Consider the following 288,358-nt stretch of genomic DNA (forward strand, 5'->3'; position numbering starts at 1 on the left):
GCCGAGAACAGGTTAAAAAAAAAAAAAAAAAACGTCGAGAGGGAGGAAGGCGAGGGGGGGCGGGGGGGGGGGGGGTGGAGCATACATTTGCTGATTTTGGCTATTTTTGGGCTACTTCAAATTTTCCCGTTGGGCTATGTTTGGGCTACCTCGGAGTCCAGTTTGGCGGTTTGAGGCTCGCACCATCTGGTAACCCTGGCGGGAACGGCGCCCTTCGCGAATGCGAACATTGTGAGACTTTTATCGGCTCACTTGGGAAAGGTTTTGTTTTGTCGCCTAAGGGAAACTGGCTCATACCCACGAGGAAGATTGACCACACTGTCGATTATAAAGGTAAACGCTGCGGAACATACTCGGTTTCGAAGAAGCAAGGCTCGCGCGTGAACGGCAGTCGGTTCTCGATGTGGACCTCTGCTAGGCTCCCTCCGTCTTGAGTCCAGCCGCTCACGGTAGGCAATTAGGTCTTGATCGCTGCCGCGGAGAAGTGTTAGCTTTGTTATCGCTCTGGATGTACCATGCTGCTAGGCTTGTGCAACCACCGCACCGCTGGGCTGCGTCAAGTGACCGTCGAGCTGCGCAGCTGCAAGGTCTGTCTATGCGACGGCCTCTGTGTCGTTTGTCTTCTGTCACACGGGTCGCGATCAGATCCTGATCTTTTTGTATATCTCTCAACAATGATCGCCGCTGCACGGTCCAAACCAAGCTAATCCGTATCAAGTACATCGTCCAAACGCGGTCTGGGTTGTGCAGCGCCATGTGCAGCGCTATCATATCGATCGGGCATTGAAAGAGCAGATCGGGATCGAGCCTATCCACATAGATCGTGATAAAAGGTACCCGTGTGGTATATATGTTTTGCACATCAAATTTTCGCTGGTTACAAAACTGAGAAAGACCACGCCCTGTGACGCGCGCTACAGTAACTTTACCCAGAAACTGGATGCTTTATGATTTAGCGTAACACGTAGTGCAGTGTCTACACCAGCTGCCCGTTGCGAAGCCTGCCGTCACGGCCGTAGGCGTGCGGAAGTCTCCACCGTACTTTTACCTAGTCGGACGTGTGCCACCATTGTTTAAAGCACATGGTTATGGCCACGCAGGTTGTTCGCGATAATGGCGGCCGAAGGACCCTGATGCATTCCAAGAACAATTTACTTCCCATATCTTCACTCCCGGAAAGCCAGGGATCAAAGGCAGGCCATTGTGAGAAGCACGTCACTGCTTCATTTTAATTTTTTCATCCGTTGTGAAGCATGTTGTCTATTGCCAATCGGAGGAGGGTGCTGCGATGAAACTTTGCCACCCCTTAACCCTGTGCACGCCTGTGGTCACAATGTTAGGGTGGACGAGTGTGCATGTTGGTATTGCATGATCCGAGGTAAAAGGTGGGAAGACGACGACTGGCAAGAGAGAGAGACACACACACCGGGTGTCACTTCCAAGAATATTTAAACATTGTTGGAAGGTGGCACCCGGTGTGTGTTGTCTTCGCGCCTTTTACCTTGGACTATTGTCACAGCAACAGCCACCCTTGGGTGACCAATGCATCATCTACAGCAGCACCGCTGAAACAGTTCACGCTTGCCCTCATGTGATTGGCCATATAGTCATTCCTTTGCTGACACATGTGCAATTCTTTCGCATCACAGGAGGGCCAGTGAACTTTTCCAGCTGTCACAAAAGAGAGCACTCCAGTGCAGAAGTTTGGTGCACTTGACTGACACAAGCACCATGCTTCAGTCAGTCTCTTATATCTGTAGTTTCAATTTTGGGCTGTTTAATGGGGGTCCTCTCTTAAAGAGAGGGGTTGCGGGGCAGTGTAAAAAGGCAGGAATGGCTGCTTGCTGGGCTCGTTGGTTCATTGCAACTCATGTAACAGCCCGTAAAAATGGAAAGAATGACGACAGAGACACTGACTTCCAAACTGTTTATTCCGCTGACGACATCAGGTATATGCATATCTTGGCGCTCTTTGGCCATCAAATGGACTGCGCCATTAAACGCCACATATCATCATCATCACGTATATGCGTACAAAGCGCCAGCAAAAAGCAAAACGAAACAAAGGCAAAAGATAGAATAATCAGCATGAAATGCACAAGGTGATATCGATGTGGTCCGAATCACCAACTCTCTAAAAACCTGAGCTCATTTCTGGTCAGTGCAAGCAACGGCATGCGGACACATCCCTCTCCTGCACGAGCAATCTTTACCGCCCCAATTATCTCCCTTATGCACTGGTCTTTGTGGCAATAAACAATGCCACTTTTCTTGAACTCAGAGTTGCAAGGTTCAACACGCCAACGTGTACACTTATCACCACAGTGTAAGCTCAGGTGGCCCTGGTTACCGTCCGTTCAAGAGTGCCTGCAGGACTTCGACAACAGGCCCTTCTTTTTGTGGTTCTCTTCTTCTGGATGCTTCTCTTGTGACCCTCATCACTACAACTTCATGCAGAGCAAGAACCATTTCTTATTGCCTGAACAATGGCTTTCTTCTGGGGGAATTTGTGAACCTGTTTGGATGCCTGAAGGCATCCGCCTTTGGGACATGCGAAGTGCGTGTTGAAGATTTTGCGTTCGAAGCTTTGGTGGCAAGTCGGTTGCTGTTTGACTGGTTGAAAGTGCGCTGGTTTTCCCCAAGATCCTTCCTGGGTGGTGCACGTGAAGCTTCGTCTCAAGAAATTGCTCAAACAACTGAATTCCAGTGGCAGTGCTGTCTCCAGGTGTTACCCATGCGTGGGAAGAAGACTGTTCGTACGACGGGACTCCAAGTGGTGGGAGACGTACCGGATGAGGTAGCACTGGTACTCAGTAATGGTCTGGAATTTAGTTATCAGCCCACCATCCCTGCCCAGGAGCTACTTTCCCTGAATAGACACCTGGCCAGCAGGGCTGACGAGGTGCTTTCTGGATGGAACTGACAGCTTGTTGAGGATGAAAGACAGTCGGCGTGATCCTATTGACAGTGGGCTGTGCTATCTGAGAAAGAATGATCTGCGCTTGGTAGTGTCGGACAAAGAGGGGTGGATTTGTGCTCATGAAAAAAAGGGCTCTTCGACGTCAAGGCTATACAGACGAACTTCAGAAATGTGCGGTTGTCTGCCGCCAAGGTGAAATCTCAGGCTGTTGCTTTGTGCAATGATCAAGGGTTGTCTAGGCTAGTGTAAAAAAAACAAGCTTTCGGTGTTTTTTAACGTTAAAGCACGCAAACTGGAGATGCCATTTGCGACCAATGTATTGGTCAGTCGATACCTGTTGAAACAATTTAACACTCTTGCATTGGATGACCCGTTCGTTGTGAAGAATTCCTGTGACATAATTGTGTTTCTCGAGGGCAATCGCCCTTTAGGGTATTTTTTCTCTATTGATGTTGAACAAATTTTTTATTCTGTACCACACAGGAAGCTACTTATGATTGTGCAGTCTTGCATAGAAAAAAATGGGGCTATGTCCTTCATTAACAATGCTGGTGGAAAGTCTTTTGGAATTCTATCTTGAAGCAATGTTCATTTCCTTTGAAGATGAGCTCTTTGTACAAAAGGAAGGTATTTGTGTAGGTTCTTGTGCGGCACCTGTGTTGTGCAATATCTTCCTGGCACACATTGACCAACACCTGGAAACTGCCTCGTCTAAAGACACGGTCCTACACATGTTTAAATATGTCGACAATATTTTGGTTCTTCTGAAAAAGGAGCAAGATAAAGCCCAATCTGCAGGTGCTGTGGATGTTTTAGGTACTTTTAAAGTACTTGGAGAAGGGCTCATGTTTACCCACGAGCTCCCGCTAACGGCAAGCTGCTGTTTTTAGATGTTCATCTCGTGCTTGATGAAAACCACATGTGTTGGATGCAGGATGTCGGAACGAAATGTTTTTCGTGTAGGTTTTAGTTTCGTTTAACTGCAAAAAGCTCTGTTCCATTTCTGATCTGGAACGAAAAAAAAAAAAGTTCTGTTATGGTTCGTAACGGTTTTTATTTGTATATAAAAATTTGAAGTTAAAGTAACAATAAAAACGTAAGATTTGTGCTCCTCTTAAAAGGACACTAAAGAAAAAAACAATTTTTCTTGTGTTAGTAAATTACTCCTTCACAATACCGAAATCCTTACACACTTGCCGCAAGAAGACACTTGGTAAGCAAGAAAACTAGCAAAAAGAAAATGTGGGTGGTGACGCCACCTTGAAGTTTTCGCAGCAGGATAGACGGTTGGGCTAGTTGGTACTATTCCACCCTTTCTAGTTTTTGCACTAGTCGCCGTGATGTCATGGATTCTGACGGCGTCTACTAGGCCCTACGTAGGTCTAAATAGGTAAAAATGAAGTACATTGTCTTCTGAGGGAGCCAGAGACAGAACATACCAAGTTTCTGAAAATTTCGTTCGGTGAATGTGGCCAAAATACGAAAAAACACTTCAAAATCTGCGACGTCGCCATCGGAAGTTCCGGCGGGGAATTTAATTATGAAGCTTTTGACATCGATTTTCTCATCCATTAATAAACCTACAACAGTGAAATTAATGAGACTACGGCTTTCAGAGTATAATTTATATCGGCCTAAACTAATTTACTGTTTCACTTTAGTGTCCCTTTAAGAACATGGGCAGGGGTAAAACACGTTGTTCCCATGTTCTGAAGAAGTAACTGCACCACAAATTCCTACCAACTAGTGCAAACCAACACCCTTCTAAGTTATGGTATTTAATTTTCTCAAAAGTGAATTACGAATTTTCTGAGCAGGCTCAGTGCTTTGTGTCAAGGAGTGAGCATGATCTAAGAAGCACCCCGCCTTTGAGTGTACTAACATGCGAGACCGCTGTCCTGATAAAAGAAACTTCAGTGCCGAGAATGCCCTGTGCACATCTTTACTTTGGAATTCCTGCCTGAGACATGCTAATACTGTATGTACCCTGAGATATGCATTATTGCTCACGTTGATGACTTCCGTTGTTCTGGATCGCCAAGTTTTCCAGTAAATCTAAAAACGATAAAGAACATTTCGGTTTCACTCCGGAATGAAATCATAGATAACGTTTCGGTTACGTTTTCGTTCCGGTCAAAAATATAGTTTTTTTTTTGTTTTCGTTCTGTTCCGACACACTGGTTGGATGTATCACCATCATGCATAGAAGGAATTTTTAATGTTTCATTCTGCCCGTTCAAAAGTAGTGAAAAGAGCGTCTGCAAGTACCAACCTACAGTTGGCTAGGTACTTCGGGAAAGCTTTAAGTTGCAGGTTTCCAGGCTTGTTTTGGCTGGCTTTCCTTCTTTTGTGCTGGCTTCGGTGTGCAAGACTTGAAAAAATTTCATCGTGAGCCCACCAGTGTTTCAGAAACAAGCGAAAAGGCACGGAGAAAGCGTCCTGTTGCCATTCCATATGCGCTCATTCTTTGAAGAACGTGACTTCTCACTTTGAAGTCCCCGTAGTGTTTTCGGCTCCACACATTTGTGCTTGTTCATCTTGTGCACCAAGTGCTGAGAGTGTGTCAAGGAGTACACAAAAAGCTTTTTGAAGTAGGCATTGGGTATAGGATTCCCCTTAGTTGAGGCAAGGTGTGCATCGGGCAGCTGTACGAATGATCGCCTGAGAGAACATGTGCTATCACTGAGGAATGGCTTAGGGCTTGTTGCTGAGCTAGTTGGTTCATAACTTGAGGAAAAACAGTAATGACGCAAAGAAGACGGGGACGAAGCGCCCGTGTCTGTCTGTTCGTGTCTTCGCTTCGTCCCCGTCTTCTTTGCGTCATTACAGTTTTTCCTCAAACGAATGGCACAGGTTCGCATTTGCCACATCATTGCAAGGAGTGCTCATGTGAACCTTTGATGAATAGCGTGCATATTTTACGAAGAAGCAAAGACAGGGTGGCACGTGAACTAGTAGAGGCGATGTATGTTAAGCAATGTGTAGCACCCTGTCTCTGTTTGAAAATGAGTACGCTTTCCTTGCTGATGGGTTGTGATGCATTTCATGTTTTGTTTTTTTAATGTACACATGCGTGAGGGCTTAAAAAGCTCGGCATCGGTTAAATGATGGTCAGTTGCGAGTGTGTGCTTGTCTGTGTCCTCTCCATCGTCCCTGTTCTTGGTTTGCGCCTATGCAGACGTTGTGGAAGGCACCGATTTGTGCTGCATATGCAGGTTAATTTGCAGCATGGATGACAAGCCTGAAAGGGCATGGCAGCAGCATTTCATTGTGATGATTTTGTTAATATGAGACGCGTTAAAAAAGTTATAGTTTGAAAACTTAAATGACAAAAAGTTATTTAATTGTAGACACAATTAATGCCTTTAGCTCAACGTTTATTGCATATCCTTTTTTTAAGAAATAGCTTCTGCCACTGATGTCACGTGACACTTCTAGTACCACTAATGTGGCATCTTTAATAAATTGTACTGGCGATGCACCATTTTGTCCAATTATCGCAGTGCCTGGGCACCTTAGTGCACACCCCTGCAATTTGTTGTAGATGCAATTACATTATGTTAGACTTTGCTCTTTCAGCTGAAGGCGTTAAAAGTACAGTGAATTAATTTCTCAAATTCAATTTGACAGCGAAGGTGCTTAGGTGTTGCCTTTTGGAATGTCACCTCTGTAAGCATTTTATAATGTATGTATAAAGTTCATACGTGTTGAATGCATGTATAGCTAAACATGTTATGTATAAACTGTGCATGCCAGTGGCCAGCACTCTGAGAGTTTGCCTTTTAGGCATCTCTAAAGCACAACCTTATGCACATTAAGGACTGCAGGGATGTGTAAAATAATGCACTGTTAATGTAGCCCATTTGTATATGTGATCAGTGCCCTCATCTGTCATTTCTTCACCGTCCCGTGCCCAGCGCTGTTTATTCGCGTCTTAATCATGTGCCAACCAGCCCAGTTGCTCCTGCAGTTCATGAAAACTAAATGAATGACTCTACATTAGTCTGGTATGCACGAAAGTGGCTGTACAGGTGCATTCATCATTTCATGACCACATGAATTTGAGGACAAAAAACTGAGAAATCGCTTGCGTAAAACTACCAAATGAAATGGTCTCTGTTAAGCAGCTTTGTTGATCTTCTATGATTGATCTATTCATTACATGCTGTAACGAAATGGAAAGTTGTGCTAGTTGGTGCTTGTTCATTTTTGAAGAAAAACTGTGCACAAAAAGATGTGGGCAAAAAAGAGAGGGAACACACGCTGTATGTGTTCCCTCTCTTTTTTTGTCTATACATCTTTTTGTGCGCTGTTTTTCTTCAAAAATAAAGAAAGATCATTATGTGCTACAAGTAATATTGAAACTGTGACACATTGAAGTTGGAATATTGAAATTGTGCACATTGCATAGGATGTAGGTAAATGCAACTTTGAACTAAGCCTTTTTTTTTTATTAAATTAATATTTTAATGACATTTTCCACTTTCCTACGGTCAAACATGCATCGCCCGGAGCGGAAGGTGCATCACTGTGAGGCTGAGTGAATACAGGTGTCAACTGGTGGTCTTCACATGTGGCAGCCACTTTGCTGACACTGCTATATCATCTTAGCATATACAGTGAAACCTCGTTAATGCGTACCTGCCTGGAACGCCGCATAACTACGCACTAAACGGTAGTACGCATTAACCACCAAGTAAAAATTTGCATCTCCTCACGTACGCCATCACTGCTAGCAAAGAAATAAATACTGTGCCACAGCAAATATTGCCCAACGTACCCACTGCAAAGCCTTTTCTTTCTTCTTTGTCAAAGTAGAGAAAAGATTCTGGTACTCTCGCACCACCGTCCGACAGTGCCGATAGAGCGCGGTGGCGCCGCCAAGGAGCATTTCGGAACTATTACAGGGTCCGGTATAAGCAGTGACCGACATGGTGACAGAACTGACAGTGTCGGCTTTCCGCGATATATGTCTGTGGTTCTGTACCGCGATCTGCTACTAAACGAAAACTGACACAGTTCTAGTGAAACGCGGTATGGCTGCGTGGAGCCGATCGTCTCCTGGCTAGTTGCGTGCAGCGCGTCGCCTTCTCGGCTCACGCCGTCACTGCCGGGCCGCTTGCTGTGCCACATGCGCGCATTTGTCGTGGGAGTGTTCTTCGTACCCACTTCGCTCAAGACAGCGCACAGATGCGGCGAGTAGCTTGTTCGGTTAACGCGGCGATGACGAATTTACTGCAAGCGATGCGCACTCCGCGACGCTCTAGCGGTCCTGGCAGCGGACGGAAGCGCGTTTGGGTGGACGCCCAATAAAAGCGTGCAGCATGGTTACAACAGCGCTGCCCTTGCTGTACCGTGCACGTGCGTTTGAAGAGGTTTCTCGTCGCCCGCGACCAGCAAGGCTCAACTCCGCAACAGCGAGCTGCTTTCATTTCTACAAAGCGGTGCGCGCTTGAACACGGCCCCGCATACGAGGCGGCAGGGATCGGCGGCCCAGCGCGTTCAGGTTCTCGCCTATCAAAAGCGTGCAGTAGGCTTAAAGGGCCCCTCACCAGGTTTGACAATTTTGAGCCGACGAGCGCAATGCATGCACTAGGCGTTCACGATTACGTCTGCCAAAATTTGCAACGCTACGCGCCGCGTAAATGGGTCAAATTTCAAGCTGAACGCTGCTTGCCCTTCCTCTCGCGGGCGCGCGCTTTAGAGAATGAGGGGATGACGTACATGAGAAAATGGCCCTGCGTAGGTAGTAGTGCTGTGACGTCGCTCCTCTACGTAGACGACTGTGCTCTGACGTCGCCAACAGTAGCACGTGACACTGCGATAATTATTTGACACGACGCGTAGTTTTTCTAATTTGTTGCTTGAATGGATGAATAAAACTTGAGAGCAATAATAAAACACACAAACGGAATGTGTGCGTTTTATTTTTGAATTTTTACTGCGAATCGCAGCGAGATTCGAAACTAATCTACCTCCGTTTCGCACGCGTTCGTGTTCTCGCGCTTTGCGCATCGTGCAGACGCCACCCTTTACAACGAAACTAATATTCTACCGCGTTCCAGCGCTCATTAGGCTCATTTATCCTCCCGCGTCTAACTAGATGTTCATGCGGCACACCGCTAGTCTCGCGTCCGTACAAATGTTGCAGCTTTCGCGCTCAGTAATAGGTTGAAAGCCAAGTGATCGGCGAGGGCGCATTCGGCATAACTTGCAGAGATGAAGCGCAAAGAACGCCGCCACAACACCGCTCGCGTCTCGGGGGCTCGGGCTGGTTCGGGTGCGTCATGCGCTCGTGACATTTTGTGCGCATGACGTGATCATGCGTATGCGTTATGTGATCCTTCCGCTCGCGTGGCGAAGAGGGCAGGGAAGGGATTTGGCTTGCGAAGGCTACGCGGGGCGAGCGGCAAGGGTTTGCAGCTCGCCTCCTCGCATTATGGTTTCGCGCCGCTACAAATTATTGTTTTTCTCAGCTTCTAACGGACCGATTAGAAAAATTCTTGTGGCATAATGCTCTTTATTGGGCTCGCAACAACTTGCAATGTCTAACTAAAATTCGCTAGGTCACCTGGTGAGGGGCCCTTTAAAGTAGTGCTGCGCCACACGTGTGCCCGAGCAGGTATCTGAAGATACTTATTGTGATAAGGTTGTCGGCGATAAGTCATGCTGGCGCGTTTGTCGGTGGCCGCCGCCTAGCCTTCGTTCTTTCCCGATGCTTACCCGCAAAGGCGTCGCCGCAATCGCGCGGAAGTCTGAATCGGTGATGACCGATCTACGCACTTCTCGAAAAGACGGAAAACCTTTGGCGGCACATTGTGGCGTCGGGAAGTTCAGCGGCGCAGTAAAATTTTATGGCACAAAAAGTTATCGCGGTACGCAGGGTACGCACTAACCGGTAGGCGTAGGACGAAGCACTACGGCTTAAGCGGTCAGCGAATGCATTAGACTCTACAAGACTCGGTCGGGGATTCGTCGCAACTACGTTTTAACCGTTAGTACGCTTAAAGCGGGTACGTATTAACGAGGTTCGACTTAGTGCATTGAACGCTCGAAGGAAACGGGATGGCCGATTATGGGACATTACTTGCTCAGCACGCACAGATGAGGCTATTTGATGAGGGCATCAAGCTTTCTTTTTTATCAATGCTGTTGTTTCTTTAGTTGTGGCACACACGTGTGGCTTGGCTTTCATTTCTTGAAATATACTGAGTATGTGCAGCGCAATGGTACGAAGACAAGACGCACAAACGACATTGAATGTCGTTTGTGTGTCTTGTCTTCGTACCATTGCGCTGCACATACTCAGTATACTTAAAGACATGTACCAACTCGCCCATCAGCGGACCTTTCCTTTCTTCTTGCTTTTCGAGATAAACTTCAGTTGAGTCCATCCTTTGTCCTACTCGTGAGCACTGCACAAATTTCATCACGGACTGTTTTCTCTTGCCACTTGTGTGGTATTTAACCTTTGAAGACTTGTGCACTAATTTTTAAAATGAGTTTTGCATTAATTTCAATATTTGCTATGTCACCACTGCTACAGCAGGCACAAACGTTGCATGCCACCTTTAAAGTGCAAGATAAAATTTATTTGTGAAGGCATTTATCAAGAAAGTCTTGTTGGTGTTATACTTGCACTTGTCCCATTTTTTCGGTGAAACTTTCATTGAAAGTTCAGCACTCGCCTTTTGCACTTTGATTATTCATTATCTGTCAACTTGCTTGAAAGGTTGGTATAAGCAAAAAGTTGCATTGAAGTTGCATATACATTAGTGTTGTCTGAATATGTAGTGCTGTGGATGTGCAGCAGTGAGGTTTTTCACTTATCAGTCCTTCTGAATGCATGCTGTCACACTTGTAGATAAGCTTGGCATAAATGGACTCGATGCAGAACAAGCGAGGCACTAAAACTGTGCTGTTAGGCAAGAGTTCTTCAGCGGTGCCACTTGTTTTGGTCTACCAGACTCCTTGTACTGTTGCATTCGTGGAATGCTTGTAAGACTACCATGGGTACGCACTTTAGTGTTAAATTGAGACAGTCCTTACAAAAAAATTCACAGCATATCCACGGAGTAAATGATGATGAGTGGGCGAAGCTGCGGAGGTTCATCGGCAAACCGTGAATCTTCCGTGAATTCTGCCCAGTACATCATCACCGACGTGAGATCGGGCGCGTTTATACTAAAGGTTCGATGAGTTATGACGACTTGCAGCTCACTTTAATTTTACATGTACGCTGTGAATTTTCATTGTTTAGAAAACCATTGCTTTAGAAAACATCTGGCGTCTTTCGTTAAGCAGCTGGCGTCTTTTCGTTTTACTTTAGAAACATCTGGCGTTCTTTAGTTTTGCTTTTACAAAACATCTGGCGTCTTTCGTTGGTTTATTTCATCAATCAACGGCGTTTTGAACAAAATTTTTATTGTTTAATCACGCAGAGGAGAAATCTCACCAGGCACTACCTTGGAGGTAAAGAATGGCTTCTAATGGGAATGAGAGACAGAAGAAGTCGGCTTTTAGCTAACGCTGCGAATTTTTTATTGTTCAACAACACACAGGAAAAATCTCCCACCGGCACCACCTTGGAGGTCAAAGCGTAAGACTGGTTACTCACTACGACTACGACTACGAGGGACGAACGGGTGCCGCCTTAAGGAGCTTCGCCCCTAAAACAAGGCTTGCCCAAAAGTAAACAGTGCCTGGATGAGTGCCGGCTTACTGGGATGTTTGCAACTGTGGCAGTCTCTTGCTGCAAACTCCTAGGTTTGAGTCCCATCCACATTGTGGTAGTGATGTGCCTGTTTAGCGAGCCCCAAGTGGTTGGTATGAATATAGGCCATTATTAGCCATATATAGACCCTCGTCAGTCCATAATACAGCCTTATTAGCACACCCTCATTAGCTCTTCCCTGAGAGAAACCCTTTGATGTTCTCATAAAAATATGCTTCGGGATCCTCTGCAAATTTTTTATGGATTGATTGATCAGTTAATTTGTAAAGCAATCAGTACCATGCACTTGGCAATTTTCTAAGGTTGGGCAAATATTTGAAAATTCAGAATATCGGATGAAATAGTGTTTGCTGTGATTCCATGTTTAAATTGAATAATGTGTAGATACAAATATGCAATAGTTGAAGAAGGATACCAGAATGTCAACTGCACCCAAATAAGCATAATCTTAATGCAAAGGTACAACTATATATTATGCCTTTTTATGCCTGTATGTGCTATGCCTGCAGGCCCAGTACATATAGGCATAAACAAATGACAGCCTATGCAGCAAGGCTACATCACTGTGGCCTTGTCTGGCAATGCGTTCTGATATGCAAAGGATCTGCTGCATTGTGGTTTGACCGTTTTTTTTTTAATGAGAAAATTATTAATAATTTTATATTGTTGTAAATGTGACAGCTAGTTGAAAATTCTGTTCAGTTTGCTTCTGGCACTATTTGATTTTGTCTACTACAATTTTCATTGGTAACCGTGTGCTGCTCAACAGTGATGTCTTGCTTGGTGCAGGTGAGGCGGGCAGCAGCCATGTCATCCAAACAGCAGCCGGCTGGAAGCCAACCACTGGGTGCCATGCCACCTGGAGGCATGAGTGCCTTGCGTCGCCATGCTCGCAGCTTTCTTGAACATGGTATCGAGCAGGTATCATCAGATAGTTGCATGCAGGGGCATTTTGTTTTGAGCTGCATTGAAAGCTTCAGCTTCTCGATGCAATACCTGTTTGAATTATACGCACTGTAGCGGTACTTTGTACCTATTTTGTTGTCAGTTTGTGTATTCCTTGTTCTCATATTTAATTGTATTTCTTATCAGGTACCATGTTAAAAGCACAAGGGTCATGGCTTAACAGAAAGAAAAGAGTGAAGCACCACCAACAGCACCCGTTGTGATTTAATTTCCATTGCAGCTTTGTTAAATGAACATTGAATAGTTATACTAACAAAAGTATAAACTGGTAGCCTACACTACAGCATTATTATTCTTAGTAGTAGTATCACTGTGCAGAGGACAGAGGAGGCGAATGAAGTGGTACAAAGACCCACATGTCACTGATGACGTCATTTTGGATTTTGCTTATGACATCGTCACATGGCTTGGTAGCCAATGCCGGAGGTCATGCAACAGCTAGTGAGGTGCAGAACGGTGAGATAATCGACCGAGAACATCGAGTTAATTTAATGTGTCACACTTGCAAGAAGTCGTTAACTGATTGCATTACCAAGTGTGCAGCAGGATTTCACCTTCACGTGTTGCGAACATGCTCCCGAACGTTTGGTAGGAGGAGTGTCGAATGCAAATATTTGACAACTCACCCAGTTTCTTGCTTTCTTCGCGGTGCCCAAAGCCTAGGCCAGGATGACATAGCAGTTGCATTCTATGATCACTAGGTTTGGTTGGGCATGGGCAGTAAGGATCAGAAAGGGATGTTGTTGTGTGGCTTTGCCAATGCATGGGCGCATGTTGTTGCAGGTTCTCCCAAATGCACTGGTAACAAAGGCAGTGCAGCGTGAGGGTGATGCGCTGCGTGTGAACAACCAGCTGGTGCCTCTGGCGCACAACGCCTACCTTGTCGGCTTTGGCAAGGCCGTCGGGGGCATGGCCAACGTCATGCAGACTCTGTTGGCCGATCACCTAATTGAGGGCGTCATCAGTGTGCCGCAGGGCACTCGACAGATAGCAGCCAACATGAATCGTCCGTGCGTATCAGTGCAGCTGTGGCGTTGTTGTTCCCACCAGCCTAGTGTTGTGTTAGCAAAGCAGCTCTCTGCTGGTATTGCTTGAGTGGTGACTTTAACAAATGTCAGTGTGCACGGTTTCCCATGCATGTGCTTGCGAGTCTGTGAACATCTGAGAAATGTGCCAATTTACTTTTGTAACAGTGATCACCATTTGTTGATACTCAATTTATTTCACTTGCATTGTGCATGGCTTTACTGTCTGAAATGCATGTATTATTGCCTTGAAATGACCAGGTACAGTGAGGATGACAGGTGCACTTGGTTGTGCATGCAACAGTACACCAAAGGAGCACAAAGCCCTTTGCACGTGTTATAGCTTCCAGGCTGCAGTTAGTATTTTCCTCGCAATGATGAGCAGCTTTACTCTTGTGTGCACTTCTTTCTTCTGCACCAAACAAATAAATAGGCTATGCAAAAACCTAGAAGGTGTCAGTACATTTATGAATGGGGCTATCGATGTACAGTTAAACACTGCAGTAGCAAAATCGGTGGGGAAATCAAAAGCTTTCGCTATCGTGAGAATTTTGTTATTGCGAAATAGTGCAGTACAAATAAGGAAGCAATATAAGCAAAACAAAACTTTAATGACAAAATTTGTCGACCCTTGCCATGATCTTCCTTTGCAACGCAGCAAGTTTTCAATTTCGACATTGTCATTGTGCTTCCCGAAGAACTCCCAAGTGCTTCGGAAACACATCTCATTGGTCGACTTCTGCCGGTGCCATGTTCCGTGGTATCAACAGGCCATCCTTGTGTACTACACGTGCAGCTGGTTTCTTGGGACGCAGCTGCTTACATTGTTTACAGGGTTCTTGATTTTACTGGTAGGTGCCGGCACTCGGGTTGTCTGGCAACACTGCACTTGGAATTGGTCTTGACGGCGCTGCATGCGTGTCATTATGTTACACGGTGTCAGAAGTCTAACTCCCAAGTCTAACTCGTCCGCTAAACATGTATTGCCTGCCCCCTGCTGAACGCTTGGTGTTGTCTCATAAGGCCGCAGAGAACTGGAAATACTTCAGTCAGGGCATTGAACTTTTCTTCAAGGCAACGGCTTCGGACAAAGAGCGTTCGTCAGCACAAAAAACCAATATCTTCTCGCATGTTGTGGGACCTGAAGCCATTGAGGTATTTAACCCTTTGAGGGTCGAATTTTTTCGCGAAATCCAGTCCAAAAATGTGTAATTTTTTTATTGCTGAAATAAATTCTCCAGACGATTTTATTTCAGAAAAAAATTGTCTAAATTTTTTTTTCGTGACCGTAAAGTGACAAAAAAATCATTTTTGTTGTTACATACACATGGTTTATTCGTAGTAAAATCAAGCAAAACCCTGAAAAGAAAAGCTTAGCTGTTTTTTTTTGCAAATAAAAATTATGCATTGTATTAAACGTAGCTCACAGACATACAAAAATAAGCGCACCAGAGTACTTTTCCGGTTAAAAATGTTCGTGCTCTAACACAAAACTTTTCAGCGTGTGATAGTCATTGAAGCATGGCTCGCCGCGCACGCTTTTCAGATGTCGCTCCGTGATCATCATCGGAGTCTAAACTCGTCAAAAAATCCTCGTCTGACAAACTGAAATCCAATTAATCAGATTCTGATTCGGCACTTGGGGAATAGTCCGCATCGGAAGAATCGCTGCTCGACTCACTGGCAGCAGAGCAACCGGCGCGCGCTTCCATAGCGTAAGCGAACTGCTTCAGTGAGCGCACGGAAGAAAACTCTATGGTTGTGTGCCCGTCCGGAAAGCAAAACGACTGAAAAATCACCAGTAATCCTTCGCCTAATCGTCAACAAGACGTAGTTAGCTTTTGCGAGACCCCAAAACAGGAAACGCAATCACGGCGGCGTCGTTTGTGTAATTTAGCGCCGCACGCAAACAGATGTAATCGCGCCTCGGGGTGCAATAAACGAGAGAGTAACAAGCCGTCACCCTTTGAGAGATTAGAAACCAAACAGCCATCAGCTTTGCGGGCGCAAGAAGCGGAAACCACACGAAGGACGAAATCGAAACCAGCCGCACCGCGTGCGCGCGTTCCGATGCGCAACTGAACGCCGCCGCGCCGCTTAGGAAAGCAAAAAAAATAATAAGAAAGACGGAGAGACATCGGCGCATTAAAAAAAAAATTGCACGTACCCCCGAAGTGTGGCAGCACATTCCAAGCAAGAGAAATGATCGAAGAAAGCGCGCGCTTGAAACCAACCACTCCGCGGGCGCGCTCGGTTGCGCAAGCGATAGCCGGCGCGCCGTTTTGCGAAGCATAAAAAAAGCAACAACGGAGAGACTTCGGCGCATGAAAAAAAATCCACGTATTCCCGAAGCGTGGCAGCACATGCAAAGCAAGAGAAATGTTCGAAAAAGGCGCGCACTTTAAACCAGCAGCACCGCGAACGCGCGCGGGTGGGCAAGCGATAGCCGGCGCGCCGTTTTGGGAAGCAAAATAAAAATACAACGCAGAGACATTGGCGCATGAAAAAAATTCCACGTATTCCCGAAGTGTGGAAGCACATGCCAAGCGAGAGAAATGATCGAAAAAGGCGCGCGTTTTAAAAATAAACGCTATGCCGTACATGTACGACGAAAACCCTTTGGTACCAGGAAGCTTCTGCCGTACATGTACGGCGAAAACCCTCAAGGGGTTAACACCTTTCCACTATCGTAACCGCAACGTGAGGATTATAACGCCATTGTTCCAGCTTTCGAGGGATATTGCACTCCAAAGATGAACGAAACTTATGAACTCTACGTGTTTCGTTCCCGCCAACAACAAGAAAGAGAGCCCTTCGAGCAGTTCCTGTGGGATGTGCAGCTTAAGTCAAAGACATGCAGCTTTGGTGACTTAAGATATTGTTTAGTACGGGATAAACTTGTGTGCGATATTTACGATGAGAAGCTCCGTTGACGTCTTTTGCACGAGACGAATCTAACGCTAGAAGCCACAATAGAGTTTTGCAAAGCAGCGGAGATGGTAAACCGCTTCGACTTCAAGGCCAGCAAGAAGGTGTGCCCTTCTTTGTTGTCAAGAGATGCAGCCAACCATTGCTTGGCATGAAGTCGTGTGAGAAATTCAGATTAGTCTCGTCTGTGTATGATATCAACAGGGCCAAGCCAGACTGGCAGGAGGAGTTCTCTTCACTATTTCAAAGCAGAGGACGCACTGGGTGTCCGTACCACCTACAGCTGAACAACGATGCCTCCTCAGTGAGTACCCCATGCTCTTAAGGAACCGCTACGAAAGGAACTTATTCGCATGGAAGATGCAGGTATTATCGCTAAAGTCACTGAGCCAACAGACTGGGTTAGCCCTGTTGTCATAGTTCATAAAAAGAAGGGCCGGCTGACACTTTGCATGGACCGCCATCAGATAAACCGAAACCTAAAGCATGAACACTGCCAATTCCTGTGTTGGTAAGATATTGAATCGGAATTAGCCGGTGCCACTTTCTTCAGCAAGCTAGGTGCTAATTGCGGTTTCCTTCTCGATGAAAGCTCCTCTTGGGTGTGTACGTTCGGCATCCCATTCGGACGGTACCGGTTCTTACGCTTGCCCTTTGGTATCGCGTCTGCCCCCGAAATGTTCCAAAAAACGATGAGCGATATATTCAAGGGTCTGCCAGGAACTTGAGCGTACATTGACGATATTGTTACCAACAAATACAGCGCCTCTTAGTAAAAAGACCTATTTTTTCAAAGCGAACTTGTGCCGTGAACTTAAGGACAACACTCTTAAGCCAAAATGTTCCACGCTCGCTAGCCCGACTTCGTCGACCTCTTCTTTTTCGCCTCTAGTCGCGAGCCGCTCATACCATGAGCCGCCAGTCGTCTTCTTTTTCCCACGTGGTGCGTTGACACGCGCAGCCCGCCGTTGCACTGGGCGCTTCGCTTGCCATTTGTTTGGCGGCATTTACAAACGCAGGAAGCGGCGTGCCTCTTCGGAAGATGTTGAACAGCTTGTGGTATTAATCCCCCTCCTAAAACGCATCGTCTCGATGCGTCCAGAAGGGTAACAGTTTGGAATGGTAGGGCTTGTCTTGATGTTTGAGCACGTGTGTCAATGATGTTGTTCAGTGCCTTTCGTAGTAGGGTTTCATTCGTACTACATGTACGACTTTGGGGTGATTTCTTCGTCGTGTCGAGCACACTTGGCCTTCAGGGATGACCTCGTAGTTTAAGGTATTTATCCGGCGAAGTACCTTGTAAGGGCCGAAATAGCACCGCATCAGCTTTTCAGAAAGGCCACGTGCACGTACAGGCGTCTACACCCACACTTTGTCTCCGGGATTGTACAGGACATCCCTTCGCCTTAGATTACACCGATTTGCGTCGACGCCCTGCTGTTGAATTATGCGGTGCCTTGCCAACTGTCGGGCCTCTTCTGCCCTTTCTATGTATTCGCTGATGTCAGCGTCATCCTCGTTCGTATTGCTTACAGGTAACATCGCGTCTAGGGTCATTGTCACCGTCCTACCATAAACAAGTTGGAATGGTGTGAAGTGCGTCGTCTCTTGTACTGCAGTATTGCACGCAAATGTAGCATACGGTAAAATGCTGTCCCACGTTCGATGTTCGACGTCCACATACATGGCGATCATGTCAGCGAGCGTTCTATTGAGCTTTTCAGTTAAGCCGTTTGTTTGCGGACGGTAAGCTGTAGTTCTTCTGTGGTCGGTATGCGTGAGTTTCATTATAGACTGCATCAAACGGGCAGTAAACGCCGTTCCTTTGTCGGTTATGACAGCCTTAGGTGTGCCATGTCGTAATACAGTAGAACCCCGCTGATACGTTTTTGAAGGGACCGTAGGAAATAAACGTAAGAGACGGGAAACGTAAGAGCCGAAAAACAGGAAAAACGGCAAAATATTTAGTGGTACAGAATTTTATTTCAATTCTTACGAGCAGCACGAAAATTGGCGCGCTCAACCGCGATCTAGTCGATGGATAGAAACGCGGAGCTTAGGACGGCCTCATCCACAGAAATGTAATCAACGTATGTGATTTTTTTAACACCAACAGCTGTAGGCATGAAAGAACTAAGCACACGCAATCACGAACGGCGCGGCGAGTCCGACCGCGAACCGCACGCACGACCGTGCGAGCTCCAACCAGCTCGAACTCCTCCCGCACTCCAATAAATAACGATGATGATGAGTCTACGCCAACGCGATGGCAGAAGTGAATGCCAATCTCGAAGGCCTTGCTTTCGCAAGCAATTACGTCACACACGCCATGTTTGTGCAATACAAATCTCAAAGGCTATGCTTTTGTCAATAGTAAATGCCAATCTCGAAGGCCTTGCTTTCGCGAGCAGTTACGTCATAGACGCCATCTTTGCAATTTGAATCTCGAAGGCCATGCTTTTGTTTGCATCAATTGAAAGATTCTGTTGCTTGCGCCTCTCATGCGGCTAATATTACGGTCAAACGAGGCCAAGCTGCGTGAAAATGCACCATGGCGGCTCTCTTTGGTAGTCACTCGGTCGGCTCCGAGCGCACTTCGCGACGTATCATACGGGAACGGTCCGACAGTTACGACGTAACAGCGGGGTTCCCAATACATTGTATCCTATGGGAGCTATGCCGGGACCGGCGGAAAACGACGTAACAGCCGGAAACGCAGCAGTGAGGAACGTAACAGCGGGGTTCTACTGTACTATCTGGCTGACGAAAAACTGAGCCACTTCATTTGCGGTTCCTTTTGCGAGAGACGACGTCTCAGCATATCGGGTCATGTAGTCTGTCGCTACAATGATCCACCGCTTTCCCGACGATGAGACAGGAAAGGGTCCAAGTAAATCCATTCCCACCTGCTCAAATGGTACTTTCGGGGGCTCTATCGGTTTCAACAGGCCTGCTGGCTTTAATGGCGGTATTTTGCGCCTTTGGCATTCTCGGCATGACTTCACATAGTGCTGTACAGAATCCATTAACTTTGGCCAATAATATATCTGGCGGATTCTTGCTAAAGTCCGAGTAATACCCAAATGTCCAGCCGATGGGTCATCATGACACGCTTCTAATATTTCCGCTCGCAGTGATGAAGGTACAAGAAGCAGAAACGTCTCACCACTGTGTTCGAAGTTTCTCTTGTAGAGGACGTCATTCCGGAGTACATAGGAACACAATCCGCGGACGAAAACTCGCGGTACCTTTACTTGCTGACCCTCCAAGTACTGAATAAGCAGGAGCAGGTCCGGGTCCATTCGCTGATGACGGGCCATCTCGGACACGTTGAGAGCTCCGAGAAATGGGAAATTTTCTCCATGATCAGAAGATGAAGACTCGACTGGTCCACGTGACAGGCAATCCGCGTCATTGTGCTTGTGGCCGGACTTGTAGACGACGGTGATGTCATATTCCTGCAGACGCAGGCTCCACCTAGCAAGTCTTCCTGAAGGGTCCTTGAGATTTGCCAGCCAGCACAATGAATGATGGTCGCTGATCGCACGGAATGGCCTGCCGTATAGATATATACGGAATTTGCTGATGGCCCATATAACTGCGAGGCACTCTTTCTCTGTAGCTGAGTAATTGGACTCAGCATTCGATAGAGTGCGGCTTGCGTATGCAATAACCTTTTCTTCTCCATTCTGCCACTGAATAAGGATGGCGCCGAGACCCACGTTACTGGCGTCGGTATGGATGTCCGTTTCCGCGTTGTGGAGATAGGTTTGCGAGACACTTACCCTACGAAGCGACCGGCAAGATACGCGACGTTCTCCACTGCCGCAGCGAACAAAGACGCTACGCCGGGTTCGTCTATTCTCCGGCACGGCGCAGAAAAGGCACTCGAGGCAGGAGGTCAACAAACAACACGGGTTTATTAACCCAAGATGCAGCACAGTACGACAGTCACGGGCTTGCAGGCCGTAAAGGGAACTCCGCAAGACCGATCGAGTACGCTTGCCAGCGGCGCTACGACTATCACACAAAGGGCAGCAGCCGAGCACCCGAACGAGAAGCCGCCTGCTAGAGCAGCGCGTCAACCTCTCGTGCTAGCCAGAGAGCATCTCCCGCCACGAGCGAATCGTCGGGCGCATCTTAGCTCGTAGGAGAGGAGGATGTCACCAGCGGCCCAATGGGGAATGGCGCTGTGTTGTGACGTAGGCCCGCGCAGCGCGCCAGCGTAGCGTGTCCGGACATGCCAGCGCGGGACGGAGCCGACGCTTGGCTCGCCCAGACAAAGAGGCGCCCTGGCCGCGATCTTGGCGATTGCCGGTGCCTAAGTGCGCCCGGGCTACGCGGCCGGCACGCGCGCGGCAGCTGGGGAACGAGGCGCCAGGTAGGAGGACGCTCTCGATCCCCACATTCCCCCCTCCTAAGACCGAGGCCAGCCTGTGAAAGAGGCTGTCCGAGTCCAAGTGGCAAGGTCAGCTCAGCCGCAAGGGGGCTGGCCAACGGGGCAAAGTCCAACAGGGGGGTGTCGTCTTCCTGATGGTACAAGTCCAAAAGCTGGCCAAGGTCACACAAAAGTTCCACCGAAAGTTCCACCACAAGGGAGAGCCCACTGCCGAGAGAAAGTCCGCAGCCCAGGAGGAACGGGGGCAAGACTGCACAAGGGCGGGCAGCCAGCCCGCTTGAAGTTCGCCGGACTGGAGAGGTTGGCAGCCGGGAACGTACGAGGCGTGGCTGCAAGTTGCGAGCGGCAGCCAACCGCCGAAAGTCGCTGGGACGGGAGGCCTCACAGGAACGGCAGGCCGGAACAACAGGCAACCAGGAACGGAAGCCGGAGCGACCACGCTCGGGCCTGGGCCAGAGCTTCAGTGGGCGAACCAGTCGCCGAGGGCGGCTGCCGAAGCTGCCAGGTGGGCAAGGCAGGATGGAGGTGGCTGAAGGCCAGAAGGCAGCAACCAGGCCCTCGCAGGAAGGACCAGGGAACAGCAGGCCAGCTGGTCAGGAAGAGGCTGGTGGCACGGTAGAGCCAGGCGCAGGGAGACGACAGGGCGATGCAGGAGTGGACAGGAGTGCCCCCGGCATAGCCGGCTTGCCAAAAGGGGTGCCTGCCTGACAGTGCTGCCCAACAAAGGGGGCGCTTGCCAGGTTATGGCTTGGACAACACGTCAGAGGGTTTGTTCGGCCAAGAGGGCCTTCTACCACTTCCAGACGTGTGCCGCCGCACCTTAGCGGTTATTCTCCATTTCACTACCATGGTATGGAATAAAGTCCGGCTACCTGCCAGTGGGAGAAAGGTCGCTTAGGTGCGTTTCCGCAGGTTTTACCGGTGGCGTGACTTGGGGCCAGCCTTCTCACGGTTTTCCTGCGGTTGTGTGACCGCTTCCCCCTCTCCCAAGTCGCTGCTGCGGGCAACGAAAGGGTTTGAGGGGCGGCTGCATGAGCCCGGGGGGCTTGCCCGCACGAGACTTCACACATTGCCACACGTGCAGTGAAGAGCGTCATGTTTAGTGCCTGGTCAGGTAGCAGAGCGGCACAACTTTTGGAAAGTCTTACGGCCACTCGCATGTCCGGCCAACCGCGAGTCGTGGAAATAGCCGAGGGTGGCTTTCCTGAGACTGCGGGGTACCCCCACCTTGAAATACTCCTTGGGAGCTTCTTCCGGTGGGATGTGTAGCGCAGGAGAACTCCGCCGGCGACAGACAGATGCGAATCCAACGTGCCCGCAGCAATACGTCAGACTGCGTAAACGGCACACGGCGCCGACAGCAATACCAGACTGTCAATACGCGCCCGATCCTTGGGAGCACGGCTCTTGGAGCCCACAACGGATCGCACTGCTGTGCCTTTGGTATCTCTTCTCTGCTTAACAGGATACCGGCTGAAGTGACGTGCTCACCCGAGGCGACCGGCTCGAAAGTCAATTCGTCGTCGGGGTTCGCTCCTTTCGACCCATTGGAGCCAGAGGCCCCGGAGTCTACTCGATGCGATTGCTCTCGGGAGTGGCGAACACAAGTGTCACACCGAAACGGGGGCACGCGGCAAGGCGTGAGCCACGACGTTTGAACTCCCTTTCCGGTAGCGCACAACGAAGTTGTACCGCTGCAAAGTCAACGCCCAGCGCGCGAGGCGGCCCGAGGGCTCGCGCAAGCGCTTAAGCCAGACTAGCGCCATGGGGTTCGTTTCCTCCACCAATGGCACTATGTTGACATAGTAGTCAAGCTACCGGCGAGCGAAATCTCGAGTGGCGTCCCGAACTTAAAAGGCAGCGGTAGCCACTACGAGGGTTGCAAATGGTAGTAGGGCGCCGAAAGGGACGACCCTGTAACCACCGCTTGGGAAGTCATTCACGATACCCGTGCGCGCGAGAAACACGCGACCGAGAATCACGGGCAGCGAAAGACCAGGGAGATGCACAAAGCGCTGTCAGCGCGCGCGATTCTCCCAGCGCACAACCAACCGCGAAGCGCCGCACGAAACAGCGATGCTGCTCGCGAGATGGAAGGCCGTGTTTTGCCTGGAGTTGTGCCGCAGTTGTGTGCAGCGGCTCCGAGGCAGGCGCCGCCATTCGAGGGTCGTGCGCCTGTATCTCCGCCATGCACGCCGGACCCAAAGGGGCCAATAAACGGCACAGCGAAGAGTAGGGTTTCCGCACCGACGGACAGATGATGCCTCATGCGACAGGCAAAAGAATCGACAACGGAGCACGGTGGCTCACATTTGCCGAAAGTGTCACCCAAGCGCGCATGAGGAAAATGATCGTCGGAAAAATGCGGACGACATCGTCAACCCTTTACGCTCGTGACAACGATGGGCCAGCGAGCGTATGAATGCCAGCACCATGTGTCCTAGGTAGGGACGCTCTGGTGCGGCGGTTTGGACACTCAGCTGTGCTGCTAACAAAGAAAGGCCAGCGAGCGGAGACGACGCATTGGAGAGGCCCGAAAGCACGTGCTCCGCGTGTGTCTCGAACAGCTGAGAAAACCCGAGACTGGCTAGGCTAGGACTGTAGTCCACATTCGAGCGGTCATCACCAAAGGAGGCCCCAAGACGGGATCTCTCCCGGTGGCCGAAAGCCGAGGGCCGCTAAGGCGAGCTTACCTCGTGCTGCCGGCGTCGTCCGCATCGAACGAGATCAAGTCCGTCACCACGGGATCGAGCAGGAACGAGCGCCTCGAGGGGGACTGCTCTGATGCCATGCCGAAACCAAGTTGGGCGCCAGTTATGTGGAGATAGGTTTGCGAGACACTTACCCTACGAAGCGACCGGCAAGGGACGCGACGTTCTCCACTGCCGCAGCGAACAAAGACGCTACGGCCGGGTTCGTCTATTCTCCGGCACGGCGCAGAAAAGGCACTCGAGGCAGGAGGTCAACAAACAACACGGGTTTATTAACCCAAGATGCAGCACAGTACGACAGTCACGGGCTTGCAGGCCGTAAAGGGAACTCCGCAAGACCGATCGAGTACGCTTGCCAGCGGCGCTACGACTATCACACAAAGGGCAGCAGCCGAGCACCCGAACGAGAAGCCGCCTGCTAGAGCAGCGCGTCAACCTCTCGTGCTAGCCAGAGAGCATCTCCCGCCACGAGCGAATCGTCGGGCGCATCTTAGCTCGTAGGAGAGGAGGATGTCACCAGCGGCCCAATGGGGAATGGCACTGTGTTGTGACGTAGGCCCGCGCAGCGCGCCAGCGTAGCGTGTCCGGACATGCCAGCACGGGACGGAGCCGATGCTTGGCTCGCCCAGACAAAGAGGCGCCCTGGCCGCCATCTTGGCGATTGCCGGTGCCTAAGTGCGCCCGGGCTACGCGGCCGGCACGCGCGCGGCAGCTGGGGAACGAGGCGCCAGGTAGGAGGACGCTCTCGATCCCCACAGCGTCTTCATCAAAGCGAGCCAAAATAGGAGGAGACTGCAAACGGCGTCGCAGCTCAGAAAAAGTGTCTTCTTGTTCTGCGTGCCAAATGAATGGTACACCTTCTTTTGTAAGCCGTGTCAATGGTTCAGCGATCTTGGAAAAGTCTTCAACGAAGCGTGTATAGTAGGCACAGAGGCCCAAGAATCGTCTCATGGCCTTTTTGTCTCTTGGCTTCGGGAAGTTTTCTACTGCTGTGATCTTTTCAGGATCTGGGCGGACACCTTCAGCACTAACAATGTGCCCGAGGAAGCGAAGTTCGCAAAATCCAAAGTGACATTTTTCCGGTTTTATAGTCGGAGCTGCCGCGCGAATAGCATCCAGTACTGTTCTCAATCGCTGCACGTGCTGCTCGAAGGTAGAGGAAAAAACCACTACATCATCAAGATAGACGAGGCACGATTGCCATTTACGTCCGGAGAGGACAGTGTCCATCATCCTCTGGAAGGTAGCGGGAGCAGAGCATAAATCAAAAGGGAGCACTTTGAACTCATATAGTCCGTCGGGTGTCACAAATGCCGTCTTCTCGTGATCTCGTTCGTCCACTTTCAATTTGCCAGTATCTGCTCTTTAAATCCAATGATGAAAAGAATTGAGCGTTGCGTAACTTATCCAAGGTATCGTCAATTCGTGGAAGGGGATAAAGATCACGCTTCGTGACGAGGTTCAGTTTCCTGTAGTCAACACAGAACCGCAGGGTGTTGTCCTTGTTTTTGACCAGCACTACCGGCGACGACCACGGACTATTGGATGGTTGTATCACGTCATCCTTAAGCATTTCTTGTACTTGCTTCTTGATGGCTTCCCTTTCTTTTGGCACTACTCGGTACGGACGTTGGTGTACAGGTCTAACATGTTCTTCGACCACGATGCGGTGCTTTGCGACGGGAGTACGTCCGACTTTCGACGAAGTGGAAAAGCACTCTGCGAATTCTTTAATCAGGTTCACAATCTGCTCTTTCTGCGGTGATGACAGCTCTCTGTCAATGTCTATTGATTGGAGGACACTGTCTACTGTCGCAGAGGCTGGCGGTGCTTCATCAAGTGTACAAACATCCGCAACTTGCACATATTCATGCAGGGATGCTATGGCGGTTCCCTTCGCCACATGCTGCACCTCATTTCCAAAGTTGGTTAATAGGACATCCGCACATCCGTCACGAAGGTTCACGAGACCTCTTGCCACGCATAGTCCCTTTTCTAGTAGCAGTCCGATGTTTCCATCTGCTAGTCCATCACAATCACGTAAAACTTCACTTTTGACAAGAACTGTCACACTGCAACGGGGCGGCACGGTGACACCTTCGTCCACAATACGGAGGGGTGAAACGATGGGTGGCTCCGTATGACACATGGCGACGGCATTCTCTGTAGAAAACGAAACTTGAGATTCTTGCAAGTCGATGATTGCGTTGTTTGCTTGCAAGAAGTCTATGCCTAGGATCAGCTCATGCGAACATTCGGGAAGAACAATAAAGCTGCCGACGTACATGAATCCTCTTATCCCTATCCTTGCGGTGCACAGTCCCACGGGGCTAAGTGCCCTCCGGCAGTACGTATCTGAGGTCCAGTCCATTCAGTCAGCACCTTTTTCAGCTTCTTTGCGAGCACGCTACTGACCACTGAGTAGTCTGCACCAGTGTCTAGCAGCGCAATCGCCTCGAGGTCATCTATGGTGACTAGCAGTTCGGAGGTAATGTCGCCAATACTGCACTTGTCTGTCATTGCGCCACTGCCGTTGTCCGGTCGGGTTAGCGGTGGAAGGTCTTCAGTTCTCCGAGTATCAGCGGCCTTGCCTCCACAGGTCGCTGGCTCTAGTTTTCCCTTCGTGGGCTAGGGGAACGACGCCTCGGGAAAGTTGATGACGGACAAGCACTGGGCGACCGATAGCGCATCGATGCTGCCGACCTGGGTTCACGTTGGTGGGTTTCCTGAATCGTATGGCGTGAAGATAAAAATTCTTCGATTTCGTAAGGCCGCTCACCGTTCCGAGGACATGGTGCATTAACTGGGAAGCCACGCAGTCCCACTCGACGATACTGACAAGCCCGATAGAGGTGACCTGCCTCCCCACAGTGGTAGCATAGGGGCCACCGGTCTGCAGTACGCCATATATCGCTCTTACGGGGTCTTGCTTCCGGCATGGGCGGTGGCGTATTGCGGGGAAACGTCGAGGGCGTAACGGCAGCTTGGGCAAAGTTCGTGCGTCCGAGGTCCTGTCGTACAACTTGTGCGTACCACTGAGGTTGAGGTTCCAGTTGTGTGCAGTGCAGTACCTAAGGCTGGGGTTGAATTGCTTGCCTTACTTCTTGACGCACAACATCCGCAAGTGAGGGCATCGCTGGAGCACCTTGGGTCAGTTGCATTTTCTGCAGCTCCTCCCTTACGACAGCCCTCACCACTTCCCGCAGAACGTCGATGTTGCTGGTGAGGGTTGCCGACACCGCGCTAACCGAAGAGACGCTTACGTCCCTGTTGTACTGTCGTGCACGCTGTTGTAGTGCCTTCTCCATCGTCACTGCCTCAGATCTAAACTCTGCCACGGTGCGTGGCGGATTACATACCAAGCCTGCAAAAATCTCCTCCTTTACACCGCGCATCAGGTGCCGCAACTTCTCCTCAGCCATGTTTGGATCGGTTCGGCGGAAGAGCCGCGACATGTCTTCAATGTACATGGTCACGCTCTCATTGTTCCATTGGTTCCTCCCCTGAAGAGCAGCCTCTGCCTTCTCTCTGCGGACCGTGTTCGGGTAGGTAACCAGCAGCTCCCTTCGGAAGTCATCCCATGTCAAAAAGGACGCTTCGTGGTTTTCAAACCACGTACGTGCCGAATCCTGCAGTGCCACATAGACGTAATGAAGTTTCCTGGCTTCGTCCCAACCGTTCAAACTGGCGACGCGCTCGAAGCCCTCGAGCGAGTCCTCGGCATCTTCGAAAGTATCGCCGTGGAAGACTTCCGGTGTTCGGGGAGAATCCACGATGATATGGGATGGAGATGGTGTCGCTTGAGCAGCCATCGTAGTGTCGTCTGAGCTCACAGTCTCCGCTGGTCTCAATGAATCGAAGAGAGGGCCAAACTCGGGCTGCTCACCACGTAGGCGGCGACTCGTGCGTTGATGGACAGGCGTTAATTCTCGTGGCTCCAGTCCTCGGGGATCTGGACTACGCTCCCTAGCCTGTTGTGGGCTTGGAATCATACCCCGCACCTCCACCAGAATGTTACCAACAAATACAGCGCCTGTTAGTAAAAAGACCTATTTATTCAAGGCGAACTTTTGCCGTGAACTTAAGGACAACACTCTTAAGCCAAAATGTTCCACGCTCGCTAGCCCGACTTCGTCGACCTCTTCTTTTTTGCCTCTAGTCGCGAGCCGCTCATACCATGAGCCGCCAGTCTTCTTCTTTTTCCCACGTGGTGCGTTGACATGCGCAGTCCGCCATTGCACTGGGCGCTTTGCTTGCCATTTGTTTGGCGGCATTTACAAACGCAGGAAGCGGCTTGCCTCTTCGGAAGATGTTGAACAGCTTGTGGCAATATCCTTGTTTGGGGAGCGACGAAAGAGGAGCCTGACAAGTGTCTTCGGGGGTGCTAGAAGTGGCAAGAAGGGCAGCACTCCATAAACCAGGACAGATGTGTATTTGCTATGCAGAAAGTGAAATTTATGGGTGACTGCATAAGCAAAGCTGGGATTACGCCAGACCTTGACCTTACCAGCTGTAAGGTCAGTACATGCTCCGTTCTTCCGGCATGCTAGAAGTGCAAAGGTTTTGGGAGCGGTAACTATTTTGGGAAGTTTCTTCTGAATCTCTCGAAGAAAACAGAGGCTTTGAGGTCCCTGATAAAGCAGGAAAAGGCGTTTGTATGGGAAGCTCAACACGATGACGAATAGAAGAATTTATTGAATATGCTCACATCATCGCAAATTCAAGCGGTTCTTGACCCTGTGAAACTGTCGGAGGTCTTGGCCGATGTGTCGATATAGGCGCTGCACTGTTCCAACAGCATGACCAAGACTGGCACCCGGTGGCTTGTGCATCACGAGTCTTATCTAGCGCTGAGGCCAAGCATGCCCAGATTTAGAAAGAAATGCTAGCTGCAACTTTTGCTTGTGAACACTTTAGGGACTTCCTAATGGGTCACAAGGTCTTAGTCGAGACGGACCATAGGCCACTCCTTGCAATGGTGAAGCAAAATTTGTGTGAAATCCCCTCACATCTGCAGCGATATTTGTGCCAGGGAAGCAGCTGGTGTTGGCCGACATCCTTTCCGGGATCCAAGGTGCAGCAGCTCACATTCCTGACCCTGATCAAGATAATGTTACCGTCCATGCTGCCCACATTCTCTCCGTCCTCTTCACGCATTTGCTTAGGTTCGTCCTGAGCCTGTTGTGCTCGCAGGGCAGCCAGTGATGTGGGCATCGTGATCGCCATGAGCCAGTCAGCAAGCTCGGCGACTGCAGGTAGGTCTTTCTGCTGTGACGCAGCGACAACCAGTGGATGCTTGATGGTAGCAGCTGGCTTTTGCAAAAGGGAGTTTTCGGAATAATGCTCCGTCTCCAGTGTTTGTTTCGCCGCGCAGTAGCTGTGTGTGTTGCTACAGCTGACTGGGAGTACGGTCGCTGAGGTCCGTGTTGCGAAGCAATTGCTGTAGTCGCTGCGATTTGAGGGGGGGGGGGTGGCGTGACACGGCGGATGAGGGTTTCTCTTAGCATTGCATATGCTTGTTCAGCAGGCGGGTCGAGGAAAAGATTCCTTATGGCTATGGGCGGCGGAACACTGCTTACGACGTAGCGGTATTTGGGAAGGTTTGCTGTGATGCGTCGTGCTGTGAACTGCGACTCTACTTTAATAAACCAGAGTGCAGGGTCTGCGGTACAAAAGGGGGGCAGCTTACCGTCGACTGAAGAGAGCATTGGTGTAGCGTCCGTCGTGGATGTCAGAGGCATAGTCGTGGACTCTGTCGTTGACGTCGAAGTCATAGCGACGTTGATGCTCGACCCCGGGGGTGGCACCACAATGCCGGGTCACCAATGTTGGAACGCGCGGCTAGGCCAAGCTAAACATGCGTCCCAAAGGGCAACTGAACTTATATTCACTCCCAAGTTCACGAAGAACTTATATTCACTCCCAAGTTCTTCGTGCATGCGCTCTTGGCATTGCGCACGGAAGCTCCGTTTCACGGTGCTACATGGTCAAACTTCATTGAATATACTATGTCTTTGAATCAAGTGGTAACATTTCCTATGTTTTCTTGGGTCCATGATTAATTGGATTGATAGTTATAAAAGTCAGGCCTGTTGGTTTCACTTTAAATTCTATGTTATTTATAATATACACACATGCACATATACATATGAGGGAGTCGGGCCTTCCCGACTCGCTTCCCCCAGCTGCACCCAAGGTTTTTGTATTGAAAGAACACAAGAGTTGCTAAGTTGTCACTTTTACTTTTCATATTTTCTCTGTTTTGGCAAATGCAAAGCCATAATTAATACATGCAAGTTATACATGATTTGCAGTTAAACCTGCGTATAACAAACCTCCATACAACGAATTCCTCGATATTACGAAGTTTTTCTATTCCCCGCCATTACTCGAAGCTAGAGGTGTGCGCCGCCGTCGCCGTCGCCTGTTTTTGGTCACGCCGCTCGCGCCGCTGCCGAAGTCCCAAGAGAGATCACGCCGCTGCCGCCGCCGCGCAATAACTTCGGCGCGCCGCCGTTAGTCTTTTATTTCAATTCGAGTGGGGAATCTGGAAATAAAATAAAAAACTTCGCCGGAGGAGCTCTTCTCGATGTGTCCATGTAATCAACTGTCCATTTCAGCGGCCGCTGAATAGCGGCAGCTTGGCGAGAAGTGCGCCCCCTGTTCCCGGTTCTTGTTTTGCAGCGCCATCATGACATCACGAAGCTTTCAAACACTCTCGACACAAATGATAGGGACGGAATGCGCTTCAATGCAACGAACGCAGCCCTCAGAGATCCGATTTTCGGTGCACATGTCTTTTGATCGTGTTAGCCATCGACTTAGGTTAAATGCGACCGCTCGTCTAACGCAGCTGTAAGGTCGGTACGCATTCCCTGTATCGTTCTCAAACGTCTGGGACACATTCATATGCAAATTCAGACATGAAAAGTTCCTGTTTCTGTGCATTTCGTCCACTCTCTTCTTACGCTAGGAATGTGCTGGCGGGTTCGGTGCGGCGACGTGGTCAAGAGCGAGGTGACATCACGGCTCACCGCTTTTTCGAATCCCTAAATGCGCTCTGCCGAAATGGACTGTGGACATCTCCTTTGGATGAACGTATCGAGAATAGCTCCCCAGAGGTTGCAATATCTTTTTCTTCTCCAGAAATATCACGAGTATTGCCAGACCTTAACGCTGCCGCTTCCTCCAGCCTTAAAGGGCGACGACCCAACTCGCTGGATAGCATATTCTTGGAGTCTTGGACCTAGTACACTGTGCATAAATAAATAAAACAGATAGGTAGCATATATCTCTGGGTGCGTTAGTACACTTTTTCCTTTCATTGTTACTCGAGTAAATCGATAAATAAATACAGAAGTAAAGAGAATGGCAAACTTAGCTGAGCTATTTATATAGCTGCGCTAGTTAGTAGGCACTCTTGTTAAGAAGACATGACGTGGAAACACGGACACAAGAGAAAAGTCGAGAGAGGGAACAGCTATCGCTTACGTGGACCAGTACTCGCACTTGGTTGATAGGTATGGCCTCTTACGTGGGAATGCGCAGGTAAATATTTGTGTCTACCTTTGGTTTCGCCGCTGTGTGATTTTTCAGTTGTTAGCGGCGTTTCTGGCGTCTTGACTACTTTCCTGTGTCCGTGTTTGCACGCCCTGACTTTATAAAGGGCCCCTAACAGCCTCTGAAAATACAACAAAAAAACAAAAACAACAAGCGCGTTATTCTCCCTTGGCGTTTCTTGTCTTCTGGTGCACTTCGTGATGCCATAACTGTGATTAACTTGACATCATCAGGGTACATACTCTCGACTGGTGCATATACGAGAAATAACAGTTGTGAATTGTCTCCCATACTGCTTTGTTATGCAGCCGCCCACCCGCTCTTGCTTCTCTCGAACTTAGCAACGTTGCTTGTTGGGCGAGTTGGAACGAGTCAGCCATAACGTAGTTCAGCGCAAAAAACAGGCAACAGACGAGCAAGAGGACAAGGACACAGCGCATTCTTCCAACTAAAGTTTATTGGATTGCGACGCATGTATATATACACACAGGGAAAGCAAGAAAAGATAAAAGAAAAAAAAAAGAAAGAAAAAAACAGGAAGTAAAAACCGAAAGGTGAAAAGAAGAAAAGTGCCGATAAGTCACACACGTGTGCCAACACCGCCCCCCTTCCCATGACTCGCCAAAAACAAAAGCTCTTTGTCAGAAAGATGCAAGGAAGGCATGCTTACGCATGCGTCCCCAGACCGTTTAATTTCCTCAGCCTCGATGATTTCCCTCACCCTTTGGTCCCGACTGCGTGCAAGGACGGCAGTGTTTTCAAAGAGGGGCCTACACTCACAATCCCGCGCGTGGATGCCGAGGTGCCCCGATACTGTCGTTTGGACGCTGTAGTAGTGCTCACGGAGCCTATCGTTCAGGCAACGTCCCGTCTGACCCACGTACTTTCTACCACACGTCAGAGGGATGGCGTACACAACGCCTTGAACGCATGGAACGAACTTTCGCTTATGGTCTGTGGTGCAGCCTCTTTTTTCATTCACCCGAGAGGTCGAACTGCACAAGCCCGAAAGCTTTTCAGGGGCCGAAAAAACCACGCGAACGCCAGCGCTTTCCCCGATTTTCTTAAGCCTGTGCGAGACATCATGTATATAGGGCACCACAGCTGTCTTCTTCTTATCTTGCGCCCTCCATCTCACTCTGCGCTCCTCCTTCCTCCTGCTCCTTTCTGGAGCAGGTGTCCCGCCTCAGGGTCGCAGGTTACACGCCGGACGTGGTGTCGTCTGTGACTGAAGGCCTGCTTAGGGATGTCAGAGACCCCAGGAGGAAGGAGGAGCGCAGAGTGAGATGGAGGGCGCAAGATAAGAAGAAGACAGCTGTGGTGCCCTATGTGCATGATGTCTCGCACAGGCTTAAGAAAATCGGGGAAAGCGCTGGCGTTCGCGTGGTTTTTTCGGCCCCTGAAAAGCTTTCGGGCTTGTGCAGTTCGACCTCTCGGGTGAATGAAAAAAGAGGCTGCACCACAGACCATAAGCGAAAGTTCGTTCCATGCGTTCAAGGCGTTGTGTACGCCATCCCTCTGACGTGTGGTAGAAAGTACGTGGGTCAGACGGGACGTTGCCTGAACGATAGGCTCCGTGAGCACTACTACAGCGTCCAAACGACAGTATCGGGGCACCTCGGCATCCACGTGCGGGATTGTGAGTGTAGGCCCCTCTTTGAAAACACTGCCGTCCTTGCACGCAGTCGGGACCAAAGGGTGAGGGAAATCATCGAGGCTGAGGAAATTAAACGGTCTGGGGACGCATGCGTAAGCATGCCTTCCTTGCATCTTTCTGACAAAGAGCTTTTGTTTTTGGCGAGTCATGGGAAGGGGGGCGGTGTTGGCACACGTGTGTGACTTATCGGCACTTTTCTTCTTTTCACCTTTCGGTTTTTACTTCCTGTTTTTTTCTTTCTTTTTTTTTTTCTTTTATCTTTTCTTGCTTTCCCTGTGTGTATATATACATGCGTCGCAATCCAATAAACTTTAGTTGGAAGAATGCGCTGTGTCCTTGTCCTCTTGCTCGTCTGTTGCCTGTTTTTTGCGCTGAACTACGTTATGGCTTCTCTCGAACGACTATCGAGCACGATTAACTGATTTTGCTCCATTTCGTGCGTTTGCGACCGCGCATGCAGAGATAACAGACTGTAGCTGACAAGCGCGAAATCATGATAGGTTCAACGCTTAGGTTCTGACATTGTACGCGTGCCTTATGGAGAAATAAGTGGCGAGGAGATGTCCCCTGTAAGAAGGGTATTGAAGGCGAGAACGAAACGAATGGAAAAGGCGCCGGATTATATTATTATATGAGCTTTCCAGGAAAAAGGCGAGCCCACTTCGACGGTTTTTTGTATTTTTTTATTGCGTTAGCAATTGTATGGACACTCAGGACAGGTTTTCACCGTCACCGTCATGTTCCGTGTAAACTCTAAATCGATAACATCGCTCCGCGCATTGTATGTTCTACCCGCAAGTAAAAAGCTCGCGAGTGTTGGCAAGGAACATGGCTAAAGCAGAGATGAAACAAGCTGGCCACCTCTGTCACGCGGAATAACATCAGCACGCGTGTGAGGCCTGCTGCTGATTGCTCCTCAAGCAGAAGGAAACGCCCTGCCCATCATTTGCTGGGCGAACGAGCAGGAAGGGATGTCTGGGGAGAGGGACTGCGTAACTCGACCAGCAACTGTGAACTTTGACTATAAGGGCGCGTTCGAGAGCGCTGGCACGCGCACATATTTCAGAAGACATCCCCTAGCGAACGGCTCGTATACCTTCTACGCGCTGTGAGCGCTGTGATCTCACTGCTTCGCGCTCGGACCACTGATACGACAAACTGACCGAAAACTGCTTCTCTCCCGGGAACGGCCGTATTGCCATACACCAGCGTGTTGTAGAGTTAAGTGAGATCGGAGCAAAAAGAGTTAGCTGCTAGCCCTCGTTCATGTAACATTATGGCGTGTACTTATCGCAGTCACTGCTTCGCCCTCACCCTCTCCCCCCCAGCGCCGCTCCGCCGCCGGTCCGATGGACCCCTCGCCGTTCACGCGCCGCCGCCGGAGGTGGAAACACCGGCGCGCCGCCGCCGGTGATTTTGGGTCCGGCGCACATGTCTACTCGAAGCACATGTATTTGCGATCTCTATGTAACAGTGTGGCAGCGGGAGGCACCCTTGATATAACGATTTGTCGCCGCCGACAACCTAGGGATTTTGTCCTGAATTTTGTCATTTTGGCATGAGCAGGAGCCGCATGCATCTTCTGCGTTTACCCCGCCGACGAGAGCAGGAAGCGATGGCGTCGCGCATGGCGCACTCGAAGCCTCGACCATGGCCTCGGCGACTGCGAGGCGAGAGCGAGTGCTCGTTGCTGCGTGTGGGTGTGCGCGAAGCGAGCAGGCAGCCCTGCGCTCCTCGAGCCGGCCTTCTTGCTGCCGCGGGCACGTGCCCAGACGTGTCCCCCCTTCCCCCCCTCCAAACGTCCAGTCGCTCGCAGGTGCCACGACGCTAACTGCGCTAACTGTGCCGGCTTTGTTTAAAAAAAAAAAAAAAATCAGTTCTTGCGTTGGCAGCGCCACTCTTTGGTTGCAGTAGTCTGAACTGCACTTCGTTACATGACACCAGGTGACACCACTAAAAAACATCCTTGCTCCGTATCGTTACGCCTTGAGCAACGTTTTTAGATTACTTCAGTTGGCAAAGAGTGCGGTCTTCCAGCTGCACGGAGCGGCTAGCCGTGATCGCCAACCAGGTGGGGGCGCTGCGGTCGCGTTAGGATTGTTCTCAGTGCGTCGTCTGCTACTGCGCTACTGATTGAAAGGGGCCGACAAGCGGCTACCACAAGGGTTAACTCGATGTGGTAGTCGCTCTCATTTCACTTGGCTTGAGTGAAGCGCGTGGTTTTTTAAAATATTATTTATTGGTACTGCAACCCTTTCCGGGGTTTTAGCAGGGTGGGATACAATACAGGAAGAAAATATATCATAATGGCACTAAAAAAATATATATATACAGGAAGATGATTACAATAATTTACAACACACACACACTAAAGACAACAAATTCAGGCTCAATTCTATAGCAAAGCACTTTTCATATGTGTAAATGAAACAAAACAACAGGCAACGGAGGTGTAATACACACAGTATATGCGAGAAATAACTCATTATGTTTAGCCATCAAGAAAGGATGAAAATGCTGAAAAATAATGGGCTCGAACGATGGTGCTGCTAAGGTTATTCCAATCTGTGACTGTTCGTGGGAAAAAAGAATAGTTGAAACAGTTGTTGCGAGAACGGAAAGGAGTGATTGTTAGTTCATGCCTTTGGCGCGTTGAATAGCCGGATGAGAACGAAATCCATTCACTAACGTTGACGTTATAGTGCCCCTTAATTAACTGATATAGAAATTTTAATCGTGACGAGCGGTTTCTTTGTGCTAACGGCTTTAGGTTAGCGCGAGCTTGCAGCCCACGTACTGAACTGCGTCAGAAATCGTTATAGATGAACTGTATGGCTCTTTTTTGGACATTTTCTAGTTTCAGAATATTACCTTTCGTATAGGGGTCCCATATTACAGCAGCATAGTCTAATACTGGTAGGACAATGGAATTGTATGCTAATTTTCTTACAGCAGGGGTAGCCAAGTTAGTGTTCTCCTTAAAAAGAATAATTTCCTGTAAGAATTAGCTGTAACGTAACGAATATGTTTATTCCACCTAAGATCGTTCGATATCCATAGCCCAAGCTATTTGTATTCGGACACCTCAGACAAAATCACGCCGTTGAAATTATATTGTTACGTAAAATGACACGAGGCGTGACTATTTACAAGTGTATTTACACTGATGTGCACAACATCGATCGAGATGGAGGACAGCACCCACAGCAGACAGACAGGCCAGTACTCTTTGTCATCTTCTGTACGCAGAATGTCTGGCTCTTGATGGGTTAGCTACGTGGCATTACCCCCGGCGGTAAAAGCGCCGTCTCGGTGCACTTTAAACTTGTTCTTCAGAAGGAGGGCGGTATAGTTTTAGCCGACTGACGTGCACTACGTCACTGGGCGTGTTTGCAGGCGGGTTAGTCTCCGAGACGGGAACGATCTCGTAGGTGACGTCCGTTACCTGGCGGACGATACGGTATGGACCCATGTAGCGGGATAACAACTTCTCGGACAGGCCAACATGACGAACTGGGCACCACAGGAGAACGAGGGAACCAGGCGAGAAACGAACGTCGACATGCCTGCTGTCGTAGAGGGTCTTCTGGGTTGCTTGTGAAGCCGACAGCCTAGAGCGGGCGATCTGACGCGCGTAGTCGGCACGAGCGATAGCATCCCATGCGTATTCGCTCGGCGGAGATGTAGTAGCCGGAAGTAGGGTGTCCAGTGGTAACGTTGGATCACGGCCATAGAGCATATAAAAAGGTGAGTAACCGGCGGTATCATGACGCGATGAATTGTAAGCGAAGGTCACGTGAGGTAGCGCCAGGTCCCAGTCATGGTGGTCAGATGAGACATGGAGAGCATGTCCGTGAGAGTGCGATATAGGCGCTCGGTGAGGCCATTTGTTTGGGGATGGTAGGAAGTAGTCAACTTGTGCTGCGTTGAGGATGAGCGTAAAAGATCGTCAATTACTCGTGACAAAAATGTGCGGCCACGATCGGTGAGCAGTTGACGAGGAGCGCCATGGTGTAGAATGACGTCGTGGAGCAAAAAGTCGGCAACGTCAGTAGCAGTGCTGGTGGGGAGCGCTCGAGTGATGGCGTACCTGGTTGCATGGTCGATAGCAACGGCGACCCACTTGTTGCCAGAGTTGGACTCAGGAAAAGGGCTGAGAAGGTCTACACCAACACGGAAGAAAGGTTCGGTAGGGATGGAGTTCGGGTGGAGGAGTCCAGCAGGGGGTGCGGCAGGTCGCTTCCGACGTTGGCATTTATCGCAGGAGGCCACGTAACGTCGAACGGAACGGGCGAGACCGCGCCAAAAGAAACGGCGCCGGACACGGTCGTACGTGTGAGATATGCCCAGGTGGCCGGCAGTGGGCTCGTCGCGAAGCTCATGCAGGACCGTTGAACGCAAATGTTTAGGCACGACGAGAAGTAACTCAGGGCCATCGGGCAGAACGCTACGACGGTACAGCGTGCCATTCAAGGGGACGAACATGCGGAGTGATGCGTCGTTAGGGGCAGATTCGAGATGGCCAATGGATGATCGCAAGGAAGCATCGCGACGTTGTTCGTCACCAATCTGAAGAAACTGAGACATGAACATGACGCTGGGGCTAGGCTCGATGATCGATCCGTCTGGCTTTTCAACAGGGTAACGGGACAAGCAATCGGCGTCCAGATGGAGGCGTCCAGACTCGTAGGCAACTGAGTAGGAGTACTCCTGAAGACGCAGTGCCCACCGACCAAGTCGTCCAGTCCTTCAATGAAAAAAGCCAACAGAGCGCGTGATGATCTGTTACGACACGGAATGGGCGGCCATGCAAGTAAGGGCGGAATTTTGAAACCGCCCAGACAAGGGCAAGGCATTCCCGTTCTGTTATAAAGTAGTTGCGTTCAGACTTCGAGAGGAGCCGAATTGCGTACGCAATAACACGATCAGTGCCCCGCTGTGTTTGTGCCAATACTGCGCCGATGCCGTGACCACTAGCGTCTGTGCGCACTTCTGTAGGAGCGTCTGGGTCAAAATGTGCAAGAATAGGTGGTGTCGTTAGAGCGGTGATTAGCTGAGAAAAGGCGTCAGCTTGGAGAGGACCCCAACAAAACGGGATGTCTTGTTTGAGAAGGTCAGTGAGTGGGTGCGCGAGTGCCGCGAAGTTTTTCACGAAACGGCGAAAGTACAGGCACAGGCCCACGAAACTGCGAACATTATGGACAGAGCGAGGAACGGGGAAGTTCGTTACAGCGCGGACTTTGGCCGGGTCTGGTTGTACACCGGAAGCGTCAACGAGCTGGCCCAACACAGTAATTTGACGTAGACCAAAGTGCCACTTCGAGGAATAGAGCTGGAGGCCAGCTTGTCGGAATATTGATAGAATGGTCGAAAGGCGTTCAAGGTGTGTTGCGAAGGTGGGTGAGAAGATGATCACGTCGTCCAAGTAACACAAGCACGTCGACCATTTAAATCCTTGAAGCAGCGTGTCCATCATTCTCTCAAAGGTTGCTGGAGCGTTGCAAAGACCGAAGGGCATGACCTTGAATTGGTAAAGGCCTTCAGGGGTAACGAAGGCGGTTTTCTCACGATCCATGTCGTCTACAGCAGTTTGCCAGTAGCCAGATCGGAGGTCGAGAGATGAGAATAAGCTGGTGCCATGGAGACAGTCGAGTGCGTCGTCAATACGTGGAAGAGGATACACGTCTTTCTTGGTAATTTTGTTGAGGTGCCGATAATCAATGCAGAAACGCCAGGAGCCGTCTTTCTTCTTTACTAATACCACGGGGGAGGCCCAAGGGCTAGACGATGGCTCGATTATGTCTTTCGCTAGCATTTTCGCCACTTCTTTTTGAATCACAGCTCGCTCTGATGCAGGCACGCGGTAAGGCCGACGGTGGATGGGCGCAGAGTCACCTGTATTAATTCAGTGAGTGACAATTTTATTGTGGCCCAAGGGACGATCATGGATATCGAAAATCTCACTATAGGAGGCCAAAACCTGGGAGAGAGCGTCGGCCTGATCAGGAGAAAGGTCTGATCCAATCATGTTTCGAAAAAAGACGGCGTCAGAACCGGGTAACCGTGAGACTTCAGCTTGGTCCGGAGCAGTTACGGCAACAACGTTGATGTCATCGTTGGTTATAGCTGTGAGTTGGGCGAGCGACATCTGGTAGGGCAACACTTGGGGGATGAGGCCAAAATTGAGGAGCGGAAGGAAGACGGAGTTATCCACTATGGTGGCGATGGTATGCGGCACAGTAATATTGCGCGTAAGTCGTGCGTCAGTTATAGGTGTCACGATGTAGTCGCCGTCGGGAACTGGAGGGGTTGATGACAGACGTACGTCACTGCTCGAGGTGGAAGGCGAACAAAAGTGGTTGGGCTCAAGTGGCTGACGGGCTTTTCACAGTTATCGGCGAGAAGAGGAAGATTGAGGCTGAGTGTACCAGAAGAACAGTCAATTAAGGCCGCGTGTGCCGAAAGGAAATCAAGGCCAAGTATGAGGTCATGAGGGCAACGAGCTAGAACGGCGAAAAGGACGGTGTGACGACCGGCAATGCTGACACGAGCAGTGCACGTTCCGATTACTTCTACAGTACCGCCATCGGCAACACGTATTGCCTGTGTCGGGGACGGCGTCATAATCTTCTGCAAACGGTGGCTTAGAGGAGCACTCATAATAGACAGGTGCGCGCCTGTGTCAACGAGGGCGGTCACAGGAACATTGTCGACTTCAAGCAGGCTATGGTGTGTGGGCAGCGTCAGTAGAGGATTTGCAGGCGTTGATGGTATTGCAGCTATATGTAAACATTAAGGGCCTTTTCTTTCGAGTTATCCGCATGAAAACTGTTTTCTCGAAGTTTATGCACATCTGCCACCGCTTACACCATGAAGCAACACGCTGAAAATCATTGTTCAGTAGTTTCTGATCTGATTGGTCATTAACCTCTGTATAGAGAACACAGTCATCCGCGTATAATTTTATTTTGACAGAGATGTCTTTTACTATGTCATTTATAAATATAAGAAAAAGGAGTGGCCCCAGGACCGAGCCCTGTGGGACACCCGATTGCACTGGTAGATAGATTTAAGGGGGGACGTGGCTTTCGGTACCAACTTTCTTATTTCTCCATGGATTTTGATGAAAATTGGCACACTTATTTGAAATGTTTTTTTAATGCTACTGTAGAAATTTCATGAATATATCTTTACAACTTCTTGATGTACAATATATTTCACCTTCTGCTCTTGTTCCGAGTCTGACTCGCTTAAAAAATGCGATAGGAAACTCGTTCAAAGTGCTATGCATTCTAAGATGTCTGATTGCGGGCATGACATTCTTAGATTTTTTTATTTGCAACAAAAATTTTTTTAGTTTTCCTTTTTCATGAGGTGACTGTGCAACAGGCATCGAGGCTTTGTGCAACTCATCAAATAGCTAATTATCAAAAGGCCATACTGAAAAAGTAAGAATGTCACGCCCTGAACTGTGCTTCAAGGAATATAGAACAAAAAACGGAACTGAAATAGACCCAGCGGTCAGTGAGAAATCAGCGGAACAAGCGAAGCAGGAAGCAAGAAAAGTCGTTTTGAGAAAACGGCTTTTAAAGTTGTACCAACGATATTACTTCATCAAAAGGCACTGGGGTCGTAATCTTTTGAGTCCTTCGTAATGTGCAGTTTCTTGAGTGCCCTGTCTTTAGTTTGAGGTGCCTCGCTTCTCTAAAACACAAGAAGATTGTGATCTTTAATGTGTTTTATAAGGTTGGACCTCCTGCACATGTGGCCTTTCATCTGTTGTGCCTTTGTTTTCTTTCTTTTTTCTTAAAATCCTTTTCTGATATGCAAAGAACATGTAGCATCACTTTTAAACGAAGTTATGAAATGGTGTAATAGACATGACAAAAAAAAAAGATATTGTAATGCAAGTAGGTCATGTACTATGATGATTTGCCAGCTTTCTTGTATTCATGCTTTCATTAACATAATTAACAGTCTTGATTGTAATTGATCATTGAATTATTTTTATAGGATACTAAGAGCGGCTCTCATCATGACAACCTATCCCTTCCTCCTAAATAACGGGCAGTTATGGCCAAGACATTGGTGGAATAGGAATTCCTTAGCAGTTTATTCAAGACGCGAACTGGGCAGATATGAATTCATCTCCCTGTTTCACTCGTCAAGCTAATTTGTAAACCTCGCCTGCGATGCGCTTCATCATTCACCCGGTCGCGGACACGGTTTTCTGCGAGGCTTTTATTTTTTCAGATGATTCACGAGCTCTTACGGCGATACCAAGCACGGCCCCAAGCGCGCCTAAATTGCATCACCAGTGCTTTATTTCACCTCTAAGTGCTCGGCCGCATAGTCCGGGAAGTCGGCACGCGATGTGCTGGGTGGCGGCATTCGATGACGATGCGCAATATGCCTAGGTGCGGCGACGAAAAATATGCGCGCAACGTGTTTGGCCTCGCATTTCGGGACGCCGACGCGCGCCCGCTGCGCGACGAGCTTGGCCGTGGGGTCCGCTGCCGATGCGTAAAATGACCATCCGCTGTACCGAGGAGCCGGCGGGGGAAGCGCTTCGTTCCTTGCGAAGAAGCACACTGCCGCGAGTCCGCTAACGCGTTGTTCTTGCCCGCAAAGTTCGAGGTTCGTCTCGCGTGCCGACGCCGTGAGCGAAGTTAGGCCTAGTGTCGACTCCGAGCAGTAGACGCGCCGGCCGCGGTGCCCGATGTTTCAAAGTACGTAATGCGTGGTCGCGAGTACAAAGAGTCGTCCTACGATCATCTTCGTCACGACGTCCGAAGTGCGCATAAGCAGAACCTCCAACCACGGATCCGACGAGTCAACGCTAGAGAGTCGGTCCGAGACGCGCGTTTGCGCCATCGTAATCCCACCGAGCTTCCGCTAGTAGCCTAGTAGCTCCAAACTAAAACGTAGTTCTTGTTCAAAGTTATCGTCGAGCCGTGAACACAGAGCGCTTGCGAATACGCCACGAAGTAGCGCGACTTTCAACAGCCGTGAGCTCGAGACGCACGAGCTGCAGACGACGATCTCCCGGAGCGAGCATCGGACCAATGGCGAGGCGCGCTGGGGCAACATGGCGGACGCGGCCAATCGGAGGGCTCGAAACGACCTTCGAACATTTGCTTTTTGTGCGCTTGTTTTCGAAGGGAGGAGCCAGCTGTGGGGGGGAATTTGAAGACGGAGAAATGCGCTTTCCGATGAGCCCAAGATATCGGCGCCCGGTGGCGTCGTTACGGAGCTGTGATTTTTTGAAAATCAGTGTTTTTTTGCGATTTCCCCAATAATTTTCGCCACCTCGGCAGGCGCAACAATTTTTTTATAGCACTTCTACGCGGTTTTCGGTGAAGATATTTTGGAATCGGATATAAAAAGGGCTACAGAAACTGAAAATGTGATTTTAAAAAAATCGATTTTTTTTGCCATTTTTCGCGATACGAAAGCCGCGTCCCCCTTAAATACAACAAACTGGTGGCGATTGTTCAGGTACACTGAAATCCAATTAACAAGACGAGAATTTCTAAGCAAACGATGTAATTCGAATACCAATTTACTGTGTGATACTTTGTCGAAAGCTTTCGTGAAGTCCATAAAAATTGCATCAATTTGTTTAACATTATCTACTGATTCGGCGAAATCATGAATGGTAGCAACTAGCTGTGTACAAGTCGAGTACCCTTTCCGAAATCCATGCTGGCATTCTGTCAAGATGTTATTAGTATCCAAAAATTCTATGATATGTTTATGTATAATGTGCTCTAATATTTTGCAGCTGGTAGACGTTAAAGATATCGGTCGATAATTCTTTATACACTCTTTGGCACCGCTTTTATGAAGTGGTATCACTCGGGCTGTCCTCCAGTCATTCGGGAGTTGGCTTTCTTCTAAGGAACGCGAAAACACAATGTGCAAGTATTTCGAAACCCATTCAGCATACCTTTTTAGGAAAGCGTTGGGTATATTGTCAGGGCCTGAACTTTTCTTTTCATCGAGTTTTAAAAGCATGTGGAAAATTCCCTGTTCACTTATTAAGACATCAGAAATAGGGGGTAAAGAGTTCCCTAAAACAGGTAACACACCATCATCACAAGTAAAAACGGAGTGGAAATGCTCCTTAAATGAGTTTTAAATTTTCTCTTCATCATCCAAGTGAATATCATCAACTTCAAATACATCGCATTGGTAATGTTTCGGTGACACTTCCCGCCAAAATTTCTCTGGGGACGCTGTGATGAATTTAGGCAACGATTCTCCATAGTAACGTTGTTTATCAGTAGACAGTTGGATGCGAAGCTTAGATGAAAGAGAGAGAAATTTCTGTCGTTCATTTGGTGAAACACTGCTCGTTTTTTTCATTTTATTTTTCAATCTCTTTAGCTGCCTTTTCAATCTCAGCGTCTCCCGAGTAATCCACGCGTTCTTTTTTCTTTTCTTAACAATAGTTGGTACATATTTTTCAATGCAGTCATTAACAACATACTTAAAGCGATCCCACAATTGTTGCACATCTACAACGTTTTCCAAAAAAGAATCTAAGTAAAACGAAAGCGTGTCTATAATGGATACATCATCAGCTCTGCAGAAGTTGCGGAAACGGACGGAGCTACAATTGTCTTTCCACTTCATATTATTTATTGTTAATAACACAGCCTCGTGATCCGATATACTGGGAAATACATCACACGCTGATTGACTACTTAAGGTCCCACTTACAAAGAAAAGATCCAGAATCGATTCGTAATTGCCCTGTTTTCTGGTATATGTATCAACTAATTGTGATAAATTAAAAGAAAAGGCAATGTCAAGCATGGCTTCTCCTAAACTATCGTTATCATTTCTGAGCGACATCGTTGCCCAATCCACGTTTGGCAAGTTAAAATCTCCTGAAAGAATAATATGGTCACTTGGTTTCATATGCTCGTTCATGTATAGCTTTAAAGAATCCAAAAGGTCAACACGAGAACTAGGGGGCCTGTACAGAGCGGCTATAATATATCTAACATTTTCATAGTAGACCTTACAAAAAATGCATTCAACATCTACTAAATCAGGCATTTCTACCAACTTAATGCTCTCCTTGAAGAGGATTGCTACACCCCTGCTACCCCTTCTGAATGCGCCATACCCAAGCGGAATGAACTCGCTGTCATATATGTCGTCACTTAACCATGTTTCTGTCAGGACAACGATATCTGGGTTGTACGACAAAAGAATTCCCTCTAACTCTGTACGCTTGTTTATCATGCTCCTACAATTTACATTAAGTATTCCTAAAGGACTGCGCTTGGGTTCAGACCGTCAGTTTCGAGGACCTGATCTCTGTAGCTTATAACGGGACTTTTTTTCAGCATCCCAACCAAACAAAGTCCCGTCAATGCTCAACTTATCGTAAACCAGCTTTACTTTCATGTTTTTTGTCTTTCTTTCTGAGCACTCTCCCATAAAAGCCTCCTAGTGTCCCGTACTCGCCTAGAAAAGTCTTCAGATAGTGACAATTCACTGCCTTTTAGTTTATGCAAAGCTTTAAGTAGGGCGCTCTTTTCTCGGTAGTCGAAGAAATTTAAGGATCACTGGACGGGTTTTATTTTCGCTTTTTCTTCCAAGCCTGTGGCACCTTTCAATGCCGGTTACGTTGATGCCCTGTTTATCATTAAATACTTCGTCTTTTACTTTGCGTTCCAAGTCTTGTGTTGTCTCGACTCTAGCTTCATGTAAGCCATAAATTATTAGGTTATTTCTTCTGCTTCTGTTTTCTAAGTCATCAACACGCTCAGTAACTTTAGGGAATTGCTCCTCGAAGTTTGTTATCGATGATTCAATGCTATCTACCTTAGAACTCGGCATACTTAAACTACCCAATCGTCGCTCGATGTCATCAGTTCTTTCTGTTAACTTTGATAGGTTCTTTTGCATTTCATTTTGCATTATCTGTATGTCCTGTATAGTTGCAAAGATTTTACTTTGGCCATTTAGAAGTTCTTGTAAGAGGTCTTTCTCTGATGGCCCTGGATTTTCTTCTACATCTCCGCAAACCAAAATATCTCTGATTAATGGACTAACTATGCTAGACAAAAAATAACTGACACACAGTGGGCAGGGCAGCAGCAGCAAAAACCGGTTATCTGATCGATAACCGCGAGTTGGCATGTATCTACTAACCTGTAGCATGAAGCAAAAAGGACTGCTCAGCATGGTGCCGGGTTTGCTGCCGCCTCGCCCACTGGTGAAGAACAGATCATCGGGTGCTTTTATAGTTGTCCGATGAGGCATGTGACTTTGACGTCACTGCTGATGAGGTGATATCCCGAACTGTGGCGCGTGGAACACTCTGTGGGTCCGTGATGCCGCATTCACCAAGTGTCGATGAATGCCTGCCAGTGTCGTGGTCTAGGCTCACCAACGTTGTCGAAACAGCGCAGGCGCTAGTCGAAGCTTGGTTTCCGAGTATGACCACCACAACCAGCGTTGTCGAAGCAGCGCAGGTGCTAGTCGATGCTTGGTTTCCGAGAATGACCACCGCAACCTGTAGCATGAAGCAAAAAGGACTGCTCAGCATGGTGCTGGGTTTGCTGCCGCCTCACCCACTGTTGTATCTCAGCATTATAACAAGAAACAGCAAGTAAGACGGCATTTAAAAAAAGTAAGTTAAAGATAAGGCAAACACTGCACAGTGCGCTTACCTTCATTCTGTTTCCCGTTGTAACCGGCATTAATTTTTCGCCTGTATATGCGCAAATCATCTTAGGCTCCCGTAATGCTCAATTATTTTCCAACCTCATCTGAACACGTATTACGCCAGCTGCTGAAAACCCTACCAAATCAAAAAGCAGCAAGAAAGCCAGAAAAACATGTCATTTTCATTCGATTTCGTGAAGCAGAATGCAACAGGCAGTGACGTAATTACGGGGTGTATGCGAGTATTCGAAAAGTTCGATATTCAAATGAAGCAGTGCCTTCTTCGATTCTATCATCGAATCAAATAACCGTCATCTTAATGATGGTTATTCACATCACAGCACTGTGCCGTGTCCACTTCTCGTCCTCGTCTGTGTTTTTCACGCTGTTAGCCGCGATGAATCTGCACCAACTCGCCCAGTATTCCATCCTACTTAATGTCATTTGTAAGCCCGAATATTTTACGAATCTTAACACACAAAGAAACGATGTGGACGTCGTTTCTTTCTGTTCCTGTCCCTTCGGTGTGCTGTAGGTGTTTAGATGGATTACCAACATGCCCAAGCTATCGTTCTTTCATTTTACGAATATTTCAAAATGTCAACTGCAACCAAGTAAGGCCACAAGTGGCGCAAAAGCATGATAACTGTCATTCCTGTAGGGCATATCAGAGGCATAAAAGGCGAGAGCTCATGTACTATAAGGCACGCTGCCTCGCTTGGGGAGCTCGTCTTTATTAAGAAGGAGCATTCACGCTTTCTGAACAATTATGTGGATACGTCTACTTATTCCCTCCAGTTGCTTCCCTTGCTCAACTCCTGCCGTGAAAGGGCTCCAATTTTTAATTATTTTTAGTTGCCTTTATTCACTGATCAAAGAAAAAAGTCACAGTTTCGCTGCAAGGGCGAAGCAATGAATGTGATAGCAAGAAATCGTAATGTCACACGAAGAACCAGAAGCAGCTCGATACTTGCAGCCTGCCGCTGAAGCACAAAGAAGGATGCCCTAAATGAACACACAGGCATGCACAGGGCAAGCGCGAGCTAGCAACTGCCACAGTTGTTACGCCTATGTGCTTGAGCAACACGCTGCTAGTGTCGACAATGGAGAATCAGACGCTTGCTTGCTTGACCCTTAATTCTTGGCTTTACCCACTACGGGGGATTGGCCATAAAACCGGCGGTTAATATAAGTGGGGAAATTTAGATGCTCTTAGATATTTCTTCTTCTTTTAAACTGCGGCGCGTGGAGTGACCCTCTGCGCCTCCTACCACAGGGGGCGTCTGATGCAAGGTGTGCCTAGAGTCACTGGAAAATCAGAGTACCGCAAAGGTAGGCTGCACGCGGGCAACATTGGGCGGCGGCGGCCATTTCCCTTCCAGACCGCCCGGCGCATTGCTAGTGTGTGTTGAGAAATGACCGATCTTTTAGCCTCGGTGCCGTGTTTCGCTCGAAGGAACGGAATTATGTGTGTGTATTTCTTGAAGAGGACATTAGAAGTGATTTCGAGTCATCACAGGTATGGATCGACTGCGCGGTTAGCGGTGTAACTAATGAAACGTACGGCGAATGTTGCCATGTGCTCGCGATGGCTTCATCGGTCTCTTTTCGTGTCACGCCCAGGTGTGTTCGCTAGGTCCGGAGCTGTAAACATAGTTGCGTTAGCGCAGTGACATCGTGCGAGATGCCATTTACTTCAACATTTGGTTAGTCTTGACTGTTTGCGCTAGCTTTGCAGTCGGTTTTCAGGTTCACTGCACTCGAGAACGTTATCGTACAACATCGAGAACATTCAACATGGCCTCCTTCGACTGATCGCTGACGCATAGCTTGCGCACCATGCTTGCTGTTCAACTGGTTGATATGTGTAATAGGAGTTGTGTGTGTATGGCAATTGGAAGTTGTGCGCGACGTATTTATGTCTTGATTCGGAACGCCAGCAGCCGAACGCACGGGCGAATCGGCGTACGGTAGGTAAGGTGCATCTTATCTTGCGATACGTAGAAATTAGGCCATCAAAAATGATTGGCATCATTACTTAATTGTTTCATTTCCTATTTCTTGTCTCCTTAATATTCCCAACGTTGCAATGAATTTGCAAATACTTTGCTGTGTTCCGACACACAGTTTTTTTTTCGTTGCCAGCGTGTGAACAGCTGGGGTTTGGTTTCTGCACTGCTGCACTTTTTTTTCATAATGCACTCTGATTGAAACTTCCTCGGCACGGTGCTTTATGTCCTTTTGATTAGAAATAGCACCTCCCGGAATTTTTAAAGCGCATGCTACTGCAACGCAGTATGTATATAGACCTAGGGCTCGCATAAAATCGACTCCCTCAATGCGTGGGATCTGCTTTTTTTTTGATGTGACCATTTCTCACCCACTAAACAGTATTTTAAAGGTACGCTCGGCGCACTGCAGCATTAGCAGCACTTTTTTGCTACAAATTTAAAAATACGTTTGATACATTGCCTTATACCAAGTTTATGAACAGAGCTCCACGCTTCTGTTTTGCGCAATGGCAAATGATCATGCCACAATTGCCTTCAAGGTATACCAGTAAACAGTTATTATTTTAATAAATCTTCAATTTTGCTCTCGTGGGTGACACGCTCATAACTCGGATAGCCTGCGTAATCTGTTCAGCAGATCGATATAAACAGCCGAGCAAATAGAAAGGTATGTAGTTTTTAATATCGCTGACCATAGTGAACCGAAAAAGTGAAGTATCCTGTGGCATAAGATCTTTTCCAGCAAAGTTAGTGTACTGCAGGAAGGAGTGTTATTCGATGGGGCGAATTCATTCCGACCAACTACGCAGCCACGTAGAACGGCGCTCTTTCATATTAATTTCCCACACCGGCATGCAAAAAATAAACGAGATTCCCAGAGTAGCTCACCAGTAACGTTCGAGTGCTGGTGAGCTGCTCTCTTCTGGCATCTGCATGCAGTGGTGTAGCCAGGGATTGACACACTGGGCCCGTGCCTCCCCCCCCCGAAATTTTTTCCCGTGGCATACATAGCACGAAATGACACTCGACCACATCTGCCTGCCAAGCCGCCACTTCAGACCAAGGAGGTGCCCCCCCTCCCCCGAAAAAAATGTCTGCTGACGCCCCTGTCTGCATGACGCGTTTAAAAAAGCGACGAAGTACTTCTGGGGACCGTGGTACTGCTAAATGTCCGGCCACGCTCTGCATTGAACGCGCCTGCACCCAAAGCGCTTGGAAGGGATATGGCGGCGAGAGGTCACGTGATGCGAGTAAGCCAATCGCATCGGCGGCGGTGCGCGGAAAACAGATGCGATACTCTGAAACTTTTCTAGTGACTCTAGGTGTGCCCAGTGTTCTTTGTCTTTTTTTTTTCCTTCCACATCCCGAGTGGGTACAGAAAATGGCCACATTGTCGTGCGCGTCTCAAGGGCAGTATTCGAAATGAAAGAAAATTAGGAGCGCTGCATCTGCAAGTGTCGACAATGGAGAATCAGACGCTCTTAGATATTTCTTTTTCTTTTAAACTGTGGCGCGTGGAGTTACTTTCTGCGTCTCCAGCCACACGGGGGCGTCTGATGCAAGGTGTTCCCAGTGTTCTTTCTTTTTTTTTCCTTCCACATCACGAGTGGGTACAGTAAAGGGCCACTTTGTCGTGCGCGACTCAAGGGCAGTTTTCAAACTGAAAGAAAATTAGGAGCGTTGCGTGATAGAAAACACGCTCACGCTCCTCCGAGATTTGCTACATGGTGTATATAAATAGCTCACTGTTATTTCGCCGGCGCATACATGGCGTGTGGCTGAGTTGTCTAACGCAGCGTGCAGAGGAGTGAGGGGGTGCTAGTTCGAATCCACGGTCGGGTACTTCAGAATCTTTTTCTTCTGCTTTATTTTTCTTTGTGCCTTTTTATATATATGTACATTTACATATCTGGGACATGACGGTGTCGACAGACTGTGACGGCAAAAATCAGCCGAGAGTGTCCATATAATTGCTATCGCAATAAAACAAATCACCATTCCAGTGCGTTCCTCGTGCTATACGCCTACAGGTGCTTTGGACCTATAGCATGCACCCATTCTAATACGTATCGACCTTCTTTTACAGCGAAGCTGTGTATGAGTACGGGTGAAACATAAATTTTCAACATGAATTTTCGGCAATGTATATATTTTCACGTATTCATGTACCCACTCGCAAGGGCCGTGAAGGGCCTGCAGTATATCTGAAAAAAAAAGAGAAAAACATATGCAATGCACTTCTATCTGACATCGTCCTAACCGGCCTTTCTTTCTGGGATTACTTCTCATCTAATGTCCCGTTTTGAAACCTATGAGTATAATAACTAAATAAAATAAAATAAATAAATAAATAAATAAATAAATAAATAAATAAATATATGAATATGAGGACGTGAGCATCAATTTGTATACATTCGTTCTAAGAACGGCTCTTTCAGATTCGTGACTTATTCAAAAGTATACCATATTCAATTCTTAGGCTTTTGCAAGCGTCTTTGGCAGCAAAATGCATCCTTAACACTGTGTATGAGTGAAGAACCTCTGCAGTAGTGGTGGTCCGCCTTGGTGGTGCAGTGGTTATGGTGTTCGACTGCTGACCCGAAGGTCGCGGGCTCTATCCTTGCCGCGGCGGTCGCATTTCGATGGATGTGCTAGAGGACCGTGTACTGTGCGATGTCAGTGCACGTTAAACACCCGATGGTCTAAATTTCCGGAGGCAATACAATGCCGTGCTTTATAATCATATCGATCGTGGTTTTGGCACGTAAATACCCCAGATATTATTGCAGCAGTGGTGTCCTTGTGAATGGGACAACCGACACCTGTCATATCACAGTCCCGAAGTGCGGCAAGAAGGGTACAAAAAGTGTCGAAACAGACCTGGTTCCTTTGCAGCTCAACTGAAAACTTGGTTTCAATGCCTCTAAACATACAGAAAAGCTCCCATGAAGAAACGTGGCGGCACGGGACTTGCCACAGCCGAAGCATACTCCGAACAACAGATTGCGGTGCGCTGCGCACCTCGGCATGTCGAGAATCCACGCTGACATTTCGCGGTATCTACTCAAATACGTATGCACGATCACTACAAAGAGTTGATGCCATCGTGGAACGCGTAAAACCTCAGAATACATGCGGGATTAATGCGCGAGCACCAACAACGCAGCAAAAGCATGCGGCTGAAGCAAGCGTCGCCCTTCGTAATGCATCTCAACCGATCTCAACGCTATGCCAGCGCGACCACTCGCAATCGTGACAAAACCTGGCCACCTCTCGAAACTAGTCTGCAAACTGAAAATAATCTAAAAAACGTTGCCCTCGAGCTCACGCCGCATGGGGAGTTCTTAAGGGTTGAATCGTGCAAACGAGACGGGGACTAAAAGGAGAGACGACAACACACAGAGTGCAAACTACCAACAAAAGTTTAACCGGAAGGTGTATTAATGACAGACTTAGAGAACATAACAACAATGTAAAAAATAGACATGACGGATGGCTTGCGATTCACTGCAAGATATGTGGGTGTCAACCAAGGAGGATGGTGTCAATCTCTGTTCAACGCATGTACAGTTGTCACATCTCAGAACGATAAATTGACGAGAAAAATAATCGAAGCTGAGAACATTGTTAGATTAGGTCCCGAATGTGTCAGCATGCCGTCTGTTAACTTCCCTCCAAAGAGCTCGCTTTTCTAAGAAGTTGATTTTTGTACTCACCTGGTGGCATCTAGTGATGCATAAAAACTGTGTGCTCAGGAAATAAAATTTTGTTTGTAGTTTGTGCTCTGTGTGTTGTCGTCTCTTCTTTTAGCCCCTATCTCGTTTGCGCGATTCAACCCTTAAGATCACGGACCAACAAGCCCAACTGACAGCCATTCTGATGTGGAGTTCGTTGTTGTTGGCACGGCTTTATTCACATTTGTGTATTGGAGGGCTGCGGTGAATGTAGGGGGAGAGGCGGGATCAAAAAAAAAATATAGTGGGGGTACAGGAAAAAGCAGTCTTAATGAGCGTATTGCGAGTTGACGTTCTGGCTGTCACGCCCGAGACGGAGCCAATGGCCGGAGCCTTTGGGTTGCCCAGCTACTCGAGCAGCGACCGCCATAGCTCATTGGCAGCAGCGACGGTGCTGCACCCAAGTTGTGCCCAGGCCTGGAATGACGATGACAGAGCAGTGTTGTATTGATGTACTACGAACGTTCAGTATTGCCATCCCTCACAAACAAGCAGTAGAGCAAAATACCACAGTTTTTTGCCGCTAAATAAATGGTTTGGGGGAGCTCTGCCTTCAGTTCACCTTGTGTTTAATTTGTGCTTTTCTTTTCCGAACTTTCGTGCTGAAACTGGATATAACGAAAACTTGTTTATAACAAACTTTTTCGGGAATTTGTAAATTTCGTTATATGCAGGTTTAACTGTAGCTTATACTGCAAGAGACCGATTGCGCTCTCGAAGTGTGCAAATTCTGTTTGGTGCAGTGCAAACGCGTGCAGAAACTTGTCTATGGCTTCATTCTCACATAAACTTGTTTGTATCGACAACACTATATTGCACTATTCTTGATTTGCATGCTGAACCACTGCAGAGACAATTACGATTCCATGGTAAGCACAATGTTTTTTTGTATTGCATACCAGAGAGATGCTGCCCAATCCTAATGGCTCAGTCAAGGTGCTGGAAGGTGCCAAGGACAACGTGCCGGACGACAGGGCAGTGGCTGCTGCTGCAGCCATTGTGGCCCTCATGCACAGGCTCAAGGACACGGACATCCTCATTGTGCTCATCTCAGGTCAGCACTCACCCACTTGTTTGTTGAAACACTTGGTAACTGAATAGCTGGTATCCACATTTCAGCTGCAATGCGTCATTGGCTTTTACATAAACTCTTAACTGAAAATGAGTATAATACAGCAATTACCAAGTCTTGCCATTTACTAATTCTTGCTACCGTGGAGAGGTATTGAACGTCGGAACACAGACTCCTACCTGAGAAGCCAGAAACCACGGTGACAAAGACAACATCCACGAAGACGGCCACTGTGTCACCTGTGACACTGGTGATGCAGCAGCCCAGGAAGCTGCCGACTTTCCGTGGATTATCATTTGAAGACCCAGAAAGCTGGCTGGAGACGTACGACCGAGTCGCCACTTTCAACAACTGGGACTCTGAAGAGAAACTGTCATGTTTACTTGTACCTAGAAGATGCTGCGAGGACACAGTTTTAGGACCAAGAATCCACACTTCAAACTTGCAATCTTTTTTAGATGACGGTCCTCAACACCTTCACGAGTGTCGTCCGCAAGGAAAGGGCCGCAGCTATGCAGGAGACACGGGTTCAGCTTCGCAATGAAAACATCGCCATCTACACAGAGGAGATGACCCGATTGTTTCACCACGCCGACCCCGGCATGACCGAAGAGAAGAAAGTGAGTTTCCTTATGAGGGGTGTAAAGCAAACACTCTTCACTGGATGGATCAGGAACCCATCAAAGATGGTCGCAGAATTCGCTTCCGAAGTCTCGACAATCGAGAAAACGCTTGAGATGCGGATGCGGCATTACAAGTGCAGTTTACTTACGCCAAACTACGCCGAAGCCCAAGCTTCAGGTGCCAACAACCTGTGCGAGATGATCATAGCGGTTGTGCGTGAACAGCTGCGCAGGATGTTCCCTGGATCGTAACCCCCAGGTGCATTCAGTAGATGACATTATTCGCAAGGAACTCCAGCAGACACTGGGAGTTGCTGGACCGCTGCAACCTAAGCTCGAAGTCGTGAGCTATGCAGCTGCTGCACGCTGTGTGTCGACACGGTCCAATTCCCCATGCCGTCTCCGTTCCGTCACCAGGCACTACCGTCACCTCCGACGCCATCCCACCCGCCTGTAGGCCAACGCTACGCCGCATGAAAGAGTGATGTTTGGCGCGCCCCTGACCACTATCCACTCTGCTACCACGGCGGAGAAGAAGCTCACCACACCTGCCACCGCTGGTGCTACCGCGAGATGGGCCTGCGCGGCTTTGCCATTAACGCGCCACGTCCTGAGTGAGGTGTAAAGCCACAGGATATTAATAACTATCTCTCCACATCTGAATGGAGACCTCGATGGCCATCGCGTCGAGGTCACCATTCATGACGATGACCTGTCACCACAACGGCCGCACTACAGCGGCCCTACCTGGGAACGTTTCGCAAGCCCATATCCGGGAAACTAAGGGCAGTAACCGATAGAGGTGCGGTTTTTGTATGACGAAATGCTGAAGATCGTTGTCCACACCGCTGCCGCAACAAAATCTTAAGAACACGCCGCAAGCTGAACAAAGCCTTGACATCGAAACTTTGCGGCCAGAAAAAGACCTAACGACACTATGTAGAAGCAGCGGAACAACCCGACGTAGCTGTGATCCGACACCATGGCATAATCACAACCCAAGACAACGAACTAGTGACCTCGACGTTCTCATCAACAACCACATCATCACAGCTCTCGTCGACACAGAAGCCGACTATTCCGTCAGTGGGCTGTTCACCCCAATGTTGAAGAAAGTTAACGCCTGGGAAGGCCCCGAAATCAAGACTGCTCGAGGCGATTTAATAATATCGTCTGGAGTCCACACAGCAAGAGACACCATCAATAATCGACTTATTCTGTGATCTTCGTCATCCTACAACACTGCTCCAGATGTCATACTTATGGACTTCTTAAGCCATCATGGCACCGTCATCGACTTCAAAACCGAGTCGATAACTCTATCGTCGGACAAAGCGACACCGCTGGATACGAGCCCATGTCACTGTGTCTTGAACATGCTCGAGGATCAAGTCACCATTCCGCCTTGCTCCAGTGTCATAATTCTGAAGACATCGAAGGTGTCATCGAGAGTGATCAGTGTTTGCTGCTGGATCGTGACATTTGCGTCGCAAGATGCATTTCTCGGTTGCATGGAGGAAAAGGCAGCATGATGACGAATTTCAGCCAAGAATTCCAACGCCTCAGTGGGGCACAACGACAGCATACGTAGAGAAAATTGTTGGTATCAGTGGTGTGTTCGCCTTTTCAGATTTTGACGAATCTACAACAACGACTACAATGCCTCAACCATTCTTCGACGTCAACCCAAGCTATCTTGCTTGCCAACAGCAACAGCTATGATGCATTCTGCAGTACTACAAAGACAAACGCCACTTGCTAACACCTCATGGTAACGGTATAAAATGCTCGACCACTTCGTCAGAGTCCCTGCCGAGTTTTGATGCGAGACTGAGAAGCTGTAAAGCAACAAGTCGATGAAATACTGCGGGATGACATCATGCAGCCTTCGAAAAGTCCGTGGGCATCACCTGTAATCTTGGTGAAGAAAAAGGATGGAACTCGGCATTTCTGTGTCGATTACCGTCGCCTGAATAAGATTGCGAAGAAGGACGTATATCTGCTCCCACGCATAGACGACACCTTGGATTAACTCTAACGCAAAGTGCTTTTCTTCAATGGACGTCAAGATGGACTATTGTTCAATTGAAGTTGACGAGAGAAACCACGAGAAGACTGCCTTCATAATACCGAACAGCCTGTTTGAGTTCAAGGTCATGTTATTTGGTCTTCGCTCAGTGTCTGCGACATTCTAGCGCATTATGGACACAGTGCTGGCTGTATTGAAGTGGCAGTCTTGTCTTGTCTACCTGGATGACGTTGTCATCTTCGCTTCCAGCTTTGACAAACACCTCCCACACCTTGGAACAGTGCTTCAGGCAATAAGGTCACCTGGCCTAACACTCAAACCGGTGACGTGCCAATTCGCGTACGAAGAGCTCCTCTTCCTAGGACACGTCATCAGCAACTCTGGAGTCCTCCCTGACCCGTAGAACACAGCCGCGATCGCTATAGGCTTCCCAAGCAACGCTTAGCGGTGCTGCTGCTCTTGACAGGCAGCGCCATCTCTGGCAGAAAAAGAGAAACTGGGGTGTTAGCAGCGCGCGTTTTCCCTTCTCTCTACCGCGTTGCTGCTCGCTTCTGTGCACGTGCAGAGCTCTCGCGGTGCACTTGCGGCGCCTCGCAATGTACCGCTTGCAGTGCGGCTTCAAAAGGATTTTCAAGCTTGACTGGCACTTCCGAAAAGCGAACTTGATAAAATGAGAAAGGCTCGTCAATCACGTTAACGGTGAAGAGCAGACGATCGACAACAACGACGCCCAACTCAAAGCGAAATGCATTTCCCAAGTCGCGATTACACCGTGTAGGACGTATACCTCGAGGTAAGTCTCATTCTGTCATGTTAAAGATGAATAATGGTCCACATGCACTCCGAAATGAAGCCGTACACGCTATCGATGTTCCGCGGCGTGGACTACAAATCATATGATTGTTGTTTTGATACGGCATGCTTACAGTAGCAGCCGTGTACTTTCGTGAAGAAACGTTTGCGGCGTGCGAAAAAAAGATTATACGGCCATGGCACTGCTTCCTGAGAAGGTTAGAGTCAAGTCCTCCGTGCCGCTGGAGAATCACCCGCCGATTAAGACACGAGGCAGCTAGCTGAGCTTCAACCACTGTGAAGCAAGATGAACTGCTTGCCTCGTTTTTTCGGCTCTCGCGTCATGCTTGCAGTCTCTTTTTACGATATCGACTTGACCGGTGTATAAAACCTGTTGCGTGAACGCGGCTAGAAAATCGCACAAAGTCAGAAGGTGGTTACTTCAAGGTTGCAATTGCAAAGCATGTATTAAGTGCCAGTTATATTTAGCGGCTTAAATATATATCACCCCGATAAAGTGACAAAAACAAAGCAAACCTGCAGAACGATGTCAAAGCTTGCTGAAAATGCACAGACGTCCGTTCCAGCGTGATAAAGCAGCCTTCCCGACGCGTGAAATGCAGGCGCCGAACTTCTGACAATGTGCGGAGTTCAGTTGAATTCAACCAACCGCGCAACACTAATGGTATAACGCGAATTTGAACGTTCAACAACGACGGGTAGGTCTCACGAGCACGGGGAATCAAAACACAAAGTTGCTTCACCTACAACCGTAACTGGACTTTAACAATGCGAAAAGACAGCGAGTAATCATTACTGTAGTCGCTGCGTGCATGCGCCCCGTTACTTACCGATTCAGGTAGTCGGAACGAACGAAAGCGATGAACTCAGACAGCCAAAATAGAAGGCGAGACAGCGCTGTCAGCTATCCACGTTTGCCGCCTTTATTTCTCGTGCGACATGCCCGGGAACCGATACAGTTTAACACGTGAATCGTGTGCCTTGTCTGCACTGTTGTGGCTGGCCACTAAACCGCAATGTACTTCGGACCACGCTTGCGCTTCCGCGGGGTCACTTCTGCCATCGTGGAAATGCGCAGCTTCGCACAGCAAGCCTCTCGGTTCAACGTACCCAGCTGACGGCCTCCCAGTTACCCGCACCGAGAGATGAACGCGTGCGCACGTGCGCTACCGCTACCGTGAAAGGGGCCGAGTCGGCCGCGCAGAAGGTTCAGAGCTTTCCGACAGAGCCGCAGCGCGGCTGGCGCGGCGCTGTCGTCGCGCCGCTAACTTGAGCTTGGGTTCCCTATATTCCCGCCACCCGTCAACAAGAAGGCCGTGTGTCAATTTCTCGGCCTGTGTGCCTATTACAGGCAGTTTGTCAAAAACTCCCGCATCACCAAGCCATGTACTAACCTGACCAAAACCAAGATCCAGTTGAAGTCGGAAACGCCTTAGGAAGAAGCATTCCGAAAACTGAAATGACGTTTGCAGTCATCACCGATTCTGACACTTCGACAAAGACACCGATAGAGAAATACGCACAGACGTAAGCTGCATAGGACTTTGCGATGTACTTGTACAACTGACGGAAGGTTGAGGAAGGGTCATCACTTATGCTAGCCAGTCATTGTCAAAGGCGGAATTAAAGTATTTGACGACAGAAAAAGAGTGCCTTGCCATCATTTGGGCTACATCAAAGTTTTGATGTAGCCCAAGTTTTCCCCTACCTATACGGCAGGCCTTTCGAGGTCGTGAGCGATCGCCATGCCTTGTGTTGGCTAGCAAACTTGAAGGACCCTTCAAGGCGCCTCCCACGGGGAATGTTGGAGGGGAATTGCGCTACAGTTAACTGAGACTTAACAAAGCTAGAGGACGGACGAACGTAATGAACACGACAAGCGCAAACTATCAACTGAATTTATTCAAAAGAACGTTGAAGGGCGAAAATTCTATGAAAGGGGACATCAGTCAATCTATGAAGGGAGAGGGCGTTACATTCTTCTGAACAGGTATCTTGCGCCACACGTGCCTGGTGTGGGTGACGTCAATGATGCTTGTTTCTTCTGATGAAGTCGATTTCTTGTGGGGTTAGTAGAATGGAGCATGAACTTTGCTGGTTATATGGTAGGCCTCCCATATTTCTCTGGTCTTCTTGTTCTTTGATTTGGCTAATACTGCAGTTTCTGCAGGCCTACCATATAACTAACCAGTAAAGCACATGCGTCAGTTCATGCTCCATTCTACTACCCCCCAAGAAATCGACTTCATCAAAAGAAACAAGCATCATTGACATCACCCACACCAGGCACGTGTGGCGCAAGATACCTGTTCAGAAGAATGTAAGGCCCTCTCCCTTCGTAGATTGACTGGTGTCCCCTTTCATAGGATTTTCGCCCTTCAACGTTCTTTTCAATAAATTCAGTCGATAGTTTGCGCTTGTCGTGTTCATTACATTCGTCCGTCCTCTAGCTTTGTTAAGTCTCAGTTAACTGTAGCGCAATTCTCCTCCAACATGTACAACCAACTAGCCCAATTTCTAATTTTGTCCCATGGGGAAGCCTCAGACTTCAGGAATTTGACATCACCGTCATTTACAAAAGCAGCCGAAAGCACTCTGATGCCGACTGCTTGTCTTGCGCACCTTTTGACTAGCTGCCCCATCACGACCTCGATGAAGACAGCTTCTTGGGGCCCATAAGTGCCAATGACTTTGCCGAACAACAGCAAAGTGATCCGGAACTCAGAAGCCTGGCAGAATACTTGGAAGGCCAGACTACTATTGTCCCCAAGGTACTCAAGCGAGGATTGGCATCATTTTTCTTGGAAAACGACATCCTCCTAAAGAAGAACTTCTTGCTGGCCTGAGCCAACTGCCTTGTCATACTTTCGGCACTGCAACCAAATGTTCTGCAGGCCCTGCATGACGACCCAACGGCTCGCCTCCTAAGTTTTATCCGCACGCTTGCGAGAATACAAGAAAAGTACTACTGGCCATCGCTCATTATGTGAGGACATGCAGAACTGCAGCAATGCAAGACACTGCCAACAGAGCCAGCAGGACTTCTTCAGCCAATTGATCCACCTCATCGACCCTTTCAGCAGATCTGAATGGACTTGCAGGGGCCATTTCCGACGTCAACGTCCAGCTACAAGTGGATCATCGCAGCTATGGACTATTTCACCCGCTGTGTTGAAACCAGGGCGCTGTCCAAAGGTACTGCCGCCGAGGTAGCGAAGTTCTTCGTCAAGAACATCCTACTCTGTCACAGAGCCGCAGAAGTCCTTATCACCGACAGAGGTACAGTCTTTACGGCAGACCTAACGCAAGTGATGTTGAAATACAGCCAGGTAGCTCACCAAAGGACAACTGCCTACCACCAGCAGACGAATGGCCTTACTGAGCATCTGAATAAAACCCTCACTGATATGCTGGCAATGGACATCGAACACAAGAACTGAGATGCCATCCTTCTGTACTTAACCTTTGTTTACAACACGACAGTGCAATAAACAACGTACATGATGCCGTTCAAGATTCGCGTTCTTTTGCAGCATTGGCATGATGCTCTTTCAGAGGAGGACATTGCCACAAACACTAGAGTTACTGTACAGTAGACTCTCGTAAAACGAAACCTGGTGGGACCAGGACAATGTGTTCCATTTAACAGCTGTTCTGTTTACTGAGAGGTGAACATGAGTGCAGAATTCATGTATGAAACTAATCATATTAGAGGCAGTTGTTGCATTGCAGCAGCAGTTCCGGTTAAGAGATTTCTGTTTACTGAGAGTCTACTGTATATGCTACCTTCAGGTAGCAGTGTTGTGCGTTGGTCCGGCTAGCAGCCACGGCTATGTGGCGAAGCCGCATTCTGTTTTTGCAGGGTACATGCTTTAGCGTGTCACCGATCGACGTGCCTGGCGTGTTACCAACCGGAGGAAATAGGAAACACCTTCTTTCTTGACTGCACCATGGGAGTACAAAGGCTGATGTCACAGCCTCGGCAGTGCATTTTTGGGGGTCATGCTTATTAAGGGGATTGATTAGGTATGTGGCACCCAGGGAGTCTTCTGTGAAAAGGTCCATAACTGGTGTTAATCCAGTTCGCTGCAGCGGCGGCGGGTAGTACAATAATTGGCCTGCACATAAGCTTCTCCACAATGCACGGTTGCTTGTGGACGCGTAACTCTGCTACTTAAAGGTAGCATATACAGTAACTTAACGTGCACTTATTGTAAAATCCTGAGCAAACGCCCCCTTGCCCTTTTCGGAGATTTGAAATATGCGCCAATGATTGGCGCATATTTCCTCCCCTTCCTCCATTTTTTTTTCAACCTGTTCTCTGTTACAGAAATCCTTCAGCAGAGACTCCTAGGAACCCCAGCTCTGAGAGCCTTTAGATACGTGTATGATTTCTTAGTACTTTTACAGTGTGGTGCCTCGGGTTTGCATTCTGAGTTGTCAGAACATTTGAAGAACGTTTTGCCCCTTTGTCACTGCACAAATTTCACACGATGATTCTCTCCAGTGCAGTAATATTTGAGAAAGCATTTCATTAGAGGCACAGTTGCGTATTCTTATTAGAGGCTGTTCCGCCACCATATTGAATTTTGGTGCATGACCGTGCAAGGGGCTCCCCTCCAAGTCTTGTCCGATTATTTTTCAATGTTGGGGGGGACTTGATTGAGATTTTATGGTATTCCTTTACTTTTGATGTGATCAGGTTTCAGTCGCATAAGCTGTTACCAGCACTCGTGGGCCGTGCCGCAATGTTTAGAAACTTTGTGATTGTTTCAGACTGTTCTGTCACGATTACACGCAGGCCATGAGTAACTCAGTTTATTCTAGATCTAGCGTGAGTGCCATCGATAACGCTAGAAGGTTCGATAAGGCATGTATAAAAGCCGACGCATTTCACAGATGAGCAGATTAGTTGACGCCCGACATCTGTGCTCGCCGTTATATTTGTACAGTGAGTGTCGCTACTCTGAGTCTTTACTAGGCATTTCATTGTTACCGACTGTGTCCTGCTTATCTTCACCGTCACAACAATGTGACAAAATCCATGCGCGCTTCTTTACTTATTTTCATGTAACTAGTCCGTTGCACGCATAGCCACTGCCTTGCGCAAGCCGCGCCCTACTGTCTGGGAACCTTCCAGATTATTTTGGAATCTTCTGATATGCTTGAGCGCGCAAACACGAACTGTTGAACTTATTCTGGAACTCACGCAGCCACCAGGCTCGAATGTTCGATGCCACATATATAAATGCCGACGCACCTTTCCGCAGACCAGATTATCGACGGCTGACGCTCTGTTTGCCGCTATCATTGTAAGCGTGTATTGCTTGTAGTTTGACTTCTCATTTATGGGGCACGGGTTTGCCCCAAAAAAAGGTTTAGTCTTCAACAAGCTGACTGCTGCCTTCATCTACGTCATGACCCCGTGACATCTCGAGCTTGCCGGAGAAGTCTGGCCATCAATCACGATTGATGGCTCCGTCTACTTTTCCCTTCAAGACTGTGCCAGGACGTGGTTTGAGAGTCAGATGTCACAGGGTTGTGACGTCCTGGCACAGTGTTGAAGGGAAAAATAGACGGGGCCATCAATCACTCTGTGTGGCAGAAGGTCCATTAAAGGAGGACACCTTACTTTTTAGTTTTCTTAGCAATTGCTCAGAGGAACAAACAAGAAATGAAGTAGGAAAACCGGCAATCCTTAGCTGATTGATCTGCTTGAAAAAGCTCTCTTCGACTGCACGGGGGCAGGATTTAGAAATTGCTGAGTATATACATGAAGTTGCTATGCCATTTTTTACCAGCTTAGAATGCTCAGATCTGAAATTTAACTGGAGCTTAACTAAACGAGGTGCATACGTCCAGCACACATGTGCTGGTTCAAATCTCAAAGCAGATCAAGAAACTGTAGTTCATTTTGACTGGGTACCTCACACATGAACCATAGTTCCTTTCCTAAATGGTTTAAGAATGTTCACCATGTTATGCCTATGATTATTGATATGGAAAAAAGAGGGCTGATCCCTCCGTCATAGGAATCGGTATAACACAAAAGTGAAACGTGCTGTCACAGAAGTAGTTTATTAGGCAGTTTTAGAATAGCGTACGCTAAGTTAGTGTTAGCATTTGCGGCCCGCTATTTCCGTCACCTAATGGGAGCCTACGAGCGGTTAGCGTATGATGCATGCGCAGTTGCGCGAAAAGCTAACACAAAGCTTTGCGTATGCTATTCTAAAACTGCCTATTGCTTATAGTGCATTGGTATATGAGAGCTTGTGTCTACTGTTGTTCGGCAGATACAGCATCGCTTAATGTGGACGCATCGCACTCACATTGACGCCTAGTGGCACATCTCCATACCGACGACTAATGCCCATGATCATGATTTAACCCTTGCGGTAGCTGAAGTTCTTAACCTATACGTGGACACTGCATATGGGTGAATCCTGCGCAAAGATGGCATCAACAAACAATAAACACTGATACTCGATATGCACTACTTCAAAGCGTCGTTAAATGCGAAGAGAAACGCTATGGGCGTCGTGTCTTCCCTCTAGCCTGGCCATTATACTTCTCACAGGGCGAGCGGGGAACGCAGTGCGACAGCCAGGCGAGCGTCGGAAAGCTATTTTTTCAATATGGATGGATGCTATGTGCGAGGCTTGGGCTAAAGCCGCCACCTCACGGTGTGTTAAAGCATTGACGAAATTAAACTTGTATTGGAAACGCGCCGAATGGGACGATCGTAGCAACGACGTGTTTTTGTTTTTTTGTTTTTTCTAGCCTGGTGGCACAGATGTCACCACCCCATTATAAAGGGGACGCTCATAGCATCCATCCATCCATCCATCCATCCATCCATCCATCCATCCAAGAGCACTGCGAGAGGAAAGTGTTGAAGATTAAAGGCGCATTCATGTAGCCTCCGTAATGTGTTTGGTGGTAACTCAGTGGGCTAAACTCCCACCAGCCATCATCGCGGACCGAGAGGTCGTGGGTTCGACTCCCGTCAAGGGAACTTTTTCTTTTGTTTTTTTTTTCCTTTGCCATTTGATGGCGTTCATTTTGCTGATGTACTTCCGTGATAGAAATACATCATGAAAGTCTTGGTGGACCCCGGCATAAAACACTTTCGTGTTAAAAATGTATGCATTTCATTATAAAATACAGTAAAACCTCGTTATAACGAAGTTGAAGGGGGAGTCGTAATTACTTCGTTATAACCATTAGTTCGTTGTAGCCAATATCCATTTCTACCGACAATTAGAGGATGTACTCACCACCGACTCTCACAGCAGCCCGCCACGCAAACGAAAAACGGCCGTCGCACGGAGAAAAACTAGCAAAAGGAAAAAAAAAAAAGAACAGCATGGAACTGCTACTTTATTCCCGCCAAACTCGGCACACCATCTGGCGGCTCACTTAGCAGAAAAAAAGTCCTTAATAGACTTCTGCCGTGTCTTCCTCAGACGGATGATGGCTTTTTCGGCCGCTGCCGCTATGTCGAGTCTGTCCTCGCCGTCATCGTGAGCGCTGAAGAAGCGGCGCAGCAGGTCTGCCGCATCCAGCGCTTGCGCAGACATCGGAACATCGGGTTCGCCAACTCCGGGCTGTCGTCGACACATTCGTCACTGTCGTCATTCACCACCCCTTCACCGCGCGCACAATTTCAGCCTCTGTCAGCTCTTCGGTTGTCACCACATCAGCATCGGCACTGACGTACATGTACGTGCAGAAGGTGTCGCAGTCGGGCACAACTCCGGCGTCAAGGAGAGCGTCCCATGACGCCAGGTCTTGGTCACCCGCGGCACCCTCATTGGCGGCAGCACTGATATCTTCGCTGTCACCTCCGCTGTTGACGCCAAATGTGGCATGCCGGAAGCTGTTGGCGATCGTGCTTGCTGTTACAGACATCCAAGCAGCCTGTAGCATCTCGATCGCCATGTAGAGGTCGATTGTAGTCTCGCACTTCATGCTCATATTGAGTAGAATTCGGTCGATTACACGCTTGCGGTATCGTGCTCAACGCTACGCCGAAATCTTGGGCAACTTTTTTCTTCTTGACGCCGGACTCAACGGCTTTCAACATAGCCGCCTTCTGCGTGATTGTAATCATTTTGCGCTTTCGCTTGCCGTTGCCGTCGTCCATCTCCTGTCTAGCGGCGGGAACCGAGAGAGACGCTGTTCTGATGCACACGCAGCGAACGACAAGCAACAACAAGGCCCGCAGTCGCCGCGTCAGCCGCGTCGCTGGCGTTGCTGGCGTCGCCGTCCACGCGGTCCACGCGCCATGCCACGCGCGCAACAGGAGAGCGGGCGGGTCCACGAGTTCCGCGGGAGAGGGGAGGCCGGTTGACGTGCGCGGGTGGGTCCACGAGTTTCAGTGGAAAGGGGAGGCAGGCAGACGCGCACCCTCGCGCGTGTTGACAGGCGGCTCCTCGGGAGCGCAAGGCGCGAGTTTTGAATTACCGCATCCGTGATGGGACGTAAACCGTCGCGCGCTATAAGACATTGACTTGCGGGCTACCAAAATGGTCAGTAAATGCTCGGTGGGGAAAAAAAAGGTTCGTTTATATCCATTGCGAGGAACTTTTAGCTTCATTAAAACGAGGTTTTAAATACATGGGCGTCTATGGGAATTTCAAGGGGAATTACGATTGCTTCGTTATATCCATTAGTTTGTGATATCCCGCTTCGTTATAACGAGCTTCTACTGTACTGCTCTATGGCATGTTCTTTTTTTTAAATGCTAATATCTGGGGTTTTACACGCCAAAACAACAATATGATTGAGGCACGCTGTAGTGGAGGGCTCCAGAAATTTTGACCATCTGGTGTTGTTTAATGTGCACCGACACTGCCCAGTACATGGGCCTCTAGCATTTTGCCTCCATCGAAATGCGACCGCCACGGCCGGGATCAAACCCGCGACCTTTGGCTCCGTAGCCGAGCACTGCAACCACTGTACCACCGACACTTTCCATTTTGGTTCAGTACATGCTAGGCACATGAATGCGTTTTGTATAATTATCATTGTTATGGTTTGTCCTTGTCTGTGCAGGAGGTGGTTCAGCGCTGCTGACATACCCAGTGCCACCCCTGACCCTGAAAGATATTAATCGAACCACGCAGCTGCTTCAGTCAAGTGGGGCTCGCATCACAGAGATTAATGCGATTCGCAAGCGCATCTCGGCCGTCAAGGGCGGTGGCCTGCTGCGACAGACCACTGCTCAAATGCTGTCACTCATTCTCTCTGATGTGGTGAGTCGATCCAGGCGGCTTTTCTTTACTCCTTTCCGTATTCCAGTACTAATGCTTAGATTAGAAACTTTTTAGGACAGATCTGCTGTGTGTAGTTGTTATGCTTAAGAACCAAGCAGGCAAACCAGTAAAGATTGAACTCTTTATTGGTTGAACCTGTGCCGAGCAAAGCAGGTAACACCTCACAGTGTAACGACAGCAGTGAGCTTAGTCATCGGTAGTTGATGAACTTACCTGCAGATTAAACGTGTTACCTACCTGTGTGCGAGTTAGAGTACATTCCAGCACAATGGCTTGTGGCCACGTGCATTCCAAATACAGTCGAACCCACATATAACGATCCCACATATAACGATCTATCGGTTATAACGACCATATTTGGGTGCACTTACGATTTTCCTATGCTAACAACCATTGAAGCTGCGTCCACATATAGCGAACATTTTTCAAAGCCTCCTACTTTTACAACAAACACTTCAGACACGGTCGTGGTAAAAATATGGCGCATACGAAACGAAAAAAAAGTTAAAAAGAGGCCTTCTAAAGCGTGACAGGAGCGAGCGCGCGCCCCGCTCCAGTTTACTCGCGACTAAGATACCCAGATCGGCGAGCACCACACGCAGATTTCGGACACTGCGAGCGAGGTCGCTCACTTTCCAGGCGTTTCTTCAGTGGTAGAATGGCAGTGAGGGAAAGAAAAATAGTAGGCAGCATGAAGCCTTGCGGTCAGCTTTCGCACGGTAACCTTTCCTGACGCCGTTCTCTGCAGCTACGACCGCCTGGGATGAACCAAACAATGCCTTGGAACGCAAGAAGGCATAAATGCAAGAAGTGATAACCGCGATAACTTTCCATCGCAAAAAGGTTCACTGCGTCCCTAAACTCGTCGACGCCACAATGTGCCGCAAAAAGTCGTCCGTCTTTTCGGTAACGGCAGAGACCGGTCGATCAGTGATAACGACTTCGGCGCAATTGCGGCGATGCCTTCGCGGATAAGCATCAGAAAAGAGCGAAGGCGAGGTGGCGGCCGTCGATGAACGTGCCATTATGCCTTACAGCCGACAACCTTATCACAGTCATCTGTAGATATCTGCTCGGCTGCGCGTGTATGCCGTACACTGTGTGGATTGACGGCGGTACGAGCGCGCCATATGCTGCCATTCGCAAGTTTGCCGCCGCCGCCGCGTCGTGCGAGACCGCTTTAAAGTGTGCGTCGCTTTGTAGAAACGAAAGTAGCTCGCTGTTGTTGCGCGGCGCGGGCACCGAGAAACGTCGATGCACTGACAGCGAGCGTATACTGCGTGTTTGACTAGGTGACAACTGAAGTGCGCCGTGCATCGTCGTGCAGGGCCGGGAGAGCATCACGGAGACGTCGAGTGGGCGTTGCTTGGAAAATGCTTGTTTTCGCCGCATTGAACGAAGAGGCTAGTCGCCGCACCCGTGCATGGTCCGGAGTGAAGCAAGCACGAAGAACGTACAAACGCGCGCATACGGCATACAGCAAGCAGCTTGGCAGTGACTCCGCGACCCGAGTAGGCGACGCGCTGCACGCAACTAGCGAGGGATGATCGGCTCCACGTTGCGGTACCGCGCTTCGGTGAAACGCTGTCAGCTCATTGCAAAGGTGGTTAATTCACTCGTGAGCACGCAGCGGGCGTCGCTTCACGACGCGAAAAGGCTTAGCTTGTCACCGAAGGGTTTGTTAACACTTTAATAAAAGTGCACAAAGAAAAAAAAAAAACGGCTTGGCCGCTAAGCGCCCGTTTTTAAGGGCGAGTCCATATACAACGAACTACTGATATAACGACCACTTTTCGCGACACTTTCGAGTTCGTTTAAACGGGTTTGACTGTAATTACTCCATTGCTTGTATTGTGCATGTAATTACAATAATCGAAAACATTTCAGACTGTTCTAATACATTCAGGTGGGCCAAGCATTAGATTAAGATGTTACAGCTTTAGTTTGTGAATAGATGTCTCATCCAAAAGGAAAAAAAAAAGTCCGCATGTCAGTGCCCTCTCTGACAAGGCATTGTCCTGATGCTGCAAAGAGTGCATGAAAACAAGGAATACATGCAATAGAAAATTATCAGTGAAGTTCTGCGGCACATTAGTGCACGTAGAAAGGTTTAAGGTGCACTGCATGAGTGATCTCAGGGTGTGCGTAGTGCCACTGCATAAGGATATCGGGCAGCACCTCATTCTTACGTGCGCCACAGTATGTTGTGTGGGGGTGCTGGTGGTGGCCAGGGAAGCGGAGAACGAGGAGAACAAAGCCTGGGGCTTACTTGCGCTCAGCGGAACAGTCGGGGCTTGGCCACTAACGAACACAGGCTAGCCTGCCTTCATTTAGTCCCGTGTTCGTTCGTGCACTATGCTTTCTGAAGCACAATGGCAGAACGGCTGAATAAAGCCACCACCGAGATGTTGGCCATGTACGTCCCTATTGAACACAAGAATTGGGATGCTATCCTTTTGCCTTCAATACGGTGGTACAGGAAACAACACAGATGGCACTGTTCGGTCTAGTTTACGGGAGGAATCCAGCAATGACGCTTGATGCCATGCTAACTGTCCCCAATGAAGACAACCTCAACATCACCGCTTATCTTTAATACACCAACAGCTCGCCCACCTGTGTACCAAGAACCAGCAGAGGATCGATAGCCACCCTTAGAACGTTTGATGACTCTTCACGAAATACTGGCTCGGCGACCATGTTTGGATCTGAACGCCAACACGCCGACATGGACTCAGCGAAAGACTTCTTCGACACTACAGACCGTACAGGGTACTTCGATGTCTCGGCACACTGGTAGACTGCGAGGTTGTCCTCGATGGCATCACAATCTCTCAGTGGTGCTGGGCACGCCCCAATGTCATGCACCTGGTGCACCTTATAACGTTGTATGCATGCTAGTGAAATTTTAAAACATATTTTCTACTTGTTTTTGGGCTTTCCCGATGTGCATGTATACGTTTCTTTCTTCGATTCCGTGTTCTTTTGCAGCATTGGGACGATGCTTTTTCAGAGGGAGGCATTGCACATGCTCTTACTTTTTTATTGTTATGTGATGGAGCTTGACCAACAAAATAATTGTTACCACTGCCCGATGTAGGCCGCGCCACAGTGTTTGCGAAACTGAGACTGTTTTAGATGGTTCCGATAAGATTGCGCGCATGGAACGATTAGTTGAGTTTATTCTCTAGCCCAGTGGTTCTCAGCCGTCGATGTGTCGGGGAACCTTTGCGGATTGGTCGAAGTGATGGTGGACCCCTTGGTATGACGAACCGGGGGGGTGGGGGAACGGGCTCGCTACCGTATTAAAAGGGAGACGGAACAGGCGAAGGAAATGCAGCGCTATTGCAGCTGATGTAGCAGGCGGCTTAGTTTTTAGTTGAGGCGTTGGGGCAGCCGAGGTGATTTTGTTGGGCAGTATGCAGCGTGCAACCGTGTGTGTGAGTCATGTCACTCCTTCATTACAATGGTGACGAGGTTTTATAACCAGCCACGCCTACCTGATGGCTTTCAGCGGCATCGCTCCTCGAGATCCCTTCCTTCCAACGCTGGGTCGTCCCGTGCAGCCATGGGCCCCGATGGTACGACATATTCAAGCTCTACCTGCTGACATTTGGCACTTCGAGTTCTCCCCAGAGCGACGCAAGGCTCTTGTACTGCGCTCTTTGGGACCCGAAGGTCAACGTATTTTCAACACCCTGTCTGTTTCGCAATTGTCAGAGAAGAGAGAGGAGGAGAAAGGAACGCCAGACTCCACGGTAGCAACATTGGCCAAGCACTTCGATACCACCTGCAACCTGGTCGCTGAGCGCCACCGATTTCACCGCCGCATTCAGTCCCCAGGCGAGTCATTACGTGACCAGTTTGTTGCCAGTGTGTCCTCGCATCGTTTTCAGGAACGTCTTCTGTTAGAAGGGTCTTCGCTTTCGTTCGACAAGCAGTTGCTCTCGCAAGTCAAATTTAGCATGCAGCCGTGGAAATTCATTTGTGTGCTACCAGTATCTGTGCATTCTTGCACAAAAGGCAGTTCGTCGTTGCCGTCACCGCATTCATCACACTTTCGGTCGACGTGATAAGGAACACACAGGACGAGCGCCGACTAACAACTCCTGACTAACAACAGAGCTGTTAGTCAGTGCTCGTCCTGTGTGTTCCTTCGTTGTGTTATGTCAACTTCGCGCTGTTTTTTCCTGTTACTAATGCTCATGGACTACTACTCAAAATGGCCAGAAGAGCAGTTTTGCAGGGTTGTTTGTACAAGAGTTGTGAACGAGTTTCTGCTTAATATATTTGCAAGGGAAGGATATCCTGAAGAGATAGTCTGCTATAATGCCCCAGTTCACCTCAAAAGAATTTGTTGACTTTGTACAAGAACGAGCAATATATCTGTAGCATTCATCTGTTTATTACCCTCAAGCAAATGGACAGATAAAGCGATTCAACCGCTTGTCAAGGCTTAAAGGTGAACATTTTTGTAGTGTACAGCAGTACCGCCAGATGGCAGCACGGCATGTACTGCTTCCTGTAATAAGGGCTGCCAATAAACCTGACGTCACTTGTCCGCCCGGAGCCTCGGCTGTCGTGTCACTTACTCGCCCGATGCGTTTGACATGGTGTCAGAAGTGGACGGGATTCATCTTCGCTGATCCCGTGCTTGCATCCTCGTGACACGGCCCCGTCGACGCCGCTCGCCTTCGCAAGGGAAAGGAAGCGCCAGCTGATAAGACAACGCAACAGCTGTGCCCATTCTGCGGACGAGCGTCACACCCTCGCGCCGACTGTCCCGCTCGCAGTGCGTCGTGCAACTTTTGTCGCAAGAGTGGCCATTTCGAAAGCGTGTGCCGCAAAAAGAAGCGCGTAAACGGGAAGCACACACGGAAGCCTTTGGCCAGCTCCGTCGAGTTGCATACAGTTGCGGGAGAGCGCCCGAACGCGAAGTTCGTCGAGGTACTCGTCGATGGGCGCCCACTTTCCTTCAAGGTAGATTCCGGCTCCGAAGTTTCAGTTGTACCCAGTACGTTTTCCAGCGTCTCGTCGAAGCTTCAAGACCCCAAGAGCGAGCTGAAAGGCCCAGGCAACAACATTCTGCCGGTCATAGGCACTTACGTCGCTACCCTGTCGTGGCATGGAAAGTCAACCAAGCAGCTTCTCTACGTCCTAGCAACCAAGACGGTCCCGCTGCTAGGCTTCCCGGCAATCCAAGCCTTGGGCGTCTGCACGTTTGTCGACGAAGTCGCGAGGACTTCACAGCCCACGGGTGACTTTTGTTTCGATCCCAGTCTCTTCCGAGGACTTGGGACGCTCCCCGAAGCCTACACTATCAGGCTGCAACCCAATGCTATGCCTTTCTTGTTGAGCGTACCCCGGCGCATTCCACTCCCTCTTCGCCATGTCGTCAAGACTGAGCTAGACAAGCTAGAAGCGGAGGGCGTGATTCGTCGAGTGGACACACCCACTGACTGGTGTGCTGGGCTGGTTGTCATCCCCAAGGTCTCGGGCGGCTATCGGCTGTGCGTGGACTTGACTCGCCTCAATAAGGTGATTCTTTGAGGGCGTCACATGCTTCCTACAGTGGAGCAATGCCTCAGATTGCTTGGAGAGGCTACAGTTTTCTCCAAGTTAGACGCCACGTCAAGCTTCCACCAGGTCAAGCTGTCCCCAGAGTCCCAAGAATTGACCACATTTATAACCCCGTTTGGACGCTATTGTTTTCTCCGGCTGCCGTTTGGGATCACGTCTGTACCGGAATACTTCCAGCGGCAGATGTCCCGGATCCTCGAAGGCCAAGCGGGTGTGGTGAACATGATTGACGACATCCTCGTCTTTGGGAAGACACGCTCCAAGCATGACCGCCATCTCCGACAAGTCATGGACCGGCTAGCAAAGGCAGGAGTCACTCTCAACCGCAAGAAATGCTCGTTTGCGACTTCGAGTGTCAAGTTCCTTGGCGTCGTGGTCAGCGCGGAAGGAATTTCTCCAGACCCAGACAAGGTTGCAGCGATCCGAGCCATGCATCCACCTGAAGATGTCGCAGGGGTTCGTCGCCTGCTAGGCCTCGTGAACCACATTGGATGCTTCTTACCGCATGTTTCAGAGGTGACTGCGCCGATCCGAGCACTGCTGCTCAAGAACTCTGCCTGGACTTGGGGCCCGGCGCAGCAGTCTGCCTTTTCCGAACTGAAGAAGCTACTGTGCTCAGACTTCTGCGTGGCTCGCTACAACACCACGTACAAGACCACGATCTTGGCTGACGCCAGCTTCTATGGTGTCGGGGCAGTACTTCTCCAAGAACAGCCGTCCGGTGAGCGTCGAGCCGTCGCCTTCGCATCGCGCTCCCTCACATGCCCAGAGTGCTGGTACAGCCAAACAGAAAAAGAAGCTTTGGCGGCCAGCTGGGCGGTGCAAAGGTTCGAGGAATACGTACGTGGACTCCAGTTCTTCCTCGAGACGGACCATCAACCGCTAGTGGCGCTCTTGGGTGCCATGGATGTTGACCTACTGCCACCACGGATCCAGCGGTTTCACTTGAGGCTCATGCGGTTCCAGTACGAAGTACTCTACGTACCAGGGAAGCTGCTGGCAACAGCCGATACACTTTCGCGCTCACCCCTGGACTCCCCTTCATCCGACAGGGTGAACCAAGTAGAGCTCTTTGCCCAAGAGGTCGTCCACTCCTTCCCAGACATCGTCTCGTCGCAGCTCGAGCACCTGCGCCAGGCCCAAGCCAACGACGGCGAGTGCAACCTGCTGCTTCAGTACTGCGCCAACGGCTGGCCTCGGCAGTCCCACTTGCCTCTCCATGTGAAGAAGTACTGGCAGTACCAAGGAGACCTCAGCGTCTGCGAGGGACTGCTTCTGAAAGGGTCCCGCATCCTCGTGCCGTGTGCCCTTCAGCCTCACATGCTCGAGCTTCTCCATGACGGGTATCAAGGCATCAACATATGCAAAGCTTTAGCTCAGGAGTCGGTCTGGTGGCCGGGCATCAACAACCAGATAGAAACATTGGTGTCTAACTGCCGCACGTGTGCCGAAACCAGGGTGCAGCGCTCGGAGCCAATGCTGCCCTCAGCCACTCCAAGTCGGCCCTGGGAAGAGGTCGGCATCGATCTTTTTCATCTCAACGGCCAAGACTTTGTTCTTCTGGTGGATTACCGGTCACGTTTCCCGGAAGTCATCAGTCTACGTTCAACCACAGCACTTGCGGTCATCAACGCCATCAAGAGCGTTTTCGCACGCCATGGCATTCCGAGACTGGTGCGCAGCAACAACGGCCCTCAGTTTGCTGCGAAAGAGTTCTCTGCCTTCGCCAAGTCCTACGGCTTCTGCCACGTCACCAGCAGCCCCCATTTTCCACAGTCGAATGGGGAGGTGGAACGGATGGTGAGGACAGTCAAAGACCTGCTGCGGAAGGCGGATGATCCCTACCTGGCACTTTTGGCATACCGGGACACACCTGGGGTAAATGGAGTGAGTCCTGCTCAACTGCTGATGGGTAGGCGCCTACAAACCCGGCTGCCGAAGACGTCGAACCTGCTGGAGCCAGCCTGGCCTCCTTCGGTCACAATCACTCAATGTGACCAAGACAACCGAAGGCGCCAAGTGTCAGACTTCAACTGAAGGCATGCAGCTCACACCTTGCGGCCTCTTCAGGCCGGAGAACAGGTCTGGGTGCGAGATGTCAACTCCCCAGCAACCGTCTTAGGGCCAGCTCAACGCCCGCGCTCCTATGTGGTGGAGACTCCGAGAGGTGTACTTCAGCGTAACAGGATGCACCTGGTGCCAATGACGGGAACCCCCACTGCCAACCCACCTGGAACCCCAGTGGCGGATCAACCCGAGACGACTACCACACCTGGAGCTGACCAAGCAGCACAAGACCAGCAAACCGCGTCGCCTCGGGAAAGCACCTCCACTGCAGAGGAACCTCAGGGTTCTGCTTCCATGCCACGCGTCTCACGGTCGCGGTATGGCAGGAGGATCCGCAGGCCGAAAAGACTCGACCTGTGGACATTGTTTTGTTTCGGACCATGAGTTCTAGTGCAGGTGCATGTGTTTTGTTAAAGTTTACCATGGGGGGGAGGTAGTGTACAGCAGTACCGCCAGATGGCAGCACGGCATGTACTGCTTCCTGTAATAAGGGCTGCCACAATAAACCTGACGTCACTTGTCCGCCCGGAGCCTCGGCTGTCGTGTCACTTACTCGCCCGATGCGCTCGACAATTTTGACAGATTTGCCTGTTTGGTTGGGTTAATTAAGGTTTTCAAAGGGCTCCAACCAAAAAATGGGTTTATTTCCCGGCGTTTCGGAATCAACTCGATTCCTTCTTCAGGGGGAGTGACAGCGGAGGTGTCGAGGTGCAACTTTTAACTTCTCTCACGAACCAGCTGGGGAGGAGGAGGGAAGGCGCATCTTCTATGGTGGTGAGAGCGTTGAGGGGGTTGTGGTTGTTGTGGTTGTGGGGGATTGATGGGCTGGGGGCGGCCGGGGACGGTTTTGCTCACTTGCGACTTTGTTTGAATTGGTTTTTCTTGCTGCAGCTAGTCCGTGAATGTATACTTAGGCAGGTTTCCCTTGCATCGGTTCAAGTTGCCTTCGGTGTTTTGGATGAACCACGACTCCAGTAACAGCCGTTTTTGTTGGTTAGTTTCTGTTGTTAGGATTTCGGTCTTTTTCAAAGTCAATCTTATGGTCAGCATCTTTCAAGTGTTCTGCAAGGGGGTTCCATTGTCTTGAGAACGTCCTGATGTCGTTTTTGTGCTGTTTAATTGTTTCGGTCAAGTTTTTTGTTTCGCCAATGTATGCAGCCTGGCAGTCGGAACATTTGATTTTGCAGACGACGCCTTGCGCTCTTTCTCTTAGTGTAAGGTCCTTGAGTTTCGGTAGAAGAAGATTTATTGTGTTGGTTGGCTTGTGTGCGACCGTTATGCCTTCCTTCTTTATGAGTCTGCTTATGGCTTCACTGGTGCCTTTCACATAGGGGAGAGAGATTCGCTTCTGGGAAGGCGGCGACGCTGGGGGATCCGTTGGAAGTACTTTTCTTTTTTGCTGCCGGATTGCTTTCCTAATGAAATGGGGCGGGTAGCTGTTTTTTTGGAGTTCGCTGAACACGGTGTTTCTTTCCTTCTGTCTGATTCTAATGTGCAATGCGTTTCCGTTGTTCTTATCTAAGTGTTGACTACTGATGTTTTGTGGCTTGCAGGCTGATTTGAATTAGAGTGCAGGTAGCAGCCTGTATGCGTAGGTTTGCGGTAGACTGAGAAACTTAAAGAATCTCCCGTTCGCTTGATTAGTAAATAAAAGAATGGAAGGGATCCGTCTTTTTCGCACTCACAAGTGAACTGAATATCCGGTTCTATGGAGTTTAGATGGCTGAGTAGGTTGGTGACTTGCGATGTCTTTATAATGCAGAAACAATCGTCCACGTACCTGAGGAACACCTTGGGTTTCTGTGCAAAGGTGCTCAGGGCTCTGTCTTCGACGTTTTCCATGGTGATGTTGGCCTCGGTCACGGAGATTGAGGCTCCCATTGGTCAGTGATTCCACTCCTGCGCCAACTGCGGCAAAGTGCGCCAAATTGTATTTACTGCGCCATCCTGATAATATCGACGAAATTTGCGCCAAACTGCGCCAAACTGCGCCAATGTCTCGGGTTTGGGGGGTCTGTCACCGGCAGTCGCACCGCCGGCGCGTCAGAACATGTGCAGCTCGATCTTGGGGCTGCCAATAAAGTCGCATCATGGACCAAGAATTATTCCGCTGAATAAATAGCGCTCGCGCGTGCGTTCCGAGTAAGCCATGATGCCATAAACGGTGCCGACGCAGCTTCTGTTCTGCAAGTCGGCTCGACAGCAAAACGCGCTCTCCGCAGAGGCTCGCGACGTATAGGCCTATCGGTAACGAGAAAGTGCGACGGCGATTCATCGGCGGACGTCGTCTGTTCCAGAAACGCTGCTGATAGCTTGTTTCAAGCGTCGCACGGCACGTAAGGAAAGCAATGTTCAGTAATAACTACATGAGTGCCGCTAAAATGTCTGTCACTTCTGTTTTGGACATCGCGGAATGAAATCTGGGATCGCTCGCAGTAGATATATGGGACAATATCGAATTTTCCTTGCTTCGCGTTTATGGAAGAGCACGCGAACGGTGGAAACGCGTTGACACTTTTCCTCAGACACACTTTATCCATGGATCTTCATCCAGAACAGCTTTTTCCGCCAGCACGTCTGAGTTTGTAATCACTCTGCGGTAAATACCCCCTAAAAGGCCCTGCCCTTTCGAGCTCACGTGCTAGGGTTCCAATTCGAATTTTTTGCTTGCTTTTTTAAAAATGTCATCTCATTAGTAAAATCATATCTCCTGGTCGGAGCAGCCGCAAACGCGCAGCTGTCAGTAGCGGACCCGTCGCTGACGGCCCACAGTGAAGGGGCTACGCCATGTTACACGTCCGCCCCTTGCTTTCGGGGGTCAATAGCTAACGGTTAAAAAAATTCAGTTTCGCTTAAGAGCGAAGCAATGAATGCGATACCAAAAAATTGTATTGTGAAACGAAGTAAGACTAGCAGCTAACTCTTTTGGATCCGATCTCGCGTAACTCAACAAAACGCTGGTTTAAGGGAATATGCTCTCCAGGAACCGAAGCGTTTTCTTGCTCTGAGTTCTCTAAACGCGAAGTAAGCGTTGAGAGCACAGCAAGTTTACGAGCCGTCTCCTGATGCCTCGAGATAGCGCACGCGCAAGCGACTGCGCCCTTCGAACGATGCGGTCCCCCCCCCTTCCGCTCCCTTGGCGTCCCTTCATGCTCCTTACGAAAGACGGGCGGGGCGTTTCCTCTCTGTTTGATGAGCAATCGACGGCAGGCCCGCATGCGGGAAGATGTTATCTCATGCGCTGTCCATGCGGCGGAGACAGATGGCCGGCTAGTTTAATCTCCGCTTCAGCCGCGTTCGTCGCCAGCGCTCGCAAGCTTTTACCCGCGGCTAGAATGCGCGTGGTGATGTTATTAATTTGTACTTTATACGGAAAATTACGGCAACGGTGACGGCAAAAATCCGCCGAGAGTGCCCATATAATTGCTATCGCAAGGGTCAATGTACGAGGCAGATTTTGCCCCCCCCCCTCTTAGGTGATTAGGGGGGCGCCCCCCCCCCTTGCCCCCCCTGTGCGCGTGCCTATGCTCCTCAGATGATTTTTTCCATGAGATTTGCAATGAATCTAAATATTTCTAGCCTTCATAAGAGCCCCCATAATAATACTCAGGTGCTTGAATGTTAATGCAATATGCTTCTGTATTGCACTCCAGGATGTAAAATTCGCTGCTCCAAAGTGCTCCCAGATGCAAAATTATCTGCTCCAAAGTGCTCCAAGATGAAAATTTTGCTGCTCCAAAGTGCTCCAAAACGGAAATTTTGCTGCTCCAAAAATTGCTCCAAATCAGAAGTTCTCGGTAGCATCACTGCATTGGTGCTCCTCTTGTCTGCCTGTAGTATTCGCCTTTAAAAGAAAAATATGTATTTGATAGGCAGAGTTCCAGGAGTTGACAGATTTCGTCCACACTCAAAGGAGTTCTCTCGTTCAGAGTACTGTCGCGTTCTAGGGCATCCCGGGTCACGGCGACTGCCAGTTGTATCGGGATGCTGGTGAACAGAGACACAACATCAAACGATACCAGGCACTCGTCGTTCTTTAGTTGCAGCTTTGATGTCAGTCCGATGAAGTCATCCGCATTGCGCACATGAGACGCGGTCTTTCCGGTCAGGGGTGAAATTATCTGGTGTAGACACGTGGACAGTTATCGCATTGGTGTGCGCGAGAAGTCTACTATTAGGTGCAGGGGGACTCCAGATTTGTGAATTTTCGGGAGGCCATAGAATGCTGGGGCTGACCCGTTTCTGCATATTAGTTGGAGGTAAAGGTAGCAAAAGTGTGGTTTGTCCCGGAATATGCCTGCTAGTGTCTTGTTCAGTATTTGTTGTGTTCCTGTGGTGGGATCCTTTTTTTTAGCTTCTCGTAGTATGCAGAGCTTAACAATGTTCACAAGTATGGCTTGGTGGGCTAGTTGGTATTGCATCTTAAAGGCTACAGCACACAAAGACAGGGACAACAGAAGAAAACACAGGACGAAGCGCTTCGTCCTGTGTTTTCTTCTGTTGTCCCTGTCTTTGTGCGCTGTAGCCTTTAAGTTAACAATGTTGATGCTTTCTCCTCGTAGTCGCGTGTTTTCAGGAGAACAGTGGAGTTGCCCTTGTCTGCTGGTAGGATTACTATGGTTGTGTCTTTTTGTAGGTTTCTTAGTGCACTCATTTCACCTCGAGACAGGTTTCTTTCTTTCATGCGGTTCTTCATCGAGCTGATAATGCCAATTGCTTTGAGTCTCACTTGATCTCTAACACTGGGTTCTTGGTTTCGGATGCCGTTCTCCAGTGCGGCGACCATCTTCGGAATGGGGGGTTTGCCCGTGGTAACACTGAATTTTTGGCCTTTAGAGAGTACTGAAGTTTCTTCGGCTGTGAGAACCCTTGTCGATAGGTTGGTTAGAAGATGCTGGTCAATCATTTCTTGTGTTTTTTTGCTTTGTTGGCAAGAACGGTGAGTTTCTTTTCCTGTGATGTGCGGTGTTTTGTGGCTTCTGAGGAGGCGGTAGCTTTTGCAAATGATTCTATTGAAGAGAGAAGATTCGGTACCTGGTGTTCCAGTTGTCGTCGGGCAAAAAACGCGTCCACTTCTTTCCTCCGGAGCACAGCGTGGCACTCATGTATCCGAGCCGTCACCAGTCTTTGCTCGGCCTTGTAGATGATTCCCGACCTTCCGGGGTATTCAAAGGGCAGTGTAGCCGGAGGCTTTGTGACACGGTGTTGTTTTCCTTGCAATTCCTGGTGAATTCCAGATTGGTCTCGAAGGTAGATATTCCTTTCATAGTTTTTGGCAAGTTGCACTACCTCTAGTACGAAGTCAGTACGTATTGTCACGTGGTCGTGACGTTGACGAAGACAGCAGTCAGCACGTCCGAGATGAAACTGTTTATTTGGCCGAACTTGTGGCCGGGAAACTGAAGGTCAAACTACAGCAATACACTGATAGTGGCGAACAGAGCGTCGACTGTCGATCAACTGACAAGCGGTGAGGCGCGTCGGCATTTATGCATGTGCCGTAGAATATTCCAGCGTTATCGCTGGTTGTTGAGCAATCTCTAGAACAAGCTCGAGTGTTCGCATCTTGCGCGCAATCTTAACAAAATGATCTACAATCATCGCGAAGCTTCTCGAACAATGAGGCGCGGTTTGCGCTCAGGAGTAATAATAAGAAACGCATGTGGCAGTATAGACTTAAAGCTGAACATTTTGACAGATTTGCCTGTTTAGTTGAGTTAATTAATTAAGACTTTCAAAGGGCTCCAACCAAAAAATGGGTTTATTTCCGTCAAGGCGAACCTCCTACTGGCCCGCAGGCAAATGGACATATCGAGTGATTCAACCGCTTGTCAAGACTTACCTCCAACTGGCGCGTCTGGAACAGCATTTGCTGCGAACTGCTGTACGGGATTATTGTGCTGTATACCAATGTGCACCACACGCCACAGCAGGAGTGGCACCTGCCGTACTGCTTCATGGGAGGCTGCCAAGGAGAAAGCTTGACATCATCGACTTGTCGCCCGAGTCGTCCTTAAACACTGCAACAAGAACTGGCCAGGCTACGGCAGTGGGTCAAGCGCATGCCTAAAGCAATGCAGCAATGCCTAAACCGACAGCAGGTGAGCAGCAAAGCCGACAGCGGTGGCGGTAGGAGACATGATGTGGGTTAAGAAACCATCATTTTCATTCAAGAGGACATTTCTTTCTCATGGCCAAGGAAAGTCATCAGGCAGTGTGGTCCAGCATCCTTCCTCCTCGATGACGGCATACCTTGAAATGCGGCAAAGCTATGCAAGGTACCTGGTCGTTGCACGAGCCACAATGGCGTTCTGCAACATTCCTCATGGCGTGACTCATCAGTTCGTCACAATCTCTTCGATGTGACACTTCTCGCTGCAATATGGCAGCCAGCGTCAGCCGCAGAACCGTTTCCTGCCTGAGAAACGGTGCCACGCCCTCTTGTGGACACTACAGGAGAATCAGTTGTGTTGTGCCCACCCGGCCATCGTATTCAGCCACACCAAGAGAGACAGCCATCAACCACATACGGATACGAACTGTGAATGTGTACAGATATTTTCTTAGTTTAGTGTGCCTATTTCTTGAAGTATTCTCAGACGTATTTTTTATGTGTATATGTATTTTGGTGTGTATATATTAATATGTATTTCTTGCGGTGTATTTCTCTCACCATGCATAAACGAAGCGCGGAGGGGTGGTAAATTTGAGAGTTGGTGGGGAAAGAAATTTTTCCTGGAAAGCTGCATCGTCTCCGCTGTAAAGAGTACGTCCGTTGGCAGGATGAAATAATCCGGCACCTTTTCCATTGGTTTCGTTCTCCCCTTCACTACCCTTCTTTACAGGGGATCTGTCCTTGCCATTTATTTCTTTATAAAGCTTGCGTACAATGCCAGCACTAAGCATTGAACCTATCAGTATTTTGCGCTGGTCGGCTACACTCTGTTATAATTGACTTTTAAGGCGCAAAGGAGGCCTTACACGAGATAGGACACAGGACGGAGCGCCACTAACTACTGAATTTTATTCGCAGAAATTCACATATATGTCGTCCTCAGCGCGTGCGCAGAAAAATGTATTGCCATCAATGAGGGCGGGATAAAGCATGTTCAATGAACTTTTTCTCTGATTTGTACAAAACTATAGAAGTGTCGCTAACGCATATGTCACCTTTTTTATCAATAAAAAATGCTTTCATTAATTCTCTGGCAGTTTGGTCTGAGCTTCTAGTGATAACCCGCACGTCAGTAAATCGTGGTCCACAAGAGCTTAATGGGCACTGCCTAATGTGCTTAGGCAAATTGGGGCCCTCTTTATTTTGCTCTACATTCCATTCGTGCTCCCTGATTCGCTCATGTAGGCATCTGCCGGTTTGTCCAATATAGGAACAGCCGCACACAAGAGATATCTCGTACACTACCCCTTCAGCACATTTCTTGTAGGATAGCCCATGTCGAGTTCCACAGCCTCTTACATGCTCAACGTCTTTTAGATGCGAAGCATCTTATGGTGGAGTTCAAACCGGTGGTGGTGGTGGTGTGCGGCGTGACCACCCTTACTGCGCATGTGCGAACCCTCTCCACACACCTCCTCTCCCATCCCCCTCTCCACTTCCCCTTCTCTCCCCTCCCCCTCTGAAACGCGGGCTCGACATGCCGAAACGCTGCTTCGCATCGCCTCATGGTCCCCTTTAGCGGAGATGGTGTTTTTCTTTTCCTATTTGAGAACAATGCCCTCCGAGCTTCCTGGGCGCAGAAAAAACGAGCTGAACACCATGTCTGCTCGCAACCTTTTTCAGGTTGTGGGCCAACTTGTGCACATACGGCACGGCCACCAGTCTGACCTCATCACGAGGGACCTCAGCAGCGGCCCTAGGAGCCCTTTTCTTCATTTTTTGCAAGATGCTTTCAGCGGCTCCGGAGACGAGTGAACCAGGCACTCTGCACTCTGTTATCTCTACATGCGCAGTCGCAAACACTCAAAATGGCGTGAAATCAGTTAGTCGCGCACGAGTCATGGGAGAGGAGCAAGAACGGGTGGGCGACTGCATGGTAAAGAAGTGTGGGAGGCAATTCACAACTGTTATTTCTCGTATATGGACCAGTCGAGAGTATGTACCCTGATGATGTCATGTCTATCACCGTTCTGGCGTTACGAAGTGCACCAAAAAGGCGAGAAGTGTCAAGGGATAATAATGCACTTATTTATTCGTATTTTCAGAGGCTGTTTTGGGGCCCTTAAAAAAACTGGGCGTGCAAACACGGACACAAGAGAGTAGTCAAGACACCAGAAACGCCTCTAACAACTGAAAAATCATACAGCAGCGGAAAAGAAGGTAGGCAAACACCTGCTCATTCCCACGCAAGAGGCAATGCCTATCAGTCAGATGCGTGTGGTCGTCTACGTGAGAGATATCTGTTCACTCTTTTGACTTTTCTCTTGTGTTCGTGTTTGCACGGCCTACCTTTTTATCACGAATACCTACCAACTAGCCCAGCTATATTCTAAGTTTATCATTGTCTTTACTTCTGTATTTACTTATTGATTTACGCAAGAACGAGAGGAAAAAACTGTACTAGCGCATCGATATATATTACTTATCTTTGTTTTTAATCTATGTCCAGTGTACTAGGTCCAAGACTCCAAGAATATGCTATCCAGCGAGTTGGGTCGTCACCCTTTAAGGCTGGAAGTATGTGGTATAGCGTTGAGGTCAGGCAATACTTGTGAGACTTCTGGAGGAGAGAAAGATACGACAACTTTTGGGGAGCTATTCTCGATGTGTCCATCCTAAGGAGATGTCCACAGTCCATTTTGGCACAGCGCATCCAGTTACTCGAAAAGCAGTGAGCCGTGATGTCACCTCGCTCTTGACCACGTCGACGCACCGAACCCGCCAGCACATTGCCAGCGTAAGAAGAAAGTGGATGAAATGTACAGAAACAGGAACTTGTCAAGCCTGAACTTGCATATGAATGTGTCCCAGATGTTTGAGAACGATGCAGGGAATGCATACCGACCTTCACATGTGCATTAAATGGGTGGCTGCATTAAACCAAATCAGTGGCTAACGCAATCAGAGTTCGTGCACGGCCTCTGGAACGTGTGCCCAAAAGCAGATCTCTGGGGGCTGCATTCGTTGCGTTGAAGCACATTCGATCCCTCTCATTTGTGTCGAAGGTTGTGAAAGCTTCGTGACATCAAGATATTTTTTGTGCTATTCAGTCATGTCTGCAGTTAATACGCACCAGCTAGCCCAACTCACATCTCTAATCAAGATGACACTGCCGAACAAGAACCGGAAACTGAGCACGCTGCTCGCCGAGCTCCCGCCAATCAGCAACAGCTGAAATGGACGGTCCATTACATGGACACATCTAGAAGAGCTCCCCTAGCGAAGTGAATATATTTTATGTCCAGATTCCGCGTTCCGGTTAAAAGAAAGGACTAAAGGCGGCGCGCTGCAATTATGGTGCGGCGGCGGCGGCATGATCCCCCTTGGGACTTCGGAGATGGCGCGATCGGCGCGAGCAAAAATAGGCGGCGGCGCACAGGTCTACTAATGAGCGTCGTCACATTTCTTGGAGGTTCTGTGGTCAGGCAGTTGTAGAGCTAGACGGTCACGAAGTTTTGGCAGATTGCGTAGAGAACGAGCCGTCAAAAGTTGAGCAGGACTGAAGCCTGTTGAGCCGGGCGTGTCTCTGTACACCAAAAGAGCCATGCAACGATCAATATTCTTGCGCTATAGTTCCTTCACAGTTCGCACTGCACGTTCCACTTCCCTGTTCGACTGTCGAAAAGCAGGGCTACTCGTACAATCGGCAAAGCCGTATGTCCGCGAACTCTCTCGACGAAAACTGTGGCCCGTTGTCACTCTGAAGAATCTCGGGTACTCTGAATCATGCTCTTCAATGCGGTAATCACAGATATGCTTGGTGTCAAAAGCAGGGTCTGTACTTCCCGAAACCGCGAGTTGTAGTCGACTACTACTAGGAAGTCCTGGCCTTCAAAATGGAAGATGTCAGCCCCGACTTGTTGCCATAGGAACTCAGGTGTTGCCGTTACTATCATGGGCTCTGCCCTCTGCTGTCTCGTCGTTGCACAATGTTCGCAGTTTTTGACCACTTCTTTGATCCTGTGACTTAGACCAGGCTACCTCGCAAACTCGCGGGCCCTCGCATTAAACTGAGCCACTCCAAGATGACCTTGGTGGATCAAACTCAAGACTTCCACTTGCAAAACTGTAGGAACAACCAGCCGACCATTTGATCGTTCAACATGATCGAATCGGCAAACGAAAGTTTACCGTGGTGCTTCCAATACACTGCCAAAGATACTGGTACTCTTGTCTTAGACGGTGTGAGGGATAAGGTTCGGGTAATCATGGCAACTTAAATAATTGTTTCCGAGACTGACGAAGACATTTGCAGCTTGAGTTATAAGGCTTGAATACCACAAAAAAATGATGATGAAGCTTGGCGCGTTACAAGGCAACAGCGAAGGACTGCCCTAGCTAGGATTCGGGACCAGGACCCGACGAGCGCTTCACCCTGCGACTGCTTCGTTCGGTTTTCGTTCCCGAAGCTCTCGTCGTCTTCTTCCTCTTCTATCTTGTCCCCATGGCTTGGCTTGACTTAGACGACACGATTCAGCCTTTTTCTTATCTCATCGTCGTCTTCGTCGGCGCACGGCACAGCACAAACTCACAAACACCGCGCACCAAATGGGCCTACTGCACACATCATGACAAAAGCCCCCCCTTTCGAAAGTTTTTTTTTAAAATAAAACTGTCCAAAGTGCGCGGGAGACAAGACCTATGACAAACAGATGTAGGCAAACGGTTGATGACACTAGATTTATCCACTGAAATCTGCAAAGAATACGAGGTCTGTATTGTTTGCTATATGGCTAGCGCCTGCATCTGCAACCTACACATATCCACAACATTATCATTCCCTGAACCTATGATATCTTCCACACGGAAGGTGTCTTGAATGTCGTGCACGTTGGACTTGTTGTTTGATACCGAGTGTCTTACTGCCTTTGCCCTCATTGACATTACATGTACGCAGGGGTGATTCGGATTTTCCTTCTTGGACCACAACGACTGAAGACGCCTAAGTAGCGACTTGTGGTTGACGTTCTTTGTAACGCTTGAGCATGTTTATGGGAAACAGTTTTGTGGCATGTCCAAGGTCCAACCAATAGTGGTGGTTGCTTCTCTTTCCTGTAACAAGAAATGGCCCTTTCCAATGCACGAGAAGCTTGTTTTCACTGGTTGGAAGTAATAATAAGAGCCCGGTCACCAACTTCAAGTTGTCGTGTTTTGGAGGTTCAGTCATAATATTTCTTCTGCATCTTTTGAGCTCAGGAGAGATGATTCTCTTGAGCCAGCTTCAAGGTGTGTTCAAGACGTTCTCTCAGATCAAGCACATATCTGTAGGTAGTCTTGATATCTTCCTCTAGGTCTTCTCCTGTCCAGAGTTCCTTAAGAATATCCTGGGGTCCTTGGACGTGCCAGCCGTATATCAGTTCAAAAGATGAGAAGCCCATACTGGCCTGAGGTACTTCTCGATAGGCGAATAACAGAGGCGCAAGAAGTTGGTCCCATGACTTCGGCTTCTCTTGGCACAACTTGCGCAACATCTGTTTCAAGGTGCTGTTGGACCTTTCGACCAAGCCATTGCATATCAGGTGGTAAGGCGTCGAGCTCAAATGTCGAATAGCAAGCAAAGCATTCACCTCCTCCATCAGGCCTGGCGTAAAGCAGGATGCTTGGTCACAGAGGATCTCCCGTGGAAATCCTATTCGGGAAAACATTTCCTGTAGCCCATCTGCTACTGTTGCCGAATCAATTGCCGGCAAGGCCACCGCGTCCGGGTACCGAGTGGCGAACTCCACAAGTGTAAGAATGTATCGATTGCCCTTCTTTGAAATCGGCGTCAGAGGTCCAATGATATCAACCACACGTTCGAATGGCGTGTCAATCAAAGGCATTCGTCCAAGAGGCGCTTTGCCTACTTTGCCTTTGGGATATGTCCTTTGGCATGTGTCACATGATTTGACACATCTTCGGACCTCCTCCTGTACACCGGGCCAATAAAACGACTCTAAAACTCGGTCCTTTGTCTTCTTGATACCCTTGTGACCAGATATCGGAGATTCATGTGCCAAGTTCAACACTTGGACATGTAACGCCTTTGGAACCACCGCTTGTTGAAACGATTTACCTGGAGCCAAATGGTAAACGCGGTACAAGATTCCTTTGTCAAACATAAATGAGCGGTATATGGCTCCTTTGCCGCGGATGATGGTGTTGACTTTCGCCCTACAAACATCCAGCGACCGGTCTTTCTTTTGTTTTTGGCGGAATGACTCCTGTGTCACCTGTAAGCTTCCAAATTTAGCAGTCGTGAGCTTCTGGCGATGTCCTTTGCTTGAAACACCAACCATGATTGTGCTATTCGTCCCGCATGCATCCTTGGGTTTCTCTTCAGAATTCAATGCCTGATTAGTCGCCGACTTCTGGCTCGCTGACTCCTTCCACGTTGAGTCAGGGTCATTAGCGTCATGGGTGCCGGGAACATTTCCTACGATGACATCGTAATGTGGTGACGTCATGCATTTGACTATCGCATTTCCGGTGAAATAGGGCGATAGAATCCGTACTTCTGCTTCCGGTACCTCGATGCAACTATCATCAGCCAATAAAATAGTGGCGGTAGTACCCGTCAGCGCATCATCGGGAACAAAGGAACGGTGCACCACCAGGGTGTTGCTTCCAGTATCCCTCAAGACTGATACATTGTGTCCAAACACCTCTCCCTCTAACACCGGCAAGTTTCGTGTAGCTGTTGCGGTGCGTGTTGTAAGCGCACCGGCAACGTATTCATCATGTGACAAATCATCGGCGCAGCCCGGTGGCTCGGACTTCTGGTCAGTAGACACGATGCAAGATGTCGTCTCCTTTGACCCACCGTTGTTTGAGCATGCTCTTGCATCATGGCCTGGCTTTCAACAGTGCCCACAGAAGACTCGTTGGGGTTTCGTGCGGCAATCAGATGCTCTGTGCCCGGGCCAATCACAGACGAAACATCTAAGAGGAGGCTGGGTATATGTGCATTCATCTTGCTCATCTTGCATGTTTCCGGACTTGTTACGCAAGATCAACAAGTTTGTTTGCCGCTGGGCTTCCAAGAAGGTATCAGCCACTTCTGCCATTTCTTCTACTGTCCTGCATTTCTTCTCGCTTAGGAAAAGTGCAAGGCGATCGTGACAGTTATTCAGAAACTGCTCAGCTACAATAAGGTTGCACACGGATGCAAAGTCCTTGTTTGTTTTCGACATCTCCAGCCATCTATCGAAGAAGCTCTGTAATCTCGTGGCGTACTGTTTACCAGTTTCGCCATCTTCCGGCTTGCTTTGCTGAAACTTTTTGCGATAGCCTTCAGCTGTGAAACGAAACCTCTGGAGCAAGGCCATTTTCGTACTCTGGTAATCCATTGAGTCTTCTGGCGACAGACGACCGAAGACTTTCGACACTTCCCCACTGAGGCAAAAACTAAGCGCTGTGGCCCACTTCTCCTCAGGCCAGTCTTGACCAACAGCTGCGCGTTTGAACCTCTTGAGGTACGCATTGAGATCGTCACGCCTCTCGTCAAACACCAGAATCAGGTTGTGAGGATTGATCAAGCATGGGCGGCTTTGACTTCTCTCAGGTTCTCGGTCCTGCGCTGCTGGCTCTCGGCTATCTTTGACCTCAGCTAGTCGAATTCGCAGTTGAAGAGTTATCTTTTCTATCTCCAAACGTTCCTTCGCCGCCTGCCTTTCCGCGGAACGCTCTTCACGCGCTTGCACAGATTCCTCATGAGCCCGCCCTAACCGCGCATCTACCCACGTCTTTAGCTCGGCTCCTTGATGCCCCATGCGTTCCGCTAGTGTTATAAGCTTTTGCTCACTCATCTTCACTACAAAGATTTCAACCCAATGCAAACGGCTTCGTCCTGTCGCGCGGACGCCAATTGTGAGGGATAAGGTTTGGGTAATCACGGCAATTTAAATAATTGTTTCCGAGACTGACGAAGACATTTGCAGCTTGAGTTATAAATCTTTAATGCCACAAAAAAAATGATGATGAAGCTTGGCGCGTTACAAGGCAACAGCGAAGAACTGCCATAGCTACAAGCATGACACATGTTCTTGAAGGACTTAAGGTCTGACCCTCAGCGTAGTCCCTCACTGCACTACACAAGATTTGTGTGAACACTTCACCGTGTGACGGTCCAAGGCAGATCAGTCGATGAGTTGCGTTGCGTCTTACGCCGACAGCAACGATGACTCAGGCATGGTCGGAGCGGAGCGTGCGGCAGAGCCGATGTGTGGCAAACACGTCCCGGACAGCCAGTAGTAGGCCCAGGTGTGGAATGCGCCCAGGTCCGAGCACAACGGACCGGTGCCGGCTGCTGGAGCGCCCGGTAGACGGGAGCCAGGCTCGTGCGATCAACAGGCACAGGGGTAGGATTCGGGACCAGGACCCGACGAGCGCTTCACCCTGCGACTGCTTCGTTCGGTTTTTGTTCCCGAAGCTCTCGTCGTCTTCTTCCTCTTCTATCTTGTCCCCATGGCTTGGCTTGACTTAGACGACACGATTCCGCCTTTTTCTTATCTCATCGTCGTCTTCGTCGGCGCACGGCACAGCACAAACCCACAAACACCGCTCACCAAATGAGCCTACCGCGCACATCATGACAGATGGCCAACCGTAATTGCAGAATTTGATCAAGACAGAGCAGACACCATCCAATGTTTGTTGCCTTTTTATCATCTCCAAGTCCACTGGCACGCTGTTTGCGACTGCTTCCACGACAACTCGCATGTAGTTTTCAACTGAAGCAATTGCAGCGTCTGATGACGCGAGTGGAGCTCTTGACAATGTGTCGGCAGTCGCTAGCAGCTTGCCTGGAACATACAGTACCTTGAATTGGTAACACATCAGCTAAAATCGCAGGCGCTGTATCCGGGATGGTAGCAGATCCACTCCATGTTGCCCAGAAGAGTTTTCAGTGGTTGATGGTCTGTTTCAACGACGAATCGGAGGCTACTGAGGAATTCGTTGAACCGCTGCACTGTACATGACAGCTAAGGCCTCTTTTTCCATCTGGCTGTAGCTCTGCTCAGTCTTGTGAGTGAGCGTAAAGTAAAGGCTACAGCCCGTCTTTCACCCTTGGCTGGTCTTGCATCAGGACCACTCCGAGCCCGAAAGAACTTGCATCTGCGGAGACCACTGTTGGGCGAGATGGGTGATGGCAAACCGTGCAACTTTCCGAAGAAAGTATCGCCTTTACTTTTTCGAAAGCCACTTGCTAGGGAGGCCTGCACAACCAGGCTTTCTGCTTGCGCAGAAGTCCTCAAATCAGAGCTAGTGTATCTGACAGATGTGGCAGGAATCTGGCGACATGATTCACCATGCCCATGAATCTTCGGACACCTCTGATGTCCACGGGCGGTTCTATCATCTGAACGGCTTCAACCTTAGCTGGGTCTGGCAAGATACCGTCTGATGAAACCATGATGCCCAGGAACTTGACACTTGATACGCCGAACTTGCATTTTTTCTTATACAGAGGCAGCGCTGCCCGGCGTAACTGGTCCAACACCTCGGAAAGCATTTTATCGTGCTCCTCTCGGTTGCGGCTGAGCACCAGGATGTCATCGATCGTGTTGAACCACGCCTTGCTGCCCCTCCAGAATGTGGGACATCCAGCGCTGAAAATACTCTGGTGGAGACATAATGCCGAAAGGTAGGCGGCAAAAACGGTACCTGCCGAAAGGGGTCATGAGCGTTGCCAGCTCTTAGCTGTGCCAACTTAACCTGGTGAAGAATAGACGTTGCGTCTAACATGGAAAAGACCCTCGCCTCTCTGAGGAGTCCCAGTACGTGTTCCACAATCGGTAAGACGTGTCGCTCCTGGTGGACATACTTGTTCAGCTTCGTCAAGTTCACGCACAAGCAGTAGCTGCCAGAGTTCTCTTGCATCACCACCAGATTGGCACACCGTCGGGTTGGCTTTGTGATCCACCTAATTATGCCCTGCACTTCAATCTTGTCAAGCTCAGATTTTACGACAGGACACAACGGGATGTGTAGCCTTCTTGGTGTGCTTAAGGAAAATGGGACGGCACCTTGTTTGATGCAGATCTCGTACAGTTCGTCCAGCATGCCAAGTCCTTTGAACAGGTCGGGAAAGATGCCTGCAGTCTTGGATGACTCACTCCCAGTCATGCCGTCGACAAATTTGACAACTTGCAGCGCTTCAATGGCTAGAAAGCCTAGCAGAGGCACTGTTTGTGAATGCACCACATGCATTATCTGCTCTGCTGTCCAGCCTCTCCATCTCAAGGTAGCCCAAAAGGTACCCAAAACGACTAGCGGCTGCCCTCCGGGGCCCTCAGCTTCTTGATGGTCAAGATGCACCGGTATTCCAGAGAATGTGCTCGATGTGACAGAAACTTCAACATCAGTATCAACCTTGAACTTGAGCAGCGACCCATTGACTTCAACGTCAATGTACTTGGCTCGAGGCAGGTTGACTGAGCCAACCTTGTTCAGTCCTATAGTCTACACAGAGGAACGGCACATCCCCGCAATGTGGCCCTTCCTTCAGCACTTGGTACAGAGAGCTCATCGGGCCGGGCATTCTGTTCTCGGGTGGCACTCTGCCATAGAAATAACCCTCATTCCCTGAGATTGAGGCTGACCTTTCGGCTTTTGTGGGGGGGGCCTTTGTCATGGACGATTCGTCTTTGCTTTTGTTGCATCCACGAAGACGACTGAGGATGCTGCACTGTGTCAAGGGAGTCATGCGCAATGCGCTCCTTCTTGGCATCTGGTCAAGCAGTAGCCATTCCTCTACTTCTTTGGAAGGGCAGTTGCACCGTTGGTCCATGACCCAAAGTGCGGTGTAGAAGGCGTCCGCCGACTCGCCAGGTTGCTGTGCCTGGTAGGGAAACCTAGCGCTTTCGTTGAGCTTGTTTCCTGGATGGCTGAAGTAAGAGTTGAACTTGCCGATTATTTGCTTGAAATCTGCCATATCAGCCTCTGAAACCTGCAGTGAGCCGAGAATTTCCCATGGTGTACAGCAGTGTGCAGACACGCCCTTCTTCATCGGCAGCGTACAGGCCCGAAGCGTAGAGTTAGTCTTTGAACTGGATGATCCAGTGTTTTCACTGAACTAGGTTGCTGAAATTGAAGGGTGGCGGAGGTCTGAGGTTCGCCGATGCAAACACTGGAGCCGGCGTACTTGCTGATGCGCTTGGTGAAGTACCATCCATCTCCTTGTCACCGTTATTCATTCTGTGTCCCGGATGACTGCTTTGACCGCGCCAGCGACTGTCATCCCCAGCACATATCAGCTGGCACACCCCCTTCCACCATTGCAGTAGAAGCACGCCCACTACTGACACCATGTAATGAGCGTACGGCCGAGTTTCCAGGCAGGCGAATGCCTATGTCACTTTATTTGCGCAGCTTTTATACGCAGCCAACATATGAACATCATAGACAGATAACAGATAAGTTGTTAGTGATATCACTATGGTTAGAAACACCCTCTACATAAATGCCCTTCACACCACAGTATTTGCAGTCTTGGTTCCAGTTTTTAGGTTGGCAACACTGTGTTTAGGTTTTAGGTTGGCAACACTGTGTCCTTGGTCTTGTAGATATATGTGGAACATCTATTAAAGAGGAGGGCAGTATGCGACACACAACCAGTGTGTGCGAGTCACGTCACTCCTTCATTACAATCTCCTGAAGGGAGAGTGAGAACAACACACCCAAAGGAAAATCTAATGGAATGGTAAAAGTAATGAAAGCTGGGCTAGTTGGTAGGAATTCATAATGGGAGGGATGATTTCAGCATGCACAGAACAGACAAAGATGGAAAAAAGTAGACAAAGAAGTGCCGTGTTTGTCTACTTCCTTCCGTCTTTGTCTGTCTGTGCGTGCCGAAATCATCCATCCCATTATGAATTACCAATGGAATCGATCTACATGAATTTCGCGTGGTGCAACCACATATGGCAGCCACTAACGCTCTCACACTGTGACCAATGTCAGTGATGGCCACTGTGGGCACGACTGTCTTCCAGAATGTCTTTGGAATGCCACTGGCCATTTCACCATGCAGCTGTTCAACCATTGTATGTCTGTGATCAATTTCATGCGGCCTCCACTGTCCCCATGCTGATGCAGTCGTTAGCCCACGTCCCGTCACCGGCTGCTTGTTGGCAGTGGGCCCACACACAAGTCCACTGCCGAAGCTGTGAAGGGAGTGGCCATGTTGCCCACCAATGCGCCACGGGTAGGCAAAATGTGCAGCCCATGTGTTTCCAGTGTGGTCAACCTGGGCACATGCGGGCTGAATGCCCAGAAAATTGGTACTTGGGAAACAGACATTGGTAGAGGCTACATCAGTGGGCATCTACGTCGGCACACTCTGGGTTGCAAACACCGCTGGCAGAAAGGAACACCTTCTTTATATCCGCATTGGAGCAACAAAGTTCCAGCAACAAAGTGCTCTTAGACGCTGGGTCCAGTGTCAGCCTTTTGGGACGAGCGATAATGGCCGCTGAAGCCACAGGATCCAGCCGTAAAAGAGAGGTACGCACGCTCCACCTTGTCACAGGTCAGTCTCTTGCTGTGTGGCAGGCTCTCACTGAAAGCGTTTTCTACACATGCCCGATCTTTGTAGAGACGCTGTGACCGGGATATCTCTTCATATTGCATTTGGAGGTTGGACGATCGGAACCACAGTGCTGATTCGTCAAGGGAGAGCGGCAGGTTAAAGGAGGGCTAGATAGCGAAGAATTCTACGACCTGCAAGCAATATTTGCCGAGCAACCTGAGCCTACTGCCAATTCTGAAACCCCAACTTCCAATCAATCCGCACACCTTGCAGCTCAGTCGAATGTCTGGCGCAGGTGCTTGAGATCTTCAGCCTAGTCGTTACTACTACTCCTGGGCACAGAACACTTGCTGCACATTGCATTAACACTGGGGATAGCCAACCTGCACGTTGCAAGCTCTGTCCTGTCTATGCTAAAGAAAGGGCTTTTATGGAGCACCAGCCAGTGGACAAGCACTCATGTTACAGCTGGAAAAATGTCCGCTGGCTTCCGCCTTGCTATTGATTATCGTACAAGGGTGCCCGCTTATCCCATGCCCAGGACCGCCCGGCTCTTGGCACAGTTGGGTCAAGCACAATGGCTTTTGAGTTGCAACCTTTTGCGAGGCTTTTTTCAGATCCCAGTGTGTGAACACAATATCCTCAAGACCACATTTATCTGCCACCAGGGCACCTACGTGGTCACTAACATGCCCTTCGGAGTCGCAGGTGGGCCAACAGCCTTCGATACACTGATGGACACCGTTTTCGGTGGCATCACAAGTTTGCAATGGCATTCCTCGACAATGTCCTTATTTATTCAGGCACCGTGGACAACCATGTGGAACACATTTGATGTGTACTAGAGCACACCAGAGAAGCAGGCCTCACCGTCAAGGCAGACAAGATCTGACTGTCAAAATTCACCCAAGTTCCTTGGACCTATAATTTCACCTGGGCAGTGTAGACCTGACAAAGGTAAGATGCTTGCTTTGTTGTACTACCCTCGACCAGCAACAGTCAAAGAACTGCAAGTCTTCCTTGATCTTTCAGGTCATCATTGAAGCTTTATAGTACCTCGATTTTCTCTCGCAGCCCTTGACCGGTCTTTTGACAAAGGATTCACCCTGGCAGTGGACCATCCAGCAAGAGGGCGCATTCCAGAGACTGGAGGAATCCCTGGCTCATGGTGCCGTGGTGAACCTCCCTAATCTTAACCGGCCCTTTGTGGTGGAGATGTATGCTAGTGGTATCAGAATAGCGGTTGTGCTTCACCAGGCAAGCCCTGAGGAATCGAGACCCAAGACTGAGTCTCAATTCAGGGTACTCCTCACTGAGGCAGAAGAGCAGTACACAGTTCAGGAATGGGAGTGGTCTGGGCAGTAGATGAATTCAGGCCTTATCTGAAATTCACAGAATTCGAAATCCATTGTGACCATTCTTTGCTGTCGTGGATGTTTTGCATAGATCAGGCCTCGCCGTGAGTGAAGCGGGGGGTCCTTAGGCTGTAAAGTTTGAACTGCAAGGTCAAGCACAGGCTGCGCCCCTGCCAGCATTCCAGCAGATGCACTTAGCAGATACATTCTACCCGAAACATTGTTTCCCATTACCATTCGAGAACCAAAACAGCACGTCACGTTCGAGACAGTTGCCACTTTCTCTGTGGCAGACAGCATCACTGTCCTGAACGATATTGAATGTCTCATTGAAGAGCAAGGTCATGAGTCACTTTTGCTGAAAAGTGTCATGCAAGGTACACTTCCAGAGAACGACCCACAATCATGCCTAATGAAGGACTTGGCTGCTTCAGTAGAACGGGGCTAGTGGTTTGCCTGTTCAGCAAAGAGGAAATCAAGGGGCTACCAGTGTGCTTGCAGACTCTGGTCTTGAAAATCCCACATGCAGGCTTTTTCAAGACACTGTAGTGCATTTCTTCTCCCTTTGTTCGGCTGGGCATGCGAGCTGGCATATCTAAATATTGTAACAAGACTGAAACTTGGGCTAGTTGGTTGTACTTCATGATGGACCGGTAGCGCAACCAAGAACGAACACGAAAACACAGCGCTGACTCACAGCTAAATTTTTTTTTTCAGAAACAGTTATAAGTGACAAAACCTATATGTTTCCCGCATGCACAAGCTGAAGGAAAGCAACAATCTGGCGTACCAACAACAAAAACCGAATCGACACAAAAACAAGAATCTAGATCGAAGTCACACGTACTTGTCTAAAAATTCGTACTCGCAATCATGCTTACATCACCAGTGGTTCACTGATACATGAACCAGATTGTTTCCTGATGTACAGTCAACCCCGTTTATAACGAACTCGAAAGTGTCGCGAAAAGTGGTCGTTATATCAGTAGTTCGTTGTATATGGACTCGCCCTTAAAAACGTGCGCTTAGCGGCCAAGCCGTTTTTTTTTTTCTTTGTGCACTTTTATTAAAGTGCTAACAACCCCTTCGGTGACAAGCTAAGCCTTTTCGCATCGTGAAGCGACGCCCGCTGCGTGCTCACGCGTGAATTAACCAGCTTTGCAATGAGCTGACACCGTTTCACCGAAGCGCGGTACCGCGACGTGGAGCCGATCATCCCTCGCTAGTTGCGTGCAGCGCGTCGCCTACTTGGGTCGCGGAGTCACTGCCGGGCCGCTTGCTGTATGCCGTATGCGCGCGTTTGTACGTTCTTTGAGCTTGCTTCACTCCGGAGCGTGCCCGGACGGGTGCGGCGACTAGCCTCTTCGTTCAACGCGGCGAAAACAAGCATTTTCCAAGCAACGCGCACTCTATGTCTCTGCGATGCTCTCGCGGCCCTGCACGACGACGCGTGGCGCACTTGAGTTGTCACGTAGTCAAACACGCAGTATACGCACGCTGTCAATGCATCGACGTTTCTCGGTGCCCGCGCCGATTGACAACGAGCTACTTTCGTTTCTCCAAAGCGGCGCGCACTTTAAAGCGGTCTCGCACGACGCGGCGGTGGCGAACTTGCGAACGGCAGCACGGCTAAGCATGGCGCGCTTGTACCGCCGTCAATCCGCAGTGTACGGCGTACGCCACACGAGCAGCCGAGCAGATATCTACAGATGACTGTGATAAGGTTGACGGCTATAAGGCATAATGGCACGTTCTTCGACGGCCGCCACCTCGCCTTCGCTCATTACTGATGCTTATCCGCGAAGGCATCGCCGCAGTCACGCGGGAGTCGTAATCACCGATCGACCGGTCTCTGCCGTTACCGAAAAGACGGACGACTTTTTGCGGCACATTGTGGCGTCGACGAGTTTAGGGACGCAGTGAACCTTTTTGCGATGGAAAGTTGTCACGGTTATCACTTCTTGCATTTATGCCTTCTTGCGTTCCAAGGCATTGTTTTGTTCATCGCAGGCGGTCGTAGCTGCAGAGAACGACGTCAGGAAAGGTTACCGTGCGAAAGCTGACCGCAAGGCTTCATGCTGCCTACTACTTTTTTTTCCCTCACTGCCATTCTACCACTGAAGAAAAGGCTGGAAAGTGAGCGACCTCGCTCGCAGCGTCCGAAATCTGCGTGCGGTGCTCGCGAATCTGGGTATCTTAGGCGCGAGTAAACTGCAGCGGGGCACGCGCGAGCGTGCGCTCCTGTCACGCTTTAGAAGGCATGTTCTAATTTTTTTTTTTTTTCGCTTCGTATGCGCCATATTTTTACCGCGACTGTGTCCGAAGTGTTCGTTGTAAAAGTAGGAGGCTTTGAAAAAGGTTCGCTATATCTGGATGCAGCTTCAATGGTTAGCATAGGAAGATCGTAAGTGCACACAAATATGGTCGTTATAACCGATAGATCGTTATATGTGGGATCGTTATAAGTGGGTTCGACTGTAGTACGTTTCGTTCAACTCTCTAAGAAGCTGGTTCTTATGTCTCCTCAAAATAATTACGTCATTGAATTTCGGTGCACACCCACATCTGTTAACATACGAAGCCAAATGAGCATACCCTCTGGCTGAGAGCTGTGTTTTCATGTTCCTTCTTTTCTCTGTCTGTGTGTGGTTGCGCTGCCAATCCATCACGATGGATATTTAAATATGTCAGATGCTGCAAAGCTTGCCAGCACACCAATGCCTATCGCCAAAAGCCAGCATGAGCAACCAGTGGCCACATTACCGACAAAGGAACTCAGTTTATATGTCATAAGGCCATTACAACTGACAGCACGGCGCCAATTGGACGAGTTCATAAAGTTCATTGTATTGCTTCCTCTGAGAGCTGCTACAAGCCAAAACATCATTGACTGCATGCAAATCTTCAGCCGCCATTGAGATACAGTGGAACTTTGATTATACGACTTTCAGGGGACCGCGCAAAATCGTCGTATAATCCGGGCGTCGTATAATCGAAAAACCGAGAATATAGGCAGTGACGGTCATTGTTGCCCCACAACAGCGGGCACATAATGCCTAAGAAAGTCCGCGGCACAAACTTACGCTGCTCCGAGGAACGTAGGTTAAATTAATTGAAAAAATGACAACCACGCATTTTATCGGAGGTGTGAACGAACCTTTATTTCTCACCTTTTAAAAAAATCTGTGATTTTCTTCTGAGAGTTTGCCCAGCCACGACGCATCAGCTTTCTTTCGATAGCTGCAACATCTGGCAGCAAGTCGCCGATCTCGTCGCGTGCGCAAGCAAACCGCCGAATGTGGTCGACGTAGCACAACACGTCTGCGTAAGTCGGAACGGACGCGCTAGCCTCTGCAGCGTCGTCCATCTCTTCCTCGTCGGAAGTTCCCGCAGTGTCGGGATGCACAGTTTCGATAATGTCATCCAGCGACACTTCACTGCACACTGCAACGTCGTCGTCAGCACCAACATAGTCCGCAAAAGATCCAGGCAGCTCCAGGCTGCCGAACTCTGGTTCGTCATCAACAGGCACTGCAGCTTCACTGGTAGAACAAGCACCACTTCTATTAAAGCCGCAGTGCCTGAAGGAGTTGGCGATGGTTTCTGGCGTGACTGCGTCCCATGCACTATCAATGTAGTGCATTGTATCAAGCACAGAAAGCTTCTTATCCAACTGCTCGCGTTCCATGCCCGCCAGCCGACGCTGCACCAGAAACTTCCGATATTTCTGTTTCATGCACTTGATGACGCCAGCGTCAAGTGGCTGCAGCTGGCTAGTGCAATTGGGGGGCAGAAATACAACTTTGACATTTCTCAAATGCGACATATCTGATGGATGGCATGGCACATTGTCAAGCAGAAGAAGAATTTTCCTGTTCTTAGCCCCCATTTTTTAGTCCAGCTGCTGCAGATATGTAGAAAACATAGCAGCCGTCATCCAGGTTGAACGTGTACTGGCACGGCAGCCTTTTCAAATTCTTGAAGCATCGCGGCTTCTCAAACTTGTTGATCACGAGGGCAGGAAGCTTTTCAGAGCCGTCTTCATTAGCGCAAAGCAATACGGTAAGACGTGACAGCTCTCTCCTTTGAATGCCAATGTCTGTTCTGGCTGCATATTATAAAATAATCCAGTTTCGTCCGCGTTGAACACGTCGGATGGCTTGTATTCCCGTATCAGTTCCGGCAGCAATGCAGTCCACTTTTCTACAGTGTCGGAGCTGACTGACGCGCTCTCTCCACAGCAGCGGCTGTACACAACTCCACTGCGTTTTTTAAAGTGATCCAACCAGCCATTGGAGGCTTTAAAGTCGTCAATGCCGCGGCGCAATGCAACTGTCTCAGCCTTCTCCTTCAAAATTGCGCCATCCACGGCAATTCCTGAGCTGCGGGCCTGACGCAACCACTCAACGAGGGCCTTCTCCATGGCAGCATATTTGCCATCTTTCGCGGCCTTCCTGTTCAGGCCGAACTTTGCCGCATTTAGTAGGATGCTGTCCTTCTTCGCGAGGATCGTTTTCAACGACGACTCGGGAATGTTCAGGTCACGGGCAATGCTGGCCTTTGTTGCTCCGTTCCGCTTCTCCGCCTCCTCGATTATGCGAAGCTTTTCTCCGAGCGTCAGCGGTTTTCGGTTCCGCGACATTGCGAGACGCAGCACTCGCAACCAAGAATTCGAAAGCTTCCTCGCACACCAATGTCTGAACACAGGAAATTTTGCACGTGGACACAGCAGCTGCGGCGCAGCACAACCAACTGATGAGGCAAACACGTGAAGGAATGGCTGAATGGCAGCACGGCAGTAGGCCTATTCGATTTGCAAGCTTCGACCAATCGTGAGCGGCTAAAATGCTCCAGCCCTCTGGTATGTAGACAGCGGCGAGTTCCGGTTCCCGCGGCTGTCGCAAACGTTGCTCAACAATCGCTGTTCAACACGTCCGGTATAACGACACGAAATCTAGTGAAAGTTATCGCATACTAGAAAGCGAGCTCGAAATTATCTGCCATGTTATCTGCTCACAACGGTCACTACAAAACCACCCAAAAGAAGAGAGAGAAAAAAAAAAGGCGACAACGGAAGTGCGCAGTGCAATGCGACAAAACGAATGCGCTCCGGCTGGCTCTGGCCAACGTTGGCTCTGGCTAGCTATGGCCGACCGCGTGTCGAAAAATTGAAGAGGCCCTGTGGTGGCAGTGCGGATACGAACTCGGTTGCTCGGTTTCCCGACTTTTTTCGCCCGGCCGCAGTGTGTTTGCGTGCCAGCCCGCATCATCGTAGGTCTTTTTTTTCTTGGACAGTCCAGCGAAGCGTCGTACGAGGCGGGGCCGGCGTAAAATTGCATCGTACAATTGAGGTTTTTAATACATTATTTCTATGTGGGTTTTGCCGGGACCAAGCCAATTCGTCGTAAAACGTGGGTCGTCGCAGGACCGGGGGACGTATAATCGAAGTTCCACTGTATCAATTTCTAATGACAATGGCCGTCCATTTGTCACTGCATTTTGGAAAGGGCTTCTAAAGCAATGGGCTATAAAACACTGTCGTGCCATGCCTTACCACCCTGCTGGACATATGGTTGAGTGCCATAATGGTACAGTTAAGGTATGTCTTCGGGCCTGCTGCATAGACTATCCGCCTCGTGCGCGCTGGCATGGTGGCGCCACCGCTCGGCTCCCCTGGTGACTAGTGAAAAGAAAGGCGGTAGCACCCTCTCTCCCAACCTCTCATAGGATCTCATAAAATGCATTTTGGATGAAATTTGCGTTTCCGTCGCGCAAAAACAAACTCGCGCCATCTCTCAACAACACACCACACCGACAACACAACACCTCCTCTTGCGTCCACCATTTTGCCATGCCCTCAGTTAGCCCCCTCTCTCCAGTTTCTTTTTTTCTTTCTTTGCCGTGGGAGTGTGCTCTGTGCAGACGGCAGTGCACCCGACAAGACCGGCTGGGCTCATCGCCTTCATCGTGCTTTCTTCCTTGGACGTCGCAACGTTAAAATCGTAAGGCGATGGTCACCCGTTGGACGATGAGCCCTGATTTCGCTCAACTGCCATCCCATCAATGGCAATGCTTCAGTCGCCTCAGTTGTGCACTTTTGTCCATTGGTCGCTAGACAAGATGGCCTCCCACAAGGCGTCGTTTTTCCTTGGCCATCAGCGATGTGTGTAGTTCTTGGCATCGCAGCAGTTTGATGACATGAGGATGGGAACTGGTGCTACATCATGGGAACCACTGAAATTACCGTAACCTTTACGATAGTATGCTAGAGTATTCTAGCATACTGTGTGTGCACAACTGTGCTACAGTTATTACACTCAGCCTCGTGAGTCAGCTTTCGACTACTGTGCGGTAACAAGTTGTTGTTATCGTTGCGTTAGCTAATATTGAATTGCAATTGAAATACACAAAGGTGAGTGATGCTGCCCCTTTTTATGCTTGCTAGTGCACAAGTATTACTTCTAAAAGCGTTTTTGAGCTTACATTCACTTTATACATTGTGCTATTCCGTGTACCATTGTGTCCTTTCAGGTAATTGCTTCACATTGCCCTAAACATATCTGGGGGAGAGTGCCAGAGATAACTGAACAGCAGAAGCAAATGCCGACACTGTTGAGCCCATTGAGTAAGCAAGCCCCACACTGGAAGTTTCCTGGGGCACACTGTTCAAGCGTACGCTATTTTGCTTACAAGCAGCAAAACCATCTATACTTAGATTATTCGTTATCCAACCTTATATATTGCTATCTATCTAAGCTCCTGTTTACCTCTCTGTCTTTATTACAGGCCATATTTATCTTGTTCTGTCTATTTTCTGTTGATATCTGCCTTTACCTGTATCTTTCTATCTCTGTCTACTTCTCTTTATGTTGTACTTATCAATCTGTTGACTAATGGTTCTGTTGACATACGTTGTGTCGCGCACACAGTGTCATTCCCTGAGGTGACTCGAAGATGCTCGAAGATAGTCATTAGAGCTAGGGAGGTCACATTAGTTTTCATGCTTTTCAAGGCCAGTGTCATTGATGGTGCTGCTGCTGCTGATGATGATTTCTTGCCTCACATGTGTTGTTGATGCTGCTTGAGGGTCACATTCCGCATCTAATGTGGTACTTAAGGCTTTCATCTTCAAAATGAGTATGAAAAGTTGTGACAGAACCCACCAACAATAGCCTTAGTTATCCAAGAGCATTTGCACAGCTTGTATGCCGCGCCCACTTCTTGTTTATTTTGATGTATTCCGGTTTGCCCAGCAAGGACGGTTATCCAAGCTTGACGCTGTCCGCGAAGCAGTGTTCGAGAAGCTTCGCGATTGTAGTAGATCATTTTGTTAAGATTGCGCGCCGCACGCGAATGTTCCAGCTTTGTCGAGAGGTAACGCCGCCACCAGCGATATCGCTGGAAAGTTCGATAGCGCCTGTATAAAAGCCGACGCGCTCGACCACTTGTCAGTTTTTCGACGGTCGACGCTCTGTCCGCGACTATCAGTGCATACCGTGTGTATTGCTGTAAATTAACTTTCAGTTTCCCGGCCACAAGTTGGGCCATATAAATAGTTTCATCTCTGACGTGCTGACTGCTGCCTTCGTCGAGGTCACGATCATGTGACATCTGGTGGAGGTGCTGCTCGTTCATGTTCTGGACGCCCCCGTCAAGCCGTGAACCCAGCCCATGCCGTGAAGAAGACACCGACACCATCAGCGACAGTCGAGCCAGCCGCAGGCTGAAAGGACTACCTCCCTAATACGAACCCCTACCGGACAGCACCAGGATCACAACGAAGAAGACAACAGCCACAATGACAACCGCTGTGGCGCCTACAACGGTCGTCATGCACCAACCGAGGGAGCAGCTGACATTCCGTGGATCACCATGCGAGGATCCAGAAAGCTGGCTGGAGGCATACGACCGGGTCTCCACGTTCAACAACTGGGACTGCGACGAGAAGCTACGCCATGTCTACTTCGCCCTTGAAGATGGCGCAAGGACCTGGTTCGAGAATCGAGAGTCCACGCTAACATCATGGGACCTCTTTCGCACCGGATTTCTGAACACCTTCACGAGCGTCATCCGGAAAGAAAGGGCTGAAACCCTTCTCGAGACCCGTGTACAGCTCCCCAATGAGAACATCGGACTGTACACCGAAGAAATGACTCGCCTATTTCGCCATGCCGACACCGCCATGTCCGAAGAAAAGAAAGTTCGCTTCTTGATGCGGGGAGTGAAGGAAGAACTTTTCGCCGGACTTGTGCGTAACCCGCCGAAGACAGTCTCAGAATTTGTTTCGGAGGCCACCACAATCGAAAAGGCCCTAGAAATCCGCACTAGGCAGTACACCCGCTGCATGCCGACTACGAACTACGGGGAAGCACATGCACTGGGCTGCGACGACCTACGTGAGACGATCAGGGCGGTCGTGTGCGAAGAGCTGCGAAGGATGTTTCCTGCATCGCAACCCCAGGTCTATTCCATAGCCGACGTCGTTCGTGAGGAACTTCAGCATTCGCTAGGAGTTGCCGCACCGTCGCAACCTGAGCCGGAAGCGATGAGCTATGCTGCCGTTGCACGCCATGTTGCAGCCAATCGAACTACCTCACTGGCCGTTCCAGCTCTGCCGCCATTTTCTTCCTAACTTGGAAGTTTTACAAAGCCATGTGCGTCTAAGTACATTAGCCACGCATCTTTCAGTGGACAATATGCTAACGTGACGTGCCTTTCTTCTCCTGTCAACCCCCTGTCATTAGTGAAAGGGGGACGAGTTTCACCGGGTGCTGGATAAGCGTTAGGAAGAACATGGCTACCGAAAACGAGCGGTAGCCAATGAGATTCGTCGGCAACGCTTCAATGGTTGTCGGTACTTAAGAAAGAAAAGGGAAAAATCTAGGGACTTTAGTTCCAGCAAATCAGGATGGACCTACTGGGGCCGTTTCTGACGTCGACTTCCGGCAACAAGTGGATCATCGTAGCAACTGACTACCTCACCCGCTACGCCTTGCCCAAAGGCAGTGCCTCTGAGGTAGCCAAGTTCTTCGTGGAGAACATCGTTTTGCGTCATGGTGCCTCAGAGGTCCTCATCACAGACAGAGGTACTGCCTTTACTGCGGACCTAACTCAGGCGATCTTCAAATACAGCGAGACGAGCCACCGCCGCACCACCGCCTACCACCCGCAGACCAGTGACCTCACCGAACGTCTAAATAAGACTATCGCCGACATGCTGGCCATGTACGTCGATGTTGAGCACAAGACGTGGGACGCCGTCCTTCCGTACGTGACCTTCGCTTACAACACTGCTATCCAAGAAACAACATGGATGACGCCGTACAAGTTGGTGTACGGAAGGAGCCCGGTGACGACGCTCGACGCCATGCTACCCAACGTCACCGACGAAGAAAACCTCGACGCCGCCGCTTACTTACAACGTGCCGAAGAAGCTCGACAGCTCGCCCGCTTGCGCATCAAGACCCAGCAGTACACCGACAGCCGTCGCTACAATCTTCGACGACGCTTCGTGGAATACCAGCCCGGCGACCGTGTTTGGGTCTGGACGCCGATACGTCGACGTGGGCTTAGCGAAAAACTCCTTCGGCGGTACTTCGGGCCATACAAGGTTCTTCGACGTCTCGGCACTCTTGACTACGAGGTCATCCCGGACGGCATTACGAACTCCCAGCGACGCCGCGCACGACCTGAAGTCGTCCATGTCGTGCGCCTTAAGCCGTTTTTTGCGCGTTAGCGAACCTGCGGGACTGTACTTTTTCCTTTGTTATTGTAATTTATTTGTGTATGCACTTGTTTTTCTTTCTCTTCTATGTTCTTTCACAAGCATCGAGACGATGCTTTTTCAGAGGGGGGCAATGCCACTCCCACTTCTTGTTTATTTTGATGTATTCCGGTTAGCTGAGCAAGGACGGTTATCCAAGCTTGACGCAGTCCGCAAAGCAGTGTTCGAGAAGCTTCGCGATTGTAGTAGATCGTTTTGTTAAGATTGCGTGCCGCACGCGAATGTTCCAGCTTTGTCGAGAGATAATGCCGCCACCAGCAATATCGCTGGAAAGTTCGATAGTGCCTGTATAAATGCCGACGCGCTCGACCGCTTGTTAGTTTTTCGACGGTCGACGCTCTGTCCGCCGCTATCTGTGCATACCGTTTGTATTGCTGTAAATTAACTTTCAGTTTCCCAGCCACAAGTTCGGCCAAATAAATAGTTTCATCTCTGACGTGCTGACTGCTGCCTTCGTCGATGTCACGACCACGTGGCAATATTATTAAACTGCCATTACAAACAATTAAAGGAATTGTGAAGGGTATGGTCAGTTATCCTTAATTCTTTATTAGCCAACCACACAGTGGGCCTCTGAAGACCTCCTAACCCTGCGTGCATGAATTGTGCATGCGTGTTGATATTTTTACACAACTGCAGGAGCAATTTTCTTTTCACGACTGTCAACCCTTGACTGCTATGGATGGGTACTCACTTATCATGCTGTGACTCCAGATTCGATTTTCCGAGGGACTAGATTTTCTTAATTAATTTTATATGGTCATGGTAACAGGCCCGAGGCATGATGGCAGTTTGGCGTCCGAGCCATGGGGCGTCGCTACCGTCGAAACGATTGCAGCGAACCTGGTACGGGCGGGGAGTGAAGGCCTTAGTAAGCCTAATTAAAATAAAATAACGCGGCCACGGTAGTACACAGTAGTAAATAAAAACGTGCTTCTGCATTAAACTATAACCAGCCACGAGTATTACAAGGCAAAGTTTTAAAGAAGTTTTGTAAACATGACTGTGCGTGGCTCCGCTAGGTACCGCCGCCATCACGCCTGCGCAGCGCACAAGCAGACGACGCGCAAGCACGAGAGCGCATAGAAACGCAAACTTTACCACCGCAGCGAGGAGCAGCGATGTCGCACCTTTATTGCGGCGTGAAGTGGTGCGATTCCTCGGGGAATGAAGGCGAACACTTCTTCAGAATCCCTGCTGACCACAGGTATTTATAAGTTCACTATTATATATTTCCCAAGATGTTCGCAAAGTTTTGATTTCACTGTCGTTGACCGTTATCATTTGAAACTGCTGAATGAACAGCGAATTTTCTTGCTGCCATTCGTTGCTGCAGCTATCTGTTTGAGAAATGGTTACGATAATAAGTTAAAATTAGTGGGCGGGCTGCAGTTTGTGGCTCGACGCGCGTCACCTCTCAAAAGCGGAGCTGTTCGCTAGTTATGGTTGCTCACGTTAGTATATATGTGCGTGCCTCACTGCCTGACGTTACCTCTACTATCTCATGAAATCTAACCAATTCGGATTACCGTGTCATGCAACCGTGTCTTCAGGGTGTTTTGTTACGTGTTACTTTAACTTATGCGTGCTAGTAACATTAACGGAGTGGGATAGTTGTGCTCGCTGCAGCTGTTTTTTTAAGCGCTTTAATGCGTGCGTATACATCATGTCCGTGTAGTTTATGGGTGGTGCTCGCAGCCGACGAAAGTATCGCTCGCAAAGTTATTGCGGAGGCCCCAGTAGCGAACTCGGGACACTGCCCTCAGATTCGAATGTGTGCTGCGGTGTTGCACAAGTGAAAACCACCGCGTTCCTCATCTGTGTGTCTGTTTACACACCGACCGCCTGCTCGGATTTTTGTCGCCGTAAATTGTCCGCATTCCTTCCCTTCGGCGTACCTTGCCGCGCTGCTCGACGGGGGACCTTGAACCAAGCGTGATACCCACCTGCCCCTTTTCGCTCTCGGGAAGCTCCCGGAAACAGTTTCGCTTATCTCTTCATTACTCCCTCGTGATGCTTCCAACGGGCGAAGGCATGGCCAAGCTCGGTTTTGGATGTTCATGAAACAGGCCGCGCTTATCGCGCGGAGCCACTTTTTTTTTTCCTCTCTAACCTGGACCCATCCCCACCGCCACCCTTTCACTTTTCTGTATTTTTTTTTCAATGCGCTGTTTGCGCTTAGCGTTTACACACCATAATTCCTTATAAGCTTTCAATATCGTTTCGACTCGCAAAAGCAGTGGAAAAACAAGAACTCGATCGAGTTGTGTTTCATATATCAAGTTTTAATTCAGAGAATATTGTCGGGATATATGTAATTATCTGTAATTATAATTTAGTGGAGATTAAAAGCAAGCACATTTATTAAGCTTAGTGCCATGCCTTTAAAAGCTTGCAAGTGTATTTACTCTACCAGCTGTTTTTTCACCGTAGGGTGACTAAGTTCGAGTACTTTAACTGCAGACAACCAGTTTACTGCAAGCGAGTTGCCGTCCCTGCTGCTGAGACTGCCCCCCTAGTGTGGAAGGTAGGTGTACCGAACAAGGATCTGTTTCACCTTTCTGCTTGGAATGAAAGGGTACAGAATATTTGGTTGGTGGTGCCACTGTAATACTGCACGAATAGCTTGCAAAAAATAAAAACAAAGAGCGGTACTATTTTGTATTCTACACCTGCACACTCGAGCAGATTGTTCTCTGAAATTAGAACAGTAGGTAGAAATGCCACAGCTGTTTTTCAATTACCAGTACTATGAGAACAATTGCTGTACGTAAACCTTAAATGCAGGAAATGTACTCTAGGGGAAAAAATGTTGTTAGCTTGCACTCATAGAGAAGCATTTTGCATGCTTTCCAGTAAAAATGTCTGAGTGCACTGTTTACATGGTATGGATGAACTGATAGCATGCTGCACAAACGCAAAATGAAGAAACAGGGAGATAGAGCAGCGAAAATGGCTTTTGGCATCTCACAGTATAAATAGTTTGTACTCTGTCCTGTTTCCGTCCTTACTCCTCTAGTGTTTGTGGAACTCGGTATGAGTTCACAACAAACCAACCTCCCTGCAAGAAAACTTTGTTGCGTGGTATATATATCTTTTCTTTTTCTACATCAATGCATAGACTCAGTGCTTTCTTTGTTGAGCTCATTCCATAGAGATGAAAACACTGAGTAGTTTTCCTCAGGCACATGTGAAAATTGCTCCATAAGTCTGTTGCTCAGTATTCACACGTGCAATGCAAAGTGAGGGTATTAAAATACCTGCTTGCCAGCCTTTTATAGCATATTTATTTCTTTTTCAACAGCCGCTTCGCCAAGCACAACCACAAGAAGGCCCACACCACCGTCACAGGTTTCACCAAGTGATGGTAAGTGCAAAAAGTGAGAGAGAGAATTATTGCAAAGTACACATCCTGCTTCTGCATAAGGAAGTATGGACCAGTAGTCTTGATGTTTTCCTAGTAGATATGGACACCTAAGCCTGTGTAATATTGTCACAACCTATAATGTTGACAAAACCATACATATAGTTCAGGGCCTGCAACCCGTGATTTAGTTCACGCAATTATTTATATTTCAAATATAAGGTGGGTGCAGTTGGACCTACATAGTTCACACTGAAAATTGTGCTGTCCGATTTGTTGTGATGAGTGTAGCTCTGCGAGATAGGCCAGCGGAATATGATGCACAATCAAGGTGTGCATTCATGTAAATGTGGCTTATGCAGCCCAGATAGCTATTTATGAGATGAATAATTCAAAATCCTCCACTTTGTAAATGTCATTGCCTCTGTTCAGCATTTCATGAAATGTTCATTTTTGCAATGCTTTGTGATATTTCCTTAATAATGGATGATTCTTTGAAGATAAAATGCTTGGAATGTATAAATCAATTATGATTCCTGTCTCAGTCGCAGAATACACATTGCTTCCAATGAAAAATGGCATGGCAGCACATAGTGGTCCGTATATTAGTAGCCCTGTGATTGCGCCCTGATAGCTTAATCGTGATTTTTTTTTCTCTACAAGACTGATGAAAGCCTATACCTTCGCATTCTTCCATGTCTTTTTTTTTTTCAGCTGAGCCTATTCCGAGCGGCCTCCAATTTTCCAAGGAGGGCAGCAGCGCGGAGCAGATGCAAGAAACGCCAAAAAAGTGGGCGAAGAAAACGCAGCTCTGTGCACACCCTTCGCACCAAAAAGAAGCTGCTAACACTTCACTCACGAAGTGAAAGGTACCGCAAGGCAGTCGGTCAGATGAAAAAAAGGGACGAGGCGAGGCGAGTAACGCAGCAGGAGGTTTTAAACAAGTTTGAACCGGATTTGTCAAAGGACCTTTTTTGAACTGCTTAAAGCACGAATCAGGCTTGGTACATTCCCCCCCCCCCCCCCAAAAAAAAAAAACATTGGTCCAAATGGATGAAACAATTCACTCTCAATTCACGCTTCCTCAGAGAAATGCTTCACTTGCCACATGTGCGGACACTCAGGTGCTGGCTGGCAGACATCCCAATGACACCTGGTATCATTCCAGGTGCCATGGATGCAATAGAATCAATCATTAAAGCTTGGCCTCTGCAAGACAAAGCATGCTGTCTTTTATTCGATTAAATAGCCTTGAAAAGACATTTGATGTACGATCAATCAAAAGATATAGTGATTGGCTACACATATGATGGAAACACAAGGACTTCTCGTGTGGCAAATGCAGCCATTCTAATGCCTGTGTCTGGCATATCGAGAATTTGGATGCAGCCAGTAGCCTTTGCAGTGTCCCACAATGCAACGTCAGCTCTTGCAATGCACAAGCTGCTATTAGATGTAATTATGCAGCTTGAAAAAAAAAGGTCTTTTGGTAAAAGTGGTCATCTATGATCAAGGGTCAAACAATGTCAGCCTGTCAAGAATGCTGATCCATTCTCTTCATGAACCATGTTTTACTGTCAACAACTGCAAACTATACTTCATGTTTGACATCCCACACCTGATAAAATGCACGCGGAATAATTTGAGAAAACACAAGCTCACGATTGGCTCCGAGGTTGTTGACTGGGCGTACATTGAAACCTTTTACAAAAATACTCGCAAATCACGCCTCTAACACACCAACTGAACATCTAAAAAAGAAAGATTGCTAAGGAAGCTCAAAGAGCAACATATCTACAAGATGCCCTTTGCTGACACACGGCCGCTGGATAAAAAGTGCGCTTTTTCATCCAACGGCCGTGGCTGACGTAAGAGTGAAGTATGCCACACAAGTATTCAGTGAATCTGTCTCTGTGGCACTCCCCACTCTCATTGCCATTCAAGAGCTTCCTCTTGATGCTAAATTTACAGCTCTGTTCACAGAAAGAATGGATAAGATTTTTGACAGCCAGAACAGTTCGACCCCAAAAAATCAGGATGATAAGTTGCGGTATGCAATGATTGATGGGTCGGAACACCGTGCTTCCCTTGAGTCATGCATCAGTTGGATTGCCCAATGGCACTTTGGTGGTCCTCGGGACAAGCAGCCGCGCACTGTTAAAGGTTGGCAGATTAGAATCAAAGCCTTGTTGTTGCTGTGGACTGGTTTAAAAGAGGACTTTGATTTCACTCATCTTTTCACACGTTGATTGCAGCAAGATCCCCTAGAAAACTTTTTTGGAATCATTTGTCAAAAACATGGCTGCAATGAGACACCAAATGTGTACCAATTCGTGGCGGCTCTAAAACATATTTGGATTGGCAAGCTCTTCAAGCTTTCTCAAGGAAACTGTGAGGTGACAACAATTGCTTTCCTCAACAACTTGGAGAGTGCATCTGCATTGTTGTCAACTATAGCAGCACACCAACCACAAGCCACAGCACGCAGCAGGCCTCTGATTCATCTGATCTGCAGGCATCTTCACAAGATGCGACCGACATGGTGTATGAAAATGTTGTGTACCATGTCGCTGGTACTCTTGTGAACAGCTTTCTTGAACTGAGGACTACTGAGTGCATATGTGAGAGAACACTCCTTGAAGTGGATGGAGGCTCTCTCCATGGACGACACCAATTCTTTGCACTACTCAAGGAAAGTGGTGTACCCGAGAAACTCCTCGGTTCCATTGCAGTAACCTCTGAATCATGTCTGAATTACATAAAGGAATTAGATTCGGCCTTCAGACATGAAATCAACTATTGTGCACATTTTTCCAATGTGTGCAAAAATCTAGTGGAAAGGATGCCAATCCAGCAAGCTATTTTCTGTTCAGTTGGCTGCACTGAGAAATTTCTTAATATTCTGCCGCACAAGGCTACATTGGCACATTACATTTGTAAACAAAAACACACGAGAAACAAAGTCAAGGCACAGTGCTTCTGCCAGCAATAACGTAAAGTAGCAGGCTAAATTTATCCTGTGCCTTTCTAGAACATCATTATGTAAATTGGATTTCTAGTGCAGCCTTCTGCACCCATTTACTATCCATTTTTTAGATGTGTTGCACTATTTCTTTTTTTATGTGTATATGTACGTATTTTTATGTATATATGTATATTTTATGTAGGTATATATTTATATATGTGTATTTATAATTCTGCTGTGGTTGTATGTAATGCATTGACTACTTTTGCTCCTGCTGCGTTACTTTTGTATTATACAAGTTTAACCGACTAACTTTTTTTTTGAAGCCTTGTGTGCCCCTATCAGCATGAGTTTTACAACCAGAGGTTCTGGATTGCTTTAGTATTGGGAAATGCCAACACTTCCCAAAATCCACTGGAAAACCCTGCTCGTTCTGCTTTCTTTCTGTTTGCTTGACATGGTTTGGAAGGCAATCAAACATCCAGCCTCCCAAAAAATGCCAAAATTTATATAATACTGACGACTCGTTTTACACTGAAGCAGTCTTTACAAACAGTAACAGTGTGATTAATTCACAATGAACGTTGCAAAAATAGGTTGATTAATAAAAAATGTGGAGGTTTTATATCCAAAAACCATGATACGAATATGAGGCATGCAGTAGTGGAGCACTTCAGATATTTTGAGCACCTGGCGTTTTTTTAACGTGCACCTAAATCTAGGCAGATGGGCCTCAAGCATATTGCATCCATTGATATGCAGCCGGGATTCAATCCCACTACGTTCGGGCCAGCAGTTGAGCACCGTAACCACTAGACCACTGCGACGGGCCACGAAGGTTGAAGCATGCATGAATTCAGGTGCTCACCAAGTCCAAAAGATTTTCAGCACCCAGGGGCTCTGTCACTTTTCAATTACAAACCTCTGGTCATGACTGTTGTGCCACTGCAAAGAACTGATGGTGTCAGCTATTCACAGGCATAAAAGATACATTGATGAAGTGCTCAGCTCTGTGAGGATTCCAGAGGGGTTTGTGCAGAAGCTGCGACTCGGTTGACATGCATGTTAGTTTGAAATAGAAGCATGCATCCATACTCACTGAAACTATTCACAACGTACTGTTTGTGTAGAGCAACTGTGTTTCTTGTTTAACTAAACTCTGCAAACTCCGACATTCCACTTCCTGAACCAATGAATGACAAGTGATGCAGTTCTAGTTAGTGACACATTATGATGAAACTGTGCAGCGTTCCCCATCTGCAATTTAAGTACTGCTCAGAAAATCTTCTGACATTGTGATGGATCCAACATGATACCTGGTAGAAAAATAATAGGGAACCATAATTTAAACTTTTTTAGCGCGCACAAAAGACAAGGACAAGCAAGAGACACACGAGCGCTAACTCTCAACTGTTTATTTTTTCAAAGGAACGAGTTATCTGTCTTACTGTAATAGGGAAGCTGCGTTCAACTTTGCACTTTACTCTACTTATTTCTTTGATAAGATGCTTATCTTCGTGTATATTTCATGTTACCTTGAGTATTTCGCACAACTTCGAACTTGACTAATGACCTGTGATCATTCCTGTTATGCACCAGTCACAACCACAATGTTTCCACAAATTTCAAAGGTCACCTCTGCAACTGAGTCTAGACCACTGTTTGTTGCGTTCTTCTCCCTTTATTACTTGAAAATTAAAGCATGCTGTGTCCTGTTCACATCACGTGAGCTTGCCTACAACACATTTACCTGGAGGAAAACATGATCAGGGATAGCTGAGCCAAATGGTAGATTTGTCTCACTGCTTTTACAAAATAATATGCTGTAGCACTGCAGCATATTATGACATTGATCTACTTATGCTCCATGGGTTCGTCTACATGAGCCAAAGGCTATGACTGTTAGGTGCACTTTCTGTGTACATATATGCAAAAGTATGTGTGTGTGTGTATGTGCAAAAGGGAGTGACACAACGCAGGGCAATAAAAAAAAAGTATAGGAAAGGGTGTTTTTCCTATACCCCTTGTTTTCTTCGGCTTGCGTTGCGTCATTATCTTTTGCACAGTATGCACCAACCATTTGAACAACTTGTTTTGTTATGATATATTTCAATGCGCGGGATTGTTTCGCTTCATGCTGCTAGTCATAATCTGTACAACTCGTATGTGTACACTTATTTACGCTGATGCAGCACTTTATATGCTTACCCTGCTTATGTGATTGTATTATGCTGTATTATGCGTTTTCGTATCCTATTTATATTGTACGCGTGCTCGATGTACGCATTCCTGTATTCAAGTTTTACCACAGCAGTATTTCGAATCTTTTTCGTTTTCTTTTGTTATTGTTACCGATATTATAGCCCAAATATTGCCTAAACGTGCAGCAATTTACGTTTCCTTCAATAAAATGTCATGTGAAGAAAGTTATATGCGCTTTTTGCTTCTCGAGCGAGCGCCGAAAGCGGCTGCTATGCAGCTGCGACGGCGCCGCTCGCCACCATTCGCCATGCTACCACAGAGGCTACAACGAAGCAGAAAAACAACTACACACATTACGCACGTACATCGGCAATAAAGAGAGAAGACAGTGCAGTAGCAATTAGTGCGCAAACGCTCGAACCGACGTCGCGGCCGCGGGGCCGGCGGCACCACGAGCGAGGAAGCGACCGCAAACGGGCGCGGCCATATTGGATTTTTTCCTTTCGGATTGGCTCGCCTCCAGCAGAAATCCAAAATCCAGTCAATTACCGCCCATCCCAGGAACCGCCACCGTCGCCGGAAGCGGAAAAGCGGGACATTGGCCCTATGGGTATGTCACTCCACTGATGGTAATGCAGTGAGACAGACAGATCAAAGTGGTTTGAGCACTGTCGTGCCATTGAGGCCATACAGGCCAAAGTGGGTAGCCAAGGAAATGCTCTCATATTTAAAATACACACAGGCACATTCTTTTCGCAGATATTTTTAAGGCCAGCCACAGATAAACTGAAGACTCACTAGCATCCACGAAGGCACAGAAAAAGAACTATTGCAAGCAGCGATGCATATTGCATCTAACAAGAGTATGCGATCACAATTATATACCTTCTTTTTTTCACTTTATGTACTCAAAGCCCTCCAAATTTGAGGCTGTTGCGTTTACATTTTGTCAAACTTGCATGAGCCGAGAATGTACTGCAGGTGACACCTCTGATGGCCGTGCTGCATCTTCCAGGTGGATGACCCGCTGGCAAGCATTGCCAGCGGCCCAACGGTGCCCAACAAGGACGATCCAGGCCTACCACTGCGACTGCTCGACAAGTATCACATACGGGACAAAGTGCCACCAGTCGTGGTGGAAGTGCTGGAGCACGTTGTGTCTCACCTAGGTCCACCTACCACACAGTCCCTGAATGTGCTCATAGGCAACAACAAGGTTAGCAGTTAGGCTTGAGAAAAACAACTTCGAGGATGCTGGAGTTCTGGCTTCAAGAGTGAAATGTGATAGCCTAATGGAGCCCTGCTTACGTTGCTGTCTTATTCATCTGGCATGCTTCACTTCTTGGTGGGCACCTCAACATTGCCAGGCTGGCCACTTTATAACCTCTCCTACAACGCCTACTGCAAGTGCAGTTGCAAAGTGCCCCCTACGCCATAATTCATCATTTGCGCATTAGTAAAGTATGCACTGCACGTCTATATAGCAGTAGTGGGCAACGGCTCAAGTTTCTCTGCCGATGCCAGTGCTTGCCATTCCCCTACTGGAGAAAGCCAAGTTAATCCAAGGGGTCCGCACCCCTCGCTTTCCGATCTGCTGTAGCGTGCACGTGTTGCCTGCAGTGGCTTCTTTTTCTTGTGTGTGCTTGCATTCACGTGAACTTCCCTCAAGGCTGTGTTTGCGAAGCTCACGCTGCACATGAAATGTATTTGTAAATTGGAAAAACGGTGCAAAACAAGCAAAGGAACACACAGGACGAGCGCCTCTGGTTCGTGATGGTGCGTCTGCAGAAGACTGGTAATTACAGTTGTGTTGTTAAAGGGACACTAAAGGCAAATATTAAGTCGACGTTGATTGTTGAAATAGCGGTCCAGAAACCTCGTAGTACTACTTTTATGCCAAGGGAGTGCTTATTTTGAAACAAAATCACGTTTTAGTTGTCCGCAACGCGTTAGCGCACTTCAAATCACCCGCCTGAAATCAATCTTTCACACGTCACTGCTGCTGTGCCCAACGGTGCCCGCCTTTACTGCGCGGCGGCGTGCACTGGCGGCGTGCACCATTCGGACATCCGGCAACATCACATGCATGCGGCATTTTGTCGAACTTTCTGTCAGAGCGACTTTCACGAGTGCGCAAAACACACGTGGCAGTACGCGATACCGAATCTACCACTGAGACGCGACCGCATGAGCGAAGCAGGGCGCTGGGCGAAGCGCAGTTCGGCGAAAACGGAACTTTTGAACCACACGCGCCATTCCCCATGGCAACGCCAAAGAGGTTCTTTTTTTCCATGAATCAAACAGAAACGAACAAACAGCATTTTATTACGTCTCTTGATGCACGGAAGGTTCTTTATTTTATTGCTGCTAGATTGAGTACCAGTGATTAATTGTAGGGAGACGTTATCGGGATAATTTTGAAAATGTGCCGCTCATGGCGCTCATCGTGTGATACATTTAGCTTAATTTCTCGGTAAGTAGGGCACTGCTGTTGATAATTTTGCCGTTTTAGACACTGTCATACAATGAGCTTTCACTCTGACATAAATTATTATTTGCCTTTAATGTCCCTTTAACTGTCATAGGAGCACTGTTAACATGAAGGGGTTGATTCCATCTGTAAAATTCTCCCGATTCCCAAATAGATGGCAAAAAAAAAAGCAGGTGGCAGGCATAGATTAATGAAGTGCGCTGAACAATGTCAACAACTTATCTTCCATGTGCTTAAAGTGCATGGTCGAAGTTCATGCTTGTGGGGAAAATGAGTGTGTGCACGAAGCATACAACATAACCAGAGTTCATTCCTTCACTCATTCCTGTTGGAACGCACTGCGAGGCCGAGCTGGGCGAGCAGGCCGCGCAAGCGAAGTAAGCCGCTCGCGTTCCAAACAACTGAACTTTTATTTCCTTTGAAGTGCACGAAGAAAAGTCACGTGGTTCCTCACGCTTGCGCTGTTGGCCTTCGCGCACACACAGAAGCACACATTCGCGCACACATTCACACACACTCAGAAGCGCCGTTTCACGGCGCTACAATACTCCCCCCTAGAATTGGGTCAACACCACGTTGTGGTTCATAAGTTCATTCGCACCGGAGGTCTTGTGCGTCGTCCACTCCGCGTGAACCTTTCGACGAATGGTTGGACTGGTTCAGTCTGGTCTGCTGGTAGCCTTTCTGGCTGTGGAACTCGAGGTGGTGCACGCACTTCACTGTTGTTATCCACGTGCGCTGGTTTTACGCAGTCAAGCGAGACCACGTCATGACGGCCACCTCTGTCGATCGTGATGTGCTTTTCTCCTCGTTTCACCACCTTGAAGGGCCCATCATAAGGGGGCTGGAGTGGACGCTGCAGAGCGTCGTGCTTCACGAATACGTGAGAACAGGAGGAGAGATCACTGGGGACGTGGACAGGCCTTGGTGCTGGCAGACGCGGAGGGACATGGCGCAGCTTGCTCATAATGTCCTGCAGTCGCAGGGCGTACTCGCTGTTGGCCTGGGCATTTGCGTTTTTACTGTCGGCGACAAACTCCCCCGGCAGGCGAAGTGTTGTGCCGTATACGAGTTCAGCCGAGCAGCAGCCAATGTCCGCTTTCAGAGCCGACCTAATTCCCAATAAAACCAGAGGTAGAGCCTCGACCCAACTGTGACTTGAAGTTGACGTCAGGCTAGCCTTCAGTTGGCGATGGAACCTTTCCACCATACCGTTGCTGATGGGATGGTAGGCCGTTCTTCTGATGCGCCGGATTTCTAGGACCCGCATGATGTTCCCGAATAGGGCAGACTCGAATTGCGTTTCGCGATCCGTTGTCACAGTCGATGGGACTCCGAATCTCGCTACCCAGTGGCAGATAAAAGCGTGTGCAACCGTATCGGCAGTGATATCTGGGATGGGGATGGCCTCCGGCCATCGCGTGAAGCGGTCGACGCAAGTTAGCAAGTAGTTTTGCCCTTGACAATAAGGCAGTGGTCCGACAATGTTCAAATGCACATGGGAAAATCGAGTGTCCGGCTCGGGGAAAGATCCTAAAGGGGTCACAGTATGGCGCTGCACTTTGGAGCGCTGACAGGATAGGCACTCCCGAGTCCAACGTCGGACATCCCGGTTTATTCCGGGCCACACGAACCTAGCTGTGCAGAGTCGCTGAGTGGCTCGGGTTCCCGGATGCGAGAGGCCGTGTAGCGTTTCATAAATGTTGTGGCGAAAATCCGGGGGCACGAACGGTCAGGCCCTACCGGTAGACATGTCACAACATACAGCTCCTGTCGGCCCATCTACCCATTGCAGCTTCAAGGCACTGGTTGTAGACTTCAGTAGGTGCTGCAACTCTGGTTCGCTGCGTTGGGCCGTCGTTAGTGTGGTGAAGTCAACGCCGCTTGGTAGAGTGACTGCGTTCACTGGGCTGCGCGAAAGAGCATCTGCCGCTGCGTTGTCTTTCCCGCTGACATGGCGTATATCTGTCGTGAATTCTGCGATGTAAGACATTGGGCGGAGCTCTCGTGCCACGTGTGCACCCGTATCTGAGTTGATCGTGCGCAATGCGTAAGTCAGCGGCTTGTGATCCGTGATGAGCACGAAAAATTCTCGACCTTCTACATAGTGGCGGAAATGTCGTATAGCCGCGTATATGGCCAGGAGCTCTCTACCAAAGGTGCTGTATCGGCGTTCGGCTGGGCTCAATTTTCTGGAGAAGAAGGAAATTGGTTGCCACCTTCTGTTTGACTTCTGCTGTAGTACCGCTCCGATAGCTGCGTCTGAGGCGTCCACCATTATGCATTGCGGTACCCCGGGTTGCGGGTATGCGAGCAGGGCGGTATTCGCGAGAGACTCCTTAATATGCCGAAACGCATGTACCGCTTGGTCGTTCCACTGAATGTCGCTTGCCTTAGTTGCTGGAGTTGCTAGCAGGCTGTGCAGCGGGTGAAGGATGTGGGCGCACTTCGGAACGAACCTACGATAGAAGTTTACGAGTCCTAGGAACTCTCGGAGCTGGCGGATGGTTTTTGGCTGTGGGAACTGCCGTACTGCTTCGACCTTGTCCGGATGTGGTTGCACTCCCGCGCTTGAAATGCTGTGGCCCAAAAATGGTAGCGCTGCTACCCCGAACACGCATTTGGCCGTATAGGGAACCCAAGCTCAAGTTTGCGGCGCGACGACAGCGCCGCGCCAGCCGCGCTGCGGCTCTGTCGGAAAGCTCTGAACCTTCGCGCGGCCGACTCAGCGCCTTTCACGGTAGCGATAGCGCACGTGCGCACGCGTTCTTCTCTCGGTGCGGGTAAATGGGAGGCCGTCATCTGGGTACGTTGAACCGAAAGGCTTGCTGTGCGAAGCTGCGCATTTCCGCGATGGCAGAAGTGACCCCGCGGAAGCGCAAGCGTGGTCCGAAGTATTGCGGTTTAGTGGCCAGCCACAACAGTGCAGACAAGGCACACAATTCACGTGTTAAACTGTATCGGTTCCCGGGCGTGTCGCACGAGAAATAAAGGCGGCAAGCGTGGATAGCTGACAGCGCTGTCTCGCCTTCTATTTTGGCTGTCTGAGTTCATCGCTTTCGTTCGTTCCGACTACCTGAATCGGTAAGTAACGGGGCGCATGCACGCAGCGACTACATCAGGGTGTCTACCGACCGGGAAAACCGGGAAAACCGGGAATTCTCAGGGATTTTGGGTAGTCTGGAAATTCTCAGGGAAAACTCAGGGAAATTGTGCTCCCATCAGGGAAAATCCACAGTAACTTTATGGAAAGGCAACGAAAGTCGCGGTAGCGCTGGCTCGATATTTTGTGAACGCATTTTTCAAATCAAAAGGCCGCTGCGGCTGCGGGGAAGTGGCGCACCTCGATGCTCTCATCGCCTTCCGAGTGGTGAAGTGGGAGAGAATCCGGCTAATGAGCGGCATGCGGGAACCATGAACCACGACACATCGTATCGCGCAATGTTGTCAGGGTGTTCTGTGACTACGCGGTGTAGTTCTGTATTATTCTCGCGCGTGCTGTGCGTCAGCGCCCGATAAGGTGTTCTTGTTGTCGCCGCGTGTCAAGTAACAAGCATGATTAGTTGTAGAAGCGGTAGCAGTAGATGTAACGAGCTTGAGTTATCTTGCAAGCGATCGCGATCGTTCAGGAAGCGGATGTCTTCGACAAGGCTGGCATCTGGCAAGCCATCCCGATCGGCGAGAAAAAAGACGACGCTTGTTGGGTGTTATCGGAGAGCTCACTCGCTCTAATCCCGAGCTTCAAAGATGCTATTTAGGACTCCGTGAAGAATAGAATAAATTTCCAGGCGAGAGCTAGCGTAACTAACGGGTTCATTCACGCAAGTGAAAGCTTTTTTCTTTCTTTTTTTGCCGATGAGGGCACTGCTGAAACAAGTTTTAGGCAGTCGACCGATATTTTTGGGGGCTGCAGCTCGCAATTACCAGCCACACCACGTGGATGTTTGCTACAGAGCCGAATTACAAAACTTTTCAGAGCCAACGCATAGCGGCGACCGAAATTCGCGACACCAGCACGGGTCCCGTTTGCTCGATTCGGCGCGCGATGTCTCTAGAAAACAGTAATGTTTCCACCATAATCGGATGTGCCGTAATTCAGGCTGTTGCCGTGCTTTCATGCGATCTTAGCCCGCAGCTATATTGCTTTTTTTTTTTTGCGATAGCAATTATATAGACACTGCGACGCGAATTTTTTGCCGCCGCCATGATCTTCCTTATCAAGTCCAAATCGCGATTACATCACCCCGCGCGTCGTATGCTCCATGCGCGAGTGAAAGCGCGCGAGCGCTGCCGACGAACGGGGCTTAAGCAGACATGAAACGAGCCGACCGTCTCCTTCGCGCGATGGGCACACGGAGATAAGAGCCGGCGGGTTGTGGAAATGTGTGTGTGGGGGGGGGGGGGGCTGCGTGAGTCTGACAGAAAGTGCGTACTTTAACAATACCTTGGTTTGGGCGAGTTGGTCCATCATTAGTGAAAACTTGAAAGCGCGAACGACGAAGACGAAACACAAACAACAGGACTTGCGCTTAACTTGCAACTGGCGTTTATTGGAAACGAACATCGTGATATACCCCGCATCAAGCTCATGCATATGCACTCGTCATCCCACAAAAGATAGCGTGGGTTTATTTTGAAAACATGATATTTGAAAACAAATCTACGGTGTATCAATGACTTCGAAAGAAAAGCCACTTCATTTTCTTTTAACAGCAAAGAGGGGCTGCTGACACACTTGTCACCTGCTTTCTTTATCAAGTAAGCCTCGACGATTTCGCGTTCTGTTTTTGAACTGCTTTTTTTCAGAAAAGTGGTGTTGCAAAATAAAGGGGTACAAGCACATTGTTTGCAATGTTCTGCCATGTGGCTACCGAATCCCTTTCTGACATCGTTATTGTGCTGTCTCGCCCTGTCATTTAAGCATTGGCTAGTCTGTCCAATATAGACACGTCCACAACTCAAAGGAATATGGTACCCTACGTTTGCAGTACACACAGTGTAGACAGTCTTATGATTGGTGTGACATTGCACGTGTTTCTTGGTCCTTTGAAGGTTGCAGACAGCAGATATAGTCTGCAAGGCGCTGAAAAAACTAGATTGATATTATGTCGGTTAGCTATCTTCTTCATGTTATGAGACACTTTGTGAAGGTATGGGATTGCATGCACAGGCCTTTTGTCAAGATTTCTTGTGGCGCGTTCCTTTGGCTGTTTTGATTTCTTGAGCAATGTCTCGCATACAGATGATACAACATGCACTGGAAAACCTGCCTTCCTTAATCTGCTAACTTCCTTGGACACGCTTGCTTCTATCTGGTGAACGCATGACTTGCGCAAGGCATTAGTAATACAAGTAGAGGCTATGCCTCTTTTTATTAGCTTGGAGTGGGCACTGTCGAAGGGTAAAACACTTTTCTTTGACCTAGGGTTATAACTCCAACAGGCATGATTATATGATGAAAAAATAATCTGAAGGTCTAGAAACTGGATGGAATTTCCACAGGGCAATTCTACCGTAAACCTCAGCCCTTCAGAAAGGTTGATGAACAATGAGAGACATTCTGCTACTGCATCGTCAAGGCAAAGGGCAAGTGATCGTTTTAGGACTAATAAATAGTCATCGACGTACCTAAAAATACGAATGATTGGCATTTCGGTTAGTTTCGCATTTATACGTTTGTCAAGGGATGCCAAAAAAATGTCACATAATATGGGCGCTATTGATGAGCCAATACAGATACCTGTGCTTTGAATAAAGTAAGAACCACTATGAATGATGGCTGTCGAATGTAGGTAGAATTCCAGCAAAGTTAAAAAATTGTCACAGTTCATGCACACGGAATTCTGGAAAGCAAGTTCACCAATTTCATTGATTTTTTCACGCACTGCCCGCAAGATACCTTCACGCGTCACAGAATAGTACAAGTCCTCAACGTCTAGGGAGAAACCGATTGCGGCTGTTCCTAGACCACCTTGTAGCTCCAGGACGTACTTGTACCAGCGCGCGTGGTCACGTGCGTCGCGGTATCTTTAGTGGGGATCAGCAGACGGCTCATACCTTTGTACGTGTTGTGCTCTAATTGCAAAACTTCCGTTGAAACCATAGCAGTGGCGGATCCAAGGGGGGGGGGGGTAGCGGCGATCGCCCCCCCCCCCCCCCTTAAGCCAGCCCCGCCCCCTCCCTTCAGTGCCTGTCGTCCACCTCCTTTGTCAGGCTGCCTGTTGAGTTTGCCCCCTTTTTCAGTTTGCTTTGGCAGCCACTGCCCAAAAGGGGTAAAGAGAATCTTGTCCCTGCTCTCTACCTCTCTCATCGCTCTACCTTTTCCTGCTTCCCTATGCACATTTACAATGAAGGCTTCTTAGGCACCGCCATTATCCCTTCTGGGCTGTTGTAAATATGCGTGACCCACCAAAATGCACTGCTGAGCGGGGGCTTCAGCCTTTGTACCTCCCCCCCCCCCCCCCATTAGGTACTTGAATCCGCCCCTGAGCCATAGATAGGGCACTTCTCTTAGTGCAGCGGCTGCGTTTCCTGAAGGAGCGAGCTGCTAACCTATATTCATATAAAATTCCCCTTTGTTGCTATCGGATCTACTATTTTGCTCTCGCGGTGAAACTGTGACTCTTTTTTTCTAACGTGGGATGGTTTTCGATGTCTTAATTGCATTCCTGGAGAGCAAATGGTTCGGCTGGGCAACATGGTAGTAAAGGCGTTGCATTGCTCTGGACAATGCGCGAGGATTTGACAACAGCCCGCAGCAGTAGAACAAGCGCAATTCCACAGTGCATTAAACCCGCATTTGTTTCGTATTTACATGTGACACTCTGGCAAGGCATTTAACTGTGATTGCTGCACCTCAGGCTCAACAAAATCAACTTTTTTTCACGCAAAAAATAAAAAAAAGTTTTTTTTCATGTTGCATATTAGTCGAGCATTCTTGTGGCATTTCGTGGCAGATTAATCCTTCAGTAACTATGCCTTGCATGAAAGGTCGAATTTCAGTTTAACGAAGTTTCAATATAACGAAGACAGTTGCCGCTTTTACCAACTTCGCTATATTGAGGTTTAGCTGCTCTATGTACTATTCAAATGGGATTAAGTCGTTTTTGTTTTATAACGTGCGTATTAGAGAGTGACATCACCGAGCGATATGGTCTGTACCCATCTTGACATAAAACAAAGTTCTGTTTCACTCAGGGAATTTTAGCAAAAACACTCAGGGAAAACCTGGAAAACTCAGGGAATTTAGAAAAGTCAGCTCGGTAGACACCCTGGTAATGATTACTCGCTGTCTTCTCGCATTGTTAAAGTCCAGTTACGGTTGTAGGTGAAGCAACTTTGTGTTTTGATTCCCCGTGCTCGTGAGACTTACCCGTCGTTATTGAACGTTCACATTCGCGTTATACCGTTAGCGTTGCGCGGTTGGTTGAATTCAACTGAACTCCGCACATTGTCAGAAGTTCGGCGCCTGCATTTCACGCGTCGGGAAGGCTGCTTTATCACGCCGGAACGGACGTCTGTGCATTTTCAGCAAGCTTTGACATCGTTCTGCAGGTTTGCTTTGTTTTTGTCACTTTATTGGGGTGATATATATTTAAGCCGCTAAATATAACTGGCACTTAATACATGCTTTGCAATTGCAACCTTGAAGTAACCACCTTCTGACTTTGTGCGATTTTCTAGCCGCGTTCACGCAACAGGTTTTATACGCCTGTCAAGTCGATATCATAAAAAGAGACTGCAAGCATGACGTGAGAGCCGAAAAAACGAGGCGAGCAGTTCATCTTGCTTCACAGTGGTTGAAGCTCAGCTAGCTGCCTCGCGTCTTAATCGGCGGGTGATTCTCCAGCGGCACGGAGGACTTGACTCTAACCATCTCAGGAAGCAGTGCCCTGGCTGTATAATCTTTTTTTCGCACGCCGCAAACGTTTGTTCACTAAAGTACACGGCTGCTACTGTAAGCATGCCATGTCAAAACAACAATCATATGATTCGTAGTCCACGCCGCAGAACATCGATAGCGTGTACGGCTTCATTTCGGACTGCATGTGGACCATTATTCCTCTTTAACATGACAGAATGAGACTTACCTCGAGGTATACGTCCTACACAGTGTAATCGCGACTTGGGAAATGCATTTCGCTTTGAGTCGGGCGTGGTTGTCGTCGATCGTCTGCTCTTCACCGTTAACGTGATTGACGAGCCTTTCTCATTTTATCAAGTTCGCTTTTCGGAAGTGCCAGTCAAGCTTGAAAATCCTTTTGAAGCCGCACTGCACGCGGTACATTGTGAGACGCCGCAAGTGCACCGCGAGAGCTCTGCACGTGCACAGAAGTGAGCGGCAACGCGGTGGAGAGAAGGGAAAACGCTCGCTGATCACGCCCCAGTTTCTCTTTTTCTGCCAGAGATGGCGCTGCCTGTCAAGAGCAGCAGCGCCGCTAAGCGTTGCTTGGGAAGCCTATTGATAACGATGCCTTGTTCGGCCAGTCGCTGTAGCACACAGCGTAGGTGAGTCTCGTGCTCTTCGGGCGTGCGGCCAGCAATCAGCAGGTCATCCAGGTAAACTTTGCAAAAGTCGAGGTCCCGGACAACGCCATCCATGAACCGTTGAAACGTTTGGCCAGCATTCCGTAATCCAAAAGGCATCCGTAGAAATTCAAACATTCCGAATGGCGTTGTTATTGCGGTCTTGGGAACATCCTCTGGTGCTACAGGTATCTGATGGTATGCTCTCACCAGATCTATTTTTGAAAAGATGTTCGCGCCCTGCAGGCCGGAGGTCAGGTCGTGGACGTGCGGCACTGGGTAACGGTCCGGCACCGTCACACGGTTTAGTGCCCTGTAATCCCCGCAAGGACGCCAATCACCACCTGTTGATTTGGGGACCATGTGAAGAGGCGACGCATACGGGCTGGATGATGGGCGTACTATGCCGAGTTCCATCATATGCGAAAACACCTGCCGGGCTAGCCGTAGCTTCTCGGGCGAAAGACGCCGTGGCCGCGCGTAGACCGGTGGTCCCGTGGTTTCTGTGTGATGCTGAACATCGTGTTTTACTTCGGCGAATGCCTGTTGCTGTTGCGTCAGCTCTGGGAACTCTTGTACTATGGCGGTGAAGCGCGAGTTTCCCGATGGACGGAGTAGGGTCGGGCTGAGCGGAGGACGCAAACACGGCTTGCCTTGAACCGCTGCATGACATAGAGGATCCTGAAGCCGTTTGTTTCGAACATCAACCATTAGACCGAAGTGTTGCAGAAAGTCAGCGCCCAATATGGCGAACTTGACATCAGCGGCTATGAACACCCATTTGATTGTTCTTTTGAAACTGAAATTCAGCGTGAGTGAATGGTGTCCGTATGTTCGTATCACCGTGTTATTGACGGCTTGGAGTGGCGATGTAGTTGGATTCTCCCTTTCAGTTTGTGACTCTGGTATCACGCTCACCTCGGCGCCTGTGTCGACTAAGAAACGAGCCCCGTTGTTGCGGTCGGTAACAAAAAATACCGAGGGACAACTTAAAGGCAACGTAGAAGCACTGGTCGCCCTCAGTGCTTGCCGCGGTCATTTCCCGAGCGCGCGCAGGGTGGAACACAGTTACGCGCAGCATTTCCAAACCGTCGATGATACCAGCATATATTTTGTCGCTGCGGTTGTGATAGCGACGTGTTTGGCTCGCTTACAATGTGTGCTGTCCTGCTTGTACACAAAGCTGATAGCGTGTCGGTGAGTCGAGAAATATCTGCACGCATTTGCTGCAGTTCATCCTGAGCCTGTTGTTCTCGCACGGCAGCCAGTGATGTGGGCGTGGTTACCGCCATGAGCCGATCAGCGAGCTCGGCGACCGCAGGTAGGTCCTTCTGCTCTGACGCCTCGACAACCAAGCGAACACTTGACGGCAGCTTTTGCAAAAAGAGTTCTCGAAACAATGGTCCGTCTAAGGTGTTTGTTGTTTCGCCACGCAATAGTTGCATGTGTCGCAACAGCTGACTAGGAGTACGGTCACCGAGGTTCGTGTCGTGAAGCAGTTGCTGTAGTCGCTGCGATTCGGGGGGCGTGACGCGGCGGATGAGAGTTTCTTTTAGTGTTACGTATGCTTTTTCAGCAGGTGGGTCGAGTAAGAGATCCCGTATTTCACTGGCTATGGGTGGCGGTAGGCTGCTTACGACGTAGTGGTATTTGGTCAAGTCTGATGTGATGCGTCGCGCTGCGGACTGCGCCTCTACTTGAATAAACCAGAGTGCGGGGTCCGCGGTCCAAAAGGGTGGCAGCTTACCGTCAGCTGAGGAGACTGTCGGCGTAGCATTCGTTGTGGACGTCGAAGTCATAGTCGCGGAGTCTGTCATCGACGTTGAAGGCATGGCGACGTGGATGCTCAACCCCGATGGCTGCACCACTATTCCGGGTCACCAGTGTTGGAACGCACTGCGAGGCCGAGCTGGGCGAGCAGGCCGCGCAAGCGAAGTAAGCCACTCGCGTTCCAAACAACAACTGAACTTTTATTTCCTTTGAAGTGCACGAAGAAAAGTCACGTGGTTCCTCGCGGTTGTGCTGTTGGCCTTCGCGCACACACAGAAGCACACATTCGCGCACACATTCGCGCACACTCAGAAGCGCCGTTTCACGGCGCTGCACTACTGCCCTGATCAATTGAGTTTCTAGGAGGTACACGCCCTCGTCTTGGTCGCGCCAGCATTGAAGCAGAAATTGCTATAATGCTTTCAACTTGCATCTGTTCACCAGTATTAAAAGATTACGAAGCTGTATACCGTGTGGCCCATATACAACTTCCACATTTCAAATGTAAACACACATTTCAAATGTGTTTGAAGGCCGCGCTCAAGAAATCTTGTCAGCACAGTATGGAAAAGAGCCTCGAGAGGCAACTTGACAGACTCAGGTCATCCAAGTTTCCTCAGAATCATTTGGCAAGGCTGGCGGAAAGGGTCCTGCAGGACTTGAAAGTGAAGGCAGGAAGTTCTGAGCACGGTATGGGTTCAAAGAAACTACCTGTCGCCAGCATCCCTTACCTACACGGCGTTTCACATCGTTTAAAGAAAGTGGGAGCAAGGTACGGATGCAATGTTTTATTTTCAGCTGGCTACCGTTTAGGCAGCATTTGCGCGGCTGTAGACAGGAAGGTCGAGGGCGGGGAGCAAGACAAGGGTGTTTGCAAGGTAAAGCACCGGGCTAAAGAGGTTGAATGCGCCACGGGTGTGGTGTACGACATTCCGCTTTCGTGCGGGAAGCGTTATGTTGGACAGACCGGGCGTTGTATTAATAACAGGCTGATGGATCATAAAGCTTCACTAAAGGGACAGCCATGCTCTAACCTTTCCTTGCATTGCAGAGAATGCGGTTGCGCACCACAGTTCGCTGAGACGACGGTGGAATCGAGGTTCAAAGATAGGGTAGCGCGTGAAATTGAGGAAGCTTATCTGATCAACAAAGCTGGTGATGAATGTGTCGCGAAGCCCTCCGTCACACTACTTGCTGCGGAGATAAATTTTCTGGAAGCGCGTCAGGTAGACAATCGTTGTGTGTACACGTGCCTTTAACACGGGGTCATCTAACCACATATATATATGTTTGGTGTTTCAATAAATTTTCAGTTGATAGTTTGCGCCGTGTTTCGTTTGCCTTCCTTCGTGTTTCGTTCCTTTGCGCACCACAGCATTAAGATGAGTTACCAACTCGCCCAGCAGTCCGTACTTCTCAAATGTAAACAGTGGTCCGCCACAATAGCCTGTAGTGGTTGGCGGGAGGGAATGTGGTAGAGGGTGTCGTAATGTGTGCTGCATGTCAGGGCGAAAATTGATGTGTCAAATGCTTGGAATTGTTATTTCTCGTTTCATGAGATCGTTTGGCCAGCACTGTTGCCCGACCTCAGTGTGCCAGACTTTCCTGGGGGGGGGGGCGCCTGAAAGAGCGTGTGTTCCAGGGGCTCATTATAGTCAAACCCCGCTACAACGAAATTGACGGTGCTCGGAAAAATGTTCGTTGAAGCAAACATTTCGTTGTAGTGAAATCGAAAAAAATATGGCTGACCTGAGCTAGTAGAACAGTGAAACTTTTATTTCCAATATTCAAAAAGTGTCTGCTGCTTCCTTTGTGTCCCCAGCAGCGTTACGACGCGATTCTTATATATGCATAGCGACGCCACGTTGAAAAGCACGCAGAAACAACGGCTTCCGCGAACGAATCAATCAAGCACGGGCGTGCAACACGAACTGCACAGTTGCACCAACACGCTAACACTAGCTATTCGCCGACAACGGCGACATGCAGGCGTGCTATCGCGGAGTGATGACTTACACCTTATTCTATGCTTTTCTTATCCACCACACGCGGCTGGCTGATCCCGTTGATAACGCGGACGAATTGTTGCTCCGACCACCGGTCGCACTGGCCAAGCGCGAAAAGCACGAAAAGCATTGGCATTGGAAAAGGCACCATTCCGCGATTGCACCCCAGGGCTGCTCGCGTTGATAACGCGGATGTGGCGGATGTACTGTCGCTCTGACCACTAGCAAAGCACGAAAAGCACGAAAAGTATTGGAAAGGCATCGGAAAAGCTATCGTTTCGCGATTGCACCCCAGTGTTGACAACTGAGCTTTGGCTTCGGATTGTCTGCGACTCAGAAGCAACTCAAGCCAGTTGCGAAAGCAGGGCAGTCTGATCGCCGTCGCTATCAAGCAATGGCGGCCCCCAAGCTCAGTCAACAGCGGCGGTTTCTGGTGGTTCCAACACGCGATTCAGACTTTGAATTTGTATTTTTATGTTCTAAAATGCATCAAAATGTCCGAGATTGTGTTTATTGCACGGTAAATTAAATTTTTGAGCCCCGAATGGCATCGTCAAATTTCGTTGAAGCGGAACGGCAGCAGAAAAAGTGTTCGTTGTGGCGAGCACATTTATGCATTGACTCCTATGGACTGTTGACGGGGAACCGAGAATTTTTCGTTCTACCGGAAATTTCGTTGAAGCGGGGTTCGTTGTAGCGGAGTTCGACTGTATTAGTATTCAAGAACTCAAGCGAGCCATTGATTGCGAAGTTGCAGCCATTGACGAGGAGCTTCAAAGGTGCATGTGCGACTTCAAGAGGCATTTGCAACAATGCATTGACGTAAACAGAGGCCGTCTGCCAGACGTAGTTTTCAAAAAGTGGCCTTGTAATTGGTAGTAGAATTGTAAGTAGATGCCGTATGTACTCGCATAATTTGCGCACTTTTTTTCGCGATTTTAGAGCTCCAAAAAGGGGGTGTGCAAATTACGTGGAGATTTCGCGAACACATCCGAAAAAATGTGCAATATATGGTAACATGCGCAGTATACACATTAAAAAAGAAAATAAATTATAGCGCAAACGAAGGGAATTGTTTATTTAACAATTAGCACATACTTTTTTAACCAGCCACATCCGGTCATGCGCGTTCTAGTCAGAATCACTGGTCGAGAGGGCCGACTGGGAATCATCGTCGCGGCCGCTGTCACCTGTCATGAGTAAGAGCCCTTCGCAAGAAGATGACGACGAAATTTTTGAAACGTTCGAAACAGCGCGAGTGCGCGCACCATGACGTGGAGAAGCCCGAGGCGGCACGTGACCCGAGCTGTGAAGGGGACGCAAGGAACGACGCGCTGGCATTGTCTACGTGGACTTGCCAGGAGAAGGTTGTCTCGCCAGCAAGCGCACTGGCGACGGGAGCGGCAGGAGTGCGACTCGGCGGCCTGTGACGCGGACGTCCCGAGAGGTGGCCGGAGACCTTGACCCAATTCGAGTGAGGCTGCTCCGGATGCAGCAACCGCGCGCAGCCATCACCAACGTTCCTGGCGCAAGCCCCCTTCGAAGCAAGCCGCCGAAGACAGTCCCCGGTGGGCCACGTCGGCTCTTAGCACCGGGCATCAGCGACCGCCGCTAGGCCTAATCTCGGAGGCCTCCTCCACGTCAGCGACGACGTCATGTGATGACGACGACGGACGACGATTCGGCAGCGGCAAGGACGGCGATGGTCGTCAAGACCGTTGAGATCACCGAATGGGACACGATGCAACCAATCCCGGACATTGACGGGAAGCGTATCAGCGGGCCGAAGTAAGGTCAGCCTTTTCATCATGAGGGTCAACCTCAGACCTGAGTAGCACTAAAGCTAGAGCACTGTAAGGCTGCATGACTTTATTTAGGACAGTTTAGTTTAACTAGGACGGTTTTGTTAGTAGTGCGGCTGGTTCGTAGCATTAGTTTGAATTTGCAGTTTTTGGTATTTGTTTTGTATATTTTTTGTATTTCTTGAGTGCTGTGCGTGTGTTCATTAAATGTTGTTTTGCCGTTAACAGAGTCCTGTTTGAATCCATTGTTTGCAACAACCCGAATACGTGACATCACCGCCCTCCCAAAGCGCATCGTCCTTGGTTCCGTCGAGCGCGTTTGACAGCCCCGTTTTCTTGAAGCTTTTCTCGACAATGTTGGGGGAAACCGTGTCCCACGCTGCGAGTATCCACTTGCAAACCGTTTCCAGTGGCGGTCTCTTTTTTCTGCCAGAGGGAGTGAGCCCATGCTCTCCGCTGGCCATCCATTCCACGTACATCTTGCGCACGTAGTCCTTGAAAGGTTTATTCACGGATACATCCAAGGCTGCAGAACAGATGTTAGTCCGCCCTGGATAATAGCCAAGTTGGCCCTCATGTCCCGCAGCTTCTCCTTTACGCTATCCACGCCTTTGAAACTGTCAAGCACCAACAGCGATGGAAGTCGTAGCAAGGCCCCTGGTCGTCTACCCCAGACAGTGTCGAGCCAGTCGTTCATCAATTCTTCATTCATCCAGCCTTTTTCTTGGACGCGGATGTGAATACGGCCTTCAACCTTCAATTTAGGCAATTTCTTCCGCCTGAAGATCATGATCGGCGGTAGTTTACGGCCATCAGCTGTCATGGCAAGCATAACCGTGCAGCGTTGCTTTTCACAGCCGGTTGCCTTGATAGGAACGGATGAGACGCCTTTCTCGCTCACTGTTGTGTTAGGTGGCATATCAAAGTTTAAACGGAGTTTCGTCTGCATTCCCACTTTGAGACATGACGAAGTTTCCAGTTCTCCGTAGCCCAATCACAAAATGGTGAAACAGAACAACCTGCTGCTCGTAATCCTGTGGCAACCGCTGGCAGAGGGTCGTTCTCCGTCTGACAGACAGCTGATGGCGTCTCATGAAGCGCGTCGCCCACCCTCTGCTTGCCTTGAACGTCGCAGCAGGGACCCCTTTCTCCTGCGCTATCTTTCTTGCCTCGAACTGCAGCATCTCGCACGACACGGCGATACCGGATGACCTAAGCTCTTGCACATATTTGAAAAGATCTTCTTCAACGGCAGGAAACTTTCCTTGCTTTGGTCCTCGGAACGCTGTCCTTCCAGGTCTTGTATTTATGAGCAAACTCTTCTGCTTTCTCCAGTACCGAACGTGACTCTCATTCACGCTGAAGTGCTTGGCGGCGGCACAGTTCTCGTTTTCTTCGGCAAACTCTTATAACACTGAGCTTGAATTTTGCCGTATAGTTATTGTAGCCCATCGCAAGCGAACAGTAACGCGACTGGCTGATGGCGAATCCTAAACTTCCGAATTCAACCGGGCTGCAGCGCGGACGCAGAGAACGAGTGGGAAAGTTGGCGCGACTGGCCCTCGCACGCCTACGATGCAGAAATAGTTTGTGCCGTGTCGTGTGCATGCATTCTCACAGCGGGAGAATGCTTGAGCAGTTCCGACACCCGTGAACAGGTTTGGGTACTCGGGTACGGTCCCTAAAATATAATATTCTAGGAACCGTTATTCGGGGGCTTCCAGAGAAGAGAACCAAGTAATCGGATGAAGGGACTTTGCACTCGCAGCCCGTCTTGTGTACGACTGCGCTTGCCTGCTGGGCGAGGGGCGCGACTTCTCTCCACGGCGCGCGCCCACGCGCCGGCAAGCTGGCTCGGGCGGGATGGGGAGCGCAAGATATGCGAGTAAATATTTTTTTTTAGTAAAGCTGGCTAAATATTAGGGGTGCGCGAGGGTGCAAATTATGCGGGTAAATAGGTGAGTGATGTGCTTTGTCCTATTTACAGCCACTTGCTTATTTTTTTTCTCTGCTTCGGTATATAATATATGACTATTTGAAATATCTCAGTTGACTAGGTGCCACCCTGTATTTAGCTGCCGTTATTCTATATCGTACAGGACGTACTAGCGTAAGGTGTGTACACATATGTGACATTTGTGTTGTGCGGTGATATGTTATGTATATATACGCAGTGCCGATAGAAATGTGTGGTCACGAATAAAGGCGGCATGGATTTGTAGCAGATATGCGTATTTTGTGGGAAACTGCAAAATGCACTTTGCTCTAATGAGGACGATGTCGTCTGCTGTTACCTGCTCCACAGCTCCTACATGGCTGAGCAGATGCTGCCCTTTCACCACATTGCAGCCACGATAAGAAAACTCGAAACATCACGACACGCACTCGAGCCTGGCTCGAGTGCGTGTCGCGCTTCCAGTGCGTGTTGCACTGGAAGTGAGCGGGGATCACAACTGAGCTGCTGTGATTGATGGCGATTCGCAGCGTTAAAAAGATCGCGCAGATCTTTTTAAAACGCCACACACATCACGAAACTCGTGAAAACCCGTGCATTGTGCGTGCAGTTTACCGGGAACTCAAGGCAGCGTGAAGAGGAGAGTGGAGAGTTATGCACTCGCGTTTTTCTGCACATGCAGCAGCAGCGCCCTTTCGCAGTGCCGTTGCCCTCTATGCACTATGCGCACACTTACACAGCTGCACACCTTATTGATGCTTCTGCTGATCGTGATGGCGATAAATTATGCCTTAGTGCTTTTGTAAAGGTGGGCCTATCGACAACCACCCATTCCGTAATTCACATGATGTGACACCTACTGTAATTCTTTGCTTCTGCCATACAATAGTACATGTGGTCACACGTATGCCTGAGCCTGGTATGCTTGTTTGAGTGAGCGTATTGAACACATGAACATAGAATATGACAAACAAAAGCTTCTTTAGAAAAGGAACACGCTCACTCACAAAAAAAAACACGTATGTTAAAGGATCAGTAAACAACACTGCGGTCTGAAACTTTGATGAAGAGATAACAATGAATTTGTACAATGTGAACATGCTGCCACAAAAATTTTGCGAATAAGTCATGTAATAATGAAGTTACAAGGGATAAAACAACCATTTCGGCTGTTTTGGTTTCCCACTCCACCCTCCTCCTCCACCACTCAGAGGGGTAGGTGTGGCCCATCGGTGTGACTGTGCCCACATCGGAAATGTAACGCAGTGTTATCGGCGCGCAGCCAGTGCGCCACAATCAGTACGTGAGTGACACGTGGAGTAACAGGGCTTACTGGACGTGTTGCTCGCATCAAAGCACGGTGAAAGGCACTGACGAGGTTGACAAGATAAACAAATATGTGGCTCGTGCGATGGCTGTGCGGCCAAAACCGCATCCCTGCAGGGCGAAGGCACAGTTTCATAATGCAAAGGATCGCTTGGCGAGGTCAGTGCTACATAACGTTATCCATGGGCAGCATAACGTCACTTCAAAAGCGAAGAGGCACCGGAGAGGGGTGTGGGAATTGTTTTTCGAAATTAAGCGTGCGGACAAAATTAATTAAACAAAAGCATGTGGACAAACAAAAAGAATTCGAGAACGGTCACCGATAAGCGTAAACCCTGGCAATGTGGTTGCGTCTTCAGGGGTGAAGTTACAGCCATAGACATGTGGATCGTGGCGTTGAACGGATAGTGAGAGCAGACGCTCATTGCAGCGACGAGCTGAAGGGATTCCGCTCGCCAGATGCCAGATGCTCGCCAGATGCACGATGTCGCAGCTACAAGTCACCAATTGCTAGATATGTGGTGCACAACACGGCTAGGGCAATTCATTTTGTCCAAGAAAAGAAACTTGGAGATTAACACTGTCGCTCAGCTCACGTCAACACGGAGCACGTAACACAGGCAGACGACGCCCGTTGCCCACAGGAGGTTCAGTGACGTGGACTGGACACATCCAATCAGATCAGCCACCTGCATGACGTCGCGCTTCCAATGAAAAAATCCATAAACAGGGGGTGGGTGCTCGAGCCTGGCTCGAGTGCGTGTCGCGCTTCCAGTGCAACACGCACTGGAAGTGAGCGGGGATCACAACTGAGCTGCTGTGATCGATGGCGATTCGCAGCTTTAAAGCCTTGTAATAAATTACACCGTTTACACACATAGCTTAAATCGGTCTGTAAATGATCCTTACAACTTGCTCTACCGGCCCAATGTGTTCGTACAAAATCGTCAAAACCATTTCAGGGTCCCTTTAAGCGGTCAGCGAATGCATTGGGCTCTATGGGGCTCGGTCGGGGATTCGTCGCAACTACGTTTTGACCGTCAGTACGTTTAAAGCGGGTACGTATTAACAAGGTTTGACTGTATAGCCATGTCGTGCCCTAGGTTCACCAAGTTGTTTGAGCACGAAATGAGTGCCGGCTTTAACGCACAGGTTACGTGTCTTTCAAATGTAGGTTATACTCACATTGCAGTGGCCACTGTTGCTGAATGTTTAAGTAGTCCGTTTTGTTAAGTCCAAGCATGGTTGCAGGAAGCATTAGGAAAAAAGAACGTGTTGTAAATATTCCTTACATTCATTGCTTATGTCACTGGCTAAAGAAAGTGGGAAGTAGATAGGGCATTACTGTTGTTTTTACGGCTGCTAGGTAATAAGTTTGGTAAGATATGTGACGCCGTGCAGAGAAAGAATGAGCGAGGAATAGATAAAGCAGACTGCCATGTCTTGACCAACAAATTCACTGGTTGCTGTACAGGTGTGGTGTATAAGGTTCCTTTTACCTGTGGCCGCTTCTACGTAGGACAAACGGGCCGCTGTGTTAACCAGAGATTATCGGAACCTAAGAGATCACTAAACGGAGGCTCACCTTCTATTCTATCTTGACATTGCCCAGGGATGCAACAGCTGCGCCAATTGCGCCAATTTGATACAATTCCTTATTTTTGCGCCAAGCTGAGCCAAAACCGTGAAATTGGTTAAAATTGCCCCACGCTGCGCCAAAATGCCCGACGAGCTTAAAATTTTCTCAGTTGCGCAAATTTGAGCAAGAAATGGAGGCCGCGTTGGTCATCTGCAGCGTGGGCATCGTCATCCAATACAGATGCGCAGACCCTAACCCTAACCCCTCGCGGAAGAAAAAAAAGTCAGTTTCACCGCAAGGACGAAGCAATGAATGCGATAGCAACAAATTGTAATGTTATACGAAGTGAGGCTGGCAGCAAACTGTTTTGTATCCGATCTCGCGTAACTCTACAAAACGTTGGTGTAAGAGAATACGGCCGCTCCAGGGAAAGTGCACAGTTGTGCACAGTGTCTTCGCATTGAGAGCGCAGCACGTAGCAGGATGTACGAGCCGCCCGCTGATGGCTGCCGAGATAGCGCGTGCGCCAGCGATCGCAACTGCGACCTTAGAATCAAAGTTCGAACTTGCTACTCGAGCGACAGCCCTCCCCCGCCCCCCCCTCGCGTCTTTTCATGCTCGTTCAAGACGGGCGGGGCGTTTCCTCTATGCTTTGATGGCAGGCTTCCCGAGCGGAGTGGTGTTATCGCATACGCCCTCCGAGCGACGGAGATGGGCTGGCTCGTTTGATATCTGCTTCAGCCGCGTTCGTCGCCCGCATTCGCGTGCTTTTACCCGCGGTAGAACATACTATGCACAGTGATATTATCAATTTGGACTTTATACGGGAGCTGATGGCAAAAACTCGTCGAGAGTGTCCATATAGTTGCTATTGCAATAGAAAAGGACAGTAGTTCTCAAATTTCGTGAGGCTTGTTTTATTGCGTGCAGTTTTATTGCGTGCTTTTTAAGCCACTTTTGCCGCATTACAATGGTGTCACGCGGAAAAGCATACTGAGATTTAGAAGGGGCTATTAGTACTAGCTGTCAGGGACACAGCACATTTTGTTCCTTAATTACTCATTCGTGCACGCACCGTATAATTACGAGTACTAGTATGATTGCTGACGTCTGAAAAATTATTGGCAATTATTTGGAGCTGCTGTGTATGGCGTTTCTGCGGCCTTGAGGAACAACAGACAAAAGCATATGCCAGTTTTCTTTTTTCGCTACCCCAGCCTGCTCCTGCTTTACGAATCTCCCAAATTTCCTGGTTGCCAGGTTCGCAGGTCCACATTAGCATTTCCAGTGCCTGTCGAATTATTTGACAGGTCCTGCAAATGCTAGTGTGGATTTAGTCATTGTTCGCACAGTGTTGCGGCTCAACCCACTGCTTTTATTGAAATAGCAGTGTTCACATGCACTGTGCACGAATTAGCTGATGTTGAATTGTTTTTACATATTTTTGTTTCCTTTTCTTAAAATAAGCTCTCTTTGTTATACTGCTCCAAATTTGGGATTTCGGGCTAAAAAATGCAGGGTTCTTTTCGTAACCTGCTCCAAATTTGAATTTTTATGCTCCAAAAGCAACATTTTTCTGCTCCAAAAATTGCTCCAAATCCTATTTCGGCTGTTGCATCCCTGCATTGCCGAGAGTGTAAGTGCATGCAAAATTCGATGAATGCGCAGTTTTGTACAGGCACAGGAATGAAGAAATGTGTCTGATGATTGAGGCATGGCATATCGATAATAGTGGTAGCGCATGTGTGGGCAGACCATCGATTAACTGGCATAAAGAGGAATCAAATAGATGCCCACGTGTGCCGGACTGGCACAGATAAGTTTTCATGCCATTTTCTTTTGCGCCGTTGTGCACCTTTGCAGTTGTTAGTTGGCGTTTGTGGTGTCTTGTCTTCTTTCTTGTGTTTGTGTTGGCACACCCTGTCTTTTAGAAAGTTAAAAATAAATTTTCTAAAAATAGTTTTTTCATAAGATGCTGGCATTGCCGCAAGTGGCGACCACTTTCCTCACATCTTGGATTGATATTTCTGCCCCAATAGCAACTTTCATCACCAGGACAGCCTAAATTTTGTCTGAAGAAAAGCACGAAAAATGGGTATTTTTAATGGCATGCTGTTTCTGAATGACATATGCTGTAGCGGTGGGCATGCAGGTTAGATTCCTGGTGACTACTAATCATCTACCAAAAAGATTTCAGTATCTCGCGTCACATGTAGTCCAAATGAGGTTTATCTGTTTTCTTGCATTTTCTTAAAACAAGCCTTCAGTCGCCCTGCTTGTTTGGGGCATAAATTTCTCAAGCTCTAGAGCTGTGATGTCTTATGCTATATTAAGCCAAATGCATAAAGCCTTGTTCTAAAAAGACAGTCTTTTTAGAATGCTTACCAAACAAGCTCAACTCTCTGTTATTCTAAGCATAAAGCTTGAAGTGCAGGAAATGGATTCCGTATTTCTTTTCCTCTGTAATTCTTTAATCTGCTTTTGTTCTTGATCGTTAGTAACTGTACCCTAGACGCTGAACTTGAGTGGGCTGCTAAATTGGTAACTGTTGTTGGGTTAGAAAAGCGCCTGCAGCATTTCAATCATTACACATCCTGCTTTACTCTCATGCATCAAACATAACTTTCTGCCCAGTTAATTTTTATCTGTTGTCTCACCAAGTAATAGTAATTGTTGAATTATCTCGATAATTATTTGAGCCACAGAAAATATGATTGCACTTTTAAAATCAGCACAAAAACAATGAAGGCAGCTTTGCAAAGCTAATGGTGCCAAGCCTGAAGGAAGTGCGGCCTTGTCTCTCGGTTTTTTCTCGCTCTATTTTTCTTTTTTGTGTCTGTTTATATCTTCTCTCTCTGTGTGTACTCTCGCCCATCGGACTGTGAACATCCCATGCCGGACAAATGGGCGTTGTGGGAGCGAAGCAGAGGACAAAGAGAGCGGTTCGTGAGGATGATAGTTTTCTGTTCACTCTGAACGGTCGGCTTAAACAGCTCTGCTGCTAAAATACATGTATACCAGTGCTGTTAACTTGGAGCTGGTTGAAAAATGAACAAGATAGTCCCAGGTACCATGTCCGCCTTAACATAACACTTGGTGCGTAGTCCTCTGCAGTGAAATGCACACCATTTCTGAGTCGGTGGTCATCTCGTAGGTTTGCTTGGCACGTGGCGTCCTGCTGACAAATTACTTTGGTGGAGGTGTATACATTTTACTAGTGTATGACGGCTGGTAGACTTGCGACCATTTGCAACACGGTCAGCTTCATGAATGCGAGAGTCCATAAATACATGAAGACATTCGCTTTCTCGCTGGAACAAAGTGTACACTTTCGTGAGACTTTGTTGCCTTCCCAGAGTGCAGCAGTGTACTTGCTTGGCTCCATCGTAAGCGAAACAGTCGACGGTATATGTAAACACTGCCGATGCATGTTGGAGATGCATTCAGTAGGGGGTGAGGTGCTACCATGGCATCGCAGGCTAATCTGATGACAAACTGTGTGTGGAAAATGAAGACCTCCACCGTGCCCCGAGTCTATCCTGAACATATGTCGAAGCACGCCTGCCAACGGCCATTACCTCTCTCTGGATACGCTCAGTGCCGTTTTCGGCCTGGTCTGACATTCCTTCCTAGCACACCCGTGCTACGCGCCTTTGTTTGTGCCAGATGGCGTATCTGGATGGCGATACAACACTCGGCATAAAACACTTTCTTGTTAAAATGAAGTTCTGGTGTCTTGCCGAAACTCCAATCTCATCAAGTCAATGTTTCCTAACGTCAGAACAGACCATGGTTTCGGATGAAAGGGACACATGCTTGTAAACAGTGAACAAAAATGTGCAAAATATTCGACAGCTACATACCCTAGCGAGAATCTGGTAGCATTTTTCACCTACAAATTGGGGAGGCCTCCAGATCAAGGAGCATCTTACTTCTCGGCAAAAATGGTCTTTTCATGGGCATTTTTTTTTACCTTTCATGTGTTGGAAGTGTTTTTGTGTGGTTTTTTTAAACCATTGTGCATGTTTCTCTATTTTCAGTAGCTAGGTGGGACATATCATGGTGACTTCAATTTGAGTATGTTCTAGTGACCTATGGTATAGTGGGGTAGCTTAGAGTAATGACACTGAATAAACATTTTTTTTAGACTTGCGTACATCGTGCCTGATAGGCTGTTCTGCCGAAACACACTTTGCTTTACCAGGTGATGTCTCGTGCCGTGTGTCTATTGGCTCGCCAGACAGGCTACCAGTCATACCTGCTGACCACCTCGCTCGTTGGTGGATCGCGCAATGTGGGCAAGGCTATGGCACAGCTGGCCTTCTACCTATGCTACGGCGATTCTGTGGTGCCTGTTGCACATGACCCAGTCCCCGACATTGCCCAGAACCTTCAGGTATGTCCCTCTCATTGGCTGTATTGGATTGGCACTCCACTTGACATAACACGAAGCACTGGGTGAATTGTTACAGCACAGCATGTCCAGCTGGTGCGGCATACGTGGACAAATTCCTGAGCCCACCCACTTTTTGTGGCATTATCCTTGATGGGCCCACTTTGCTATCATGACACTTCCTGCAGGATCGCTTTGGTCATGCCAGTTCATAATTTACTGGTGATGCCATCCAAGCAGGCACCCAAAGCAAATGCCACCGAGGAAGCATGTTCTGTATTTTATTTATTTATTTATTTATTTATAGGATACTGCATGCCCATTGAGCGGCCCAAGGAGGAGTGGTTACATATACATTCAAATGAGCATTATACATTGTACACAGTTAGATCCGTGCAACAACAACAAAAAGGCAAAACAAATTGCCATGCAGTGTAATGCACACAACAAAGGTAGAATGTATATACATGTATACACACATACAGTAATCATAAAATACAGTAAATACAGTAGGTATGGTTACATCAAAACAAAACGACATACTGCTACGTCTATTTAGTAATCATTTGCTCTATTAGCTCAGCGCTATGCAACCATGTAAATGGAAGGGCATTCAATGGAAGGGCAATGGAAGGGCCATGTCAATGGAAGGGCATATAAAGAAAGTGTGCCCGTCACGACGGATCATTTGCCTGCGATATTCAGGTACCAAGCTGTGCAGACAGCAGAGCCAGCAACCTGTTAAGACGCACACTGCGCATAGGCTGTTGAGTGAACCTGGCTTTTTGTGTGTTCTTGGTGCCCAAGTATTTAGGGCACGTGCACAGGTGCTTGTGAGTGAGAGTAGGTGTCCAAGCAGCAGCTCGAATTGGTGGACCTGGATGGTCCCACATTTCACCTCAGCTCTGAATCAGCAAAGTGCTTTTAACAATGACCATCCTGTATCTATTAATAAGAGACTTAATTATCATTTTTCTTGGAGTACAGTCAATCCTGGATTTATAGATAATTCAAAATACAAAATATTCATATTTAAGGCTTATCTTAAAGCATTGCAGGTCTTGAAACAGTTTCCCAAAATTGTAACAAGTTGCCGATTTGCTCACAATATTCTTTTATTTACAAATACTGCTGTCTCTATGCGAGACATAGCAGGAGTGGGTAAGTACAAAACATTGAAGGTGTAAGAACGCAGCTGCATAATATTGCCATGTGTGCTTCTTTTTCTATTTTCACACAACCGACTCGTTCCACTTGCAACCACTGCCTTGCGTGCACCGCGCCCAAATGTCGGAACATTCCCGATTACTGCAGCTTGTTTTGATGAGCTTGAGTGCACACTAACGCGGCCACCAACGATAAGGCTGGAATCTTCGATGCAACGTGTATAAATGCCAACGCACCTTACCGTTGATCAGGTTGTTCTACGTCCGATCATTGTGCGTGCCGATATTGTTGCACTTTGAGTGGCATTCTTTTACTGGGCACAAGCTCACCAAATAAAGAGTTTGATCATAAGCCTCTGCGACTGCGTTCCTCACTGTCCCAACCACGTGACAGCTGGTGGAGGTGCTGCTTCATTAATGATCCAGACGCCCCCGCAAAGCACCGGTCCAAGCCCAAGCCACGACGAAGACGACACTAAAGACAACCTGGATTGTCAAACTAGCCACTGGCAGGAGGGACTACAGCCAGAGTACAAGCTCCTTTCCAAAAACACCAGGCAGACCAAGACCCTGACATCGACCACAGAGACAATGACAGCCTCTGTGCCATCTACATCTGTCCTTCTCTGGCAACCCAAGCCACCAGCCTTCCACAAATCGTCATTCGCTGGCTTGAACATATGGCCACGTCGCTGTTTTCAATACCTGGAGCAATGAAGACAAGCTGCGGCATGTCTACTTGGCCTCGGAAGACGCAGCCAGGACATGGTTGAGAACAAAGAGCCAACCCTGACAGTGTGGGACGTTTTTTGCGTCACGTTCCTGGCGCCATTCATGATTGATGTCCGCAAGGAGAAGGCCGAAGCTCTGCTCGAAACCCGTTTCCAGCTCCCAAACGAAAACGTGGTGCTCTTGACGGAAGAGATGATCAGACCACCATGCTTGATGAGGAGCTTCCTCGTGTGGGGAGTCGCAGGACTGATGAGGAACCCACCCAAGACATTCCAAGAATTTCTCTCGGAGGCAACAACAATTGAGAAAATGCTGGAGATTTGCACCCGACAGTACAGTCACTGCTCACTTCTAGACACTGCGGCCGTTCGTGCCCTTGGCTCCAGCGACTTGCACGATACGATCCGAGCCATCATGCGAGAGGTGCTGCGAAAGCTCGCACCTTTTCCGTGGCCTGAAGTGACGTCGATTGCTGACATTGCAAGTGAAGAAATCCAACAGTCACTGGGTGTTCCTTGACCAGCACCACCGCAACTGCAAGCTATGAGCTGCTGCAGCCCGCCGTCATGTTCCCCCTCTGCGACCACGTCAAGACGCTGCATCGCCACAGTTCTGCCGCCAGTGACGCCCTGTCATTGTCCTGTCAGCCAGCACTACCCCCCTAGGAAGACGCCCACTCTGCTACCACTGCAGAGAAGCCGGCCATACCTACTGCCACTGCCAGTACCGACAGATGGAACTGCATGATTTTGCCATCAACATGTCGTGTCCACAGTGGGGTGAATGACCGTGTGGCATTGCTGACTACCTCGCAGGAAGGCAGTGGCTGCACGTGTAACGGGTCGGTTACATGAAAATGGGAAAAGAGCGTGTGGCAATGTGAGAGATTAAAGGAACACACAGAAGAGGTAAAACAGATTTACAGATTACAGACCAAAAATTGAAATAATAACAAATATTGAGTATCAAGACTTGAAATATTGAAACATTAAAGGTACAAGAACAGAGTTTGCATAATATATTGGGTTAAAAGAATGCACACATAGAAAATTCACAGATTGCGGATCAAAATCAAAGTGCTGTCAAGTGGTAAGACCTATATGTTTTGTCAGTTCTGCAGAAAATTGTTCTGTTGGCAGTCTTCTAACAGAGCCATCAAGTTTGTTCCACAACTCAATTGTTGGCGAGAGGAAAAAAGCAGTTCATTCGCGATTTGAGCGGGACAATGTTGGTCAGATCTGTGCGCCTGGTTGTGCACACAGCGTTGGTGACGAAAGAAATGAGCACACAGACTTGAACAGAAGAACTGATGGTCTTGTGAGGCATGATAAGATGATGTTGTGTGCTTGTCTGAGCCGACGAGGAGGAGGATAGCACCTGAGCACGTGAGGAGGGCGGAAATGGCGATGATACCTACTGAATATGAATCGTGTCACATTTTTTTTTTACAGCCTCAAATTCATATACCGTATATACTCACGTAATAAACCCACTTTTTTTTCAGAAATGTTGATGCAAATTTGGGGGTAGGGTTCATTACGCGGGAAAAAAAATTGCGGTAGGTGTAAAAGTTGAAATTTCGCATGGCGGTGTTCAGAAATTCTATAATTATACCTCAGTCTTTAAAAAGTAAGCGTTTGCACGTAATGTATGCGGAAAAAAAAAAGTTTTATTGATGACACCAACCGGCCACTCCTTGGCTCTCCTACTCGCTTCCATCGCCGTCTTCCTCGCTTATGTCACTTGCTGTTGCCGCCTCGTCATTGCCACACCACAGCGCATCGCCTTCTGTACCGTCCAGGCTATTGGAGATCCCAGTCTTCTTGAAGCTCCGGACGATCATATCGCTCGAATCTGGCTCCACGCCTCCTGAATCTAGCGGCACAGCATCTCGCTGGACGGTCTCCTTATTTTACCGGCAGGAGTCAGGTCGTGGTTTCCGTCGGCCATCCACTCCGTGTACAGCCGCCGCACGTTGTCCTTAAAAAGGCTTATTAATGGAAACGTCAAGGAGCTGCAGCACGGAGGTCAGGCCACTGGGGATCACCGCGATGTACGATCGTACGATCACCGCAATGTACGAATGCACGGTGCGCCGTTGCTGCTTTGCATGCCGATGTGCCTGCGTGGCGCTATAAGCATTAAGGTTTCTTGTGCGTTCAACAGATGGCGCTTGGCCGCAAAAAAGGCGCGACTTTCAAATTTTGACTCTTGTATGCGTTCGCGCTGCTTGCGACTTGTTGTTAAGGGGAGATGCTACTCGAAGACACTTTTTCTTTAATATTCACCCTAGAGCAATGAAACTTGAGCTGCTTATAGAACTTTTTATGCTGATTTCAAATATGTAATTAGTTTTCTTGCAAGTTGCATACTTTTAGTTCTGCAACATGACAAAGTGAAAAACTTAAGCCTTTTGCCCCCCCTCTTTTCAGACCTAAACTTCAATAATTTTTTACAATTGATAGTTCATAATGTTTCAAATAAAGTGTGGAATGCAAGTAACTAATTAGGAAGTCCATACAAAATATGTACTAGACGAGAAAAATTTTAACGTGGGAAGTTCATATTTCTCCGTCCCTAGTAAACGTTTACATAACTTTTTTTTATTATATAATAAGAATATTGAAACTTAAACAAGATAATTGCATTTAACCTACTTTGGAAAATATTTGGGAAAAATTTCATGCAGATCTGAGCACCAGAAGTACCCGAAAAAGGAGGGGCACATTGACAAAAATGGCAAAATTTGCGTTTTGAGAAAAACGAGTTTTAAAGTCAAAATTGCATGTTTATTTATCAAAGATGTCATTGAATGCGACTAAATTTGTACACAAGAAAGAGCAATCCTCCTTGTAGTGGCCACTGCCATTAAAATGCGCCAGCACCATAGGTTTGGCCCTCACAGCTCTTTCGAGCTGACTCCTCGACAAGAGATTTTTTTCTTCAGCGAACGCCGACGAGCCCTTGCTTCTCCTGTTAGTTTTTGAGACATTTTTTTCTGGCGTGTGCTGTCCCGTGATGTACCAAGAGCAACCAGATCATGAGGCGGGAGCACGCCAAGCTCTTCCAGAACACGTTCAAAACTGGAGTGCCCTCGATTAAACCAACATGTTCAGTGCTGTCATATCAGCAATCAACGAAGACTCGTCGTCCTGTGATTTTTTTTCGTCTTCGAAGAGTCCGATCTTTTTCTGGGAGGCACTCACATATTCGAATGCCACGGCAAACTCGTCGGACGCATCGGCGTCACTGCCACTACGCCTTGCGGCAGCAGACGCTCTTTTCATGGTTTGAGTGCTCGGCTTTGATTTGCGCCGGCGTCCTCGAAATTTGTACGCCGCGTGAAACTTCACAGGCCGGTGACTGGCTTTCTTCATCCATAACGGATAAGCACTCGAGAAAAGCGTTGTTCAGCTGCGCTGCTCAACGAGACACGGATCCTGCAAGTAGGCTTCACAGCACACACAGGCGCGCAGCGGCCAATGGCGGCTCCCGATCCGTACCACGTGATTTAAAGCCAGTCGAGGCGCTCGAAAAAGGCGGCAAAAGAGAGTGCGTCTCTTTATTATTTCTTGCGCTGCAGCAGCGCGGGAAACCGTCGTTATTTGAACAGTGAGGCTCGGCTCTTCGCCTCATGCGGTCGACAATGGCGAGCGGCGGCGCATTATCGGCGGCAAGGTGCTCGAAGACGACACACTTTCGGCCTTTTGACAGCCACCTTGTGCTCTTTAGACGCAATTTTAAAGAGTTTCCAGTTGAGTCTCGGAATTGATTTTTTTTTTCAGAACAGTAGAGGTACTAATCTTAACAAAACAGGTGAAAACAAAAAATCGATAATTTTTTAGAAAACTCGCGTTTTTCGACCCGCATCTCCCCTTAAGCAATGTTTTTAACTTTTGTAGCGTCGTCGTTTTGAGATATAATGGCGTGATTCAAGGTTGTTTCAATCTTGAACGACATTATCTGTCAAACCAGAATCAAATTAGCGTGTATACACACAATTAAAAAAAATGTTTTTTTTTCCGAGGACCAAAGTGGGGTTCATTACGCGAGTAAATACGGTATGTCGCATTGACAATGAGGAGACCGAACGTATCCTAATGTTTTGTAGGCCGTGACTTTGCCTTCTTTAGTGAAATTTTTCAGCGTGCATGTGACGTAGCCAAGCCTCTGGAGCTCAATTGAACAGATGAGGTCATTGTGCTTGTGCCATTTTAAATTTGCTAAGAAATTGACTTCAAGATACTTAAAGGGGTACTGACACAAAATTTCACACCTGAGATAGCCTGCGGGATCGATTCCTGTGACCATGCCTATATCATGTGCAAAATATCAACAGCGAATATAGCTTGGAAGGTATTTTAAATGAATTTTGAAGTTCGCGTGAGCGATCGACACGCTCGGGCTATTGACACCCTCAAAGGTGACCCTTGGTGACCCCCTACTTCCCTCACGTCACCACGCTGCAACAAGTTATGATGACGTCATAGCCGCCATTTTTTTTTTGTTGTGTTTGCTCCAGCAGCCTACTTCTGGGTGGCTACTTGTGAACCGCATGGAAGTGCGTCACAGTTCTGTGTGCTGACGTGATCGAGCACTGCACCCGCTAGGTGGTGGTAGTTGCACCCGGAGGCTTGTCGTTCTTGAAACCGAAACTGACACTGGTCGGTAATGAGGAGCCTGTAATTACTTATCTGTCACGCACTGCAGCAAACGATGTGCCATGTTATATGACTTGTCACATATACTTGACGATCCACAACCACGTTCACTACACACCCTTTATTCTCCGCACCACATATCCAACATGTCCGGCCTCCGTCTAGTACCCCTCCTCCCGTATTCCCGCTCACCCAACACTCGGCTCATCTTGTTCCTCCGCCGTCAACCACACACAGCCTCCGAGACCCACATCCAACACACACACACTCCTCACTCCCTTATCTCTCACAACTCTCCTCCCCTTCAAAGTGTGAATCCGTGGCGGAAGGGAGAAGTAATGGTTTTTGGTACAGCACTAACTGATCAGCATGGGCGATGGTTCGACGACGTCCCGTTGCTGGGTCACTGAGGATGAAGTCATTTTCACCAATCTGCTTGACCACACGATAAGGTCCACCACTGCGGTGCCAACTTGGCCGAAACACCCTTGGCTGCATCACTCAAAGTGTGAGTGTCCAAGAGCACAAGGTCAACTTCTTTGATGGTTGTTGACTGTCGATGACGATCATAACTTGACTTCTGAGCCTGCCAGGCAGCTGCTTGATGCTTCTTAGCATACTTCATGGCCTCTCCAAGGCACTGCCTGAGTTCTGCAGCAAGCGCATGGTGTGCTGCTTCTGGAGGCTCCGTATCATCCTTGTCGCCTGCAGGTTCCCACAGAGTGCACAACTCTCTGCCATAGCAAAGCAATGCTGGAGTATATCCGGTGACTACACTCTCTGCCGTGCACATGGCAAGGCCGATCTCGGGTATATGGCGGTCCCAGTCTTTGTGGTTAGTGCAGTATGCTCGTAGACATTGTTTGATCTGACGCTCCACCATCTGTCCAGCCGGCTGGTAAGGCACAGTGTGCCGATCCTCGATTCCCCAGTGTTTCAGAAGATTGCATTATAATGTGCTAACGAAAGGCTTCTCGTTGTCACTGGTTATGGCCATGGGTGTCCCATGGCAGCAGAAGACTTGGACCATGCACTCCAATATTTTTGCACTGGTTGCTGCTCGTAGAGGGAACAGCTCTGGAAACTTAGTGGACTTGTCGATGACTACTAGCAAGTATTTGTGGCCACGAGGTGTAGACGGCAAAGGTGCAATTATGTCAACACTAAGCTCTTCCATGTGTGCTGTCGCCCACTGACTGCTCATCAGGCCTTCAGGCTTTTTGCGTCGAGGTTTTCTGCGCTGACAGATAGCACAGCCCTGCACATACCTTGATATGTCCGCCCGCATGCCCAGCCAGACAAATCGTGCAGCTACGTGTCTCAAGGTTTTGAAAAACCCTGCGTGGGGTGATCGTGTGCCATTTTAAATGCCAGGTGCGGAGGCAGCCATGGTACCTTTTTGTTGCCTCTTAGCTTAACTAGCAGTCCATTTGGCCACAGAAAAGACGATGATCAGGGTCTGAATTCGGGAGCATAACCCCTTGGACGACGGTTTTCACTTTTGAGAGACCGCTGTCACAAGCCTCCTCTTGTACAAGTTGTCTGGTGTCACTTAAAGGTGTCGTATCGTCCTCCAAGGCAACTGCTATTTGCTCAAATGTAATTTTCCCTTCAGGTTCTTGTGCAGCAATGGGAAACAGTCTCTCGGGCAAGCTGTCACTGGGGTCGTCTTCACTTTGAAGAGGGGCTCTACTCAGGGCATCTGCGGGTGTATTTGCTAGCCTCCCATCTGTGCTTGATTTTGCAACTGAAACCCTGCAGGTGAAGGACCCAACGCTTGACCCTGGGCGAAGCTTGGTCGGTGCAGAACATCCATGACAGGGATGAGTGGTCACAGTGTATCTTCAACTCCGTAAACTCAAGATACACCCTGAATTTGTCCACTGCCCACACCACTGCAAGGCACTCCCACTCCTGGACAGTATTGGCCTCGAGGCCCACCACTGGAAACGCCGGCGCCACCGTCGGCATGACGTGCTTGGCAGGATCACGTGGTCCCAGCGGCCGCATCGGCTGCTCGTGGAGCGCTGCCGCGTCCTTTGAAAACGAGTTTCAAGCCCCACATGCGCTGCGGTCTGTTCAATTACGGAAGTTTTCTCGCATTTTCTGCTCAATTGAAACCATTGTAATAGAGTGGCTGCCTCCGAAGGCGACGAACATGGGGCTCTACCACTCGGTGCCGCTGTGCCGGGCTTACGCAACGGAGCCCAGTGTCAGCCTGCACCGGTAACCGCGGGACCAGAAACTGCGTGAAGCATAGGTTATAAAGCTAAGAACTGGCAAGTAGCCATCGGCTACGAGTCTTGTGTGCAACAAGCACTTCCGCGACGAAGACTTTTGTTACTGCGTCGGGCCGGCGATGTTCGGTGAGTAGCACACAGCGTGCACTGAGACGATGGCTCACGTGCGCTTCCCGCCGGCAAATGATGCTTATCTGACACAGGGTGGAAAAGACGCTACCTTTTACCACGTGCGTTACCATCTCAGAACCCTCCCGTGCGACCTCTTGATCGTCGGGCCCGTGCTCAGCGTCCACAAAAATGGCTGCAGATGCTCAAGTCATTGTTTAGATACATTGAATTAAAAAAAAAACTCACAGGGTCCCTTATGCATTCGCCAAAGAGGACTAGAAGGCGAACGCCATCTTCTTTTTCGTGTCAGTTGATGTATTGATTATCCAGCGCCCCCCTCCAAAAGCGTTCTGCACCTAACGCGGTTTTGCACGGCATCCGTGACCGATCATAGAGGCAATGCAAAGCGACCATGACGTGTGAATACGTCATCATGTGACGTCCCATTATGTGACGTCTTAATGATGGCACATGTTTTGGTGACCTGTGACGTCATTATGATGTCATATGGTCACGCCATCACGTGAAGATTATTTTTGCATCACTCGTGTTGACGCCGCCTACGCGGGACACCGACGGGCAATCTTCCTATTTGATGATGCATCTAGGGCTTTCGCCTTCATAAGGTACACGAGTTTTGCATTGCCTCTGTGATCGGCCCACCAATCACGGAGCCAATGCAAAGGGACCATGTCATGTGAATACGTTATCATGTGCCATCACGTTATGTCACGTCATGGTGATGTCATAGTGAAGTTACAAATTTAGGAGATCTGTGACGTCATATGGTGACGTCATGACGTGACGATTATTTTTGCGTCACTCGTCTTGACGCCGCCGCCGGTCAATCTTCTCGTTTGAAGAGGCGTCTGAGGCTTTCGTCTTCATAATCTACGCAACGTTTACTGGTGGACATACATAACAAAAGAGTCAAATGCTGCGGCTGTGCGCTGCATTTATGTTGGCAATAACATTTTCTCAGTCAAGCTTGCGTTCCCCTGACGCAAACACTATGTGCTAAAAAGCCCAACTTTATTTGTGCCACTCTCAAACCCACGTTGGGTCTCCCAACCCCACGTATTTTCTTGGAGCCTCATTTATTTTCGTGGGAAAGATATGCCACCCTGTTGGCGTTAGACACGACACTGCTGCCAAAATTGCTGGGGTACTCGCCAAATAATTACTATCCTGTTTTGCGGCTGCTGGTTGCTGCAATAACTTCTATTTTATTCACCGCTATTTCAAGCTCATGTGGGTCCTAGTTCACAGCCGATGTTTGCAGAACAAGTCTGGCGAACGTTACTGCATTTTCTTTCTTTTCCTTGGCGTTGCATGCATAGGCGTATCTACCGGGGGGGCAAGGGGGGTGCTAGCCCCCCCCACTGAGAAATGTTGGGGGGCAGAGCCCCCCCACTTTCGACAGTGGTTATTGTCGGCTGCAGACTGGGAAACGAACAAGACAGTCAAAGTTGTACTTGAATGCAGCAATAACGTAATTTTGTAATAAAATTTGTCGTACGATTCTGCTGTGACGACTGTCCTCCGTGTGTCATGACCACGCATGTAGGCTACCTGCGGTGCGGGCTGCCTATTCCACACTTGTGCGTCTTGCGCTCGAGCATTGCAGAGGAAGCTATCGCTGAGCAGGGGCTCTATAACATTACAGCAATCTGTCATGATTTTATTTTGTCCTGCCTGGCCTGAAATTTAAGTAATCCGCGACGCAAATATGCGGGAGGCAGTAAACGTTTTATAGCCCGATCAAACGCTCTCCTTCTTCAGGAAATTCAGTTTCTTCGAAAACGAATTGCACCGCCGCTGCTCCATATTCAAGCTGCTTTGAGTTGATGAGTGTGCAGAAGTGTCCAGTATTTTAGTTGTGCCTAGCCAGAACAGCTAAAATAGATTCCCACTTTAGTCTCCAATAAGCCTTCTTCACTTGGCTTATCATATGGTAGCCTGCAGCAATCGTGGCGGCTTGTAACAAGGCAGTGGGCTCGAGCACATTGAAACCCAGCTTTGAAGTTTGCCCGGTTACTTGATCTACCTCACCAGGGAGATGATCAGCGTCCGCGGTTTTCTGGACTAAGGCTAAATTTGTCCTATGATTCTGCCGTGACGACTGTCCTCCGTGTGTCATGACCACGCAATAGAAGTCATGACCACGCAATAACCAGGCTGCCTACCTGCAAATGATTGTGTCTGTTCCTAATAATGTTTATTTCTCTCTCTACCGCTTTGCCAGCAACGATGAGTTCACAGAGAGTTGTACATGCACAAAAACAGCTCAGCATCGTTATATATACTATTACAAGTGAAATTATCTATGATACACATGTGAATCCATCTCGCCCGCTGCTATAAGCAGCCGCTGCCAATGTGATTCGCGGGCAGACTTCTTAAATTACATTCAGAAAGAGGTACTGTCTGGCTATTCCAAAAAAGAAATATGAGTTATTGTTCAGCACAGTAATGTGCTGCTTATTATGCACACTTCATTTTAACGCCGCGAGTTTTTGCAGACTTGTGACATCGCGTAACAATTGGAGGCGATTTTATGGCACATTGAAAAATTTTGTCGAATAGCGAAGAACCAATGACAAACAATGCGCCAAATTGAGAATAGTTAATTAATATTATTTTTTTTACGCAGTCATGCGTACGTGGTAATTACGCAGTGGATCACTTACGCATCATTTGTTGCGTCGTTGTACGAGCAGGGGCTGTGAGCATGACCCAGAAAATTTCGACCAATCATTAACAGCTAACGACCTATCCGGAAGGAAACAATGCCGGGTAGTTTAACGTCATAATCGCCCACATCTTTTCAAGGAAAGTTTGAGCTTACACAGTTTACGCAGGCTATTTACTTAGAGGAACCAGAGGGGAGGAGTACAGGGCCACTTCACCACTTTCTCGTTCACCCCGCACCCAAGCTGGGAAAAGTAGGAGGGCAAGGAACGACACCTAGTATATAAATTCGTTGTCATTTATAATCTGATAGCTATACACAACCAGGTCAGTGTGGTTTGCTTAAGTATTAATCGACTGAACTTGGTCTTCTTCTTAAGAAAGACTTTATATTAGAGAGCTCTAACAGTGAAGAAATTAGCACTCGGCTTATCCTGAAGACTTCTGCGAAGTACCTTGCTTTGCCAGCCACATGTTTTGTTTAATAAGTGAGAATTTCAGGTACTAGCGTCACAGCAGGTTCTTCATACTCATCGTATCTACAACACCAAACTGAGACTGGGAAGTTTGCTGATGGAATGCTCAGATGATCAGGTTAAATTTGGGTGTACTTTTTAAACTTCACGGTAATATTTCCAAAATGTTATTAAACACTGCTGTGTTGTTGCGGTATAGGGCGGCCCAGCCTGCACAATCTGTTTGTGGTGATTCTTCCTTGATTTAAAACAAACAGTTTTGAAAAGCAAGTCATCTGATCAGCTCTATGAATATAAAAAATCGCCTGAAATGATATATATATATATATATATATATATATATATATATATATATATTGTGGTTGCCTCGATGCTCACCGGAGTAGAGACCACCGCGGGTTCAGCCTTAGCGAGCCACAGGGCCGCGTCTACCGTCGCCTGCTTACGTTTTGGGCACCGCTCCGCGCGCACTCAGCTAGCAAAGGCGGTGAGCGCCGCGCGGCATAAACACAGTGTTCGAGATAACACACACACAAACACTTTATTTGCCTTCGGCGGCACCCCAACAGACACACAGTACACGTCCGCTCCCGGGGCACGGGGAGGCAAAGGGCTTCCCATGCGGACGATACACCAAGGGGGACCGCCAGCACGTCGCAGCTGGCAATGGCGAGCTTTGACACGCCGCTTGAGAAAAAGGTCCCTCACGGCTATGCTGCGCACTCTCGCGATGACCACTGGGCCTGGTCGCGAGAGTTAGGGCAATCTCCGTATGCGTGGGCCTCCGGCAAGTGCGGCTCGGCGGGGTACGATCGCGCATGAGCACTAGGCACCGCTCTTTGGCTTAACGTACGAACCGGAGCTAACACTGGGGTAAACACGCCTGGAAGGGTGCCGAGGCACCCAGGCAGGCTACAGCCCGGCGATTCCCAAAGGGGACGTCGGGCCAGAAGGAAACGCGTGCTTACCCAGCGGCGTCCGAGGAGAGAGAGAGTTCGTCCCGGCGTGCACGTGCGTCAGTCGCCGAATCTCGCGGCTCCGAGACCGCGTGCAGCGCCGCCACGAGAGCCGGCGTGTAGCATAAGATGACGCCACTTGCCGTCGCGGGAGAGGGAAAGGATTCGCGGAATGGAGAAATGCCCGCTCAGTGGCTTCGGGCACGCCTCGGATCCCCACATCCTCCTCTCCTTAAATTACCCTATACCGGTCTGCAAAGGCAGCCGGTCGTCGCCCATGCATGCAAAGGCGTTATGCAATGAGGAACAGCTAACCTCAGCCCAGGACCACAACTGCTGCTAATTACTCTACAAATAAAAAAGGAAAAAAAATAATAACACAATACACTTGAAATACACTATACTATACAATATGGTGCTACGGAAGGGGGTAAAAGAAATTAAGACGAGTGTTCGTGATGCTCACACGGGAGAGCGTCCACGGCGCAAAGGGGAGGCGGCGCGTAATGTTGCTGGCCAGAGTGCGAGGCAAGAGGCCTGTTTGATGTCCGCATGCCCGGAACGGGCTCACCTTCGGCTTGTCGATCTAGTCGACGGCAGACCCGCAAGTCCGACGAACGCCACTTCGGTGGTGATTCGGAGGTCCCGAATTCTAGCCTGGATGACCAAAGACCTCGCTGGGACAGCCGGTCCTTCTGCTGTAATCCTGACGCCAAACCAAATTGGCTGCAAGGCGTCCCAGCGTCGGCAGAGAGCCGGGCGCAGCTGCCATGTCAGCTAGCCTCGCGCAGCAGCCGTGAGGCAAACAGGAGCAAGGCTTCTCGGCGATGGCCGAGACAAGGACACAGGCGGGCGGTCCGCCTGACGCCAGCGGGTCCCCGAACACCTCCAGGGTCCACGGCGATAGGGTGAAGGTGGTTTCCTATGGTGTCGTCACCACGCCGCACACTTTCAGGGCACGCACAGATCCACCACGCACGTACACACACGCACACACAGCTCCGAAGACGGGCTTCTCCCAACGCGCCATGCGATGGAAGGCGCGTAGCGTCCTTCGTACCCCCCCCCCCCCCCATAAGCACCAGTATTCACGACCCCTTCCGCAGGCAAAAGTAAAAAACATGGCGATAGGGTGAAGGTGGTTTCCTATGGTGTCGTCACCACGCAGCACACTTTCAGGGCACGCACAGATCCACCACGCACGTACACACACGCACACACAGCTCCGAAGACGGGCTTCTCCCAACGCGCCATGCGACGGAAGGCGCGTAGCGTCCTTCGTACCTCTCCCCCCCCCCCCCCCATAAGCACCAGTATTCACGACCCCTTCCGCAGGCAAAAGTAAAAAACACGGTGAAAAAGTAAACAAAACAAAATGACACTCAATATGCGGAAAAAATACGAAAAAAAAACACATCAAGTAAACATGAACACTCACACAAACAAAAATAGCAGCAAACTGGGCGGGGGCTGACTTCTTTGCGAGCAATGGCTGTAAAGAAGCTAGCCTACTGAGGTTAGACGGTAAGGTGTGGGCCTTCGGTTACGGAAATAAGTCCGCCGTCTGGCGCGGAATCACTAAGGTGACCGCTTCCTCAGGTTATACCGGTGCGTGGTCCGAATGCGGTCCGCCGTCCCGGGTGTGCCCCGTCGCTTGCGTGCAGTGCCACTGGGCGCTGGCGCGAGCTCGTCAGACCTCGACGCAAAGGCTTTCAGGTCTGCAATGTGGGCACGGCTGAGTTTTCCCGAAAGGGGATCTTTCAGCAAGTATGCGAGTGGAGTCCAAGCTTTCTCCACTTGGTACGGACCAAGCCACTTAGGAGCGAGCGAGGCTGAGAACCCCTTGCTCGCATCGCTAAGAGCATGGTGGCGCTTCAGGACAAGATCACCTACCTTAAATGAAAGATGGCGATGTTTCTGGTCATACTGGGCCTTCTGCGCTGCCCTGGCCGATGCCAAACTCTGCCTTGCTCTACTGAGAGCTCGACAAAGCCTGTCCCGAAGCTTTGATGCGTAAGCAGAACAGTCTGCTGGTGCTTCCTCGTCTCCGAGCTGGCATTGCATGACACTGGTCACCGGATTTGCCAACTCCCTTCCGAAGTTGAGGAAAGCGGGAGAGAAACCAGTAGAGCGACTCTCGGAGGTTCGGATTGCAAACGCGAGCTCACTCAAATGGTCTGCCCAGTCCTTATGACTTTCGGCAAAGGCCGCCAACATCGGTTTGAGCGTACGATTGGTTTGCTCCGTCAAATTGGACTGGGGATGGTAGGGCGAAGTGGTGCGAAAACTAGAAGCAGCGCGAAAAAAACAACGACAAAAATAGGAACACACACAACAGGACTAGCGCTGAACTGCCAACTGAATGTTTATTGAAGAATCACCACTTATAGCTATGCCACCAAAAACGCCTTGTCACACAAAAAACGCCACAAAAAACCAACGATTGCGGACATGCGTATTGCTAAACTAACAGGTGTTTATCGAGAAAAGATCTCTCATGCGTAGTTAAACTAAGTGACGCCGCGCTGACACACTTATCTCCAGCTTTATTGATAAAATAAGCTTCCACGATTTCTCTTTCTTTTTTGGATTTTCCAAACGTCAAAAAACTAGTTTGCCCGAACTTGGGTGTGCATGCGCATTTTTTACAGTGCGAGGCTAGATGGCTGCCATAGCCATTTTTGACATTGTTCTTATGTTGCCTGGCCCTATCATTAAAGCATTGCCCAGTTTGTCCGATGTACACTCTCCCACAACTCAATGGTATCTCATAAACAACATCAGAGGTGCACTTGGTGAACTTCGTTTCATGGTTAGTAGTACATATCATTTGTTTTCGATCTTTCATAGCATTACACAGCGTTGGAAGTTTACGAGGAGCAGAAAATACGAGGTTGACTTGGTGCCTGTTGGCCACTTTCTTCAGGTTATGCGATAACCTGTGCACATATGGTATCACATGAAACGGTCTCTTGTCTTTTTCTTGCTCACCAGTTTTTCTTCCTGAACGTTTCAATCTTTGTAGCAAAGTTTCACTCACAGCTGTGATGACGGAAGTAGGGTAACCGAATGATTTAAGTCTTTCGGTCTGATGCATTAGGCTAGCCTTCATTTGGTGCTCACATGATTTGTTAATTGCACTTTGTACACAGGTGATGGCAATTCCCCTTTTTACAAGCTTGGAATGGGCACTATCATACGGAAGGATGCCTTTCTTAGATCTAGGTCGATACTCCCAGCAGACATGTTCATTAGACTCAAGAAAGGAAATATTAACGTCCAAAAACTGTATGGTATTATTCTTAGGCGTTTCAAAAGTGAATTTCAGTCCCCCTCCAAGCATCCTAAAAATGCCCAGAATATTATGGACTTCGTCATCAAAACAGTAACCTGGACGTTTCTTTAAAATAATGAGGTAGTCATCAACGTAGCGATAAATACCAGTGACTGGAGAGTCATTTAACGCAGCGCAAATACGGTTGTCAACGCTAGATAAAAATATGTCACTGAGAATGGGCGCAATGGATGAACCAATACAAATGCCGGTGCGCTCAATGTAAAAAGTTCCATTGTGATTAATGGCTGTCGAATTGAGATAAAATTCTAAAATTCACCTGTGTACAAAGTGCAATTAACAAATCATGTGAGCACCAAATGAAGGCTAGCCTAATGCATCAGACCGAAAGACTTAAATCATTCGGTTACCCTACTTCCGTCATCACAGCTGTGAGTGAAACTTTGCTACAAAGATTGAAACGTTCAGGAAGAAAAACTGGTGAGCAAGAAAAAGACAAGAGACCGTTTCATGTGATACCATATGTGCACAGGTTATCGCATAACCTGAAGAAAGTGGCCAACAGGCACCAAGTCAACCTCGTATTTTCTGCTCCTCGTAAACTTTCAACGCTGTGTAATGCTATGAAAGATCGAAAACAAATGATATGTACTACTAACCATGAAACGAAGTTCACCAAGTGCACCTCTGATGTTGTTTATGAGATACCATTGAGTTGTGGGAGAGTGTACATCGGACAAACTGGGCAATGCTTTAATGATAGGGCCAGGCAACATAAGAACAATGTGAAAAATGGCTATGGCAGCCATCTAGCCTCGCACTGTAAAAAATGCGCATGCACACCCAAGTTCGGGCAAACTAGTTTTTTGACGTTTGGAAAATCCAAAAAAGAAAGAGAAATCGTGGAAGCTTATTTTATCAATAAAGCTGGAGATAAGTGTGTCAGCGCGGCGTCACTTAGTTTAACTACGCATGAGAGATCTTTTCTCGATAAACACCTGTTAGTTTAGCAATACGCATGTCCGCAATCGTTGGTTTTTTGTGGCGTTTTTTGTGTGACAAGGCGTTTTTGGTGGCATAGCTATAAGTGGTGATTCTTCAATAAACATTCAGTTGGCAGTTCAGCGCTAGTCCTGTTGTGTGTGTTCCTATTTTTGTAGTCGTTTTTTTCGCGCTGCTTCTAGTTTTCGCATCATGAACCGACTCGCCCAAACCTACAAGTTGTGGCGAAGTGGTGCAGTGATTAATTCCTAGGGAATGGCACGTATCACCAAACACCCGAGCGGTGAAATACGAAGCGTTGTCAGTGATGAGCCTTTCCGGAAAGCCGAACCGGCAAAACGCTTCCTGTAGCTTCTCGAGCACCGCTCGCGCTGTCACTTTCCGAAGAAGGAACAACTCCACCCACTTCGAAAAATGATCCACGACTACCATCAGATGTATGAACTCCTGCTTGCTTCTGGGGAAAGGCCCCATTAGGTGGCAGGTGGCTACTTGCCACGGACGCTCACTGACAATCGGTTTCATCAGGCCGGGCGGCTTGCCACCCCTTGATTTCACCGCTTGACAGACATGGCAATAACGGCAATAGCGGAAAATGTCACGCTTCATGCCAAGCCAGGTCACAGTCTTGCTCAGTTTTGCAAAAACTTTGGAGCCACTCAGGTGACCGGCCATGGGTTCGTCGTGAGAGGATCGCAACAGTGCGGCTCTCAGACTTTTGGGCATAACCACCTTAAACGGGTCCACGGACTCCTCATCGGTGGCTATGTATTTCAGCAGTAGCCCGTCATGGTCCAGCAAGTATGTATCCGCGGGGGACCCAGCGACACACGCCGGTTCCCGTCCCCCTGCGCCTGCCGCACTACCAGCAGCGTCACGGTGCTCCGTCTCTCTGAGACCGTCGCTCAACTCGCGACAAAACGGATCATCTTGCTGAGCCTTCAGTAGCTCTTGCCTGCTGAAAGCGATTCCCATTCTCCCAAAGGGGAGCCTGGTATCGTTCATACTCAGGACTGCAGCCATCGCTGCCGCTTGCGTCGGCGTCATGGGTTCGCTTTCGTGTTGCTCACCCTCTCGCCTGCTTCGCGGCGCGCTGCTTGCCTGGCTCGCGGAAAGGGTTTGCTCGTCGGCGCACTCACCCTTCTCTCCACTCGGCAGCTCGGCCGCCGTTTCGCTTCGACGCTTGCTTGCGCAAAGGCACCGCTAGCGGTTGTCGCACCAGAATCCAGGCTCCCGGTAGACACTGGGGCACGAGATAGCGCGTCAGCTACCACGTTAGTGCTCCCCTTCCAATACTGCACTGAAAAGTCATAATGCTGTATTAGGAGAGCCCAGCGCGCCAGCCTGCCCGCAGGCTCACGGAGCCGCATCAGGCAGCTTAGCGCGCTGTGATCTGTTTGCACCACAAACTTCGTCCCATCCAGGTAGACATCAAACTTCCGCAGTGCAAACACGATGGCGAGACACTCCTTTTCGGTCACGGAATAATTCTTCTCCGCGGGTATCAACGAGCGGCTGGCAAAGGTCAACGGCCGCAACACGCCATCGTATTCCTGTAGGAGAACTGCTCCTAATCCCAGATCGCTCGCGTCAGTCTGGACCACAAACGGTCTGGTCAGGTCGGGGAGCTTGAGCTGCGCTGTCTCCGCAATGGCGCTAGACAGATGGCAAAACGCCTCTTGCTGCTCAGGTCTCCATCGCCACACCGCAGACTTACCCAAGAGCTTGGTCAAGGGCACCTGCACTCGGGCACAGGACGGAATGAACGACCGGTAAAAGTTGGCCATTCCAAGAAAGCGTCGCAGGCCGCGTACGTCCTTGGGCGCGGGGAAATCGAGGATTGCTCGAAGTTTCTCCCGGTCTGGCTCAATGGAGCCTTCGCCTAGCGTAAACCCAAGTAACTGAATTCGAGTCTGTGCTAATTGGGCTTTCGTGGGATTTAACGTCATCCCGGCCGCCCTCACCCTCCCGAGCACATCGGCAACATAGGCCAAGTGCTCTTCGAAGGTTTGTGAATAAATCACGATGTCCTCGAGGTAGCACATGCAGTATGACCACTTTGCTTCCCCGAGGACGCGGTCCATGAATCTCTGAAAAGTCGCAGGAGCATTACAAAGACCAAAGGGCATACGAGTGAACTCAAACAACCCTCTGTGGGAGGTGAACGCGGTCTTGCACCGGTCACGCTCATCCATCCGGACCTGTAGGTAACCTTTGGAGGCACCTAACGTGGTGAAGTACCGCGCAGTGCCGAGGTTTCCTACGATGGAGCTAATCGTGGGGAGCGGATAGGCATCCTTACGAGTCACTCCGTTCAGACTGCGGTAGTCTACGCACAGGCGATGACTGCCATCTTTCTTAGGCACCAACACAATTGGAGACGCGCAGGCGCTGGACGAACGGCGAACAATGCCAGCTGAAAGCATATTGTCCAGCAAGCCGTCAATAACCTGCCTCTTGGCCAGGCTGACGGGCCTGGGGTTACACTTCAAAGGAAGCGCGTCGCCAGTTTCGATCGCGTGGCTCACCAACTCAGTACAGCCCGGCTGATCGGTGAAGAGCTCGTCGTACTCGCGTAACAGTGCCGACAAACGAGCCTTCTGTGTATCATCCAAATGAGTCGCACAGGCGGTCAAAGGATGCGGAGCCTCTGCGTGTCGTGCCGCTCGATCCCGATGGGGATTTTGAGGTGACGAGCGCATAGCGCAGGGGCCTGCCCCCGAACTTTGCACGCGACACGGTTCCGACGCCTCTACTGCACAGGCAGTTGTATACGCCGGCGGGCTGATGAACGGCTTCAGCTGGGAAAAGGTCCGTCGCGATAGCGTCCATTCGCAATGTCCACAACGATACCAGTTTTTAGGAGAAAGTCCCAACCGAGAATCACAGGAACACTGAGCCCTGAAAGATGAACGAAACGCGTGCGTCTCCTTCGATCTCCCCATGTGACAGTCAACCTTGCGGCGCCAGCCGACTGGGCCACACCTTTCTCGATGGTGAATGTCGTGCGGCTGTCCCGCAAGTGCACCGAGTGCTTCTGCAAGTGGGACAACACCTGTTCGCCAAACAACGAAGCGCTTGCGCCCGTGTCCAGCAATGCCGAAAATTGCCGACCGGCAATAATGACCGAAATACAACGGCGCGTGCGCACCAGCAAGACTGCTTGCCCGGTATGCGGAGGGGAGAAGCAAGGGTTCGGCCGCTCGTGCCTTCACGAACGACCCGCGCTCCCGTTTCCCTGCCTCACAGGAGGCCTAGATACGGGGCAATCCCTCGCTATGTGCCCTTGTTCGTGGCAGCGGAAGCAGCGCATTCCGTCCCGGGAAAGGGAAGATGCGCCGTCGCGGCCCCTCTCCCGAGGAGGAGCAGCCTCTAGCGGCAGGGGTCGGTTCGCCTGTTGATCAAAAGATCTGTTATGACGAGTGTCACCCTCACCGATGCGCTGGGTCGGATAGCGTCCCTGCTCGCGCGCGTCGAGTTGCGGTGCAGCACAGGCTGCTGCTCGCCTCGCGTACGCGTAGGGATCTAGAGCGCGATCGCTCAGCTCCCAACTGTGCCCGCTTCTAGCGGGAGCCGCAAAGGCAACCCCGGCGGGCTGTTGCCGTTGGGGAAAGGATATGGCCCCTCGCCACGCGCAGCGCGGTTCAAGGGCCACGCTGGCTGGCGGTGGCAGGCGATAGGCGCGCGCGGCGAGAATGTCGCCTTGAATGTGCTTTGCCTCGGTGGCCAATTCCTCTAAATCTCGGAAGCGACTGCCGCGCAGGTACGCCGAAAAGGTCGGGTGTGCCTGCCTGATCACCCATTCGACGCATTCCTCGTTCGAAGCTCTGGGCTCAGCGATAGAGAAAAGGTCTTCCATCGCGCGTACGTACTCCTGAAGCGACTCATCAGGAGCTTGCGTGCGGAGCTCGAGCTCGCGCCGCATCCTACTCTCGTAGTCAGCGGGTAAGAATTCGCGCAGGAAGGCCGCGCGGAACTCATCGAGGGTTGCTGCTCGGTGGCCTGAAAGCCGATACCACCTCGCCGCCGTGTCAGTCAGTGCAGCCGGGACGACGCGTCCGAGCACATCCTGATCGTCTAGACCCATGGCTCTCTGGTAACGTGTGAGGGAGTCCAGGTAATCGCGTGCACTTTGCAAATCACCGTACCCGCTGTAGGTCGGAACAGCCAACATGACAGCGGGATGAGTGCGTTTCGGAACGGCCGAAAGCGTTTGGACTGCCCCCGCGAGGGCCTGAATCATTTGGGTGGCATTTTCCAGCAGCGTCTCTGCACCCGCTTCAAAGGAAGCTGTCGGTGCGGCATGGTTTCAAAAGGGATACCGGCCGTTGCACCGTTCTCGAGGAGCGCCTGTTGCGCATGCTGCTCGAAGGGGGCACTGGCCCTGTTCTCGAGCAAAACGGTATCTGCTAAAAACGACAGCGGACAAAACTCATGCCTAGCAGACATAACGCGGGTAACACGGCGAGCCTGATTCGCAAAGGCGTGCTGACTCGGCTAAGTCTAATCAAAGGCTTAATGAGCCTTTGATATCGCGTTGGGCGCCAGTGTGGTAATCTCAAACTCACCGGAGTAGAGACCACCGCGGGTTCAGGCTTAGCGAGCCACAGGGCCGCGTCTACCGTCGCCTGCTTACGTTTAGCGCACCGCTCCGCGCGCGCTCAGCTAACAAAGGCGTTGAGCGCCGCGCGGCATAAACACAGTGTTCGAGATAACATACACACACAAACACTTTATTTGCCTTCGGCGGCACCCCAACACACACACAGTAGACGTCTGCTCCCGGGGCACGGAGAAGCAAAGGGCTTCCCACGCGGACGATACACCAAGGGGGACCGCCAGCACGTCGCAGTTGGCAATGGCGAGCTTTGACACGCCGCTCGGGAAAATGTCCCTCGCGGCTATGCTGCACACTCTCGCGATGACCACTGGGCCTGGTCGCGAGAGTTAGGGCAATCTCCGTACGCGTGGGCCTCCGGCAAGTGCGGCTCGGCGGGGTACGACCGCGCACGAGCACTAGGCACCACTCTTTGGCTTAACGTACGAACCGGAGCTAATACTGGGGTAAACACGCCTGGAAGGGTGCCGAGGCACCCAGGCAGGCTACAGCCCGGCGATTCCCAAAGGGGACGTCGGGCCAGAAGGAAACGCGTGCTTACCCAGCGGCGTCCGAGGAGAGAGAGAGTTCGTCCCGGCGTGCACGCGCGTCAGTCGCCGAATCTCGCGGCTCCGAGACCGCATGCAGCGCCGCCATGAGAGCCGGCGCGTCGCGTAAGATGACGCCACTTGCCGTCGCGGGAGAACGGGAGAGGGAAAGGATTCGCGGAACGGCGAAATGCCCGCGCAGTGGCTTCGGGCGCGCCTCGGATCCCCACAATATCTATATATATATATATATATATATATACATATATATATTGTTACGTGAGTGACGAGTCGCTTTTACAAGTCGCTATTCACAAGATACAGTGAAATCTCGGTATAACGAACTTCAGGGGACCGCGGAAAAATGTTCGTTATTCTGAAAGGGCGTTATAGTGAAAGCCCAAAAATTTACCATAAAAATAGAATTTCAGTAACGCAAACGTCCTACCTTTGCAACGGTACGTCCTTGAACTCGTTTCACACAACAATGCACACGTGAACGTCAGACAAGGCACGTTTATTTGAAATAGTCCGTGCCGTGACCGTTTTTTGACGGGTGCAGCACAAACTCTGCGTCACGAACGATTCTAGACTGTCTGCATTTTTATGCGCCGCTTCGGTCGCTGTTCTGCTTTTTTCTATGAATATGCGGAGTTTCCTCAAGTAGTCCAACGCATCTGTGGCCGACACGGACTCGTCGCGATCTTCGGGTGCTACCGTGACATTGTCGTCCATGTCATCGCTGCAATCCTTTAAGGCCCAACTGCATGCACGCGAGTTTTGAGCGACGGCCGACAGGATTTGCTGTCGCGAAGGGCCATCCATCGCCGTCGCTTGTCGCGTAACAGGTTTATGGAAAGCCAGAAACAGCTGGCCAGAAAACATCGCTTGTCGCCCGGAAGTGAGCATATCCGGCAACATGGCAGCATCTCTGACCCTCGCTTCGGTTGCAATTTGCTCGTGATGCTTCCAATCGGCGCGTACTTCAAGGAATGCAAGTTATAGACTACCTTCTTTACAGCCCCATCTCACGCGGAGAGCGAGGCAGCGGCCGTATTTTGTCGTTAATTTTGATCGACGGTTCGTTTTGATGTTTCGGTGGTAGCTTGCTGCAATGTCAACGTTGTCGTGTGAGGTAGCCCTTCTCCCTGCGAAGCAACAATGTGAGGCGCTGCGGCTTTTCTGAAACGTTCTATGACAGCAAGAGGAAACGTTGTCGAGATGCGCCCCATGGACTAACCCCAACATAACGCAGTTTGCAAAGTGCGATGTAGCGTAGGCAGCGTACGCTTCCGGGCGCCCCATGGGATCACAGCAGATACTACTGTCGTGGTTAAACATAATATTGCGAAAAAAGAAAGTGCTTTTATGGCATCCTTATCTCAAACAAGACAATAATAAATTTGGCATGTTGTCATTCATCTACTCTGTAATTCTTTTTCGTAATTTGCCTGCGTGCACGCAATAGTTTTCAATCGAGCAACCGTAACACTTTGTCGCGAACATGTGGGTGCTCCCGTCGCGACAGCGCGACGGAGCCCGTTTGTCGCAGTCGCCTTCGCTCGAAAGTCTCATGCAATGCATGCGGTTGGCCCTTTACAAAACCTGATGCGTTGTCGCCTCCGCAACGGAGGGGGAAAAAGAAAAAAGTTCTCCGCCCTCTTTCTCCTCCCACGCCATCTCAGGTTTTTGAGGGAGGGCGTCCGCTCTTTGCGCTGCGTCGTCTGCTACCTTGCAGCTCCAACTGCCATGACCGAGACACTGAAATCTAAGAATCCTCGCATTTCGGGATATAAGTTCGTAGTACTGATTGTTGTTAAGATTACACGGGAATTAAATAACGATCGTTATTCTGAAATGTTCGTTATTCTGAAGTTCGTAGTAGTGAAATATTTTTACATTGAAACTATAAGCAGTCGGCACGGGATTTCTTAAAAGTTCGTTAATTTGAAATGTTTGTTAATGTGGTGTTCGTTGTAACGAGGTTTGACTGTATATTTGCAAGAGCGGCTGCAGCGCAGACCAGTCCGGCTCCGAGCTCGAGCAGCTAGCGACCTTCGTCCTCTTCTTCAGGCGCACACGCACATCGACAATATGAATTCCGTCAGCCTACATATAGCATAACCCCCGGTGGCAAAGGCGCCGTCTCGGCGCATCTAGACGTCAGCATCATTGGGCGAGTGGTACTGCTTCAGGCATGCGACGTGTACGATGTCGCTGGCATGCGGGGTAGATGAAGACGACGAGGCAGCAGGAGCGATTTCATAGGTGACGGGAGTCACCACACGAAGCACTCGGTATGGCCCTGTGTACCGAGAGAGCAGTTTGTCGGACAGGCCAACGTGCCGGGTCGGAGACCACAGCAGAACCAAAGAACCGGGCGAAAAGTGTACGTCGCGGTGTCATTGATCATACCGACAGCGTTGGTTCTCTTGGGAGGTCAGAAGGCGAGTACGAGCGGCTTCGCGTGCATGAGCGGCCCGGCTGATAGCGTCCAGGGCGTATTCAGTGGTCGGAGCTGCTGGAAACGGAATGACTGTATCGAGGGGCAATGTGGGTTCGCGGCCGAACAGCAGGAAAAATGGGGAGTAACCAGCCGTGTCATGGCACGAGGAATTGTAGGCAAATGTCATGTACAGTAGAGCAAGGTCCCAGTCGGAGTGGTCTGAGGAAACATACTTTGAAAGCATGTCGGTTAGGGTTCGGTTCAGACGCTCCGTGAGGCCATTCGTTTGCGGATGGTACGACGTAGTGAGCTCGTGCCGCGTTTCACATGAACGCAGGATGTCCGCTATGACTCGATAGAAATGTGCGGCCATGGTCCGTGAGCAGCTGGCGTAGAGCACCGTGTTGCAAGATCACGTCGCGCAGAAGGAACTCGGCGACATCTGTGGCGCAGCTTGTTGGAAGAGCTCGTGTGATGGCGTAGCGTGCGGCGTAGTCTGTGGCCACAGCTATCCACCTGTTGCCAGCAGAAGACAGGGGAAAAGGGCCGAGTAGGTCCAAGCCGACGCGAAAGAAGGGTTCGGACGAAATGTCGAGGGGTTGAAGGCACCCAGCCGGAAGCGTCGACGGTGTTTTGCGGCGTTGACATTTCTCACACGCCGCGACGTATTGTCTGACGGAGCGTGCGAGACCTGGTCAATAGAAGCGACGGCGGATTCGGTCATATGTGCGGGACACACCAAGGTGACCAGCAGTTGGAACGTAGTCAAGTTCGTGGAGTACAACCGAGCGGAGGTGTTTGGGTACAACAAGCAGCAGGGATGGTCCGTCTGGATGAAAGTTGTGGCTGTATAGTGTACCATTCTGGAGTACGAACGAGTGATGAGATCGGTCCGAAGGTGAGGATTCGAGGCACTCGATGATAGCCCGTAAAGATGCATCACGGCGTTGCTCGTCGGCTATGTGGGTCAGTTGGGAAACAGTGCACACGCAAGCGTTGGTGTCAGGGACGGTGCGAGACTCGCCAACCAGATAGCGAGATAGGCAGTCGGCGTCCTGATGCAGCCGTCCAGACTTGTACGTCACTGCAAAAGTGTACTCTTGCAGTCGCAGAGCCCAGCGACCAAGTCGACCTGTGGGATCCCTTAATGATGAAAGCCAGCAGTGCGCGTGGTGGTCGGTGACTACGGAGAAGTGAGTGCCATATAAATATGGACGGAACTTGGAGACCACCCAGACAAGAGCAAGGCATTCTCGTTCGGTGATCGAATAGTTGCGCTCCGGAGGTGTAAGGAGGTGACTAGCGTAGGCGATAACGCGGTCGTGTCTCTGCTGATGTTGGGCGAGGACGGCTCCGATCCCGTGACCACTGGCATCAGTTCGGACCTCGGTCGGGGCGGATGGGTCAAAGTGGGCCAATATAGGTGGCGTCGTCAAAATTGTGATGAGGTGAGAGAAGGCGGCAGCTTGAGTGGACCCCCACGAAAATGGGACGTCTTTCTTCAGAAGATCAGTAAATGGTCGAGCGATTGCTGCAAAGTCATTCACGAACCGCCGGAAATAGGAACAGAGTCCCACAAAACTCCGAACATCTTTGGCGGATTGGGGTACTCGGAAACTGGTGATGGCACGAATTTTCTCAGGGTCCGGCCGCACACCAGAAGCATCAACGAGGTGGCCCAACACTGTAATCTGTTGGCGGCCGAAGTGACACTTTGACGAGTTCAACTGGAGGCCAGCGTTGCGGAAGACGTCGAGAATAGCCGACAGACGCTCAAGGTGGGTCTCAAATGTAGGTGAAAATACGAGGACGTCGTCTAGGTAACAAAGGCATGTTGACCATTTGAACCCTTGTAGCAGAGAGTCCATCATGCGCTCGAACGTGGCTGGGGCGTTGCATAGACCGAAGGGCATAACCTTTAATTGGTACAGGCCATCGCGAGTGACGAAGGCGGTCTTTTCTTGGTCTTTCTCGTCCACGGCAATCTGCCAATAACCAGAGCGAAGGTCTATGGATGAAAAGTAGCGTGCGCCACAGAGACAATCGAGAGCGTCATCAATGCGGGGCAAAGGATACACGTCCTTTTTCGTAATTCGATTCAGATGCCGGTAATCGATGCAGAAACGCCACATGTTATCTTTCTTTTTAACCAGGACGACGGGTGACGCCCAAGGGCTTGATGAGGGCTCAATAATGTCTTTAGCTAACATCTTGTTTACTTCTTCTTGAATAATCTGGCGCTCCGATACGGACACCCGATACGGTCGACGGTGAATGGGAACAGCATCACCTGTGTTGATACGTGTATATATATATATATATATATATACATACACGCAATATATGTATATATACGGCGGACAGAGTGAGCGACGCCAGCCCCCCCATTCGCGAACGAGTTGGTACGCCACTGGTTGCATGCTACTATACATGCTCGGTCTCGTAGACTGCTTCTCCTTCCACCAGCAATCTCGAAGTAGTGAAGCTTTGGTCAATGAATATGTTGATGACAGAGAGCGGCAAGTTCACTGGAATGCGAACAGAACGATAATTAAGGACCATTAAAAAAAGGAATCGCATTTGCTCACATTTTGTGTGAGCACGATACGAAACGAATGCACTGAATAAAGAAACAGAAGCAGCGGCATTTGCCCGCTGAGAAAACCGAGCAATACGCAGTGCGAGACAACTTGTCAAATGACAATGAAACGTACACAAATTTAGACCGAAAAAAAGAAACACTGAATCGTCGGGACGGCACATCGCAAAGTTGCCATGCGCACCGAAGCCGTGGTTGTAACGAAATTGTTTTTGAACTGCTCTGATAGCGTCCTCGCTACAGTGGTTTGTGCACTCACAAATTCTCATATTTTGCGGCCTAAAGTTCACAGCACGGTGCCAAAACGCACTCGTAGCAAAAGCGAAACCATCAGTACGAAGTAGAGCACCAAGTTGGGCTAGTTGGTTACGATTCATTATGACGACTAAAACTGCGCTAAAAAGACAAAGACGAGGAAAACAGTACGAACATACATGCAGACGCTCATATATGCAGAGGTACCGTCAGTCGTCCCGAACCCGTGCGATTGCTGACTTGAGGCTTCTTTCTGTTATGCTCCGTTTGTTTATACAGGCAGTGTACTCTAACAAAATATTTCACATAGTTTGCACTCAGCGAGTGACTACCTTTCACGCAAGAAGCCGGTTAAGGGGTCTCCAACGCGGTGACCGCGTGAAGCGGATGCTCGGTTTTCTGCAAAGAGACAGCGACTGTAGAGTATCTTGTGCTTTCAGTTAGTCGAAAATGATTATTTTGATAGTAAAGAACACAGTTCCTTTCGAAAGTACTTACAGAAATGTTCTGGAGGGCTTCTGCGAGGTTTTTTTGTAGAGCGCCGACAGCAAAACCTATGGGGAGCGCTCCGGCGGTATCCTACCTAGCACGCAATCGAGGTGCGCCCGATAGAGGGCGACTCCGTAACTCCTCGCCGCCAATAGTGGCTTTCGGCCTCTGTGAGAACCCTGCAAATGAAGGAAACTGGCTGCAGTCCATCAGGGCCAGCCTGCAGTAGCACAGCTGCAATACCAATGCCACTTGCATTCGTCTCTACCACAAAGGGTCGATTTAGATCTGGATGGCTCATAACTGCATCCTGAACTAAGGAATGCCTGAGTGCGGTGAGAGCTCTCTCTTGGCTCTCTTCCCACTGCCATGGCTCGTTTTTCTTCAGAAGGACAGTGAGTGGGTGTGCCGTCAGTGAGAAGTGTGGTATGAAGCTGCGATAATAACCAGCAATTCCCAGGAAAGCCTGCAACTGTTTAATCGTGATGGGTCTTGGATAATCCAGCACCGCCCGCACTTTCTCTTCATCTGGTCTGCACTGCCCAGAGGAGATGACTTGGCCCAAAAACTTAAAAGGGACTGACGCCATACCTGCATTTTATCAGGGTTAGTCGTAAGGCCAGCATTCTCAATATGCTGCAACACTTCCCTTACATGCTCAACATGGCTCTCGAGACTTTCGGAGTAGACAAGGACATCGTCTAGAAACGCCATGGCGAAGTTATGATTTATTCCTTGCAACAGCTGGTCCATCAAGGTTTGAAAAGTTGCTGGGCCACCTGCCACCCCGAAGGGCATTCTCGTAAACTGAAATGTGCCCTGATGGCAGAGAAAGGCTGTTTTCGCAACGTCAGCCTCAGACACGGGAATCTGAAAAAACCCCTGGGAGAGGTTGAAGCTTGAGAACCACACTGCACGGCCCAATTGCGCTAGCAGCCAGTCCATTCGAGGCACTGGGTAGACAGTTACTCCGGCACATGCGTTCAACGGCCGGTAGTCCACAGCAAGCCGGTAGCCTCCAGATTTCTTGGCCGCAAGCACTGGGGCACTAGTCCAAGGGCTGGTGCTAAGTCTTATAAGGCCCTTTTCCAAGAGGTCATTCACACATCCTTCAATGACCTCTTGGTTTTCTGCATTTACTGGCCGCAGCTTGCATCTCACAGGCACACTATCTCCAGTGTCAATGCAGTGCTGAGCGAGGGTGGTACATCCATTAATTGCAGTAAACAAATGAGAGAAGTCATCGAGCACCTTATTCATGGTCTGTATGCCTTCGTCAGCTGGAAAAGTGCTTCCCGTGCCTGGTACTACAAGCACTTCTTCAAAGAGGCCCTGCAAGCAATAAGATTTGCCGTCTTCCTCTATCGTGAGCACAGCAGTCACATCTCTGTCATGCTTAGCAAATGGCACAATGCACTGCCGGTCGGTTCCAATAGACCACCCACCCAACGCTACATGTAGGGATATGCCTGTTGCATTCAAAACGTCTCTGCTAAGCACAATGTCCCGACACAAATCTGGCACGCACAGGAAACGTTGTATGCAGCTGCTTGTGGCCCAATGTATCTTGCACTTTAGGGATGTGGTTGACCGCGACCAACGTGTTGCCAGTCGGAGTGCTCGTTCCTGTGTCCTGGGTTTGGCGCCTGTCGCCTCGGCCACCCTTGCCGCTGGTGTTCCAAGCAAGCTCACACTTGAGCCTGTATCTAGCAGGGCCAGGAATGTAGTCTGCCCACTTCGCACTTCCAGGAGAGGCTCTCTATTGCTGGCCAAGGCCGCTACCCGCAGCGCTGTCTCGTAGGTGCTTGCTGGAGTAGCACCTACCGTCTCCCGTTTTCCGGGCAGTGTGAGCTGAAGTGACCGAGGAGGGGTTGAGGCTGGCACCCCGGCTCCGGCGAAGAAGGACTCTTGCGGCGCTTCACACGTACAAGAAAACCTGTTTAATTTACATATTTACAGGAGGTTTAAGAACCCAGGGCGTAGAGAAGCGCCTTAACAACACAAGGGCCCAGAGCGAGACGAGAGGGCGAGCGAAGGCCAGTGAGTCTCCAGCGCACACCCGACGCGCTCCTTTTATCTCGGTCCGAGCACGCGCTAGACGCTGACTGCGTATAACAAGCCTGCCGATGCGCGTTCCTCGCAGCGCACCAGGTGATTTCTCGCGTTCCTGTGGAACGCAGACGGCGTATGGCACGTACGCTGATGAGCGTCCCTTGCAAGCCGGATCCTTGTATTGCCGGTTACAACAGCTCGTCCGCCGCCCGAAGAGGTCACGTAAGGGCTGCAGTGGCGCTGCACCTTGAAGTGGCCGTAGTCCGTCTCCGTAGGCGTCACACTGATTGTCCACCACAGCACAGAGACGCGCACCACACAGCCGGTCTTACGGAAGGCACACCTTGACGTCGCAACGAACCACAGCTAACACACACTTAGTCACAGCGTGGGACTGTCCACAGCTGCAGAGGCCCGGTTGCCGCTGCCCAGTTGTCCACTGATCAAGGCACGAAGCGCTGTAGAAAGGCCACGGTCCGCAGTGGCTAGTTCAGCGTGTCCTCCATGTTCCGCTGTGGGACCAGTAGTCGTAGCTGGACTTCTCTTCTGCCTGGCTTAAGCGGGAAGAGACACGTTCAAACCCAACACCAACGCTGAGAACACTCAGCTCTCCCGAGATCTACCAGGTTTACGTTACTGCGAGGCTCCTATCTTAATTTGTTGCACAGCAGAAGCCTGCATGGTGGTGACCAGCTGAACCTGACGCTTAGGTGATAGCGTCCCAAACCAGACGGGGGGAACTTTTCGCATGATGACCAGACCGGAGACAGAAAGACGCTTTGATGTGTGCTCTTTGAGACGCGTGTCTCCAAATCCGCATGAAAAGAGCCGGACGCTTCACACAATTATTATCCTCGGTGCAGGAAAGAAGGTATCCAAACCGAAGGACTTGTCTCCGGTCGAATGGAGATAGGAGCGTCCGAACGACCCCTACCTGCATGCGAACGCCTTCCTCTGGCTCAAAATATAAAAGACAAGATATCTTTGAGGAAGTGCCCTCTGAAACCCCAGACACCACAGAAAATGCATCAGCTTCCTCGCCGCTGAGGCAGCTGTGCACTGACAATCTGCTATTTTCTCCTATGTCGCTTTCTCCAGCTTTATCATAGTGCTCCATACAACTGACCGTTCCATTTTGGCCGTCCTGCCCATCAGCATTTCTGTATATTGACGACAGCACATCCGACTGTATACTTTCTTCATTGCCGAGTGATTGTGCGCTCTTTTTCTGCTCACTCGAAAAAATGGCAACTGCAGTAAACTGAGAAGTCAATTTATCGTTCTTTACCAGCGAGTCATTCACCTGATCTTCGGCCCTGATTGTGACGCCTGTTACTGTAATTGGCGATATACCAGAATCTGCGGCCACCAGCTCAAAGCTTTCTTTACGAATGTGGCCACCAGTAGCCAAAAAACCTTTCTGTGCTCCTTCAGTGCAGCTATACAGGGGCAATTTTACCTCTTCCTTGTAGGAATCGTTTTGACCTTCAGGGTCAGCTTTGTGAGGCAGTTCGCTATGTGGACGAACGCGTGCGTTCTCTGAATGGCGACGGACGCGGTACTCATCACCTAGCTCAGCCGCGCATTTAATGTTACTCTCACACGGTCTATCCTGAATCCCTACATTTTCTGCATCCTGACTACTGGCACGTTTCGCTTTTACGATCTGAAGCTCAAGTCGCAGTCTTTCCAGCTCCCTTTCTTGACTTGCAGCTTCTGCTTTACGCCTGATGGTCTCTCGCTCTTTGTCTTCTTGTGCCCTTTTTATCCTCTCCTCAATTAGCTCCCAGCACTCGGCAAGCTCCTCGTCATCCGCGCCAGAATCCTTAACTGCCTGTATTAAATGTGGCTTTCTATGTATAGTCGCCACCTCAATCCCCAGCTCCTCGCACAAAAGCACTAAATCTGGTTTTCTCAATTTGTTCAAATCCATGGCCACCCCGTGCAGACTTCCGTTGCTCAAACTGCCGTGAAGGTACCTCTAATAAACCCAATCCTTCACAAACCAGCAACTAATCTACCCCTTTGGATAAACATCACCATCTATCCAAAACACCTGGTAGAATCTCTACAGAAAGTGAGCACTCACCAGCATCGGTACCAGGAAAGAACACGAACCGATCCCACCGCTGCCACCAGTTGATGTGACCGAGGAGGGGTTGAGGCTGGCACCCAGGTTCCGGCGACGAAGGACTCTTGCGGCGCTTCACACGTACAAGAAAACCTGTTTATTTACATATTTACAGGAGGTTTAACAACCAAGGCGTAGAGACGCGCCTTTACATCACACGGGCCCAGAGCGAGACGAGAGGGCGAGCGAAGGCCAGAGAGTACCCAGCGCACTCCCGACAAGCTCCTTTTATCGCGGTCCGTGCACGCGCTAGACGCCAACTGCGTCTCGCAGGCCCGCCGATGCGCGTTCCTCGCAGCGCACCAGGAGATTTCCCGCGTTCCTGTGGAACGCGGACAGCATATGGCAGGTACGCCGATGAGCGTCCCTTGCAAGCCGGATCCTTGTATTGCCGGTTACAACAGCTCGTCCGCCGCCCGAAGAGGTCACGTAAGGGCTGCAGTGGCGCTGCTCCCTGAAGTGGCCGTAGTCCGTCTCTGCAGGCGTCACACTGATTGTCCACCACAACACAGAGACGCGCACCACATAGCAGATCTTACAGTAGGTGCACCTTGACGTCGCAAAGATCGCAGCACAACACACGCTTGGTCACAGCATGGGACCGTCCACAGCCGCAAAGGCCCCGTCGCCGCTGCCTGGTCGTCCACTGGTCGAAGGTAGCACGAAGCGCTGCCGAAGGGTCACACTCCGCAGTAGCTGGTTCGTCGTGTCCACCATGCCATGCTGTTGGACCGGTAGGCATAGCTATCTTCTGCCTGCCTTTTGCAGGGAGGGCGCTCTCAAACCGGACACCTACACTGAGAACACTCAGCTCTCCCGAGAATCACCAGGTGTAACTTACTGCAAGGCTCCTAATTTATTGCACAACAGAAGACTACACTATGGCGGTGACCAGTTGAACTCGAACAAAAAAGTAATAAACGTACACACACACACAAAGCTAAATAGCAGCACTTTCGTCTGACATAGGACTCAAAAGAATTGTGCAGTGCCGCGTTTCCTTTAGCTATTCAGCTGGAAAACCTCGACTAAGGCCGTCGTCGTTTCCATTGCCTTGGCTTCAGCTCAATGGCCTGTGCCACGAATTCTCCAAAGCTAAGACCCTTTTCTTTTAACAGAAAGTCGGACTTGTTCGAGAATAGGTAATGGTACTGCTTCGGCAGATTCGGAGATACTGCCGCCTCAGTCTTAGCCACCAGTTGAAGTGACCGAGGAGGGGTGGAGGCTGGCACCCCGGCTCCGGCGAAGAAGGACTCTTGCGGCGCTTCACACGTACAAGAAAACCTGTTTAATTTACATATTTACAGGAGGTTTAAGAACCCAGGGCGTAGAGAAGCGCCTTAACAACACAAGGGCCCAGAGCGAGACGAGAGGGCGAGCGAAGGCCAGTGAGTCTCCAGCGCACACCCGACGCGCTCCTTTTATCTCGGTCCGAGCACGCGCTAGACGCTGACTGCGTATAACAAGCCTGCCGATGCGCGTTCCTCGCAGCGCACCAGGTGATTTCTCGCGTTCCTGTGGAACGCAGACGGCGTATGGCACGTACGCTGATGAGCGTCCCTTGCAAGCCGGATCCTTGTATTGCCGGTTACAACAGAGCGGATATGTCCAATTCTGTTGTGTAGGTAGTGTGCTGATAAGTGCTGGCGCGCAGTTATCGCGTCTGGTCGCAATGTGCTGACTTATGTTTTTTATCTGTGCTCACGGAAGCCCCGGGGCAGTGACGTCAGTGCGTCTACATATATGAGTGGAAATAAACGCCGGGGGCCTTTTTTCGGTTGGAAGCCTCCCGGGAACTGCGTATCACCGGCGTGATCTTTGATCGTGCGAGGGGCGTTGGTCGCTGGGTTGCCGCAGCCCGTGCCAACACGACATGGTGTCAGAAGGTTAACGAGTCGAGACACCCACGGAGGAAAACGAGAAGTCGTCAAGCCGAAAGCGTCATGGCCTCTGCATCGCATGGCCTTGTGCAGCCTCCGCAGCTGGACTTCGACAACGCGTCGGGCTTGAACGAGCGCTCGGAGGAGGCACAAGTGCGCGCCTTGCTCTATACCATGGGCCGGCAAGCACGGGACATCTTTTCAATGTTCCACCTCTCGGAGGACGATGCGAAGAAGTTCGACGTCGTCAAGAAGAGGTTTGACGAGTACTTCGTCAAAGACCGCAACTTGGTGTATGTGAGCGCTCGCTTCCACAGGAGACAGCAGATGCCCGGAGAAACCGTCGACCACTTCATGACAGCGCTACATGTTCTGGCGGACCGGTGCGACTTCGGCGACTGCAAGGAACGCCTCGTGAGGGACCGGTTCGTCGTCGGCCTTCGAGACGAGAAGCTCTCGGAGGCTCTTCAAATGGACGGCAAGCTGACTCTGGCAACGGCTCTAGCGAAAGCGCGACTGAAGGAAACGGTGCAGATGCAACAAGAAGAGCTTCGTGGCCCGGAAGGCACCGGCAACGCTTCCTTGTTCCAGGAGTGCGGTGAGCTGGGAGTTAATGCCGTCGGGCACCAAAGGAGCCAGCAGAAAATAGTCCCCCGAAATCAAGGTTCATGCTGCAACTTCTGCGGGGGCCGCTGCCACGCGAGGACTGCCTGCCCCGCAAAGGCACAGAAGTGCCACAACTGTGGTATCAAAGGACATTTAAGCAAGGTGTGTCTCAAGAAGACTTCACAACGGCGACAGGTACGGGTCTCTTCAGTACACACAGACTCTAGTGACGTTTTCTTAGGAACTGTCAATGCATCAAGCGCGGAGTCGCGATTTGTCTTAGTACGAGTTAACGATGTGCCAGTTATGGCCAAGGTAGATACGGGCGCCGAAGTTTCAGTCGTACCGCAGTCTTTTCCAGGCTTACCCACCAGACTAAATAAGGCGAACGAGGTACTCACGGGAGCCAGTGGGGCCTGTCTTGATGTCTTGGGCAAGTTCGAGGCAGAAGTTCAATGGAAAGGGAAAACTTCTCGCCAGGTGTTCTACGTTGTTAGTGCTTTGCGCAACATTCTGCTCGGTTTGCCTGCTCTCGAAGCATTACGGATAATCAAGTTTGTGGAACCTGTTTGCAAACAGACTAATTATGAGGCCTTCCTCTCGCGAGCTTTCAGCAGTCTAGGCACAATGCCAGGTGAATATTGCATCAGGCTGAAGCCGTCCCATTTGCTATATGCGCGCCGCGCAGGATACCGATTCCACTAAGAGAACAGGTCAAAAAAGAAATTGAGAAAATGGAGCACATGGGCGTGATTCGCAAAGTCGAAGGCCCCACTGAATGGTGCGCCGGTATTGTGCCAGTCGTAAAACCCTCCGGCGAAGTCAGGGTGTGCGTCGACTTGACGCAGCTAGACAAGTCTGTTTGAGAGAAAGGTTTGCGCTACCTGCTGTTGATCAAGTGTTAGGTTCTTTGGCGGGCGCCAAGTGGTTCTCAAAACTAGATGCAAATTCAGGCTTTCACCAGGTTCAACTAGCAAAGGACTCGGAGGAACGTTTACAACGCCATTTGGGCGGTATTGTTTCACAAGGCTGCCTTTTGGAATTACGTCAGCGCCGGAGTACTTCCAAAAGCGCATGACCGAAATACTGCAGGGCCTCCCCGGGGTGGTAAACCTAATGGATTACATCCTTGTCTTTGGTGGCACTAAAGAACAGCACGACGCGAGGCTCACAGATGTTCTTGCTAGGTTGGTTCAAAATAACGTCACCTTAAACAGAGCAAAGTGTGTCTTCGGGGTGAATGAAGTCTCCTTCTTAGGCCATCTCTTGAGCATAGACGGAGTAAAACCCGACCCTGCAAAGATTGAGGCCATGAAGAAACTGGAGCCTCCCTGTAACGTAACTGAGTTACGCAGTGTTTTGGGCATGGCCAACCATCTCGGAAGATACTTGCCTAACTTGGCGCATGTAACGGCCCCTCTAAGGGCGCTGTTGGCGAAGGAAACCGAATGGGTTTGGGGCCCTGCACAGAACACAGCCTTCGAGAACCTCAAGGACCTCATTTGCTCAGCTAAGTGTATGGCCTTGTACGGCCCTAGACTTCCAACGATTCTTTCAGCAGATGCCTCATCTTACGGACTAGGAGCAGTCCTTTTCCAGACGCAACGTAATGGTGAGCGACGACCCGTAGCTTTTGCCTCTCAAGCGCTCGCGAAAACCGAGCAGCGATATGCTCAAGTGGAAAAGGAGGCACTGGCATTGACGTGGGCTGCTGAAAGATTCGATGAATACATCAGAGGACTCTAGGCTGTTTTCGAAACTGATCACAAACCTCTGGTATCGTTGCTAGGAAAGCTGCCTCTGGATGTGCTTCTCCCACGTGTACAACGCTTTAGGCTGCGACTAATGCGTTATGAGTTTCAAGTCGTGTATGTTCCTGGAAAATCCCTCGTCACAGCGGATGCTCTTTCATGGGCACCGCTCGCGAAATGCAGGCGCTTATGCGGAGAACTTTCAATGGGCGAAGTGTCGTCATACGCTAAATCGTGCATTCAAGGCCTGAAAACCGGTAGCGACCTCTTCAAATGAGTGAAAACAGCTCAAGAGGCCGATCCTGTCTGTAAATCATTGCGCAAGTTATGCCGCAAGGGTTGGCCAGCAAAACCGAACCTTCCTTCTCATCTGACGCCGTACTGGCAAGATAGAGGGACGATATCAGAGTGTGAAGGCTCGCTCGTAAACGGTACGAGGCTTATCATCCCTCCGTGCTTGCATGCATCCCTCCGTGATCACGTGACCCAAAAACAAGAGCTCCTGGAACGCGAAGCGGCACTTTTCTGGCTTCAGGGTAAGCCCGGAGTTCTTGATTGCTTGAAGTACGGATTGAAGTCTCTGGAGGTGTTCATCGAAGCTCGAGGAAAACACGACGTCGTCCTAGTAAACAAGGCAAGTCTGCCACTTCAAGTCAGCTAATACAGTATCCATGAGTTGTTCGAAAGTCGCAGGTGCCGAGCAAAGACCGAAGGGCATGACCTTGAACTCGAACAGGCCGTCTGGTTTTATGAAGGCAGCCTTTTCTCGGTCTCTCTCGTGGACTTTGATTTGCCAGTAGCCGGTCTTGAGGTCCATCGAAGAAAATACTTCGCGTTGTGGAGTCAATCTAGGGCGTCGTCTATACGTGGGAGAGGGTACACGTCCTTCTTTGTGATTTTGTTCAGGCGACGGTAATCGACGCAGAAACGTAGGGTCCCATCCTTCTTCACTAACACCACGGGTGACTCCCACGGACTCTTGGACGGCTGGATGATGTCGTCACGTAGCATTTCGTCGACTTGTTTCTTTATGGCCTCACGTTCTCACGTCGAAACTCTGTACACCTCTGACGAAGTGGCCTGGTACTTTCTTCTGTTATGATCCGATGTCTTGCGACCGGTGTCTGCCGAAGTCTGGACGACGATGAAAAGCAGTCCTTGTATTGCAGGAGCAGGGTTTTGAGCTGGTCTTGATTGACCTTCGGAAGGCTCGGGTTGACGTCGAAATCTGGTTCGGGACCTCGATTCGTCGAAGCAGGTTCGGCAGCATTCGAGAGGGCGAAGGCATTGCTGGCGGCCACACATTCGTCGATGTAGGCGACCGTCGTACCAATGTTGAGGTGCCTATATTCGTGGCTGAAGTTTGTCAGCACTACCTTTGCTTTACCGTGACGCAGCTCGGCTATACCTCTTGCGACACAAATTTGACGGTTCAGGAGTAGGTGCTGGTCGCCCTCGATGACGCCTTCAGAGTTCGCAGGGTTTTCGGTGCCGACAGGAGTAATGACGCTGGAGCGCGGCGGAACGGTCACCTGCTCTTCTACACATTCAATGCATTGTGCCCTGGCGTCGCGTAGGGCGGGAGTGCTTTGTCGGAGGTTAGTGTTATTGACTCAGACCTCAGGTCGATGATGGCGCTGTGGTCACTTCGGATGTCCATTCCAAGTATCACATCCCTGGAGCAGTTTTGGAGGATTAAAAAGCTCGCAGGATAAGTCCTGTTATTGATGGTGACTCTCGCCGTGCAGACACCACTCGGCATTATCAGGTGGCCTCCAGCTGTCCGGATTTCAGGTCCACTCCAAGCGGTCTTTATTTTCTTCAGCTTGGTGGTGAATGGCCCACTGACGACGGAATAATCGGCCCCAGTGTCGACGAGAGCGGTGACGTTGTGGCTGTCGATGAGAACGTCGAGGTCGCTAGTTCGCCGTCTTGCGTTGCGGTTGGGTCGCGGCATCGGGTCACGGCTGCGTCAGTTTGTTCCGCTGCTTCCATGTTGCGTCGTCGTGTCGTCTTCTGTCCGCGAGGTTTCGTCGACAGGGCTTCGTCTGCTTTGCGTCGTGTTCTGCGCAGTTCTCGTCGCGTTGTCGGCGGCGGCAACCGCGGAGGATCTTCGGCATTTCGTCGTACAGCAACCGCACCTCCATCGGTTGCTGCCCTTAGTTTCCCGGATACGGGCTCGGCGAAATGCCCCGGTTTGGGCCAGTGTACTGCTGGTGGTGCGGTGACATGTAGCGGCCAGGCAACGGCGAGCGGGAAGGTCGTCGTTCTTGCCACTGTGTTCCGGTGAGGCAGTCGTCGATGTCGCGAGGCCGTTCGCCTGGCTGCGGGCGCGGCGCGTTGACGGCGAATCCTCGTAGCCCCATCTGTCGGTACTGACAGCGGCAGTACGTGTGGCCGGCCTCCCCGCAGTGGTAGCAGAGCGGGTGGTTGTCAGGGGCACGCCAAACGTCGGTCTTCCTCGGCGTGTATTGCTGGCCGGCTGGCGGGCGGTATGACATCGGTGCTGGCGGCGGAACTGCTGTGGCGGTGCGGCGTCTTGATGTGGGCGAGGTGGGGGGGGCGTTGCGTCCGGCTGCAGCAGAATAGCTCATTGCTTGCAGCTCCGGTGGTACTGGCTGAGGAACACCCAGTGACTGTTGGATCTCCTCGCGTACAACGTCAGCAATCGACGTCACTTCGGGCGGTGCCAAAGGTGCGAGCTTTCGCAGCTCTTCTCGCACGATGGCTCGGATCGTTTCACGCAGGTCGTCAGAGCAGAGTGGTTGAACTTCTGCTTAAGCTGGCGTCGAGTGGCTATTGAAATGTCGGGCGCGCATCTCCAGTGTCTTTTCAATCGTCGTCGCTTCGGAGATGAATTCCTGGACAGTACTCGGTGGGTTCCGCATCAGACCCGCGAACGGCTCCTGGTTTACTCCTCGCATGAGGAAGCGAACTTTCTTGTCTTCCGGCATTTCGGGGTCGGCTTGCCGGAAGAGTCTGGTCATCTCTTCTGTGAAGAGCACCACATTTTCGTTTGGCAGCTGCGAATGGGTTTCAAGCAGCGCTTCGGCCCACTCCTTACAGATGACGCTCGTGAATGTAGCGACGAACCTGGTGCGAAATGTGTCCCACGTTGTCAGGTTTCGCTCTTGGTTCTCGAACCAGGTGCGAGCGGCGTCTGGCAAGGCGAAGTAGACATGTCAAAGCTTGTCTTCCCTGGTCCATGCATTGAAAACTGCGACTCGGTCGTAGGCTTCGAGCCAGCTTTCCGGGTCTTCGAACGACGGTCCGTGGAAGGTTGGCGGCTCCTTGGGCTGCCGAAGGAGCATCGGCGCAGGCTGCACGAGGTCGGTCATCGTCGCTGTGGTCGATGTTGGGATCTGTGGCTGCCTGGCTTTTTCGGGAAGGAGCCCGTGCTCTGGCTGCAGTCCCTGCTGCCTGCGGCTTGTTTGACGATCCGGGTTTTCCTTGCCGTCGTCCTCGTCGTGGCTTGGGCTTGGGTCAGTGCCCCGCGGTGGCGTCCGGATCATAAAGCAGCACCTCCACCAGATGTCACGTGGTCATGACGTCGACAAAGACCGCAGGCGAGGTGTCCAAGGTTAAACTCTTTATTTGGCCGAACTTGTGGCCGAGAAACGGAAAGTTAATTTACAGCAATACACACGGTATGCACTGATAGCGGCGAACAGAGTGTTGACCGTCGATCAACTGACTAGCGGTGAAGCGCGTCGGCATTTATACACGTGCCGTCGAATATTCCAGCGTTATCGCTGGTTGTCACACAAACTCTAGAATAAGCTTGAGTGTTCGCGTCTTGTGCGAAATCTTAAAGGAGTACTGACACGATTTTGAAGTGCAGCAAAACAGACGTTTTTGGTTTCTTTGGCATGTAGTGTTAACGCTCTCCCCACACCGCATCCGGGAAACACGTATAAATATTTAAGTTTGATTTTAAAGTTTTCATCTCCCAGCATCTGCAAGGCAGCTTCACCGCATGGAGAGCCCTATGACGTTTCAAGTCAGCTCACTTGGTTTGCGAAATCTGGGTTCTGCATGCAGCCTAAATCACAGAAATCGCTGTCGGAGGCACTGGACGACAGTTCACTCATCATGAACCATGTTCGACTGACAGCAAAGGACAGCAGGTGCATATTTCATGGGTTGCAGCCTGCCCATGACGTCACGGGCAGACTTGACACGTCACTATGAAGCCGCTCTCTCGAAACCGAAACCGAAACTGCTGGCTGAAAGAAGCGGTATTAAAAATATATGCAATGCATCCCCAGGCACCACGACACTCTTTTTAGTGTTCTCGACACCCGTGCTTTCATTTAGAGCAACAACCCGAAACATTTTAAAATTCATGTCAGTACTCCTTTAACAAAACGATCTGCAATAACCGCGAAGCTTCTCGAACAATGAGGCACGGTTTGCGCTGAGCGTTGCTGACAGTCTTTGTGGGCGAAAACCGAATACAGCAAAAGTGATAATAAGAAACGCACGTGGCAATATGTTTATCAATGGTGTGTCCTAGTACTTACAACATGTGTTAATTAAAGAAATTGGGCTGTAGTTAAAAAGCATTTGTGGCCAGGATGACAGTGGCGATTTTCATGAGTCGAGGAACATTGTGTGAGTCAATAGATTTTTGGAAAATAACATACAGTAGACTCTCAGTAAACGGAAATCTGTTAAACGGAACTGCTGCTTAAATGGAACAACTGAATCTGATGTGATTGGTTTCGTACATGAATTCTGCACCCCTGTTCATCTCTTGGTAAACGGAACTCCTGTTAAATGGAACACATTTTCCCGGTCCCCTTAGGTTCCGTTTAACGAGAGTCTACTGTAGTAACGTGCAATGCATTTTGAGTATCTTTTTAAAAATTCATTTGGAACACTGCTCCCTCGTCCATTACTTTTGGTTGCGTCAATGCTGAGTGAAACCCTGTCCTACTGGATGTTAGCAATGGCCAGCACTTTATCGAGTGCTCTGGGTTCGTACCATTGTCAGACATGCAGACAGATTTAAAGTAGTGGCAAAATGCTTCTGATATAGAATGAAACGGGGTTGGTCGTTACTAATAAATATAGGAGATGCAGGGTTGATAGTTTTCCAAAAGTTTGCCTTGTTAACTTTGCCATGTTAACTAGGCTAGTTTAGTTTTTTAGCTTTTAATTTTAAAAATTTGGCCCTAAATTTCGAGGGCCGTCTGGCCTCTTCTTCAGGGGGCGACTATCCGGCCGGTTCAGAAGCTAGTGCTTTTCAGCTGTTGTCTCTTTCCACCGTCGTCCTCCCCACTGCTCTTGTCAATGCGTTGCCTTCTCCATCGATTTCAAAGGCCATGCATATACACGCTCGGCAGCGTCCCCATCGACCGGTTGATGTTTCCCGGTGACGTATGTATATGCCAGGATTCCAGGTATCGTCTTTTGGTGCAGCTACCTTCTGTTTTGATGACCAGGGCTTTGTAGAAGTTGATGTAATAGTCCAGCTTCTCGCTGTGTTCTGCAAGAGCATTTCGTACAGCATTGAAGCTACGTACGTTGTTTCTGTGTTGACGTATCCTTTACGGAAAGTTTTTCGTCTTGCCGAGTATTATCCAAGATCTACTGTGGAAACATGTTTGGAGCAGTTGGCTCTGGCCACCCAAACACTACAGACATTCACAATAAAGGATAGCTTAGAATTGTGCGAGTCTCTGTGCATACCTCTCGTTTCACTCTCTGGCACCTGACATGGATGGCGAACACACACATGCATCCAGGTCCGCTACCGGGAACTGGAGCAGTTGAAAGAATCGGCCGAACGGGCCTTCAACATGGGCCGGCCTATCTGCGTGGTGGCTGCAGGTGAGACGACGGTGAACGTGACGGGGCCTGGCAAAGGGGGCCGCTGCCAGGAGCTGGCTCTGGCAGCTGCCATCGAGCTCGATCGACTCTTCAACCACGCCGAGCTGCAGCCACTGCGTGCTGAGCTGGTTGTGCTCGCAGCGGGTATGTACAGGGTTCACCTACCATGGCACTAGTGTTGACTGCAGTATTGATAAATGCAGGCAGCACATGACAGCAATATTGTAAACTTTATTAGCACTGTTGAGGTGTTTATTAGACGGCAGTCGGCGATGATGCTCAATGGCGACAGTCAAGCAAGAACACGAGCTCAGAGCGCGAGCGGGAAGAGCCAAAGAGGACGACCCACTAGAAGGCTATAGAGAGCGCAACCCATTACTCATCTCAAAGGCTTCGCTACAATTCACCTACAGGACTGCACATAAAACACAAGTGCAAAAACATAGCTCTTATTTTGAAAAGACACTAGCCAAAAAGTAAGAATGGAAGACTGATGGCAGCGCTGCCTTTTGCAGAATGCAACATTGTCGATAAAATTAGGATTTGGAAGAACATACTCTCTTCTGCGCTCTTGTCAAGCTGTGCCAACAAGAGGTTAATATTCTTTGAAGCCTTATTTAACATTGTCAAAGCAGGGGCTTTTTGAGTAGAGGCTTTGTTGTAGGGGACGGTCTTCAGAAGTTCGCGTTTCTTCCTTATTTTAACTGCCCATGAAATGTGGGATGCACAGATGTCTGATCCCTTCTACAGCACTGGCATATGACACGTGACAAGTCTTTCTTGCCAGCTGCTACTGCTCTCTAGGATACACTACAACTGTTATTGCTATCACAGTCACAGCTCCTTGAAGAAAACCTGGATTTGCACATCATCCTTTGGTATACATTTCCTCCCATAAAAAAAACCTTTGAAGCCTCACTTTTATGCATGCCCCGTAAAGCAGGCAACACTAAAGGATTTGAAACAAGAATTTCAATAAGCACAATATTTTGTAAGAGCAAATTTTAGGCAGAGGCAGATCAGATTCTGCTCAGAGTATTCTTCTCTCATTCACTCAGGTTAATGTGGTAAGCTTTAGCCTCAGTCGATCTTACACATTTAGAAAGGTGCTAAGTTGGCTCAGAAGTATTGAAACAGGCGAGCCATTTTTGGTTGGAAAGGTGCTGCCGATTACTGTTCAACATGATTAAGACTCTATCTCTTGATAACGATTGGATGCTTTTGTGCAAGCCAATCGTGGTGGATAAAGGTGATCCTAACTGGCTCAATCATGACTGATACTGCACCCGATAACCAGGGTGCATGCAGTTCCTATTCTGATGCCACAGTGTGCAAAAGAAACAAAAAAAAAGCAATATAAAAACTTGTTTGGTACTATTCGCTGTGAGATCGGGCTACAGGTGGTGGCACCATCACCGTGCTAGCTTGTATAGGCGGTCGGCGGCAGGTATCCAAGTGGCGCTTCCCTGTGAGCAGTTTGAAGCGATTGTCGGCAAGTAAAACGTGTTTACTGCAGCCTATTGGTAATATACACACTCTCCATTGCCACACAATGCACAAAGCCCACCTGATGTTCTTATTACATGTGAGAGAAGCGCAATCTGCCAATGTAGTCGAGAGTTCAATGGAATACCGTCTGGTCAGGTAAAGGCATTGTTAAAAAACAGGTAACTGGCTAATGTCAATGCCATAGACCCTTTTCATAAGTACGCCACCTGACGGTGGGCTTTTCGTCAGTTTCACTTCGCAAAGGAGCGTGGTATAGCCAGCGCCATCGTGAGGGCATGGAAAGCGAGACGTCAAATGCGTGAGTGCTGCGATGTTTGTGTTGGCGGCTAGTTCTCCGTGTCATCCGCTGAAATCTCACCGTTTGCGTGCTTGAACGAGCTCTTAGTAATCTCCGTTGGTCTTTCTGCGGTGCTTCCGATGCACAATGAGCAACATTTTGTACCCTTCAACGGGTTAGAGGAGCAGTTTGGCTCGACTGCCGCGGGTGCAGGACCATGACCACAGCCAACTCGCGTGCGCGCCCGGACCAGGAAAAAAAAGGCTCGCCAAAGCTACAAACTTCTCACCGAAGGAAAGGAGGACGTCGCTGTCGTGGAACTATGTGACAGCAACTGGTGAAATTCCTGCAGGTCTGCCGCAAGCCACACCACGCAACTATGTTCCGGATGCCACGCGTTGGGTATATTTGTTGAGACAATTAAAACAACACTCTGACCACGATTAAAAGCAAATAAAAGCACAACGTTTCGGCCCCCGTACGGGAGCCTTGTTCACGAGTGAAAAATGACTGTGTGAGCGGTCCGGTTATGTATGTTATAAAATGTGACGTAAGCAACGTGTGTAGGCGTGTGGAAAGTTTCCGTCATTTCGATTGAGTGTGTGCGCTGTTGTCTGGATTGTGATAGATTCGAGATGAAGCGGAGATGACCAGTTCTTTTCTCTATATGTATATTTGCATGCAGTGGCGTAGCCAGGGGGGGGCACACCGGGCCTGTGCCCCCCCCCCCCTGAATTTTTTTTTTTTTGCCATGGCACACAGAGCACAAAATAACACTCGACCACATCTGCCTGCCCGGCCCCCACACTTCAGATCAAGGTGGTGCCCCCCCCCCCCCAAAAAAATTTCTGTCTACGCCCCTATTTGTATGTACATGTTGACACGTGGCTTACGATATGCGAGTACTGTCGCTACTAAATGAACGGTACACGACTTCATTTTTATTTTTCTGGCTGGCCTTACGAACCCTCGCAGTATTTCTGCACAAACAATCTATCGCAATTCACCGCATGCAGCCACTTAAAAGCAAGGCTACACATGGCACTGTGGAATAAGCACGTCCGTTTCTGTAGCGCGTTTACAAAACGGCGTCCTTCCGCACGTCCGTTTGACATCACGTATGGAGAGAGAGCACGTGCGTTTGTTGTTCAAGTTTTATCGCGTACCTTATCGCTGTTCTCGTCGCGATATCCTCGATGGTGGCACATGGGAACGCAGCACGTCTGCACCATTGCAGCACGCCGTCTCTACGAAAAACGTTCATGACAGTTCACGATTCGGCGGTGCTGAAATGTCACGCACTGGCACGTTGCCGAAGCCTGCGTCGTCTGCTGCGGTGCCTTCACAATGGCGGCAGACTGTAGTTTGCGTGCGCGGCGCTAGGGGCGCCTGTAGTGTCGAAGGTCGACACTAGGTGACTTTAGTTATGTTCAACTGTCATCAAGAGATGGCGCCACCTCTGACATATATAAATACGACTGTCACCGGAATAAAGGAGTCTTGTGTGGCATGGGTTGAGTGTGTTCGTTGTCCTCAGTCGCGCCGTGTTGCCGACACTACAATCTGGCGACGAGGTTTTCGATCACACCGCGATGGCTTCTGCCGCGCTTTCGCCGCCGCCCCCCTTTCTCGCCGCCCCGGGCACTCCAGCCATACCATGGACCCGCTGGATACGCCTCTTCGAGAATTTTCTTCTCGCGTCTGGAGCGGCCGACCTGCCTGCGCCCCGCCGTCGAGCCCTGCTGTTGCACTGCCTGGGCCCGGAAGGACAACGTATTTTCGATGCGCTTCCACCGACGCCCACCGCACCCCAGCTACCGACGACTGAGCCGTTGGCCGCCGCCGCTACCTCAACCGGTGAAGTCAAAGACCGTGGCGTGCCCTCCAAGCAAGAAGCAGCAGCGACGAGTCTCCCAGACGTATACGACGCGGCCCGCGAGATTCTGGAACGACATTTCACCGGCGCGCGCAACATTCGCCTAGAACGACATCACTTCCGAGAGCGCCGTCAGCTACATGGTGAGTCCATCCCCGACTTCGCCCTCGCGCTTCGTGAACTGGCAGCCTCTTGCGATTTCGCCGAGCAAGCCAACGATAATATGTGCGATCAGTTCGTTACCGGAGTTGCATCCCCGCAGTTGCGATCACGGTTGCTCTTGGAAGGTGACACATTGACGTTCGACAGTGCCGTTGAAATTGCGCTACTCAGCGAGCGAGCCCAGCTGCAGTCGGAAGCTTTTTCTAATTCCGTTGAGCGCATCACACGCCAACATCCACGTCAGTATGACGCTTCCGAACAAAACACGCGCGATAGTCGCCGGTACAGCAACGAGGCACGCCCCCTTTATCAGAGCCGCCTTAGCTTGCCGCACGCTCGTCAAACGAGCTCGCCATCTTCAGATACCAACGCTGCCGATGCTCAGTACAGCAAAAATACGCAGGCTTGTGGTAATTGCGGCACACGTCACTGTGAACCGACGGCATGCCCCGCTCGCGGTAGAACCTGCTTCGCATGCGGCCGCCGTGGCCACTTTATGCGAGTGTGTCGTAGCTCACGCAGAGGACAACGCCCGACTCACATCCAAGAAGTAGTTCCTGAACAAGATGCATCAGATGTCATTAGCCTACTCACTGTTCACGAAGACAAGCGCAAGGGCGTCTACATTGATGTCGTAGTCACGCCAGTCGCCTCGAGCTCAGAACCGCGCGTTGCTAAGTTCTTGGTCGACACGGGATCAGCTGTGTCAATTATACGGGAACAAGAATTTCGAAACATGTTTGAAGGGGTTCAGTTGACCAGCTCTGCCCTTACATTGTTGGACTTCCAACGCCGGAAGATCCCCGTACTGGGCCAGTTTAAAGCAAGCATCTCGTTTAAAAGGGAAACAGCCGTGATAGCCATTCATGTCACCCCCGGAGGAACTTCTCTTCTGGGTCTGGACGCGGTGCAAGCTTTAGGACTGCACATTGTGGGCGCGCAGCTACGCTGCCTGTGCACGGCTGCCGAAGCTTCAGAGACCATGAGTCAGAAAACAGCAACATCTGCGCATACGGGCGGCGCAGTTCCTGCAAGCCCGCCGAAGTTCGATATGCCACCTCTGTTATGGGCTAAGTTTTCACATTTGTTTTCACCGGGCCTTGGCCTGGCCAAAGGCGTCCAGCATCAGGTCAAAATGAAGCCGTCAGTCCCTCCAGTGGTGCAGAAGCTGAGACGCCTCCCACTTTCCCTGCGCAAGCCAGTTAGCGACCAGCTTCAGCGGCTCCTCTCCGATGATGTAATTGAAAGGGCTAACGCCTCTGAATGGATCTCTCCTATAGTTGTCGTCCGCAAGAAAGATGACAGCATCCGCCTATGCGTTGACCTCAGAGAGCCCAACAAAGCAATTGTAGTTGATAGCTTTCCCCTGCCTCATACGGAAGAGCTGCTGCACTCTCTTAATGGTGCACGTTACTTCTCAAAGCTCGACTTGGCCTCTGCATATTACCAAGTTACCCTTCATCCGGACAGCAGAGACCTTACGGCTTTCATTACGCACGACGGCCTTTTCCGGTTTAAAAGAGTGTGCTTCGGATTGGCGTCTGCTCCAGCCGCATTTCAGCAACTCATGACTGCAATCCTGCATGGTTGCAAGGGGGTCCTCTGCTACATAGACGATATCATCATCTTCGGCAGGACAGAGTCAGAGCATGTGAGAAACCTGGAGCAAGTTCTGCTGCGCATCTCCGAAGCTGGACTCAAACTCAATGATAAGTGCATCTTTAATGCATCAGAGCTATCATTTCTTGGCCATCATGTCAGCGCAGAAGGAATAGCACCCCTTCAAGCAAAAGTTGACGCAATTGTACATGCTTCCACCCCCACAGATGTAGGCATGCTGCGTTCATTTCTTGGTCTTGTGGAGTATTATGCCAAGTTTATTCCCAACCTTGCCGAAGAGGTAGAACCTATGCGTAGGCTACTTCGCAAGGACGTTCATTTTGAATGGGATCTTGCTGCTGAACAAAGCTTTACAAAGGTAAAGGAACTTCTTGCATCGAGAAGAGTTCTGCGAATGTTCGACCCAGCGCTCCCAGTTATTGTAGCCACAGACGCGTCTGCATATGGCCTGGGTGCAGTACTGCAACAAGTTGACGGTCCATCCATTCGAACCGTTGCATTCGCATCACGAACCCTAACAGAGACAGAACGGAACTACTCGACAGGAGAACGCGAGGCCCTGGCCTGTCTATGGGCATGCGAGAAATGGCACATTTACCTCTGGGGACGATCATTCACTTTGGTAACAGATCACCAGGCCCTCGTATCCTTGCTGTCAACACAAAGCACAGGACAACGACCACTTCGCATTGCAAGGTGGACTGCTCGGTTGCTGCGTTACAACTTCGTTGTACAGTTCCGGCGTGGGGAACACAACAAAGTAGCAGACGCTTTGTCCCGGCTTCCTGTCCCAGGCACAGAAGACGGCCTTAAGATTGAAGAAGAAATAGTGTCCATCGTAACGTCTTCAGTCCATATCAATGATCTCCGTATTGCCACAGCCGAGGATTGCAAGCTCCAGCAGGTTGCACAATGCGTTCAGGCTACATGGCCAACCAAGAAAACATTGTCACCTGAACTAAGACCTTACTATGATGTGCGAGAGGAACTGTCAGTAGTGGACGGCCTGTTGATGCGCTCAGAACGCGTTGTAGTTCCAGCCAAGCTCACAGCTACATTTGTTCAACTAGCCCATGAATCACACCCGGGAATAGTGAAGACAAAGCAACGTCTTCGCGAAAAGTACTGGTGGCCAGGTCTGGACAAGCAGGTTGAGAGTGCTATCCACAGCTGCGCAACCTGCCAAGCTGCAGACAAGAGTGTTAAGAGCTACCCCACTCCACTGCAGCCAGTAGCTCTACCCGACCGGCCTTGGAGCAAGATAGCTATTGATGTTGTTGGGCCATTTGAGCGTGCATCAGCTGACTGTCGTTTTGTCATCTCTGTAGTCGATTACTTCTCAAAGTGGCCGGAAATAGCTTTCTGTCGTGAAGCCTCCTCCCGTACAGTGCTTGACTTCCTCTTGTCGATATTTGCACGGGAAGGCTATCCGGTTGAACTCGTCTCGGATCACGGACCACAGTTTACATCTCAAGAATTCGAGTCCTTTCTTCAAGACAGAGGTATCAGGCACAGCTTTTCGGCTGTATATCACCCCCAAGCCAACGGACAGGTCGAAAGGTTTAACCGTGTCTTCAAATCATACATTCAGTTGGCAATACTGGAGCAGCGCCCAATAAAAAATACTGTTACAGAGTACTTGGGAATCTACAGAGCCACTCCTCACAGTACCACTGGACTCTCTCCGGCAGTGCTTCTACATAGCCGGCACATGAGGACATCCTTGGACGTCATTGGCTACCCCACTGCAAACTTCTTCGCAGATCCCGCTCAGGAGATGTCCTCACTTCGGAAGAGGGTGAAAGAGCGCCAGCTTAAAAGCAAGGATTATGTTGACCGACGGAGAGCTGCCGAGTACCCAAGTTCCAAGTTGGAAAGTACGTGAGGGTCAAGAAGCCAGTCCCTGGTCCGAAAGGCACTCCCACTTTTGGACCTCCTTTGAAAATTCTCAAGCGAATAGGACGCTGGTCCTTCTGCCTGGAAGATGGTCGCACGTGGAATGCCTCTCAATTGACTGCAGTTCCCAAGGAAGCCCTGCCGCACCATGCGCTAATATGGAATGACAAAGGACACTCCCACGACACCGTGCGAAGTCCACCGACGCCTGGCAGACCGACTCTCTCCTCTGACCTTCACCAGCACCCTGCTCCTAATGATGATGATCGTGATGGTGATAGTGCTCCAGTGTATGGTGATGGTGATAGTGCTCCAGTGGATGGTGATGGTGATAGTGCTCCAGTGAATGGTGATGGTGATTGTGCTCCAGTTGTTGGCACCGAACCGGCTGGTGAGCCACCACCTCTTCGTAGGTCCGCAAGAAACCGAAGACAACCCACGAGATTTCAGGACTATGTATAATATACCATGATGTGAACATTGACTCTTTTTGTAATTATTTTTGTGTAAATATGTATATATTTAGGGAGGAGTAGATGTAGTGTCGAAGGTCGACACTAGGTGACTTTAGTTATGTTCAACTGTCATCAAGAGATGGCGCCACCTCTGACATATATAAATACGACTGTCACCGGAATAAAGGAGTCTTGTGTGGCATGGGTTGAGTGTGTTCGTTGTCCTCAGTCGCGCCGTGTTGCCGACACTACAGCGCCCTTTTTCGAAAAGGGTCTATTGGTCGGTGACCTGTTCTTTAACTACCTGCCAATGAGCGGAGGGATGGCTGCCGGCAAGCTTGTGTTTTCGTGCTATACTTCACGTTTTTTGTTATTTCCTTTGTACATGCTTAGCTTGTATTGCATTTACTATGCTATCACTGCTGTTGTGTGATTGAACTAATTATTTACTTCTTAATAATGCGGCTACACACACATACATGCACGCACGCACACAGTCACACCCGCGTACGCATGAAGGCTCTGTACTTCTGCGTAATGAGTTTAAATAGCACTTCGTGCAATGTGCTGTACTGTTTGTGGAAATATATATATGTACACATTTTATTCTTTTTAAATGTTCCATAAAATGTAGGGCAGTACACACACACACACACACAGACGCGCTAAAACTCTGTACTCCTGCACAGTGAGTTGAAATAGCACTTCGTGCAATCTGCTTACTACTTGTGCAAATATATACAGTCGAGTCCACTTATAACAATATCCAAGTGTCAAGGAAATCCCATCATTATAATCGATAATTGCTATAGGCGGGTTGAGCAGAAAAAGAGCTGGGTAGATTGCTGAACCGTGTCCTCGGAGTCGTTGCTCTCACCGCTGTTCACAGCACGTATACGCGCAACAATCGCCTCATCACTGAGGCACTCGGGCGTTTCCACAGCATCGTCTGCTTGAAAAAAGTCGTCCAGACCCGATGCATCTTCTCTAAGCGCTGACCACAACTCCGGCATCTCTTGATGGGACGCTGGGGTGTCGGCCATGACGTCCCGATGTCCCGTCTGTGGCGAAACGTAAAACGGAGGCAATTGTGGAGAAAGACAGTCAAAGCGTGGCGCACACAACAGGCGAGTGAGCGTTGCGAGCCAATGTTAGTGCGACTGGGCGCGTGGACGAGGCCAAAGCAGCAGCTCCAGGAATCGGGAGGATAGCTCCTGCTCCTCTCGCTCCGTCGTTAGTGGCGCAGTCCACTTGTTTTCTGAGGGCGTGGACGGGGTGCGAGGCGCATCGTGGTGCATGCCGTCAGTGCAGTCAGTGCAGAGAGCCATTTTCGGTGTGTGCTTTAGCCGGATTCAATCACTATGTCTGATATTGTGGCACTGGAGGATCGTAATAAGCAGTTTATTTGACCATAAAAAGCATACAAAAGTGGACGGTGCTATCATTGTTCATCGTTATATGCGATTTATTGTTATAAACCGTATCGTTATTAGTGGACTTGGCTGCATACACATTTTATTCTTTTTTTAAGTTGTCCATAAAATCTAGGGCTGTTAATAATTTCCCGCAGGGGCATCTGCGCAAGTGGCCGTTTGGTGTGTAGCGACACCACGGACCTGAGCTAACGGGGGAGTTTCGAACCCCTCCCACGCCTAGCCGTGCGTGGCTTTGCCATGTCCGGGGGAAAGGGAGCCCTGGGGTTTGAGCTGACGCCGGGTGATTAGACCTTTAAGGCCCCCCGGCAGAGTAAACGAACAGCGCAACTGACAAGGACAAAGGAAAGTAACAACACACAGCGCTGACTTTCAACCATCAACGTTCTTGTCCAAACCTCGGTCTATGCGCATTTGGTTATAGTAGCGGTGTACAGCTGGCATCTGCATGTTTTCCATTTCATGAATCTTGTAGCGTCCCCATGTTGGGCTCCATGGTGGGTGGCCGCCATCGCTGCCAAATGAAATTTCATTATTATGCATAGAGCATTCCCGTTAATAAGCGATCAGTTATGACCTACCAACTTGCCCAAGTTTCCACGCTTCATGGCAACACACCCCTTTGGCCCCGGGTTCACGTAGACGGGCACCCCTGGGCTGACCCACCGAGGGGAAATCTGCGGTCGCCTTCTCCTATCCCTCCATCTGATCCTTTCCTTTCTCTCCCGTCTCCTACTCCCTTCAGTTACTTCCCTGTTTTCCTAGGCGGCCTGGGTTAACCTTGTGCAAACGTTCTTGTCCAAACCTCGGTCTATGCGCATTTGGTTATAGTAGCGGTGTACAGCTGGCATCTGCATGTTTTCCATTTCATGAATCTTGTAGCGTCCCCATGTTGGGCTCCATGGTGGGTGGCCGCCATCGCTGCCAAATGAAATTTCATTATTATGCATAGAGCATTCCCGTTAATAAGCGATCATGCCACTTCAAAGTGTGTACGCACCGAAGAGCTGACTTTCCTAAGCCGACCAAAAGAAGCATTCCCCCACTACCATGTTATACCCAGCAAAAAGATCGACAAAACAGCTAGGACCGTTTCCCCTTTTATAGTTGCCAGATCATTAACAAACACCCTAGGTACTGGCTATAAAGCTACTAAAATGGCAAGTGGGGACCTTCCTCTAGAACTCTGTGACAAGGCACAATTTTTTCAACTGCACAACCTCGTAACTTTTGGGGACATTCCAATCACTGTAACACCTCATAGATCCATGAACTCTGCGCATGGAGTTGTATCTGACACAGATCTGCTTGACCTCACTAAGACTGAACTCCTCAAAGGATGGAAGGATCAGAATGTCACAAATGTAAAGTGAATCGTCATATGAAGAAAGAACTAGGAAATACCCACCAAACACTTGATACTTACCTTTGCCGCCAGCGATCTACCCGAAAGCATAGAGACCGGCTACACAATGACACCAATCAGAGCATATATCCGCAACCCTCGCAGATGTTTCCAGTGCCAACGATTTGGCCACGGCTCTCGGAGCTGCCGTGGTCGACCTACCTGTGCGAAATGCGGTGTCCAAGGCCATGCCTCGGACACCTGTAATGAAATGCCACATTGTGTAAACTGCGATAGTGACCATGCTGCTTATTCACGTTCTTGTCCAAACTGGAAGAAGGAAAAAGAGATTATCACACTGAAGGTCCGAGAAAATATATCATTTAAAGAAGCACGTAGAAGGTGTTCGGCCTTTCACGAGTCAACCTATGCTGATGTGGCGCCTCAGGGGGCAGTGTTGCGTCGTCCACCGCCACTGTCCCAACTCACGCAATGTGAGCCATCGGCCACGGCAATTGCCCCCGTGGTGGCAGCAGTCAAGACTGCTCTACCTACCAAGCCAGAGATCCCGGCGACTCCAGGGTCGTCGGGTCTCGCGACCACGCCTCACCAGGTGAGGTCGGAAAAACAAGCTAGCAGCTCGCCTACCCAGGCGTCCAGTGCCTCACACGAGGCAATGGACACAACTCCGGTACCCCTGGTGCCGAAAGAGCGGCGTAGCTCCTTGGAGCGCGCTAAGAAAACAAAAAAGCCGATAACAGGGCCCGCAGACGGCTCTGTTACCTAAGTTACAACTTTCTGTTTGAACAACAGCTACTTGCTTTTCGTACATACAACACTACTTAACTTCCGATATGGAAGCACAAATTATTAGAGCTGTGCGAATAGCAAAATTTTGGGTGCGAAGCGAATTCGAATATTGAAATGTGAGTGCGAATCGGATCGAATATTTTTCGAATATTTCTCGAATATTTCTAGACTATTTTTCGAATACTTCGAAGCAAAATTGCAGAAAAAATGTTAGAGAGGATTCCTAAGCATATTCTTATGAGATAGCAACATCAAAGTGTTTCTTTTCGCTAGGTTGATGAAGCACTGGTGGGGTGGTGTTTCATAGTTGTCTTATCAAGAATGAGGCAATGTAGAGGCCGAATTGTATTTATGTACATGATTTGGTGCAACCAAAGTGTTGCCGACAACACTTTACACGTGATAGGCAAAGATGCCATTTCCTCAGCCTCTCCTCCTCTTTCAACTTCTGTGAAAGCCCAACTGATATGGCAGACAAGGGTGTGCTCCCTTCAAGTCCGGAGTTCCAAATCTGCTTCGTAGACGTCTATATATAAGAACATCTGAAATTTTGGATGCTAAAAAGCTTCGGCTTCCGATTTTTCGGATTTCCTGCCCAGATTTCAGGTCCAAAACAGCATTAATAAAGCCCCTAACTCTGCCACATCTTTCGTCTCCATGTTGGAACCAGCATTTTTTTTTTTAGTTAATACATTTGCGACCGTAACGGAGCTTGAAAGGCAGCTTTGCCACAATAAGGGAGTGTGATGAGGTGAAGCATATAGAAAATCTAGGGACCACTTCCAATCGGACGTTGACTGTGTCTTGGCGAAGTTCGGCTGTAACGGAGCTTGAAAGGCAGCTTTGTCGCAATGCCAGGGTGTGATGAGGTGAAGCATATTGAAAAATCTAGGGACCACTTCCAATCGGACGTTGACTGTGTCTTGGCGAAGTTCGGCCGTAACGGCGCTTGAAAGGCAGCTTTGTCGCAATACCGGGGTGTGAAGAGGTGAAGCATATTGAAAAATATAGGGTCCACTTCCAATCGGACGTTGACTGTCTTGGCGAAGTTCGGCCGTAACGGAGCTTGAAAGGCAGCTTTGCCGCAATACCGGGGTGTGATGAGGTGAAGCATATAGAAAATCTAGGGACCACTTCCAATTCGACGTTGTCTGTGTCTTGGCGAAGTTCGGCCGTAACGGAGCTTGAAAGGCAGCTTTGCCGCAATACGAGAGTGTAATGAGGTGAAGCATATTGAAAATCTGAAGGGGTCACTTTTAATCGGATGTTGACTCTATTTGTTTTTGGGAAGTTCGAATAGTAAAATTTTAGTGCGAATCGAATCGAATAGCAAACACTATTCGAAAAATATTCGAAATTTCGAATATTCGCACAGCCCTACAAATTATACAATGGAACATCAGAGGACTTTAAAAATCTTGACGATGTCCAAGCACTTTTACACAAACATACACCAAAGGTGCTGTGTGTACAAGAAACACACTTAAAATCCAAACACACCAACTTTTTATACAATACATAATTTTCCGAAAGGACTGGAAGGATGCCATGGCATCATCCGGTAGTCATTGTAGTACTTGCGCGAAAACAAACGGGGACGAAGAAAGGAGACACACAGACTAGCGCAATCTAACAACTGATTTATTTTTGAAAAAAAAAAACGTTTGCTTAAAAGCCCAACGCGATCTGTGCGCTTCCGCCAGAGAGCACACACCATCAACGCATATAACAATCACTAGACCACAATTCCCGAGATCATCGCGTCCACACACACAAACACACACACCAAAAAAAAAAAAAAAAGAAACCATCAAAGGCACCTACATCGACAAAATGAAAAGGGAACGTCATTAAAGATACGCGGACAGCAGCGAAATCTCCTTATCTAATAAAGCAACAGACGGATGGCTGATGCACTTGTCTTTTAGTCTATCAATCCAAAGCGCCTCAACTATTTCCCTCGCAGTCTTGTTCCGGTGTTTGAACAGAATGCCAGTGCCTCCAGGCTGAGGTATGCACCCACATTCCTTACAGTGCATGGCCATATGCGTACTAGGGCGACCTTTCAGGCTGGACAAATGCTCCCTTAGTCTAGTGTTGCAGCAACGTCCAGTCTGCCCCACGTACGCATGACCACACGTCAAAGGAATGTTATACACCGCATTAGTCGCGCATTCCACAAACTGATTCTTGCTCGGATGTTTGATATTGCATTCTTTTTTTGTTCGTTCCTTGCATTCGAACATCTTTTTCACCTTGGCACACACCTTTCCTATTTTGTTATGGGCTGAAAACACCACTTTCCGTAATTTTCGGCTACCTTTTTAAGTCGGTGTGACACGCCGTGCACATACGGATAACTCAGAAGCGCCGTTTCATGGCGCTACAATACTCCCCCCCTAGTAATTTGGTCAACGCCACGTTGTGGTTCATAAGTTCATTCGCACCGGAGGTCTTGTGCGTCGCCCACTCCGCGTGAACTTTTCGACGAATGGTTGGGCTGGTTCAATCTGGTCTGCTGGTAGCCTTTCTGTCTGTGAGACTCGAGGTGGTGCACGCACTTCACTGCTGTCCACGTGCGCTGGTTTTACGCGGTCGAGCGAGACCACGTCATGACGGGTCTATCGATCGTGACGTGCTTTTCTCCTCGTTTCACCACCTTGAAGGGCCCATCATAAGGAGGCTGGAGTGGACGCTGTAGAGCGTCGTGCTTCACGAATACGTGAGAACAGGAGGAGAGATAACTGGGGACGTGGATAGGCCGTGGTGCTGGCAGACGCGGAGGGACAGGGCGCAGCTTGCTCATAATGTCCTGCAGTCGCAGAGCGTACTCGCTGTTGGCCTGGGCGTTTGCGTTTTTTCCGTCGGCGACAAACTCCCCCGGAAGGCGAAGTGTTGTGCCGTATACGAGTTCAGCCGAGCAGCAGCCAATGTCCGCTTTCAGAGCCAACCTGATTCCCAACAAAACCAGAGGTAGAGCCTCGACCGAACTGTGACTTGAAGTTGCCGTCAGGCTAGCCTTCAGTTGGCGATGGAACCTTTCCACCATACCGTTGCTGATGGGATGGTAGGCCGTTGTTCTGATGAGCCGGATTCCTAGGACCCGCGTGATGTTCCCGAATAGGGCACACTCGAATTGCGTTCCGCGATCCGTTGTCACAGTCGATGGGACTGCGAATCTCGCTACCCAGTGGCAGATGAAAGCGTGTGCAACCGTATCGGCAGTGATATCTGGGATGGGGACGGCCTCCGGCCATCGCGTGAAGCGGTCGACGCAAGTTAGCAAGTAGTTTTGCCCTTGACAATAAGGCAATGGTCCCACAATGTCCAAATGTACATGGGGAAATCGAGTGTCCGGCTCGGGGAAAGATCCTAAGGGGGTCACAGTATGGCACTGCACTTTGGAGCGCTGACAGTAGAGGCACTCCCAAGTCCAACGTCGGACATCCCAGTTTATTCCGGGCCACACGAACCTAGCTGTGCAGAGTCGCTGAGTGGCTCGGATTCCTGGATGCGAGAGGCCGTGCAGCGATTCATAAATGTTGCGGCGAAGATCCGGGGGCACGAACGGTCAGGCCCTACCGGTAGACATGTCACAACATACAGCTCCTGTCGGCCCATCTACCCATTGCAGCTTCAAGGCGCTGGTTGTGGACTTCAGTAGGTGCTGCAACTCCGGATCGCTGCGTTGGGCCGTCATTAGTGTGGTGAAGTCAACGCTGCTTGGTAGGATGACGGCGTTCACTGGGCTGCGCGAAAGATCATCTGCCGCTGCGTTGTCTTTCCCACTGACATGGCGTATATCCGTCGTGAATTCTGCGGTAAGACATTTGGCGGAGCTCTCGTGCCACGTGTGCACCCGTATCTGAGTTGATCGCGCGGAACGCATAAGTCAGCGGCTTGTGATCCGTGAGCACAAAAAATTCTCGACCTTCTACATAGGGGCTGAAATGTCGTATAGCCGCGTATATGGCCAGGAGCTCTCTACCAAAGGTGCTGTATCGGCGTTCGGCTGGGCTCAGTTTTCTGGAGAAGAAGGAAATTGGTTGCCACCTTCCGCTTGACTTCTGCTGTAGTACTGCTCCAATAGCTGCGTCTGAGGCGTCCACCATTATGCATTGCGGTACCCCGGGTTGCGGGTATGCGAGCAGGGTGGTATTCGCGAGAGACTCCTTAATATGCCGAAACGCATGTACCGCTTGGTCGTTCCACTGAATGTCGCTTGCCTTAGCTCCTGGAGTTGCTAGTAGGCTGTGCAGCGGGTGAAGGATGTGGGCGCACTTTGGAACGAACCTACGGTAGAAGTTTACGAGTCCTAGGAACTCTCGGAGCTGACAGAAGGTTTTGGCTGTGGAAACTGCCGTACTGCTTCGACCTTGTCCGGATGTGGTTGCACTCCCGCGCTTGAAATGCTGTGGCCCAAAAATGGTAGCGCTGGTACCCCGAACACGCACTTGGCCGTATTGATAACGATGCCATGTTCGGCCAGTCGCTGTAGCACGCAGCGTAGGTGACTCTCGTGCTCTTCGGGCGTGCGGCTAGCAATCAGCAGGTCATCCAGGTAAACCTTGCAGAAGTCGAGGTCCCGGACAACGCTATCCATGAACCGTTGAAACGTTTGGCCAGCATTCCGTAAGCCAAAAGGCATCCGTAGAAATTCAAACATTCCGAATGGCGTTGTTGTTGCGGTCTTGGGAACATCCTCTGGTACTACAGGTATCTGATGGTATGCTCTCACCAGATCTATTTTAGAGAAGATGTTCGCGCCCTGCAGGCCGGAGGTCAGGTTGTGGACGCGCGGCACTGGGTAACGGTCCGGCACCGTCACACGGTTTAGTGCCCCGTAATCCCCGCAAGGACGCCAATCACCACCTGTTGATTTAGGGACCATGTGAACAGGCGACACATACGGGCTGGATGAAGGGCATACTATGCCGAGTTCCATCATATGCGAAAACACCTGCCGGGCTAGCCGTAGCTTCTCGGGCGAAAGACGCCGTGGCCGCGCGTAGACCGGTGGTCCTGTGGTTTCTATGTGATGCTGAACATCGTGTTTCACTTCGGCGAATGCCTGTTGCCGTTGCGTCAGCTCTGGGAACTCTTGTACTATGGCGGTGAAGCGCGATTCTCCTGATGGACGGAGTAGGGTCGGGCTGAGCGTAGGACGCAAACACGGCTTGCCTTGAACCACTGCACGACATAGAGGATCCTGAAGCCGTTTGTTTCGAACATCAACCATTAGACCGAAGTGTTGCAGAAAGTCAGCGCTATGAACACCCATTTGAATGACATAATGCAGCGCTAAAAACACACACACACCACAAAGTAAGGAACACAAACCGACGGGACAGGCGCTACTCACAACTTTAATGAAGACTGCATTATGTCATTCAGCAAGCACCAACTCGCCCAACAACACGTTCTTCTGCACCCATTTGAATGTTTGGGTGAAACCGAAATTCAGCGTGAGTGAACGGTGTCCGTATGTTCGTATCACCGTGTTATTGACGGCTTGGAGTGGCAATGTAGTTGGATTCTTCCTTTCGGTTTGTGACGCTGGTATCACGCTCTCCTCGGCGCCTGTGTCGACTAAGAAATGAGCCCCGTTGTTGCGGTCGGTAACAAAAAATAACGAGGGACGACTTAAAGGCAACGTAGAAGCACTGGTCGCCCTCAGTGCTTGCCGCGGTCGTTTCCCGAGCGCTTGCAGGGTGGAACACAGTTACGCGCAGCATTTCCAAACCGTCGATGATACCAGTATAGCACTCTGAAACGCGGTTCCGAAAACACAGCGCGGTTTATTAATGTATCTCCGCCATTGTTCCAACTACTTCTTCTTCTTCCTCAGCCGACTACCCACTACTAGTTTATGTCCCAAGTGCGTCGTGCCAGAAGAAGAAGAAAAGTATGCCACAGATAGGCCCCCCCTGCAGACAAGTGGCCGTGGGCACTTGAAGAAAAAAAAATGATCAGACGGAACTTGTCAGAATGGGTGCCGGCTTGATCCTTTCAATGCTGACTGTGTCTTCATGCCCATTACGCAGGATTGTAAAATGATGTTCAGAACGCTTGACGACTGGGAAAGGACCGTCATAGCGAGGCTGAAGAGCACGGCGAGACGCATCGACACGAACAAAAACGTGTGAAGATGTCTGTAGGTTTGCCGGCAGAAAAACGTCGTTCTTAGTGTGAGCTGAAGTTGGTGATGGGCGCAAGTTTTGCATGAAGACCCGCAGACGCTGGACGAAAGAAGATGGATCCGAAACACTCTGCGTAGTAACGGGGCTGACGAGGTCACCTGGCAAACGGAGTGTGCAGCCATAAACCATCTCGGCTACAGAGCAGGCAAGTTCTGGCCGAAGTGTTGAACGCAGGCCGAGAAGCACGATGGGGAGGTGTGATACCCAATCTTCGGCGTGAGGCTGCGAGGCGAGTGCTGCTTTTAGGTGACGGTGGAGTCTCTCCACTAAGCCATTTGATGCTGGATGATACGCAGTTGTGCGAATACGCGCACAACCCAGTAGAGATGTGACAGAGGTGAAAAGCGCTGACTCAAACTGTCTGCCTCGATCGGTAGTCACCGTTGATGGTACACCGAAACGGCTAATCCAGGTAGCAAGAAAGGTACGAGCAACTGTTTCTGCCGTGATGTCAGGCATTGGAGCTGCTTCAGGCCACCTAGTGTACCTGTCAATACACGTAAGCAAATACGTATTTCCCCGACATGGAGGTAAAGGGCCGACAATGTCCAAATGAATGGTGTCGAAACGTGCATCAGGGAGAGGGAATTTTCCCCATGGAGGCTTGGTGTGCCGTTGTACCTTGATACGCTGACACGCTGTGCAAGTGCGAACCCAGTCACGAATGTTAGCGCGTATGCGCGGCCAGACATAGCGTTCAGTGACCAGGTGTTGCGTAGCTCTTACGCCTGGATGGCAGATGGAGTGGAGGGTGTCAAAAACAGCACGACGCAGCTGTGAAGGAACATAGATACGAGTGCAGTTGTGTGAAACATCGCACCAGAGCGTAACGTCGTCGTCGGGAAAGTTGACTTGTTCCAGTCGGAGGGAAGTAGAGTATCGGAGTCGTGGAAGCTCATCGTCTAATGCCTGTGCCTCCGCGAGCGAAGACAATGAAAGGTCGGTGGTGCCTGTCGTGGCATTGATGGTAATACGACTGAGAGCGTCCGCTGCACTGTTAAAGCTGCCTTTTACATAACGTATGTCTGTGGTGAATTCGGCAATGAAAGCAAGGTGCCGAAGTTCTCTAGGAGTGTGCGTGGCACTGCAGGAACGTAAAGCCGAAACAAGTGGCTTGTGGTCGGTGAGAATGGCAAATTGTCGCCCTTCAAGGAAGTACCTGAAATGCTTCACCGCAAGGTAGGCCGCGAGGAGCTCCCGTCCGAAAGTACTGTATCGGCGCTCAGTGTCGCGTAACTTGCGGGAGAAGAAGGAAATTGGAGCCCATGCACCATTGATCCATTGATGAAGAGCGGCTCCAACTGCTTCTGAAGAAGCGTCCACCATGAGGCTAGTGGGAGCAGTTGGTGAAGGGTGATGCAGGAGGGTGGCCTGGGCGAGTTTGGTCTTAACGGCGGAAAAAGCTTGATCCGCGACCGTGTCCCAGGGAAGTGCGGCTGACTCGGCTTGCGAAGTCGAGAGTAGTGCTTCCAGAGGCTGCAGCAGTGTAGAGCATGAAGGAATGAAGCGGCGATAAAAATTGACGAGTCCGAGAAAACGTCGCAGACTACGTATGGACGTGGGAGGCGGGTACTCGAGGATAGCTTGAACCTTGTCAGGTAGAGGAGTGATGCCATCTTTAGTGATCTGATGTCCGAGGAATGCTATCTCCGAGACTCCAAACTGACACTTTTCTACATTGATGACAAGGTCGTAATCACGCAGTCGAGTGAAAAGCTCACGTAGATGTGCCTTGTGCGTTTCAGCGTCCTTGCTGGCAACGAGAAGATCGTCGATATAGGCGAAACAAAACGGCAAGCCTCTTGTGACTTCGTCTATAAAACGCTGAAATGTCTGAGCTGCGTTTCTCAAACCGAAGGGCATTCGTAAATACTCATAGAGCCCAAATGGGGTAATTATTGCAGTTTTGGGAATGTCAGAAGGCTCAACGGGGATCTGGTGATAAGCTTTCACGAGATCAATCTTCGAGTATACTGTTGTGCCGGTTAAAAAGGCAGTACAGTCCTGAATATTGGGTAACGGGTATCGATCTGGAACGGTGACTGCATTGAGAGCCCGATAATCACCACAGGGCCGCCAGTCATTGTTCTTCTTGGGAACCATGTGTAGCGCCGACGACCACGAGCTTGATGACGGACGAATGATCTGCAGCTGTAACATATGCTCAAACTCGTTGCGAGCAATGCGAAGTTTATCAGGGCCAAGTCGGCACGGGCGGCAGTGAACCGGTGGGCCTGTGGTTACGATGCAGTGGGTCACAGTGTGCTTGGGGGTCTTATCCATTGGAGACTGCGTTGTAATCTCCGGAAACTCGTTGAGCAGAGCTGTATATGGTGACGTAGGCGGTTTCACGAAAGTGGGGTTTAGGGCCGTAGCGCGTGACAGAAAACCATTGACCGATAAGCCGGTATAGCTATCCACCAGGCGACAGCGGTTCATATCCACGAGCAGATGAAAATGCCTTAAGAAATCGGCGCCTAAGATTGCGTAGCGTACGTCTGCTATCCAAAATAACCACTGCAGTTTCCTCTTGAGACCGAGATCAAGGGTCAGAGACTTCTGTCCGTAAGTTGCGATGACCGTAGAATTGATCGCTTGTAAAGGAGTTGACTTCTCGCGGAGGCGCCGGTCAGTTTTGGACGCTGGAATTATGCTGACTTCTGCTCCAGTGTCCACCAGCAAGCGAAGACCTGTGGTTCTGTCGGTGATGTGGAAGAGGCGGCTTGATGCTTGGCCTTGATCGCCCGCCGCTGTTATTGACGATCGGCCGGAGCGTTTCCCATGCGCCATGAGCAGGGTGGCACACATCTGCGAGCCGCGGCACGAAAACGCCGGTGATAGTAGCATGTGTTCCGTGGTGAAAAGCGGTGCTCGGGCTGGTGGAGGGGCCGTTGCGGAGCAGGCGACGTGAGAGATGGTCGGTGTGGACGAGGCTGGTCATTTAAGTTGCGAATGCTCAGCAATTGCAGACGCAAGTTGGCGACTTCAGCTGCGAGATCTTTTACCGTTTCTCGAAGGGAATCTGCTTCGGAAATCGGAGAGGTGCGGGCAGCGTTTATGACTGCCGGAGCAACGTCCATCATGTCATCGGCCATTTCTGCCAGCTCCGACAGCGTCTTATCCTGAGCTGGGACAAGAGCCATTCGCACGGTAGGTGGAAGACGCTGTAGAAACAACTCACGTAGTATGGATGTTTCCAAGCCGTCCGGCTGGTCCCCAAGCAGGTGCTGCAGGTGACGTAGAAACTGTGTGGGACGGCGGTCCCCGAGCTCTTCGTTGCACAGAAGTTGCTGAATGCGCCGATGCTTAGGCGGAACGAGTCGGTGAAGAAGAGCCTGTTTGACTGTCGTATATGGAGTGTCACCAGGCGGGCCCACGAGGATGTCGCGTATTTCGGCCATTGCCTGTGGCGGCAACGCTTCAACGAGGAGCTCATGCTTGCGAACTTCTGACGTGATGCGATGAATGCGGAACTTGTTCTCGACTTGAATGAACCATAAGGAGGGATCGGCAAGCCACAGCTGTGGTAGCGTTATGGTAGTAGTACCTCCAACAACGCCGGAAGAGGGTACATGGCCAGGTGCAGTGGCAGCGGTACCAGGGCTGAGGCCGTCGAGATGCTCACGCTGCTCCATGGAAGGTCGCGTTCGTAGTCCGGGTCACCAATAAATATAGCACTCTGAAACGCGGTTCCGAAAACACAGCGCGGTTTATTAATGTATCTCCGCCATTGTTCTAACTACTTCTTCTTCTTCCTCAGCCGACTACCCACTACTAGTTTATGTCCCAAGTGCGTCGTGCCAGAAGAAGAAGAAAAGTATGCCACACCAGCATATATTTTGTCGCTGAGGTTGTGATAGCGACGTGTTTGGCTCGCTTGCTTTGTGTGCTGCACTGCTTGCACGCAAAGCTGATAGCGTGTCGGTGAGTCGAGAAATATCTGCACGTATTTGCTGCTGTTCATCCTGAGCCTGTTGTTCTCGCACGGCAGCCAGTGATGTGGGCGTGGTGACCGCCATGAGCCGATCAGCGAGCTCGGCGACCGCAGCTAGGTCTTTCTGCTCTGACGCCTCGACAACCAACCGAACACTTGACGGCAGCTTTTGCAAAAACAGTTCTCGAAACAATGGTCTGTCTACAGTGTTTGTTGTTTCGCCGCGCAATAGTTGCATGGGTCGCAACAGCTGGCTAGGAGTACAGTCGCCGAGGCTCGTGTCGTGAAGCAGTTGCTGTAGTCGCTGCGATTCGGGGGGCGTGACACGGCGGTTGAGCGTTTCTTTTAGTGTTACGTATGCTTTTTCAGCAGGTGGGTCGAGTAAGAGATCCCGTATTTCACTGACTATGGGTGGCGGGAGGCTGCTTACGACGTAGTGGTATTTGGTCAAGTCTGGTGTGATGCGTCGCGCTGCGAACTGGGCCTCTACTTGAATAAACCAGAGTGCGGGGTCCGCGGTCCAAAAGGGTGGCAGCTTACCGTCAACTGAGGAGACTGTCGGCGTAGCATTCGTTGTGGACGTCGAAGTCATAGTCGCGGAGTCTGTCGTCGACGTCGAAGGCATGGCGACGTTGATGCTCAACCCCGGTGGCTGCACCACTATTCCGGGTCACCAATGTTGGAACGCACTGCGAGGCCGAGCTGGGCGAGCAGGTCGCGCAAGCGAAGTAAGCCACTCACATCCCAAACAACAACTGAACTTTTATTTCCTTTGAAGTGCACGAAGAAAAGTCACGTGGTTCCTCGCGGTTGCGCTGTTAGCCTTCGCGCACACACAGAAGCACACATTCGCACACACACAAAAGCACACCTTTGCGCACCCTCAGAAGCGCCGTTTCACGGCGCTACAAATTCATTTTGTCCAAGAAAAGAAACGTCGAGATAAACACTGTCACTCAGCTCACGTCAACACAGAGCACATTGTAACACAGGCAGACGACGCTCGTTGCCCACAGGAGGTTCAGTGACATGGACTGGACATACCCAATGGACTGGACATACAGAAGCTGCGAGCCCTAGCACCCATGAAGGAGAAAGCCCCTGACACCGCTATCCATACGGTGGGAGACGTCAGCCTGCCGGACTACGTGAAGCGGACGCTCAAACATGGACCCAAATGTGCCGTTGAGCCAAGGCTGTCTCCTCCGAAGCTACTCTCGCTGGTGAGAAAAGTTTCTAATTTAGCACCGGACAGTGAAAAAGAACGTTGTGTGTCGGAAGGTGTTGACATGTTACTAAGAAGTAAGACTGTGAGTGCGCGCTTACCGGTCAAGAAAGTCGCTTCATTTCTAAAAGAAAGTGAGCTGTGCCTAGTGCCTTCGGATAAAGAGGGCGGCTTTGCCGTACTTCCGAAGGATATATTTTTTCGAAAGGCTTATGAAGCTATCAACAGTGTATTCTACTGCCGCTCAGATGTTGCCTTGAATTCTGTCAAGAAGAAAGCTAAGAGGCTTTGCAATGATCTCAAACTTTCTAATCTGGTAAAGCTGATAGAAGGCACCGACAAGCTTGGGCTTGATATGTTTTTCAGTGCCAAGACGCACAAGGATGGCATGCCTTTCCGGGTCATCGTATCTGAAACTGGTACATGGCAGAAATCAATGGCAATCTTTCTGCAGAGCAAACTGAAGCATTTGCAGGTGTGTGATCCGTTTCACACCAAGAACTCGGAGCAGGTTGTCGAATTTTTGCGCACTAACTCAGATCTGTCACTGTATGCCTTTTCTATAGACGTGAAAGATCTTTTTTATTCCCTGCCTCATGATCAACTGTTGGAATATGTGGAAGAATGTATTGATTTGCATGGAGCCACTACTTTCTTCAATTCTGTGGCGTTGTCTGCTGAGGCGATTCTAGACTTGCTGTCTGTGTACTTGAAATCCACCTTCGCTGAGTGGAACGACCTCGTGTATATCCAAAAACAGGGTATTTGCATCGGGTCTAGTTTAGCCCCGATCCTGAGCGACATTGTTCTGGCACATTTGGATAGGATTTTAGTTGACAGACTTGATAATTCAAAAGTAATTAAAGTCTTTCGTTACGTTGATGACTATCTCGTAGTACTCAGGAGCCCTCCAGGGAGCTTTGAAGATGATATGAACAGTGTTCTGGACGTGTTCAAACACACACTCCAGCCGCTCGTTATCACCCACGAGGCGCCCCTCCGGAATTCGCTGCGGTTTCTGGACCTCAGCCTGATGTTTCAGCATGACCATGTATGCTGGGCATACGAGCCACGCGGTAGTAAACCGTTGTTGCCTTTTGAATCAGACCACACGAAGTTGGTTAAGAGATCGGTGGTGCAAATGTGTCTTGTAAACGCTTTACACAAGTCTTGCAACCACTGCATGGAGGAAAGCTTCGCCAAACAGGTGCAGAGGCTGAAGGCAGCCAGGTATCCAGAGCACCTGATCACTTCGGTTGCTGAAAAAGTGCACAAATCATCTAGGAATCGACCGAAATCGGACACAGCGAGAGATGGAACCCATGATGAGCGGAGAAGAGTGGCAGTGATTCCCTACATGCACCATAAGGCACACAACCTAAAAAGGATCGGTGAACGAGTAGGGGTCAAAGTTGTAATGTCGGCACCTGAGAAGTTATCTCGGCTATGCCCTGCCACCTCGCCGGTGAAGAAGCCAAGAAAAGTGTGCGCAATCAACCATCGAAACAAGTTTGTGGACTGCTCGGAGGGTGTCGTATACAGAATCCCGCTTTCCTGCGGCCGAGTTTATGTAGGGCAAACTGAGCGGTGTATTAATGTACGTCTAAGTGAACACCGCAATAAAGTGCGTAAAGGGGTGGATGGGCATCTCTCGGTGCACTGTCGAGAATGCGGGTGTGAACCATTTCTGGATAACACCGTGGTGTTGTACCGGGACTCGGACAGTGATTCCAGATTAATCGTCGAGGCCGCTGAGATGAAGAGGGACGATCTGATTGCTGTTAGCGCCCCATCGATTACCTTGACAAGCAAGGAGACATACTTTTTGGATAGTATGCATGGTACAGGCACGTAGTGCGCGGCTTGGCACTTCTTTTGCCGATGATATCGGTGCAATGTCTGTTAAGTTTTTTAACTAAGGCCTTGCTTGCGCATATACTCTTGGCACGTGTTAGCACGTTTGGACCCTTCCCTGCGATAGCATGTATCTCTTTTTGTACGATTGTTATTTTTCTGTTGTCTATGTTTTCTCCCTTTCCCTTCTGGTGGCGACACCTATATATTTGGTGTGCCGCCCATTAAAACCTTAGTTGAAAGTAGCGCTTGTCCCGTGTGCTTCGTTTGTGTAACGTGTCCTTCGCGCTTATAGAAAATATAAATATCAATCAGATCAGGCGCCTGCGTGACGTCGCGCTTCCAGTGCAATATGCACTGGAAGTGGGTGGGGATCACAGCCGCTGTGATCAATGGTGATTCACAGCCGCTGTGATCAGTGTGATTGAGCCGCTGTGATCAGTGGTGATTCGCTGCCTTGTAATAAAGTGCACACTTTACGCACATAGCTTAAATCGGTCTGTAAATGATCCTTACGACTTGCTCTACCGGCCCAATGTGTTCGTACAAAATCATCAAAACCGTTTCAGGGTTCCTTTAAGCATAGATGAAGCCGTAGAATACTTTACAGCTTCTTTGATTGATGCTGCAACTAAGTGCATCTCACAAACAATTGGACTGCCCGGCAAACGACATGTCCCATGGTAGAACAATGAATCCCGGAATGCACGCAAAAATCAAACAAAGCATGGAGGTTGCTTCGGGACTCTCCAACAGCCGAGAATCTTGACAGTTTTAACAACATAAAGTCTCAAGGCAGGAGAACGCGCCGACAGGCAAGAAGGGAAAGTTGGTAGAAGTTTTCATCGGCCATTAATTCATATACACAGGAGGCCAAAGTCTGGAACATGGTTAGTAGGGTAGCAGGCCGACAAGCACATTCACTTCCTCTAGTAAACACACAAGGCAACAGCTTGGAAGGCCAGGCGAACTTCCTAGGCGTACACTTCGAACAGGTGCCGAGCTCGTCGCACTATAATGAAACTTTCCAAAGATATAAACCAAGAATCGAGAAACAGAAACTAAGGCACAAATCCACAGAACTCGAGGAAGCATACAATGAACCTTTCCGCTTAGCTGAGCTGCAGGCATCGCTGAACTGCTGCAATAAATCTGCCCCAGGTTCCGACCGTGTTTTATATGAAATGTTGAAACACCTGCCATCTGAAACCCAAAAGACCCTCTTTTCCCTCTACAATGCGGTTTGGTTTTCCGGCGAGATCTCCTCGGCCTGGAAAGAAGCCATTATTATTCCGATTCTAAAACAGGGCAAGGACCCATCCTCCGTTGCGAGCTAGACCCATCGCACTAACAAGCTGCCTTTGTAAACTTTTTGAAAAGATGATAAACCGCCGACTTATACATTTCCTCGAAGTCAACAAATCACTTGACCCATACCAGTGCAGTTTTCAAGAGTGTAGATCTACCTCTGACCACCTTATGCGTATCGAGGCACAAATTCGCGACGCTTTTGTCCACAAGCAATTCTTTCTTTCGGTGTTCCTCAATATGAAAAAGGCTTACGACACCACATGGCGCTTTGGAATATTAAGAGACCTGTCCCGCTTAGGTGTAGGCGGGAGAATGCTAAATATAATAGGAAGCTATTTGTCCAATCGAACATTCCGTGTTCGAGTGGGTACTTAAGGTTAACAGCGCGAAAATAAGACACGGCGGACAGGAAAAGGACGAGACAAGCGCTGACTTCCAACTGAATTTTTATTGACACGAATGCTCTTATATACCCGGGTTAACAGAAAACAATCGGTAACAGAAGGTGAAAACATAAGCAAAGATATGAAATAACTATACATCAACTATCACTGAGCCTGCTACGTCAACTCGCGCATCCCAAAAAACAGAGCTCCCTGTCTGACAATGCAATTGATGGCTTGCTTACGCACGTGCCCCTTTCACGCGCCATCTGAGCTGCCTCAGAGATTATACGCTCATGCTCTTCTTTAATCTTATCCACGACTGTGGTCCTTTCAAACTGCGGAGTGCACCCACACGTGCTCACGTGAAGCGCCAGGAAGCCATCTTTGCCATTACGAACGTTATTGGCGTGTTCCCGTAAGCGCTCGTTCAGACATCTGCCCGTCTGGCCCACGTAGCACGCGCCGCAGGACAATGGGATCCTGTACACCACACCCTGCGCGCAGTCGACAAACTGCGTCCTGTGCTTGACCACGCATTGTTTACCGCGCCTCTTGACGGGGCAGGTCCTATTAGCCAACTGGGCCAATTTGTCTGGAGCACTGAAAACAACTTTCACGTTGAGGCGTTGTCCTATTTTCTTTAGGCGATGTGAAACCGTGTGCATATACAGAATGACCGCCAACTTTTCCCGCTTCTCCGCTGTGTTGCGCTCTTCGTTACGGTCACTGCCCTTACGTTTTCTCTTTCTGTGCATTGCCTCTGCCACAGAAATAAGCAACTGGCGCGGGTACCCTTCTCTTTCTAGGCGCTTTGACTGTGCCAGGAGACTGGTTTCTAAAACGTGATGGCAGGACCTCTGTAATGCGTTCTGAAAACATGACTGTACGATGGCTCTCTTTACTATTTTGCTATGTGCCGACGAGAACGGCAAAATAGGCTTCTGCGAACGGGGCTCGTAACACCAGCACGTGTGGTGCTCTGAGAGTGAAATCTTTAAGTCAAGAAAGCGGATACTCTCTCTCTCCGGCGTCTCGTGTGTCACCACGAGCGGACATAGGCAATCGCGAAACGTTTGTAACACCTGCGTGACCTTAGCATGAAAAACATCCAAATCGCAGTTCAAGATTATCAGATAATCGTCCACATACCGAAAATTTTTTACGACTGATAATTCACCAAGCTTTTCATTCAATGTTCTGTCAAATTTGGCCAACAGCAAGTCACTCAGAAAAGGGGCTATGGATGACCCGATTGAGACACCCTCTTTTTGAATGTACGTCTTATCACTGCATTCAACGAACGTTGACGTAATGTACAGAGATAAGAGGTCTAAGAAACCTTTGGACGACATACACGCGGTGTTCTGAAACGCCAAGCACTCCTAGACCGTCAATGCATTCTTCTATGCATTTTATCAAACCTTTGTGGGGAAGGGAGTAATGTTTTCAGAACGCATTACAGAGGTCCTGCCATCACGTTTTGGAAACCAGTCTCCTGGCACAGTCAAAGCGCCTAGAAAGAGAAGGGTACCCGCGCCAGTTGCTTATTTCTGTGGCAGAGGCAATGCACAGAAAGAGAAAACGTAAGGGCAGTGACCGTAACGAAGAGCGCAACACAGCGGAGAAGCGGGAAAAGTTGGCGGTCATTCCGTATATGCACACGGTTTCACATCGCCTAAAGAAAATAGGACAACGCCTCAACGTGAAAGTTGTTTTCAGTGCTCCAGACAAATTGGCCCAGTTGGCTAATAGGACCTGCCCCGTCAAGAGGCGCGGTAAACAATGCGTGGTCAAGCACAGGACGCAGTTTGTCGACTGCGCGCAGGGTGTGGTGTACAGGATCCCATTGTCCTGCGGCGCGTGCTACGTGGGCCAGACGGGCAGATGTCTGAACGAGCGCTTACGGGAACACGCCAATAACGTTCGTAATGGCAAAGATGGCTTCCTGGCGCTTCACGTGAGCACGTGTGGGTGCACTCCGCAGTTTGAAAGGACCACAATCGTGGATAAGATTAAAGAAGAGCATGAGCGTATAATCTCTGAGGCAGCTCAGATGGCGCGTGAAAGGGGCACGTGCGTAAGCAAGCCATCAATTGCATTGTCAGACAGGGAGCTCTGTTTTTTGGGATGCGCGAGTTGACGTAGCAGGTTCAGTGATAGTTGATGTATAGTTATTTCATATCTTTGCTTATGTTTTCACCTTCTGTTACCGATTGTTTTCTGTTAACCCGGGTATATAAGAGCATTCGTGTCAATAAAAATTCAGTTGGAAGTCAGCGCTTGTCTCGTCCTTTTCCTGTCCGCCGTGTCTTATTTTCGCGCTGTTAACCCTAAAGGGGCCCTCTAACACTCTTCAACCCCCCATTTTTTACTCGTGGATTGCGTAGACTGAAGTACGGACGAACTAGTGCAGCAAGAACGGCAGCGATAGCGGCACGCAGTACCAAGTTATTCAATTTAGAACATTCAAAATACAAGAAAAAAAAATGCCTGCCCTCAACTCGATTTTCGCGGGGTCACATGACCACATTTCACTCTCTGCTGTGACGTCGGATGGCGCTCCAATGAAATGGGCTGAAAGCTCTTACGTAGGGGAAGCTCGCACACCATTGTTGCTTCTCCTTTCCAACGTATTGTTGACGTCGTTGCCATAGTAACAAACGTGGTTCCTCCTGACTTGTCAGAACTTGAGCGGGCGCTACTGCTTCGTAGCGAGGCTGGGGAGGCTTTGTCTACTGTTCCTTACAACGACATTCCATGTCATTCCCTCTTCTCATTCTGAGAAGGGAATTTGTGGAGCGGCATGGGCGGTTAAACACGGTCGCCCCTACGCGGGTTGTTGGGTGAGCAGCCCGACGAGTTACAAGCGTGCAGCGACAATTCAACGAAGAGGATTACTTGCACCGTTTCAACAACAATCATGAGCCTACCGCACATGCGGAAAGAGGCAGCTCGCAAACGTACAGACGCAAAAAGAAGGAAGAGGGGCAAGCGTTTCATATGGACATCCGACCGGCGCAGGCAAAAAAAAAAAAGAAAGCCAGAGCAACCAGAGGCGAAATGGCAACCGGCGCCTCTGTCGTACTTTGTGGTTGTAGTGATATTTTTTGTTGCGACGGCGGCTATTTGGAGTTCATTGAAAAAGCACAGAAAAGAAAAACGAAACATAATAGTAATCTCAACTTTGATGCAACGCCGTTATTACTTCTAACGTTACGTTTATCCAATCATAGGCCAGCGCCCATCTTCGTCATTTCCGCCCGCAATAGTTCTGGCAAGCGCCACTACGCGCTGATGCGGTCAGCAGCGATGTAGCAACTTCAACGCGTGATTAAAATACTAAATAATTTGATATCGGTGCTTAAACTTATGCTAAAATTATCCCCAGCCATCAGTCTACGCAACCCGCAAGTAAAAAATGGGGGGTTGAATAGTGTTGGAGGGCCCCTTTAAGTATGCACAACCAACTAGCCCAGTCAGCCACTTTATTAAGTTCGAGTGGGGAATGTCCTTCCCCGAACATTTGTCCAAGAAACGGGAGTGTCGCAAGGTGGGGTACTGAGTTGTACACTTTTTATTATCAAAATGAATTCCTTGCGCCTGTCCATCCCACATAACATGTTTTATTGCACATATGTTGATGATGTGCAAATCGGTTTTAAATCTTGCAATCTCACAATGTGCGAGTGGCAGGTGCAACTTGGTTTGAACAAGGTAACCAAATGGGCAGACGAGAACGGGTTCAGCCTTAACCCGCAAAGAGCACTTGCGTATTATTCTCAAGAAAGAGAGGCCTCCATCTTGATCCGGACATTGAGCTGCACGGTGAGCGGCTACCTGTGAAAACGGAGCAGAAATTTCTAGGTGTAATTCTAGACATGAAACTAACCGTCATATCACACATCAAGTATATAAAGAACAAGTGCATACAAACCATGAATATTGCCAAGCCCACTTCTTGTCTTCTTTTGATGTATTCGGGTTTGACCAGCAGGGACGGTTATTAACGCTCGACGCTGTCCGCGAAGTAGTGTTCTAGAAGCGTCGCGATTGTAGTAGATCGGTTTGTTAACATTGCGCCCCGCACGCGAATATTCCAGCTTTGTCTAGAGATTACGCCGCCACCAGCGATATTGCTGGAAAGTTCAATAGCGCCTGTATAAAAGCCGACGCGCGTGACCGCGTGTCAGTTGATCGACGGACGACGCCCTTTTCGCCGCTATCATTGTACAGCGTGTATTGCTGTAGTTCGTTCTCAGTTTCTCGGCCACAAGTTCGGCCAAATAAACAGTTTCATCTCGGACGTGCTGACTGTTGTCTTCGTCGACGTCACGACCACGTGACATCTGGTGGAGGTGCTGCTTCTTCCATGATCCGGATGCCCCCGCGAAGCGCTGACCCAAGCCCAAGCCGCGAGGAGGACGACGGCAAAGAAAACCCGGATCGTCGAGCAAGCCGCAGGCAACAAGGTCTACCGCCAGAGCACGGGCCTCTACCTGAAAAGACCCGGCAAACAAAGATCCTGACCTCGACCACAGCGACGATGACAGACGCTGTGCCACCCGCACCGATCCTTCTCCGGACGCCCAAGGAGCCGCCAACCTTCCGCGGATCGTCGTTCGAAGACCCGGAAAGCTGGCTCAAAGCCTGCGACCGAGTCGCCGTTTTTAATGCCTGGACCAGCGAAGACAAGCTACGGCATGTCTATTTCGCTTTGGAAGACGCCGCTCGGACCTGGTTCGAGAACCAAGAGCGAAGCCTCACAACGTGCGATATCTTTCGCACCAGGTTCCTTGAGACATTCACGAGCGTCGTCAGGAAAGAGCGTGCCGAGGCTCTGCTCGAGACCCGCGTGCCGATGCCGAACGAAAACGTGGCGCTCTTCACGGAAGAGATGACAAGGCTGTTCCGTCATGCAGACCCTGTCATGCCCGAGGACAAGAAGGTCCGCTTTCTTATGCGAGGAGTCAAACAGGAGCTCTTCGCCGGGCTGATGTGGAACCCCCCCATCAACAGTTCAAGAATTCGTTTCGGAAGCAACGACCATCGATAAGACGCTCGAGATGCGCACCCAGCAGTACAATCGCCGCGCATTTCAAGACAGCGCAACTGTTCATGTCCTCTGCTCCGACGACTTCCGCGAAACGATCCGAGCCATCGTGCGAGAGGAGCTGCGAAAGCTTGCGCCGTTTGCACAGCCGGAAGTTACGGCGATTGCTGACGTTGTACGCGAGGAAATCACACAGTCACTGGGTGTTCCTCAGCCGACACCGCCGCAGCTGCAAGCCATGAGCTATGCTGCTGCAGCCCGACGCAACGCCCCCCCTCCTCGTCCACGTCAAGACGCCGCGCCACCCCAGCAGTTCCGCCGCCAGGCACCACCGCCCCCACCACCGACATCATACCGCCCGCCAGCCGGCCAGCGATACACGCCGAGGAAGACCGACGTCTGGCGCGCCCCTGACAACCGCCCGCTCTGCTACCACTGCGGGGAGGCCGGTCACATGTACCGCCGCTGTCAGTACCGACAGATGGGGCTACGAGGATTCGCCGTCAACGCGCCGCGCCCGCAGCCAGGCGGACGGCCTCGCGACATCGACGACTACCTCACCGGAACACAGTGGCGAGAACGATGACCTTCCCGCTCGCCGTCGCCGGGCCGCTACATGTCACCGCACCGCCGGCAGAACACTGGCCCAAGCCGGGGCCGGTCGCCTAGCCCGTATCCGGGAAACTAAGGGCAGCAACCGATGGAGGTGCGGTTGCTGTACGACGAAATGCCGAAGATCCTCCGTGGCCGCCGCCGACGACAACGCGACGAGACCTTCAGAACACGACGCGAACCAGACAGACCCCTGACGACGAACCCTCGCGGACCGAAGTAGACCTAACGACGCAACGCGAAAGCAGCGGAACAAACCGACGCAGCCGTGACCCGACGCAGCCGTGACCCGACGCCGCGACGTAACCGCAACGCAAGACGGCGGACTAGCGACCTCGACGTTCAGATCGACGGCCACAGCGTCACCGCTCTCGTCGATACTGGAGCCGACTATTCCGTCATCAGTGGGCCATTCGCAGCAAAGTTGAAGAAAGCTACGACTGCTTGGGAAGGCCCCGAGATCCGGACCACTGGAGGCCATCTCATAACGCCGATTGGTGTCTGCACGGCGAGAGTCACCATCAACAACCGGACTTATCCTGCGAGCTTAGTAATCCTACAAAACTGCTCCAGGGATGTGATACTTAGAATGGACTTCCTAAGTGACCACGGCGCCGTCATCGACTTAAGAACCAAGTCGATAACCCTATCGTCGGAGAAAGCGACACCGCCGGATACGAACCCATGCCAATATGCCCTGAACGTGCTCGAGGATCAAGTCACCATTCCACCTAGATCCAGCATCATAATTCCCGTCGGCACCGAAACGGCTGAATGCATCAAAGGTGTCATCGAGAGCGATCAGCGTTTGCTGCTAGACCGTGACATTTGCGTCGCAAGAGGCATTGCTCGGCTGTTTGAAGGGAAAGGAAGCGTGATGCTAACGAATTTCAGCCAAGAATACAGACACCTGAGCAGGGGCACGACGATTGCGTACATCGAAGAAATCTTGGCTGTCAGCGATGCGTTTGCCTTTTCAGATTCTGACGAAGCTACAACGACAACCGCAATGCCTGAGCCATCCTTCGACGTAAACCTAAGCCTTCCCGCCCGCCAACAACAACAGCTCCGATGCCTTCTGAAGAAATACAAGGACTGTTTCTCGTCGTCATCACGGGTCCGGCAAACGCCCCTTGCTAAGCACTGTATCATAACAGAAGAAAATGCTCGACCACTCCGTCAGAGTCCCTACCGGGTTTCGACGCGAGAAAGGGACGCCGTTAAGAAGCAAGTCGACGAAATGCTACGCGACGACGTCATCCAGCCGTCCAAGAGTCCGTGGGCGTCTCCCGTAGTGTTAGTGAGGAAGAAGGATGGAACCCTACGTTTCTGCGTCGATTATCGTCGCCTGAACAAAATCACGAAGAAGGACGTGTACCCTCTTCCACGGATAGACGACGCTCTGGATCGACTCCACAACGCGAAGTACTTTTCGTCGATGGACCTCAAGACCGGCTACTGGCAAATCGAAGTCGACGAGAGAGACCGAGAAAAGACGGCCTTTATAACACCAGACGGCCTCTTCGAGTTCAAGGTCAGGCCCTTCGGTCTTTGTTCGGCACCTGCGACATTCCAATGAGTTATGGACACTGTGCTGGCTGGCTTGAAGTGGCAGACGTGCCTCGTATACTTGGACGACGTCGTTGTGTTTGCCTCAAGCTTCGACGAACACCTCCGGCGCCTTGAAGCCGTACTTGAAGCAATCAAGACCTCCGGCCTCACCTTGAAGCCTGAAAAGTGCCGCTTCGCGTACGAGGAGCTCTTGTTTTTGGGTCACGTTATCAGCGGGGATGGTGTTCGCCCAGACCCGCGGAAGACAGCTGCCATCGCTGGCTTCCCGCCACCCACCGACACCAAAGCCGTGCGCCGTTTTCTAGGCTTGTGCGCCTACTACAGGCGCTTCGTCAAGGAATTTTCACGAATCGCCGAGCCGCTAACTCACCTTACGAAGACCGACGTGCAATTCAAGTGGGAAACGGCGCAAATCGAAGCATTTGAAGAACTGAAACGACGCCTTCAGATGCCTCCGATACTAGCGCATTTCGATGAATACGCCGATACAGAAATCCACACCGACGCAAGCAGCGTAGGACTCGGCGCCGTCCTTGTGCAGAAGACTGCCGGGCAGGAAAGGGTCATCAGTTATGCTAGCCGGTCGCTATCAAAGGCAGAAACGAACTATTCCACAACGGAAAAGGAGTGCCTAGCGATCATCTGGGCTACATCCAAGTTTCGCCCCTACCTCTACGGCAGGCCCTTCAAAGTCGTGAGCGACCACCACGCATTGTGTTGGCTAGCTAACTTGAAGGACCCTTCAGGTCGGCTCGCACGGTGGAGCCTACGACTTCAAGAATTCGACATTACCGTCGTTTACAAGTCCGGAAGAAAACATTCCGACGCTGACTGCCTGTCTCGCGCCTCCGTCGACCCACCGCCGCAGGACGACAAGGAGGACGACTGCTTCTTAGGAACCATAAGTGCCGACGACTTCGCCGAACGACAGCGAGCGGACCCAGAACTCAGGGGCCTTGTGGAATACCTCGAGGGCAGGACCACCGTTGTTCCGAAGGTATTCACGCGCGGACTGACGTCGTTTTTCTTGCGCAATGGTGTTCTCCTAAAGAGGAACTTCTCACCGCTTCGAGCCGATTGCCTTCTCGTGGTACCCTCGACATTGCGGCCAGAGGTCCTCCAGGCTCTGCACGACGACCCGACGGCTGGACACCTCGGTGTTTCCCGCACGCTCGCCAGAATACAGGAAAAATACTACTTGCCACGCCTTGCTGCCGACGTCGCCCACTACGTTAAGGCTTGCCGAGATTGCCAGCGACAGAAGACACCGCCGACTAGGCTAGCGGGACTTCTGCAGCCAATCGAACCACCTCACCGGCCGTTCCAGGAAATCGGGATGGACCTACTGGGGCCGTTTCCGACATCGACATCCGGCAACAAGTGGATCGTCGTAGCAATTGACTACCTCACCCGCTACACCGAGACAAAGGCCTTGCCTAAAGGCAGTGTCGCCGAGGTAGGCAAGTTCTTCGTGGAGAACATCGCCTTGTGTCATGGCGCCCGAGAGGTCCTCATCACAGACAGAGGTACCGCCTTTACTGTGGACCTAACTCAGGCGATCTTCAAATACAGCGAGACGAGCCACCGCCGCACTACCGCCTACCACCCGCAGACCAATGGCCTCACCGAGCGTCTAAATAAGACCATCGCCGACATGCTGGCCATGTTCGTCGACGTTGAGCACGAGACGTGGGACGCCGTCCTTCCGTACGTGACCTTCGCTTACAACACGGCCGTCCAAGAAACGGCGCAGATGACGCCGTAGAAGGTGGTCTACGGAAGGAGACCGGCGACGACGCTCGACGCCATGCCGCCTAACGTCACTGACGAAGAAAATCTCGACGACGCCGCTTACTTACAACATGCCGAAGAAGCTCGACAGCTCGCCCGCCTGCAGCACACCAACAGCCGTCGTTACAATCTTCGACGACGCTTCGTGGAGTACCAGCCCGGCGACCGTGTCTGGGTCTGGACGCCAATACGACGACGCGGACTGAGCGAGAAGCTTCTTCAGCGATACTCTGGACCGTACAGGGTGCTTCGACGTCTCGGCGCACTCGACTACGAGGTTGTCCCCGACGGCATCACGAACTCTCAGACGCCGAGCTCAACCTGAGGTCGTGCATGTGGTGCACCTTAAACCGTACTATGCTCTTTAACGCACCTGAGGACTCTAATGTTTGCTTGCTTTATTAGTTTTCTTTAGTATTGCATGTATCTGTTTTTAAGCATCGGGACGATGCTTCTTCAGAGGGGGGCATTGCCGTATGTTTTATTTTTTATGAGTTGAAGCTTCACCCACAAAGACTGTGGGCAACCCGCTGTGCAGGCCGCGCCGCGATGTGTAAGAAGCTTCGCGATTGTTTTAGAACGTTCCGTTAAGATTGCGCGCCGCACATGAATGTTCCAGCTTTGTCGAGAGATAACGCCGCCGCCAGCGATATCGCTGGAAAGTTCGATAGCGCCTGTATAAAAGCCGACGCGCTTGACCGCTTGTCAGTTGATCGACGGACGCCGCTTTGTTCGCCGCAATCCGTGCTCATTGTGCATCGCTTGTAAAGTGACTATTTTGTTTCTTGGCACAAGTTTGCCAAATAAAAGACTCGTTCTTATCCTGCTGACTTCTGCCTTCGTCCACGTCACGACCACTTGACAATATTTACAAGAGTTACACATTAACTTTAAAGATTTACAGAAAATACAGTGAAAGTCCCACGCAGCGGGAGAGCGAGGTCTCGATGATTTGTTTGTGCAGCTGGGCACACACCATGTCGGCATTGTGGGTGCGCAACAAGTGTAATCTTTTCTGCCTACGCGCTATAACCCCAGCGGCGGTGTGTACAATTCTGCACATCAAATACAGTCACGCAGTGCACACATTTGTACGCACTTCCTGAGTGGACAACTAGCGGTCATTTATCCCTCTATTGCATAGCGTCCCATATTTGGCACATACCGATGAACATTTTTTATTGCGGCGCAAGAGACCCAGTTGAGAATGTGACATTGCCAGAGTAATTACCATAGTTATGCGCCCTCAATATATAACAAGTTTTGCCATCCCTGAAGCAGTATAGAAAACAGACGTGAAGTCGATTTCACACTGCACGTGCAAGTGCAGCATGCGAAGAACAGCGATTGCTTTTTTTTTCTAGGTGCCTTTTTTTTCGCTGCACAAGCACGAAAAAATTACATTGGCATATCTCGTGGCCTTAAATATTCAGGCTCATTATTACTTTTCTGAATTCCTTTTCCAACTACGGTATACAGCCGGAAATTGGTATGTGCTATATTTGGCACACGATATGCACTTCAGCGAAGGAATGCGCAATATGCTGCCATCTGCGTTGTGCTGCACAATAAAATATAAACAAAACACAGCCTCTGAGATCATACAGTACACCTGTGTAGTGCAGGATTTAGGTTGTGGTGTTAGGTTTTAAGATGCTGCACGAAAGTCTGAGGTGCCAGCACCAGTACCTCGTAATGTTTTGTTACATTATTGGCATGGGTACATGAAAAAAATTATGCGAGGTCCTACAACTGCAAGTAAATATTTAGCTTTTTCTATTTCCTCGGCAACTGACGCTCGCAACTGCGAGTCAGTGGTGGCTAATTCGGGCAGAAAAGTATAGCAAGGTGGCACCATGCGAACCATCTTGCTCATAGACGTCAGATGTACTAAGTAAAACTATGCCTGAACACAGGCAGTAATAGTGCCACGTGTGTTTCTTATTATCACTTGGGTTGTATTCGGTTTTCGCCCACAAAGACTGTCAGCAACGCTCAGCGCAAACGCGCCTCATTGTTCAAGAAGCTTCGCGATTATTGTAGATTGTTTTGTTAAGATTGCGCGACAACCAGCGATAACGTTGGAATATTCGACGGCACATGTATAAATGCCGACACGCTTCACCGCTTGTCAGTTGATCGTCGGCCGATGCTCTGTTTGCCGCTATCAGTGCATACCGTGTGTATTGCTGTAAATTAACTTTCCGTTTCTCGGCCACAAGTTCGGCCAAATAAAGAGTTTCAACTTGGACACGTCGCCTGCGGTCTTCGTCGACGTCACGACCACGTGACAATAGGTTTTATTTATTCCACACATCACGCTATAAAAAACACAGACACGTCGCCTGCGGTCTTCGTCGACGTCACGACCATGTGACAATAGGTTTGCTTTATTCCACACATCACGCTATAAAAAGCACAATCAGTGAGAGTTTGTTTTTAAACAGGGTGCGCACAAGTAAAATCCTTGAAAACCCTTGAAATTGAAAATTTCATTTTCAAGGCCTTGAAAGTCCTGGAATTTCGTTCCGGTCCTTGAAAACCCTTGAATATTGGTGATTTTCTCAGGGTCGGATTTCACGACTTGCAATTCACGGCAGTTGAGCGTGGTGCCGGGCAAACTTCATTGCTTATCGCGTTCCGCGACACCGCGATTGAGAAGTCGAGGTCAGACATGGTCAAACCGCCTGTATTAGATCGGCGAGATCGAGGCATGCGCGCGTTGAATTTCGCATGATCGTGCATGCAGGTGGCGTAATTTGGAGTCATGCCTGGGAAATGTAACTTCCAGAGCGCTTGGCTCAGCAACGATGCTTATAAGCGTTGGATTGCGCCGGATACATCTGACCCCCACCGTGCGAAATGCACATTGTGCAAGAAGACCTTCGACATCGCTTCTATAGGCGAACCTGCTCTCAAGAGCCACGCAGAAAGTACAAAGCACTATGGAATTATGAAAATGGCAATTCGATGGAGACCTACCTGACAGCAAGCACAAGTTAGCGGCCCACTAGGTCGGCTCCATCCCAAGCGACCGATCTAAGCAGCGCCTGCAAGTCGCACGAGGTGGTTACCGATGCGGAAATTCTGTGGACAATGAAAGTGATTACCTGCCACTACTCGTACAGATCGTCGGCACAAATGGGCGTCTTGTTCAAGCGGATGTTTCCTGACAGCGAGGTGGCCAAATCATTTTCTTGCGGCGAGAAAAAATGTGTGTATGCTGCGTGCCATGGACTTAGGCCATTTTTCTTGTGCTTGCAAGAAGAGGAACAGAAGTCCGAATATTACGTCGTGCTTTTTGACGAGTCAATGAACGACTTCCTGCAAGAAAAGCGAATGGACGTGCATGTGCGGTATTGGGACTCTTCACACAAAGTGGTCACTAGGTACTACACCTCTGCTTTCATGGGGCACTCTACGGCAGCCGATATTCAGGAGATACTTGTGAAGGCTTTGGAGCCTTTGCCACTTGGCAAGATCCTTCAGATTTCTATGGACGGGCCAAATGTGAACATAAAGTTTTTCAGGAACATGCAAGCTCATTTTCAGAGAAACCATCAGGTCCAATGTGTCGACTTGGGGACGTGTGGCCTCCATACTGTCCATAATGCCTATAAAGCAGGCGTTGCAGCCTCTAAGTGGGGCATTGACACTCTACTATCAAGCATGAGTGCACTCTTCCATGACTCGCCTGCACTAAGGGATGATTTTTCAACCCTGACTGACCAGAACAAATTTCCTCTGCCGTTTTTGTCCCATCGATGGGTAAAAAACACAATTGTGATTGAGAGAGCTTTGCTTCTTTGGAATGATATGAAGAAATATGTGGAGTCCGAAAGAAGCAAGCAGGTGAGCTTACCGAAGTGTGCATCCTTTGAAAATGGGAATAGCTTTTGTCGCGACTCCTTGACACTGGCAAAACTGAACTTGGCCCTCTGTGTCGCATCGATTATTCAGCCATTCTTGAAAGACCTTCAGTCTGACAAACCCATGATCTTCTTTTTTGGGAGAGACCTTGAAAGTACTGTGCGGAAGCTCCATTCAAAATTCATGCCTCAGTGTTGTCGTCATTGGGAGGAGTTCTGCTGAGGGTGGAGGTTGATAACCCCATTAACCACGCTCCAGTTGAAAAAGTCGATATTGGTCCCAAGTGTGAACAAGAACTGAAGGATTCAAAAGCTAGTGCAAAGGATGCATTGCAATTCAGAATAGAGTGCAAACAATTTTTGGCAACTGTGACCAAGAAAATACTGGAACGAAGTCCCCTGAAGTCATATTTGGTTAGAAACCTGTCCTCTCTAGACCCACGGCTCATGTTCTCAAAGCCGGATCAATGCCTGGTGGGCCTAAGGAAGGTGCTAGACACCTTGACCATGGCAGGAAGACTGAGCGACAGCTGGTGGGAATGTGTACTTGCAGAGTACACCGAAATGCTGTAAGAGTTCAAGCATGAGCTTCGCCTTTTTGAGAGGAGCGTTAGCAGGCTGGATGAGTTCTTTCGCGAACTCTTGAGTGTCCATCCCTCCTACAAAGAGCTATGGAAAACAGTCCTTCTTGTTCTTAGCCATGGACAAGCAAGTCTTCAAACGGGGGTTTAGTGTCAACCGCCAAATCTCCGTAGAGAACTTGAAGGGCTTGTCGTATATTTCACAGCGTGTCATATGTGACTCAGTGGAGAGGGCAGGTGGCATTTAAATGTCGCCATAACAAAAAAGCTCAGATTCACTGTGTCCGCAGCGAGGCAGCACTGTGGCGCACACTTAGAATCAGAAAAGAAAGAGGGCCAAGAAAATGTTAACGAAACAAAAAGACCCTTGATTATGGAGGAACTTGAATGTATGCAGTTGAAGAGGAAGAAACTGGAAGCAGTTGTTGCTGATTTGATAACCTCTGCTGATGGCTTCGCTGAAAAGGCAGAAGCGACTGGGGACATCAGACATGCAGTGAAATCCAACAGCCTGCGAAAGACTGCAAAAGTGAAGACTGATGAACTTAACAGCATTAAGACATAAATAGAAAAAAAAACTGAAAGACCTAGCTGCCCTGAGCCTCACAGCTTCTAATGTAGTGAAACTGTGCAATAAGTGAAGTGCACATCATTTGTGTTGTGCAATAAAATTTACTGTTAACTACAATCGTGTTCCTTAAATTTTTTGGAAGGTCCTTGAAAATTCCTCGGATTTTTCTCTTGGAAACCTGTACGAACCCTGTTAAACCATGGCAGCAATATCGCTCGCCCATCTGCGTGGTGTACCATATTTGGCACAAACCTATGTCTTCATTAACACAGCCACAATAAATCCGAAACTTTTTGCATATGTTCTTTGTCCATTTTACGATAAAAGCTGAGCAAATCATTTTTCGGATAGCTTTCTTATAACTGATGCAATTGAGGGTTAACTTCATTGCACTGCGTATTGCTGCAGAGGATCACTTTGCTGGAGACATCACCATGTTCGACATTCATTCGATGTGCCGTGGTCCAGGGCCACCGTCAAGAGTATTATAGTATGTTTCTTTGCTCGAAACGAATACAATTAAATACAAACTGTGCACGCATTTTGAGCCCCTTATGTGATTATTTTTATGAAAGAATTGAAGCTAACTGATTACAGAATAATTAGATATTTAATTGCACACTTTTTAACGTCAATTACTGAAAGTTGCTCAAAACAACGTATTGCACGGTTCTCTTTCTTGGTGTGTAATATCTTGGAATTATGTTGCATGAATTTGACACATTTTTTAGACAGTCCATCATAATTTGCACCCGAAGGGGATGATAAAATCCGGACTATCTGTTCGTGAGCACAATCCGGCACACTTTGCAGGATCCCCTGCAGCCTGACGCAACTACAGCACCATTTGTCGCCACTTGCTCTTGCGTCCGTGTCGCGCAACAGCACCAAGTTTTCAAACTGAAGTGGTTCTAGAAACATTGGTTCAGCCAGCAGACAGCTACGCTCGATCTTGCAGCCAGCAGAAGCTCAAACTGATATCTACACTTAGGTAGCACAACATGGTAAAGAGTAGATGATCGAATAACATAGTCTTTGTTTATCTGAAAGTAACAGCCCTAGTTTTGCTGCTGCGCTAGCTAATCGTTGCAAATTTATGTAATCATTGCAGCGAGTGAGCCAAGTGAAATTGTCATGGCGTTCATTCACGAGCCTCGTACCGTGATGCTGCAGCATTTCACATTACGAGTGAAATAAACAAGACGTGTAGCTGATAGCCTATGTCAATAATACAGGTACGGATGGCCAGGATGGGCCGACGGATGCGGCAGGTGCCATGGTGCACATCTCGACCGTGCCCGAAGCCTCCGCTCAGGGCATCGATGCCACGGGAGACCTGGAGCGCAATGACTCTCACCACTTCTTCCGCACGTTCAACGGTGGTGCCGACCACCTCATCACGGGGCTCACCGGCACCAACGTCATGGACCTGCACATGCTGCTTCTGCGCCGAAAGCCTGCCAACAGCTAGCACCACATTTGACAAAGTATTTTTTAAATGAAATATGTCTGCTGGACTGGCACACTCGAAAGCAGCTGGCACAGGCAGGAAATGCTTGTGGATGTGGCATGTTGAGCGTCTCTTGTGAGGCGATATTAGCAGCCATGAAACCTCCTAGTGCCATTGACGAAGCATGCCTCCTTGACAGCTGTTTTTAATTTCTTCCCGTCACTTTACAGGTTGTAACTTATATACACACACACACATTAGTGCAAACATCATACGCAAATAAGCACTACCTACAGTCGTAAAATCTGTGTAGATTAAGTCGTGTGGTCTGCCTAAGGAATAAAAAAAAAAGAAAGCTTTGTATGGAATGAAAGAACATTGCACAACCAATCTTATCTTAGACTGCTTGCCACAAACTAGTGTATATTCCCCTGGACTGCTATGAAATAATTCTGTTCATTACAGTTGCCCTGTGATATGAATTTTTTAGGCTTGGCAGTGACAGATTTTAACAAGGTTTAGGGAATACTTGGAATAATCATAAGATAATTTTTGTACATTTGGGTACACTGCGTGGTAATGTTGCTCATTTTTGCAGCTTAGCTTCACTCTTCGGATGGATTTTACCACTTTGTTTATGTGCCTCTAGATATAAGCACATAGCTTTGTTGTATACGAGGTAGTTAAAGCAATTGCGGCTTGCCTTAATTCTCATTTTGCTTTCAAATGGCATCGCTGCAAAAGAAGTCTTGCCACGAAGGTGCCTAAAAACATATGCCAAAGAATCTGTTGGGATAATGCTTTATCAGGATTGCTGAAACCTTTGTCCTGTAAGGTGGTCATTTGTGGCTTGATGCACTCACTTTCTTTTGCTGGGCACTCAAGCCTTGGCTGTGGTATACTGCGTAGCGTACGACAGCAAAGGCGTTGGTTGGAGGCTTTTGGATAGAGCAGTTTCTTATATTAGAATATGAGACAGGGTGTCTATACCGACCGGGAATTCTCAGGGATTTCGGATGCTCTGGAAATACTCAGGGAAATTATGCTCCCATCAGGGAAAATCCACCGTATAACTTTATTGAAAGGGAACGAAAGTCGCGATAACGCTGGCTCGAGATTTTGTGAACGCATTTTTCATATCGAATGGCCGCTGCGGGGAAGGGGCACACCTCGATGCTCTCCTCGCCTTCGGAGCGGTGGAGTGGGAGAGAATCCGGCTAATGCGTGGCATGCGGGAACCATGAACCACGACACATCGTATCGCGCAATGTTAGGGTGTTCTGTGACTGCGCCGTGTAGTTCTGTATTCTTTGTCGCGTGTGCGGTGCGTTAGCGCCCGATATAGTGTTTTTGTAATCACCGTGTGTCAAGTCGCAAGCATGATTAGTTCTAGAAGCGGTGGCAGTAGAGGTAACGATCTTGAGTTAGCTTGCAAGCGATCGCAATCGTTCAGGAAGCGGATGTCGTCGACAAGGCTGGTATCTTGCAAGCCATTCTGATCGGCGAGAAAAAAGACGATGGTGCTTGTTGGCGGTTATCGGAGAGCTCACTCGCTCTGATCCCGAGCTTCAAAGACGCTATTTAGGGCTCTGTGATGAATAGAATAAATTTCCAGGCGAGAGCGAGTGCAACTAACAGGCCCATCTATAGCAAGTGAAAGCTTTTTCTCTGTTTTTTTTTTTTTTTCTGTAAAGGCACTGCTGAAACAAGCTTTAGGCAGTCGACCGATATTTTGGGGGGGGGTACAGCTCGCAATTACCAGCCACACCACTTATGTGGATGTTTTGCTACGAAGCCGAATTACAAAACTTTTCAGAGCGAAGGCACAGCGGCGACCGAAATTCGCGACACCGGCACGGGTCCCACTTGCTCGATTCGGCGCGCGATCTCTGAAAACAGTAACATGGCCACCATAATCGGATGTGCCGTAATTCAGGCTGTTGCTGTGCTTTAATGCGATCTTAGCCCCCAACTATTTTGATTTTTTTCTTTTTTTGCGATAGCAAGAACATACAGTCCAGGCGAATTTTTTGGCTTCGCCATGATCTTCCTTATCCAGTGCAAATCGCGATTACATCACCCCGCGCGTCTTATACTCTTATGTGCGAGTGAAAGTGTGCGAGCGCTGCCGACGAACGGGGCTTAAAGGCCAACTCCGGCGATTTTTTGGCCATGTCAAAGTAATGGTGCTTTTATATTCCTGAGACGCTCCTGTCACGGGTCCGATAGCAGAAACACTCGGCAAATTGGAGAATAATTTTAAATAAGCAAAAAAGCGCAACACCGAAACCGAAACCCAACCGAGCATACTGTCTTCGCGTGACGTATAAGTGGTTACAAAACCGGAAATCGTCTACCTCCGCTCCACCTAACTGTCTACCTCCGCTCCACCTTGATCTCATGGGAAGGAGGTGTATACGCGCAGCGATCAGGCGTGTGTATAGGGTCTCGAGTAGCGCCTATCTTGAGTCACATTTTTTTGGCCAAGGTGGACAGAGGCATCGACAGCCGTCTTGGTAGTGTGACACAAAAAATTGTGAGGTATGTCGATGACTACTTGATTTTTGCTCAAACGCAAGATTTCGGCCTCAAGATAGCTGAGGTACTAAAGGTTTTTGAAGAGCACGGCCAAGGTTTGTGTTTTTCGTTTGAAACACCCAAAGACAATGTTATACAGTTTCTCGACTTGCGGATTACGCTGGGAGGCTCGCATGTATGCTGGCAATACATGCCTCGGTCTGAAAAAGCCCTGCTGAGCTACAATTCTTCTCATTCGAAGTTGGTTAAGCAAGGTATCGTTCTCTCTTGCATTCACTCAGCTCTAAAGAAATCTTGCGAGCATTTGATGACAGAAAGCATGAATGGACAGGTGAAAAGGCTTCAGAAGGCTGGGTACCCAGAGTCTATTATTGCCGCGGCCGCCTTCAAATGTTTAAGGACAGTAAAAACGGGAGCACAGAGCACGTCAAAGGGTCAAACGGTAGAGAGGAACAGTTTCGCGGTTATACCGTACATCCACGGGTTTTCTCATCGCGTCAAAAAGGTGGCTTCACGTCATGACGTTGACATTGTTTTCACGGCAAAAAACAAGGTAGGAGCCATTTGTCCAAAGCTGCAGAGGCGCATGTGCAGCAAGGAAGATCACAGAACGGCGATCTGTACCGTTAGGCACGGTATGCGGTTCGTTTCGTGCACTCTTAACGTTGTGTACTGCATTCCTTTTTCGTGCGGGCGTAAATATATAGGCCAGACGGGCAGATGTTTGAACATCAGGCTCAGAGAACATTTCAGCTCTCTAAAAGGTTCGCCATACTCGCATCTCGCGATGCACTGTCGGCAGTGCGGGTGTGAACCACTTTTGTCTGACACGGCGGTGATGTACCGGAACCGGAACAAGCTGTCTAGAGAGATTGTAGAAGCGTTTTTAATTTTCAAGAGCGATTCTGTATGTGTTAGCCAGGCTTCACTGAGCCTACTCCCATGTGAGATAGCTTTTCTTTCGGCCAACCTGGCTGCTACCCTTGCCGCGTAATAGGAACATTCTATTCTGAGCATGCGTGTTCTTATTGTGATGTTTTCGAGTTATCAGTGTTTGACTGCGCGGTTTTGCGCGTTTTAGTATTGTTATCATTTTAGGTATAAGAGATGATCAAGGTGAGCCGGCGTCATGACATTCGCAGCAGTATCAGTTGTTCTCTCCATGGTGACTATGTGGTGGTGTGATATAAGATAAATAGGCGAGGATTCAGGAAATAAACTTTAGTTTGAAGTTGGCGCTTGTCCTGTGCACTTATTCTTCGCTTGTGTCCGTGTCTCTTTGCGCTACCTGCCTTAACATGAGTTCCCACAAACTAGCCCAGTTATCCGTTCTCGTAAGCTTCCAGGATTATTTTATGCTGACGATATTGTCTTATTTGCTGACAGTCGAGAGGATATACAGCAGCTGGCGGATATATGCGGAAGGGAAGGGGAAGCTCTAGGACTAGGATTTAGTGTAACAAAATGTGGATTGATGGTATTCAATGACCATTGTGATCAGGCGGTGTCAATACAGGGCCAAGAAATACCGAGGGTGAGCGAATACAAGTACCTCGGAGTATGGATAAATGAGGGTGACAGGTACATGGAGGTACAGGAAAAAGCCTCAGCAGCAAAAGGAAAGAGGAATGCTGCAATAATGAAGCACAGAGCATTGTGGGGATACAATAGGTACGAGGTGCTTCGAGGTCTGTGGAAAAGTGTAATGGTTCCGGGGCTTACTTTTGGGAACTCAGTGGTGTGCATGAGGGCAGAGGTGCAATCGGGAATGGATATAAATCAAAGGACTGTGGGACGCCTCGCGTTGGGTGCTCACGGGTAGACGACAAATGAGGCTGCAAAGGGCGATATGGGATGGGCATGTTTTGAGGCAAGGGAGGCTCAGAGCAAAATAAGGTTCGAAGAAAGGCTAAGGAATATGAAGGAGAATAGATGGGCAGAGAAGGTGTTCCGTTACTTGTATAGGAAGAGCGTGGACACACAGTGGAGAAAAAGAACTAGGAGGCTCACTAAAGAGCGTTAAGCGAAAAGTCAGAGAGGCGGAGAGGATTTACTGGATGGCAGCTATGGAGAAAAAACCGGCTTTGAGTAACTACCGAAAGGGCAAAAATGAAATAAGGAGGGAGGCATTTTACGACAATTCAATGGGAAGCGCTTTACTGTTTGAAGCGAGATCGGGTTGCCTTAGAACGGGTAGTTATAAAGCGAGATTCAGTAAAGAAGAAGAACAATGCACGTGCTGCGGGGAAGATCAGGAAACGGCGGAGCATGTTCTGATTGAATGTGGAGACATCCACCCAGGTGTACGTTTGGGCACGAGCCTACATGACGCCTTGGGTTTTAGAGACAATGGAAAGCTGAACACACCCGCGATTGAAATAAGTAAGAGACGGTTAGAGTATTGGTGGCAGAAAACTAGAGAGAAAGGACAAAAATAAATAATGGAAAAAAAAATAAGGACATTCTGCCGTAAAGGGCACAGAACGGAGCTGAAAACTTAAGGTTTTTTTTTTTCTTCTGGAGTAAAATAGTTTTAATTGAAGTAAAGACACTAGGCCAACGCTAAAAAAAAAAAAAAAGTAAAGGTTTTTTTTTTTTTTTTTCGAGCCTGGTGGCACACTTGTCACCGCCCTGTTATAAAGGGGACGCTCATAGCATGAAGCAAAACTGCTAGCCGGCCTAGTTGGAACGAATTCATTGTAGTACTTGCGCGAAAACAAACGGGGACGAAGAAAGGAGACACACGGACAAGCGCAATCTAACAACTGATTTATTTTTGAAAAAAGCGTTTGCTTAAAAGCCCAACGTGATCTGCGCGCTTCCGCCAGAGAGCACACACCATCTGCGCATACAACAATCAATAGACCACAATTCCCGAGATCATCGCGTCCACACACACACACACACGAAGCACCTACATCGACAAAATGAAAAGGGAACGTCATTAAAGATACGCGGACAGCAGCGAAATGTCCTTATCTAATAAAGCAACAGACGGATGGCTGATGCACTTGTCTTCTAGTCTATTAATCCAAAGCGCCTCAACTATTTCCCTCGCAGTCTTGTTCCGGTGTTTGAACAGAACTGAGCTGAGCTCATGAACTGAGCTCATGAGCTCAGTTAAAGACTGCATCACAAAGGACAACGATGAAGTTGCTTTCCGCAACACGTGTGGGATGAAGGTTGAATCCTTCCTAGAACTTTTGCTTTTTTATTTACAGAACACGCACGTAGGATTCTGTGATGGAACTTACATACAGGCCAAGGGGGTGTGCATTGGTTCTAAGGTGGCTCCTATCCTCAGCAGCATTTTTCTGGGGAGTATTGACAGAGATCTCAAAAATGATTTAGAAGGTATAACATACAAGATATACAGGTATGTTGACGACTATTTGATATTGGGCAGACAAGAGGACAAGGAAGGGTTCAAGAATAGGGTGGTTGATGCCTTCAATTCTCGGGGAAAAGGCTTGACATTTACGTCTGAAGTACCTGTAGGCAGCAAATTGCAGTTTCTTGACATCAAGTTAGAATTTCAACCAGGGCATGTGTGCTGGCAGTTCTCGCCTAGAGCGGGGAAGCCGCTTTTGAATTATGCATCCAATCATTCCAGAATTGTTAAGAATGGTATTGTTTCATATCAGCGTTAAGAAAGTCGTGTTTTCATACTGTGAACACCGTGTTTTTACAGCAAGTTGATCGCTTGCGGGAAGCCGGGTATCCAAACACCATTCTGCAGGCTTCATGCACTAGGCTAATGAAGAAATTAAAACAGGAAGATGACTTAAGCGGTGCTAACCCCAGAAAAAAAGAACCATTTTCTAAGGTTTCAGTTATTCCGTATGTACACGGCGTGTCACACCGACTAAAAAAGGTAGCTGAAAACTACGGAGTGAAAGTGGTGTTTTCAGCCCATAACAAAATAGGAAAGGTGTGTGCCAAGGTGAAAAAGATGTTCGAATGCAAGGAACGAACAAAAAAAGAATGCAATATCAAACATCCGAGCAAGAATCAGTTTGTGGAATGCGCGACTAATGCGGTGTATAACATTCCTTTGACGTGTGGTCATGCGTACGTGGGGCAGACTGGACGTTGCTGCAACACTAGACTAAGGGAGCATTTGTCCAGCCTCAAAGGTCGCCCTAGTACGCATATGGCCATGCACTGTAAGGAATGTGGCTGCATACCTCAGCCTGGAGGCACTGGCATTCTGTTCAAACACCGGAACAAGACTGCGAGGGAAATAGTTGAGGCGCTTTGGATTAATAGACTAGAAGACAAGTGCATCAGCCATCCGTCTGTTGCTTTATTAGATAAGGAGATTTCGCTGCTGTCCGCGTATCTTTAATGACGTTCCCTTTTCATTTTGTCGATGTAGGTGCTTCGTGTGTGTGTGTGTGTGTGGACGCGATGATCTCGGGAGGAGGAGGTAAAACTTTATTTGACCAAGGGATTTGGGCACGTACGTCCCAGGGTCCCCGCACGACCCCACTGCGCTATGCGTTCATGAGTTCATGCAGTTCCATGACGTGGGCAGCCCGGTCAGTGGCGATCTGCTGCTTGGCCGGGTCCGTCGAGCGCAGCAGGGTCTCCCATTCCTCCCATGTGGTCAGTGGCTCCGGGCCCCGCGGGGGAGGGTCCGCCGGGCATTATTGTGTTCTATTGATTGTTGTATGCGCGGATGGTGTGTGCTCTCTGGCGGAAGCGCGCAGATCACGTTGGGCTTTTAAGCAAACGCTTTTTTCAAAAATAAATCAGTTGTTATATTGCGCTTGTCCGTGTGTCTCCTTTCTTCGTCCCCGTTTGTTTTCGCGCAAGTACTACAATGAGCTCATAGCATCCATCCATCCATCCATCCATCCATGAGTGGTACGTCGTGAGAGCGGTGAAACTGAATGCGAGACATCGTAGCCACATGATGATATAACCTTTAGTTCTTCGTGCGTGCACGTGTGCATAGTCTGTGCGTTTAAGCTCATAGATGAATCGCGCCGCTCGCTGGCGTTGCGGCGTGAGCACTGCTCCTCGGCAAGAGGAAACGCGGTGGGCGGACCCGCTCTTCACCGCGGGCGTCTGCCAATCAAACTGATTGACGCGCGAACTCGGGCACAAACTCGTTGATTCTGAAAAGGCCCCAGTTCAACTCGTGACTGTCATAATGCCGATGTGCCTGTCAACTGTGTTTCATGCGGTGGACGCTACTCAGTAGCTTCTTTGTATATAAAATAATTTAGTCAGCTTGCACTACTTGTGCAAGGCTGGGGCCATCGGAGTAGCTTGTGATCACCTAACTTCTTCCAGCTTTTTACGTGGCTCGTCTACTCAGTATGCTTGGTCTGCTTCGGAGTAATGACCGTGTGAGTTCGGTCTCAATATTGGTGCTATTGATTAGGAAGGTCTTAACTAACATGATATTGAATAACCCTTTCTTAATTGTTAATGTTTTAATTACCACGACAATAAGGAATTACCACGACAAGAAGCGCAGAACAAGAACAAACAATTACCACGACATTAATTACCCAGGTTTAATTCGCAAGGCACTGAATAGAACAGAGGAAATTAGCATAATACTAATTAGCACGATCCTAATTAACACGACCTTGGTGAGTAAGGTCTTGATTGGATTTAATTACACGCTCCTAATTATCGTTGTGTTAATTCGCATTAATTGTTAATGTTTTAAGTATCGCGCCATTAATTACTCAGGTTTAATTCGCGAGGTCCCGAATAATACAGAGGTAATTAGCATAACTCTAATGAGTACAATTCTTATTAACACGTTCCTAATTAGCGAGCGTGTTAATTAACATTTATTGATAATGTCTTGATTATCACGACGTTAATTACTCAGGTTTAATTCGCAAGGTCCTGAATAGTACGAAGATGATTAGCATAATCTAATTAGCATGAGCCTAATAACACGGTCTCGGTGAGTAATGTCTTGATTATCTTGGTTTTAATTACACGCTCCTAATGAGCGTCGTGTTATTTAGCACGATCTTAATTACCTTGCTCTTAGCGTTACACGACTTCATTAGCATGGTCTTAGATGTGGCTTAGTTAGCTTGGCCTTAGCATGATTTGGCCTAATCAGCTTCGTCATAGCACGTCCTAACTTATACCTGTGACACACGGGCATGTTTGAAAGGCCATTGAGTCGATGGCCATCGAAATGCTACAACTCCATTGAACTCGATGGAGTTCTCGCGTTGCCACACGACGGTTTTCAACGGCCGTTGAGTGATTCAGGTGTTTCTCGCGAAATTTTTGTGGAATCTTATTTTCTTTCTTATTTTCTTATTTAATAATCTTATTTTCGTTTTCATGTCGTCGTAAGTGAACTAAAATAAATCCACTTAAAAGCACACATTTGTGGGTTGCTTTGTTCTAAAATATCAAAAAAAAAAAATTGTTTATACACAATGATAAGTGCATTATTAGCTATAAGCAGAGTTGGTTATAAGTTTGCTGAACAGCGAAACTGTGGCTACGTTACAACCGCTTTACGCGTCCGGCCGCTTTTCTGGGTTTGCCACGTAGTACGCAGTTTTGCCGTTTTGCCTGGTTTTGCGGTTGCGTGTACTCATTTCGTTTAATTACGTGCTTGTTCCGCCGTCATGAGGGACCGCGAAGCAGATGACGAGGCCGCTATGGTGTTCTACATGGCTGCGATCATGCAGCTTGATGCTGGGATTGAAGCGGCGAAAGAGGAAGCCGACGCCATCGAGGATGAGCTGCTGCTGTTATCGCGAGCATGCGCAATTCCTACATTCCAAATGACACAAATACTTTAGTAAATGAGTTAGAACGCCCAAGCACACTAGTTTTAATGTATACTCGGTAAATTTTTCTGTTTCTAATCATGAGTATCAGCACACTGGGAACGAGAGGGCGTGGTGACGCTGCTTCCGCTTCCGCCGCTCGATGGCCATCGAAGTTTCAGTGGTGTCTTCAATAGCCTCCGAAACTGCCCGTGTGGCAGCGCGTGCATCCCCGTTGAGCCAATGGACCATTGGTTCAATGGACTTCGAAACGCCCGTGTGACACGGGTATTAGCTAGGTATACCGCCCAGCCAATTAGTTAATCAGCCGGCCGCACGTGCTCTGGGAGCGAGCAGATGGTGAAGAGAACGACGAGGGCGCGCGCCGGCTGGAGCAACGCGCTAGAATGTACTGGCCGACCATGGTGATTATACACGTGGCCTCAGCGATTAGCTCTAGCCGCGGTGTTGTAAGGCGTTCAGTCGAAACTAATCTCAGAGGCCACGGTGCTGATTATTATAAAGGATACTTACTGCAGACGTTAAACGCTTGAAAATGAATTCAAACGGCCCGCGCACACATAAAATATAGTGTGAGCATTATTCATATGCTTCATCCTCTCACCTGTAAATACTCATCATCACCACTTGGGTCTGAGTAGCGGGGCTCAGGCTGGAGATAAATAAAGAAGAGTCTTTCGGCTTGACCGTCGTCTCACAAGTGGTGGATTGTGCTGTACGATTCCTCAGTCCTCTGGCTCTACCGGTGGCGCTACGCCTTCCACTTCAATACACCCCTGGAGCTCCGTTCAGGTCGCCGTTTGAACTCGGAGACATCGGCAATGTCGCACGACGAGAACTCCAACGCTGGACCATCCACGACACCTGCCCCGTCAGGAAACCCTTCCTGCTTGGTTACCACCCCTCAGAAGGATCCACCGGTGTTCGCTGGCCTTCGTGGGGACGACGTCGAAGACTGGCTGGAGCAGTACGACCGCGTCAGTGCACTCAACCACTGGGACGACCCTGCAAAACTTACTCGTGTCGCCTTCTACCTGACGGGTGTAGCCAAGACTTGGTTTTTCAACCACGAGTTGGACTTCGTCGATTGGACCTCCTTTAAGCACCAGCTACGACAGATTTTCGCGAACCCTTCAATCCGCTCCGACATCGCGAAAAAGAAATTAGCGGAGCGTGTCCAGCAAACCGGCGAGTCATACACTTCCTACATAGAAGATGTCCTCGCCCTTTGTCGCCGCGTGAACAGCTCAATGACGGAGACGGACAGGGTGCGCCACCTGCTCAAAGGAATTGGCGCTGCGGCATTCAACGCCCTTGCAGTGCAGAACCCCACTACCGTCTCGGAAATCGTCGTCACGTGTCAGCGCCTTGATGAGCTCCATCTGCTCCGTTTGCAGCCTGACACATCTCATCTGAGCGCAACCAATGACACCGAGCTGCGCAGCTTGATTCGTTCCATCATACGAGAGGAACTCCAAGCACAGGCTACGTCTTACCCTCTTGAGCTCCGTACGACATCTCCGGGCAGCAGCCTCCGCAACATCGTCCGAGAAGAACTTGTTGCCATGAGGTGTACGGAAATTCCCAGGCACGACCCCGTACCGACACCAACTTATGCCCAGGTTGCGGCCCTAGCGCCTCCTCAACAGATACCACCCCACGCGCCCACAATGCACGGTTCCGTGAATGCTTTGTCACCACGACCGTCGCTTCCCCCTCCCAACGCCTGGCGCCCACCTCGACCAGTATGCTACTATTGTGGAGTCCGTGGCCATATTTCCCGGTTTTGCCGACGCCGTCAACAGGACGACAGACGGGGTTACGACTACCATGAACGAGACGAGTTTCCTGCCCCGGTTCCACAATACAGTCGCCCCTACCAAGCTTACGAACGTCGTTCTGCATCTCCGCAGAGCCTCAACGGAGCCGCTGCTTCCCGTTTTCCGCGTCGCCGCTCTCCATCACCCATGCGCCGCTCCTCTTCTCCCCTTCGACCAGCTACTTCGGCCCCGGGCCATCGCCCGGAAAACTAAATTGTGCAGCTTTGGGAGGGGAAGCTGCATTGTTCGGGCTAAGTCAAACTCCTCCGCAGCGGCCCTCAAATGTACTGTTAGTATGTGCTGAAGGTGTATGGACTGAAGCATTGGTAGACACGGGGGCAGCACTTTCCGTTATTAGTATCGAACTGTGCTCTCGCTTGCGAAAGGTAAAAACCCCGTATACTGGCCCTCCCCTTCGGTGTGCCAATGCAGTTCTTGTTCGGCCTATTGGTGTGTGCACAGCGCGAGTTTTCATCGACGGCATACTTCATCACATTCAGTTTCTCGTCCTGCCGTCATGTACGCACACACTAATTTTGGGATGGGACTTTCTCTCCTCAGCGTCGGCCGTGATATCTTGTCAACAGCGAGTCGTTCATATGACGGACACGGAATTTTCATCTCATGACGATGTTCGCAAACTGCGTTTCCTCACGGCGGTCGATTGTTCCATTCCACCTGGCGACGAGAATGTTCTGACGTTGACGTCCGATACCATCGTTAATGGTGATGTGTTTCTCGCTCCATGCGATCGCTGGATAACCCGAGGAATTGTCATTGCGCCTAGCTTGGTCAGGTTTCATGACAGCAGAGCGTTGGTCACTGCACGTAACCCTACATCTTCACCACTTGTTCTGCCCCAAGGTAGCGTTGTGGCTTGCTTTGCTGACACAGAACCTCTTGCCCTGATGCCTCTTCACACAGATCCACCACCGTCGCCTACTACTATCAACGACCATGCGACAACCACTGCTTTAACAGCCACCATCAACCCTGATCTCCCTGCGGCGCAAAAGGAAGATCTCTTAGCACTACTTCGAAAACACAGTGCTTCTTTTGACATCCACTCCAAGCTTCTGGGTCGCACATCCGTCGCCGTGCACCGCATCGAAATCGAGGGCAATTCCATTGTGCGCCGCCGACCATACCGCGTCTCCTCCGCAGAGCGTAAAATCATCGAGGACAACGTCGCTGACATGCTGACGCGACATCATTCGGCCATCGTCCAGTTCTTGGTCGTCGCCTGTTGTGCTCGTCCGGAAGAAGGACGGCTCGGTACGATTTTGCGTCGATTATCGAGCTCTCAATAAGATCACGCGCAAAGATGTATATCCGATGCCGCGAATTGACGATGCCCTCGACTCCCTTCAGGGCGCTGAATATTTCTCAAGCCTTGATCTTCGATCAGGGTATTGGCAAATACCTATGCATGAAGTGGACAAGGACAAGACGGCCTTTGCAACACCCGATGGCCTCTGAGTTCAATGTAATGCCCTTCGGTTTATGCAACGCTCCGGCAACGTTTGAGCGTATGATCGACACGGTTCTTCGTGGCCTGAAGTGGAAGACCTGCTTATGTTATCTTGATGACATCGTTATTTTTTCTTCCACTTTCCGCCAGCATCTCGAGCGATTGGACGAAGTTCTGACGTGCATTTCTAACGCTGGGCTTCAACTCAATACAAAAAAATGTCATTTTGCCAGAAAGAGCATCATTGTATTGGGCCACCTTGTTAGCAAAGATGGTGTTCGTCCTGATCCTGACAAGGTGACTGCCGTTACATGCTTCCCTCGCCCTGAAAATCAAAAGCAGTTACGAAGTTTTCTCGGCCTCGCGTCGTATTTTCGCCGCTTCATCCGCGACTTCGCCTCCATCGCGTCGCCCCTGCACAAACAGCTGACGTCGGGCACAGCCTTCACTTGGACCACCGAATGCGACATCGCTTTTGACACCCTCAAGGCGGCACTGACATCTGACCCCGTCCTCTGTCATTTCGATGAGCACGCCCCTACTTGTCTACACACCGACGCTAGTGGGCATGGCATCGGTGCCGTCCTCCTACAGCGTGATTCAACTGGTCGAGAAAGAGTCGTTGCCTACGCCAGCCGCGCACTCACAACTGCTGAACAAAACTACTCCATCACACAGCAGGAATGCCTGGCTGTAATTTGGGCCGTACAGAAATTCCGCCCATATCTTTACGGACGCCATTTTACCATAATTACAGACCACCACGCGCTATGCTGGTTGTCATCACTTAAGAATTTGTCCGGACGCCTCGGCCGCTGGGTGCTCCGGCTACAGGAGTATTCATTTGACGTCCTTTACAAATCTGGGAAAAAACACCAAGATGCCGACGCCCTCTCTCGTTGCCCTCTGCCACTAACATCTCCGTGCAAGCCTCTTCATTGCTCCTCCCATGATGAAGACGCTACGCGTCCACTTACGTTATCGGCACTAGCGGTTGGTGGCCCGCTTCCTTACAGTCGCCACACGCAGCTGGCCTCCTGTCAACAGCAAGATCCATACTGCCATCGCATTATTCAGCGACTCTGCGGAATGTCTCCACCGCCTAATGCCAGGTTGCGCCGACAACTCAAGCAATTCAAGCTTGAAAATAATGTGCTGCACCGATACGTTTACAATGATGATGGACACCGGTGGGTTCCCGTACTTCCACGCTCGCTTCGTACGCAGATCCTTGAGGCCTTCCACGACGACCCATCTGCTGGCCACTTGGGATTCCATAAAACATACAGCCGCATAAGGAGCCGCTTCTTCTGGCCTGGTCTGTCCACTTCAATTGCAAAGTACGTCTCTTCTTGCGCACTATGTCAACGGCGCAAGCGGCCGACTTCACCTCCTGCTGGCTTGTTACATCCAATACCCTGTCCAGAGGAACCTTTTGCCATTGTTGGAATGGACCTGGTCGGACCTCTTCCCGTAACGTCCACAGGATATCGATGGATCGTAACAGCGGTTGACCATCTCACGCGGTACGCAGAGACCGCTCCTCTACGCTCTAGTTCTGCCTCTGACGTGGCCACCTTCTTTCTCGAAGCCATTGTCTTACGGCATGGTGCGCCCCGCGTCCTCTTGAGCGATCGCGGCAAGACTTTTCTGTCTACAGTAATTGAAGAAATGCTTAAAACTTGCGGCACAGTTCACAAGACCACATCAGCATACCACCCTCAAACCAATGGCATAACAGAGCGATTCCACCGCACACTAGTTGATATGATATCCATGTATATTGGGCCCGCTCATGACAACTGGGACACAATCTTACCATTTGTGACGTTTGCTCATAATACCGCCATCCAACGCACTACTGGGTACTCACCGTTCTACCTAGTTTACGGCCGTTCGGCGACATTCACGATCGACGCTTCATTCTTACGCACTCCAACCGACAATTCTACAACTATGCCGGAACAGTTCGTCTCGAGACTTCAAAATTGTCGGCAACTTGCTCGGCTCAGTACAGAAGCCAGTCAACACGACCGCAAGCAGCGGTATGACAGCTCTCATCGTGACTTGTCTTTCCGTCCTGGTGACGAAGTGCTCCTTTGGACGCCTACTCGTGCCCCCGGACTATGTGAGAAGTTTCAATCGCGATTTCTTGGACCCTACGTAGTTATTGAGCAAACATCTCCTGTCAACTATCGCGTTACTCCCGTTGAGGTTTCTTCTGACCGTCGCTGCCGTGGTTCCGAGATTGTCCACGTTTCGCGTCTGAAGCCTTTCGTTCGACGTCTATCGCCAGTCTAAGTCGCGGCCAGGCTGGCCGCTTCAGCGCGCGGGGAAATTAGTGTGAGCATTATTCATATGCTTCATCCTCTCACCTGTAAATACTCATCATCACCACTTGGGTCTGAGTAGCGGGGCTCAGGCTCGAGATAAATAAAGAAGAGTCTTTCGGCTTGACCGTCGTCTCACAATAGTTAGTAGAGCTTTCTGCCACTTTTCTTGCATGGGTGCACCTCTGCACTCAGTGGAATGACAAACAAATGAAAGAAGCTGCCTCTAGATTGACGATACCACCCAACCTTCTCGACCGCCCTTGACGTGACGCCGCGTTCCATCGTAACCAATGGAACGGAGCGCGCGCTGAGGGATGGATTTCACCTTCTCGTACTGTTAGCTCGTTCAAAAGGAGGTGTCGCCAGAGCTCGGAAAGATCAGAGTTTCGCCAAACTCGGGTCATCCTGCATAGCACCCCTGGTTCCAATATGAGGCCACTGGTCATGAACTGGTTCCAGTTGGCACTGCAAGGCTACTTACTGGTTGGAACTGGGATTGTGCAGACTGTAGTTGAAGATGCTTATTTGGGAAACCGCACTGATGCATTTTCACTTCAGTAGATATAGGTGACTGTATTTAAATATCAAATAGTGGGCGTTGATAGAATATTTGTGGACATTCTTTCACTTACAGTAAATATACCTACGCGAGAGCAGAATTTAATCCGCGGCCAAAGGATTGAGAATAGCTGGTGCACATTTCCCAGACACGTAAACAAATCATGTATACTTAAAAGGGCCACTGCTTAAAAGGCACTGACCACGTTGCAATTGACCATTACTCCAAAATACCGCTGAACATACACACACACACATACATTGATCCGATCTTTGTAGTAGATCGCGCCCGATCGACACGGCGTCAGCTACAGATGTCCAACGAGGTGCTTGCTCAGTTTGGTCATACTAAGCCGTTGCACAAATAACTAGTGTTTAAAGCACGGCACTTCCCTGTGAAAAAGAGCCTTTGTTTTCAACATTCGCCATTGTCTGCCACAATCGGAAAAGAGTGAGCTCTCCTAGCTTGCTCTCTCTATTTTCTATGACGCCGCCATGAACAACGCCACTCAGTATAAATTATTATGACTCTTTATGGCCGCAGTTTCGTCCAGCGCACATGGTGCCTAGGCTTGGTAAGCTTGGTGTCATCACTGCATGTGCGTGTTATGTGCGCTCGCAGAATGCAGCGAGCTTCCGAGAGGAATCTCGTGTGAAATAGTTATTTTTGGTGTGTTTAAACTGTGAAAAATGTTACGCGACAAGACCAGCACGTTCGAACGGTTTTATTACGGTACTGTGCGATGTCTTGGATTCATCAACGCCGATCGAGGGATACTGATTCCCTCAGCTCTCATTCTCTTCATTTGGAGAACTTCTGCATTTCAGGTATGATGCTTATCCCGTATTTGATGTATGCGATGGTTATTTATGCGCGAAGTGAATGCCGGTTTGCGTAAGCACCCCCAGTGCTTTGTAATATAGGTCTAGTGCGCTGCAGCTTTGAACCGAACAGGCAGCGCCACCAGACGCCCGCGGCGGAAAAGTTGGGATTGTCGTTTGTTGCTCCCGGGCGCGCAGTCACTGTAGAAACGCATGGCTCTTCGTCGGAAGGACGTAAAAACGTCGCAGAAGTCCGGTACTTTTTCGTAATTTTGCGTGCATGGCTGGCACAACAGCTGTGGGAACACCGTTCGGAAGCAACTAGCTTTAAAATTATGCGGGTTACCACAGAAGTTCGACGAAAATAAAGACAACTCTGCGTGGCGCGTAAGCAACGCCTCGAATTCCGTCCATAAGTGCCCTTACTCTCTCGCGCTTTTTTTCGCCTTTTATTATTTTAAATGTATACACAAACTTACAAGGTCACAAAGAAATAGGAAGATAGCAGGCTGACAACAACCACCTAGAGGGGCAATGTGCCTGTCTGCGTCTTCTGCTCTCACGCGTGATATCTTGCCAGCCAGAACCGCGAGCAGGGGTAGCCGGTGCGGAATCAGACACGCATTTGCAGCGTCCTCTTCGTTGGGAACGAAAAGAGTTCGATATGGCTCAGCACACGTAGAGCACTAAAAAATCAAAAGCTCACCTCCACTCGTACGTCGTAGTCCACAATTTTCAATTGCACTGTGCGTTTCCCAACAAAGTTGGAAGATTCCATCGTGCACATCAATTCTTTCAGACAACACACTGACCACTCGCATGCAACTTCGTATCAAGTGACGAACAACTCCTTTGAAACACATGTTATTGCAATTTCAATCCTACGGAAACCGCAGAACACACGATCGTCGCTTGTCCTCACGTTCACGCGCGGGCTGGCAGTCATGGCTGCGATGCGCGCTTACCTGGCAGACGACAACCAGTGACGAACTGATGGGCGCTTGCAGTCTCACTGTCTGTGCCGTTGTCAGATGGAAGGAGATGCAGTGGCCGGAGGCGCTTTGTCCCACAATTCTACAATACTCATCAGCCCATCATCATCCGTACGTCTGTCTTGGCACTACCCCCCCCCCCCCCCCAGGTTGGGGAGGGGAAGATTTGTTTCGGGCAGACGGTTCTTTCCCGGACACGGGAGCTACCGCTCGGCGCAGAGCGCCTAGCAGACGTAGCCTGTCTGACGGCCCCATGCCAGAGAGACTCGACAAGGGGGCTACAGTTTGGTGCAGCAACTTCAGTCGCCGCACACAAAACAGACGTACCCAAGAAAAACCGCACGGCTGGAAGCAGGCGGGGTCCTACCCGGACAGGGGGGCCACCATTCGGTTCGACGAGTCCAATCGCCGAGCACTGAACTGTGACCGCATAGGGGCTACCATTTGCTGCAACGACTGACTGACTGACTGACTGAACTGAACTGAACTGAACTGACTGACTGACTGACTGACTGACTGACTGACTGACTGACTGACTGAATGACTGAATGACATAAAAAAAAGACTGATTGAGCCGACACCTTTTTTTTGCGCTTGTCGGTGTCGGTGTAGTCGGAAAATGCAAAGCATTGACCAAGTGCATTGACCAAAGATTGACCAAGCTCCGGACTGACTGACTGACTGACTGACTGACTGACTGACTGACTGACTGACTGACTGACTGACTGACTGACTGACTGACTGACTGACTGACTGACTGACTGAATGACTGACTGACTGAATGACTGACTGAATGACATAAAAAAAAGACTGATTGAGCCGACACCTTTTTTTTGCGCTTGTCGGTGTCGGTGTAGTCGGAAAATGCAAAGCATTGACCAAGTACTCAGGATGTTAGGTTCAAAGCTGTTTATTGATCAAGCTGGCGCGTGCCGACGTATGTTTCTTCGAGTACAAAAGCATCAAACAGGAGGACCAGGGCCATCGGGTGGATCTTCTTGTCGTATTTCTTTAGTGGAGGACACGCTCGCCACTTGTAGCGCCACATGCGGTGGTTGAAGGCCTCGTCATCTGGAAACACCTCGTTGTTTGAGAGCACAATGACGGGCGTCCTGGAAATGGTCTGATCAGCCGAGTACTTGACCGCCACCGAATCTACGTCACCACCAAAAATTTTTTTAACAGTATCAAAAGCAGACGACTCACAGTTTGGCTCGTTCCACACCAGGATGCGACGGCCCACGGTGTCCTGAAGTGGAAAGCTAGTGTAGCGGTTAAAGTTGCGGATCGTACCGCGGTTAATGTAAAAGGAAAGAACGGGGTCAAAAAAAAAGTTTTTTTCCTGCACTCGGAGGGGACACAATCTCCATACAGTTTTTTCTTGGGGACCGCCTTCTCGACCAGGCTATATAGGTTGCTTACAAAGGCCGACACTTCCTCGTGGATGCCATCAAACTGAAAGTTTAATAGTTCCATCATGGCATCAAACGACGCGGGCACATCCATGTAAAAGGTAGCGAGGTCACCGTGTGGGGCATCAAAGAGAGGCTGGGTGTTCTGGTACATTTCAATAAAGTCCAAGGTGGTGTACGAGCACATTTCGTCATTAAACACCTGGATAGCTCGCTGCAGGCGCTTGTCGTCCAGGCGAATGAACCGAAACACCGGGTCTGCCAGCCACTTGGGGGTGCGCACAATGTTTGTCAACGGCGATACGGGGTTTTCGCGTAGCCACTCGTAGATGGATTCTTCCGACGCTCCTTTTGAACGTTTTCGGCACTTTGCACCCGTTCTTGCGCGTACCTCGTCAGTGTCTCCACCGCTCGTCTGACCTCCATGGGCGTCGTCACATGCAACTGAATGCGGAAGTTTCGGGTGCAGTATTTCCAAAACTCGCCCGGGCTCGTGTCCAGAACCTTCGAGTTGTCCCAAAACTTCATCTCTAACGTCGCGACCCCAATCATTTCCTCCCATTTTAATGTATTCCAATACTCGGGGCTCACTATTGAAATACTTGACGAGATGGTAGAGGTCCCATGCACTGGCGCTTGTAGACCAAATTGACGAGCGATTTGGTCGTCTGACGAAGCCAGCGAAGATAACACATCGGCATGTGCCGTTGCTCCAGCTGCAGTCGTGTAAGACGTGGACGTGTGGGAGTGTAGTTCCTCGTGTGTGGAGTGCGACGGCAGCGATTCCGTACTGGGTGGGCCCTTGCTCGAATCCTCTGATAATGTCGTGACAAACTGTCTCAGCCTCTCCGTCGTCTCGAGCGGGAAACACATCGTGCACAAGCTTTCTTCGTTTTGGAATTGACTGTAGCTGCAGTGCCCAGCGTGGAGGGGGTTGTAAACCTTTTCCATCTCCTCCAGCCCCTGTTCCTGGTTCGGACATGTTTAGATCTGATACTTCTCCCACGCCTCGATCAGGTTCCGCAAATGCCGCCAGGGTTTCATTAATGTCATAGGTACTGTTCTCGTCGCTCGAACCAATAAACTTTGTAGTTTGTCCCTGGGAATATAGATGGCGTCACCAAAAAAATAATTCCAAATGGTAATATAGGGGTACCTCATCTTCTGTTTCTTGATCGTCAAGCTGACGTTTGCGTGATTCTGCCATGGTCTCTATTAAAAAGCAGAAAAATGCAAGACTTCAGAATATAGCATAGCTAACCGAAACAACAAAAGTCTTACCGAAGGCGTCTTGAGTGTCCGCTTGAGGTCCTCCTGAGTGGACAGCCTGTTGAAGACTGTGAGTTCTGAGCTGCTGCAGACCTCTTTATATACCCCTCGCGGCGGCCTTGGAAGCCCTTTAAAATTAGTGTAAAAACCCGTCTAGCACTAGTTACGATTGCGCGACAACTAGTTAGTTATTCTCCGTCTCCTGCATGGCGCTCAGTGGAATATAAATGAGTTTTTTTTCTTCTACAACATAGGCGCTTTTTAAACACGCATTTTCCTTGTATGTCGTTGTCGTTGTAGTTCCACTCAGAAAAAGTATATATATATATATATATTTAAATATCCCTTTTTAGGCTTCGACGACAACGACAACGACATGGCTTTATTTTTTTTTTGTATGTCGTTGTCGTTGTAGTTCCACTCAGAAAAAGTATATATATATATATATATTTAAAAATATCCCTTTTTAGGCTTCGACGACAACGACAACGGCGCAGCATTGTAAAGTAAATAAGAAACGAAACAAAAGTTGTGCTTTTTTATTTTGCTTTTATTAAACAGAACGATCTATTGTGGGAAAAATGGCACCGAGCGTAGGGTTCTTGAAGCAACTTCTTTTGATGCATTAATTTGCGCTTGCGCAATCTTCTGCAGCTCTGCCTTGTGTTCGGTAACTTCGGACTCCGTGCGAGCGAGGTTGACTGGACGTCCGTGACGTGTGAGGCTGTTGTAACTTGCTTTGATGTTTTCGTTGGAGTGACGCAAATAAGGCCCCACGTTCGATGGCAAAGTAACACTGTCGGCAACTATGGTGTCAACGTCAGAGTGAACGACGAGTTCTGTGTCAATTTGAAAAAAGGCGGCAATGTCTTGAAAAGGTTTCAGTACTGCCTGGGTCGTCCTTGTTAGACTTGCTTACTGCCAATACCCCAAAACTCAAACTCGGTTGAATAGTTGAGTGCGCCATCGTTTTTAAACCTCGGGTGAAGTAAGTATTTTCCATAGGGTCCAAATACTTCACGTGGCGCGTGCGCATATCGTCGGGTCGAAGTCGCATGGTGATGTTGGTATCTGGCTTTTGCTCGTACGATTCGTAGTTTGACATGTTGCTAGTGGTGTAGGACACAACGTCAGCAGGCAGGCCAAGGTGTGTACGAGTTAGCAACTCGTTGCCCGCGTTATAAGTGGGACCCATCTTTAGCCATGCGTCACTTCCAAACTGGTACTCATAGTTGACTATAGGTGTGCCCACGTGACCTTTGAACGGAAACTGGTTTACGAACTTGGTCAAGCGGGGACTTGCCTTGTTAATGTGAATAAAGTCGTAAGCAAAGTTGTGACGTGGTACACCCATGCACGCAGGTATGCTCTTTTCGTCATCGCCATCGTGATCCTCGTTTCCGGGTGTGATCTTTAGACCCCAGTAGCTCTTAGCCAGATCCGAGTGGTCCTTCTCCTGAAATGGTAAATAGGACTGTGGCTTCATCGGGTTGTTTGTCTCGCCTTTCTTCACACGACACATGCCGGTATCCAAGTAGTGGTTCAGTCCGACGGAGCTAAGGCCATAAACTAGCATGTCAGAGTTGACGGGTTGGACAACCGAAGAGCCAGTCTTCCATGGCGTGCGTAAACCATGAGGGGTTACCTTGACAGAGCAGCTAACAGCTCTTGTGTGAGCTGGTAGGTTAAGGTAGGTGCCGTGAGGAATGTAAAGATACGGCCGGTCCACTGGCAAGCGTGACAGGCTAGTCAGAACTCCTGGAAACGTTTTCTCGGTGTCATAAACTAAATTGGTCTTCAGCATTGCGTAGGCCCATGTGGTGAGTATTTTGCTGTCACGGAAGACTGTGACCACTCCGTGGTCGCGAGGTACGCGCAAAATCTGCTGAACGAGCTCTGTCGAATTTTCACCGTCACCTCCAACTCCTGCTCCGCCTGGACGGGTGGGGGCGTCTGAGTGCATCTGCTGCGACATCTGCGCACCTTGGGCGTCGCCGGTAGTTGAGTCAGGCTGGTATCGCTTTGCGTCTGCTGTATCTGATTCCCCGTTATGTGCACGTTTCCGTCTATCTCCTGGCATTCCATAGAGACTACGGCCCAAGACGTATTGTTCCACAATATTCTTCGTGCCCAGACCAACTGCACCTAATGCGGAGTGCCAGTTACCCGTGCGTCTAAAGTCGTTCAAGAAGAGAGCCGCAGATGCCTGATCAGCAGCAAAGACGTCCTCGTGGCTCCTGGCCCGCTCGTAGGCTTCGTCGTGCGACTTGGCTATACAAGTACAAAAACTAGACGTACCCAGGGAATACTGCGTGGCTGAAAACCAGCGGTGTCCTACCCAGACAAGGGGGTCGCTGTTCGGCTCGACGAGTCCAATCGTCGAGCACTGAACTGCGACCGCATAGGGGCTACCGTTTGGTGCAGCAACTTAAGTTGCCGCACGCAAAGCAGACGTATCCAGGAAATACCGCGCGGCTGAAAGCCGGCGGTGTCCTACCCGGACTAGGGGACCGCCGTTCGTAGCGACGAACCAAGTCGCCGAGCACAACGAAACACAGACCTCGTGGGCGGGGCCCAACAAGACGACTGGATTACCCGAGCGCATACAAGGCACGGGTAAGCAACAGCGGAGACCTCGACCGTCATCACCGCGGTGAAGCAACAAACGTCGCATGCACCCAGACCGGCTCGAGCTGTTGGTTTCTCAAACGCAAGTTACTGGCACGCTAGGCCAGGTCGGGATGCCTTGAAGAGAGCCATCAACAAAAGGTAATGGTAAGCTGCCCTCCTGACTCATTAAAGATGACTGCCGGACGGTGCCAGCCTTCGAGAAACTTCTTCACGCCGAGGCGCTGCCATTCCCGGTGGAAAACAAACCAGACCTCCTTCCGCACTTTTGCAAGTACTTCGTGAAGGCCCGGCCGCTTCCCATCAAAAACGGCACAGCACCGTGCCACCCAAACTTGGCTCCACGAGAAGAAGCACGTACTGGTTAACCGCCTGTGCAGGCAGGGGGTGTAGGAACCGAACGGTTTCGAATGTAACTCCGGGGCGGCGAAACAAGCTAGCTATCCTTTGATGGAGGGCTGCTGGGAGTGCACACTGAGAAGATGTGAACCAAGTCCTCCCTACTGCCACATAACGGCACTTTCCTCTGGTAGGGATTTTCGTGAAGGGCCTAAAGTGTGTATGTGGGCGCGGCATGTGTGTGTGCGTGCGTTGTGAGTGTTGTGAACGTGTTTGTGTGTGTGTGGGGGGGGGGGGGGGGCGTCTACGTGGTGTTCAAGGGAACAGAACTTGTTTCCGCCGCAAGCAGCTGTGCTTTCTCTGCCTTTCCCACACACACCCCTTTCTTTAGTAGGGCTCGCAATTCGGTTTTCGGCGAAAAGAAGGACTGAGGGGGGCCTGTCTTTCTCGAATGGCTTGAGGAAAAGGGGATGAAGTTTTGTTGAATGCTTACGTTAACAAGAGTCGCTGCATGTTGGTTTTTCGGTTACAGCTTTAAACGGCTGTAGTTTGAGAGGTTTTTCAGAGAGGAAGAAAAACATAAATAAACATAAGTTAGAATAACAGAGAGCTGAGCTAGTTGGTAAGTATTCATTCTAAAAAGACAGGGCGTGCAAACACGGACACAAAAAGTCAGGACACCACAAACGCCGACTAACAACTGAAGAGATGCACAACGGCTGAAAAGAAAGAAGGCACGAAAACTTATCTGCGCATGCCCATGCAACAGGCGAACCTATAAATCCGGCACGCGTGGCGGTCTACGTGGAAGATAACTGCTAAGGCATTTGATTTCATCTTTATGCAAGTTAATCGACGGTTGGCTCACGCATGCGCTACCACTATTCTCGATATGCCATGCTTCAATCATCAGGCGCGTTTCTTCATTTCTATGCCGGTACAACACTGCGCATTCATCAAATTTTGGCGTGCACTAACAATCTCGACAATGTAAAGATAAATTAGAAGGTGAGCCTCCTGTTAGCGATCTCTTATGTTCCAACAATCTCTGGTTGAGGCATCGGCCCGTCTGTCCTACGTAGAAGCGGCCGCAGCTGAAAGGGATCTTATACACCGCACTCGTACGGCAAAACTGAATTTGTTGGTGTGTTTTACGAAACAAATACCGGTCCGCTTCTTGTCTTTTACTCCCTCATTCTTCCTCTGCACAGCGGCACAAATCTTACCTAGCTTATTGGCAGCCGTGAAAACAACATTAACGCCGTATCTACTTCCTACTTTCTTTAGCCTGTGAGATACGCGATGAATGTACGGTATACCTACGACACGTTTCATCCTATCGCTTTCTGCAACCATGCTAGGACTTAATACAATAGACTTCTTTAAACGTTCAGCGACCGTGGCTACTGCATCACGAGGATACCCTACATCTAAAAAACGCGTAACCTGTGCGTTAAAGCTATCACTCATTTTGTGCTCACACGACTTGGTGAGGGCTGACTTAAGGCAAGACATGGCGATGCCGTTTTTTACAACCTTCGAGTGCTTCGACGAAAAATTTAACAGCGGTTTCGATGACCTAGGAGAATACTGCCAGCACACGTGGTTCTTCTGGAACGTTAAGGAAATGTCTAGAAATTGTATTCCGTTATTCTGAGGCACCTCTTTAGTAAAGCTCAGCCCTCCTCCATTTAATTCAAATTTTTCGCTCACGGAAGTTACCACCTTTTGAAAGTCCTCACCACTACAAAAAATCAAGTAATCGTCCACATAACGAAAAACCTTAATAACCGAATTACCTAAGGCGCCTTCCAAAAGATTGTCAATCTTGCTAAGGTATAAATCACTAAGAACCGGAGCAACTTTAGAACCAATACATATCCCTGACTTCTGCACATAAACGCCTTCCTTCCAACCTACCAGCGTCGACTTTAAATACATGGAAAGGATTTCTAGAAATGCCCCGGTAGAAACGCCACATTTTTCGATGAAAACCGTCTGGTGCTCTTGTTCGTTAATACATTCATTAACACATTTTAACAAGGCCTCATGCGGCAAAGAATAATACAGGTCTTCAATATCCATACTAAAAGCTTTACAACAGCCGGGGTTCTCCTCTGAGAGGAACTGAACTAGCGCCTGAGAATTACGCATACGAAAAGGGTCTGAAAAACTCAAAGAGGTTAAGCAGTTCTACAAATAACTAGATACAGCGACTTGCCAGATGCCTTCCTCTTAAACGATTGCTCGAAACGGAATCTCGTTCTTATGTGTTTTGGCTAAAAAAAGCAATTCTTAAGTAAGTGATGCAGCCTTCTGGACATTACAAGCTATTCTCTCAAGATTATGTCTTTACAAAAGGTCGACAGCACGTTGCCTAACAACCGACGGCTTAAGTTTTACCGTCCTAAAATTCTTTTCTATGGCTGTTAATGCTTTTTCTGAGAACAAACTGTCCGGCATAATTACAAAATACCCTTCCTTATCTGAAACTACTGGCCTGAGTTTCTTCTCGACACAGTAATTAACCAAAGGCCGGATAGGATCAGAACACTTGAGATGCATATTAGAACCCTTGATGCTAGCAACGCAGTCTGAGATGCAGTGGGAACGCTCTTCTTCAGGAACAAGTCTAGTGATTGCACGCGGTAAACTTAAAACTTCATTGGTTTCAGGTTCGGCTTAAAACAGTATTTAGGACTTAAGGCTAGGGTTTTGCAGTGACTATCATCTAAGGCAGCTCCTCCTAGGACTAGCAAGTTATTTTGCGGTGAAACATTAGAAATAATCTTCCTCTTACATGGTTGAAGTTCTCGAAGCTTTACCCTCCATATGAATTCCGCATGCTGGTTAGCTGCGGAATTCATATGGAGGGTAACGCCGACTAACAACTGAAGAGACGTACAACGGCTGAAAAGAAAGAAGTCACGAAAACTTATCTGCGCATGCCCATGCAACAGGCGAACCTATCAATCCGGCACGCGTGGCGGTCTACGTGGAAGATAACTGTTAAGGCATTTGATTTCATCTTTATGCAAGTTAATCGACGGTTGGCTCACGCATGCGCTACCACTATTCTCGATATGCCATGCTTCAATCATCAGGCGCGTTTCTTCATTTCTATGCCGGTACAACACTGCGCATTCATCAAATTTTGGCGTGCACTTACATTCTCGACAATGTAAAGATAGATTAGAAGGTGAGCCTCCTGTTAGCGATCTCTTATGTTCCAACAATCTCTGGTTGATGCATCGGCCCGTCTGTCCTACGTAGAAGCGGCCGCACCTGAAAGGGATCTTATACACCGCACTCGTACGGCAATCAGTGAATTTGTTGGTGTGTTTTACGAAACAAATATCGGTCCGCTTCTTGTCTTTTACTCCCTCATTCTTCCTCTGCACTGCGGCACAAATCTTACCTAGCTTATTGGCAGCCGTGAAAACAACATTAACGCCGTATCTACTTCCTACTTTCTTTAGCCTGTGAGATATGCGATGAATGTACGGTATACCTACGACACGTTTCTTCCTATCGCTTTCTGCAACCATGCTAGGACTTAATACAATAGACTTCTTTAAACGTTCAGCGACCGTGGCTACTGCATCACGAGGATACCCTACATCTAAAAGACGCGTAACCTGTGCGTTAGAGCTATCACTCAATTTGTGCTCACACGACTTTGTGAGGGCTGACTTAAGGCAAGACATGGCGATGCCGTTTTTTACAACCTTCGAGTGCTTCGACGAAAAATTTAACAGCGGTTTCGAAGGTCTAGGAGAATACTGCCAGCACACGTGGTCCTTTTCAGCTGCGGCCGCTTCTACGTAGACAGACGGGCCGATGCATTAACCAGAGATTGTTGGAACACAAGAGATCGCTAACAGGAGGCTCACCTTCAGATGTATCTTTACATTGTCGAGATTGTAAGTGCACGACAAAATTCTATGAATGCGCAGTGTTGTACCGGCATAAAAATGAAGAAACTCGCCTGATGATTGAAGCATGGCATATCGAGAATAGTGGTAGCGCATGCGTGAGCCAACCGTCGATTAACTTGCATAAAGATGAAATCAAATGCCTTAACAGTTATCTTCCACGTAGACCGCCACGCGTGCCGGATTGATAGGCTCGCCTGTTGCATGGGCATGCGCAGATAAGTTTTCGTGACTTCTTTCTTTTCAGCCGTTGTGCGTCTCTTCATTTGTTAGTCGGCGTTTGTGGTGTCTTTACTTCTTTCTTGTGTCCGTGTTTGCACGCCCTGTCTTTTTAGAATGAATACTTACCAACTAGCTCAGCTCTCTGTTATTTTAAGCTTCATTTCTAGTACTCCGAGCCCTTTTCCGTGTTCTCCTACTTATCTGAACAATCCTGCCTCTTTGGCTTCTTTAATTGCTATTTCCTTGGTCCGTGCTAGAACTTTTTCATGGTTTTCTAAGAATAGAGTTTGCCCAGTTGAAGTTGAACTTTCGTGCTGCTTTCTGCAACCATCTACCGGACATGCCAGGAGGATATGTGCCATATTGACCGCGGAATCATGGCGTCAAGTGAGATTTTACCAGGAATACCTCAAGGTCCGTTGCTCGACTTCCCGTGGCGATCGCCGCCAGAAGCAGATGTACAGTCGCAATCTTTTTGAAGGTGAACACGGGAACGCGTGGCCTTCTGAGCTCACAGCGCGGTTCAGCGCCGGCAACGAGAAGCATTGCTCATGCGCAGTGTGGCCGGCGTGCGCAAATTCTCCCGCCGCGGGCATTGCGTCACGCAAGCAAGTGCGTGTCGTCTGCTGCGCGCGTACCGCAATAAGGTAGCCGTACGGTTCTGGATTGGTGACGATGTTGAACTTCTCATTACGCTCCCCACGATGCATCAATAAACTTGAAAATATATGTGATGTTTCGTGGGCGTTCTCAAGATCATTGTTGATCTGTAGCCAGGCCACGCATGCTCATGAAACTTGTGGGCGTATTTAAAAAGCGGCTTCCGTCTTTGAGGAGCGTATATATATTCTTGCACATTACCGCATCTGTCAGAGCAGCAATTGAATTTCAGCATGGCCCGCGTTCCCGATGAAGAGAGGTGGAAAATCGTACAATATTCGCTCAAGGGATATTCACAGCGCTCCATCGGTGCTCTTGTGCACAGGCCACTGAAGACCGTCAACAGGATTATTCAGGCATTCCGCGAGGAAGGCCGACTGTGTGATGCCCCACACAGGCGTCGACCAAAGGCAACGACGGAGGATGAAGACGCGCTTATTGTAGCTGCTGTCGTCGACAACCCGTTCCAGTCCGCGAGGCAAGTGCGGGAGCAGCTAGGTGTGGACGCTTCCCTTGTTACGGTCCGGCGACGCCTCCGAAGTGCTGGACTGCGAAATTCTGTAGCTGCACGAAAGCCAGTCATCACTGCTTCGAACAAAAATTCACGTCTCCAGTTTGCCGAAGCACACGCCTCATGGATGGCAGATGACTGGGCTCGAGTGATCTTCTCGGATGAGTCGACTTTTACAACTCGCCAAGACCAACGGATGCGAGTTTGGCGACCCAGAGGCACACGGTAAGAAACTTTTAGATGCGAAGTATCTTAAGGCGGAGCTCAATCCGGTGGTGGTGGTGGTGGTGGTGGTGGTGGTGTGCGGCGTGACCACCCTTACTGCGCATGCGCATACCCTCTCCTCACACCTCCTCTCCACTCACCCTCTCCCATCCCCTCTCCACTTTCCCCTTCCCCCTCTCCACTTTCCCTCTCCACTTTCCCTCTCCCCTCCCCTTTCCACTCTTCCTCTGAAATGGGGGCTACACATGCCGAAATTCTCTCCTGCGCAACGCCGCGATGAGCTCGTGCGCATGCGCGTCCCCTCCGCTTCTCTCTCCTCTCCCACGCTGCCCCCCTTTCGCCCGCCTGTCGACCGCGTTCCCCGCTCGCCCTGCGAGAATTAACGGCCAGGCTAGATGGAAGATACGACGCGCGTAGCGTCCCTCTTCGGGTTCCACGACGCGAGGTCGGTAGCATGCCCAACGAACGCCAACGGAACGCGATCGTGCAAGTGCTCCGGCTTCGCATCGCCTCATGGTCCCCTTTAGAGGGAGATGGTGTAATTTTTCTTAATGCACGTTTGATTTTGCGAAGGATGGTCAAAAATACGATTTCCATGCAGTTACGAGCCAGCCAATGTGCAGGGAGTTGCCGCGAGTGGCCGAAACTGCGTGAACGTGTGGGGCGCGGTGTCAAGGCACGGTCTCGGGCCTCTGCATCGCATAGAAGGTGCCCTTACATCGCAGCGATACTGCACAGAAGTTTTGGACAATGTGTTGCTGCCCTACGCCCACAGCGTCTTTCCCGATGCCGACTTTGTTTCAACATGACCTGGCCCTGGTGCACACGGCAGAAGTTGTCAAGAAACATATAGAAAATCGCAGAATCAGCATGCTTTCCTGGCCTGCCAAAGGCGCTGACATGAACATCTGCGAAAATATGTGGGGGTACATCAAAGCAGCCATGGTGCGAAAACCTGTCCACCCGTCGACTGGGGACGAGCTGTGGGCAGCCGTTCAACGAGAATCGGAGGACCTTCGAGCGCAGTATGACTTCGTCGACTTCGTGCCAGCGCTGTACGCGTCACTGCCCTCTAGGATGGCAGCAGTCGTTTCCGCAAAGGGTTGCATGACAAAATACTAACATCATCAAAGAGAAAATTATTCCTGCTTACTAATACTACTTCTAAACGGATGAATCTTTTGTTGAAGTTGCACCTAATAAAAGTTCGGATGTTCGTGTTCCATTGCCTGTTCGTTGTACGATAAGAACACAGCAGACGGAAAACTAAACAAAGTGAAAAGTTGAAGGAATTACAATAACGCCAAGCATAAGAAGCACAGCGTTCTGAATTAAAAGCATCAAAATCGTGGTTTCTGTCATAGTTTGGTTACTATTGAGGGAAAAAAAAAACTGCTAGCAGACGACACAAGCGCGCAGCGATGACGTAATGCGCACGAAAGGAGCCTACCCTCCACGAGCATGCGCGCAGATATTGTGGCTGCCGTCTGACGGCGCTGGTGATACAGAAAGCCACGCGCTCCCGTGTTCACCCTCAAAAAGATTGCGACTGTACGCCGACTGGATGAGGGTAGCTAACCAGCATGCCGAATTCATATGGAGGGTAAAACTTCGAGAACTTCAACCATGAAAGAGGAAGATTATTTCTACTGTTTCACCGCAAAATAACTTGCTAGTCCTTGGAGGAGCTGCCTTAGATGATAGTCACTGCAAAACCCTAGCCTTAGGTCCTAAATACTGTTTTAAGCCGAACCTGAAACCAATAGACGTTTTAAGTTTGCCGCGTACAATCACTAGACTTGTTCCTGAAGAAGAGCGTTCCCACTACATTTCAGACTGCGTTGCTAGCATCAAGGGTTCTAATATGCATCTCAAGTGTTCTGATCCTATCCGGCCTTTGGTTAATTACTGTGCCGAGAAGAAACTCAGGCCGGTAATTTCAGATAAGGAACTGTATTTAGTAATTATGCCGGACAGTTTCTTCTCACAAAAAGCATTAACAACCATAGAAAGGAATTTTAGGATGGTAAAAGTTGAGCCATCGGTAGTTAGGCAACGTGCTGTCGACCTTTTGTTAAGACATAACCTTTAGAGAATAGCTTGTAATGTCAAGAAGGCTGAATCACTTACTTAAGAATTGCTTTTTTTAGCCAAAACACATAAGAACGAGATTCCGTTTCGAGCAATCGTTTAAGAGGAAGGCATCTGGCAAGTCGCTGTATCTAGTTATTTGTAGAACTGCTTAACCTCTTTTGAGTTTTGCAGACCCTTTTCGTATGCGTAATTCTCAGGCGCTAGTTCAGTTCCTCTCAGAGGAGAACCCCGGCTGTTGTAAAGTTTTTAGTATGGATATTGAAGACCTGTATTATTCTTTGCCGCGTGAGGACTTGTTAAAGTGTGCTAATGAACGTATTAACGAACAAGGGCACCAGACGGTTTTCACCGATAAAGTGTTTCTACCGGGGCATTTCTAGAAATCCTTTCCATGTATTTAAAGTCGACCCTGGTAGGTTGGAAGGAAGGTGTTTATGTGCAGAAATCAGGGATATGTATTGGTTCTAAGGTTGCTCCGTTTCTTAGTGATTTATGCCTTAGCAAGATTGACAATCTTTTGGGAGGCGCCTTAGGTTATTAAGGTTATTAAGGTTTTTCGTTATGTGGACGATTACTTGATTTTTTTGTAGTGGTGAGGACTTTGAAAAGGTGGTAACTTCCGTGAGCGAAAAATTTGAATTAAATGGAGGAGGGCTGAGCTTTACTAAAGAGGTGCCTCAGAATAATGGAATACAATTTCTAGACATTTCCTTAACGTTACAGAAGAACCACGTGTTCGAAACCGCTGTTAAATTTTTCGTCGAAGCATTCGAAGATTGTAAAAAACCGCATCGCCATGTCTTGCCTTAAGTCAGCCCTCACCAAGTCGTGTGAGCACAAAATGAGTGATAGCTTTAACGCATAGGTTACGCGTCCTTTAGATGTAGGGTATCCTCGTGATGCAGTGGCCACGGTCGCTGAACGTTGAACGAAGTCTATTGTGTGAAGTCCGAGCATGGTTGCAGAAAGCGATAGGATGAAACGTGTCGTAGGTATACCGTACATCCATTGCGTATCTCACAGGCGTTTGTGGTTAATTTTGTTTTCACGGTTGCCAATAAGCTAGGTAAGATTTGTGCCGCTGTGCAGAGTAAAAGACAAGAAGCGGACCGATATTTGTTTCGTAAAACACACCAACAAATTCACTGATTGCCGTACGAGTGTGGTGTATAAGGTCCCTTTCAGCAGCGGCCGCTTCTACGTAGGACAGACGGGTCGATGCATTAACCAAAGATTGTTGGAACATAAGAGATCGCTAACAGGAGGCTCACCTTCTAATCTATCTTTACATTGTCGAGATTGTAAGTGCACGCCAAAATTCTATGAATGCGCAGTGTTGTACCGGCATAGAAATGAAGAAACGCGCCTGATGATTGAAGCATGGCATATCGAGAATAGTGGTAGCGCATGCGTGAGCCAACGGTCGATTAACTTGCATAAAGATGAAATCAAATGCCTTAACAGTGATCTTCCACGTAGACCGCCACGCGTGCCGGATTGATAGGTTCGCCAGTTGCATGGGCATGCGCAGATAAGTTTTCGTGCCTTCTTTCTTTTCAGCCGTTGTGCGTCTCTTGAGTTGTTAGTCGGCGTTTGTGGTGTCCTGACTTCTTTCTTGTGCCCGTGTTTGCACGCCCTGTCTTTTTAGAATGAATAGGCGTTACCATTTCTTTCAATCTAACATGGAATGCCCATATTAACGTCATCACGAACAATGCTAACCGTACATTGGGATACATACGTCGAAATTTTAGCAACGCCCCACTTTCCCTGAAAATGCTTCTTTATAAAACATTTGTGCGCTTCAAATTGGAGTACGCTGCTGCAATCTGGACTCTCACCAGGAAACCTGATTAGGCACCTTGAGCTAATTCAAAATAACGCTTCACGTCTTATTCTATCGGATTATCACCGTACATCAAGTGTAACAGCAATGACGCACCATTTGTCACTGCCACCTTTATCACTACGTCGCAAGTACTTCCGCCTTTGCCTTTTCCATAAGACCTACCATCATCCATGACTGCGTAGTGAGCTCATTACGCCTCCCACATATCACTCCTCTCGGATTGACCACGAACACAAGGTTAAAGGTACTTTCTGCTACACAAACACATTTTCTTGCTCCTTCATACCGGTCGCATCAAACGATTGGAATCAGCTACCAGGTGACATCGTTTCCATCTCTGACCACTCCCTCTTTCGTCATTCTTTATGAGCTCATCTACTTCGCGATAGCCCTCCTTAGTCATCCGATCTATTCCCCCTTCCTACGAGTTTCTGTCTCCACGTGTCAAGATGCCGGCGTTTTCCAGTGGATTCTTGATTTTTTTTGTGTGCGTGTCATTTCTCTTACTTTTACACTTTCTTGTCAGTACTGTATAATTTTACCACATTCACTATTTGCTTTTTGTGATTTCCTTATTTTTACGTTTCACTTTTGTTGCGTTTCATTGAGTAGAGATGTTTTTTGCTTTACTCTTGTGCATGTATAAAATAGCACGTTTTGTTTGGTTGTTTTGTATTTTTCATGTTGTAACCCGCTCCCCTCTGTAAAGCTTCGGCGATTGAGGGTAACAAAATAAATAAATAAATAAATAAATAAAACCAACTAGCTCAGCTCTCTGTTATTCTAAATCTCTCGTTTGTTCCTGTGTTTGAATAAAATAACCTGATAATTATCACAAGCAACCACCAACCACTCTTAACGCATATGAGCAGTAACACATTGTAATCCACGCATTAAAAAACTACCACTGTAGTTAGATTGTCTTTACAGCCGCACATAATTTTAAGTTTGTGGGGAACGCGGATAAGAACCCTCGCCCTTGTCCACAGCGGCGGCGCTAACAAGTAGCGACGAGCGCCACTGCGCATGCACCCGGATGTGGACATGCACGGCTCATAAGCAGGCACGGCTAGAGGGGAGTGGTCGGCGAACTGGTGTGAGGTGTGCGTGTGTGCACGCCGTGCGGTTCGCCGAGGCCGTGGTTAACGGTGCCGGCGCGGAAGTGTTCGGGGAAGTTTGCTTCTATGTATTTTCATTTGTTGCCGTAACGGTTTTAAAGTTTCATTAATAAGTGGCTTTCTGAGTTACGTCGAGTGGCCCGCTTCATTGGAGTGGACGGCGAACTCCACAAGTTTTAGTGCAATATATCATCCTGTTTTAACCAAGCATACAGCTATGATGCCATTATTTCTTCTCCTTTTTGTTCGAATATGATGGTATATACTACTTTTTCTACAAACCTACATTCATTATTTGTCATTTTCTACGTAAATTATTCTCCCTTTTGCCAGTACATGTGCCCGTAATTTGCTCCTACAGTGGGCTGCGCCTCGGTAAGCTTGTACTCCATCTCCTGTTTTTCACCATTGTGCTTGATTTAGTGAAAAATAAACACTGACTGAGTTATGCGTAGGTATCAATGAACCAATTTTGCAACTCCCTGACACCTTAACCAGGAAATCATGAAATTATATCATGAAGTAATGGCACCAGTAGTTTTAGCGATAACAGGGTGTGTTGAGATAACGTCGATGCATGTCCGTGGACCCCTTTTAATATCGCCGAAAAAAAAATTATCTTCCTGTTCAAGTCCCCAGGGCCACGACACCATTCTTAGTTTTGCGAAAAGAAATTTTGCCTTAGTCAAAAAAATTCAGAAGCCTCCACTCAGCCGAACCGCTTTTTGCGAATTGCGTGAAAATGGGTTTCTGGCTAGTGGGTGAAGATCCATTATAGCTTACAGCGCACTATGACACACGGACGAAGAATAGACACACGAAGAAAAGCGCTGACTTACAACTGAATTTTATTTCGATGGAACACACATGTATATATACGTACAGAATTGCACATGCGCGACTACATGCTGTCGAAAACTTCCTCTGACAATGATAACACGTAATAATTTGTCACTCAATGTTAAGAAATGCGTGCATGACGATTCGCTTCCCGCAAGAATGGAAGCTCCTTGGGGGATAGTACTATTGAAAGTTTACCAATCACTTTTTTTTTCTTCAATTGCCGCAGCTTCAATAATCAGCCTTTTTTGTTCACTTGACGTTTTAGCGATAACAGTAGTGCCACCAAAGATAGGAGTACTGCCGCACTCAGAACAATGCTGCGCCAAAACGCCATCTCTACCTTTTTCCATTTTTTGATGGTGCTCTAGCAGACGCACGTTGAGGAAATTTCGGAGTATAAAAAGATTTCGATAACGCCTTGTTCAGAGCTTTATGCCAGAAGAAACCCTCTTGGAAACTGCTTCATCTTCTTCAAACAGATCGACGTAAAATGTAAAGACGCGTCTGTGTCTGTCAAAAATTTTGTTCCTGATAAAATGCTGCTGAGGAGCTAAGCTTAATCATTTACTCAACAGAAATTTTTCTGAAGATGGCGGTGAAGGGGAAACATCATTTTCGGACACCAGGCGCTAGAAGGCGGAGTTTGTGGGTGCCGTCTCCACGACACTCTGCGTGGTGTGTTGGTAATGCTGCCGAGTTCCACTGTGCAAGTGGAACAATGAGTTGACGTGCCAGTGAACGAAGCCTTGTAGCTGCGTCGGTTCTGGATGACGGTATAGCTGTAGAGGGCACCGTCATGTGCATACCGGGCGGCCTCATCTGCACGGTCGTTGCCGTATATATCACAATGAGCCAGTATCTACTGATATCCTGCGCTGTGTTGTTTCTCGACTGCATGGTGGGGAAGAAGTCTTATATCAGCAACTAACTGCCCTTCTAACCTTTCCCAGAACTCAAACAGTCGTCATATTTAGCCCTAAAACAGGCCACACTACAGTTCCTGCATGAAAAACACAGCGGACGCCTTCACATCAACATGGTTCTGTTTTTTCTGCAAGCTCAGCAGGCGCAGTGGTTACTCCCGCGAAGTCTGTCACCATCAAATTCAAGACATCGCATTTGACATCATCGACGGCTGCAGAACTCACCGCAATCCGTGCAGCACTAGAGCTTGTCTTGAAGAACCTTCGCAAGCTTGGTCCATCTTCTTTGACTCCAAGGCCTCAATGCGCCATTTGACTTCAATGCGCCATTTCATTGAGTTGGTATAAGTGCGTGGAGAGTGTGTGAGTAGACACGAGTGTGAGTTGGCGTGAATCAATTCAAGGTTATTTTCAATCTGTAATACAGAAAAGACTGTGACGAAAAGTCGTCTTTAGAACAACTCGACTTGTTCACAGCCCAATCCCCCCCAAAAAACTGTTATGGCAACTTCGCACTTGTGGAGCCAAGCTTGAAGGAAGAGTGCAGCTCGGTGGCCTTCCTTGTTTCTCCTTACTTTATTTTATTTCTTTCTCTTGGTTTCTTGTAGCGCTTTTTTGCATCTGTTCTTTTCTCTTGATTTTTGTCTCGCTTTTAGTTTTTTTTCTGTCTCTTTATCGTTTCTTTCTATGTCTTTCTTTGTTTCTCGTCATTTCTCCGTCTGTCTCGCTCTCTATTTTTCCTATCTCTTTCTTTCTGTCTCTTAATGTCTTTCGATCTTTTTATGTGCTTGTTCCCTTTATTTCTCTCTATTTCTGTCTTTTTATCCTTTTATGTCTTTATTCCCTTAGCTGCGGTTTATTCGCTTAGGAGCGGCTACAGAACCACGGTAAATAAAAATGATAAATTGACATTTCACAGGTAGCATTCTGCAACAGGGCATACACATCGAATTGTAAATCTCACACCACGTTACATAAGCTTCAAACCAATTGTTACAATCTGTGTAATAGAAAACTTAAGTAGAATACATTTAACAGAAACATCATAATATGATTGTTATTTAGATACTAATATCTAGAATTAAACAGACTGAATACAAAAAAGAACAATATTGATATTACCTTCTTACAAACTGCTACATAGAACCAAAGTAAAACAATTAGATACAAGAGTTTCTATTTGACACTCAAACAAACTGCATAAGAGAAAACAAGTGCTAAGTAGCTGAAATCGAGTTTTACACCACTGCAAATAACTTACGGACATCCTGATATGAACAGTTGAACAAGTAAAAATTTTTAAGATCATAGTGATTTTGAAGTGACGGGAGACAAGCTCTCTTTTCGGAGTTTAGTCATGCCACCTGCCTTGTTTTCGCCATGGCGGGTGGGGTAACTTACATACATGAACATGAGCGAGTACTTATGCAAGAAAACTGTCTGAAGGCACTTTATTCGCCTTGACGAAATGCTGCTTAAGCCTCTCATTTATGCACCACCGTTTGTCCGACGTAACAGTGGTTACAGGACAAGGGGATCCGATAGATGATGCTAGAATTGCACTGAACGATCATGTGCTTCTCATTATTGCACGCATCATTTTTTCTGGCAAAGACTGCCTAGTTTGCTGGCTGCTGAAGACACAGCTATTCGCTAGTGCTGCAATTTTCTTTAGATTGTGCGACACTTCGTGTGTGTAGGGGATCACGGCAACATTACGCTTTTAAAGAGCTGGACTGTCATTATTGCTAGGCCATGCATAATATCGGCCAATTTCTAGCGCTTTTAAAGATAATTATTTAATTTTACTTAGGGGAAGCTTTAAAATTTAATTTGGTGAAATTTTCGGCATGGCCGGTTTTTGAAATTGTAGTGCCTAGTCAAGCATTTGGTGTTTCACCAGAAGGAAGCATATTACACCCTCTATTTCTCATAGTTATCTTTTGAAATAAACACAGTTTATATAGTGAGTTCAGCTTATTGGTTTCTGTTTGCATGAAGAGTGATCATAGTTAAATTGTGAATTAATCAGTGACACAGGCCATTTCACGAATTTAGATCTGTCTGTAGTCCTACTCTATTGGATTGAGCCTGAACTTTCCTATGTGGAACATGTGATCATACAGAAACACAAGCGGATCGATCACTATTAACAGTCACTTTTGAAAACAATTTGTAAGACCATATAGCCATGAAAGAACACCAGTGGGCAACCAAGGAAAAATAGTTTGTACAATACAACTTTTCAAATTCCTTTAGAAAATTTTGTTGAATATGCAGTCGTTTTGAAATCTTTTACATCTGATGAGCAAAATTGTTAGCACTAATACCGGTGTCACAGCCACTTAACGATCGCGATCAGGCCTGTCCTGGATCGAATTTCTTTATCAATGCGGCTGCTTTACGCTAACTGCAAATGGGAACCAATCACTGTTGAAAAATTTGATCCCAAGTGGTCTAAATATCGATAAACTGGGCACCGACGTGAGCTTACTGAGAAGCTTCTGGAACGATACTTCATGCCATATAATATACTCCAACATTGTGGTGCACTGAACTATGAGGCCCCATGGCATGGCGCAATCATAGTGGCGCTGCACATGGCCTCAAGTCCTCCATGGCTTAAACCTTACTGCGTGTGCTCATGGACTAGGGGACGTCATTTCTAGCTTGCTTTCTTAGTTTATTTGATTGCATGCATTCACACTTTCGTGTTCTGTTTGCAGCATTGGGACGATGCTTTTTCAGAGGGGGGTACTAGCACGAGTACTTGTTTTTCGTTTTCGGTGCAACCAGGTTTGAATAACTGAAACCGTTGCACATGTTTTCACTCGTCACAAGTCACACCTTCGTGTATCAGAAGATTCTTGAACGGTTTTCATCATTTTAACCCTTTCCCTCTCAAAGACGAGCTGAACTCGTCGACACGGTTCGTGCTGCTCCCACCGAAAACGAGCTGGGCTCGTCCACGCTATAAGAAGCTTTTAGGGTGCTGTAATTAAGCTACTCTGATTAATTTTGCTGAGTTACCTGTGGCTTGAACAGATAGTGCAGTGAAAAATTTAAAAACGCGATCAAAGCATGCATTCTAATCGAGAAAGGACTGGATTCTGGCAATGGGAATTAGAAAATGGCGTCCTCCTTTGTGCGCAAGCGGTGCGCGCACGCCCGCAACAGCTCTGTTGAAAAAAATAATAATAATAAAGAGAAGGAGAAAAAGCACGTTTGTCGAAGTTTTGTGAAATTAAGAACTTCAGTTCTGCGAATATGGCGGCGACTACACAGAACAGCATATTTTTTTCTAAATTATCAGATTCATACGACGACCGCTTCTCAACACATATCAGACGCCGATAGATGTAAACAAACCCCCACAGGCACGTCCAAGGCTTTTTCACCGGTTCGCTTGTCCCTGTGCATTATTTGTTTTTTTAATCTCAAAAAGACATTTTCTGCACCGAAGGCTGGAGAGGGTAGGGCGCTTTCTGTGGTGCAGTGCAGTGAAACCAACTGCAAAAAAATATTTTGCTGGTTGTATAAAGACACGTAGAATCAAATAGGCAAATAAAAACATTGGTATTTTTGTATCATATTTGGCCAATAGCTCGGAAGGGAAAGGGTTAAACAGATTAGAAGCACCACGGTAATAGCATAGTACATTGCCAAATCCAGAAGCACCAGCGATTGTGCTGAAATGTACCGCAACTCATTAATGAAAACCTGGCACGTTTGATTGCTACATCGTACTCCTGACAACTGTACACATCACTGTAACGTGAGTGTCTTGGTAGCTTAGTAGGCAAAGTGTCAGACTGCTAAGCTTGAGGAAACGGGTTTGGTTCCTGGTGATGGCGGCTGCATTTCGATGGGGGCAGTGTTCAAGAGCAGCAATGGACTATCATGAGCAGTATAAAAGAGAGAACACGCAAGCGCGTGGTGAATAGCCTGAAACCACAATTTGATCGACATTCGTATGGCGCTCTTAAAAATACTGATGTCAGACAACGGCTTGAAATCGTAGCACCTGTTGTGACGAATACACACACATGAACAAACGAGTGGATAAACAGATAAATGGCTGTCACCTCACTCTGCTTTGTTCGTTATGCCACGGCGACACGCAGTCAGCTGCGATTTTGTATCAGCACTAGCGAGGTGGGAGTGCCAACGTTTAGGCGAACCACGGCGCCCTTTCCACGTTGTTTTCGTCGGCTGCCGCTGTGAATCGTCCAACAGCGGGTTCGAGGCTATTTGCCACGCACTTGCGTGTTCCCTATAGTACTCACAATAGTACTTATATTGAGGTGAATGTTAAAGAACCCCAGGGAACTAATCCAGACTACCCCCTAACAGTATGCGTTATAATCATATTGCGGCTTCTGCACAGAAAATCTCAGAAGATATGTTGCTTTGCTGGGCTCACATTTGCCCAATAAGGACTTCATTTATACTTTACCGGTTTGGCTGCTGCATTGTTCACAGTCGCAACCTCATGGCAAAAGTTTTCGTGAAACGATAGTTGGGACATCCCCTATGACTATAGGAAGGAATACGAAAGGGAGTAGGCTCCCTAGGGAGGTTAACCAGACAGCAGCCCTATGACTGTGATTATCTAAACACCAGGGTGTCTACCGACCGGTAAAACCGGGAATTCTCAGGGATTTTGGATTGTCTGGAAATACTGAGGGAAATTGTGCTCCCATCAGGGAAAGCCCACAGTAACATCCACAGTAAAATCCAAGGCAATGAAAGTCGCGGTAACGCTGGCACGAGATTTTGTGAACGCAATTTTCACATTGCGGGGCAAGGGCGCACCTCGATGCTCTCCACGCCTTCGAAGCGGTGGAGTGGGAGAGAATCTGGCTAATGCATGGCATGCAGCAACCATGAACCACGGCACATGCTATAGCGCAATGTTGTAAGGGTGTTCGGTGACTACGCGATGTAATTCTGTATTCTTTGTCGCGCGTGCTATGCTTTAGCGCTCGATATGGTGTTTTTGTTATCGCCGCGTGTCAAGTAACAAGCATGATTAGTTGTGGAGGCGGTAGCAGATTTAAAGAGCTTGAGTTATCTTGCAAGCGATCGCGATCGGATCAGGGGTGCTATGCAGGATGGCCCGAGCTTCTCGGGCACACGAGTTTGCTCCGAGCTTGCATTACGGTGGTCATGGCAGGAAGACAGTGCGGAGCACGCGATAGCAGCGTTGATAAAAACGGCTACAAGAACGAGAATGGCGTCACAAGCGCGTATGCGGCATTTGCCGCAGTTTTCAAAGGAACACCGCGTGCGAACGTGTCAGCGCCGCCACTCAGTCAATATTTTGACGTGCAGCGACGCCACCGTGATTGTCGCGCTATCTTTTTTCCAACTGATCATCGCGCTTCCCATGGGCGTGTTCGCGGGCGTTTGTCCTCTTTCGGAGAATTCTTTCATTTCACCTGCAGCATGGAAATTTCCACTCTCGAAGGCAACAAGGGCGCACGCGCAGCACTCTGGTGCTGCTCGTGTCGCTTCTCTCGAATATTACAGATAAATACGCGGACAGGTTACTGCTATACTTACATTACACGTCTGAAGATTTTTCTGTAGTAGCGAATCGGTAGAAACAATGCCTCCACAAACAAGTAAATAGTAAACAAGTAAATAGTTCTCGCCGAAAATCCCACCAGGGGCGCTTGCTTCATAGCTGTGAGTGATACGTCGTGAGAGCGGTGAAATTGAATGCGAGACATCGTATCCACGTTATGAGATAACCGGCAAGAGGAAACGCGGTGGGCGGACCCGCTCTTCGCTGCGGGTGTCTGTCAATCAAATTGATTGACGCGCGAACTCGGGCACAAACTCGTTTATTCTGAAAAGGCCCCAGTTCAACTCGTAACTGTCATAGTGCCGGTGTGCTTGTCAAGTGTTTTATGCGGTGGACGCTACTCAGCAGCTTCTTTGCATATAAAATAATTTGGTCAGCTTGCACTAGTGCGAAGGCTGGAGCCATCGGAGGAGCTTGTAATCACCTAGCTTCTTCCAGCTTTTTACGTGGCTCGTCTACTCGGTATGCTTGGTCTGCTTCGGAGTAATGACCGTGTCATTTCGGTTTCAGTATTGGTGCTATTGATTAGGGAGGTCTTAACTAACATGATATTGAATGTCCTTTCTTAATTGTTAATGTTTTAATTACCACGACGTTAATTACCCATATTTAATTCGCAAGGTCCTGAATAGCACGGACGTAATTAGCATAATACTAATTAGCACGATTCTAATTAACACGACTTCAGTGAGTAAGGTCTTCATTATCTTGGTTTTCAGTACACGCCCTTCATTAGCGTCGTGATAGTTGTCATGTTAATTACAGCAGCAATAATGACTCAGGTTTATTTCGCAAGGTCCTGAATAGTACAGAGATAATTAACAAAATTCTAATGAGCACGATCCTAATTAACACGTTCCTAATTAGCATAGTGTTAGTTAACATTAATTCATAGTGTCCTAATTAGCACGGCATTAATTACTCAGGTTTAATTAGCAAGGTCCTGAATAGTACAGATGTAATTAGCGTAATTCTAATTAGCACGGCCCTAATTAACATGATCTCGGTGAGTAAGGTCTTGATCTTGGTTTTAATTACATGCTCCTTATTAGCGTCGTGTTTGTTAGCATGGTCTTAATTACCTTGTTCCTAGCTTTACACGACTTCATTAGCATGGCCTTAGTAAGACGTGGCTTGTTAGCTCGGCCTTCCCATGATTTGGCCTAATGAGCTTCGTCATAGCACTCCCTGACTTAGCTAGGTATACCGCCCAGCCAATTAGCTAATCAGCCGGGCGCACGTGCTCTGGGAGCGAGCAGACGATAAGAAGAGAACGACGAGAGCGCGCGCCGGCCGAGCAACGCGCTAGAATGTACAGGCCGACCATGGTGATTATACACGTGGCCTCGGCGATTAGCTCTAGCCGCCGTGTTGGAAGGCGCTCGGTCGGAACTAATCTCAGAGGACACGGTGCTGATTGTCCTAAAGGATACTTAGTGCAGACATTAAACGCTTGAAAATGAATTCAAACGGCCCGCGCACACATAAAAAATATAGTTAGTAGAGCTTTCTGCCACTTTTCTTGCGTGGGTGCACTTCTGCACTCAGTGGAACGACAAACAAATGAAAGAAGTTTGACGACACCACCGAGCCTTTTTGACCGCCCTTGACGTGACGCCGTGTTCCATCGTAACCAATGGAACGGAGCGCGCGCTGAGGGATGGATTTCACCTTCTCGTACTATTAGCTCGTTCAAAAGGGGGTGTCGCCAGAGCTCGGAAAGATCCCGAGTTTCGCCAAACTCGGGCCATCCTGCATAGCACCCCAGGAACGGATATCGCCGACAGGGCTGGTATCTTGCAAGCCATCCCGACCGGATAGTTTAAAAAAGGCGACGACGCTTGTTGGCGAATATCGGAGAGCTCACTCGCTGTGATCCCCAGCTTCAAAGATGCGATTAGATGCGAAGCATCTTATAGCGGAGTTCAAACCGGTGGTGGTGGTGTGTGGCGTGACCACCCTTACTGCGCATGCGCATACCCTCTCCACACACCTCCTCTCTACTCCCCCTCACAACTCCTCCTGTCTACTTCCCCTCTCCACTTTCTCCTCTCCACTTCCCATCTCTCCCCCCTCTCCCCTACCCCTCTCCACTTCCCCCTCCCCTCCCCCTTTCCACTCTTCCTCTGAAACGCGGGCTAGACATGCCGAAATTCTCTTGCGCCACGCCGCGATGAGTGCTAGCGCATGCGCGTCCCCTCCCCCTCTCTCTTCTCTCCTGCGCTGCCCCCCTCTCGCACGCCTGTCGACCGCGTTCCCCGCTCGCCCTGTGAGAATTAACGGCCAGGCTAGAGGGAAGACAAGACGCGCGTAGCGTTCCTCTTCGCGTTCCACGACGCGAGGTCGGTAGCATGCCCAACGAACGCCAACGGAACGCGATCGTGTAAGTGCTCCGGCTTCGCATCGCCTCATGGTCCCCTTTAGCGGGAAATGGTGTAACTTTTTTAGGAAGGAAAGAAGGTGATTTTTAAGGGCTCGTTTTTTCTTTGTTAGACACAATATTAATGAAAATTAACATTGTGTCTAATATTGCGTCTATTGTGTCAGGGCCGTACCCAGGAATTTTTTTCGGGGGGGGTTTGCGTGTAGAACGGCTGCCATTTTTTAAGATTTATACTGGCTTATTTTTGTGAATAAATCAAGTACATCGCTTACTTGTAATAATTCGATGGTACTTTTCAATTATTTGTACCCAAATAAAGAAATTGGTATGTCAACCTCAAATTCTGGTTAAAGCAAGAAATAAGTTTGGACAATAGCACCACCAAAGCCGGGGACACCGCGACCAACGGCTCCTGATGAAGTAACACAATGTAACCACGGTACAAAAACGGTATGTATGTGTTACAAGCTGCCACTCTAGCGTCGCCAGCGCGAAGTCGGCGACGGGAATGGCAGCAGGTTAGGTCGTTCCGTACGTAAGCAGAGACAGTGAAGAGATCAGAGACGTGTGTGGGGAAAAACAAAACTCTAGTGATATTGCAGCACGAGGAATCTGGTACAACACGTAATACCAACTAACAAAATACATATAAAATCAATAAATCAGCTTACAAGAGAGAAGTATTACAAACTACACAAAACTAACCAACAATAAAACTACAGATGAGAAAGTCCGAAGGTATAAACAGGTGAAGGGATACCTGTGATGACCAGCAGCGTTGAGTCCACGACGATCGGATGCAAGAAGTCAGAGAGAGTTCTGGCACAACTGCGATGTCGGCGGTGTTGCAGCGCTGGTGTTTCCGGTAGGCTAGTGCTTGAAGCCGATCTCGGGCAGGTTGAACTTACTCGAGATTCAAGTACCGATGCCTACGTTACAGACGTTAATTTCGCGTCACAACTAGACGAATAGCTAAGTTTAGGTGGCCAGCCGATACGGAGCCACAACCACTTAAGGGATACTTCTTGATCTCCTTCTACACCATGTTGGTCAGCAACTAGACTGCTTAGCAAGGCGAAATCCTGCGCTTAAATCGACCTCCGTGTCCCCTCATTCTCGTCCTGGGGGAAAAGAGACCTCTACATGGGTCCAATCATGCACGTTTCATTGTTAGAAACCCTAAAAATATATTGACCGCGTCCCTTTTTAATTAGGAGAGGGTCCTCAACTGAGCGAGAGTGACAACCTGTTGGGGTTCTCTCATACGGCTTGTCCACAAGCAGTTTTGCCCGTGGGAATGGTCAGTTTCCTTGGTTTCAGCCGGTGCGTCTTGCAGTCTACAGCTGGTTCGGGGTGCATCGCGGCCTTTGACGACCCTGCCGACGCCGCCGTAGATACAAAGGATCAAACATCGGCGACTAACGTTTGAAGAAGAACACCCCATTCAGTACTTCCCTGCACTAAAGACCAGTCTTTTCATGAGCGAACGGTTCCACCGGTCAGCGGGGGAGTGCGGCGCCCGTTAATTTGCCGTTACGCCGGGTCGCAAAAATGGCAGTCCGTGACAGTATGTATGCAAGCAAACAAACAAGTCGCCCGACATTCCGATCTTCTTGTTACCGTTCGCACATTCTGCTTGCTGGATAGTTTCCTCGTAATTGCGAAAGAATAGAAGGGTTGAAGCTTGGGCTAGCTGGGTTTAGCTTTTAATCGACTCTTGAAACATAGAGGGAAGTTTAAACGAGGAAGTTTTTCCTTCTCGGCAACTTGCAAAATTCTGTGAGGACTTGTTCTGGGGTCACTTGAAGTTCTCGATGGATGCTGAGCAGTGCTAGTCCGGTCAATCTGTCGTTGTTCATATGATTTCGAAGGTAGCTCTTCAGCCTTCTCAGTGTGGAAAAAGTCCGTTCCGGGGTCGACGTCGACACGGGTAAAGTCGCCAGGATAGAAAGTAGGCTGTGGATGTTCGGAAAAAAGTCGCGGTTGCACATCTCTAAGGCCTGTAAAGCACAAGCTGGGCGATTCTTTTCTTCGATCTGGCAGCATTTGTTCACCCACAGTGTGAACTCTGCTTCGATGACATTAGCGGAAGGAATGTCGCCAAGGTAAAACTGCACTGCATCATCAATATCAGAAAGGCTAGCCGATGCGCAGAATTTCGGCAGCAGCATGTTAAGGCCAACCACGACCTTCTTATGGGCATCGAACCGGTCTCTTAATTGATTTTCGAAGTCAGCCAGCAAAGGCAAATACACATTCCTCCGGTAGTACTCTTCGGGAGTAGCAGAAGGTACGTTGCTTCTTTGCATCTGCCTTCCAGTGATGCGTGGTAGGGCCATCTCAACATTTGTGATCTTCAGCAAAGAGAGCGACTTCAGAAAAATCTTATTAAATTCCGTTTCCGCACTAGCCCTTTTTGTGGAAAGAACGTCTATAACATTCTTTACGTGATCGCACGCTTGAGCCAAGTCACAGTCAATTTTTTGAAGAAACTTGCAAAGTGGCAGTGTCAAAGAGAAGAGGTCGCTACAGATCTGAAGCGAAACGACAAACTCGGGCTTCGTAATGGCATTGAGCAGTTGAGAAGCTTTTGATGAAGTATCAGATGACGCGGCCTCTTCTTCCAAATATTCGAGGAATTGTACAATAGGCACGTACAGTTCAAGGAAACGCTGAAGTGCATCGTGACTCTCTACCCACCTTGTTTGGCAAAAGGAGAGAACTGATTTTCTTTTTTCTTGTGTTAAATCTTCTACTTTGTCTCGCAGTTGGTTCGTCCTCTGTGGCGAAGCTCTCACAAACGTACAGGTTGAGGATACAGTTCCCAAACAGTTGCGGATGCTGGGGAGTTTGCATGCGTGAAGCAGAGCAAGGTTCAACGAGTGGGCGCTACAATGCACGTACAACGCTTTGGGCGCTGTTTGACGAATGAAGGCTTGAACACCGTTAAGGTGGCCGCTCATTGATGCCGCGCCGTCGTATCCTTGCCCGCAAAGTAGGTTCAGGTCAAAGCCATGACCTCTAAGGCTGTTCAGGATTGTGCTCGCCAGCGCCTTGCCAGTGAGATCGTACACGGGAACGAAATCTACAAAATCTTCTTTAAGTATGGGCACTCCCGACGTGTCGTGTCCAACGTACCTTACACGTAGGGAAATGTGGGCGGTGCGAGATATATCAGTGGCCTCGTCAGCTAGAACTGAAAAACACGAACCTGAGTTGACGTTTTCAACTATCTTTCTTTGTATGATTTTACCACAGAGGGTGATCAACTCATTTTGAATTTTTGGGCTCGTGTACAGCGCATTCGCCGGAGATGTTTCCATGTGAGCTCTCAAGGCGGCATCTCCACATTTTGCTCTCATCCTAAGCAGTGCGCGGAAATTTCCATCATTTTTCAATGGCAGCACTTCAGACATATTTATCGGACCAGAGTCGTCTGTGCCGCGAAGCGGTACTTAAGTTTCTTGCCTGCCACAGAAAAGGATTGTTTCTATTATTGGCAGCAAGTTCTTGCGGTTTTCTTCCGCCTGCTTTTTAAGACCGTGGTCAAGTTGTGTTAAGATGTCATGCTGTGAGCGGGACCGGACTGCTAAAAAGTTCTCCGATAGCGTTGTTGACATGGCGTGATAACTGCTGGATGCGTGGCTCTTAAAGGCGTCCATGGCTTTCTTGTAATTGGTGAACTCCTTAGTTACAAAACAGCCCAAGCGCTGGTGCTCCCCTTTTCCTGCACACTCGCTTGCGAAGACTACGCAATATTTGCATAATGCTCCTTGAAGCTTCTCTGAATAAACAAGCCATGGGTAACGATCTACCCAGTGAGGTTGGAACTTCAGATTCCTTTTCCCTGTGGCTGGATAATCATAGTTAGCCGGAGGGGTCCACGGATTGAGCAGCAGCTTCTCCGTCGTCTCTGGATCATTTACATTATTGCTTTTCGAGACAAACAGTCCCAAGTCCAAAATATTCGCACTCGTCGCACAGAGGGGAGGCGAACCAGAATGTGTAGGTGCCATGCCACTCACCTTCCTTGGGCATTGCCCAGTGGTAAAGGCGTCACTTTGCCCAGCGTTGACTGTAGAACAAAGGTCACTTGGAGTTGCACTGCGGCCACCATCATTTTCCGCCGGCGCATGGGTGTCCTGCTTGTGTTCGTTCTCAGGTGATTCACATAAACCGGTGCATTCTCCTGAGTCGCTACAGAAGTTCCGACGCGCTTGGCTTTCCACCAGTGCTGAGGAGGGCGAAGTTTTATCCTTCGAAGGAGGCGGTTCTTCTCCGTCCGCTTCATCGGTTCGAACTTTCTTGAAGTAAGACGCAAGACTCCTTTGCTTCGTTGTTGCAGAGTGTCTTTTCATTTTGCTGCCGCAATCCTGTGCACGCACAGAGAAGTGGCCAGTGGCTCCAAAAAGACGTTTGCGACTGCTTCGACTGCCTGGCGTGAACGGCGGGCGATGTTTTCTTCCTCTCTTATCCACTTTACAGTGGCTAGAATGTAGAAGTGTGATGAACGCGCCGGCTCCCGCGTGGCGCATGTGTTTTCTGAACGCCGCTACAGCTGGTGTGCATGCAGGACCATTATTGTACTCCCGCTGCAGCAAACTGGATTAACGCTACTTAAAGACCTTTTCACAGAAGACTCCATGGGCACTCCATACTCCCCTTAATATACGTGAACCCCCCAAGAATGCACTGCCGAGACATTTGCACTCCCGTGGTACAGTCCAGAAAGCAGGTGTTGCTCCGTTCCTGTGAAAAAGTCACCTTTTCACAGACGGCTCCCTGGGCGCCTGCATAATTCTCTCTGGGCTGCGCTAATTAAATAGCCGTGACCCCCCAAAAATGCACTTTGTAGGCTGTGACGTCAGCCTCTGTACTCCCGCGCGCAGCCCAGCTTGGCGGCGTTTTTTCTCTCCTGTGAAAGTTGACCGCTGGTGCCGGATTGTGTGCCGGCTGTATCCTCGCTTTGTGTGCTTTGTAGGGAGGCGCATATACCTTGTGTGTACAGAAGAGGTAGATTTCCTTGCGTGTGGTTAAGGTTGTTCGAAGTTGCTCGGATATGCCAGTCTTTCAGTAGATGTCATCTTCGATGATTCGTTTCGGTGGCGAAGACTACAGTTTGAGAAAAGTTTACCCTGCAGCCTGCGTCCTCGGAATGCGCCGCTGAGTTTTTCCGCTTAGGGGTTTCGTTCCCTGGCAAATTTGCGCACGTCGTGTTGGTGTTGCCGTTGCTGTCGAACTGTTTACTTTCACAGAAGGAGACGCGCTTTTCGTAGAAACCCAAAGCCGACACGTGCGGTCCGCACAGACGGATAACTTCTCCAGCGGCAATGCACAAGGAAAGCATCTGGAATCAATAAAGGAGCTGCTACGGGGTGAAAGACGAAAAAGAAAAGACTCGAAGGAACGCGAGGGCGAAGTGCAAAGCTGTACAAATAGGGCAGGTGCGCGTGCGGGGGAGGGAGCGCTGAGGTGTTCTGGTAGGTTTGAAGAAAGGAAGAAGAGGGAAGCAATGCCAGGAAAGTTGCAGTGTAACTTTGGCAGCTGGGGGTCGCTGTGAAGGCGTGTAAATATTTTAGTATCACCCGAAAAGTTAAAGCATCAAAAAAATTTCGGGGGGGGTCAGAACCCCCTCAACCCCCCCCTAGTTACGGGCCTGTATTGTGTCATTAATATTGTGTCTAATAAAGATGCTATTTGGGTGAAGAACAGAATACGTAAATTTCCAAGCGAGAGCGAGCGTAACTAACAGGCCCATTTACAGCAAGTGAACGCTTTTTTTTTTCTTTTTCTTTTTCGGGAAGGGCACTGCTGAAACACGTTTTAGGCAGTCGACCGATATTTTTTGGGGCTGCAGCTCGTAATTGCCAGCCACACCACTGCTTTGGATGTTCTGGTACAAAGCCGAATTACAAGACTTCAGAGCCAATGCATAGCGGCGACCGAAATTCGTGACACCGGCTCGGGTCCCACTTGCTCGATTCAGCGCGCGATGACGCAAAACAGAAATGTGGCCACCAGGTGCCGTAATTCAGGCTGTTCTGAGATCTTAGCCCGCAGCTATTCTGCCTTTTCTGTAGCATTAGCTACACTTGCCTAGCCGGAGCCGGTTGCGCGTGGGTCATCATGAGCCGTGCTGCGCATGCGCGAGGATGAGTGCGGAGCCAGCATCTCACGCGCTCTCAGCCACCGCCGCTGCTGGTGGCGGAGAGCGAGAGGAGTGGCGTCGGCCGGGCAGACAGATTGGCGCCGGAGCGCGCGACTCGCCGCTGCTGCTCTGCGCATTCGAGAGGGGTGATGTCGTAGCCATGGCGGCGCGCAGCTATTCGCCTTCGCTGTGCAGTCGCCGCAAGGTAAATGTAAATGGTAGCGAAGCTTTCATAGAACCCCATACGTTCAGAAAATGGCGGCTCATCGGCTGCTCATGGGGCTTAGCGCCATCTGTGTGAGGAGGGAACACTTCCGGCGGAACAAAAAATAAGGCGGATGTGATGCAATATCCGGTAAAAAAAGTGACGTCATTTTGTTGTCACTAGCGCGAAATTTGACCTCAAAATATTTTTCTTAGGACCCTGATCGCTAAGGACTCGCGCTATGGCGAGCCGGCAACCCCTTGGCGAGTGCGCTTGAAGCTGACGCTGGCTAAACTAACATCGATCCGTGACTAACCCTTTGCGACACGGCGTCCTCGTTTGGGGACACGAACTTCAGAGGCGCGTCCCACGTCGCGTGTTTCTTCAAATGTCCTGAAACTCAGTGTGCGCATTCGTGCACGCTTCCTGATTGGATAACTAGCGGATAACTATACGCAGGGCAACTTCATTGCCCTGCGTATAGCTGCAGAGGATCACTTTTCTGGAGACACTACCGTGTTAGACGATCGTTCGACGTGCCGCGTTGCAGGACCAACGTCAAGAGTATTTTTTTTCTCCTCTAGAAACGAATACAACCAAAAAAGAAGGTGTGCATACTTCTCGGGCCTAATAGTTGATTCTTTTTATGCAAGTATTGAAGCTGACGGATGGTAGAATAATTAGATAATTAGTTACAAGCGAATTAACATCAATTACTCAAACTCACACAAAGCAACACATTCGTTCGTTTTCTTTCTTGGAATGCAATACTGAGTGCCTTCGAATCATGCCATGCGAATTTGACGCAGTTGCAGACAGTGGATCATAATCCGTGTCTGAAGGGGCTAAAGAGCGGTGTTTAAGTTTACCGCCGTTCAATTCGCCTTGGTTTTACTAGGAAACCTTATTCTTGGAGCTTTTATTCTGCGTTCGTGTCATCTTCCATAGTGTGAATAAAGTAGGCAGCAGCGTACCTCTCATGTTTGCAACGTTGATTCGCTTCGCACATGCGCAGGGGACTTAAAGAGCGCATTGCATGTATGCTTCAGTTCTAATGAGAAGAAATGACGCCTGGTCACGCCAGAATAATGATATTTCAGTTTTATTCAATGGTCACAATACTGCAATTTTATCACACCCTACACAATGAGCAACAAATGTCGTAATAAGTACAAAAAGTACGTACACTACATGCACTATGTTTTGCCTGATGTTCCGATAAATTAACCTTACGTGTAACGTATCAAGACATGCGAATTGTAGCGCGACAGATAACGATCTGCTCACCGATAGCAGGAAATAAAGCAGGCACTGCGTGTTCACGAAGGAAACTGGGCAGCAGAAATACTGATCCGTGAAAATCCAGCAAGCACTACTCCGAACCGTTGCCCCGGTGTCTTATCTAGAAGAGAGGGCTCGCCAGGCATACGCGTGTTGCTATTGCATCCTTGGAACACGACATCGTTTCCGCGAGTACCGAAGAAAGCGTTCGGAGTAAAATGTTAGCCGCGTCGTGCCGTTGCCCGTTGAACACCGCAGCCAACACGTTCACCAACGATGAAACGCACCTCGCAACTTCGCGAACACGAAAATCAAATTCTCACCACAATAATTCACAGAACGCATGGAAGTGCCAAACACCAGAACACGTGAGGGGGCGTGTCGTTGCAGACGAGTTTACGAGCGCGCCTTTCGATGCACCGCAAGGGCTGCACTGAATAACAATGACGTGCGCGTCTCTTCAGGGGGTGCTAAGAAAACGATTTTTCGTAATAATGAAAAACTATCCTTCATTCTTGGCACATTGCACCTACATAATATTGTTCAGGAAATAAATGTAACTTGTAAAACATAAAGATTGCTTCGCCCTTGAATAAAACTTGGTTTTTCGGTATTAGTGTTTGTTCCCTCCAAACATAGTCACGCTTCAATCGCAGCACCCATAATTCCCCTTGCTGGTGTCGTTGGCAATAGGTTCTGAACCGCTTTTTGCCCGAAGCTTCGCGACCTATTTGAATCGACCTTGGTCGCCGTCTGACAATGCGCTGGTGCCGCTTGATAGCGCCTCTGACTGGCGTTTGCAGGTGGGTGACGCCATGGAGAAGGAGAGCGCAAATGCTGCTCAACGGCGCAGAAGGGCCGAGAAATTTATATTAGCGGTTCAGCGTACGAAGAATGAGCAGAGAAAGGCTGCTGCTGAGACACTGGAGGAAAGGGAGGAACGTCTAGCAAAGCGGCGTCGCCAGGATGCTGAGCGACGTGCATCTCTGCAGCAGCAACAACAAGACGCCGTCGATGACGTCAAGGCTCGCCGACAGACTGCCTATTCTGTGAAACTTAGCGAAAGCGCCATTGCCACTCGGACCTTCGAGACGGACTTCGTAAACACTCCGTTTGTATACGTGTGCGACGTGTGTGAAAGACTATGGCACATGAAAGACTTGACGCCGCTAAGTAGTGCCATGCGTGAAACGTTGAGTTTAGTGGCGGCGCCTGAGTGGGGTGAAACGCGGGTTTGTGCAACGTGCAAGAACTTTCTCGTTAAGCAGAACATTCCGCTCTTTAGCGTTACCAATGGGTATCGTTACCCGGCCATGCCGCCAGGTCTACCGGTTCTGAACGATGTGGCCGAATCTGTGTTATTGGAGCAGCAGTAAGCATGACAATCAAGCTAATCCTACACAATCTGGAAAGCTCAGAATAATCAGCTGAACCTTTGCTAACGCTACGTATATCCTGGCATAGCCGAGCTAAGCCACTGCAATTTTTTTTCTTTTGCGATAGCAATTATATAGACACTCCAGGCGACTTTTCCGCCTTCCCCAAGATCTTCCACGTCAAGTCCAAATCGCGATTACATCACGCCGCTCGTAGAATGGGGAGGTGTCAGACATAGGTGTCAGAGGTGTGAGCGCAAATCGAGTGATGAAAAGAATTTTGCTCCTTGTAGGCTGTCAGTGGCGTCGTCTATTCGAGGTAGGGGATAAACGTCATTACGGGTGATCTTATTGAGTCGTCGGTAGTCCACACAGAACTGCACAGAGCCAAGAGAACAGACTTTTGGGCTAGTTGGTTTTTGGTTGTTACCATACTTTATGTATCTTCGTGCGTGCGTTTGTATGTGTGCGTGTATATATTGCCACGTGCGTTTCTTATTATCACTTTTGCTGTATTCGGTTTTCGCCCTAAAGACTGTCAGCAACGCTCAGCGCAAAGCGCGCCTCATTGTTCGAGAAGCTTCCCGATTATTGTAGATCGTTTTTTTAAGATTGCACGCAAGACGCGAACACTCGAGCTTATTCTAGAGTTTGCGCGGCAACCAGCGATAACGCTGGAATATTCGACGGCACATGTATAAATACCGCCGTGCTTCACCGCTTGTCAGTTTTTTCGACAGCCGACGCCCAGTTCGCCGCTATCAGTGTACAGCGTGTATTGCTGTAGTTTGAGTTTTCATTTCCCGGCCACAAGTTCGGCCAAATAAAGAGTTTCATCTTGACCACGCCAGCTGTTGTCTTCGTCGACGTCACGACCCCGTGACAATATACCAAGCAAAACTGAAGAATTTCGGGGGGGGGGGGTGGAATTGAACTCCCACCCCACCCCCCTTGGCTACGCCCCCGGTTGTGAGCAATTGAGGAACCAAATACAAAAGCGGGTGACGAATCAGATGTGGAAACAGCACTGTGTACGGGAGCTGGCGCAGTGCGTGTCACCCGTACTTTTACCTGGAAGACGCGGCAAGGACTTGGTTCGAGAATCGGGAATGCAATCTTCGAGCCTGGGACATCTTTCGCAGCGCTTTTCTGGAAACGTTCACAAGCGCCGTGCGAACGGAACGGGCCGCCGCATTACTGGAAACTCGGGTGCAGCTTCCGAATGAAAAGGTGACAATCTTCGCGGAAGAGATGAACCGACTGTTCCGCCATGCTGACCCTGACATGCCCGAAGAGAAGAAGGTCCGTTTCCTCATGCGAGGAGTAAAGGAACAGCTCTTCGCTGGACTTATGAGGAATCCACCGAATATCGTCCAGGAATTCGTCTCAGAAGCCACGGCCATCGAGAAGACGCTGGAGATGAGATGCGCACCCGGCAGTACAATCGCCACGCCATTCAAGACAGCGTAGCTGTTTATGCCCTTGGATCCGACGACTTGCGCAAAACGATCCGAGCCATCGTGCGAGAGGAGCTGCGAAAGCTCGCGCCTTTTGCACCGCCCTAAGTGACGTCCATTGCTGACGTTGTACGCGAGGAAATCCAACAGTCACTGGGTGTTCCTCAGCCGACACCGCCGCAGCTGCAAGCAATGAGCTACGCTGCTGCAGCCCGACGCAACGTCCCCCCCTCCTCGTCCACGTCAAGACGCTGCGCCGCCCCAGCAGTTCCGCCGCCAGGCACCACCGACGTCATACCGCCCGCCAGCCGGCCAGCGATACACGCCAAGGAAGACCGACGTTTGGCGCGCCCCTGACAACCGCCCGCTCTGCTACCACTGCGGGGAGGCCGGCCACACGTACCGCCGCTGCCAGTACCGACAGATGCGGCTACGCGGATTCGCCGTCAAGGCGCCGCGCCCGCAGCCAGGCGAACGGCCTCGCCACATCGACGACTACCTCACTGGTACACAGTGGCAAGAACGACGACCATCCCGCTCGCCGTCGCCCGGCCGCTACATGTCACCGCACCGCCGGCAGTACACTGGCCCAAAGCGGGGCCGGTCGCCTAGCCCGTATCCGGGAAACTAAGGGCAGCAACCGATGGAGGTGCGGTTGCTGTACGACGAAATGCCGAATATCCTCCGCGGCCGCCGACGACGACAACGCGACAAGACCTGCAGAACACGACGCGAACCAGACAGAGCCCTGACGACGAAACCTCGCAGACCGAAGTAGACCTGACGACGCAACGGGGAAGCAGTGGAACAAACCGACGTAGCCGTGACCCGACGCCACGACCTAACTGCAACGCGAGACGACGAACTAGCGACCTTGACGTTCTTATCGACGGCCACAGCGTCACAGCTCTCGTCGACACCGGAGCCGACTATTCCGTCATCAGAAGGCCGTTCGCCGCAATGTTCAAGAACGTTAGGACTGCTTGGCAAGGCCCCGAGATCCGGACCGCTGGAGGCCATCTAATAACGCTGTGTGGAGTCTGCACAGCGAGAGTCACCATTAATAATCGCACTTATGCTGCGACCTTCGTAAGCTTGCAACATTGTTCGAGGGATGTCATACTTGGCATGGACTTCTTAAACCATCACGGCGCCGTCATCGACCTAACAACCAAGTCGATAACTCTATCGTCTGAGAAAGCGACACCGCCGGATACGAACCCATGTCAACATGCCCTGAACGTGCTCGAGGATCAAGTCCCCATTCCTCCTAGATCCAGCATCATAATTCCCGTCGGCACCGAAACGGCTGAATGCATCGAAGGTGTCATCGAGAGCGATCAGCGTTTGCTACTAGACCGTGACATTTGCGTCGCAAGAGGCATTGCGCGGCTGTATGAAGGAAAAGGAAGCGTGATGCTGACGAATTTCAGCCAAGAGTACAGACACCTGAGCAGGGGCACGACGATTGCGTACATCGAAGAAATCTTGGCTGTCAGCAATGCGTTTGCCTTTTCAGATTCTGACGAAGCTACAACGACAACCGCAATGCCTGAGCCATCCTTTGACGTAAACCCAAGCCTTCCCGCCCGCCAACAGCAACAGCTCCGATGCCTTCTGAAGAAATACAAGGACTGTTTCTCGTCGTCATCACGGGTCCGGCAAACGCTCCTTGCTAAACACCGTATCCTAACAGAAGAAAATGTTCGACCACTCCGTCAGAGTCCCTACCGGGTTTCGACGCGAGAAAGGGACGCCGTTAAGAAACAAGGCGACGAAATGCTACGCGACGACATCATCCAGCCCTCCAACAGCCCGTGGGCGTCTCCCGTGGTGTTAGTGAAGAAGAAGGATGGGACCCTACGTTTTTGCGTCGATTATCGTCGCCTGAACAAAATCACGAAGAAGGACGTGTACCCTCTTCCACGGATAGACGACGCCCTGGATCGACTCCACAATGACGCAAGCCACACCGACGCAAGCAGCGTAGGACTCGGCGCCGTCCTTGTGCAGAAGACCAACGGATTGGAAAGGGTCATCAGTTATGCTAGCCGGTCGCTATCAAAGGCAGAAACGAACTATTCCACAACAGAAAAGGAGTGCCTAGCGATCATCTAGGCTACATCAGTTTCGCCCCTACCTCTAGGGCAGGCCCTTCAAAGTTGTGAGCGACCACCACGCATTGTGTTGGCTAGATAACTTGAAGGACCCTTCAGGTCGGCTCGCACGGTGGAGCCTACGACTTCAAGAATTCGACATTACCGTCGTTTACAAGTCCGGTCGAAAACATTCCGACTCTTACTGTCTGTCTCGCGCCCCCGTCGACCCACCGCCGCAGGACGACAAGGAGGACGACTGCTTCTTAGGAACCATAAGTGCCGTCGACTTCGCCGAGAACTCAGGGGCCTTGTGGAATACCTCGATGGCAGGGCCACCGTTGTTCCGAAGGTATTCACGCGGGGACTGACGTCGTTTTTCTTGCGCAACGGTGTTCTCCTAAAGAAGAACTTCTCACCGCTTCGTGCCGATTGCCTTCTCGTGGTACCCTCAACATTGCGGCCAGAGGTCCTCCAGGCTCTGCACGACGACCCGACGTCTGGACACCTGGGTGTCTCTCGCACGCTAGCAAGAATACAGGAGAAGTACTACTGGCAGCGCCTTTCCGCCGACGTCACCCGTTACGTAAAGACCTGCCGGGACTGTCCGCGACGCAAGACACCGCCCACTAGGCCAGCCGGACTTCTGCAGCCTATCGAGCCACCTCGACGGCCGTTCCAGCAAATCGGGATGGACTTAGTGGGGCCGTTCCCGACGTCCAATACCGGAAACAACTGGATCGTCGTGGCAGCTGACTACCTCACCCGCTACGCCGAGACAAAGGCCTTGCCCAAAGGCAGTGCCGCCGAGGTAGCCAAGTTCTTAGTAGAGCACATCGTCTTTCGTCATGGCGCCCCAGAGGTCCTCATCACAGACAGAGGTACAGCCTTTACTGCGGACCTAACTCAGGCGATCGTCAAGTACAGCGAGACGAGCCACCGCCGCACCACCGCCTACCACCCGCAGACCAATGGCCTCACCGAGCGTCTAAATAAGACTGACGATATGGATCATGACACACCCCGACTGTCTAAGCCTCAGTGAGGAGAATATATGGTAGCACTGAGGGCACATGGTCAGGATTTTATTTGGGAGGGAAGGGTCAACAAACATACTGGACCTCTCCACCCACTTGGATGTCTTATGGATAATGCATGACAAATTGTAGCTGTTTCAGCTCCCTAACTCCCCCCCCCCCCCTTGAGTTCTTGGCAGGCGAAAATCTTATGTTTAGCTGTGTTCATAACACAGTATGGTTGGCATGTTTGAATAAAATACCCTTTTGGGACCCCTATCCATGAAACTTGTTCATTAAATAATTATTGTGCTGTAGCTAAGGTAGCAGTTCTTTTTCAATATTATTCTATATCTCAGTCTCTTCTGGAAGGCCTTCAGAGGTACCCTTGAATCAGTGCATTTCCCCGTGTCGAACTAATATTCTGATGGCTGGCATGGACTAGTGCCAAATGCAGTAAAATATGGGCTTCAACTAAATATAAGGCCTGCATGATCTGTTGTGATGTGCACAATGTCTCCTTCTAAGGCACCTTTCTAGCTGGCAATGTATTTGGGGCATAATCGTTTCAGTAAATTCAAATAATTTATCACTCTTCAAATTTATGAATTCTAGAGGTTTCTGCAAAAAACCTCGCTGCAAATGTGATTGAGCTGAAATCTGTTGGGTTTTGGAAGCATCAAAACGTCATTCTTCACTGGTCAGAAGGAACACTTCTGTTCACTTTAACTCCAGCTACATAAATGAGACCAACCACAACATAGTGTAATACTCTGGGCAAGACCATGTTATTGGCCCAAGGCATGGCCTTGGCTTTAACTAGGCGGCACTCATGACAATTTGTGATGTCTTCTTCTTTGGCTGCCAAGTTAATCAGCAAGCTATAATATAGTATGTTTTTCAAAATCTGCCATGTTATCCTGATTTAGAAGTGGTGTGAAACTGCTTGCGGAATTTCGGCACTTTGTTTTCCAGTACGTATGTTGTATGTTTTTCTATTGCTTATGTGAATGTAATGGGTGCCTTCACACTTTACATTCGCACCGTCATGATGCAGAATAACAACATTCAAGTGAATACCGAAATGCATGTGGGTTGCAGCAGCGTTGTACGCCTTGCCCTATTAAGCATAAGCTGCGTGCATATAGCTTCTTCCCAATGGCAAGTGTCTGAACTTGAAAACATATTGAGCGCTTACAAACAGAGACGTAAGGGAGACGACAACACAATGCGTCAGAAGGAACACTTCTGTTCACTTTAACTCCAGCTACATAAGAGAGTTGACTGTTCGGCTAGTTGGTGTTCAGACATGGGAACCATCGTTAAAGGCGCAACAACACACAACACAAGAGAAGACCAGACGAGCACAGGCGCCTGTGCTCGTCTGGTCTTCTCTTGTGTTGTGTGTTGTTGCGCCTTTAACGATGGTTCCCATGTCCAGCTACATAAATGAGACCAACCACAACATAGTGTAATACTCTGGGCAAGACCATGTTATTGGCCCAAGGTAATGTCTCCCTTACGTCTCTGTTTGTAAGCGCTCAATATGTTTTCGAGTTCCGTTTACCAACACGCCCAAAAAATGGCAATGTCTGAACTTGTTATGGCATGTGGAGTTGAGATAGGGCATTGGCATACTAATGTTTTTGTGATACATGAGGTACAATATCAAATATCAGCCATACTTTACTAGCCCATTGAGCCAATTCTTTCCTTCAGCTGTGGTAGTTGTAATGTGAAAAATGTAACGTAAATGCAGTGGGTACGTCAATAATGGTTTTCCATATGGCTCCTGTAATATTGAAGCATCATCACCAAATTGCACACCCTTTTTGAGTCGGTGTGATTAGCCATTTCGTCTTTCTGGTACAGTCTCCCATCATAAAGCAGAACAGAAGTGGCCCAACAGTCCCGCTAGCACCCCACAAAAATGATTATTTGACAATCACATTACTTTCTTGATAAGTGAAATACTCTATCCCTTGGTGTTCTTATTTTACTATCAAATACGACTTCGGCAAAAACACCTTATTTCTTCTTGTTATAGTGGTAATGTACAGTGCAACATATAATTCATGCATATATTGAGGACCGAGGTTTACAAGTGCACAGAGGGCAGTAATGACTACGAAACAAGGTCCAGGTGGCTGACCATCTGCCATTACATTTCATTTAAGAAATGTATCGTACTGCAATAAAGTGGTCAAAAGATCAACAGAGGCTAGAAAAATATGGAAAATGCATACAATGACGTACACAGCTGGCCAGTTATTGCATTTTATTTCAAACAAAACCAAGATAATCAGCTGAATAAACTTTCCAATGGGTTCAATGTTGTCATGCATGAAAGGGCTTGCCTTCTAGTATAGCTGCTTAAATGGATGATGAAATGAAAGCTCGTATGGTGCAACAGACTAGCTGGGATGGAACATTTAGCCACACGTGCTGTCATACTAATTGCACATATTTTGCCATTAGAACTCACTCAGACTCACCAAAATTTTCCTGCACCGGACTCACTCGTACTCAGACTCACTTAATTTTTCTCAACCGAACTCATTCGGACTCAGACTCACAAAAACTTTACTGACCCGGACTCACTCAGACTCATGTCTCGATACGAGTCTGAGTGAGTCGACTCATGAGTTTGCCGACCTATGGTGTCTGCACAACTTTTTCATCCTCTAATGAAAGACAATAATGCTTGCAGTGTAGAAGGTTGTTTATTAGCAACATGCGCAGGATATAGCATAGGGTAAGCAAGGAAACATTCAGGCCGTTCTTCGGTTTCAATACAGGCCCACAGATAGTTCCTGGGTACACCTTTAAAAAAATTAACAATACGCTTCGTACATACGTGATACTGTGATCATGTTCAACAGCCAGCTAGTCACAAGTAGAATGAGAATAGCCCTATCAGCACTATAAAAAACAATTTAAGAAGTCTGTTGTTGTAAAGGCAGAGCAGCCGAGCCAATGTGGTGAACATGAATTGATTATGCATTCACACATACTATACAAATCCACACATCATCAGTAATACTTTGTTCCGTCTCATTTTTCACCCTCGTACATGTACATCCAAAGAGTAGGTTTGAATCACCTCCGAAATTATTCAGTTTGGATGGGTGTGATCACGCACACAGTACTCTACCGACATCATACACCGAGTGAGCAGAATGAAGAAAGAACCGAGTCTTTACTAGTTACAGAAGGTGCCTTGGTCGCGTGACAATATAGACTGCTATAAACAATGTAGACAATATATATAGGCTGACAATTCCTCGGAGACGCAGTGAGCGCTCCACTGCTATAGCAGAACTATGCTACTTGGTGCACAAATAAAGACATGCCCACCATCGGAAAGTTTTGACTGACAGGTCGGTCGAAATAGAGCATGGAGCGAACACGGCAGCATGAATACTTCGGTCTCTCAAGGTGTCCAGGACTGAGTGACTTGAATGCGTCATTTAATTGACAGTACATCAAAACATAGTGATCGAACCAGCCCTAAAGAAACTCAAGTCTTGCAGGGAGCAACAACTTGTCGTTCTATGGAGTACCAAGCCTGCTCTGCAACTGTTATGATGGGATTGGTCTTGGAGAAGTGAACACAAGCTTCTCTGCACATTTTGAAAGAGCTTCATAGTATGGGACGTACTGAAGTAGGACTCAATAAAATGTTTCAATGGATTTCGTTGCATGGGGGTATAGCGCGCAATAAAGTGGCTGACAGGCTTGCTTGGAATACCCTATGTATGGCCATACCCTATGTGCACAATGTTTCGCATCGCTTAAAAAGAATTGTCGAAAAAACTGGAGTGAAGGTTGTTTTTACGGCCAAAAATAAGCTAGGGTCCCTTTGTAAAAGAGTGAATTCGGAAGATACTTCAAGCGTTGGTTGCACTAAAAATCATGTGAAAAAGTTTGTAAAATGCATTTTTGGAGTTGTGTACAATATTTCCTTATCATGTGGTCGATGCTACATCGGCCAGACGGGGCGTTGTCTCAACGACCGCCTCAGGGAACATGCGCATCTCATGCGCGGGTCTGTGGGCAGTCACTTGGCTAGTCACTGTTCCAAGTGTGGGTGTACCCCCAAGTTCGAAGATTGTCAAGCAATGGCAAGATACGGGGACAAGAGGGCACGCGAAATTTACGAAGCCTTCTTGATTCGCAAGGCAGGACCAGTGTGTGTGAGTGCCGCTTCTATCAATTTGTCGGATAATGAATATCGGTATCTGTTGAATTGATGTGTCATTTCAATACGTGAATAGCCTTTTGCCCATGCGCTGTTGCCTTCCCTTTCTCATGGTTGCTTCATCCCCTCACCCATCTGAACGTGTATATATTCTCCCGCCATCTGAGCAATAAAATGGTTGTAAGTGTGCGCTCTGTCCTATCTCCAGTTTTTTCCTCAAACGTCTTGCGCACAAAAAAGGGTTCCTTTAAAGATTGCTTGGAATGCCTTAGAACTTAAGGCAACAAAGAAAGCTTCCGAAAATCCCCGTATTCTAAGAGACTGTCATGAAGTGTTCCTATTTTTTATGGCTGACACATCACCAGCCATGTATGATAAAAGGGCTAACCAGTGCAAAGGCCTTCCTACTACAACACATCAGAGTGGGGTCAGCGTGTGCACCAGCATGGCTGCACAAGATCAGACTTGCCGCTACGCCATTGTGTCCAATTTACAAGATCTATGGTGATATTCAATTCAATTCAATGTTTATTTTCTTGATCAATCAAGAGGGCGGCGAGGACTAAAGGCTTGCGAGCCTGACTAGGGTCCTCGCCCCCACATACACTTCTTACAGCGTTTGGCAATCTTTATAAAACATCACACTAAAACACTGGGCATAGCGGTATTCAAACATAAACAAAAAACATGGCTGATCCCTCCGTCATAGGAATCGGTATAACACGAAAGTGAAACGTGTCTTCACAGAAGTAGTGCTTATTGTGTAAAGATATATCAGAGCTTGTACAACGTCTATTCGTGTTTGGCAGCTATAGCACCGTTTGACGTGGATGCACCCATGTTGACAGCATGTCTCTATCGCGACGACTAACGCCCATGATCATGATTAAACTGTTGTGGTAGCTGACGGTGTGAACATATATTTGGACGCAGCGAATCGTGAATCCCGCGTAAGGATCTTCGGTAGCGCTTCGTAGCAATATTAACAAGCTCATAATCAACACTGGTACCCGGTATGCACTTCTTCAAAGCGTCGTCAATTAAGGAGAGAAACGGCACGGTGTGCGCTTTCTAGTAAAGGGTAACCGACGCCTGTGCTCATGCATACATAACACGCACTGCGCTTCAGCAACACGGGAGGTAGAGGTTCGTAGCCTGAGCCGCAAACGCGTGCGTCCCGCTGGCCTCTGTTTTGCAGGCGCTGCTCTCGCTCAACCAAGGCACGACATTCGCCCGTCGAAATCGCGTCCGTTCTGCAACGCATATTGCAGCAGTTTTGTTAGTCGGTGCTCTCGCAACTGAAGCAGTCGGCGGCGGAGAAATCCCGTTGGTGCACGTTTAAGATGCACTACTCCGATGAGCCAACGCACGCTAACACGAAGCCAAAGGCAAAGATCGTAACTGCGTCAAGAGTGCCTCGGCGACGCCAGCGCGGCCACTCTACCTGTCTGGTATCGAGACGCTTTAACCATGACCTCAGATATCGCGTGCAATCTCGGAGTAAGCACTAGTAAGTGTCGAGCGTGAAGTATTACTTCTTTTCACCTCTCACAGACGGCGGCACCGCCCCGCTCCGCCCGCCGCGAAAGAGAATGTGTGAAAGATATAAGGCGCGTTCGCGCCATGTCTAGCATCTCTCGAGATGGCTTAGTGGGTAGCGCGTCCGGCGCTTGCCGTCGCGGCCGCAACGTCGTGGGTTCGATTCCCAGCGGGGTATCTTTTTCTTGGTTTTTTTATTTCTCACCCGTCGGTGTCAATTTTATCAACGTCATATCCGTGACGGATGTACTTGGTGGACCCCGGCATAAAACACTTTCGTGTTTAAACTGAATATAGGCAATATGCGCATACAGAATATTTACATGTTTTTACAAGGTTTACAACTTATCTCAGAAATCACCAAATTCTGGATACACAATGCTCTGTATATCAATTCAAACGATATACACATAATTACCATACACATTACTATGTCACATCGAACAAGCCTTAAATAAATATAAGAGAAACAGAATACATTAATAGTGTGCAGCAATTTTTTTATCTCGAAAATCAGTGGAAAGAGAAATGTAACCCAGTTGTAATTAATAAGGATTTAATTTGCTTTTTAAAGACGGACGAGGAGCATTCGTAATTAACTTGACCTTCTGTTTTGTTTAAAAGACAAATACTTTGGTATGATATTGTTTGTTTGCCGTAGTTTGTTCTCGTTTGTGGAGTGTGGAGCTGTGTGTGTCGGAGGGAGTACATAATAGAACGACTCTGATTCATCACAAGGTACATCTTTTGCTCGTATATATAGTGCAACATTTTTAGGTAATATATCTGATCTGCACGAATCACTGAAAATTTTACGAATAGCGACGCAGTTTCGAGGCTTAATAACGACCCTGTGTAATTTATATAAAGGCGGAGAACTTTTTTTTGCAGTCGTAGGAGTCGTATATAGTTATATTTGGTGGTAGTGCCCCATACTAATGCTCCATAACAGAGCTTTGAATAAAAGAGTGCCTTATAGAGCAAGACCTTTACGGAAACCGGTACAAAGTGTGCGATTTTGTGTATGGTTCCTACTACTTTAGATAGATCGTTGGAGAGGTGTCTTATGTGGCAATTCCAGGATAAGTCCTCGCTAAACCACACTCCCAGAAATTTCTGTTCCGTTTTTCTGTTGAGGATGACTCCATCAAACATAATAGACGTCTCGTAGTTAACTTTCTTGTTGATAGGTCTGAAGAGGATGTAGGTAGTTTTGGATGCGTTCAATTATAATTTATTTTTACTAAGCCAAAGTGACAGTGACTTTAGGTATGTATTAACCGTATCTTCCAGTTCATGTAAGTCATTTGATGCAAACAATACATTGGTATCGTCTGCGTAGATAATTATCTCTGGAGAATTTGGAATAGCTACTATGTCCTTTATATAAACAAGGAAAAGCAGCAGGCCTAATTTCGAACCTTGTGGTACACCTTGTTCAATTTCCATTAATGATAATGACACTGTTTCTAGAAGAACAGTTTGCCTTCGCCCCTTCAGATAATTACTGATAAGGCATTTTGCTACCCCCCTGACGCCACATTTATCTAACTTTGCTAATAATATTTCATGGTCAATGGAGTCAAAAGCTTTCCTAAGGTCGAGAAACAGACCCAGGGTAAAGTTTTTCTTCTCAATATTTTCGATTATTTTATCGTTGATATATGAAAGGGCTTGTTCCGTACATTTGTGTTTTTGAAAACCGTACTGGCTTTTCGCAATAACATTATGTTTTTCAAAGAATGTATTCTTTCCAATATGGCATCTTCAAAAATTTTTTAAAATCCGGTAGGACAGAAATGGGCCGATAGTTTGACAGGTCATCCTGCGTGCCACCCTAGTAGACAGGAACTACCCTCGCAACCTTTAGTTCCTTAGGGTATATTCCAGAAGCCAGAGTAAGATTAATAATATATGATAACACCTCAGAGATTATTGGGGCTATATATAGAACAGGTTCAGCGCTGATTTCATTAGTTATGTTACAATTTCCTCTGCACATGTTGGTCGAAGGAAAATAGAGCTCTGTATTTTTTGAGTATTTGTGTTTACAGCATTGTCTTTATGGATTTCGCCCTTGAATTTGGCAGCGTTTATAAAGTGATCGTTCATTGCATTTGCTATATCCTCATCGCACAGAGGCTGTCCTTTCAAGATTATCGTTTCCGGTGCCCCGTGAATGGTTTTCCTACAAGTTATTGTGTTAATAACATCCCACAATTTTATGGGCTCACTCTGAATTTGCAGAAAAACGTGCTCGTAGTAAATGCTGTTAGCCTTTTTCAATCTTTTGGTCAAGCCATTACGAAGCTTTTTGAATGCTTTCAGGAGGTTTGGGTCACGTGTTTTAACGAAAGTGTGGTACATGGCGTGTTTTTTATTTATCCCTTTTTTAGTTCGTGATTAATCCACGGCTTTCGCGCGTTATTAGACACGTTTTACGTAGCAGACCGGAAATGCGCGGTCATAACATGTCCGTATTTTGTTTAAAAAAGTAGTGTAGGCCATGTCTGCATTTCCAGCATTATAAACATCTCTCCAGTGCAAGGCTCCAACGAGGTTTCGGAATTCATTTAACGACGCGTTGTTTATCTTTCTCTGTGGCCGCCGAGAATCGTCTTTTTTAGCATTAGGCTGACCAAGCGCTGTAAGGCAGTAAACAGGTAAGTGATCACTTATGTCGGCTGATAATACACCAGTGGTAATGTCATTTGTGTTCAGGTTTGATATGCACACATCAAGCAGAGTCGCACTATGCTCTGTAATTCTCGTAGGTGTATTTATGTGGTTACTACAGCCGTAGGTTGCCATCGTGGTATGCAGCTCAGATGTCCAGAAATCATCTACGGCCATATCAACATTAATGTCACCCATTACCAAAAATGGTTGGTTATGAAAGCATCCATACTGTAGTAAATTTTCAAAGAAATCACACATTTTCTTTTTCTCACCCGATGGTGGCCGGTAAATTACAGAAACAGTAAGGTTTGAAATTTTTAAGGTTAGGAATTCCACGTCGCCCTCTATGATTGAGAATTCATCTATGCGACTGTGCTTGAGACATTCTTTGACATAAATAGCTACGCCACCACCTTTCCTTCCATGGCGCCCTAGACTGTACGATGCATACCCATGAAAAACTGGCGGTTGTTCACAATCTGATAGCCAGGTCTCTGTGAAGAGCCTGGCTATCAAGAGCCTGGCTATATGAAACAATATTTGTTGAAATGCAATAAACTGAAAGATTGAAATGTTTGCTTGATGCAACATAGTGCTTAGGCTTGCCACATGACTGAGTGAATGTAACTTCTCTAGCTGCTACTGCTGTAGGCAAAGCTGCAGTCTCGGTGTAACACATGAGACGGTCTCTGCCAATTATTCATCTGTTCTCATAATTGTTCGGTGCACTGTTCCGACTAATACCAGCAGATCTAGAGGGTCTTATTCCCCATTAACCAAATCTTATTTTTCTTCATATTCACAACCGCTCCAGACGCGTGGGAAAACTGCTTAGTCTTCTTGCATACTACTTTTGTCAGCATAAAAATACGCTACGTCGTCATTTTAGCATTACCACATTTAAGCATAAACAATATTAAAACGCCACCATTCGTTCAAGCATGCTGACCATGCAAATACTATAGGTAGCGGGAGAACTGCCCCTATGGGAATTAGTAGGGTGGTTGTACTGCACGAGATATGTAACCAAGCTACTATCCCTCGACCTTGGTAACCTGTTTGGCGTCTTAATGCATCTGATGACATCAGCTTTATGGGGCGTTCATTCTTAACTAAATAAAACTATCAAGATGCCTTTTTTACGTGGAGGAATTACATTGATGGAATTGAACTGCCCGGCCATTCCCGGAGTGCGAATGGGCTAAGTTTTTTCATTCCGAGGAATTGAAAGGAATGGAATTGCGGCAAGTTCTAATTCCCCGCAATGGAATTGAAATAGAATGGAGGCGCCCATTCCGCCACACTGCTTCCCACACACTGCAAAGTGCTCAGCCATAGTTTTTTATCATCATCAGTCACAGCACAAAGTGCACATAATGCCTTACAGTTGTGTAGCGTGTACCACGAGACTCCGAAGAATGACAAAAATGGCATAATGGGAACTTCTCTACTTCAGAAGAATTGGGATGATTTATGGCGTAGTGGGTACCTTGCATGTGTGCTTGTATTATTGCCCCAAGAGACTCTCCCAGCGGGCCCTACAAAGTCCGCTCTTCCAGCTTTCGTTGTGACTGTGCTGCGTGTGTCGCGCAGGCCTGGCGATCTCTTTACCAGAACAGCGGTCTCGCACATCAGAGAGTACACTCAATGACGTGCTGCTTCTGAGATCGTGCTCACTCCCTTGACACAAAGCATTGAGCCCACTAAAAAATTCGTATTTGTCTTTTGAGAAAA

General features: G+C 49.0%; 2 protein-coding genes and 1 long non-coding RNA gene across 6 annotated transcripts; 2 read left to right on the plus strand and 1 right to left on the minus strand.

Annotated features, from left to right (window-relative positions):
• Positions 1–208: 208 nt before the first annotated feature.
• On the plus strand, positions 209–221,902 carry LOC119395606 (glycerate kinase). 4 transcript variants are annotated; one of them, XM_037662588.2, is made up of 9 exons: positions 209–333; positions 12,444–12,575; positions 13,404–13,630; positions 52,236–52,387; positions 64,928–65,127; positions 112,167–112,367; positions 136,810–137,001; positions 179,433–179,661; positions 221,092–221,332. In XM_037662588.2, exons 2-9 carry the CDS (start codon positions 12,462–12,464, stop codon positions 221,325–221,327), a joined length of 1,551 nt encoding a protein of 516 aa, XP_037518516.1. In that variant the 5' UTR covers positions 209–333; positions 12,444–12,461; the 3' UTR covers positions 221,328–221,332. The 4 variants fall into 4 exon arrangements, with proteins under 4 accessions (XP_037518516.1, XP_049272653.1, XP_037518513.1 ...); XM_037662585.2 differs by having other exon boundaries at positions 230–587; XM_037662586.2 differs by having other exon boundaries at positions 231–449.
• Positions 90,659–93,049, plus strand: LOC119395607 (uncharacterized). The gene is made up of 3 exons (XR_005184262.2): positions 90,659–92,189; positions 92,285–92,438; positions 92,556–93,049. It is a non-coding gene; the product is annotated as an uncharacterized LOC119395607 (long non-coding RNA).
• Positions 114,207–194,631, minus strand: LOC125758921 (uncharacterized). Its single transcript, XM_049416697.1, has 2 exons — positions 194,374–194,631; positions 114,207–115,276 (listed from the first exon to the last, which is right to left on the minus strand). The coding sequence occupies exon 2, from the start codon at positions 114,910–114,912 to the stop codon at positions 114,226–114,228; it is 687 nt and encodes a 228-aa protein (XP_049272654.1). The 5' UTR covers positions 114,913–115,276; positions 194,374–194,631; the 3' UTR covers positions 114,207–114,225.
• Positions 221,903–288,358: the final 66,456 nt, after the last annotated feature.

This window comes from Rhipicephalus sanguineus, chromosome 6, assembly GCF_013339695.2.
Source record: "Rhipicephalus sanguineus isolate Rsan-2018 chromosome 6, BIME_Rsan_1.4, whole genome shotgun sequence".
Lineage (NCBI taxonomy): Eukaryota > Metazoa > Arthropoda > Arachnida > Ixodida > Ixodidae > Rhipicephalus > Rhipicephalus sanguineus.

Bases quoted from the DNA above. Each gene is read 5' to 3' on its own strand.
- LOC119395606 (XM_037662585.2), top strand. From the start codon at position 516: ATGCTGCTAGGCTTGTGCAACCACCGCACCGCTGGGCTGCGTCAAGTG. The intron at 588-12,443 runs GTCTGTCTATGC...TGCTTGGTGCAG, and splicing joins TCGAGCTGCGCAGCTGCAAG to GTGAGGCGGGCAGCAGCCAT. The intron at 137,002-179,432 runs GTATGTCCCTCT...ACATGCATCCAG, and splicing joins ACATTGCCCAGAACCTTCAG to GTCCGCTACCGGGAACTGGA.
- LOC125758921 (XM_049416697.1), bottom strand. From the start codon at position 114,912: ATGCGGGTCCTAGAAATCCGGCGCATCAGAAGAACGGCCTACCATCCC.